The sequence below is a fragment of the Corythoichthys intestinalis genome, chromosome 14 (genome assembly GCF_030265065.1).
Source record: "Corythoichthys intestinalis isolate RoL2023-P3 chromosome 14, ASM3026506v1, whole genome shotgun sequence".
NCBI lineage: Eukaryota > Metazoa > Chordata > Actinopteri > Syngnathiformes > Syngnathidae > Corythoichthys > Corythoichthys intestinalis.
Genome location: NC_080408.1, coordinates 20,013,992 through 20,299,663, shown reverse-complemented (window position 1 = coordinate 20,299,663; position 285,672 = coordinate 20,013,992). Strand labels below are relative to the sequence as shown.

Genomic DNA, 285,672 nt, shown 5'->3' with positions numbered 1-285,672 from the left:
GCCACTGAGCCATTTGTTGCTTTTTTTTTAAAAACGTTGCTAAATTTTCGAAATTTTTGCGAAGCCGGATGTATGTGCAAATTTTGGTGAGTTTTTGAGCATGTTCAGGCCTTCAAATTGCCCATTTTCATTTGCCATGAAAAAATAATAATAACTAGCCCTGCAAGCAGGACTGAACGGGCCCTCGCGTATGGCGCAACTCGGACGTCAAATAAAGTCGGAGGGCAGGCAGGTCGGGGCGGTGGCAGTCGACAACAGAAAGATATCCAGGCAGATATATTGCATGTCTGAATGTTCAGAATTAGTGGGGAGAGAAAATGGCGACGGTCATTATGACTTTCCTATCGGACTCCTCTGCTTTAACAAAACAAAATTGTTTATTAGGCACCTGAACACGGTCATTATGACTTTCCTATTGGACCCCTCTGCTTTAACGAAACAAAATTGTTGATCAGGCACCTGAACACATGTCTTAAGGCTCCGCTGATTCAGGTTTGAGGTCAATTGATTTTTGTCCCTGAGAAGCAGGAGCCTTTCTATTTAATTAAAAGGGTGTTTCCTGTTCCCACTAGGGGGCGCCAGGCGTAATGGGTAATATTTCAATAAAGTCATGTGCAGGCTGAAATACTTCACATTCATGCCAAATATGAAAAAGATCGCACCTTCAATCAGGAAGTTATTACCGTATTTTTGGGACTACAAGTCGCACCTGAGTATAAGTCGCACAAGCCATAAAATGCCCAACAAAGAGAAAAAAAACATATATAGGTCGCACCGGAGTATAAGTCGCATTTTTGGGGGAAATTTACTTGATAAAATCCAACACATAGAACAGATATGTCATTTTGAAAGGCAATTTAATATAAAAATACAATAGAGAACAACATGCTGAATAAATGTACAGTGTACAGTGCATAAACAACGAAATGCGAATATACTGTCCTCACCAGGACGCTACCGCTCTATATTGCATGTCTGAATGTTCAGAATTAGTGGGGAGAGAAAATGGCGACGGTCATTATGACTTTCCTATGGGACCCCTCTGCTTTAACCAAACAAAATTGTTTATTAGGCACCTGAACACGGTCATTATGACTTTCCTTTTGGACCCCTCTGCTTTAACGAAACAAAATTGTTGATCAGGCACCTGAACACATGTCTTAAGGCTCCCCTGATTCAGGTTTGAGGTCAATTGATTTTTGTCCCTGAGAAGCAGGAGCCTTTCTCTTTAATTAAAAGTGTGTTTCCTTTTCCCACTAGGGGGCGCCAGGCGTAATGAGTAATATTTCAATAAAGTCATGTGCAGGCTGAAATACTTCACATTCATACCAAATATGAAAAAGATTGCACCTTCAATCAGGAAGTTATTACCGTATTTTTCGGACTACAAGTGGCACCTGAGTATAAGTCGCACAAGCCAGAAAATGCCCAACAAAGAGAAAAAAAAACTTTTATAAGTCTTACCGGAGTATAAGTCGCAATTTTGGGGGAAATTTACTTGATAAAATCTAACACATAGAACAGATATGTCATCTTGAAAGGCAGTTTAATATAAAAATACAATAGAGAACAACATGCTGAATAAATGTACAGTGTACAGTGCATAAACAACGAAATGCGAATATACTGTCCTCACCAGGACGCTACCGCTCGGTCCTGGCTATATACAGCGAACTCCAAAAAGACAATGCTGGACGTCCGCATAATTTGTTGAATCGATTTGGTCCTCGATAGCAAACAGGTTCACATCAACGTAAATAAATGATAATTAGGTACTTTTGCAGCAATAACGTAACAGATTAGCATGCGTTCGCTAGCATTAGCACACCATTCAAACAACCACACAACTGGCTGTAAGTGTCCGCTCGCGGGTGGAAAACACACAACAACAACAGAAAAGATGATACACGCAGGCGTTGCCTCTGTAGAGATATTTTAAAAGCATAAACAATGAACGTAGGTTCGCAGCCGTCTTTCCCTCTCGCTAACTCACTCACTCACTCACTCACTCACTCACTCACTCACTCACTCACTCACTCACTCACTCACTCACTCACTCACTCACTCACTCACTCACTCACTCACTCACTCACTCACTCACTCACTCACTCACTCACTCACTCACTCAGAGCTACGTAGCTGTCTGTCTTCTTCTGGTGTGCGAGTGCGCTCCCAGGTGGGCATGAAAGCGCCACAAACTAAATGCATCCATTTCAATATAAAAAAGTCAATTATACAATTGAACATACATTGCCAAAGGCAGAATGCGAACGTGGCCATAGCTATTAAGAGTTATTCAGATAACTATAGCATGCTAACAAGTTTACAAAACCATTAGTCCAAAACACCAAAATAACATGGGAAATTTTATCATAATGTGTTAATAATTTCACACATAAGTCGCTGCTGAGTATAAGTCGCACCCCAAAGCAAAATATGAAAAAAACCGCGACTTATAGTCATTTACTGAATTGTATTGTCAAAAATAAGACACATTTGCTCCCCTGGCCAGGAAAGGGCCGTGAATGAAATGTCACCATTTTGATAACCTAACATCTCATATGTGTCATGAATCGTCTGACCAATTTTGAGGAGCATTCAACTTACTGCCTCGGCGTAATGGTGTCAAACGTGCATGCTGGTTTTAGACAAAAATGCCATGTTGTGCAAGATTCAATCCCTAATACCCGATTTCCTGTTGGGTTTGGAATATGGGTGCAAGAGACTTTTTGGAGCAGTTTTGCACAACGTATCCACTCCCCAAATTTCATCACTCTACGTCGAAAAAAACTAATAGGACAGGCCTTTTTTAAAAATTGAAGGGGGCGCCACTGAGCCATTTTATTACATCTTTTGGCAATGTTGCTAAATTCATGAAATTTACATGAAGCCGCATGTATGTGCAAATTTAGGTGAGTTTTCGAGCATGTTCAGACCTCGAAATTGGCCATTTTGTGACAAAATGCCGAGGGTCTTTTCACTTTCCTGTTTGGGTACTGCTACATCAACGAAAACTCAATATTTTTCATCAGATACCTAAAGACATGTCTTAAGGCTCCCCTGATGCAGGGTTGAGGTCAATTGATGTTTTTCACCAGGAGGAGGAGCCTTTCTCGTAAAAAAGGGTGTTTCCTCTTCCCACAAGGGGGCGCCAGGCCTAATGGAAAATATTTCAATGCAGTCGTGTTCAGGTTAAGACACCTTACACGCATGCCAAATATGAAAAAGATTGGACCTTGTATCAGGAAGTTATTAATCATTTACTGAAATTGGCGCGTTGCCAAAAAAACACCCGACTTTGGTACCCCGCCCAGGTTAGGCCCGTGGACGAAAACTCACCATTTTCACAACTTAATATCTCATATGTCTCATGAAGACGTACACCAATTTTGAGGAAGATCCAACGTACTGGCTCGGCGCAATGGTCTGAAACGTGCATGCTGGTTTTCGCACAAAATGCTATGTTTTTCAACATTCAATCCAAAATATCAGATTTCCTGTTGGGTTTGGAATATGGGTGCTGCAGACTTTTTGAAGCGTCTCTGGACAACGTATCCACTCCCCAAATTTCATCGCTCTACGTTGAAAAACATCAAAGCAAAGGGCATTTTTAAAATTTCAAGGGGGCGCCACTGAGCCATTTTTTGATTTTTTTTAAAAACGTTGCTAAATTTTCGAAATTTTCGCGAAGCCGGATGTATGTGCAAATTTTGGTGAGTTTTTGAGCATGTTCAGGCCTTCAAATTGGCCATTTTCATTTGCCATGAAAAAATAATAATAATAATAATAATAATAATAATAATAATCCTTCGAAGAACAATAGGGCCTCGCACGCTGAGAGTGCTCGGGCCCTAATAATAATAATAATAACTAGCCCTGCAAGCAGGACTGACGGGCCCTCGCGTATGGCGCAACTCGGACGTCAAACAAAGTCGGAGGGCAGGCAGGTCGGGGCGGTGGCAGTCGACAACAGACAGATATCCAGGCAGATATATTGCATGTCTGAATGTTCAGAATTAGTGGGGAGAGAAAATGGCGACGGTCATGATGACTTTCTTATCGGACCCCTCTGCTTTAACAAAACAAAAGTGTTTATTAGGCACCTGAACACGGTCATTATGACTTTCCTATTGGACCCCTCTGCTTTAAGGAAACAAAAGTCTTACCGGAGTATAAGTCGCATTTGTGGGTGAAATTTACTTGATAAAATCCAACACATAGAACAGATATGTCATCTTGAAAGGCAATTTAATATAAAAATACAATAGAGAACAACATGCTGAATAAATGTACAGTGTACAGTGCATAAACAACGAAATGCGAATATACTGTCCTCACCAGGACGCTACCGCTCGGTCCTGGCTATAGACAGCGAACTCCAAAAAGACAATTCTGGATGTCCGCATAATTTGTTGAATCAATTTGGTCCTCGATAGCAAACAGGTTCACATCACCGTAAATAAATGATAATTACGTACTATTACAGCAATAATGTAACAGATTAGCATGCGTTCGCTAGCATTAGCACACCATTCAAACAACCACACAACTGGCTGTAAGTGTCCGCTCGCGGGTGGAAAACACACAACAACAGAAAAGATGATACACGCAGGCGTTGCCTCTGTAGAGATATTTTAAAGGCATAAACAATGAACGTAGGTTCGCAGCCGTCTTTCTCTCTCGCTAACTAGTCCACTCACTCACTCACTCACTCACTCACTCACTCACTCACTCACTCACTCACTCACTCACTCACTCACTCACTCACTCACTCACTCACTCACTCACTCACTCACTCACTCACTCACTCACTCAGAGCTACGTGGCTGTCTGTCTTCTTCTGGTGTGCGAGCGCTTATTCACGTAAACAAGTGCGAGTGCGCTCCCAGGTGGGCGTGAAAGCGCCACAAACTAAATGCATCCATTTCAATATAAAAAAGTCAATTATACAATTGAACATACATTGCCAAAGGCAGAACGCGAACGTGGCCATAGCTATTAACAGTTATTCAGATAACTATAGCATGCTAACAAGTTTACAAAACCATCAGTCCAAAACACCAAAATAACACGGGAAATTATATCATAATGTGTTAATAATTTCACTCACCAGGGGGCACCAGGCCTAATGGTTTTGTAAACCTGTTAGCATGCTATAGTAATCTGAATAACTGTTAATAGCTATGGCCACGTTCGCGTTCTGCCTTTGGCAATGTATGTTCAATTGTATAATTGACTTTTTTATATTGAAATGGATGCATTTAGTTTGTGGCACTTTCACGCCCAACTGGGAGCGCACTCGTTATTATTATTTTTTCATGGCAAATAAAAATGGCCATAGCTATTAAGAGTTATTCAGATAACTATAGCATGCTAACAAGTTTACAAAACCATTAGTCCAAAACACCTAAATAACATGGGAAATGTTATCATAATGTGTTAATAATTTCACACATAAGTCACTGCTGAGTATAAGTCGCACCCCAAACCAAAATATGAAGAAAAAAAAACACGACTTATAGTCGGAAAAATACAGTAGTCTTTTACTGAATTGTATTGTCAAAAATAAGACACATTTGCTCCCCTGCCCAGGAAAGGGCCGTGAATGAAATGTCACCATTTTGATAACCTAACATCTCATATGTGTCATGAACATTCATTCATTCATTCATTTTCCATGCCGCTTTTCCTCACGAGGGTCGCGGAGGTGCTGGAGCCTATCCCAGCTAACTCGGGGCAGTAGGCAGGGGACACCCTGAACTGGTTGCCAGCCAATTGCAGGGCACAAGGAGACATACAACCATTCACGCGCACACTCATACCTACGGACAATTTAGAGTGCTCAATCAGCCTACCATGCATGTTTTTGGGATGTCTGACCAATTTTGAGAAGCATTCAACTTACTGCTTCGGCGTAATGGTCTCAAACGTGCATGCAGGTTTTTGACAAAAATGCAAGATTCAATCCATAATACCCGATTTCCTGTTGGGTTTGGAATATGGGTGCAAGAGACTTTTTGGAGCAGTTTTGCACAACGTATCCACTCCCCAAATTTCATCACTCTACGTCGAAAAAAACTAATAGGACAGGCCTTTTTTAAAAATTGAAGGGGGCGCCACTGAGCCATTTTATTACATCTTTTGGTAATGTTGCTAAATTCATGAAATCTACATGAAGCCACATGTATGTGCACATTTTGGTGAGTTTTCGAGCATGTTCAGACCTCGAAATTGGCCATTTTGTGACAAAATGCCGAGGGTCTTTTCACTTTCCTGTTTGGATACTGCAACATCAACGAAAACTCAATATTTTTCATCAGATACCTAAAGACATGTCTTAAGGCTCCCCTGATGCAGGTTTGAGATCAATTGATGTTTTTCACCAGGAGGAGGAGCCTTTTTCGTAAAAAAGGGTGTTTCCTCTTCCCACAAGGGGGCGCCAGGCCTAATGGAAAATATTTCAATGCAGTCGTGTTCAGGTTAAGACACCTTACATGCATGCCAAATATGAAAAAGATTGGACCTTGTATCAGGAAGTTATTAATCATTTACTGAAATTTGCGCGTTGCCAAAAAAACACCCGACTTTGGTACCCCGCCCAGGTCAGGCCCGTAGACGAAAACTCACCATTTTCACAACTTAGTATCTCATATGTCTCATGAACACTTACACCAATTTTGAGGAAGATCCAACGTACTGGCTCGGCGCAACGGTCTGAAACGTGCATGCTGGTTTTCGCCCAAAATGCTATGTTTTTCAACATTCAATCCAGAATATCCCATTTCCTGTTGGGTTTGGAATATGGGTGCTTTAGACTTTTTGAAGCGGTTCTGGACAACGTATCCACTCCCCAAATTTCATCGCCCTACGTTGAAATACATCAAAGCAAAGGGCATTTTGAAAATTGCAAGGGGGCGCCACTGAGCCATTTTTTAATTTTTTTTGTAAACGTTGCCAAATTGTCGAAATTTTCGCGAAGCCGGATGTATGTGCAAATTTTGGTGAGTTTTTGAGCATGTTCAGGCCTTCAAATTGGCCATTTTCATTTGCCATGAAAAAAAAATAATAATAACTAGGCCTGCAAGCAGGACTGAACGGGCCCTCGCAATCTAGCGCAACTCGGACGTCACGCAACTCGGACTGTGTGCAGGTCAGGGTGGTGGCAGATCCTCCTCTCTAATCATCTCATTAGAACCTAACATGCTCGAAAGTCGCCTCTTACATTACCACACCCAAGAGATAAAAACCCCTATTGGAGAGATTACTACAAAAAAGGAGCCACTACTGAGCTGTGCAGCCAAGCCCTTATTCAAAACCAAAATTAATCTTCTAACTGGGCCAATTTGACCAAGTGTGCCAAATATTGTGGCTCTATAAGCTGCCTGACTCTCTGGAAAAAAATATTTCCTTTAAATGGCGAACAAAGGGTCGTCACGGCAACAGACAGACACGTGGACATGGGCCGTAAATAAGTATTTTAATAGGTCTTGAAACTACAATGACCAAACTGAAAAGAACTGGATATGTATTGGAAAAACGAGTGACTTTCTATTGCCACTAGTTGGCGCTGTAGGGTTGATGCAAATGACCCCTACAAGGCACTTCAGGGTATGACTCTCAACAAGCACGGGAAGTTTGTCGCAGATATGTTGTATATCTGCCGAGTTATGACTGTTCAAAGTTTTTAGCGAGACAAATTGTTGACGGTCATTTTCACTTTCCTGTTTGGACCCCTCCGCTTCAACGAAACCTCAATATTTTTCATCAGGCACCTGAACACAGGTCTTAAGGCTTCCCTTATACAGGTTTGAGGTAGATTGTTTTTTTCCCTTTAGAGGAGGTGTGTGTCCCGTAAAAAAAGGGCTTTTCCTGTTCCCACTAGGAGGCGCCAGGCACAAATGGTAAATTCTCAATCCAGTCCTGCTCAGGCAGGTATACCTCACACACATGCCAGATTTAAAATAGATTGAACGTTGTATGAGGGAGTTATCAGTCATTTTCTGAATTTGGTGTTTTGGCGAAAAAATGGCCGACTTTGGCACCCCGCCCAGCTCAGGCCCGTGAATGAAAACACACCATTTTGATAACTTAAGATTTCATATGCCTCATGAACAGTCTCGCCAATTTTGAGAATGATCAAACTAATTCCCTAGGTGCCAAGGTGTAAAATGTGCACACTGTAAATCGATAAAAATTTCACATTCAATCCAAAATACCCGATTTCCTGTTGGGTTTGGAATACGCATGCAAGAGACTTTTTGGAGCAGTTTTGTACAAGGTATCGACTCTCCGAATTTCATCCCTCTACGTTGAAAAAACCTAAATGGAGAGGCCTTTTTGAAAATTTCAAGGGGGCGCCACTGAGCCATTTTGTTACATGTTTTCGTAACGTTGCAAGATTATCGAACGTTATGCAAAGCCGCATGTATGTCCAAATTTTTGTGAGTTTTCGTGCATGTTCAAGCCTCCAAATGTGAACTCCTACTGTGAACCGATAAAAATTTCACATTCGATCCAAAATACCCGATTTCCTGTTGGATTTGGAATACGGGTGCAAGAGACTTTTTGGAGCAGTTTTGCACAAGGTATCGACTCCCCAAATTTCATCACTCTCTGTTAAAAAAACCTAATAGGAAACGCCTTTTTGAAAAATTCAAGGGGGCGCCACTGAGGCATTTTGCTACATTTTTTCGTAACATTGCAAGATTATCGAACGTTATCTAAAGCCGCATGTATGTGCAAATTTGTACAAGTTTTTGTGCATATTCAAGCCTCCAAATGTAAACTCCTACTGTGAACCCATGAAAATTTCACATTCGATCCAAAATACCCGATTTCCTGTTGGATTTGGAATATGGGTGCAAGAGACTTTTTGGAGCAGTTTTGCATAAGGTATCTACTCCCCAAATTTCCTTGCTCTATGTTGAAAAAACCCAATAGGAAAGGCCTTTTTTAAAACTTCTTTCTGTCGCCACTAGTTGGCACTGTAGAGTTGATGCAAATGACCCCTACAAGAACCTTCAGGGTATGACTCTCAACAAACACGGGAAGTTTGGCGCAGATATGTTGTATATCTGCCGAGTTATGACTGTTCAAAGTTTTTTGCGTGACAAATTGTTGACGTTCATTTTCACTTTCCTGTTTGGACCCCTCCGCCTCAACGAAACCTCAATATTTTTCATCAGGCACCTGAACACAGGTCTTAAGGCTCCCCTGATGCAGGTTTGAGGTCAACAGATTTTTTTCCCTTGGAGGAGGAACCTGTCTCGTAAAAAAAGGCATTTCCTGTTCTCACTAGGGGGCGCTAGACCTAATGGGTAATATTTCAATGCACTCGTGTTAAGGGTGGGATACCACACATACATGCCAAATATGAAAAAGATTGAACGTTGTGTCAAGGAACTATAAGTCATTTACTGAATTTGTCATTTTGCCGAAAAAATGGTCGACTTTGGCACCACGCCCAGGTCAGACCCGTGAATGAAAACGCACCATTTTCAAAACTTAAGATTTCATATGTCTCCTGAACAGTCTCACCAATTTTGAAGATGATCCAACTAACTCCCTCGGCGAAAAGGTCTCAAATGTGCACCCTGTAAATCGATAAAAATTTAATATTTGATCCAAAATAACCGATTTCCTGTTGGGTTTGGAATATGCGTGTAAATGCTTTTTTGGAGCGGTTTTGGACAAGGTATAGACCCCCCAAATTTCATTGCTCTACGCTGACAGACCCTAATGTTATAGGCCAATTTTAAAATTTCAAGGGGGCGCCACTGAGCCATTTTGTTATATTTTTTTGCAACGTTGCAAAATTATCGAAATTTACAATTTTCCGGACGTATGTGCAAATTTTGGTGACTTTTCGTGCATGTTCAGGCCTCCAAATTGGCCGTTTTCATTTGCCCTGAAAAAAAAAAATAAATAAATAAATAAAAAAAAAAATAATCCTTTGCAAAACAATAGGGCCTTCGCACGCTTAGTGCTCGGGCCCTAATTAAGGCTCCGCTGATTCAGGTTTGAGGTCAATTGATTTTTGTCCCTGAGAAGCAGGAGCCTTTCTATTTAATTAAAAGGGTGTTTCCTGTTCCCACTAGGGGGCGCCAGGCGTAATGGGTAATATTTCAATAAAGTCATGTGCAGGCTGAAATACTTCACATTCATGCCAAATATGAAAAAGATCGCACCTTCAATCAGGAAGTTATTACCGTATTTTTGGGACTACAAGTCGAGCCTGAGTATAAGTCGCACAAGCCATAAAATGCCCAACAAAGAGAAAAAAAACATATAGGTCGCACCGGAGTATAAGTCGCATTTTTGGGGGACATTTACTTGATAAAATCCAACACATAGAACAGATATGTCATCTTGAAAGGCAATTTAATATAAAAATACAATAGAGAACAACATGCTGAATAAATGTACAGTGTACAGTGCATAAACAACGAAATGCGAATATACTGTCCTCACCAGGACGCTACCGCTCGGTCCTGGCTATATACAGCGAACTCCAAAAAGACAATGCTGGATGTCCGCATAATTTGTTGAACCAATTTGGTCCTCGATAGCAAACAGGTTCACATCAACGTAAATAAATGATAATTAGGTACTATTGCAGCAATAACGTAACAGATTAGCATGCGTTCGCTAGCATTAGCACACCATTCAAACAACCACACAACTGGCTGTAAGTGTCCGCTCGCGGGTGGAAAACACACAACAACAGAAAAGATGATACACGCAGGCGTTGCCTCTGTAGAGATATTTTAAAAGCATAAACAATGAACGTAGGTTCGCAGCCGTCTTTCCCTCTCGCTAACTCGCCCACTCACTCACTCACTCACTCACTCACTCACTCACTCACTCACTCACTCACTCACTCACTCACTCACTCACTCACTCACTCACTCACTCACTCACTCACTCAGAGCTACGTAGCTGTCTGTCTTCTTCTGGTGTGCGAGCGCTCTTCTTCACGTAAAAAAGTGCGAGTGCGCTCCCAGGTGGGCGTGAAAGCGCCACAAACTAAATGCATCCATTTCAATATAAAAAAGTCAATTATACAATTGAACATACATTGCCAAAGGCAGAACGCGAACATGGCCATAGCTATTAAGAGTTAATCAGATAACTATAGCATGCTAACAAGTTTACAAAACCATTAGTCCAAAACATCAAAATAACATGGGAAATTTTATCATAATGTGTTAATAATTTCACACATAAGTCGCTGCTGAGTATAAGTCGCACCCCAAAGCAAAATATGAAAAAAAACCGCGACTTATAGTCATTTACTGAATTGGATTGTCAAAAATAAGACACATTTGCTCCCCTGGCCAGGAAAGGGCCGTGAATGAAATGTCACCATTTTGATAACCTAACATCTCATATGTGTCAGGAATAGTCTGACCAATTTTGAGGAGCATTCAACGTACTGCCTCGGCGTAATGGTGTCAAACGTGCATGCTGGTTTTAGACAAAAATGCCATGTTGTGCAAGATTCAATCCCTAATACCCGATTTCCTGTTGGGTTTGGAATATAGGTGCAAGAGACTTTTTGGAGCAGTTTTGCACAACGTATCCACTCCCCAAATTTCATCACTCTACGTCGAAAAAAACTAATAGGACAGGCCTTTTTTTAAAATTGAAGGGGGCGCCACTGAGCCATTTTATTACATCTTTTGGCAATGTTGCTAAATTCATGAAATTTACATGAAGCCGCATGTATGTGCAAATTTAGGTGAGTTTTCGAGCATGTTCAGACCTGGAAATTGGCCATTTTGTGACAAAATGCCGAGGGTCTTTTCACTTTCCTGTTTGGGTACTGCTACATCAACGAAAACTCAATATTTTTCATCAGATACCTAAAGACATGTCTTAAGGCTCCCCTGATGCAGGTTTGAGGTCAATTGATGTTTTTCACCAGGAGGAGGAGCCTTTCTCGTAAAAAAGGGTGTTTCCTCTTCCCACAAGGGGGCGCCAGGCCTAATGGAAAATATTTCAATGCAGTCGTGTTCAGGTTAAGACACCTTACACGCATGCCAAATATGAAAAAGATTGGACCTTGTATCAGGAAGTTATTAATCATTTACTGAAATTGGCGCGTTGCCAAAAAAACACCCGACTTTGGTACCCCGCCCAGGTTAGGCCCGTGGACGAAAACTCACCATTTTCACAACTTAATATCTCATATGTCTCATGAAGACGTACACCAATTTTGAGGAAGATCCAACGTACTGGCTCGGCGCAATGGTCTGAAACGTGCATGCTGGTTTTCGCCCAAAATGCTATGTTTTTCAACATTCAATCCAAAATATCCGATTTCCTGTTGGGTTTGGAATATGGGTGCTGCAGACTTTTTGAAGCGTCTCTGGACAACGTATCCACTCCCCAAATTTCATCGCTCTACGTTGAAAAACATCAAAGCAAAGGGCATTTTTAAAATTTCAAGGGGGCGCCACTGAGCCATTATTTGATTTTTTTTAAAAACGTTGCTAAATTTTGGAAATTTTCGCGAAGCCGGATGTATGTGCAAATTTTGGTGAGTTTTTGAGCATGTTCAGGCCTTCAAATTGGCCATTTTCATTTGCCATGAAAAAATAATAATAATAATAATAATAATCCTTCGAAGAACAATAGGGCCTCGCACGCTGAGAGTGCTCGGGCCCTAATAATCCTTCGAAGAACAATAGGGCCTCGCACGCTGAGAGTGCTCGGGCCCTAATAACTAGCCCTGCAAGCAGGACTGAACGGGCCCTCGCGTATGGCGCAACTCGGACGTCAAACAAAGTCGAAGGGCAGGCAGGTCGGGGCAGTGGCAGTCGACAACAGACAGATATCCAGGCAGATATATTGCATGTCTGAATGTTCAGAATTAGTGGGGAGAGAAAATGGCGACGGTCATTATGACTTTCCTATGGGACCCCTCTGCTTTAACAAAACAAAATTGTTTATTAGGCACCTGAACACGGTCATTATGACTTTCCTTTTGGACCCCTCTGCTTTAACGAAACAAAATTGTTGATCAGGCACCTGAACACATGTCTTAAGGCTCCCCTGATTCAGGTTTGAGGTCAATTGATTTTTGTCCCTGAGAAGCAGGAGCCTTTCTCTTTAACTAAAAGTGTGTTTCCTGTTCCCACTAGGGGGCGCCAGGCGTAATGAATAATATTTCAATAAAGTCATGTGCAGGCTGAAATACTTCACATTCATGCCAAATATGAAAAAGATTGCACCTTCAATCAGGAAGTTATTACCGTATTTTTCGGACTACAAGTCGCACCTGAGTATAAGTCGCACAAGCCAGAAAATGCCCAACAAAGAGAAAAAAAACATATATAAGTCTTACCGGAGTATAAGTCGCAATTTTGGGGGAAATTTACTTGATAAAATCCAACACATAGAACAGATATGTCATCTTGAAAGGCAGTTTAATATAAAAATACAATAGAGAACAACATGCTGAATAAATGTACAGTGTACAGTGCATAAAAAACGAAATGCGAATATACTGTCCTCACCAGGACGCTACCGCTCGGTCCTGGCTATATACAGCGAACTCCAAAAAGACAATGCTGGACGTCCGCATAATTTGTTGAATCAATTTGGTCCTCGATAGCAAACAGGTTCACATCAACGTAAATAAATGATAATTAGGTACTATTGCAGCAATAACGTGACAGATTAGCATGCGTTCGCTAGCATTAGCACACCATTCAAACAACCACACAACTGGCTGTAAGTGTCCGCTCGCGGGTGGAAAACACACAACAACAACAGAAAAGATGATACACGCAGGCGTTGCCTCTGTAGAGATATTTTAAAAGCATAAACAATGAACGTAGGTTCGCAGCCGTCTTTCCCTCTCGCTAACTCACTCACTCACTCACTCACTCACTCACTCACTCACTCACTCACTCACTCACTCACTCACTCACTCACTCACTCACTCAGAGCTACGTAGCTGTCTGTCTTCTTCTGGTGTGCGAGCGCTCTTCTTCACGTAAACAAGTGCGAGTGCGCTCCCAGGTGGGCGTGAAAGCGCCACAAACTAAATGCATCCATTTCAATATAAAAAAAGTCAATTATACATTTGAACATACATTGCCAAAGGCAGAACGCGAACGTGGCCATAGCTATTAAGAGTTATTCAGATAACTATAGCATGCTAACAAGTTCACAAAACCATTAGTCCAAAACACCAAAATAAAATGGGAAATTTTATCATAATGTGTTAATAATTTCACACATAAGTCGCTGCTGAGTATAAGTCGCACCCCAAAGCAAAATATGAAAAAAACCGCGACTTATAGTCATTGACTGAATTGTATTGTCAAAAATAAGACACATTTGCTCCCCTGGCCAGGAAAGGGCCGTGAATGAAATGTCACCATTTTGATAACCTAACATCTCATATGTGTCATGAATAGTCTGACCAATTTTGAGGAGCATTCAACTTACTGCCTCGGCGTAATGGTGTCAAACGTGCATGCTGGTTTTAGACAAAAATGCCATGTTGTGCAAGATTCAATCCCTAATACCCGATTTCCTGTTGGGTTTGGAATATGGGTGCAAGAGACTTTTTGGAGCAGTTTTGCACAACGTATCCACTCCCCAAATTTCATCACTCTACGTCGAAAAAAACTAATAGGACAGGCCTTTTTTAAAAATTGAAGGGGGCGCCACTGAGCCATTTTATTACATCTTTTGGCAATGTTGCTAAATTCATGAAATTTACATGAAGCCGCATGTATGTGCAAATTTAGGTGAGTTTTCGAGCATGTTCAGACCTCGAAATTGGCCATTTTGTGACAAAATGCCGAGGGTCTTTTCACTTTCCTGTTTGGGTACTGCTACATCAACGAAAACTCAATATTTTTCATCATATACCTAAAGACATGTCTTAAGGCTCCCCTGATGCAGGTTTGAGGTCAATTGATGTTTTTCACCAGGAGGAGGAGCCTTTCTCGTAAAAATGGGTGTTTCCTCTTCCCACAAGGGGGCGCCAGGCCTAATGGAAAATATTTCAATGCAGTCGTGTTCAGGTTAAGACACCTTACACGCATGCCAAATATGAAAAAGATTGGACCTTGTATCAGGAAGTTATTAATCATTTACTGAAATTGGCGCGTTGCCAAAAAAACACCCGACTTTGGTACCCCGCCCAGGTTAGGCCCGTGGACGAAAACTCACCATTTTCACAACTTAATATCTCATATGTCTCATGAAGACGTACACCAATTTTGAGGAAGATCCAACGTACTGGCTCGGCGCAATGGTCTGAAACGTGCATGCTGGTTTTCGCCCAAAATGCTATGTTTTTCAACATTCAATCCAAAATATCCGATTTCCTGTTGGTTTTGGAATATGGGTGCTGCAGACTTTTTGAAGCGTCTCTGGACAACGTATCCACTCCCCAAATTTCATCGCTCTACGTTGAAAAACATCAAAGCAAAGGGCATTTTTAAAATTTCAAGGGGGCGCCACTGAGCCATTTTTTGATTTTTTTAAAAAACGTTGCTAAATTTTCGAAATTTTCGCGAAGCCGGATGTATATGCAAATTTTGGTGAGTTTTTGAGCATGTTCAGGCCTTCAAATTGGCCATTTTCATTTGCCATGAAAAAATAATAATAATAATAATAATAATAATAATAATCCTTCGAAGAACAATAGGGCCTCGCACGCTGAGAGTGCTCGGGCCCTAACTAGGCCTGCAAGCAGGACTGAACGGGCCCTCGCAATCTAGCGCAACTCGGACGTCACGCAACTCGGACTGTGTGCAGGTCAGGGTGGTGGCAGATCCTCCTCTCTAATCATCTCATTAGAACCTAACAAGCTCGAAAGTCGCCTCTTTACATTCCCACACCCAAGAGATAAAAACCCCTATTGGAGAGAGTACTACAAAAAAGGAGCCACTACTGAGCTGTGCAGCCAAGCCCTTATTCAAAACCAAATTAATCTTCTAACTGGGCCAATTCGACCAAGTGTGCCAACTATTGTGGCTCTATAAGCTCCCTGAGTCTCTGAAAAAAATATATTTCCTTTAAATGGCGAACAAAGGGTCGTCACGGCAACAGACAGAGACACGTGGACATGGGCCGTAAAAAAGTATTTTAATAGGTCTTGAAACTACAATGACCAACATGAAAAGAACTGGACATGTTTTGGAAAAACGAGTGACTTTCTATCGCCACTAGTTGGCGCTGTAGGGTTGATGCAAATGACCCCTACAAGGCCCTTCAGGGTATGACTCTCAACAAGCACGGGAAGTTTGGCGCAGATATCTTGTATATCTTCCGAGTTATGACTGTTCAAAGTTTTTGGAGAGAAAAATTGTTGACAGTCATTTTCACTTTCCTGTTTGGACCCCTCCGCTTCAACGAAACTTCAATATTTTTCATCAGGCACCTGAAGACAGGTCTTAAGGTTTCCCTTATGCAGGTTTGAGGTAGATTGATTTTTTCCCTTTAGAGGAGGAGTGTGTCCCGTAAAAAAGGGCATTTCCTGTTCCCACTAGGAGGCGCCAGGCACAAATGGTAAATTTTCAATCCAGTCCTGCTCAGGCTGGTATACCTCACACACATGCCAGATTTAAAATAGATTGAACGTTGTATGAGGGAGTTATCAGTCATTTTCCGAATTCGGTGTTTTGGCGAAAAAATGGAAGAATTTGGCGCCCCGCCCAGGTCAGGCCCGTGAATGAAAACACACCATTTTTATAACTTAAGATTTCATATGCCTCATGAACAGTCTCACCAATTTTGAGAATGATCAAACTAATTCCCTAGGTGCCAAGGTGTAAAATGTGCACACTGTAAATCGATAAAAAGTTCACATTCAATCCAAAATACACGATTTCCTGTAGGATTTGGAATGTGTGTGCAAGAGACTTTTTGGAGCAGTTTTGCACAAAGTTTTGACTCTCCAAATTTCATCACTCTATGTTAGAAAAACCTAAATGGAGAGGCCTTTTTGAAAATTTCAAGGGGGCGCCACTGAGCCATTTTGTTAAATTGTTTCGTAACGTTGCAAGATTATCGAACGTTATCCAAAGCCGCATGTATGTGCAAATTTTGGTGAGTTTTTATGCATATTCAAGCCTCCAAATGTAAACTCTTACTGTGAACCCATGAAAATTTCACATTCGATCCAAAATACCCGATTTCCTGTTGGATTTGGAATATGGGTGCAAGAGACTTTTTGGAGCAGTTTTGCATAATGTATCTACTCCCCAAATTTCCTTGCTCTATGTTGAAAAAACCCAATAGGAAAGGCCTTTTTTAAAACTTCTTTCTGTCGCCACTAGTTGGCACTGTAGAGTTGATGCAAATGACCCCTACAAGAACCTTCAGGGTATGACTCTCAACAAACACGGAAAGTTTGGCGCAGATATGTTGCATATCTGCCGAGTTATGACTGTTCAAAATTTTTGGCGAGACAAATTGTTGACGGTCATTTTCACTTCCAGTTTGGACCTCTCCGCTTCAACGAAACCTCAATATTTTTCATCAGGGACCTGAACACATGTCTTGAGGCTCCCCTGAAACAGGTTTGAGGTCAATAGATTTTTTTCCCTTGGAGGAGGAGCCTGTCTCGTAAAGAAGGCCATTTCCTGTTCCCACTAGGGGGCGCCAGGCCTAATGGGTAATATTTCAATGCAGTCGTGTTCAGGCTGGGATATCTCATATACATGCTAGAAATGAAAAAGATTGAACGTTGTATCACGGAGTTTTTAATCATTTTCTGAATTTGGTATTTTGCCCAAAAATGGCCGACTTTGGGACCACGCCCAGGTCAGACCCTTGAGTGAAAACTCACCATTTTCAAAACTTAAGATCTCATATGTCTCCTGAATAGTCTGACCAATTTTGAAGACGATCCAACTATTTTCTTCAGCGACAAGGTCTCAAATGTAAATCGATAAAATTTCACATTTGATCCAAAATTTCCGGCTTCCTGTTGGGTTTGGAATATGGGTGCAAGAGACTTTTTGGAGCAGTTTTGCACAATGTATCGACTCGCCAAATTTCATCGTTCTACGTTGAAAAAACCTAATAGGAAAGGCCTTTTTGAAAATTTCAAGGGGGCGCCACTGAGCCATTTTGTTAAATTTTTTTGTAGATTATCAAAATTTACGTAAAGTTGCATGTATGTGCAAATTTTGGTGAGTTTTCGTGCATGTTCAGGCCTCCAAATGTAAACTCCAACTGTGAACCGATAAAAATTTCACATTTGATCCAAAATATCCGATTTCCTGTTGGATTTGGAATATGGGTGCAAGAGGCTTTTTTGAACAGTTAGGCATAAGGTATCTACTCCCCAAATTTCATTGCTCTACGTTGAAAACCTGAGAGGAGAGGCCTTTTTGAAAATTTTAAGGGTAAAGGGGGCGCCACTGAGCCATTTTTTGACATTTTTTCAAAACGACACAAGATTATCGAAATTTACGCAAAGCCGCACGTATGTGCAAATTTTGGTGACTTTTCGTGCATGTTCAGGCCTCCAAATTGGCCATTTTCATTTGCCCTGAAAAAAGAAGAAGAATAATAATAATAATAATAATAATAATAATAATAATAATAATCCTTTGCAAAACAATAGGGCCTTCGCACGCTGAGTGCTCGGGCCCTAATAATAATAATAATCCTTTGCAAAACAATAGGGCCTTCGCACGTCTAGTGCTCGGGCCCTAATAATAATAATAATCCTTTGCATTACAATAGGGCCTTCGCACGCCTAGTGCTCGGGCCCTAATAATAATAATCCTTCGAAGAACAATAGGGCCTCGCACGCTGAGAGTGCTCGGGCCCTAACTAGCCCTGCAAGCAGGACTGAACGGGCCCTCGCGTATGGCGCAACTCGGACGTCAAACAAAGTCGAAGGGCAGGCAGGTCGGGGCAGTGGCAGTCGACAACAGACAGATATCCAGGCAGATATATTGCATGTCTGAATGTTCAGAATTAGTGGGGAGAGAAAATGGCGACGGTCATTATGACTTTCCTATGGGACCCCTCTGCTTTAACAAAACAAAATTGTTTATTAGGCACCTGAACACGGTCATTATGACTTTCCTTTTGGACCCCTCTGCTTTAACGAAACAAAATTGTTGATCAGGCACCTGAACACATGTCTTAAGGCTCCCCTGATTCAGGTTTGAGGTCAATTGATTTTTGTCCCTGAGAAGCAGGAGCCTTTCTCTTTAACTAAAAGTGTGTTTCCTGTTCCCACTAGGGGGCGCCAGGCGTAATGAGTAATATTTCAATAAAGTCATGTGCAGGCTGAAATACTTCACATTCATGCCAAATATGAAAAAGATTGCACCTTCAATCAGGAAGTTATTACCGTATTTTTCGGACTACAAGTCGCACCTGAGTATAAGTCGCACAAGCCAGAAAATGCCCAACAAAGAGAAAAAAAACATATATAAGTCTTACCGGAGTATAAGTCGCAATTTTGGGGGAAATTTACTTGATAAAATCCAACACATAGAACAGATATGTCATCTTGAAAGGCAGTTTAATATAAAAATACAATAGAGAACAACATGCTGAATAAATGTACAGTGTACAGTGCATAAACAACGAAATGCGAATATACTGTCCTCACCAGGACGCTACCGCTCGGTCCTGGCTATATACAGCGAACTCCAAAAAGACAATGCTGGACGTCCGCATAATTTGTTGAATCAATTTGGTCCTCGATAGCAAACAGGTTCACATCAACGTAAATAAATGATAATTAGGTACTATTGCAGCAATAACGTGACAGATTAGCATGCGTTCGCTAGCATTAGCACACCATTCAAACAACCACACAACTGGCTGTAAGTGTCCGCTCGCGGGTGGAAAACACACAACAACAACAGAAAAGATGATACACGCAGGCGTTGCCTCTGTAGAGATATTTTAAAAGCATAAACAATGAACGTAGGTTCGCAGCCGTCTTTCCCTCTCGCTAACTCGCCCACTCACTCACTCACTCACTCACTCACTCACTCACTCACTCACTCACTCACTCACTCACTCACTCACTCACTCACTCACTCACTCACTCACTCAGAGCTACGTAGCTGTCTGTCTTCTTCTGGTGTGCGAGCGCTCTTCTTCACGTAAACAAGTGCGAGTGCGCTCCCAGGTGGGCGTGAAAGCGCCACAAACTAAATGCATCCATTTCAATATAAAAAAAGTCAATTATACATTTGAACATACATTGCCAAAGGCAGAACGCGAACGTGGCCATAGCTATTAAGAGTTATTCAGATAACTATAGCATGCTAACAAGTTCACAAAACCATTAGTCCAAAACACCAAAATAAAATGGGAAATTTTATCATAATGTGTTAATAATTTCACACATAAGTCGCTGCTGAGTATAAGTCGCACCCCAAAGCAAAATATGAAAAAAACCGCGACTTATAGTCATTGACTGAATTGTATTGTCAAAAATAAGACACATTTGCTCCCCTGGCCAGGAAAGGGCCGTGAATGAAATGTCACCATTTTGATAACCTAACATCTCATATGTGTCATGAATAGTCTGACCAATTTTGAGGAGCATGCAACTTACTGCCTCGGCGTAATGGTGTCAAACGTGCATGCTGGTTTTAGACAAAAATGCCATGTTGTGCAAGATTCAATCCCTAATACCCGATTTCCTGTTGGGTTTGGAATATGGGTGCAAGAGACTTTTTGGAGCAGTTTTGCACAACGTATCCACTCCCCAAATTTCATCACTCTACGTCGAAAAAAACTAATAGGACAGGCCTTTTTTAAAAATTGAAGGGGGCGCCACTGAGCCATTTTATTACATCTTTTGGCAATGTTGCTAAATTCATGAAATTTACATGAAGCCGCATGTATGTGCAAATTTAGGTGAGTTTTCGAGCATGTTCAGACCTCGAAATTGGCCATTTTGTGACAAAATGCCGAGGGTCTTTTCACTTTCCTGTTTGGGTACTGCTACATCAACGAAAACTCAATATTTTTCATCATATACCTAAAGACATGTCTTAAGGCTCCCCTGATGCAGGTTTGAGGTCAATTGATGTTTTTCACCAGGAGGAGGAGCCTTTCTCGTAAAAATGGGTGTTTCCTCTTCCCACAAGGGGGCGCCAGGCCTAATGGAAAATATTTCAATGCAGTCGTGTTCAGGTTAAGACACCTTACACGCATGCCAAATATGAAAAAGATTGGACCTTGTATCAGGAAGTTATTAATCATTTACTGAAATTGGCGCGTTGCCAAAAAAACACCCGACTTTGGTACCCCGCCCAGGTTAGGCCCGTGGACGAAAACTCACCATTTTCACAACTTAATATCTCATATGTCTCATGAAGACGTACACCAATTTTGAGGAAGATCCAACGTACTGGCTCGGCGCAATGGTCTGAAACGTGCATGCTGGTTTTCGCCCAAAATGCTATGTTTTTCAACATTCAATCCAAAATATCCGATTTCCTGTTGGGTTTGGAATATGGGTGCTGCAGACTTTTTGAAGCGTCTCTGGACAACGTATCCACTCCCCAAATTTCATCGCTCTACGTTGAAAAACATCAAAGCAAAGGGCATTTTTAAAATTTCAAGGGGGCGCCACTGAGCCATTTTTTGATTTTTTTAAAAAACGTTGCTAAATTTTCGAAATTTTCGCGAAGCCGGATGTATATGCAAATTTTGGTGAGTTTTTGAGCATGTTCAGGCCTTCAAATTGGCCATGACTTTCCTATGGGACCCCTCTGCTTTAACAAAACAAAATTGTTTATTAGGCACCTGAACACGGTCATTATGACTTTCCTTTTGGACCCCTCTGCTTTAACGAAACAAAATTGTTGATCAGGCACCTGAACACATGTCTTAAGGCTCCCCTGATTCAGGTTTGAGGTCAATTGATTTTTGTCCCTGAGAAGCAGGAGCCTTTCTCTTTAACTAAAAGTGTGTTTCCTGTTCCCACTAGGGGGCGCCAGGCGTAATGAGTAATATTTCAATAAAGTCATGTGCAGGCTGAAATACTTCACATTCATGCCAAATATGAAAAAGATTGCACCTTCAATCAGGAAGTTATTACCGTATTTTTCGGACTACAAGTCGCACCTGAGTATAAGTCGCACAAGCCAGAAAATGCCCAACAAAGAGAAAAAAAACATATATAAGTCTTACCGGAGTATAAGTCGCAATTTTGGGGGAAATTTACTTGATAAAATCCAACACATAGAACAGATATGTCATCTTGAAAGGCAGTTTAATATAAAAATACAATAGAGAACAACATGCTGAATAAATGTACAGTGTACAGTGCATAAACAACGAAATGCGAATATACTGTCCTCACCAGGACGCTACCGCTCGGTCCTGGCTATATACAGCAAACTCCAAAAAGACAATGCTGGACGTCCGCATAATTTGTTGAATCAATTTGGTCCTCGATAGCAAACAGGTTCACATCAACGTAAATAAATGATAATTAGGTACTATTGCAGCAATAACGTGACAGATTAGCATGCGTTCGCTAGCATTAGCACACCATCCAAACAACCACACAACTGGCTGTAAGTGTCCGCTCGCGGGTGGAAAACACACAACAACAACAGAAAAGATGATACACGCAGGCGTTGCCTCTGTAGAGATATTTTAAAAGCATAAACAATGAACGTAGGTTCGCAGCCGTCTTTCCCTCTCGCTAACTCGCCCACTCACTCACTCACTCACTCACTCACTCACTCACTCACTCACTCACTCACTCACTCACTCACTCACTCACTCACTCACTCACTCACTCACTCACTCACTCAGAGCTACGTAGCTGTCTGTCTTCTTCTGGTGTGCGAGCGCTCTTCTTCACGTAAACAAGTGCGAGTGCGCTCCCAGGTGGGCGTGAAAGCGCCACAAACTAAATGCATCCATTTCAATTTAAAAAAGTCAATTATACAATTGAACATACATTGCCAAAGGCAGAACGCGAACGTGGCCATAGCTATTAAGAGTTATTCAGATAACTATAGCATGCTAACAAGTTTACAAAACCATTAGTCCAAAACACCAAAATAACATGGGAAATTTTATCATAATGTGTTAATAATTTCACACATAAGTCGCTGCTGAGTATAAGTCGCACCCCAAAGCAAAATATGAAAAAAACCGCGACTTATAGTCATTTACTGAATTGTATTGTCAAAAATAAGACACATTTGCTCCCCTGGCCAGGAAAGGGCCGTGAATGAAATGTCACCATTTTGATAACCTAACATCTCATATGTGTCAATAATAGTCTGACCAATTTTGAGGAGCATTCAACTTACTGCCTCGGCGTAATGGTGTCAAACGTGCATGCTGGTTTTAGACAAAAATGCCATGTTGTGCAAGATTCAATCCCTAATACCCGATTTCCTGTTGGGTTTGGAATATGGGTGCAAGAGACTTTTTGGAGCAGTTTTGCACAACGTATCCACTCCCCAAATTTCATCACTCTACGTCGAAAAAAACTAATAGGACAGGCCTTTTTTAAAAATTGAAGGGGGCGCCACTGAGCCATTTTATTACATCTTTTGGCAATGTTGCTAAATTCATGAAAATTACATGAAGCCGCATGTATGTGCAAATTTAGGTGAGTTTTCGAGCATGTTCAGACCTGGAAATTGGCCATTTTGTGACAAAATGCCGAGGGTCTTTTCACTTTCCTGTTTGGGTACTGCTACATCAACGAAAACTCAATATTTTTCATCATATACCTAAAGACATGTCTTAAGGCTCCCCTGATGCAGGTTTGAGGTCAATTGATGTTTTTCACCAGGAGGAGGAGCCTTTCTCGTAAAAATGGGTGTTTCCTCTTCCCACAAGGGGGCGCCAGGCCTAATGGAAAATATTTCAATGCAGTCGTGTTCAGGTTAAGACACCTTACACGCATGCCAAATATGAAAAAGATTGGACCTTGTATCAGGAAGTTATTAATCATTTACTGAAATTGGCGCGTTACCAAAAAAACACCCGACTTTGGTACCCCGCCCAGGTTAGGCCCGTGGACGAAAACTCACCATTTTCACAACTTAATATCTCATATGTCTCATGAAGACGTACAGCAATTTTGAGGAAGATCCAACGTACTGGCTCGGCGCAATGGTCTGAAACGTGCATGCTGGTTTTCGCCCAAAATGCTATGTTTTTCAACATTCAATCCAAAATATCCGATTTCCTGTTGGGTTTGGAATATGGGTGCTGCAGACTTTTTGAAGCGTCTCTGGACAACGTATCCACTCCCCAAATTTCATCGCTCTACGTTGAAAAACATCAAAGCAAAGGGCATTTTTAAAATTTCAAGGGGGCGCCACTGAGCCATTTTTTGATTTTTTTAAAAAACGTTGCTAAATTTTCGAAATTTTCGCGAAGCCGGATGTATATGCAAAATTTGGTGAGTTTTTGAGCATGTTCAGGCCTTCAAATTGGCCATTTTCATTTGCCATGAAAAAATAATAATAATAACTAGGCCTGCAAGCAGGACTGAACGGGCCCTCGCGATCTAGCGCAACTCGGACGTCACGCAACTCGGACTGTGTGCAGGTCAGGGCGGTGGCAGATCCTCCTCTCTAATCAGCTCATTAGAACCTAACATGCTCGAAAGTCGCCTATTTACATTCCCACACCCAAGAGATAAAAACCCCTATTGGAGAGAGTACTACAAAAAAGGAGCCACTACTGAGCTGTGCAGCCAAGCCCTTATTCAAAACTAAAATTAATCTTCTAACTGGGCCAATTCGACCAAGTGTGCCAACTATTGTGGCTCTATAAGCTGCCTGAGTCTCTGAAAAAAAATATTTCCTTTAAATGGCGAACAAAGGGTCGTCACGGCAACAGACAGAGACACGTGGACATGGGCCGTAAAAAAGTATTTTAATAGGTCTTGAAACTACAATGACCAACCTGAAAAGAACTGGACATGTATTGGAAAAACGAGTGACTTTCTATTGCCACTAGTTGGCGCTGTAGGGTTGATGCAAATGACCCCTACAACGCCCTTCAGGGTATGACTCTCAACAAGCACGGGAAGTTTGGCGCAGATATGTTGTATATCTGCCGAGTTATGACTGTTCAAAGTTTTTGGAGAGAAAAATTGTTGACAGTCATTTTCACTTTCCTGTTTGGACCCCTCCGCTTCAACGAAACTTCAATATTTTTCATCAGGCACCTGAAGACAGGTCTTAAGGTTTCCCTTATACAGGTTTGAGGTAGATTGATTTTTTCCCTTTAGAGGAGGAGTGTGTCCCCTAAAAAAGGGCATTTCCTGTTCCCACCAGGAGGCGCCAGGCACAAATGGTAAATTTTCAATCCAGTCCTGCTCAGGCTAGTATACCTCACACACATGCCAGATTTAAAATAGATTGAACGTTGTATGAGGGAGTTATCAGTCATTTTCCGAATTCGGTGTTTTGGCGAAAAAATGGCCGACTTTGGCACCCCGCCCAGGTCAGGCCCGTGAATGAAAACACACCATTTTGATAAATTAAGATTTCATATGCCTCATGAACAGGCTCGCCAATTTTGAGAATGATCAAACTAATTCCCTAGGTGCCAAGGTGTAAAATGTGCACACTGTAAATCGATAAAAATTTCACATTCAATCAAAAATACCCGATTTCCTGTTGGGTTTGGAATAAGCATGCAAGAGACTTTTTGGAGCAGTTTTGTACAAGGTATTGACTCTCCGAATTTCATCCCTCTACGTTGAAAAAACCTAAATGGAGAGGCCTTTTTGAAAATTTCAAGGGGGCGCCAGTGAGCCATTTTGTTACATTTTTTTGTAACATTGCAAGATTATCGAACGTTATCCAAAGCCGCATGTATGTGCAAATTTTGGTGAGTTTTTATGCATATTCAAGCCTCCAAATGTAAACTCTTACTGTGAACCCATGAAAATTTCACATTCGATCCAAAATACCCGATTTCCTGTTGGATTTGGAATATGGGTGCAAGAGACTTTTTGGAGCAGTTTTGCATAAGGTATCTACTCCCCAAATTTCCTTGCTCTATGTTGAAAAAACCCAATAGGAAAGGCCTTTTTTAAAACTTCTTTCTGTCGCCACTAGTTGGCACTGTAGAGTTGATGCAAATGACCCCTACAAGAACCTTCAGGGTATGACTCTCAACAAACACGGAAAGTTCGGCGCAGATATGTTGCATATCTGCCGAGTTATGACTGTTCAAAGTTTTTGGCGAGACAAATTGTTGACGGTCATTTTCACTTCCAGTTTGGACCTCTCCGCTTCAACGAAACCTCAATATTTTTCATCAGGGACCTGAACACATGTCTTGAGGCTCCCCTGAAACAGGTTTGAGGTCAATAGATTTTTTTCCCTTGGAGGAGGAGCCTGTCTCGTAAAGAAGGCCATTTCCTGTTTCCACTAGGGGGCGCCAGGCCTAATGGGTAATATTTCAATGCAGTCGTGTTCAGGCTGGGATATCTCATATACATGCTAGAAATGAAAAAGATTGAACGTTGTATCACCGAGTTTTTAATCATATTCTGAATTTGGTATTTTGCCCAAAAATGGCCGACTTTGGGACCACGCCCAGGTCAGACCCTTGAGTGAAAACTCACCATTTTGAAAACTTAAGATCTCATATGTCTCCTGAATAGTCTGACCAATTTTGAAGACGATCCAACTATTTTCTTCAGCGACAAGGTCTCAAATGTAAATCGATAAAATTTCACATTTGATCCAAAATTTCCGGCTTCCTGTTGGGTTTGGAATATTGGTGCAAGAGACTTTTTGGAGCAGTTTTACACAATGTATCGACTCACCAAATTTCATCATTCTACGTTGAAAAAACCTAATAGGACAGGCCTTTTTGAAAATTTCAAGGGGGCGCCACTGAGCGATTTTGTTAAATTTTTTTGTAGATTATCAAAATTTACGCAAAGTTGCATGTATGTGCAAATTTTGGTGAGTTTTCGTGCATGTTCAGGCCTCCAAACGTAAACTCCAACTGTGAACCGAAAAAATTTCACATTTGATCCAAAATATCCGATTTCCTGTCAGATTTGGAATATGGGTGCAAGAGGCTTTTTTGAACAGTTAGGCATAAGGTATCTACTCCCCAAATTTCATCGCTCTACGTTGAAAACCTGAGAGGAAAGGCCTTTTTGAAAATTTTAAGGGTCAAGGGGGCGCCACTGAGCCATTTTTTGAAATTTTTTCAAAACGACGCTAGATTATCAAATTTTACGCGAATCTGCACGTATGTGCAAATTTTGGTGACTTTTCGTGCATGTTCAGGCCTCCAAATTGGCCATTTTCATTTGCCATGAAGAAAGAAGAATAATAATAATAATAATAATAATAATCCTTTGCATTACAATAGGGCCTTCGCACGCCTAGTGCTCGGGCCCTAATAATAATAATAATAATCCTTCGAAGAACAATAGGGCCTCGCACGCTGAGAGTGCTCGGGCCCTAATAATCCTTCGAAGAACAATAGGGCCTCGCACGCTGAGAGTGCTCGGGCCCTAATAACTAGGCCTGCAAGCAGGACTGAACGGGCCCTCGCAATCTAGCGCAACTCGGACGTCACGCAACTCGGACTGTGTGCAGGTCAGGGTGGTGGCAGATCCTCCTCTCTAATCATCTCATTAGAACCTAACATGCTCGAAAGTCGCCTATTTACATTCCCACACCCAAGAGATAAAAACCCCTATTGGAGAGAGTACTACAAAAAAGGAGCCACTACTGAGCTGTGCAGCCAAGCCCTTATTCAAAACCAAAATTAATCTTCTAACTTGGCCATTTCGACCAAGTGTGCCAACTATTGTGGCTCTATAAGCTCCCTGAGTCTCTGAAAAAAAATATTTCCTTTAAATGGCGAACAAAGGGTCGTCACGGCAACAGACAGAGACACGTGGACATGGGCCGTAAAAAAGTATTTTAATAGGTCTTGAAACTACAATGACCAACATGAAAAGAACTGGACATGTTTTGGAAAAACGAGTGACTTTCTATCGCCACTAGTTGGCGCTGTAGGGTTGATGCAAATGACCGCTACAAGGCCCTTCAGGGTATGACTCTCAACAAGCACGGGAAGTTTGGCGCAGATATCTTGTATATCTGCCGAGTTATGACTGTTCAAAGTTTTTGGAGAGAAAAATTGTTGACAGTCATTTTCACTTTCCTGTTTGGACCCCTCCGCTTCAACGAAACTTCAATATTTTTCATCAGGCACCTGAAGACAGGTCTTAAGGTTTCCCTTATGCAAGTTTGAGGTAGATTGATTTTTTCCCTTTAGAGGAGGAGTGTGTCCCGTAAAAAAGGGCATTTCCTGTTCCCACTAGGAGGCGCCAGGCACAAATGGTAAATTTTCAATCCAGTCCTGCTCAGGCTGGTATACCTCACACACATGCCAGATTTAAAATAGATTGAACGTTGTATGAGGGAGTTATCAGTCATTTTCCGAATTCGGTGTTTTGGCGAAAAAATGGAAGAATTTGGCGCCCCGCCCAGGTCAGGCCCGTGAATGAAAACACACCATTTTTATAACTTAAGATTTCATATGCCTCATGAACAGTCTCACCAATTTTGAGAATGATCAAACTAATTCCCTAGGTGCCAAGGTGTAAAATGTGCACACTGTAAATCGATAAAAAGTTCACATTCAATCCAAAATACCTGATTTCCTGTAGGATTTGGAATGTGTGTGCAAGAGACTTTTTGGAGCAGTTTTGCACAAAGTTTTGACTCTCCAAATTTCATCACTCTATGTTAGAAAAACCTAAATGGAGAGGCCTTTTTGAAAATTTCAAGGGGGCGCCACTGAGCCATTTTGTTAAATTGTTTCGTAACGTTGCAAGATTATCGAACGTTATCCAAAGCCGCATGTATGTGCAAATTTTGGTGAGTTTTTATGCATATTCAAGCCTCCAAATGTAAACTCTTACTGTGAACCCATGAAAATTTCACATTCGATCCAAAATACCCGATTTCCTGTTGGATTTGGAATATGGGTGCAAGAGACTTTTTGGAGCAGTTTTGCATAAGGTATCTACTCCCCAAATTTCCTTGCTCTATGTTGAAAAAACCCAATAGGAAAGGCCTTTTTTAAAACTTCTTTCTGTCGCCACTAGTTGGCACTGTAGAGTTGATGCAAATGACCCCTACAAGAACCTTCAGGGTATGACTCTCAACAAACACGGAAAGTTTGGCGCACATATGTTGCATATCTGCCGAGTTATGACTGTTCAAAATTTTTGGCGAGACAAATTGTTGACGGTCATTTTCACTTCCAGTTTGGACCTCTCCGCTTCAACGAAACCTCAATATTTTTCATCAGGGACCTGAACACATGTCTTGAGGCTCCCCTGAAACAGGTTTGAGGTCAATAGATTTTTTTCCCTTGGAGGAGGAGCCTGTCTCGTAAAGAAGGCCATTTCCTGTTCCCACTAGGGGGCGCCAAGCCTAATGGGTAATATTTCAATGCAGTCGTGTTCAGGCTGGGATATCTCATATACTTGCTAGAAATGAAAAAGATTGAACGTTGTATCACGGATTTTTTAATCATTTTCTGAATTTGGTGTTTTGCCCAAAAATGGCCGACTTTGGGACCACGCCCAGGTCAGACCCTTGGATAAAAACTCACCATTTTGAAAACTTAAGATCTCATATGTCTCCTGAATAGTCTGACCAATTTTGAAGACGATCCAACTATTTTCTTCAGCGACAAGGTCTCAAATGTAAATCGATAAAATTTCACATTTGATCCAAAATTTCCGGCTTCCTGTTGGGTTTGGAATATGGGTGCAAGAGACTTTTTGGAGCAGTTTTGCACAATGTATCGACTCACCAAATTTCATTGTTCTACGTTGAAAAAACCTAATAGGAAAGGCCTTTTTGAAAATTTCAAGGGGGCGCCACTGAGCCATTTTGTTAAATTTTTTTGTAGATTATCAAAATTTACGCAAAGTTGCATGTATGTGCAAATTTTGGTGAGTTTTCGTGCATGTTCAGGCCTCCAAATGTAAACTCCAACTGTGAACCGATAAAAATTTCACATTTGATCCAAAATATCCGATTTCCTGTTGGATTTGGAATATGGGTGCAAGAGGCTTTTTTGAACAGTTAGGCATAAGGTATCTACTCCCCAAATTTCATTGCTCTACGTTGAAAACCTGAGAGGAGAGGCCTTTTTGAAAATTTTAAGGGTCAAGGGGGCGCCACTGAGCCATTTTTTGACATTTTTTCAAAACGACACAAGATTATCGAATTTTACGCAAAGCCGCACGTATGTGCAAATTTTGGTGACTTTTCGTGCATGTTCAGGCCTCCAAATTGGCCATTTTCATTTGCCCTGAAAAAAGAATAATAATAATAATAATAATAATAATAATAATAATAATAACTAGGCCTGCAAGCAGGACTGAACGGGCCCTCGCAATCTAGCGCAACTCGGACGTCACGCAACTCGGACTGTGTGCAGGTCAGGCTGGTGGCAGATCCTCCTCTCTAATTATCTCATTAGAACCTAACATGCTCGAAAGTCGCCTATTTACATTCCCACACCCAAGAGATAAAAACCCCTATTGGAGAGAGTACTACAAAAAAGGAGCCACTACTGAGCTGTGCAGCCAAGCCCTTATTCAAAACTAAAATTAATCTTCTAACTCGGCCAATTCGACCAAGTGTGCCAAATACTGTGGCTCTATAAGCTGCCTGAGTCTCTGAAAAAAAATATTTCCTTTAAATGGCGAACAAAGGGTCGTCACGGCAACAGACAGAGACACGTGGACATGGGCCGTAAATAAGTATTTTAATAGGTCTTGAAACTACAATGACCAACCTGAAAAGAACTGAACATGTATTGGAAAAACGAGTGACTTTCTATTGCCACTAGTTGGCGCTGTAGGTTTGATGCAAATGACCCCTACAAGGCCCTTCAGGGTATGACTCTCAACAAGCACGGGAAGTTTGCCGCAGATATGTTGTATATCTGCCGAGTTATGACTGTTCAAAATTTTTGGAGAGAAAAATTATTGACAGTCATTTTCACTTTCCTGTTTGGACCCCTCCGCTTCAACGAAACTTCAATATTTTTCATCAGGCACCTGAAGACAGGTCTTAAGGCTTCCCTTATGCAGGTTTGAGGTCGATTAATTTTTTCCCTTGGAGGAGGAGTGTGTCACCGTAAAAAAGGGCATTTCCTGTTCCCACTAGGAGGCGCCAGGCACAAATGGTAAATTTTCAATCCAGTCGTGCTCAGGCTGGTATACCTCACACACATGGCAGATTTAAAATAGATTGAACGTTGTATGAGGGAGTTATCAGTCATTTTCCGAATTCGGTGTTTTGGCGAAAAAATGGCCGACTTTGGCACCCCGCCCAGGTCAGGCCCGTGAATGAAAACACACCATTTTGATAACTTAAGATTTCATATGCCTCATGAACAGTCTCGCCAATTTTGAGAATGATCAAACTAATTCCCTAGGTGCCAAGGTGTAAAATGTGCACACTGTAAATCGATAAAAAATTCACATTCAATCCAAAATACCCGATTTCCTGTTGGGTTTGGAATACGCATGCAAGAGACTTTTTGGAGCAGTTTTGTACAAGGTATTGACTCTCCGAATTTCATCCATCTACGTTGAAAAAACCTAAATGGAGAGGCCTTTTTGAAAATTTCAAGGGGGCGCCACTGAGCCATTTTGTTACATTTTTTCGTAACGTTGCAAGATTATTGAACGTTATGCAAAGCCGCATGTATGTCGAAATTTTTGTGAGTTTTCGTGCATGTTCAAGCCTCCAAATGTAAACTCCTACTGTTAACCGATAAAAATTTCACATTTGATCCAAAATACCCGATTTCCTGTTGGATTTGGAAAATGGGTGCAAGAGACTTTTTGGAGCAGTTTTGCACAAGGTATCAACTCCCCAAATTTCCTCACTCTATGTTGGAAAAACCCAATAGGAAAGGCCTTTTTTAAAACTTCTTTCTGTCGCCACTAGTTGGCACTGTAGAGTTGATGCAAATGACCCCTACACGAACCTTCAGGGTATGACTCTCAACAAACACGGGAAGTTTGGCGCAGATATGTTGTATATCTGCCGAGTTATGACTGTTCAAAGTTTTTGGCGAGACAAATTGTTGACGGTCATTTTCACTTCCAGTTTGTACCTCTCCGCTTCTACAAAACCTCAATATTTTTCATTAGGCACCTGAACACATGTCTTGAGGCTCCCCTGAAACAGGTTTGAGGTCAATAGATTTTTTTCCCTTGGAGGAGGAGCCTGTCTCGTAAATAAGGCCATTTCCTGTTCCCACTAGGGGGCGCCAAGCCTAATGGGTAAAATTTAAATGCAGTCGTGTTCAGGCTGGGATATCTCATATACTTGCTAGAAATGAAAAAGATTGAACGTTGTATCACGGAGTTTTTAATCATTTTCTGAATTTGGTGTTTTGCCCAAAAATGGCCAACTTTGGGACTACGCCCAGGCCAGACCCTTGGATGAAAACTCACCATTTTGAAAACTTAAGATCTCATATGTCTCCTGTATAGTCTGACCAATTTTGAAGACGATCCAACTATTTTCTTCAGCGACAAGGTCTCAAATGTAAATCGATAAAATTTCGCATTTGATCCAAAATTTCCGACTTCCTGTTGGATTTGGAATATAGGTGCAAGAGACTTTTTGGAGCAGTTTTACGCAATGTATCGACTCACCAAATTTCATCATTCTACGTTGAAAAAACCTAATAGGAAAGGCCTTTTTGAAAATTTCAAGGGGGCGCCACTGAGCGATTTTGTTAAATTTTTTTGTAGATTATCAAAATTTACGCAAAGTTGCGTGTATGTGCAAATTTTGGTGAGTTTTCGTGCATGTTCAGGCCTCCAAACGTAAACTCCAACTGTGAACCGAAAAAATTTCACATTTGATCCAAAATATCCGATTTCCTGTCGGATTTGGAATATGGGTGCAAGAGGCTTTTTTGAACAGTTAGGCATAAGGTATCTACTCCCCAAATTTCATCGCTCTACGTTGAAAACCTGAGAGGAGAGGCCTTTTTGAAAATTTTAAGGGTCAAGGGGGCGCCACTGAGCCATTTTTAAAAATTTTTTCAAAACGACGCAAGATTATCAAATTTTACGCGAATCTGCACGTATGTGCAAATTTTGGTGACTTTTCGTGCATGTTCAGGCCTCCAAATTGGCCATTTTCATTTGCCATGAAGAAAGAAGAATAATAATAATAATAATAATAATAATCCTTTGCATTACAATAGGGCCTTCGCACGCCTAGTGCTCGGGCCCTAATAATAATAATAATAATCCTTTGCAAAACAATAGGGCCTTCGCACGCTCAGTGCTCGGGCCCTAATAATAATAATAATAATAATAATAATCCTTTGCAAAACAATAGGGCCTTCGCACGCTGAGTGCTCGGGCCCTAATAACTAGGCCTGCAAGCAGGACTGAACGGGCCCTCGCAATCTAGCGCAACTCGGACGTCACGCAACTCGGACTGTGTGCAGGTCAGGCTGGTGGCAGATCCTCCTCTCTAATTATCTCATTAGAACCTAACATGCTCGAAAGTCGCCTATTTACATTCCCACACCCAAGAGATAAAAACCGCTATTGGAGAGAGTACTACAAAAAAGGAGCCACTACTGAGCTGTGCAGCCAAGCCCTTATTCAAAACCCAAAATTAATCTTCTAACTCGGCCAATTCGACCAAGTGTGCCAAATACTGTGGCTCTATAAGCTGCCTGAGTCTCTGAAAAAAAATATTTCCTTTAAATGGCGAACAAAGGGTCGTCACGGCAACAGACAGAGACACGTGGACATGGGCCGTAAATAAGTATTTTAATAGGTCTTGAAACTACAATGACCAACCTGAAAAGAACTGAACATGTATTGGAAAAACGAGTGACTTTCTATTGCCACTAGTTGGCGCTGTAGGTTTGATGCAAATGACCCCTACAAGGCCCTTCAGGGTATGACTCTCAACAAGCACGGGAAGTTTGCCGCAGATATGTTGTATATCTGCCGAGTTATGACTGTTCAAAATTTTTGGAGAGAAAAATTATTGACAGTCATTTTCACTTTCCTGTTTGGACCCCTCCGCTTCAACGAAACTTCAATATTTTTCATCAGGCACCTGAAGACAGGTCTTAAGGCTTCCCTTATGCAGGTTTGAGGTCGATTAATTTTTTCCCTTGGAGGAGGAGTGTGTCACCGTAAAAAAGGGCATTTCCTGTTCCCACTAGGAGGCGCCAGGCACAAATGGTAAATTTTCAATCCAGTCGTGCTCAGGCTGGTATACCTCACACACATGGCAGATTTAAAATAGATTGAACGTTGTATGAGGGAGTTATCAGTCATTTTCCGAATTCGGTGTTTTGGCGAAAAAATGGCCGACTTTGGCACCCCGCCCAGGTCAGGCCCGTGAATGAAAACACACCATTTTGATAACTTAAGATTTCATATGCCTCATGAACAGTCTCGCCAATTTTGAGAATGATCAAACTAATTCCCTAGGTGCCAAGGTGTAAAATGTGCACACTGTAAATCGATAAAAAATTCACATTCAATCCAAAATACCCGATTTCCTGTTGGGTTTGGAATACGCATGCAAGAGACTTTTTGGAGCAGTTTTGTACAAGGTATTGACTCTCCGAATTTCATCCATCTACGTTGAAAAAACCTAAATGGAGAGGCCTTTTTGAAAATTTCAAGGGGGCGCCACTGAGCCATTTTGTTATATTTTTTCGTAACGTTGCAAGATTATTGAACGTTATGCAAAGCCGCATGTATGTCGAAATTTTTGTGAGTTTTCGTGCATGTTCAAGCCTCCAAATGTAAACTCCTACTGTTAACCGATAAAAATTTCACATTTGATCCAAAATACCCGATTTCCTGTTGGATTTGGAAAATGGGTGCAAGAGACTTTTTGGAGCAGTTTTGCACAAGGTATCAACTCCCCAAATTTCCTCACTCTATGTTGGAAAAACCCAATAGGAAAGGCCTTTTTTAAAACTTCTTTCTGTCGCCACTAGTTGGCACTGTAGAGTTGATGCAAATGACCCCTACACGAACCTTCAGGGTATGACTCTCAACAAACACGGGAAGTTTGGCGCAGATATGTTGTATATCTGCCGAGTTATGACTGTTCAAAGTTTTTGGCGAGACAAATTGTTGACGGTCATTTTCACTTCCAGTTTGTACCTCTCCGCTTCTACAAAACCTCAATATTTTTCATTAGGCACCTGAACACATGTCTTGAGGCTCCCCTGAAACAGGTTTGAGGTCAATAGATTTTTTTCCCTTGGAGGAGGAGCCTGTCTCGTAAAGAAGGCCATTTCCTGTTCCCACTAGGGGGCGCCAAGCCTAATGGGTAAAATTTAAATGCAGTCGTGTTCAGGCTGGGATATCTCATATACTTGCTAGAAATGAAAAAGATTGAATGTTGTATCACGGAGTTTTTAATCATTTTCTGAATTTGGTGTTTTGCCCAAAAATGGCCAACTTTGGGACTACGCCCAGGCCAGACCCTTGGATGAAAACTCACCATTTTGAAAACTTAAGATCTCATATGTCTCCTGTATAGTCTGACCAATTTTGAAGACGATCCAACTATTTTCTTCAGCGACAAGGTCTCAAATGTAAATCGATAAAATTTCGCATTTGATCCAAAATTTCCGACTTCCTGTTGGATTTGGAATATAGGTGCAAGAGACTTTTTGGAGCAGTTTTACGCAATGTATCGACTCACCAAATTTCATCATTCTACGTTGAAAAAACCTAATAGGAAAGGCCTTTTTGAAAATTTCAAGGGGGCGCCACTGAGCGATTTTGTTAAATTTTTTTGTAGATTATCAAAATTTACGCAAAGTTGCATGTATGTGCAAATTTTGGTGAGTTTTCGTGCATGTTCAGGCCTCCAAACGTAAACTCCAACTGTGAACCGAAAAAATTTCACATTTGATCCAAAATATCCGATTTCCTGTCGGATTTGGAATATGGGTGCAAGAGGCTTTTTTGAACAGTTAGGCATAAGGTATCTACTCCCCAAATTTCATCGCTCTACGTTGAAAACCTGAGAGGAGAGGCCTTTTTGAAAATTTTAAGGGTCAAGGGGGCGCCACTGAGCCATTTTTAAAAAATTTTTCAAAACGACGCAAGATTATCAAATTTTACGCGAATCTGCACGTATGTGCAAATTTTGGTGACTTTTCGTGCATGTTCAGGCCTCCAAATTGGCCATTTTCATTTGCCATGAAGAAAGAAGAATAATAACTAGCCCTGCAAGCAGGACTGAACGGGCCCTCGCGTATGGCGCAACTCGGACGTCAAACGAAGTCGAAGGGCAGGCAGGTCGGGGCGGTGGCAGTCGACAACAGACAGATATCCAGGCAGATATATTGCATGTCTGAATGTTCAGAATTAGTGGGGAGAGAAAATGGCGACGGTCATTATGACTTTCCTATGGGACCCCTCTGCTTTAACAAAACAAAATTGTTTATTAAGCACTTGAACACGGTCATTATGACTTTCCTTTTGGACCCCTCTGCTTTAACGAAACAAAATTGTTGATCAGGCACCTGAACACATGTCTTAAGGCTCCGCTGATTCAGGTTTGAGGTCAATTGATTTTTGACCCTGAGAAGCAGGAGCCTTTCTATTTAATTAAAAGTGTGTTTCCTGTTCCCACTAGGGGGCGCCAGGCGTAATGAGTAATATTTCAATAAAGTCATGTGCAGGCTGAAATACTTCACATTCATGCCAAATATGAAAAAGATTGCACCTTCAATCAGGAAGTTATTACCGTATTTTTCGGACTACAAGTCGCACCTGAGTATAAGTCGCACAAGCCAGAAAATGCCCAAGAAAGAGAAAAAAAACATATATAAGTCTTACCGGAGTGTAAGTCGCAATTTTGGGGGAAATTTACTTGATAAAATCCAACACATAGAACAGATATGTCATCTTGAAAGGCAGTTTAATATAAAAATACAATAGAGAACAACATGCTGAATAAATCTACAGTGTACAGTGCATAAACAACGAAATGCGAATATACTGTCCTCACCAGGACGCTACCGCTCGGTCCTGGCTATATACAGCGAACTCCAAAAAGACAATGCTGGACGTCGGCATAATTTGTTGAATCAATTTGGTCCTCGATAGCAAACAGGTTCACATCAACGTAAATAAATGATAATTAGGTACTATTGCAGCAATAACATAACAGATTAGCATGCGTTCGCTAGCATTAGCACACCATTCAAACAACCACACAACTGGCTGTAAGTGTCCGCTCGCGGGTGGAAAACACACAACAACAACAGAATAGATGATACACGCAGGCGTTGCCTCTGTAGAGATATTTTAAAAGCATAAACAATGAACGTAGCTTCGCAGCCGTCTTTCCCTCTCGCTAACTCGCCCACTCACTCACTCACTCACTCACTCACTCACTCACTCACTCACTCACTCACTCACTCACTCACTCACTCACTCACTCACTCACTCACTCACTCACTCACTCACTCACTCACTCACTCAAAGCTACGTAGCTGTCTGTCTTCTTCTGGTGTGCGAGCGCTCTTCTTCACGTAAACAAGTGCGAGTGCGCTCCCAGGTGGGCGTGAAAGCGCCACAAACTAAATGCATCCATTTCAATGTAAAAAAGTCAATTATACAATTGAACATACATTGCCAAAGGCAGAACGCGAACGTGGCCATAGCTATTAAGAGTTATTCAGATAACTATAGCATGCTAACAAGTTTACAAAACCATTAGTCCAAAACACCAAAATAACATGGGAAATTTTATCATAATGTGTTAATAATTTCACACATAAGTCGCTGCTGAGTATAAGTCGCACCCCAAAGCAAAATATGAAAAAAACCGCGACTTATAGTCATTTACTGAATTGTATTGTCAAAAATAAGACACATTTGCTCCCCTGGCCAGGAAAGGGCCGTGAATGAAATGTCACCATTTTGATAACCTAACATCTCATATGTGTCAATAATAGTCTGACCAATTTTGAGGAGCATTCAACTTACTGCCTCGGCGTAATGGTGTCAAACGTGCATGCTGGTTTTAGACAAAAATGCCATGTTGTGCAAGATTCAATCCCTAATACCCGATTTCCTGTTGGGTTTGGAATATGGGTGCAAGAGACTTTTTGGAGCAGTTTTGCACAACGTATCCACTCCCCAAATTTCATCACTCTACGTCGAAAAAAACTAATAGGACAGGCCTTTTTTAAAAATTGAAGGGGGCGCCACTGAGCCATTTTATTACATCTTTTGGCAATGTTGCTAAATTCATGAAATTTACATGAAGCCGCATGTATGTGCAAATTTCGGTGAGTTTTCGAGCATGTTCAGACCTGGAAATTGGCCATTTTGTGACAAAATGCCGAGGGTCTTTTCACTTTCCTGTTTGGGTACTGCTACATCAACGAAAACTCAATATTTTTCATCAGATACCTAAAGACATGTCTTAAGGCTCCCCTGATGCAGGTTTGAGGTCAATTGATGTTTTTCACCAGGAGGAGGAGCCTTTCTCGTAAAAATGGGTGTTTCCTCTTCCCACAAGGGGGCGCCAGGCCTAATGGAAAATATTTCAATGCAGTCGTGTTCAGGTTAAGACACCTTACACGCATGCCAAATATGAAAAAGATTGGACCTTGTATCAGGAAGTTATTAATCATTTACTGAAATTGGCGCGTTGCCAAAAAAACACCCGACTTTGGTACCCCGCCCAGGTTAGGCCCGTGGACGAAAACTCACCATTTTCACAACTTAATATCTCATATGTCTCATGAAGACGTACACCAATTTTGAGGAAGATCCAACGTACTGGCTCGGCGCAATGGTCTGAAACGTGCATGCTGGTTTTCGCCCAAAATGCTATGTTTTTCAACATTCAATCCAAAATATCCGATTTCCTGTTGGGTTTGGAATATGGGTGCTGCAGACTTTTTGAAGCGTCTCTGGACAACGTATCCACTCCCCAAATTTCATCGCTCTACGTTGAAAAACATCAAAGCAAAGGGCATTTTTAAAATTTCAAGGGGGCGCCACTGAGCCATTTTTTGATTTTTTTAAAAAACGTTGCTAAATTTTCGAAATTTTCGCCAAGCCGGATGTATATGCAAAATTTGGTGAGTTTTTGAGCATGTTCAGGCCTTCAAATTGGCCATTTTCATTTGCCATGAAAAAATAATAATAATAACTAGCCCTGCAAGCAGGACTGACGGGCCCTCGCGTATGGCGCAACTCGGACGTCAAACAAAGTCGGAGGGCAGGCAGGTCGGGGCGGTGGCAGTCGACAACAGACAGATATCCAGGCAGATATATTGCATGTCTGAATGTTCAGAATTAGTGGGGAGAGAAAATGGCGACGGTCATTATGACTTTCTTATCGGACCCCTCTGCTTTAACAAAACAAAAGTGTTTATTAGGCACCTGAAAACGGTCATTATGACTTTCCTATTGGACCCCTCTGCTTTAAGGAAACAAAAGTCTTACCGGAGTATAAGTCGCATTTGTGGGTGAAATTTGCTTGATAAAATCCAACACATAGAACAGATATGTCATCTTGAAAGGCAATTTAATATAAAAATACAATAGAGAACAACATGCTGAATAAATGTACAGTGTACAGTGCATAAACAACGAAATGCGAATATACTGTCCTCACCAGGACGCTACCGCTCGGTCCTGGCTATAGACAGCGAACTCCAAAAAGACAATTCTGGATGTCCGCATAATTTGTTGAATCAATTTGGTCCTCGATAGCAAACAGGTTCACATCACCGTAAATAAATGATAATTACGTACTATTACAGCAATAATGTAACAGATTAGCATGCGTTCGCTAGCATTAGCACAGCATTCAAACAACCACACAACTGGCTGTAAGTGTCCGCTCGCGGGTGGAAAACACACAACAACAGAAAAGATGATACACGCAGGCGTTGCCTCTGTAGAGATATTTTAAAGGCATAAACAATGAACGTAGGTTCGCAGCCGTCTTTCTCTCTCGCTAACTAGTCCACTCACTCACTCAATCACTCACTCACTCACTCACTCACTCACTCACTCACTCACTCACTCACTCACTCACTCACTCACTCACTCACTCACTCACTCACTCACTCACTCAGAGCTACGTGGCTGTCTGTCTTCTTCTGGTGTGCGAGCGCTTATTCACATAAACAAGTGCGAGTGCGCTCCCAGGTGGGCGTGAAAGCGCCACAAACTAAATGCATCCATTTCAATATAAAAAAGTCAATTATACAATTGAACATACATTGCCAAAGGCAGAACGCGAACGTGGCCATAGCTATTAACAGTTATTCAGATAACTATAGCATGCTAACAAGTTTACAAAACCATCAGTCCAAAACACCAAAATAACACGGGAAATTATATCATAATGTGTTAATAATTTCACTCACCAGGGGGCACCAGGCCTAATGGTTTTGTAAACCTGTTAGCATGCTATAGTAATCTGAATAACTGTTAATAGCTATGGCCACGTTCGCGTTCTGCCTTTGGCAATGTATGTTCAATTGTATAATTGACTTTTTTATATTGAAATGGATGCATTTAGTTTGTGGCGCTTTCACGCCTAACTGGGAGCGCACTCGTTATTATTATTTTTTCATGGCAAATGAAAATGGCCATAGCTATTAAGAGTTATTCAGATAACTATAGCATGCTAACAAGTTTACAAAACCATTAGTCCAAAACACCTAAATAACATGGGAAATGTTATCATAATGTGTTAATAATTTCACACATAAGTCACTGCTGAGTATAAGTCGCACCCCAAACCAAAATATGAAGAAAAAAAAACACGACTTATAGTCGGAAAAATACAGTAGTCTTTTACTGAATTGTATTGTCAAAAATAAGACACATTTGCTCCCCTGCCCAGGAAAGGGCCGTGAATGAAATGTCACCATTTTGATAACCTAACATCTCATATGTGTCATGAACATTCATTCATTCATTCATTTTCCATGCCGCTTTTCCTCACGAGGGTCGCGGAGGTGCTGGAGCCTATCCCAGCTAACTCGGGGCAGTAGGCAGGGGACACCCTGAACTGGTTGCCAGCCAATTGCAGGGCACAAGGAGACATACAACCATTCACGTGCACACTCATACCTACGGACAATTTAGAGTGCTCAATCAGCCTACCATGCATGTTTTTGGGATGTCTGACCAATTTTGAGAAGCATTCAACTTACTGCTTCGGCGTAATGGTCTCAAACGTGCATGCAGGTTTTTGACAAAAATGCAAGATTCAATCCATAATACCCGATTTCCTGTTGGGTTTGGAATATGGGTGCAAGAGACTTTTTGGAGCAGTTTTGCACAACGTATCCACTCCCCAAATTTCATCACTCTACGTCGAAAAAAACTAATAGGACAGGCCTTTTTTAAAAATTGAAGGGGGCGCCACTGAGCCATTTTATTACATCTTTTGGCAATGTTGCTAAATTCATGAAATCTACATGAAGCCACATGTATGTGCACATTTTGGTGAGTTTTCGAGCATGTTCAGACCTTGAAATTTGCCATTTTGAGAGAAAATGCCGAGGGTCTTTTCACTTTCCTGTTTGGATACTGCAACATCAACGAAACCTCAATATTTTTCATCAGATACCTAAAGACATGTCTTAAGGCTCCCCTGATGCAGGTTTGAGATCAATTGATGTTTTTCACCAGGAGGAGGAGCCTTTTTCGTAAAAAAGGGTGTTTCCTCTTCCCACAAGGGGGCGCCAGGCCTAATGGAAAATATTTCAATGCAGTCGTGTTCAGGTTAAGACACCTTACATGCATGCCAAATATGAAAAAGATTGGACCTTGTATCAGGAAGTTATTAATCATTTACTGAAATTGGCGCGTTGCCAAAAAAACACCCGACTTTGGTACCCCGCCCAGGTCAGGCCCGTGGACGAAAACTCACCATTTTCACAACTTAGTATCTCATATGTCTCATGAACACTTACACCAATTTTGAGGAAGATCCAACGTACTGGCTCAGCGCAACGGTCTGAAACGTGCATGCTGGTTTTCGCCCAAAATGCTATGTTTTTCAACATTCAATCCAGAATATCCCATTTCCTGTTGGGTTTGGAATATGGGTGCTTTAGACTTTTTGAAGCGGTTCTGGACAACGTATCCACTCCCCAAATTTCATCGCCCTACGTTGAAATACATCAAAGCAAAGGGCATTTTGAAAATTGCAAGGGGGCGCCACTGAGCCATTTTTTTATTTTTTTTGTAAACGTTGCCAAATTATCGAAATTTTCGCGAAGCCGGATGTATGTGCAAATTTTGGTGAGTTTTTGAGCATGTTCAGGCCTTCAAATTGGCCATTTTCATTTGCCATGAAAAAAAAATAATAATAATAACTAGCCCTGCAAGCAGGACTGAACGGGCCCTCGCGTATGGCGCAACTCGGACGTCAAATAAAGTCGGAGGGCAGGCAGGTCGGGGCGGTGGCAGTCGACAACAGAAAGATATCCAGGCAGATATATTGCATGTCTGAATGTTGAGAATTAGTGGGGAGAGAAAATGGCGACGGTCATTATGACTTTCCTATCGGACTCCTCTGCTTTAACAAAACAAAATTGTTTATTAGGCACCTGAACACGGTCATTATGACTTTCCTATTGGACCCCTCTGCTTTAACGAAACAAAATTGTTGATCAGGCACCTGAACACATGTCTTAAGGCTCCGCTGATTCAGGTTTGAGGTCAATTGATTTTTGTCCCTGAGAAGCAGGAGCCTTTCTATTTAATTAAAAGGGTGTTTCCTGTTCCCACTAGGGGGCGCCAGGCGTAATGGGTAATATTTCAATAAAGTCATGTGCAGGCTGAAATACTTCACATTCATGCCAAATATGAAAAAGATCGCACCTTCAATCAGGAAGTTATTACCGTATTTTTGGGACTACAAGTCGCACCTGAGTATAAGTCGCACAAGCCATAAAATGCCCAACAAAGAGAAAAAAAACATATATAGGTCGCACCGGAGTATAAGTCGCATTTTTGGGGGAAATTTACTTGATAAAATCCAACACATAGAACAGATATGTCATTTTGAAAGGCAATTTAATATAAAAATACAATAGAGAACAACATGCTGAATAAATGTACAGTGTACAGTGCATAAACAACGAAATGCGAATATACTGTCCTCACCAGGACGCTACCGCTCGGTCCTGGCCATATACAGCAAACTCCAAAAAGACAATGCTGGACGTCCGCATAATTTGTTGAATCGATTTGGTCCTCGATAGCAAACAGGTTCACATCAACGTAAATAAATGATAATTAGGTACTATTACAGCAATAACGTAACAGATTAGCATGCGTTCGCTAGCATTAGTACACCATTCAAACAACCACACAACTGGCTGTAAGTGTCCGCTCGCGGGTGGAAAACACACAACAACAACAGAAAAGATGATACACGCAGGCGTTGCCTCTGTAGAGATATTTTAAAAGCATAAACAATGAACGTAGGTTCGCAGCCGTCTTTCCCTCTCACTAACTCGCCCACTCACTCACTCACTCACTCACTCACTCACTCACTCACTCACTCACTCACTCACTCACTCACTCACTCACTCACTCACTCACTCACTCACTCACTCACTCACTCACTCACTCAGAGCTACGTAGCTGTCTGTCTTCTTCTGGTGTGCGAGTGCTCTTCTTCACGTAAACAAGTGCGAGTGCGCTCCCAGGTTGGCGTAAAAGCGCCACAAACTAAATGCATCCATTTCAATATAAAAAAAGTCAATTATACAATTGAACATACATTGCCAAAGGCAGAACGCGAACGTGGCCATAGCTATTAAGAGTTATTCAGATAACTATAGCATGCTAACAAGTTTACAAAACCATTAGTCCAAAACACCAAAATAACATGGGAAATTTTATCATAATGTGTTAATAATTTCACACATAAGTCGCTGCTGAGTATAAGTCGCACCCCAAACCAAAATATGAAAAAAAACGCGACTTACAGTCTGAAAAATACAGTAGTCATTTACTGAATTGTATTGTCAAAAATAAGACACATTTGCTCCCCTGCCCAGGAAAGGGTCGTGAATGAAATGTCACCATTTTGATAACCTAACATCTCATATGTGTCATGAACAGTCTGACCAATTTTGAGGAGCGTTCAACTTACTGCCTCGGCGTATGGTCTCAAACGTGCAAGCAGGTTTTTGACAAAAAATGCCGTGTTCTGCAAGATTCAATCCATAATACCTGATTTCCTGTTGGGTTTGGAATATGGGTGCAAGAGACTTTTTGGAGCAGTTTTGCACAACGTATCCACTCCCCAAATTTCATCACTCTACGTCGAAAAAAACTAATAGGACAGGCCTTTTTTAAAAATTGAAGGGGGCGCCACTGAGCCATTTTATTACATCTTTTGGCAATGTTGCTAAATTCATGAAATTTACATGAAGCCGCATGTATGTGCAAATTTTGGTGAGTTTTTGACCTTGTTCAGACCTTGAAATTGGCCATTTTGAGACAAAATGCCGAGGGTCTTTTCCCTTTCCTGTTTGGGTACTGCTACATCAACGAAAACTCAATATTTTTCATCAGATACCTAAAGACATGTCTTAATGCTCCCCTGATGCAGGTTTGAGGTCAATTGATGTTTTTCACCAGGAGGAGGAGCCTTTCTCGTAAAAAAGGGTGTTTCTTCTTCCCACAAGGGGGCGCCAGGCCTAATGGAAAATATTTCAATGCAGTCGTGTTCAGGTTAAGACACCTTACATGCATGCCAAATATAAAAAAGATTGGACCTTGTATTAGGAAGTTATTAATCATTTACTCAAATTGGCGCGTTGCCAAAAAAACACCCGACTTTGGTACCCCGCCCAGGTCAGGCCCGTGGACGAAAACTCACCATTTTCACAACTTAGTATCTCATATGTCTCATGAACACTTACACCAATTTTGAGGAAGATCCAACGTACTGGCTCGGCGCAACGGTCTGAAACGTGCATGCTGGTTTTCGCCCAAAATGCTATGTTTTTCAACATTCAATCCAGAATATCCGATTTCCTGTTGGGTTTGGAATATGGGTTCTTTATATTTTTTGAAGCGGTTCTGGACAACGTATCCACTCGCCAAATTTCATCGCTCTCCGTTGAAATACATCAAAGCAAAGGGCATTTTGAAAATTGCAAGGGGGCGCCACTGAGCCATTTAAAAAAAAATTTTGTAAACGTTGCCAAATTGTCGAAATTTTCGCGAAGCCGGATGTATGTGCAAATTTTGGTGAGTTTTTGAGCATGTTCAGGCCTTCAAATTGTCCATTTTCATTTGCCATGAAAAAATAATAATAATAATAATAATAATAATAATCCTTCGAAGAACAATAGGGCCTCGCACGCTGAGAGTGCTCGGGCCCTAATAATAATCCTTCGAAGAACAATAGGGCCTCGCACGCTGAGAGTGCTCGGGCCCTAATAATAATAATCCTTCGAAGAACAATAGGGCCTCGCACGCTGAGAGTGCTCGGGCCCTAATTAAGGTTCCGCTGATTCAGGTTTGAGGTCAATTGATTTTTGACCCTGAGAAGCAGGAGCCTTTCTATTTAATTAAAAGTGTGTTTCCTGTTCCCACTAGGGGGCGCCAGGCGTAATGAGTAATATTTCAATAAAGTCATGTGCAGGCTGAAATACTTCACATTCATGCCAAATATGAAAAAGATTGCACCTTCAATCAGGAAGTTATTACCGTATTTTTCGGACTACAAGTCGCACCTGAGTATAAGTCGCACAAGCCAGAAAATGCCCAACAAAGAGAAAAAAAACATATATAAGTCTTACCGGAGTATAAGTCGCAATTTTGGGGGAAATTTACTTGATAAAATCCAACACATAGAACAGATATGTCATCTTGAAAGGCAGTTTAATATAAAAATACAATAGAGAACAACATGCTGAATAAATCTACAGTGTACAGTGCATAAACAACGAAATGCGAATATACTGTCCTCACCAGGACGCTACCGCTCGGTCCTGGCTATATACAGCGAACTCCAAAAAGACAATGCTGGACGTCCGCATAATTTGTTGAATCAATTTGGTCCTCGATAGCAAACAGGTTCACATCAACGTAAATAAATGATAATTAGGTACTATTGCAGCAATAACATAACAGATTAGCATGCGTTCGCTAGCATTAGCACACCATTCAAACAACCACACAACTGGCTGTAAGTGTCCGCTCGCGGGTGGAAAACACACAACAACAACAGAAAAGATGATACACGCAGGCGTTGCCTCTGTAGAGATATTTTAAAAGCATAAACAATGAACGTAGCTTCGCAGCCGTCTTTCCCTCTCGCTAACTCGCCCACTCACTCACTCACTCACTCACTCACTCACTCACTCACTCACTCACTCACTCACTCACTCACTCACTCACTCACTCACTCACTCACTCACTCACTCACTCACTCAGAGCTACGTAGCTGTCTGTCTTCTTCTGGTGTGCGAGCGCTCTTCTTCACGTAAACAAGTGCGAGTGTGCTCCCAGGTGGGCGTGAAAGCGCCACAAACTAAATGCATCCATTTCAATTTAAAAAAGTCAATTATACAATTGAACATACATTGCCAAAGGCAGAACGCGACCGTGGCCATAGCTATTAAGAGTTATTCAGATAACTATAGCATGCTAACAAGTTTACAAAACCATTAGTCCAAAACACCAAAATAACATGGGAAATTTTATCATAATGTGTTAATAATTTCACACATAAGTCGCTGCTGAGTATAAGTCGCACCCCAAAGCAAAATATGAAAAAAACCGCGACTTATAGTCATTTACTGAATTGTATTGTCAAAAATAAGACACATTTGCTCCCCTGGCCAGGAAAGGGCCGTGAATGAAATGTCACCATTTTGATAACCTAACATCTCATATGTGTCAATAATAGTCTGACCAATTTTGAGGAGCATTCAACTTACTGCCTCGGCGTAATGGTGTCAAACGTGCATGCTGGTTTTAGACAAAAATGCCATGTTGTGCAAGATTCAATCCCTAATACCCGATTTCCTGTTGGGTTTGGAATATGGGTGCAAGAGACTTTTTGGAGCAGTTTTGCACAACGTATCCACTCCCCAAATTTCATCACTCTACGTCGAAAAAAACTAATAGGACAGGCCTTTTTTAAAAATTGAAGGGGGCGCCACTGAGCCATTTTATTACATCTTTTGGCAATGTTGCTAAATTCATGAAATTTACATGAAGCCGCATGTATGTGCAAATTTAGGTGAGTTTTCGAGCATGTTCAGACCTGGAAATTGGCCATTTTGTGACAAAATGCCGAGGGTCTTTTCACTTTCCTGTTTGGGTACTGCTACATCAACGAAAACTCAATATTTTTCATCATATACCTAAAGACATGTCTTAAGGCTCCCCTGATGCAGGTTTGAGGTCAATTGATGTTTTTCACCAGGAGGAGGAGCCTTTTTCGTAAAAAAGGGTGTTTCCTCTTCCCACAAGGGGGCGCCAGGCCTAATGGAAAATATTTCAATGCAGTCGTGTTCAGGTTAAGACACCTTACATGCATGCCAAATATGAAAAAGATTGGACCTTGTATCAGGAAGTTATTAATCATTTACTGAAATTGGCGCGTTGCCAAAAAAACACCCGACTTTGGTACCCCGCCCAGGTCAGGCCCGTGGACGAAAACTCACCATTTTCACAACTTAGTATCTCATATGTCTCATGAACACTTACACCAATTTTGAGGAAGATCCAACGTACTGGCTCGGCGCAACGGTCTGAAACGTGCATGCTGGTTTTCGCCCAAAATGCTATGTTTTTCAACATTCAATCCAGAATATCCCATTTCCTGTTGGGTTTGGAATATGGGTGCTTTAGACTTTTTGAAGCGGTTCTGGACAACGTATCCACTCCCCAAATTTCATCGCCCTACGTTGAAATACATCAAAGCAAAGGGCATTTTGAAAATTGCAAGGGGGCGCCACTGAGCCATTTTTTATTTTTTTTTGTAAACGTTGCCAAATTGTCGAAATTTTCGCGAAGCCGGATGTATGTGCAAATTTTGGTGAGTTTTTGAGCATGTTCAGGCCTTCAAATTGGCCATTTTCATTTGCCATGAAAAAAAAATAATAATAATAATAACTAGCCCTGCAAGCAGGACTGACGGGCCCTCGCGTATGGCGCAACTCGGACGTCAAACAAAGTCGGAGGGCAGGCAGGTCGGGGCGGTGGCAGTCGACAACAGACAGATATCCAGGCAGATATATTGCATGTCTGAATGTTCAGAATTAGTGGGGAGAGAAAATGGCGACGGTCATGATGACTTTCTTATCGGACCCCTCTGCTTTAACAAAACAAAAGTGTTTATTAGGCACCTGAACACGGTCATTATGACTTTCCTATTGGACCCCTCTGCTTTAAGGAAAAAAAAGTCTTACCGGAGTATAAGTCGCATTTGTGGGTGAAATTTACTTGATAAAATCCAACACATAGAACAGATATGTGATCTTGAAAGGCAATTTAATATAAAGATACAATAGAGAACAACATGCTGAATAAATGTACAGTGTACAGTGCATAAACAACGAAATGCGAATATACTGTCCTCACCAGGACGCTACCGCTCGGTCCTGGCTATAGACAGCGAACTCCAAAAAGACAATTCTGGATGTCCGCATAATTTGTTGAATCAATTTGGTCCTCGATAGCAAACAGGTTCACATCACCGTAAATAAATGATAATTACGTACTATTACAGCAATAATGTAACAGATTAGCATGCGTTCGCTAGCATTAGCACACCATTCAAACAACCACACAACTGGCTGTAAGTGTCCGCTCGCGGGTGGAAAACACACAACAACAGAAAAGATGATACACGCAGGCGTTGCCTCTGTAGAGATATTTTAAAGGCATAAACAATGAACGTAGGTTCGCAGCCGTCTTTCTCTCTTGCTAACTCGCCCACTCACTCGCTCGCTCACTCACTCACTCACTCACTCACTCACTCACTCACTCACTCACTCACTCACTCACTCACTCACTCACTCACTCACTCACTCACTCACTCACTCACTCACTCACTCACTCACTCAGAGCTATGTGGCTGTCAGTCTTCTTCTGGTGTGCGAGCGCTTATTCACGTAAACAAGTGCGAGTGCGCTCCCAGGTGGGCGTGAAAGCGCCACAAACTAAATGCATCCATTTCAATATAAAAAAGTCAATTATACAATTGAACATACATTGCCAAAGGCAGAACGCGAACGTGGCCATAGCTATTAACAGTTATTCAGATAACTATAGCATGCTAACAAGTTTACAAAACCATCAGTCCAAAACACCAAAATAACACGGGAAATTATATCATAATGTGTTAATAATTTCACTCACCAGGGGGCACCAGGCCTAATGGTTTTGTAAACCTGTTAGCATGCTATAGTAATCTGAATAACTGTTAATAGCTATGGCCACGTTCGCGTTCTGCCTTTGGCAATGTATGTTCAATTGTATAATTGACTTTTTTATATTGAAATGGATGCATTTAGTTTGTGGCGCTTTCACGCCCAACTGGGAGCGCACTCGTTATTATTATTTTTTCATGGCAAATGAAAATGGCCATAGCTATTAAGAGTTATTCAGATAACTATAGCATGCTAACAAGTTTACAAAACCATTAGTCCAAAACACCTAAATAACATGGGAAATGTTATCATAATGTGTTAATAATTTCACACATAAGTCACTGCTGAGTATAAGTCGCACCCCAAACCAAAATATGAAGAAAAAAAAACACGACTTATAGTCGGAAAAATACAGTAGTCTTTTACTGAATTGTATTGTCAAAAATAAGACACATTTGCTCCCCTGCCCAGGAAAGGGCCGTGAATGAAATGTCACCATTTTGATAACCTAACATCTCATATGTGTCATGAACATTCATTCATTCATTCATTTTCCATGCCGCTTTTCCTCACGAGGGTCGCGGAGGTGCTGGAGCCTATCCCAGCTAACTCGGGGCAGTAGGCAGGGGACACCCTGAACTGGTTGCCAGCCAATTGCAGGGCACAAGGAGACATACAACCATTCACGCGCACACTCATACCTACGGACAATTTAGAGTGCTCAATCAGCCTACCATGCATGTTTTTGGGATGTCTGACCAATTTTGAGAAGCATTCAACTTACTGCTTCGGCGTAATGGTCTCAAACGTGCATGCAGGTTTTTGACAAAAATGCAAGATTCAATCCATAATACCCGATTTCCTGTTGGGTTTGGAATATGGGTGCAAGAGACTTTTTGGAGCAGTTTTGCACAACGTATCCACTCCCCAAATTTCATCACTCTACGTCGAAAAAAACTAATAGGACAGGCCTTTTTTAAAAATTGAAGGGGGCGCCACTGAGCCATTTTATTACATCTTTTGGCAATGTTGCTAAATTCATGAAATCTACATGAAGCCACATGTATGTGCACATTTTGGTGAGTTTTCGAGCATGTTCAGACCTTGAAATTTGCCATTTTGAGAGAAAATGCCGAGGGTCTTTTCACTTTCCTGTTTGGATACTGCAACATCAACGAAAACTCAATATTTTTCATCAGATACCTAAAGACATGTCTTAAGGCTCCCCTGATGCAGGTTTGAGGTCAATTGATGTTTTTCACCAGGAGGAGGAGCCTTTCTCGTAAAAATGGGTGTTTCCTCTTCCCACAAGGGGGCGCCAGGCCTAATGGAAAATATTTCAATGCAGTCGTGTTCAGGTTAAGACACCTTACACGCATGCCAAATATGAAAAAGATTGGACCTTGTATCAGGAAGTTATTAATCATTTACTGAAATTGGCGCGTTGCCAAAAAAACACCCGACTTTGGTACCCCGCCCAGGTCAGGCCCGTGGACGAAAACTCACCATTTTCACAACTTAATATCTCATATGTCTCATCAACACTTACACCAATTTTGAGGAAGATCCAACGTACTGGCTCGGCGCAATGGTCTGAAACGTGCATGCTGGTTTTCGCCCAAAATGCTATGTTTTTCAACATTCAATCCAAAATATCCGATTTCCTGTTGGGTTTGGAATATGGGTGCTGCAGACTTTTTGAAGCGTCTCTGGACAACGTATCCACTCCCCAAATTTCATCGTTCTACGTTGAAAAACATCAAAGCAAAGGGCATTTTTAAAATTTCAAGGGGGCGCCACTGAGCCAGTTTTTGATTTTTTTTAAAAACGTTGCTAAATTTTCGAAATTTTCGCGAAGCCGGATGCATGTGCAAATTTTTGTGAGTTTTTGAGCATGTTCAGGCCTTCAAATTGGCCATTTTCATTTGCCATGAAAAAATAATAATAATAATCCTTCGAAGAACAATAGGGCCTCGCACGCTGAGAGTGCTCGGGCCCTAATAATAATCCTTCGAAGAACAATAGGGCCTCGCACGCTGAGAGTGCTCGGGCCCTAATAATAACTAGCCCTGCAAGCAGGACTGAACGGGCCCTCGCGTATGGCGCAACTCGGACGTCAAACAAAGTCGAAGGGCAGGCAGGTCGGGGCGGTGGCAGTCGACAACAGACAGATATCCAGGCAGATATATTGCATGTCTGAATGTTCAGAATTAGTGGGGAGAGAAAATGGCGACGGTCATTATGACTTTCCTATGGGACCCCTCTGCTTTAACAAAACAAAATTGTTTATTAGGCACTTGAACACGGTCATTATGACTTTCCTTTTGGACCCCTCTGCTTTAACGAAACAAAATTGTTGATCAGGCACCTGAACACATGTCTTAAGGCTCCGCTGATTCAGGTTTGAGGTCAATTGATTTTTGACCCTGAGAAGCAGGAGCCTTTCTATTTAATTAAAAGTGTGTTTCCTGTTCCCACTAGGGGGCGCCAGGCGTAATGAGTAATATTTCAATAAAGTCATGTGCAGGCTGAAATACTTCACATTCATGCCAAATATGAAAAAGATTGCACCTTCAATCAGGAAGTTATTACCGTATTTTTCGGACTACAAGTCGCACCTGAGTATAAGTCGCACAAGCCAGAAAATGCCCAACAAAGAGAAAAAAAACATATATAAGTCTTACCGGAGTATAAGTCGCAATTTTGGGGGAAATTTACTTGATAAAATCCAACACATAGAACTGATATGTCATCTTGAAAGGCAGTTTAATATAAAAATACAATAGAGAACAACATGCTGAATAAATCTACAGTGTACAGTGCATAAACAACGAAATGCGAATATACTGTCCTCACCAGGACGCTACCGCTCGGTCCTGGCTATATACAGCGAACTCCAAAAAGACAATGCTGGACGTCCGCATAATTTGTTGAATCAATTTGGTCCTCGATAGCAAACAGGTTCACATCAACGTAAATAAATGATAATTAGGTACTATTGCAGCAATAACATAACAGATTAGCATGCGTTCGCTAGCATTAGCACACCATTCAAACAACCACACAACTGGCTGTAAGTGTCCGCTCGCGGGTGGAAAACACACAACAACAACAGAAAAGATGATACACGCAGGCGTTGCCTCTGTAGAGATATTTTAAAAGCATAAACAATGAACGTAGCTTCGCAGCCGTCTTTCCCTCTCGCTAACTCGCCCACTCACTCACTCACTCACTCACTCACTCACTCACTCACTCACTCACTCACTCACTCACTCACTCACTCACTCACTCACTCACTCACTCACTCACTCACTCACTCACTCACTCACAGCTACGTAGCTGTCTGTCTTCTTCTGGTGTGCGAGCGCTCTTCTTCACGTAAACAAGTGCGAGTGCGCTCCCAGGTGGGCGTGAAAGCGCCACAAACTAAATGCATCCATTTCAATTTAAAAAAGTCAATTATACAATTGAACATACATTGCCAAAGGCAGAACGCGAACGTGGCCATAGCTATTAAGAGTTATTCAGATAACTATAGCATGCTAACAAGTTTACAAAACCATTAGTCCAAAACAGCAAAATAACATGGGAAATTTTATCATAATGTGTTAATAATTTCACACATAAGTCGCTGCTGAGTATAAGTCGCACCCCAAAGCAAAATATGAAAAAAACCGCGACTTATAGTCATTTACTGAATTGTATTGTCAAAAATAAGACACATTTGCTCCCCTGGCCAGGAAAGGGCCGTGAATGAAATGTCACCATTTTGATAACCTAACATCTCATATGTGTCAATAATAGTCTGACCAATTTTGAGGAGCATTCAACTTACTGCCTCGGCGTAATGGTGTCAAACGTGCATGCTGGTTTTAGACAAAAATGCCATGTTGTGCAAGATTCAATCCCTAATACCCGATTTCCTGTTGGGTTTGGAATATGGGTGCAAGAGACTTTTTGGAGCAGTTTTGCACAACGTATCCACTCCCCAAATTTCATCACTCTACGTCGAAAAAAACTAATAGGACAGGCCTTTTTTAAAAATTGAAGGGGGCGCCACTGAGCCATTTTATTACATCTTTTGGCAATGTTGCTAAATTCATGAAATTTACATGAAGCCGCATGTATGTGCAAATTTAGGTGAGTTTTCGAGCATGTTCAGACCTGGATATTGGCCATTTTGTGACAAAATGCCGAGGGTCTTTTCACTTTCCTGTTTGGGTACTGCTACATCAACGAAAACTCAATATTTTTCATCATATACCTAAAGACATGTCTTAAGGCTCCCCTGATGCAGGTTTGAGGTCAATTGATGTTTTTCACCAGGAGGAGGAGCCTTTCTCGTAAAAATGGGTGTTTCCTCTTCCCACAAGGGGGCGCCAGGCCTAATGGAAAATATTTCAATGCAGTCGTGTTCAGGTTAAGACACCTTACACGCATGCCAAATATGAAAAAGATTGGACCTTGTATCAGGAAGTTATTAATCATTTACTGAAATTGGCGCGTTGCCAAAAAAACACCCGACTTTGGTACCCCGCCCAGGTTAGGCCCGTGGACGAAAACTCACCATTTTCACAACTTAATATCTCATATGTCTCATGAAGACGTACACCAATTTTGAGGAAGATCCAACGTACTGGCTCGGCGCAATGGTCTGAAACGTGCATGCTGGTTTTCGCCCAAAATGCTATGTTTTTCAACATTCAATCCAAAATATCCGATTTCCTGTTGGGTTTGGAATATGGGTGCTGCAGACTTTTTGAAGCGTCTCTGGACAACGTATCCACTCCCCAAATTTCATCGCTCTACGTTGAAAAACATCAAAGCAAAGGGCATTTTTAAAATTTCAAGGGGGCGCCACTGAGCCATTTTTTGATTTTTTTAAAAAACGTTGCTAAATTTTCGAAATTTTCGCGAAGCCGGATGTATATGCAAAATTTGGTGAGTTTTTGAGCATGTTCAGGCCTTCAAATTGGCCATTTTCATTTGCCATGAAAAAATAATAATAAATATGAAAAAGATCGCACCTTCAATCAGGAAGTTATTACCGTATTTTTTGGACTACAAGTCGCACCTGAGTATAAGTCGCACAAGCCATAAAATGCCCAACAAAGAGAAAAAAAACATATATAGGTCGCACCGGAGTATAAGTCGCATTTTTGGGGGAAATTTACTTGATAAAATCCAACACATAGAACAGATATGTCATTTTGAAAGGCAATTTAATATAAAAATACAATAGAGAACAACATGCTGAATAAATGTACAGTGTACAGTGCATAAACAACGAAATGCAAATGTACTGTCCTCACCAGGACGCTACCGCTCGGTCCTGGCTATATACAGCGAACTCCAAAAAGACAATGCTGGACGTCCGCATAATTTGTTGAATCGATTTGGTCCTCGATAGCAAACAGGTAGACATTAACGTAAATAAATGATAATTAGGTACTATTACAGCAATAACGTAACAGATTAGCATGCGTTCGCTAGCATTAGCACACCATTCAAACAACCACACAACTGGCTGTAAGTGTCCGCTCGCGGGTGGAAAACACACAACAACAACAGAAAAGATGATACACGCAGGCGTTGCCTCTGTAGAGATATTTTAAAAGCATAAACAATGAACGTAGGTTCGCAGCCGTCTTTCTCTCTCGCTAACTAGTCCACTCACTCACTCACTCACTCACTCACTCACTCACTCACTCACTCACTCACTCACTCACTCACTCACTCACTCACTCACTCACTCACTCACTCACTCACTCACTCACTCACTCACTCACTCAGAGCTACGTGGCTGTCTGTCTTCTTCTGGTGTGCGAGCGCTCTTCTTCACGTAAACAAGTGCGAGTGCGCTCCCAGGTGGGCGTAAAAGCGCCACAAACTAAATGCATCCATTTCAATATAAAAAAGTCAATTATACAATTGAACATACATTGCCAAAGGCAGAACGCGAACGTGGCCATAGCTATTAAGAGTTTTTCAGATAACTATAGCATGCTAGCAAGTTTACAAAACCATTAGTCCAAAACACCAAAATAACATGGGAAATGTTATCATAATGTTTTAATAATTTCACACATAAGTCGCTGCATAGTATAAGTCGCACCCCAAACCAAAATATGAAAAAAAACGCGACTTATAGTCTGAAAAATACAGTAGTCATTTACTGAATTGTATTGTCAAAAATAAGACACATTTGCTCCCCTGCCCAGGAAAGGGTCGTGAATGAAATGTCACCATTTTGATAACCTAACATCTCATATGTGTCATGAACAGTCTGACCAATTTTGAGGAGCGTTCAACTTACTGCCTCGGCGTATGGTCTCAAACGTGCACGCAGGTTTTTGACAAAAAATGCCGTGTTCTGCAAGATTCAATCCATAATACCTGATTTCCTGTTGGGTTTGGAATATGGGTGCAAGAGACTTTTTGGAGCAGTTTTGCACAACGTATCCACTCCCCAAATTTCATCATTCTATGTCGAAAAAAACTAATAGGACAGGCCTTTTTTAAAAATTGAAGGGGGCGCCACTGAGCCATTTTATGACATCTTTTGGGAATGTTGCTAAATTCATGAAATTTAAATGAAGCCGCATGTATGTGCAAATTTTGGTGAGTTTTCGACCATGTTCAGACCTTGAAATTGGCCATTTTTTAGACAAAATGCCGAGGGTCTATTCACTTTCCTGTTTGGGTACTGCTACATCAACGAAAACTCAATATTTTTCATCAGATACCTAAAGACATGTCTTAATGCTCCCCTGATGCAGGTTTGAGGTCAATTGATGTTTTTCACCAGGAGGAGGAGCCTTTCTCGTAAAAAAGGGTGTTTCCTCTTCCCACAAGGGGGCGCCAGGCCTAATGGAAAATATTTCAATGCAGTCGTGTTCAGGTTAAGACACCTTACATGCATGCCAAATATAAAAGAGATTGGACCTTGTATCAGGAAGTTATTAATCATTTACTGAAATTGGCGCGTTGCCAAAAAAACACCCGACTTTGGTACTCCGCCCAGGTCAGGCCCGTAGACGAAAACTCACCATTTTCACAACTTAGTATCTCATATGTCTCATGAACACTTACACCAATGTTGAGGAAGATCCAACGTACTGGCTCGGCGCAACGGTCTGAAACGTGCATGCTGGTTTTCGCCCAAAATGCTATGTTTTTCAACATTCAATCCAGAATATCCGATTTCCTGTTGGGTTTGGAATATGGGTTCTTTATATTTTTTGAAGCGGTTCTGGACAACGTATCCACTCGCCAAATTTCATCGCTCTCCGTTGAAATACATCAAAGCAAAGGGCATTTTGAAAATTGCAAGGGGGCGCCACTGAGCCATTTTTAAAAATTTTTTGTAAACGTTGCCAAATTGTCGAAATTTTCGCGAAGCCGGATGTATGTGCAAATTTTGGTGAGTTTTTGAGCATGTTCAGGCCTTCAAATTGTCCATTTTCATTTGCCATGAAAAAATAATAATAACTAGCCCTGCAAGCAGGACTGAACGGGCCCTCGCGTATGGCGCAAGTCGGACGTCAAAGAAAGTCGGAGGGCACGCAGGTCGGGGCGGTGGCAGTCGACAACAGAGAGATATCCAGGCACATATATTGCATGTCTGAATGTTCAGAATTAGTGGGGAGAGAAAATGGCGACGGTCATTATGACTTTCGTATCGGACCCCTCTGCTTTAACAAAACAAAATTATTTATTAGGCACCTGAACGCGGTCATTATGACTTTGCTATTGGACCCCTCTCCTCTGCTTTAACGAAACAAAATTGTTGATCAGGCACCTGAACACATGTCTTAAGGCTCCGCTGATTCAGGTTTGAGGTCAATTGATTTTTGGCCCTGAGAAGCAGGAGCCTTTCTATTTAATTAAAAGGGTGTTTCCTGTTCCCACTAGGGGGCGCCATGCGTAATGGGTAATATTTCAATAAAGTCATGTGCAAGCTGAAATACTTCACATTCATGCCAAATATGAAAAAGATTGCACCTTCAATCAGGAAGTTATTACCGTATTTCTGGGACTACAAGTCGCACCTGAGTACAAGTCGCACAAGCCATAAAATACCCAACAAAGAGAAAAAAAACATATAGGTCGCACCGGAGTATAAGTCGCATTTTTGGGGGAAATTTACAAACAATTAGCAAACAGGTTCACATCAACGTAAATAAATGATAATTAGGTACTATTACAGCAATAACGTAACAGATTAGCATGCGTTCGCTCGCATTAGCACACCATTCAAACAACCACACAACTGGCTGTAAGTGTCCGCTCACGGGTGGAAAACACACAACAACAACAGAAAAGATGATACACGCAGGCGTTGCCTCTGTAGAGATATTTTAAAAGCATAAACAATGAACGTAGGTTCGCAGCCGTCTTTCCCTCTCGCTAACTCGCCCACTCACTCACTCACTCACTCACTCACTCACTCACTCACTCACTCACTCACTCACTCACTCACTCACTCACTCACTCACTCACTCACTCACTTACTCACTCAGAGCTACGTAGCTGTCTGTCTTCTTCTGGTGTGCAAGCGCTCTTCTTCACGTGAACAAGTGCGAGTGTGCTCCCAGGTGGGCGTGAAAGCTCCACAAACTAAATGCATCCATTTCAATATAAAAAAGTCAATTATACAATTGAACATACATTGCCAAAGGCAGAACGCGAACGTGGCCATAGCTATTAAGAGTTATTCAGATAACTATAGCATGCTAACAAGTTTACAAAACCATTAGTCCAAAACACCAAAATAACATGGGAAATTTTATCATAATGTGTTAATAATTTCACACATAAGTCGCTGCTGAGTATAAGTCGCACCCCAAACCAAAATATGAAAACAACCGCGACTTATAGTCCGAAAAATACAGTAGTCATTTACTGAATTGTATTGTCAAAAATAAGACACATTTGCTCCCCTGCCCAGGAAAGGGTCGTGAATGAAATGCCACCATTTTGATAACCTAACATCTCATATGTGTCATGAACAATCTGACCAATTTTGAGGAGCATTCAACTTACTGCTTCGGCGTAATGGTCTCAAACGTGCACGCAGGTTTTTGACAAAAAATGCCATGTTCTGCAAGATTCAATCCATAATACCTGATTTCCTGTTGGGTTTGGAATATGGGTGCAAGAGACTTTTTGGAGCAGTTTTGCACAACGTATCTACTCCCCAAATTTCATCACTCTACGTCGAAAAAAACTAATAGGACAGGCCTTTTGTAAAAATTGAAGGGGGCGCCACTGAGCCATTTTATTACATCTTTTGGCAATGTTGCTAAATTCATGAAATTTACATGAAGCCGCATGTATGTGCACATTTTGGTGAGTTTTCGAGCATGTTCAGACCTTGAAATTGGCCATTTTGAGACAAAATGCCGAGGGTCTTTTCACTTTCCTGTTTGGGTACTGCTACATCAACGAAAACTCAATATTTTTTGTCAGATACCTAAAGACATGTCTTAATGCTCCCCTGATGCAGGTTTGAGGTCAATTGATGTTTTTCACCAGGAGGAGGAGCCTTTTTAGTAAAAAAGGGTGTTTCCTCTTCCCACAAGGGGGCGCCAGGCCTAATGGAAAATATTTCAATGCAGTCATGTTCAGGTTAAGACACTTTACACGCATGCCAAATATGAAAAAGATTGGACCTTGTATCAGGAAGTTATTAATCATTTACTGAAATTGGCGCGTGGCCAAAAAAACACTCGACTTTGTTACCCCGCCCAGGTCAGGCCCGTGGACGAAAACTCACCATTTTCACAACTTAGTATCTCATATGTCTCATCAACACTTTCACCAATTTTGAGGAAGATCCAACGTACTGGCTCGGCGCAATGGTCTGAAACGTGCATGCTGGTTTTCGCCCAAAATGCTATGTTTTTCAACATTCAATCCAAAATATCCCATTTCCTGTTGGGTTTGGAATATGGGTGCTGCAGACTTTTTGAAGCGTCTCTGGACAATGTATCCACTCCCCAAATTTCATCGCTCTACGTTGAAAAACATCAAAGCAAAGAGCATTTTTAAAATTGCAAGGGGGCGCCACTGAGCCATTTGTTGATTTTTTCTTTAAACGTTGCTAAATTTTCGAAATTTTCGCGAAGCCGGATGTATGTGCACATTTTGGTGAGTTTTTGAGCATGTTCAGGCCTTCAAATTGCCCATTTTCATTTGCCATGAAAAAATAATAATAATAATAATAATAATAACTAGGCCTGCAAGCAGGACTGAACGGGCCCTCGCAATCTAGCGCAACTCGGACGTCACGCAACTCGGACTGTGTGCAGGTCAGGGTGGTGGCAGATCCTCCTCTCTAATCATCTCATTAGAACCTAACATGCTCGAAAGTCGCCTATTTACATTCCCACACCCAAGAGATAAAAACCCCTATTGGAGAGAGTACTACAAAAAAGGAGCCACTACTGAGCTGTGCAGCCAAGCCCTTATTCAAAACCTAAATTAATCTTCTAACTGGGCCAATTCGACCAAGTGTGCCAACTATTGTGGCTCTATAAGCTCCCTGAGTCTCTGAAAAAAAATATTTCCTTTAAATGGCGAACAAAGGGTCGTCACGGCAACAGACAGAGACACGTGGACATGGGCCGTAAAAAAGTATTTTAATAGGTCTTGAAACTACAATGACCAACATGAAAAGAACTGGACATGTTTTGGAAAAACGAGTGACTTTATATCGCCACTAGTTGGCGCTGTAGGGTTGATGCAAATGACCCCTACAAGGCCCTTCAGGGTATGACTCTCAACAAGCACGGGAAGTTTGGCGCAGATATCTTGTATATCTGCCGAGTTATGACTGTTCAAAGTTTTTGGAGAGAAAAATTGTTGACAGTCATTTTCACTTTCCTGTTTGGACCCCTCCGCTTCAACGAAACTTCAATATTTTTCATCAGGCACCTGAAGACAGGTCTTAAGGTTTCCCTTATGCAGGTTTGAAGTAGATTGATTTTTTCCCTTTAGAGGAGGAGTGTGTCCCGTAAAAAAGGGCATTTCCTGTTCCCACTAGGAGGCGCCAGGCACAAATGGTAAATTTTCAATCCAGTCCTGCTCAGGCTGGTATACCTCACACACATGCCAGATTTAAAATAGATTGAACGTTGTATGAGGGAGTTATCAGTCATTTTCCGAATTCGGTGTTTTGGCGAAAAAATGGAAGAATTTGGCGCCCCGCCCAGGTCAGGCCCGTGAATGAAAACACACCATTTTTATAACTTAAGATTTCATATGCCTCATGAACAGTCTCACCAATTTTGAGAATGATCAAACTAATTCCCTAGGTGCCAAGGTGTAAAATGTGCACACTGTAAATCGATAAAAAGTTCACATTCAATCCAAAATACCCGATTTCCTGTAGGATTTGGAATGTGTGTGCAAGAGACTTTTTGGAGCAGTTTTGCACAAAGTTTTGACTCTCCAAATTTCATCACTCTATGTTAGAAAAACCTAAATGGAGAGGCCTTTTTGAAAATTTCAAGGGGGCGCCACTGAGCCATTTTGTTAAATTGTTTCGTAACGTTGCAAGATTATCGAACGTTATCCAAAGCCGCATGTATGTGCAAATTTTGGTGAGTTTTTATGCATATTCAAGCCTCCAAATGTAAACTCTTACTGTGAACCCATGAAAATTTCACATTCGACCCAAAATACCCGATTTCCTGTTGGATTTGGAATATGGGTGCAAGAGACTTTTTGGAGCAGTTTTGCATAAGGTATCTACTCCCCAAATTTCCTTGCTCTATGTTGAAAAAACCCAATAGGAAAGGCCTTTTTTAAAACTTCTTTCTGTCGCCACTAGTTGGCACTGTAGAGTTGATGCAAATGACCCCTACAAGAACCTTCAGGGTATGACTCTCAACAAACACGGAAAGTTTGGCGCAGATATGTTGCATATCTGCCGAGTTATGACTGTTCAAAATTTTTGGCGAGACAAATTGTTGACGGTCATTTTCACTTCCAGTTTGGACCTCTCCGCTTCAACGAAACCTCAATATTTTTCATCAGGGACCTGAACACATGTCTTGAGGCTCCCCTGAAACAGGTTTGAGGTCAATAGATTTTTTTCCCTTGGAGGAGGAGCCTGTCTCGTAAAGAAGGCCATTTCCTGTTCCCACTAGGGGGCGCCAGGCCTAATGGGTAATATTTCAATGCAGTCGTGTTCAGGCTGGGATATCTCATATACATGCTAGAAATGAAAAAGATTGAACGTTGTATCACGGAGTTTTTAATCATTTTCTGAATTTGGTATTTTGCCCAAAAATGGCCGACTTTGGGACCACGCCCAGGTCAGACCCTTGAGTGAAAACTCACCATTTTGAAAACTTAAGATCTCATATGTCTCCTGAATAGTCTGACCAATTTTGAAGACGATCCAACTATTTTCTTCAGCGACAAGGTCTCAAATGTAAATCGATAAAATTTCACATTTGATCCAAAATTTCTGGCTTCCAGTTGGGTTTGGAATATGGGTGCAAGAGACTTTTTGGAGCAGTTTTGCACAATGTATCGACTTGCCAAATTTCATCGTTCTACGTTGAAAAAACCTAATAGGAAAGGCCTTTTTGAAAATTTCAAGGGGGCGCCACTGAGCCATTTTGTTAAATTTTTTTGTAGATTATCAAAATTTACGCAAAGTTGCATGTATGTGCAAATTTTGGTGAGTTTTCGTGCATGTTCAGGCCTCCAAATGTAAACTCAAACTGTGAACCGATAAAAATTTCACATTTGATCCAAAATATCCGATTTCCTGTTGGATTTGGAATATGGGTGCAAGAGGCTTTTTTGAACAGTTAGGCATAAGGTATCTACTCCCCAAATTTCATTGCTCTACGTTGAAAACCTGAGAGGAGAGGCCTTTTTGAAAATTTTAAGGGTCAAGGGGGCGCCACTGAGCCATTTTTTGACATTTTTTCAAAACGACACAAGATTATCGAAATTTACGCAAAGCCGCACGTTTGTGCAAATTTTGGTGACTTTTCGTGCATGTTCAGGCCTCCAAATTGGCCATTTTCATTTGCCCTGAAAAAAGAATAATAATAACTAGGCCTGCAAGCAGGACTGAACGGGCCCTCGCAATCTAGCGCAACTCGGACGTCACGCAACTCGGACTGTGTGCAGGTCAGGGTGGTGGCAGATCCTCCTCTCTAATCATCTCATTAGAACCTAACATGCTCGAAAGTCGCCTATTTACATTCCCACACCCAAGAGATAAAAACCCCTATTGGAGAGAGTACTACAAAAAAGGAGCCACTACTGAGCTGTGCAGCCAAGCCCTTATTCAAAACCAAAATTAATCTTCTAACTGGGCCAATTCGACCAAGTGTGCCAACTATTGTGGCTCTATAAGCTCCCTGAGTCTCTGAAAAAAAATATTTCCTTTAAATGGCGAACAAAGGGTCGTCACGGCAACAGACAGAGACACGTGGACATGGGCCGTAAAAAAGTATTTTAATAGGTCTTGAAACTACAATGACCAACATGAAAACAACCGGACATGTTTTGGAAAAACGAGTGACTTTCTATCGCCACTAGTTGGCGCTGTAGGGTTGATGCAAATGACCCCTACAAGGCCCTTCAGGGTATGACTCTCAACAAGCACGGGAAGTTTGGCGCAGATATCTTGTATATCTGCCGAGTTATGACTGTTCAAAGTTTTTGGAGAGAAAAATTGTTGACAGTCATTTTCACTTTCCTGTTTGGACCCCTCCGCTTCAACGAAACTTCAATATTTTTCATCAGGCACCTGAAGACAGGTCTTAAGGTTTCCCTTATGCAGGTTTGAGGTAGATTGATTTTTTCCCTTTAGAAGAGGAGTGTGTCCCGTAAAAAAGGGCATTTCCTGTTCCCACTAGGAGGCGCCAGGCACAAATGGTACATTTTCAATCCAGTCCTGCTCAGGCTGGTATACCTCACACACATGCCAGATTTAAAATAGATTGAACGTTGTATGAGGGAGTTATCAGTCATTTTCCGAATTCGGTGTTTTGGCGAAAAAATGGAAGAATTTGGCGCCCCGCCCAGGTCAGGCCCGTGAATGAAAACACACCATTTTTATAACTTAAGATTTCATATGCCTCATGAACAGTCTCCCCAATTTTGAGAATGATCAAACTAATTCCCTAGGTGCCAAGGTGTAAAATGTGCACACTGTAAATCGATAAAAAGTTCACATTCAATCCAAAATACCCGATTTCCTGTAGGATTTGGAATGTGTGTGCAAGAGACTTTTTGGAGCAGTTTTGCACAAAGTTTTGACTCTCCAAATTTCATCACTCTATGTTAGAAAAACCTAAATGGAGAGGCCTTTTTGAAAATTTCAAGGGGGCGCCACTGAGCCATTTTGTTAAATTGTTTCGTAACGTTGCAAGATTATCGAACGTTATCCAAAGCCGCATGTATGTGCAAATTTTGGTGAGTTTTTATGCATATTCAAGCCTCCAAATGTAAACTCTTACTGTGAACCCATGAAAATTTCACATTCGATCCAAAATACCCGATTTCCTGTTGGATTTGGAATATGGGTGCAAGAGACTTTTTGGAGCAGTTTTGCATAAGGTATCTACTCCCCAAATTTCCTTGCTCTATGTTGAAAAAACCCAATAGGAAAGGCCTTTTTTAAAACTTCTTTCTGTCGCCACTAGTTGGCACTGTAGAGTTGATGCAAATGACCCCTACAAGAACCTTCAGGGTATGACTCTCAACAAACACGGAAAGTTTGGCGCAGATATGTTGCATATCTGCCGAGTTATGACTGTTCAAAATTTTTGGCGAGACAAATTGTTGACGGTCATTTTCACTTCCAGTTTGGACCTCTCCGCTTCAACGAACCTCAATATTTTTCATCAGGGACCTGAACACATGTCTTGAGGCTCCCCTGAAACAGGTTTGAGGTCAATAGATTTTTTTTCCCTTGGAGGAGGAGCCTGTCTCGTAAAGAAGGCCATTTCCTGTTCCCACTAGGGGGCGCCAGGCCTAATTGGTAATATTTCAATGCAGTCGTGTTCAGGCTGGGATATCTCATATACATGCTAGAAATGAAAAAGATTGAACGTTGTATCACTGAGTTTTTAATCATTTTCTGAATTTGGTATTTTGCCCAAAAATGGCCGACTTTGGGACCACGCCCAGGTCAGGCCCGTGAATGAAAACACACCATTTTGATAACTTAAGATTTCATATGCCTCATGAACAGTCTCGCCAATTTTGAGAATGATCAAACTAATTCCCTAGGTGCCAAGGTGTAAAATGTGCACACTGTAAATCGATAAAAAGTTCACATTCAATCCAAAATACCTGATTTCCTGTTGGGTTTGGAATACGCATGCAAGAGACTTTTTGGAGCAGTTTTGTACAAGGTATCGACTCTCCGAATTTCATCCCTCTACGTTGAAAAAACCTAAATGGAGAGGCCTTTTTGAAAATTTCAAGGGGGCGCCACTGAGCCATTTTGTTACATGTTTTTGTAACGTTGCAAGATTATTGAACGTTATCCAAAGCCACATGTATGTCCAAATTTTTGTGAGTTTTCGTGCATGTTCAAGCCTCCAAATGTAAACTCCTACTGTGAACCGATAAAAATTTCACATTCGATCCAAAATACCCGATTTCCTGTTGGATTTGGAATACGGGTGTAAGAGACTTTTTGGAGCAGTTTTGCACAAGGTATCGACTCCCCAAATTTCATCACTCTATGTTAAAAAAACCTAATAGGAAACACCTTTTTGAAAAATTCAAGGGGGCGCCACTGAGGCATTTTGTTACATTTTTTCGTAACATTGCAAGATTATTGAACGTTATCCAAAGCCGTATGTATGTGCAAATTTTTACGAGTTTTTGTGCATATTCAAGCCTCCAAATGTAAACTCCTACTGTGAACCCATGAAAATTTCACATTCGATCCAAAATACCCGATTTCCTGTTGGATTTGGAATATGGGTGCAAGAGACTTTTTGGAGCAGTTTTGCATAAGGTATCTACTCCCCAAATTTCCTTGCTCTATGTTGAAAAAACCCAATAGGAAAGGCCTTTTTTAAAACTTCTTTCTGTCGCCACTAGTTGGCACTGTAGAGTTGATGCAAATGACCCCTACAAGAACCTTCAGGGTATGACTCTCAACAAACACGGGAAGTTTGGCGCAGATATGTTGCATATCTGCCGAGTTATGACTGTTCAAAGCTTTTTGCGTGACAAATTGTTTACGTTCATTTTCACTTTCCTGTTTGGACCCCTCCGCCTCAACGAAACCTCAATATTTTTCATCAGGCACCTGAACACAGGTCTTAAGGCTCCCCTGATGCAGGTTTGAGGTCAACAGATTTTTTTCCCTTGGAGGAGGAACCTGTCTCGTAAAAAAAGGCATTTCCTGTTCTCACTAGGGGGCGCTAGACCTAATGGGTAATATTTCAATGCACTCGTGTTAAGGGTGGGATACCACACATACATGCCAAATATGAAAAAGATTGAACGTTGTGTCAAGGAACTATTAGGCATTTACTGAATTTGTCATTTTGCCGAAAAAATGGCCGACTTTGGCACCACGCCCAGGTCAGACCCGTGAATGAAAACGCACCATTTTCAAAACTTAAGATTTCATATGTCTCCTGAATAGTCTCACCAATTTTCAAGATGATCCAACCAACTCCCTCGGCGAAAAGGTCTCAAATGTGCACCCTGTAAATCGACAAAAATTTCATATTTGACCCAAAATAACCGATTTCCTGTTGGGTTTGGAATATGGGTGTAAATGCTTTTTTGGAGCGGTTTTGGACAAGGTATAGACCCCCCAAATTTCATTGCTCTACGCTGAAAGACCCTAATGTTATAGGCCAATTTTAAAATTTCAAGGGGGCGCCACTGAGCCATTTTGTTATATTTTTTTGCAACGTTGCAAAATTATCGAAATTTACAATTTTCCGGACGTATGTGCAAATTTTGGTGACTTTTCGTGCATGTTCAGGCCTCCAAATTGGCCGTTTTCATTTGCCCTGAAAAAAAAAAAAAAAAAAAAAAAAAAAAATAATCCTTTGCAAAACAATAGGGTCTTCGCACGCTTAGTGCTCGGGCCCTAATAATAATAACTAGGCCTGCAAGCAGGACTGAACGGGCCCTCGCAATCTAGCGCAACTCGGACGTCACGCAACTCGGACTGTGTGCAGGTCAGGGTGGTGGCAGATCCTCCTCTCTAATCATCTCATTAGAACCTAACAAGCTCGAAAGTCGCCTCTTTACATTCCCACACCCAAGAGATAAAAACACCTATTGGAGAGAGTACTACAAAAAAGGAGCCACTACTGAGCTGTGCAGCCAAGCCCTTATTCAAAACCAAATTAATCTTCTAACTGGGCCAATTCGACCAAGTGTGCCAACTATTGTGGCTCTATAAGCTCCCTGAGTCTCTGAAAAAAATATATTTCCTTTAAATGGCGAACAAAGGGTCGTCACGGCAACAGACAGAGACACGTGGACATGGGCCGTAAAAAAGTATTTTAATAGGTCTTGAAACTACAATGACCAACATGAAAAGAACTGGACATGTTTTGGAAAAACGAGTGACTTTCTATCGCCACTAGTTGGCGCTGTAGGGTTGATGCAAATGACCCCTACAAGGCCCTTCAGGGTATGACTCTCAACAAGCACGGGAAGTTTGGCGCAGATATCTTGTATATCTTCCGAGTTATGACTGTTCAAAGTTTTTGGAGAGAAAAATTGTTGACAGTCATTTTCACTTTCCTGTTTGGACCCCTCCGCTTCAACGAAACTTCAATATTTTTCATCAGGCACCTGAAGACAGGTCTTAAGGTTTCCCTTATGCAGGTTTGAGGTAGATTGATTTTTTCCCTTTAGAGGAGGAGTGTGTCCCGTAAAAAAGGGCATTTCCTGTTCCCACTAGGAGGCGCCAGGCACAAATGGTAAATTTTCAATCCAGTCCTGCTCAGGCTGTTATACCTCACACACATGCCAGATTTAAAATAGATTGAAGGTTGTATGAGGGAGTTATCAGTCATTTTCCGAATTCGGTGTTTTGGCGAAAAAATGGAAGAATTTGGCGCCCCGCCCAGGTCAGGCCCGTGAATGAAAACACACCATTTTTATAACTTAAGATTTCATATGCCTCATGAACAGTCTCGCCAATTTTGAGAATGCTCAAACTAATTCCCTAGGTGCCAAGGTGTAAAATGTGCACACTGTAAATCGATAAAAAGTTCACATTCAATCCAAAATACCCGATTTCCTGTAGGATTTGGAATGTGTGTGCAAGAGACTTTTTGGAGCAGTTTTGCACAAAGTTTTGACTCTCCAAATTTCATCACTCTATGTTAGAAAAACCTAAATGGAGAGGCCTTTTTGAAAATTTCAAGGGGGCGCCACTGAGCCATTTTGTTAAATTGTTTCGTAACGTTGCAAGATTATCGAACGTTATCCAAAGCCGCATGTATGTGCAAATTTTGGTGAGTTTTTATGCATATTCAAGCCTCCAAATGTAAACTCTTACTGTGAACCCATGAAAATTTCACATTCGATCCAAAATACCCGATTTCCTGTTGGATTTGGAATATGGGTGCAAGAGACTTTTTGGAGCAGTTTTGCATAATGTATCTACTCCCCAAATTTCCTTGCTCTATGTTGAAAAAACCCAATAGGAAAGGCCTTTTTTAAAACTTCTTTCTGTCGCCACTAGTTGGCACTGTAGAGTTGATGCAAATGACCCCTACAAGAACCTTCAGGGTATGACTCTCAACAAACACGGAAAGTTTGGCGCAGATATGTTGCATATCTGCCGAGTTATGACTGTTCAAAATTTTTGGCGAGACAAATTGTTGACGGTCATTTTCACTTCCAGTTTGGACCTCTCCGCTTCAACGAAACCTCAATATTTTTCATCAGGGACCTGAACACATGTCTTGAGGCTCCCCTGAAACAGGTTTGAGGTCAATAGATTTTTTTCCCTTGGAGGAGGAGCCTGTCTCGTAAAGAAGGCCATTTCCTGTTCCCACTAGGGGGCGCCAGGCCTAATGGGTAATATTTCAATGCAGTCGTGTTCAGGCTGGGATATCTCATATACATGCTAGAAATGAAAAAGATTGAACGTTGTATCACGGAGTTTTTAATCATTTTCTGAATTTGGTATTTTGCCCAAAAATGGCCGACTTTGGGACCACGCCCAGGTCAGACCCTTGAGTGAAAACTCACCATTTTCAAAACTTAAGATCTCATATGTCTCCTGAATAGTCTGACCAATTTTGAAGACGATCCAACTATTTTCTTCAGCGACAAGGTCTCAAATGTAAATCGATAAAATTTCACATTTGATCCAAAATTTCCGGCTTCCTGTTGGGTTTGGAATATGGGTGCAAGAGACTTTTTGGAGCAGTTTTGCACAATGTATCGACTCGCCAAATTTCATCGTTCTACGTTGAAAAAACCTAATAGGAAAGGCCTTTTTGAAAATTTCAAGGGGGCGCCACTGAGCCATTTTGTTAAATTTTTTTGTAGATTATCAAAATTTACGTAAAGTTGCATGTATGTGCAAATTTTGGTGAGTTTTCGTGCATGTTCAGGCCTCCAAATGTAAACTCCAACTGTGAACCGATAAAAATTTCACATTTGATCCAAAATATCCGATTTCCTGTTGGATTTGGAATATGGGTGCAAGAGGCTTTTTTGAACAGTTAGGCATAAGGTATCTACTCCCCAAATTTCATTGCTCTACGTTGAAAACCTGAGAGGAGAGGCCTTTTTGAAAATTTTAAGGGTAAAGGGGGCGCCACTGAGCCATTTTTTGACATTTTTTCAAAACGACACAAGATTATCGAAATTTACGCAAAGCCGCACGTATGTGCAAATTTTGGTGACTTTTCGTGCATGTTCAGGCCTCCAAATTGGCCATTTTCATTTGCCCTGAAAAAAGAAGAATAATAATAATAATAATAATAATAATAATAATAATAATAATAATAATAATAATAATAATAATAATAATAATCCTTTGCAAAACAATAGGGCCTTCGCACGCTGAGTGCTCGGGCCCTAATAATAATAATAATCCTTTGCAAAACAATAGGGCCTTCGCACGTCTAGTGCTCGGGCCCTAATAATAATAATAATCCTTTGCATTACAATAGGGCCTTCGCACGCCTAGTGCTCGGGCCCTAATAATAATAATCCTTCGAAGAACAATAGGGCCTCGCACGCTGAGAGTGCTCGGGCCCTAACTAGCCCTGCAAGCAGGACTGAACGGGCCCTCGCGTATGGCGCAACTCGGACGTCAAACAAAGTCGAAGGGCAGGCAGGTCGGGGCAGTGGCAGTCGACAACAGACAGATATCCAGGCAGATATATTGCATGTCTGAATGTTCAGAATTAGTGGGGAGAGAAAATGGCGACGGTCATTATGACTTTCCTATGGGACCCCTCTGCTTTAACAAAACAAAATTGTTTATTAGGCACCTGAACACGGTCATTATGACTTTCCTTTTGGACCCCTCTGCTTTAACGAAACAAAATTGTTGATCAGGCACCTGAACACATGTCTTAAGGCTCCCCTGATTCAGGTTTGAGGTCAATTGATTTTTGTCCCTGAGAAGCAGGAGCCTTTCTCTTTAACTAAAAGTGTGTTTCCTGTTCCCACTAGGGGGCGCCAGGCGTAATGAGTAATATTTCAATAAAGTCATGTGCAGGCTGAAATACTTCACATTCATGCCAAATATGAAAAAGATTGCACCTTCAATCAGGAAGTTATTACCGTATTTTTCGGACTACAAGTCGCACCTGAGTATAAGTCGCACAAGCCAGAAAATGCCCAACAAAGAGAAAAAAAACATATATAAGTCTTACCGGAGTATAAGTCGCAATTTTGGGGGAAATTTACTTGATAAAATCCAACACATAGAACAGATATGTCATCTTGAAAGGCAGTTTAATATAAAAATACAATAGAGAACAACATGCTGAATAAATGTACAGTGTACAGTGCATAAACAACGAAATGCGAATATACTGTCCTCACCAGGACGCTACCGCTCGGTCCTGGCTATATACAGCGAACTCCAAAAAGACAATGCTGGACGTCCGCATAATTTGTTGAATCAATTTGGTCCTCGATAGCAAACAGGTTCACATCAACGTAAATAAATGATAATTAGGTACTATTGCAGCAATAACGTGACAGATTAGCATGCGTTCGCTAGCATTAGCACACCATTCAAACAACCACACAACTGGCTGTAAGTGTCCGCTCGCGGGTGGAAAACACACAACAACAACAGAAAAGATGATACACGCAGGCGTTGCCTCTGTAGAGATATTTTAAAAGCATAAACAATGAACGTAGGTTCGCAGCCGTCTTTCCCTCTCGCTAACTCGCCCACTCACTCACTCACTCACTCACTCACTCACTCACTCACTCACTCACTCACTCACTCACTCACTCACTCACTCACTCACTCACTCACTCACTCACTCACTCACTCACTCACTCAGAGCTACGTAGCTGTCTGTCTTCTTCTGGTGTGCGAGCGCTCTTCTTCACGTAAACAAGTGCGAGTGCGCTCCCAGGTGGGCGTGAAAGCGCCACAAACTAAATGCATCCATTTCAATATAAAAAAAGTCAATTATACATTTGAACATACATTGCCAAAGGCAGAACGCGAACGTGGCCATAGCTATTAAGAGTTATTCAGATAACTATAGCATGCTAACAAGTTCACAAAACCATTAGTCCAAAACACCAAAATAAAATGGGAAATTTTATCATAATGTGTTAATAATTTCACACATAAGTCGCTGCTGAGTATAAGTCGCACCCCAAAGCAAAATATGAAAAAAACCGCGACTTATAGTCATTGACTGAATTGTATTGTCAAAAATAAGACACATTTGCTCCCCTGGCCAGGAAAGGGCCGTGAATGAAATGTCACCATTTTGATAACCTAACATCTCATATGTGTCATGAATAGTCTGACCAATTTTGAGGAGCATGCAACTTACTGCCTCGGCGTAATGGTGTCAAACGTGCATGCTGGTTTTAGACAAAAATGCCATGTTGTGCAAGATTCAATCCCTAATACCCGATTTCCTGTTGGGTTTGGAATATGGGTGCAAGAGACTTTTTGGAGCAGTTTTGCACAACGTATCCACTCCCCAAATTTCATCACTCTACGTCGAAAAAAACTAATAGGACAGGCCTTTTTTAAAAATTGAAGGGGGCGCCACTGAGCCATTTTATTACATCTTTTGGCAATGTTGCTAAATTCATGAAATTTACATGAAGCCGCATGTATGTGCAAATTTAGGTGAGTTTTCGAGCATGTTCAGACCTGGAAATTGGCCATTTTGTGACAAAATGCCGAGGGTCTTTTCACTTTCCTGTTTGGGTACTGCTACATCAACGAAAACTCAATATTTTTCATCATATACCTAAAGACATGTCTTAAGGCTCCCCTGATGCAGGTTTGAGGTCAATTGATGTTTTTCACCAGGAGGAGGAGCCTTTCTCGTAAAAATGGGTGTTTCCTCTTCCCACAAGGGGGCGCCAGGCCTAATGGAAAATATTTCAATGCAGTCGTGTTCAGGTTAAGACACCTTACACGCATGCCAAATATGAAAAAGATTGGACCTTGTATCAGGAAGTTATTAATCATTTACTGAAATTGGCGCGTTGCCAAAAAAACACCCGACTTTGGTACCCCGCCCAGGTTAGGCCCGTGGACGAAAACTCACCATTTTCACAACTTAATATCTCATATGTCTCATGAAGACGTACACCAATTTTGAGGAAGATCCAACGTACTGGCTCGGCGCAATGGTCTGAAACGTGCATGCTGGTTTTCGCCCAAAATGCTATGTTTTTCAACATTCAATCCAAAATATCCGATTTCCTGTTGGGTTTGGAATATGGGTGCTGCAGACTTTTTGAAGCGTCTCTGGACAACGTATCCACTCCCCAAATTTCATCGCTCTACGTTGAAAAACATCAAAGCAAAGGGCATTTTTAAAATTTCAAGGGGGCGCCACTGAGCCATTTTTTGATTTTTTTAAAAAACGTTGCTAAATTTTCGAAATTTTCGCGAAGCCGGATGTATATGCAAATTTTGGTGAGTTTTTGAGCATGTTCAGGCCTTCAAATTGGCCATGACTTTCCTATGGGACCCCTCTGCTTTAACAAAACAAAATTGTTTATTAGGCACCTGAACACGGTCATTATGACTTTCCTTTTGGACCCCTCTGCTTTAACGAAACAAAATTGTTGATCAGGCACCTGAACACATGTCTTAAGGCTCCCCTGATTCAGGTTTGAGGTCAATTGATTTTTGTCCCTGAGAAGCAGGAGCCTTTCTCTTTAACTAAAAGTGTGTTTCCTGTTCCCACTAGGGGGCGCCAGGCGTAATGAGTAATATTTCAATAAAGTCATGTGCAGGCTGAAATACTTCACATTCATGCCAAATATGAAAAAGATTGCACCTTCAATCAGGAAGTTATTACCGTATTTTTCGGACTACAAGTCGCACCTGAGTATAAGTCGCACAAGCCAGAAAATGCCCAACAAAGAGAAAAAAAACATATATAAGTCTTACCGGAGTATAAGTCGCAATTTTGGGGGAAATTTACTTGATAAAATCCAACACATAGAACAGATATGTCATCTTGAAAGGCAGTTTAATATAAAAATACAATAGAGAACAACATGCTGAATAAATGTACAGTGTACAGTGCATAAACAACGAAATGCGAATATACTGTCCTCACCAGGACGCTACCGCTCGGTCCTGGCTATATACAGCAAACTCCAAAAAGACAATGCTGGACGTCCGCATAATTTGTTGAATCAATTTGGTCCTCGATAGCAAACAGGTTCACATCAACGTAAATAAATGATAATTAGGTACTATTGCAGCAATAACGTGACAGATTAGCATGCGTTCGCTAGCATTAGCACACCATCCAAACAACCACACAACTGGCTGTAAGTGTCCGCTCGCGGGTGGAAAACACACAACAACAACAGAAAAGATGATACACGCAGGCGTTGCCTCTGTAGAGATATTTTAAAAGCATAAACAATGAACGTAGGTTCGCAGCCGTCTTTCCCTCTCGCTAACTCGCCCACTCACTCACTCACTCACTCACTCACTCACTCACTCACTCACTCACTCACTCACTCACTCACTCACTCACTCACTCAGAGCTACGTAGCTGTCTGTCTTCTTCTGGTGTGCGAGCGCTCTTCTTCACGTAAACAAGTGCGAGTGCGCTCCCAGGTGGGCGTGAAAGCGCCACAAACTAAATGCATCCATTTCAATATAAAAAAAGTCAATTATACATTTGAACATACATTGCCAAAGGCAGAACGCGAACGTGGCCATAGCTATTAAGAGTTATTCAGATAACTATAGCATGCTAACAAGTTCACAAAACCATTAGTCCAAAACACCAAAATAAAATGGGAAATTTTATCATAATGTGTTAATAATTTCACACATAAGTCGCTGCTGAGTATAAGTCGCACCCCAAAGCAAAATATGAAAAAAACCGCGACTTATAGTCATTGACTGAATTGTATTGTCAAAAATAAGACACATTTGCTCCCCTGGCCAGGAAAGGGCCGTGAATGAAATGTCACCATTTTGATAACCTAACATCTCATATGTGTCATGAATAGTCTGACCAATTTTGAGGAGCATTCAACTTACTGCCTCGGCGTAATGGTGTCAAACGTGCATGCTGGTTTTAGACAAAAATGCCATGTTGTGCAAGATTCAATCCCTAATACCCGATTTCCTGTTGGGTTTGGAATATGGGTGCAAGAGACTTTTTGGAGCAGTTTTGCACAACGTATCCACTCCCCAAATTTCATCACTCTACGTCGAAAAAAACTAATAGGACAGGCCTTTTTTAAAAATTGAAGGGGGCGCCACTGAGCCATTTTATTACATCTTTTGGCAATGTTGCTAAATTCATGAAATTTACATGAAGCCGCATGTATGTGCAAATTTAGGTGAGTTTTCGAGCATGTTCAGACCTCGAAATTGGCCATTTTGTGACAAAATGCCGAGGGTCTTTTCACTTTCCTGTTTGGGTACTGCTACATCAACGAAAACTCAATATTTTTCATCATATACCTAAAGACATGTCTTAAGGCTCCCCTGATGCAGGTTTGAGGTCAATTGATGTTTTTCACCAGGAGGAGGAGCCTTTCTCGTAAAAATGGGTGTTTCCTCTTCCCACAAGGGGGCGCCAGGCCTAATGGAAAATATTTCAATGCAGTCGTGTTCAGGTTAAGACACCTTACACGCATGCCAAATATGAAAAAGATTGGACCTTGTATCAGGAAGTTATTAATCATTTACTGAAATTGGCGCGTTGCCAAAAAAACACCCGACTTTGGTACCCCGCCCAGGTTAGGCCCGTGGACGAAAACTCACCATTTTCACAACTTAATATCTCATATGTCTCATGAAGACGTACACCAATTTTGAGGAAGATCCAACGTACTGGCTCGGCGCAATGGTCTGAAACGTGCATGCTGGTTTTCGCCCAAAATGCTATGTTTTTCAACATTCAATCCAAAATATCCGATTTCCTGTTGGGTTTGGAATATGGGTGCTGCAGACTTTTTGAAGCGTCTCTGGACAACGTATCCACTCCCCAAATTTCATCGCTCTACGTTGAAAAACATCAAAGCAAAGGGCATTTTTAAAATTTCAAGGGGGCGCCACTGAGCCATTTTTTGATTTTTTTAAAAAACGTTGCTAAATTTTCGAAATTTTCGCGAAGCCGGATGTATATGCAAAATTTGGTGAGTTTTTGAGCATGTTCAGGCCTCCAAATTGGCCATTTTCATTTGCCATGAAAAAATAATAATAATAATAATAATAATAATAATCCTTCGAAGAACAATAGGGCCTCGCACGCTGAGAGTGCTCGGGCCCTAATAACTAGCCCTGCAAGCAGGACTGAACGGGCCCTCGCGTATGGCGCAACTCGGACGTCAAACAAAGTCGAAGGGCAGGCAGGTCGGGGCGGTGGCAGTCGACAACAGACAGATATCCAGGCAGATATATTGCATGTCTGAATGTTCAGAATTAGTGGGGAGAGAAAATGGCGACGGTCATTATGACTTTCCTATGGGACCCCTCTGCTTTAACAAAACAAAATTGTTTATTAGGCACTTGAACACGGTCATTATGACTTTCCTTTTGGACCCCTCTGCTTTAACGAAACAAAATTGTTGATCAGGCACCTGAACACATGTCTTAAGGCTCCGCTGATTCAGGTTTGAGGTCAATTGATTTTTGACCCTGAGAAGCAGGAGCCTTTCTATTTAATTAAAAGTGTGTTTCCTGTTCCCACTAGGGGGCGCCAGGCGTAATGAGTAATATTTCAATAAAGTCATGTGCAGGCTGAAATACTTCACATTCATGCCAAATATGAAAAAGATTGCACCTTCAATCAGGAAGTTATTACCGTATTTTTCGGACTACAAGTCGCACCTGAGTATAAGTCGCACAAGCCAGAAAATGCCCAACAAAGAGAAAAAAAACATATATAAGTCTTACCGGAGTATAAGTCGCAATTTTGGGGGAAATTTACTTGATAAAATCCAACACATAGAACAGATATGTCATCTTGAAAGGCAGTTTAATATAAAAATACAATAGAGAACAACATGCTGAATAAATGTACAGTGTACAGTGCATAAACAACGAAATGCGAATATACTGTCCTCACCAGGACGCTACCGCTCGGTCCTGGCTATATACAGCGAACTCCAAAAAGACAATGCTGGACGTCCGCATAATTTGTTGAATCAATTTGGTCCTCGATAGCAAACAGGTTCACATCAACGTAAATAAATGATAATTAGGTACTATTGCAGCAATAACATAACAGATTAGCATGCGTTCGCTAGCATTAGCACACCATTCAAACAACCACACAAATGGCTGTAAGTGTCCGCTCGCGGGTGGAAAACACACAACAACAACAGAATAGATGATACACGCAGGCGTTGCCTCTGTAGAGATATTTTAAAAGCATAAACAATGAACGTAGCTTCGCAGCCGTCTTTCCCTCTCGCTAACTCGCCCACTCACTCACTCACTCACTCACTCACTCACTCACTCACTCACTCACTCACTCACTCACTCACTCACTCACTCACTCACTCACTCACTCACTCACTCACTCACTCACTCACTCAAAGCTACGTAGCTGTCTGTCTTCTTCTGGTGTGCGAGCGCTCTTCTTCACGTAAACAAGTGCGAGTGCGCTCCCAGGTGGGCGTGAAAGCGCCACAAACTAAATGCATCCATTTCAATTTAAAAAAGTCAATTATACAATTGAACATACATTGCCAAAGGCAGAACGCGAACGTGGCCATAGCTATTAAGAGTTATTCAGATAACTATAGCATGCTAACAAGTTTACAAAACCATTAGTCCAAAACACCAAAATAACATGGGAAATTTTATCATAATGTGTTAATAATTTCACACATAAGTCGCTGCTGAGTATAAGTCGCACCCCAAAGCAAAATATGAAAAAAACCGCGACTTATAGTCATTTACTGAATTGTATTGTCAAAAATAAGACACATTTGCTCCCCTGGCCAGGAAAGGGCCGTGAATGAAATGTCACCATTTTGATAACCTAACATCTCATATGTGTCAATAATAGTCTGACCAATTTTGAGGAGCATTCAACTTACTGCCTCGGCGTAATGGTGTCAAACGTGCATGCTGGTTTTAGACAAAAATGCCATGTTGTGCAAGATTCAATCCCTAATACCCGATTTCCTGTTGGGTTTGGAATATGGGTGCAAGAGACTTTTTGGAGCAGTTTTGCACAACGTATCCACTCCCCAAATTTCATCACTCTACGTCGAAAAAAACTAATAGGACAGGCCTTTTTTAAAAATTGAAGGGGGCGCCACTGAGCCATTTTATTACATCTTTTGGCAATGTTGCTAAATTCATGAAATTTACATGAAGCCGCATGTATGTGCAAATTTAGGTGAGTTTTCGAGCATGTTCAGACCTGGAAATTGGCCATTTTGTGACAAAATGCCGAGGGTCTTTTCACTTTCCTGTTTGGGTACTGCTACATCAACGAAAACTCAATATTTTTCATCATATACCTAAAGACATGTCTTAAGGCTCCCCTGATGCAGGTTTGAGGTCAATTGATGTTTTTCACCAGGAGGAGGAGCCTTTCTCGTAAAAATGGGTGTTTCCTCTTCCCACAAGGGGGCGCCAGGCCTAATGGAAAATATTTCAATGCAGTCGTGTTCAGGTTAAGACACCTTACACGCATGCCAAATATGAAAAAGATTGGACCTTGTATCAGGAAGTTATTAATCATTTACTGAAATTGGCGCGTTGCCAAAAAAACACCCGACTTTGGTACCCCGCCCAGGTTAGGCCCGTGGACGAAAACTCACCATTTTCACAACTTAATATCTCATATGTCTCATGAAGACGTACACCAATTTTGAGGAAGATCCAACGTACTGGCTCGGCGCAATGGTCTGAAACGTGCATGCTGGTTTTCGCCCAAAATGCTATGTTTTTCAACATTCAATCCAAAATATCCGATTTCCTGTTGGGTTTGGAATATGGGTGCTGCAGACTTTTTGAAGCGTCTCTGGACAACGTATCCACTCCCCAAATTTCATCGCTCTACGTTGAAAAACATCAAAGCAAAGGGCATTTTTAAAATTTCAAGGGGGCGCCACTGAGCCATTTTTTGATTTTTTTAAAAAACGTTGCTAAATTTTCGAAATTTTCGCGAAGCCGGATGTATATGCAAAATTTGGTGAGTTTTTGAGCATGTTCAGGCCTTCAAATTGGCCATTTTCATTTGCCATGAAAAAATAATAATAATAATAATAACTAGGCCTGCAAGCAGGACTGAACGGGCCCTCGCAATCTAGCGCAACTCGGACGTCACGCAACTCGGACTGTGTGCAGGTCAGGGTGTTGGCAGATGCTCCTCTCTAATCATCTCATTAGAACATAACATGCTCGAAAGTCGCCTATTTACATTCCCACACCCAAGAGATAAAAACCCCTATTGGAGAGAGTACTACAAAAAAGGAGCCACTACTGAGCTGTGCAGCCAAGCCCTTATTCAAAACCAAAATTAATCTTCTAACTGGGCCAATTCGACGAAGTGTGCCAAATATTGTGGCTATATAAGCTGCCTGAGTCTTTGAAAAAAAATATTTCCTTTAAATGGCGAATAAAGGGTCGTCACGGCAACAGACAGAGACACGTGGACATGGGCTGTAAATAAGTATTACAATAGGTCTTCAAATTACAATGACCAACCTGAAAAGAACTGGACATGTATTGGAAAAACGAGTGACTTTCTATTGCCACTAGTTGGCGCTGTAGGGTTGATGCAAATGATCTCTACAAGGCCCTTCAGGGTATGACTCTCAACAAGCACGGGAAGTTTGGCGCAGATATGTTGTATATCTGCCGAGTTATGACTGTTCAAAGTTTTTGGAGAGAAAAATTGTTGACAGTCATTTTCACTTTCCTGTTTGGACCCCTCCGCTTCAACGAAACTTCAATATTTTTCATCAGGCACCTGAAGACAGGTCTTAAGCCTTCCCTTATGCAGGTTTGAGGTCAACAGATTTTTTTTCCTTGGAGGAGGAACCTGTCTCGTAAAAAAAGGCATTTCCTGTTCTCACTAGGGGGCGCTAGGCCTAATGGGTAATATTTCAATGCACTCGTGTTAAGGGTGGGATGTCGCACATACATGCCAGATATGAAAAAGATGGAACGTTGTGTGAAGGAACTATTAGTCATTTACTGAATTTGTCATTTTGCCGAAAAAATGGCCGACTTTGGCACCCCGCCCAGGTCAGGCCCGTGAATGAAAACACACCATTTTGATAACTTAAGATTTCATATGCCTCATGAACAGTCTCGCCAATTTTGAGAATGATCAAACTAATTCCCTAGGTGCCAAGGTGTAAAATGTGCACACTGTAAATCGATAAAAATTTCACATTCAATCCAAAATACCCGATTTCCTGTTGGGTTTGGAATATGCATGCAAGAGACTTTTTGGAGCAGTTTTGTACAAGGTATCGACTCTCCGAATTTCATCCCTCTACGTTGAAAAAACCTAAATGGAGAGGCCTTTTTGAAAATTTCAAGGGGGCGCCACTGAGCCATTTTGTTACATGTTTTCGTAACGTTGCAAGATTATTGAACGTTATGCAAAGCCACATGTATGTCCAAATTTTTGTGAGTTTTCGTGCATGTTCAAGCCTCCAAATGTAAACTCCTACTGTGAACCGATAAAAATTTCACATTCGATCCAAAATACCCGATTTCCTGTTGGATTTGGAATACGGGTGCAAGAGACTTTTTGGAGCAGTTTTGCACAAGGTATCGACTCCCCAAATTTCATCACTCTCTGTTAAAAAAACCTAATAGGAAACGCCTTTTTGAAAAATTCAAGGGGGCGCCACTGAGCCATTTTGCTACATGTTTTCGTAACATTGCAAGATTATCGAACGTTATCTAAAGCCGCATGTATGTGCAAATTTGTACAAGTTTTTGTGCATATTCAAGCCTCCAAATGTAAACTCCTACTGTGAACCCATGAAAATTTCACATTCGATCCAAAATACCCGATTTCCTGTTGGATTTGGAATATGGGTGCAAGAGACTTTTTGGATCAGTTTTGCATAAGGTATCTACTCCCCAAATTTCCTTGCTCTATGTTGAAAAAACCCAATAGGAAAGGCCTTTTTTAAAACTTCTTTCTGTCGCCACTAGTTGGCACTGTAGAGTTGATGCAAATGACCCCTACAAGAACCTTCAGGGTATGACTCTCAACAAACACGGGAAGTTTGGCGCAGATATGTTGTATATCTGCCGAGTTATGACTGTTCAAAGTTTTTTGCGTGACAAATTGTTGACGTTCATTTTCACTTTCCTGTTTGGACCCCTCCGCCTCAACGAAACCTCAATATTTTTCATCAGGCACCTGAACACAGGTCTTAAGGCTCCCCTGATGCAGGTTTGAGGTCAACAGATTTTTTTCCCTTGGAGGAGGAACCTGTCTCGTAAAAAAAGGCATTTCCTGTTCTCACTAGGGGGCGCTAGACCTAATGGGTAATATTTCAATGCACTCGTGTTAAGGGTGGGATACCACACATACATGCCAAATATGAAAAAGATTGAACGTTGTGTCAAGGAACTATAAGTCATTTACTGAATTTGTCATTTTGCCGAAAAAATGGTCGACTTTGGCACCACGCCCAGGTCAGACCCGTGAATGAAAACGCACCATTTTCAAAACTTAAGATTTCATATGTCTCCTGAACAGTCTCACCAATTTTGAAGATGATCCAACTAACTCCCTCGGCGAAAAGGTCTCAAATGTGCACCCTGTAAATCGATAAAAATTTCATATTTGATCCAAAATAACCGATTTCCTGTTGGGTTTGGAATATGCGTGTAAATGCTTTTTTGGAGCGGTTTTGGACAAGGTATAGACCCCCCAAATTTCATTGCTCTACGCTGACAGACCCTAATGTTATAGGCCAATTTTAAAATTTCAAGGGGGCGCCACTGAGCCATTTTGTTATATTTTTTTGCAACGTTGCAAAATTATCGAAATTTACAATTTTCCGGACGTATGTGCAAATTTTGGTGACTTTTCGTGCATGTTCAGGCCTCCAAATTGGCCGTTTTCATTTGCCCTGAAAAAAAAAAAAAAAAATAAAAATAAAAAAAATAATAATCCTTTGCAAAACAATAGGGCCTTCGCACGCTTAGTGCTCGGGCCCTAATAATAATAATCCTTCGAAGAACAATAGGGCCTCGCACGCTGAGAGTGCTCGGGCCCTAATAATCCTTCGAAGAACAATAGGGCCTCGCACGCTGAGAGTGCTCGGGCCCTAATAACTAGGCCTGCAAGCAGGACTGAACGGGCCCTCGCAATCTAGCGCAACTCGGACGTCACGCAACTCGGACTGTGTGCAGGTCAGGGTGGTGGCAGATCCTCCTCTCTAATCATCTCATTAGAACCTAACATGCTCGAAAGTCGCCTAATTACATTCCCACACCCAAGAGATAAAAACCCCTATTGGAGAGAGTACTACAAAAAAGGAGCCACTACTGAGCTGTGCAGCCAAGCCCTTATTCAAAACCAAAATTAATCTTCTAACTTGGCCAATTCGACCAAGTGTGCCAAATATTGTGGCTCTATAAGCTGCCTGAGTCTCTGAAAAAAAATATTTCCTTTAAATGGCGAACAAAGGGTCGTCATGGCAACAGACAGAGACACGTGGACATGGGCCGTAAAAAAGTATTTTAATAGGTCTTGAAACTACAATGACCAACATGAAAAGAACTGGACATGTTTTGGAAAAACGAGTGACTTCCTATCGCCACTAGTTGGCGCTGTAGGGTTGATGCAAATGACCCCTACAAGTTCCTTCAGGGTATGACTCTCAACAAGCACGGGAAGTTTGGCGCAGATATGTTCTATATCTGCCGAGTTATGATTGTTCAAAGTTTTTGGAGAGAAAAATTGTTGACAGTCATTTTCACTTTCCTGTTTGGACCCCTCCGCTTCAACGAAACTTCAATATTTTTCATCAGGCACCTGAAGACAGGTCTTAAGGCTTCCCTTATGCAGGTTTGAGGTAGATTGGTTTTTTCCCTTTAGAGGAGGAGTGTGTCCCGTAAAAAAGGGCATTTCCTGTTTCCACTAGGAGGCGCCAGGCACAAATGGTAAATTTTCAATCCAGTCCTGCTCAGGCTGGTATACCTCACACACATGCCAGATTTAAAATAGATTTAACATTGTATGAGGGTGTTATCAGTCATTTTCCGAATTTGGTGTTTTGGCGAAAAAATGGAAGAATTTGGCGCCCCGCCCAGGTCAGGCCCGTGAATGAAAACACACCATTTTTATAACTTAAGATTTCATATGCCTCATGAACAGTCTCGCCAATTTTGAGAATGATCAAACTAATTCCCTAGGTGCCAAGGTGTAAAATGTGCACACTGTAAATCGATAAAAAGTTCACATTCAATCCAAAATACCCGATTTCCTGTAGGATTTGGAATGTGCGTGCAAGAGACTTTTTGGAGCAGTTTTGCACAAAGTTTTGACTCTCCAAATTTCATCACTCTATGTTAGAAAAACCTAAATGGAGAGGCCTTTTTGAAAATTTCAAGGGGGCGCCACTGAGCCATTTTCTTAAATTGTTTCGTAACGTTGCAAGATTATCGAACGTTATCCAAAGCCGCATGTATGTGCAAATTTTGGTGAGTTTTTATGCATATTCAAGCCTCCAAATGTAAACTCTTACTGTGAACCCATGAAAATTTCACATTCGATCCAAAATACCCGATTTCCTGTTGGATTTGGAATATGGGTGCAAGAGACTTTTTGGAGCAGTTTTGCATAAGGTATCTACTCCCCAAATTTCCTTGCTCTATGTTGAAAAAACCCAATAGGAAAGGCCTTTTTTAAAACTTCTTTCTGTCGCCACTAGTTGGCACTGTAGAGTTGATGCAAATGACCCCTACAAGAACCTTCAGGGTATGACTCTCAACAAACACGGAAAGTTTGGCGCAGATATGTTGCATATCTGCCGAGTTATGACTGTTCAAAATTTTTGGCGAGACAAATTGTTGACGGTCATTTTCACTTCCAGTTTGGACCTCTCCGCTTCAACGAAACCTCAATATTTTTCCTCAGGGACCTGAACACATGTCTTGAGGCTCCCCTGAAACAGGTTTGAGGTCAATAGATTTTTTTCCCTTGGAGGAGGAGCCTGTCTCGTAAAGAAGGCCATTTCCTGTTCCCACTAGGGGGCGCCAGGCCTAATGGGTAATATTTCAATGCAGTCGTGTTCAGGCTGGGATATCTCATATACATGCTAGAAATGAAAAAGATTGAACGTTGTATCACGGAGTTTTTAATCATTTTCTGAATTTGGTATTTTGCCCAAAAATGGCCGACTTTGGGACCACGCCCAGGTCAGACCCTTGAGTGAAAACTCACCATTTTGAAAACTTAAGATCTCATATGTCTCCTGAATAGTCTGACCAATTTTGAAGACTATCCAACTATTTTCTTCAGCGACAAGGTCTCAAATGTAAATCGATAAAATTTCACATTTGATCCAAAATTTCCGGCTTCCTGTTGGGTTTGGAATATGGGTGCAAGAGACTTTTTGGAGCAGTTTTGCACAATGTATCGACTTGCCAAATTTCATCGTTCTACGTTGAAAAAACCTAATAGGAAAGGCCTTTTTGAAAATTTCAAGGGGGCGCCACTGAGCCATTTTGTTAAATTTTTTTGTAGATTATCAAAATTTACGCAAAGTTGCATGTATGTGCAAATTTTGGTGAGTTTTCGTGCATGTTCAGGCCTCCAAATGTAAACTCAAACTGTGAACCGATAAAAATTTCACATTTGATCCAAAATATCCGATTTCCTGTTGGATTTGGAATATGGGTGCAAGAGGCTTTTTTGAACAGTTAGGCATAAGGTATCTACTCCCCAAATTTCATTGCTCTACGTTGAAAACCTGAGAGGAGAGGCCTTTTTGAAAATTTTAAGGGTCAAGGGGGCGCCACTGAGCCATTTTTTGACATTTTTTCAAAACGACACAAGATTATCGAAATTTACGCAAAGCCGCACGTTTGTGCAAATTTTGGTGACTTTTCGTGCATGTTCAGGCCTCCAAATTGGCCATTTTCATTTGCCCTGAAAAAAGAATAATAATAATAATAATAACTAGGCCTGCAAGCAGGACTGAACGGGCCCTCGCAATCTAGCGCAACTCGGACGTCACGCAACTCGGACTGTGTGCAGGTCAGGGTGGTGGCAGATCCTCCTCTCTAATCATCTCATTAGAACCTAACATGCTCGAAAGTCGCCTATTTACATTCCCACACCCAAGAGATAAAAACCCCTATTGGAGAGAGTACTACAAAAAAGGAGCTACTACTGAGCTGTGCAGCCAAGCCCTTATTAAAAACCAAAATTAATCTTCTAACTGGGCCAATTCGACCAAGCGTGCCAAATATTGTGGCTCTATAAACTGCCTGAGTCTCTGAAAAAAAATATTTCCTTTAAATGGCGAACAAAGGGTCGTCACGGCAACAGACAGAGACACGTGGACATGGGCCGTAAATACGTATTTTAATAGGTCTTGAAACTACAATGACCAACCTGAAGAGAACTGGACATGTATTGGAAAAACGAGTGACTTTCTATTGCCACTAGTTGGCGCTGTAGGGTTGATGCAAATGACACCTACAAGGCCCTTCAGGGTATGACTCTCAACAAGCACGGGAAGTTTGGCGCAGATATGTTGTATATCTGCCGTGTTATGACTGTTCAAAGTTTTTGGAGAGAAAAATTGTTGACGGTCATTTTCACTTTCCTGTTTGGACCCCTCCGCTTCAGCGAACCTTCAATATTTTTCATCAGGCACCTGAAGACAGGTCTTAAGGCTTCCCTTAAGCATGTTTGAGGTAGATTGATTTTTTCCCTTTAGAGGAGGAGTGTGTCCCGTAAAAAAGGGCATTTCCTGTTCCCACTAGGAGGCGCCAGGCACAAATGGTAAATTTTCAATCCAGTCCTGCTCAGGCTGGTATACCTCACACACATGCCAGATTTAAAATAGATTGAACGTTGTATGAGGGAGTTATCAGTAATTTTCCAAATTCGGTGTTTTGGCAAAAAAATGGCTGACTTTGGCACCCCGCCTAGGTCAGGCCCGTGAATGAAAACACACCATTTTGATAACTTAAGATTTCATATGCCTCATGAACAGTCTCACCAATTTTGAGAATGATCAAACTAATTCCCTAGGTGCCAAGGTGTAAAATGTGCACACTGTAAATCGATAAAAATTTCACATTCAATCCAAAATACCCGATTTCCTGTTGGGTTTGGAATACACATGCAAGAGACTTTTTGGAGCAGTTTTGTACAAGGTATCGACTCTCCGAATTTCATCCCTCTACGTTGAAAAAACCTAAATGGAGAGGCCTTTTTGAAAATTTCAAGGGGGCGCCACTGAGCCATTTTGTTAAATTGTTTCGTAACGTTGCAAGATTATCGAACGTTATCCAAAGCCGCATGTATGTGCAAATTTTGGTGAGTTTTTATGCATATTCAAGCCTCCAAATGTAAACTCTTACTGTGAACCCATGAAAATTTCACATTCGATCCAAAATACCCGATTTCCTGTTGGATTTGGAATATGGGTGCAAGAGACTTTTTGGAGCAGTTTTGCATAAGGTATCTACTCCCCAAATTTCCTTGCTCTATGTTGAAAAAACCCAATAGGAAAGGCCTTTTTTAAAACTTCTTTCTGTCGCCACTAGTTGGCACTGTAGAGTTGATGCAAATGACCCCTACAAGAACCTTCAGGGTATGACTCTCAACAAACACGGAAAGTTTGGCGCAGATATGTTGCATATCTGCCGAGTTATGACTGTTCAAAGTTTTTGGCGAGACAAATTGTTGACGGTCATTTTCACTTCCAGTTTGGACCTCTCCGCTTCAACGAAACCTCAATATTTTTCATCAGGGACCTGAACACATGTCTTGAGGCTCCCCTGAAACAGGTTTGAGGTCAATAGATTTTTTTCCCTTGGAGGAGGAGCCTGTCTCGTAAAGAAGGCCATTTCCTGTTCCCACTAGGGGGCGCCAGGCCTAATGGGTAATATTTCAATGCAGTCGTGTTCAGGCTGGGATATCTCATATACATGCTAGAAATGAAAAAGATTGAACGTTGTATCATGGAGTTTTTAATCATTTTCTGAATTTGGTATTTTGCCCAAAAATGGCCGACTTTGGGACGACGCCCAGGCCAGACCCTTGAATGAAAACACACCATTTTGAAAACTTAAGATCTCATAGGTCTCCTGAATAGTCTGACCAATTTTGAAGACGATCCAACTTTATCCTTCAGCGACAAGGTCTCAAATGTAAATCGATAAAATTTCGCATTTGACCCAAAATTTCCGGCTTCCTGTTGGGTTTGGAATATGGGTGCAAGAGACTTTTTGGAGCAGTTTTGTACAATGTATCAACTCACTAAATTTCATTGTTCTACGTTGAAAAAACCTAATAGGAGAGGCCTTTTTGAAAATTTCAAGGGGGCGCCACTGAGCCATTTTGTTAATTTTTTTTATAGATTATCAAAATTTACGCAAAGTTGAATGTATGTGCAAATTTTGGTGAGTTTTCATGCATATTCAAGCCTCCAAACGTAAACTCCAACTGTGAACCGAAAAAATTTCACATTCGATCCAAAATACCCGATTTCCTGTTGGATTTGGAATATGGGTGCAAGAGGCTTTTTTGAACAGTTAGGCATAAGGTATCTACTCCCCAAATTTCATTGCTCTACGTTGAAAACCTGAGAGGAGAGGCCTTTTTGAAAATTTTAAGGGTCAAGGGGGCGCCACTGAGCCATTTTTTGACATTTTTTCAAAACGACGCAAGATTATCGAAATTTACGCGAATCTGCACGTACGTGAAAATTTTGGTGACTTTTCGTGCATGTTCAGGCCTCCAAATTGGCCATTTTCATTTGCCCTGAAAAAAGAAGAATAATAATAACTAGGCCTGCAAGCAGGACTGAACGGGCCCTCGCAATCTAGCGCAACTCGGACGTCACGCAACTCGGACTGTGTGCAGGTCAGGGTGGTGGCAGATCCTCCTCTCTAATCATCTCATTAGAACCTAATATGCTCGAAAGTCGCCTATTTACATTCCCACACCCAAGAGATAAAAACCCCTATTGGAGAGAGTACTACAAAAAAGGAGCCACTACTGAGCTGTGCAGCCAAGCCCTTATTCAAAACCAAAATTAATCTTCTAACTTGGCCAATTCGACCAAGTGTGCCAAATATTGTGGCTCTATAAGCTGCCTGAGTCTCTGAAAAAAAATATTTCCTTTAAATGGCGAACAAAGGGTCGTCACGGCAACAGACAGAGACACGTGGACATGGGCCGTAAAAAAGTATTTTAATAGGTCTTGAAACTACAATGACCAACATGAAAAGAACTGGACATGTTTTGGAAAAACGAGTGACTTTCTATCGCCACTAGTTGGCGCTGTAGGGTTGATGCAAATGACCCCTACAAGTTCCTTCAGGGTATGACTCTCAACAAGCACGGGAAGTTTGGCGCAGATATGTTCTATATCTGCCGAGTTATGATTTTTCAAAGTTTTTGGAGAGAAAAATTGTTGACAGTCATTTTCACTTTCCTGTTTGGACCCCTCCGCTTCAACGAAACTTCAATATTTTTCATCATGCACCTGAAGACAGGTCTTAAGGCTTCCCTTATGCAGGTTTGAGGTAGATTGGTTTTTTCCCTTTAGAGGAGGAGTGTGTCCCGTAAAAAAGGGCATTTCCTGTTTCCACTAGGAGGCGCCAGGCACAAATGGTAAATTTTCAATCCAGTCCTGCTCAGGCTGGTATACCTCACACACATGCCAGATTTAAAATAGATTTAACATTGTATGAGGGTGTTATCAGTCATTTTCCGAATTCGGTGTTTTGGCGAAAAAATGGAAGAATTTGGCGCCCCGCCCAGGTCAGGCCCGTGAATGAAAACACACCATTTTTATAACTTATGATTTCATATGCCTCATGAACAGTCTCGCCATTTTTGAGAATGATCAAACTAATTCCCTAGGTGCCAAGGTGTAAAATGTGCACACTGTAAATCGATAAAAAGTTCACATTCAATCCAAAATACCCGATTTCCTGTAGGATTTGGAATGTGTGTGCAAGAGACTTTTTGGAGCAGTTTTGCACAAAGTTTTGACTCTCCAAATTTCATCACTCTATGTTGGAAAAACCTAAATGGAGAGGCCTTTTTGAAAATTTCAAGGGGGCGCCACTGAGCCATTTTGTTAAAATTTTTCGTAACGTTGCAAGATTATCGAACGTTATCCAAAGCCGCATGTATGTGCAAATTTTGGTGAGTTTTTATGCATATTCAAGCCTCCAAATGTAAACTCTTACTGTGAACCCATGAAAATTTCACATTCGATCCAAAATACCCGATTTCCTGTTGGATTTGGAATATGGGTGCAAGAGACTTTTTGGAGCAGTTTTGCATAAGGTATCTACTCCCCAAATTTCCTTGCTCTATGTTGAAAAAACCCAATAGGAAAGGCCTTTTTTAAAACTTCTTTCTGTCGCCACTAGTTGGCACTGTAGAGTTGATGCAAATGACCCCTACAAGAACCTTCAGGGTATGACTCTCAACAAACACGGAAAGTTTGGCGCAGATATGTTGCATATCTGCCGAGTTATGACTGTTCAAAATTTTTGGCGAGACAAATTGTTGACGGTCATTTTCACTTCCAGTTTGGACCTCTCCGCTTCAACGAAACCTCAATATTTTTCATCAGGGACCTGAACACATGTCTTGAGGCTCCCCTGAAACAGGTTTGAGGTCAATAGATTTTTTTCCCTTGGAGGAGGAGCCTGTCTCGTAAAGAAGGCCATTTCCTGTTCCCACTAGGGGGCGCCAGGCCTAATGGGTAATATTTCAATGCAGTCGTGTTCAGGCTGGGATATCTCATATACATGCTAGAAATGAAAAAGATTGAACGTTGTATCACGGAGTTTTTAATCATTTTCTGAATTTGGTATTTTGCCCAAAAATGGCCGACTTTGGGACCACGCCCAGGTCAGACCCTTGAGTGAAAACTCACCATTTTGAAAACTTAAGATCTCATAGGTCTCCTGAATAGTCTGACCAATTTTGAAGACGATCCAACTATTTTCTTCAGCGACAAGGTCTCAAATGTAAATCGATAAAATTTCACATTTGATCCAAAATTTCCGGCTTCCTGTTGGGTTTGGAATATGGGTGCAAGAGACTTTTTGGAGCAGTTTTGCACAATGTATCGACTCGCCAAATTTCATCGTTCTACGTTGAAAAAACCTAATAGGAAAGGCCTTTTTGAAAATTTCAAGGGGGCGCCACTGAGCCATTTTGTTAATTTTTTTTGTAGATTATCAAAATTTACGCAAAGTTGCATGTATGTGCAAATTTTGGTGAGTTTTCGTGCATGTTCAGGCCTCCAAATTTAAACTCCAACTGTGAACCGATAAAAATTTCACATTTGATCCAAAATATCCGATTTCCTGTTGGATTTGGAATATGGGTGCAAGAGGCTTTTTTGAACAGTTAGGCATAAGGTATCTACTCCCCAAATTTCATTGCTCTACGTTGAAAACCTGAGAGGAGAGGCCTTTTTGAAAATTTTAAGGGTCAAGGGGGCGCCACTGAGCCATTTTTTGACATTTTTTCAAAACGACACAAGATTATCGAAATTTACGCAAAGCCGCACGTTTGTGCAAATTTTGGTGACTTTTCGTGCATGTTCAGGCCTCCAAATTGGCCATTTTCATTTGCCCTGAAAAAAGAAGAAGAATAATAATAATAATAATAATAATAACTAGGCCTGCAAGCAGGACTGAACGGGCCCTCGCAATCTAGCGCAACTCGGACGTCACGCAACTCGGACTGTGTGCAGGTCAGGGTGGTGGCAGATCCTCCTCTCTAATCATCTCATTAGAACCTAAGATGCTCGAAAGTAGCAAAAACCCCTATTGGAGAGAGTACTACAAAAAAGGAGCCACTACTGAGCTGTGTAGCCAAGCCCTTATTCAAAACCCAAAACTAATCTTCTAAGTGGGCCAATTCGACCAAGTGTGCCAAATATTGTGGCTCTATAAGCTGCCTGAGTCTCTGAAAAAAAATATTTCCTTTAAATGGCGAACAAAGGGTCGTCACGGCAACAGACAGAGACACGTGGACATGGGCCGTAAATAAGTATTTTAATAGGTCTTGAAACTACAATGACCAACCTGAAAAGAACTGAACATGTATTGGAAAAACGAGTGACTTTCTATCGCCACTAGTTGGCGCTGTAGGTTTGATGCAAATGACCCCTACAAGGCCCTTCAGGGTATGACTCTCAACAAGCACGGGAAGTTTGGCGCAGATATGTTGTATATCTGCCGAGTTATGACTGTTCAAAGTTTTTGGAGAGAAAAATTGTTGACAGTCATTTTCACTTTCCTGTTTGGACCCCTCCGCTTCAACGAAACTTCAATATTTTTCATCAGGCACCTGAAGACAGGTCTTAAGGCTTCCCTTATGCAGCTTTGAGGTAGATTGATTTTTTCCCTTTAGAGGAGGAGTGTGTCCCGTAAAAAAAGGGCATTTCCTGTTCCCACTAGGAGGCGCCAAGCACAAATGGTAAATTTTCAATCCAGTCCTGCTCAGGCTGGTATACCTCACACACATGCCAGATTTAAAATAGATTGAACGTTGTATGAGGGAGTTATCAGTCATTTTCCGAATTCAGTGTTTTGGCGAAAAAATGGCCGACTTTGGCACCCCGCCCAGGTCAGGCCCGTGAATGAAAACACACCATTTTGATAACTTAAGATTTCATATGCCTCATGAACAGTCTCGCCAATTTTGAGAATGATCAAACTAATTCCCTAGGTGCCAAGGTGTAAAATGTGCACACTGTAAATCGATAAAAATTTCACATTCAATCCAAAATACCCGATTTCCTGTTGGGTTTGGAATATGCATGCAAGAGACTTTTTGGAGCAGTTTTGTACAAGGTATCGACTCTCTGAATTTCATCCCTCTACGTTGAAAAAACCTAAATGGAGAGGCCTTTTTGAAAATTTCAAGGGGGCGCCACTGAGCCATTTTGTTACATGTTTTCGTAACGTTGCAAGATTATTGAACGTTATGCAAAGCCACATGTATGTCCAAATTTTTGTGAGTTTTCGTGCATGTTCAAGCCTCCAAATGTAAACTCCTACTGTGAACCGATAAAAATTTCACATTCGATCCAAAATACCCGATTTCCTGTTGGATTTGGAATACGGGTGCAAGAGACTTTTTGGAGCAGTTTTGCACAAGGTATCGACTCCCCAAATTTCATCACTCTCTGTCAAAAAAACCTAATAGGAAACGCCTTTTTGAAAAATTCAAGGGGGCGCCACTGAGGCATTTTGCTACATTTTTTCGTAACATTGCAAGATTATCGAACGTTATCTAAAGCCGCATGTATGTGCAAATTTTTACGAGTTTTTGTGCATATTCAAGCCTCCAAATGTAAACTCCTACTGTGAACCCATGAAAATTTCACATTCGATCCAAAATACCCGATTTCCTGTTGGATTTGGAAAATGGGTGCAAGAGACTTTTTGGAGCAGTTTTGCATAAGGTATCTACTCCCCAAATTTCCTTGCTCTATGTTGAAAAAACCCAATAGGAAAGGCCTTTTTTAAAACTTCTTTCTGTCGCCACTAGTTGGCACTGTAGAGTTGATGCAAATGACCCCTACAAGAACCTTCAGGGTATGACTCTCAACAAACACGGGAAGTTTGGCGCAGATATGTTGTATATCTGCCGAGTTATGACTGTTCAAAGTTTTTTGCGTGACAAATTGTTGACGTTCATTTTCACTTTCCTGTTTGGACCCCTCCGCCTCAACAAAACCTCAATATTTTTCATCAGGCACCTGAACACAGGTCTTAAGGCTCCCCTGATGCAGGTTTGAGGTCAACAGATTTTTTTCCCTTGGAGGAGGAACCTGTCTCGTAAAAAAAGGCATTTCCTGTTCTCACTAGGGGGCGCTAGACCTAATGGGTAATATTTCAATGCACTCGTGTTAAGGGTGGGATACCACACATACATGCCAAATATGAAAAAGATTGAACGTTGTGTCAAGGAACTATAAGTCATTTACTGAATTTGTCATTTTGCCGAAAAAATGGTCGACTTTGGCACCACGCCCAGGTCAGACCCGTGAATGAAAACGCACCATTTTCAAAACTTAAGATTTCATATGTCTCCTGAACAGTCTCACCAATTTTGAAGATGATCCAACTAACTCCCTCGGCGAAAAGGTCTCAAATGTGCACCCTGTAAATCGATAAAAATTTCATATTTGATCCAAAATAACCGATTTCCTGTTGGGTTTGGAATATGCGTGTAAATGCTTTTTTGGAGCGGTTTTGGACAAGGTATAGACCCCCCAAATTTCATTGCTCTACGCTGACAGACCCTAATGTTATAGGCCAATTTTAAAATTTCAAGGGGGCGCCACTGAGCCATTTTGTTATATTTTTTTGCAACGTTGCAAAATTATCGAAATTTACAATTTTCCGGACGTATGTGCAAATTTTGGTGACTTTTCGTGCATGTTCAGGCCTCCAAATTGGCCGTTTTCATTTGCCCTGAAAAAAAAAAAAAAAAAAAAAAATAAAAAAAAAAATAATCCTTTGCAAAACAATAGGGCCTTCGCACGCTTAGTGCTCGGGCCCTAATAATAATAATAATAATAATAATAATCCTTTGCAAAACAATAGGGCCTTCGCACGCTTAGTGCTCGGGCCCTAATAATAATAATAATAATAATAATAATAATAATAATAATCCTTTGCAAAACAATAGGGCCTTCGCACGCTGAGTGCTCGGGCCCTAATAATAACTAGCCCTGCAAGCAGGACTGACGGGCCCTCGCGTATGGCGCAACTCGGACGTCAAACAAAGTCGGAGGGCAGGCAGGTCGGGGCGGTGGCAGTCGACAACAGACAGATATCCAGGCAGATATATTGCATGTCTGAATGTTCAGAATGAGTGGGGAGAGAAAATGGCGACGGTCATGATGACTTTCTTATCGGACCCCTCTGCTTTAACAAAACAAAAGTGTTTATTAGGCACCTGAACACGGTCATTATGACTTTCCTATTGGACCCCTCTGCTTTAAGGAAACAAAAGTCTTACCGGAGTATAAGTCGCATTTGTGGGTGAAATTTACTTGATAAAATCCAACACATAGAACAGATATGTCATCTTGAAAGGCAATTTAATATAAAGATACAATAGAGAACAACATGCTGAATAAATGTACAGTGTACAGTGCATAAACAACGAAATGCGAATATACTGTCCTCACCAGGACGCTACCGCTCGGTCCTGGCTATAGACAGCGAACTCCAAAAAGACAATTCTGGATGTCCGCATAATTTGTTGAATCAATTTGGTCCTCGATAGCAAACAGGTTCACATCACCGTAAATAAATGATAATTACGTACTATTACAGCAATAATGTAACAGATTAGCATGCGTTCGCTAGCATTAGCACACCATTCAAACAACCACACAACTGGCTGTAAGTGTCCGCTCGCGGGTGGAAAACACACAACAACAGAAAAGATGATACACGCAGGCGTTGCCTCTGTAGAGATATTTTAAAGGCATAAACAATGAACGTAGGTTCACAGCCGTCTTTCTCTCTTGCTAACTCGCCCACTCACTCGCTCGCTCACTCACTCACTCACTCACTCACTCACTCACTCACTCACTCACTCACTCACTCACTCACTCACTCACTCACTCACTCACTCACTCAGAGCTATGTGGCTGTCTGTCTTCTTCTGGTGTGCGAGCGCTTATTCACGTAAACAAGTGCGAGTGCGCTCCCAGGTGGGCGTGAAAGCGCCACAAACTAAATGCATCCATTTCAATATAAAAAAGTCAATTATACAATTGAACATACATTGCCAAAGGCAGAACGCGAACGTGGCCATAGCTATTAACAGTTATTCAGATAACTATAGCATGCTAACAAGTTTACAAAACCATCAGTCCAAAACACCAAAATAACACGGGAAATTATATCATAATGTGTTAATAATTTCACTCACCAGGGGGCACCAGGCCTAATGGTTTTGTAAACCTGTTAGCATGCTATAGTAATCTGAATAACTGTTAATAGCTATGGCCACGTTCGCGTTCTGCCTTTGGCAATGTATGTTCAATTGTATAATTGACTTTTTTATATTGAAATGGATGCATTTAGTTTGTGGCGCTTTCACGCCCAACTGGGAGCGCACTCGTTATTATTATTTTTTCATGGCAAATGAAAATGGCCATAGCTATTAAGAGTTATTCAGATAACTATAGCATGCTAACAAGTTTACAAAACCATTAGTCCAAAACACCTAAATAACATGGGAAATGTTATCATAATGTGTTAATAATTTCACACATAAGTCACTGCTGAGTATAAGTCGCACCCCAAACCAAAATATGAAGAAAAAAAAACACGACTTATAGTCGGAAAAATACAGTAGTCTTTTACTGAATTGTATTGTCAAAAATAAGACACATTTGCTCCCCTGCCCAGGAAAGGGCCGTGAATGAAATGTCACCATTTTGATAACCTAACATCTCATATGTGTCATGAACATTCATTCATTCATTCATTTTCCATGCCGCTTTTCCTCACGAGGGTCGCGGAGGTGCTGGAGCCTATCCCAGCTAACTCGGGGCAGTAGGCAGGGGACACCCTGAACTGGTTGCCAGCCAATTGCAGGGCACAAGGAGACATACAACCATTCACGCGCACACTCATACCTACGGACAATTTAGAGTGCTCAATCAGCCTACCATGCATGTTTTTGGGATGTCTGACCAATTTTGAGAAGCATTCAACTTACTGCTTCGGCGTAATGGTCTCAAACGTGCATGCAGGTTTTTGACAAAAATGCAAGATTCAATCCATAATACCCGATTTCCTGTTGGGTTTGGAATATGGGTGCAAGAGACTTTTTGGAGCAGTTTTGCACAACGTATCCACTCCCCAAATTTCATCACTCTACGTCGAAAAAAACTAATAGGACAGGCCTTTTTTAAAAATTGAAGGGGGCGCCACTGAGCCATTTTATTACATCTTTTGGTAATGTTGCTAAATTCATGAAATCTACATGAAGCCACATGTATGTGCACATTTTGGTGAGTTTTCGAGCATGTTCAGACCTCGAAATTGGCCATTTTGTGACAAAATGCCGAGGGTCTTTTCACTTTCCTGTTTGGATACTGCAACATCAACGAAAACTCAATATTTTTCATCAGATACCTAAAGACATGTCTTAAGGCTCCCCTGATGCAGGTTTGAGATCAATTGATGTTTTTCACCAGGAGGAGGAGCCTTTTTCGTAAAAAAGGGTGTTTCCTCTTCCCACAAGGGGGCGCCAGGCCTAATGGAAAATATTTCAATGCAGTCGTGTTCAGGTTAAGACACCTTACATGCATGCCAAATATGAAAAAGATTGGACCTTGTATCAGGAAGTTATTAATCATTTACTGAAATTGGCGCGTTGCCAAAAAAACACCCGACTTTGGTACCCCGCCCAGGTCAGGCCCGTGGACGAAAACTCACCATTTTCACAACTTAGTATCTCATATGTCTCATGAACACTTACACCAATTTTGAGGAAGATCCAACGTACTGGCTCGGCGCAACGGTCTGAAACGTGCATGCTGGTTTTCGCCCAAAATGCTATGTTTTTCAACATTCAATCCAGAATATCCCATTTCCTGTTGGGTTTGGAATATGGGTGCTTTAGACTTTTTGAAGCGGTTCTGGACAACGTATCCACTCCCCAAATTTCATCGCCCTACGTTGAAATACATCAAAGCAAAGGGCATTTTGAAAATTGCAAGGGGGCGCCACTGAGCCATTTTTTAATTTTTTTTGTAAACGTTGCCAAATTGTCGAAATTTTCGCGAAGCCGGATGTATGTGCAAATTTTGGTGAGTTTTTGAGCATGTTCAGGCCTTCAAATTGGCCATTTTCATTTGCCATGAAAAAAAAATAATAATAACTAGGCCTGCAAGCAGGACTGAACGGGCCCTCGCAATCTAGCGCAACTCGGACGTCACGCAACTCGGACTGTGTGCAGGTCAGGGTGGTGGCAGATCCTCCTCTCTAATCATCTCATTAGAACCTAACAAGCTCGAAAGTCGCCTCTTTACATTCCCACACCCAAGAGATAAAAACCCCTATTGGAGAGAGTACTACAAAAAAGGAGCCACTACTGAGCTGTGCAGCCAAGCCCTTATTCAAAACCAAATTAATCTTCTAACTGGGCCAATTCGACCAAGTGTGCCAACTATTGTGGCTCTATAAGCTCCCTGAGTCTCTGAAAAAAATATATTTCCTTTAAATGGCGAACAAAGGGTCGTCACGGCAACAGACAGAGACACGTGGACATGGGCCGTAAAAAAGTATTTTAATAGGTCTTGAAACTACAATGACCAACATGAAAAGAACTGGACATGTTTTGGAAAAACGAGTGACTTTCTATCGCCACTAGTTGGCGCTGTAGGGTTGATGCAAATGACCCCTACAAGGCCCTTCAGGGTATGACTCTCAACAAGCACGGGAAGTTTGGCGCAGATATCTTGTATATCTGCCGTGTTATGACTGTTCAAAGTTTTTGGAGAGAAAAATTGTTGACAGTCATTTTCACTTTCCTGTTTGGACCCCTCCGCTTCAACGAAACTTCAATATTTTTCATCAGGCACCTGAAGACAGGTCTTAAGGTTTCCCTTATGCAGGTTTGAGGTAGATTGATTTTTTCCCTTTAGAGGAGGAGTGTGTCCCGTAAAAAAGGGCATTTCCTGTTCCCACTAGGAGGCGCCAGGCACAAATGGTAAATTTTCAATCCAGTCCTGCTCAGGCTGTTATACCTCACACACATGCCAGATTTAAAATAGATTGAAGGTTGTATGAGGGAGTTATCAGTCATTTTCCGAATTCGGTGTTTTGGCGAAAAAATGGAAGAATTTGGCGCCCCGCCCAGGTCAGGCCCGTGAATGAAAACACACCATTTTTATAACTTAAGATTTCATATGCCTCATGAACAGTCTCACCAATTTTGAGAATGATCAAACTAATTCCCTAGGTGCCAAGGTGTAAAATGTGCACACTGTAAATCGATAAAAAGTTCACATTCAATCCAAAATACCCGATTTCCTGTAGGATTTGGAATGTGTGTGCAAGAGACTTTTTGGAGCAGTTTTGCACAAAGTTTTGACTCTCCAAATTTCATCACTCTATGTTAGAAAAACCTAAATGGAGAGGCCTTTTTGAAAATTTCAAGGGGGCGCCACTGAGCCATTTTGTTAAATTGTTTCGTAACGTTGCAAGATTATCGAACGTTATCCAAAGCCGCATGTATGTGCAAATTTTGGTGAGTTTTTATGCATATTCAAGCCTCCAAATGTAAACTCTTACTGTGAACCCATGAAAATTTCACATTCGATCCAAAATACCCGATTTCCTGTTGGATTTGGAATATGGGTGCAAGAGACTTTTTGGAGCAGTTTTGCATAATGTATCTACTCCCCAAATTTCCTTGCTCTATGTTGAAAAAACCCAATAGGAAAGGCCTTTTTTAAAACTTCTTTCTGTCGCCACTAGTTGGCACTGTAGAGTTGATGCAAATGACCCCTACAAGAACCTTCAGGGTATGACTCTCAACAAACACGGAAAGTTTGGCGCAGATATGTTGCATATCTGCCGAGTTATGACTGTTCAAAATTTTTGGCGAGACAAATTGTTGACGGTCATTTTCACTTCCAGTTTGGACCTCTCCGCTTCAACGAAACCTCAATATTTTTCATCAGGGACCTGAACACATGTCTTGAGGCTCCCCTGAAACAGGTTTGAGGTCAATAGATTTTTTTCCCTTGGAGGAGGAGCCTGTCTCGTAAAGAAGGCCATTTCCTGTTCCCACTAGGGGGCGCCAGGCCTAATGGGTAATATTTCAATGCAGTCGTGTTCAGGCTGGGATATCTCATATACATGCTAGAAATGAAAAAGATTGAACGTTGTATCACGGAGTTTTTAATCATTTTCTGAATTTGGTATTTTGCCCAAAAATGGCCGACTTTGGGACCACGCCCAGGTCAGACCCTTGAGTGAAAACTCACCATTTTCAAAACTTAAGATCTCATATGTCTCCTGAATAGTCTGACCAATTTTGAAGACGATCCAACTATTTTCTTCAGCGACAAGGTCTCAAATGTAAATCGATAAAATTTCACATTTGATCCAAAATTTCCGGCTTCCTGTTGGGTTTGGAATATGGGTGCAAGAGACTTTTTGGAGCAGTTTTGCACAATGTATCGACTCGCCAAATTTCATCGTTCTACGTTGAAAAAACCTAATAGGAAAGGCCTTTTTGAAAATTTCAAGGGGGCGCCACTGAGCCATTTTGTTAATTTTTTTTGTAGATTATCAAAATTTACGTAAAGTTGCATGTATGTGCAAATTTTGGTGAGTTTTCGTGCATGTTCAGGCCTCCAAATGTAAACTCCAACTGTGAACCGATAAAAATTTCACATTTGATCCAAAATATCCGATTTCCTGTTGGATTTGGAATATGGGTGCAAGAGGCTTTTTTGAACAGTTAGGCATAAGGTATCTACTCCCCAAATTTCATTGCTCTACGTTGAAAACCTGAGAGGAGAGGCCTTTTTGAAAATTTTAAGGGTAAAGGGGGCGCCACTGAGCCATTTTTTGACATTTTTTCAAAACGACACAAGATTATCGAAATTTACGCAAAGCCGCACGTATGTGCAAATTTTGGTGACTTTTCGTGCATGTTCAGGCCTCCAAATTGGCCATTTTCATTTGCCCTGAAAAAAGAATAATAATAATAATAATAATAATAATAATAATAATAATAATAATAATAATCCTTTGCAAAACAATAGGGCCTTCGCACGCTGAGTGCTCGGGCCCTAATAATAATAATAATAATAATAATAATAATAATAATCCTTTGCAAAACAATAGGGCCTTCGCACGCTTAGTGCTCGGGCCCTAATAATAATAATCCTTTGCATTACAATAGGGCCTTCGCACGCCTAGTGCTCGGGCCCTAATAATAATAATAATAATAATAATAATAATAATAATCCTTTGCAAAACAATAGGGCCTTCGCACGCTTAGTGCTCGGGCCCTAATAATAACAATAACAACAATACCACCTCCTAGCCAAGATTTCCTTTCTTATTACTCTTTCCTCCTTTCCAGTTTTTAGCGTAGTTACGACTTCGCAGTGGATGTCGTGCATCGCAGGCTACGCCAAGTATTCCAGGCGGGGGAGCCCCTCTCACTCGTTCTCGGCTACAAGGCAGCATCACCGCCTCGCCTAACTGAACGAGGCAACGAGAGGAGAGAAATGCGAAGGGATGTAAGATGGCAGAGCTACAAATGTTGTTAGAGGAGGAAATCCCCTCCGGTAAACGAGCCCTTGTCGAGAGCTACCAGAACCTTTCCCGGGTGGCGGAATACTGTGAAAACAACTATGTTCAGGTAAAAAAATATATGGTGTTCTATTCGATGATTTGATTATTATCTTCGTCATGTCGGCGGTGATTATGAGCAAGTAAGACCACAGGGACAGGAAATGAGCGTCTCGTAAGGGAAACCGCAACAAAAGTGCCACTTTCACTCACGATTCAGGCATCTTACGCGTCAGTAATTGGGATATTGTGCAGTTGTGGAAATGGTGGCTCTCCTCGATGTGTGAAAGCCGCTACTGGTTTTAGAGGGTGTGTCGTTGTTCTGGCCAAGTGTTTAATCACTGCATTTTACGACATATCGTGCTACTTGTCCATATATAAAATAACATTTACAATGTCTTTTTTCTCGGGAACGTCTAAATAACTGCCCCATTGCCGCATTAGAACCTTTTTTCCGCATCCCAGTATAGCATTTTCTTCTGTTTGAAAATGGTGAGCTAGCATCAGATTATTACAGTGCATGTACACTAGCACAGTGACAGCTGACTCACAAGCAATTTTAATTGTTGTAAATGTATGTGATCAGTTTTAGTCATGATCAACACATATTGTTCGATTATTTGTTGAACGCAATGAACTGGGATGTATTCCTAACGCAGGTGCAGGTTAGGCAGAGGTCTGCATTTTTTTGGTATATATTAAAGATTCATCGCAAAACGGCTTTGTGTTTGTATTTGTGTGCATTGTGATAGGCCTACTATGCATTGCACTGATAGGTGTTTCCAATATTGCCACCCTTTTTAGCAAGGGCGTAGGATTGCATAGGGACGGTAGGGACATAACACCCAACTTTTCAGGATGCTGAAATTGTCCCCACCAACTTTTAAGCAACCCTATTTGCATTAATTAATGGCTTCAGTTATATAGGTCATTTAGATTGTCTTCCCATATGTTGTAAGAATTGACTCGACCATTATTAAGTGAATTACAGTACTCTTATTATGTTCAGACGTACATTGACCCCTTTTCACTTGCTGAATGTGCCAGTCCATTTTTTCCCCTCAAACGCACGTTTGATTGGCTGATGACTTGACCCCCCCCCCCCCACACACACACACACGCGTTCACAGCCCAATAGAAATACAACATGCCGACTCCTCCGCCCCTTTAAAGACGAGGGATATTAGAAGGTTTTTTTCCCGCCAGCAGAAGCCACTGTAAGTAATGTAAAAAGATGTCAATGTTGTGGAGGTGGGGAACACACCACTAATTTTGATACTGAAAGTTCGCCCTGCAGCAAAGAAGCATAACATTAATCTGTGTGAATTTCTCGAACTCAAGGAGGAAGCTGCATTGAGGGAAATATCCTCCTGTATGTTTTCTACTGTTAACGTTAATCAAACGAAGAAATTTAGTGAACCAAGGATTACCCCTTTATAGATGGATAATAGAATTGATGATTAACAAGTATGTATTTCTTTTATGTATGTTAATATAATTTGTGTTCAAATATTGCAATTTAAATTTGCTAATAAAATCCAGACATTTATTCTGGAAGTTTTCAAAATGTTTCTTTAGTAGTTTTTGAAGACAAAGGTTTGAATCGAAAGGTGTATAACCTGAACCAATACACAGGAAAGTTAGTATAAGTCAATACAGATTTATGTTGCCTTGATCATTTAGCCTATCAATTAATTAGGTTCATATTGGTGAGAAATGTAGCCCTGACCCTCGTTCTCCCAGCCTGTTTGGTCTTATAAATGTCACGTCCCCAGCAAAAAAAGTGTATATGCAGGTTATGCTATTCTATCATCCTTACCAATGTTGAGAACAAACCTACGGCTTTGCTTTTTAGCAACCACAATACCAGAAGCGTCTGTCGATATGATAGAGAAGGGATGTATTCTGTTTTTGAAAAAGTTATACACAATAATATTGGTTCCACTCAAGGCAGAATCACAGTTTGCATTAGAAGTGTGACAATACAGTAATGGAAATATTACTATTAGGAATGGCAACCTCCTAGTACCTCATGATACGATACAATTTGCGATACAAAGCTCACGATAACGATGATCTGACGGTATGGTGATACAACGATTATCGATACATCGGTCAGGAAATCATTCTAGAATATTCTACAAACAACTAATAAACAGAAAAAGAAGCTTTGGCTGTAAATTGGAATGAGTATATCACTAGTAGAAGTCCAATCCATTTGAACTGGGAGGGTGGCAGCGAATGAACATTCGTTCATTCACTGCCACCCTCCCACTTCAAACGGATTGAACGTCTATGGCCGTCAGTGGCAGCCAATTCCAGGCAATGAGGTAATTTTGGGCTATTTAAAGTCATTTACCTGTTGATTTTCAGTTATATCCTGTTGATTTTAGGGTATTTTACGGGTGACTTCATGTTTATTATGAGTTACAGAACAGAAAGTGACCTGGGAATCACCCAAATGAATAGGCAGTGGCCCAAACTCAACAAGAAATGACGTGTAAATGCCCTGAAAATCGGACAGAATGACTGTGAATGCTCTGGTTTCGAATGAACGAACGTTCCCAGTCTAAATGGATTCGGCGTCGTGCACCGTCAATGCTGCCTTATAGTTAACTGAGACACTATTATGGTAAGTTGTTGGTCCCTTTTTTTTTTTTTTTTTTTTTTTATATATACATTGACACCTTTTTAAAATGATATCTCGATTCTTGGCAGGAGCATATCGATAACCTTTTGTGATACAAAGTATCACGGTATATCACCATTTCGATATTTTGTCACACCCCTAATTGCTATATCGAGATACATTGTATCCCAAAAGGTTATCGATATCCTCCTGCCAAGAATCAATATATCGTTTTAAAAAGGTGTCACTGTTTAGAAAAAAAGAAATTAAATGGTTGCTATAGCTCATTGACTGATTCATTTTCACTAGGAGAGGGTGAATGAACGTTCGTTGATTTGCACCTTTCTGTCAAAATGAATTTGACGTCTAGTGCTTTTAATGGCAATGAAACCAGACAATTCAAAGCAAGTCTTTGTGGTTTTGGGGGCATTTACAGGTTTTTTCCTGTTCATTTTAGGTTAATTACAGGTCCCTTCCTGTTAATTTGGTGTCACTTCCTATTTATTTGGGAACATCCCCAGGTCACTTCCTGTTCAACAACCAAAAATCAACAGAAACTGACCCAGAAATTCCCCAAAATCAACAGGAAATGACCTGAATGCCCCAAAATTAACTCATTGGTTACCATTGACGGCCATGAACACCCAATCTGTTTGATTACCATATTAGGCCAAAAAATACACAAAAATCATCAAATTCCGCCTGGAAAAATGAAATGAAGCGTCAGCGTTAGGGCTGCAGCTACCGATTATTTCAAGAGTCGATTAATCGATGAACTAGTTAGTTCCAATAATCGAGTAATCGGATAAGGAACATGAAAAATTCAAATACCTGAGCTGAGCCTCAAATGGTGTAAAAAAATAAATAAATAAGGATCTATGTACAACAAAAGAACAATGGCTAACTTACATAGCAAAAGTCCACTAGTTTAAATGCTATAAAACACTAGCGCTTTTTTTTTAACAATGCTCCTAACAAATGGTTCAGACACATATTCCAACAACAACAAGAAAACGGCTGAATATACCAATAAAATAAATTACGAATGCAATAAAAAAAAAAAACATTAACTCAAACAAAAACTTGTCTTATGTTGGTCTCAACATGGAGCAGCTCAATTTTGCCAAGTGAAATGAGGCAGACTAGTAGAGCGCAGTGTATTCACCCAAATCAATAAAACTAAATACAAACTTTCAAAATAAATCATTACACCGCCACTTTAACTAAACGAATACTCGAAGCAGCAAAATTTAATTTGAATCTTTTTTTCTAATCGAATACTCGAGTTAGTCGATGAATCGTTGCAGCACTACAGCGTCTATCCTTACATTTTTCATTCCGCCATGATAGTTCAGAATCCTGTGCGATCTGGCTAGCAGCATTCCTGTGAATAGCAGATTTACCTCTCAACTATGCTGTGTCACGACTCTGCCCCGGTTGACAAAATATGGCTGCATGTATGAGCTGTCATGGTGTTCTGGACAAAATGTCCGAACGGGTTAACTTTAGTCTCATTAGCAGGTGTGCACATAAGTGGTCCGCATGCGCGCATGCTTACTGGACGTAGACAAACGCGCTGGCCCTCAACGGCTTCCATACGCTTTTGCGTACCGATGGCTGAACACTGTATTTGCGGCGGACACAAGAAAATAACTTCTCAAAATGTCGAAGAGGCAGGCCACACTGAGTAATTACTTCCGTGTTCCCCCACCCCCGTCAAAAGACAGACAGATGACAGAGACGTCACCGGAGCTACCGAAAAAAAGGACTTTTGCTGAAAAGTGGCTACAGGAAGTACCATGGCTAGAAGCAAATGATGCTCGCACGGAAATGCGGTACAAAATGTACCGTGAGAATCCCAATGTCGCCGATAAGAGCAGCGCATTTTATGTAGGGTCAAAGAATTTCAGCCATCCAAACTTTGAAAAGCACGAAAAAAAACAGAGCGCATGTGGCAATTAAGCAAACTATCGATGTCAAACAGGACCCCACTCGCCCTATGGACAAGCGGCGGAATAGGGCGGAATAAAGGTAATGAACAGCGACATGCACTGACAAACGTGTTTTTGCTCGCATTTTACAAAGCTAAACATGCACGTTCAATGAGGTCTTTTGAGGAGGACATCCCACTTTTAAAAAGGCTTGGAGTTAATGTGGGAGCCGCATAATGCCCTTTATTTTGAATTGGTGCTTTTTATTTCTTTACATTTCACTTCAAAGTAATGGCAATTTTGTTGTGCCAGTTGATGTTAATCAAGCATTAATTCTTAATATAATTAATTAAAGTTAATTGGCTCTAAGTAAAGCTTGTCATAAGTTTATCGCATCAGGCGGGTCGGCTCTCAAGCTCAATGAGGACCAAGTCACATCTCCAGGTACTCCTCTGAGAACCTGGGCAAAAAAATTATGTGCACCCCTGCTCATTAGTGTAAAATACATATTTGGGTACATTTTTTCTTGATAATCTGCTGTCCACTGGAGGTACAATTTAAAGGCCATATTGTCCAACCTTGTATTACACATTTAAATCTAATGATTTAACATTTTCAATTTTAGATATGCCTCCTAAGCAACTTCTGTATTTTTCACTTCTCTCAATTTTCTTTTGAATCCCTGGCTAATTTGGGGTAGTTTTCCTTCTGTACTAAACAAAAACTCATGGTACTGTTGCTTAATTGGTTTAAAAATAGTGATCCATCAACACAACAACGTTGTCGTATGTTATGTACGTAAGATTTAGCAGTCCTGCTGACATTTCCCAGATTTTAAAAAATGTCCTCCAAAAAAGAAAAGATTAAATGCAGAACCTTGGTTTGTCTCCAAACTAGAAATATGTCTTTCAGTTCCTCTGGTTATTTAAAGACACACGGAAACAGATGGTTCATGCAACCGGGTGAAGATTTTTTATTCTGTGAAATGATTTGGCATTCCTACTCACTTGGCTCAACTCCAACCATGCACCTGTGCCATGTGGTCCATCTGGGAGATACAGAAAGTTGTTACCATAGAGATTCATCAACTCAATGCTTGTCAAAGACTTACAGGTTTTTTTCCTAATAAAAAGTATATACATATGGCCTAGTCAGACAATGGCTACAAGAACACTCTTAGCTCACAATTTTAGCAATGACAGCGAGCACCTAATTTTTTTTGTCATAGTCCGAGTCCTAACAGGGTGTCTCACAGGTGATAAAGAATTGTCAAAGTACTTTGTCCTTTTGTGAGCCCCTGCTGCAAACCCAACTTCCCTTTAGAGAAAGTAGAAATTGTGTTTCCTTTTTCTATCTCTGCCCTTTGTATTGAATGTCTTACTCATTTTCTCTCTTGCTTCCTTCTCTTTGATCAGGCCCAAGACAAGAGGAAGGCCCTGGAGGAGACTAAGTCTTACACCACCCAGTCTCTAGCCAGTGTGGCATACCAAATCAATGCCTTAGCCAACAATGTGCTCCAGCTACTTGACATCCAGGCCTCACAACTACGACGCATGGAGTCCTCCATTAACCATATTTCACAGGTACAAATGCCACATCCCAAGAAGATCATTTGATATTCGCGGTTGCACTGCATTCGTGTCCTATTTTTTTCCACATCATCCAACATAAAATCTAAAATGATACAAAAGTGACAGAATTTAGAACATGTTACCAGAGCTGAAATGTACAGTCGCTAGGGCAAAGTGTAATTTTTTAATTTTTAAAAAAATTTATTTTCTTCTTTTTCTGTTCCCAAAACAAGAACCATGCAGGGCGAGCTCAGACGTATGCTCAAACCATTATTGCCTTTGAATCAAGGCTAAAACACTATTGTTTCCCCCATCATATTTACAGGATAACTGCCCAAATAGTGCCCCAATTTTTTCAAGCGATATGACTTTTGCTTTTCATTAACCCCCCCCCCCACACACACACACATTTCTCGTTTCAAATATTATATTTCTTTAACTGTCTTGATTATTTAATGTGACTTTTATGTATCATTTTACATGTGAGTTTTATTAGTAGGCTGACCAGTGTTGGATTATCTGGCCTTCCACATGCTGTTTATTCACAGAATCATCTTCAGTGGATGCCCGTGACTGTTTTAAAGTCCATCATGAAAACCAACTTTAAAAAATGTATTTCAATGAGATGAAATCTACAAATTATCGTGTAAATTCACCAATTGTATTTTTTAAAATAAGAAATATGATCATTCGTAAGTAATTAAACTTTTTAAACATTTAAACTTAAGTTACATTTCAATTATGCTACTTCGGTACACGAACAATTCACTTTCCGAAAAGTTAGTCGAAACTTTTTTCGCTTCATATTACAAAGAAATTATTGAGCATACAAAAGATAATACGTACTTTAATAGATAATTCCCGCTCGCAGCAATGCAACAATATCACTACATTTGACTATAAATGTAAACAAGCAATATGTACACACCACAGTGTGTTCTACACTGCTATTTTTTTTTTTAAACAAAAGAAGAATATAATTAACAAGCACTTTTTAGCATTTTTAGGCACAAACAGAGAGATAGAATAGCAAAAGCGCCAATGATACAATGGCTGCCAAATTTAGCCCGTCTTTTACCTCTGTGTGTTTGCTATGAACTAACCTGGACTCGCGCCGCGTTTCCCCTTGGCTTCCGGTTTTCGTCCTCCTCCTCCTAGCAACAGTTCCGGATCCGGTCTTGGTGCACGACTGCAAGTTCCTTTTTTCACTGTAGGCTTTTGATGCCACGATTGTGACCACTTAAGTTTTGTGGATGCGGAAAGTTTCCTTCAATATTTGTTGAAAATTTCATCCGAGATATTAATTTTCCATCCAAGATTTTCCTCTAGGAAATAGACCAGAAACGGAACACTCGGAGGGGTGGGCTGAAGGCTCAGAACCGGATACCACATCATATTTGTTAACAAGAATTAGGAGTTTCTCCCTGTGGGAGTGTTAGAAATTATGTGTACAAAATGCCACAGAGCCAACAGTATCACTTATATCAATACTCAATAATTAATACTTTAGTTGTGTTCGTTGACCCAGAGCAGGAGTATACTAATAATTAAATGGCAATCCGAATAAAGAAGAGTCACAGACCCGAAGTTGCAATTTGATCCGATTATATGGATTTCACAGATAAAGCAATCATCAGCTACAGATATCTGTCTGATAGTTCTCTAATCTGAGCAATTACAGAATAGTAGAGGTATCAGTGAAATTCCTCTCAGCCAGAGGACCCTATATACTCCATTCGTGAAGACATTAGCATACTGAGAACATATGATGATCAAGTGATGTGGTGAGTTGATGTAAGGTTGATGAGGAGGCCTCTCGTGCTACTCCAGTCCAGACACCAATGTCAGCCGCTGGCTCATCCTGTGGGTATGTGGCGACCTGTGACTGTGTTCTTACCTTCCTCTAAACATTGTGTTGTCGCCCCCATACCGTATCACATTAGGTGAGTCGTGCTAGATGTCTACTTATGGGGAAGTATACGAGGAGAAGTGTGGAACCCCACTAATTTACTGTCTTACTAAGGAGGTAAAAGTTCACTTTCTCATGAAGTCATCGGATGGGCATGGTGGGCGATATGATTATACTGCTGACTGTTCAAATGCTTTAACACTGTGACCAAAGGCCATAGTAACCTTTGGCCCATTTAAGGTACTTTTAATTGAGGATTAAACTAAAACGTAATAAGAATAAATGCGAATAAATGCGGTTTTATATGGCGTAATTTTTTTTTTTAACTCTTACAGGAGGAACGCCTTATATCGGGAGGCTAGCTATGAACTAGAATAGTCATGTGATGTCTGTAGCATGAGCTTGAGCTAACGAGTCACACTTACACGCGCCAAAAGGGTGTGACAAAACAGTACAAATAAAGACAGGTAATTAGAAGCCATGACATAAAATTGAATGGTGTTTTAGTAGAGCTAGGAATGAATTAGGCGATTTACATGTAAAATCCAATTCATTACAAGAGAAAATCATGATACGAAACCCCACTCTGGAAGGAAATAATTTCGTATCTTGAGGTACGACTGTAGTTGCATGATGCTTAATACTAACCTGAGTTTTGTGGTACAGCCAGTGCTTGAACTTTGCCATTTCAATTCATGTTGGGTCCCAGCCACATTCCCTGTCTTTACTTTTTTTTTTTTTTTTTTTTTTACTTGAGATCTCTCAAAAATAACGGCAGGATACTAACAGTATCGTAGGTTTTATATAAAACACAAGCAACATTAACTGCTCAAATAGATTAATATATCAGAAACAGACTAAACGAAAGGCTTTTCAAGTCACTGTTAATCTCTATTTCTATACCCCATAGACGGTGGATATTCACAAGGAGAAAGTGGCTCGTCGGGAGATTGGCATCCTGACCACCAATAAAAACACCTCTCGCACCCATAAGATCATCGCCCCTGGTAACATGGAGCGTCCCGTGCGCTACATTCGAAAACCAATTGATTACACACTGCTGGATGATGTGGGACATGGAGTAAAGGTAAGATTGTTTTTGTTTCTGTTGCCCGTCTTCATAAAAGTACAGAAATTTCTTTTAATGCAGTTTTTATACAAACCCTTACTGCATTGTCATGCTAAGAAGCTCTTGTTAGAACATACCAGTGAATGTGCTAAAGACCAACTTTCACTTGGCTTGTGGGTGAGTGTGAACAGGAAAGAGTCATATTTGCCAAATGTTACCCATTGCTTGTATTATATAGAGTCCGGAGGAGATGTTTTGTCGAGGATTTCCTGCCACATGCTTGATTTGTATACTCTCTCCACATGATCCATCTGTTCCCTTCTCTTTCTCTGTGAAAATCAATTATGTGCGATGAATGCTGGTGTCATCCTCCTCGCTGCATGTTCAACCATTTTTTTCAGAATTATTCTCCTGCCAAAATGGTGTCCGTCCTGTGTTTTTCAAACATCTCCTACTTCCAGAGGTGGCTAGTAACACATTATATTTACTCTGTTGCATTTACTTGAGTATTGCTTTGAGAAAAATATACTTCTAAGAGTAGTTTTACCACACAATATGTTTACTTTTTTTTTGTTTTTTTTTTGCTACTATGCTGCTAATGCTAGTGGAGTTACATTTTTCGTCTTTATTCTACATATTAGATTTTACTTTATATTTGCCAGAGATGCCTACAGTGGCTCTACCAGTTTCACCAGAGGTGTTGCAACAATAATCACATGACTGAATTATACCAATAAGATGTAACAAGACAGTCACATGACCACACACAGGCTTGCTGTCGGAAATCCAATGATCACATCGCCCTGTTCAATGAGAGAGGTAGAGGTCAATCGACCGGCCAATAAATGGACTTTTTATCCAACATCGGCCATCGGCCAATTAATGAAAAAAAAAAAGTTGATAAGATTTTGGTCAGACATCTGTGTGGGAAACTGTGGCCGTCGCTGACTGACAGTAGGACCCTGGAAGGTCCTGCTACAGAAAGCTTCAGGTTTTCCTATTTTGTTAATATTGTCGTTTTTTTTTTTAAATCTTGCGGGACCGAATATGCAATGTTGCTTTAGCCTTTTAAGGTGTTTACAGAGTGATCCTTACACTCTAAATGTAACGCATTGCGTTAGCATTAGCTTTAGCATGGCGAGCATCTTCTTAAACTCTCACCCTCACTTGTTTACATCTCGTCGTGATGTCCTTGTCGGTTTAATTATTTTAAAATAATGTACTGTTCTTGCTGAGTGTGTATAATCATAAAAAGAAGTGCTGCGTTTGTTGGTTTGGTAGCACTTGACTGAATTAATCCTTGAAGTCTCAGGTTACCATTGTAAAATTGAAGCTGGTTAAGCAATTTTTAAAAATTTGCCTTTCATAATCTAATTGCTTTTAAAAAAAAAAAAAAAAAAAAAAAGATTATCGATCGCAAATATCGGCTATGGATATCGGCAATCGGCTGAGATTTCTTTTAGATATCGGCATCGGCATTTGAAAATCCCATATCGGTCGAACTCTAATCATGCAGCATCTTTAAAGAACCAAAAAAAATAAACTATGTCGCAGCGACTGGTGCAGTAGTGCATCAACATAACTGGAAAGCTCAGATTTCAACTTCTCTCCCAGTTTTTATTTGGTACCGATAGACCACAGAGCATGGGAGATATGATCGGTTTATTTTCAATTTTCATGGTAGGAAATATATTTTCTCCACTAGAGGACACACATGCTGTTTTGACGGGTGACGTTTCATTTCTTTAGATTTTTCTGGTTGGAATTTGTTAATTTTTGTGTATTTACTCGGCCTATGATGGTCATGTAATAAGTTATTGTACAGAATTTTAGTAACAGTTCATATAGATGACGTTGTACTGAGAAAAAAATAACATTGTTTTTTTAAAAAAAATCTGACATTTTAAGCAGTTACCCAAATCAATACTCATTACTTAAGTATTCTATTCACCGAATGCTTTTCTACTTTTACTTGAGTTTACTTTGACTTTCCTTAACTTGCCTCTTAAACCATTAACCGTTAAGCATGTCTTGTTTTCTCTTTTTCTGGTTGCACTCAGTGGCTTAAAGCCAAGGTAAGAGATAAATACATTCATCTTCTTCATCATTTATCATAAATTATAATGTATTCAAACTCTATGCACTTGCAACAGTTCTATTTGAATTGAATTGAGCCATTCGTGCATCCAATAGACACCCTCCCTCCTTTGCTCAGTAATTATGAAAATATGCAAACCGACTGTGTTAATAGGTGTTTTGGTGTTAGTAGGCACCAACAGATCACATTCCAATTTCAGTGAAGTGTTTTTAACTGTTAGTTTCTTTTTTAGCAAAATGGGAACAATGCTGCAGGACGTGGAGGAGGAACACTGTCTCGCACCAACCCGCCGACCCAGAAACCCCCAAGTCCTCCAATGGCTGGTCGCGGTACCTTAGGGTAAGAATTAAAAAAAAAAAAAAAAAGTGTGCCCATAGACTTCATAATGATATTGACGGGAGACGGGCCGCGGCCCGATTAATAGGGGGCCTGCATTGTTGGCGTGGCCCTCAAAGCTGACCGAGTGGAGTCACAGACAAAGAGCTTTTTTTGTTGAAAATTCTTGTGAATAAATGCTTAAATCCCTGAATTGTTTATAGACATGGACATAAAACGGTCTCGATTCTTTGTTAAAAGAGCAAAGAACCGGGCAGTTAGAATTTATTTTACGTGAATATGTCGAATGTGCTGCCAGTCTTTAACCTTATCACCACAAAGAGCTTTTTACGTTGAAAATTCTTGTGAACAAATCCTTAAATTCCTGAATTCATTATAGAGTGAACGTAAAAAAGTCTCGATTCTTGGTTAAAAGCAAAAAAACCGGGCAGTTAGCCTTTATTTTACGTAAATATTGCGAATTATGACGCCAATGCCGTAGCGGTTAATTTCTTCCATTGATTTTTTTCACAACGTTTCAAAATGCATGCATGTTACGAAAAATATAATAATTACCTTGAAACATCGAACAAATAACTCCTGAAACAATACTTCCTGTTTGTATGCGGTACAGCTTTCGTACTTTTTCAAACTAAAACCGGCGTTGGATCGCTGCATGTGTCGCTGCGACCAACTGCGAATAACTGAAGCGGATTACGGGATGGCCTCCTACTTGAAGGCGTGGCGCAGTGAAGGTCGAATCTGACCCGTCAATATCATTACGAAGTCTATGGTGTGCCAATAAAAGAGACAGTGCTTACTGGGTTTTTTTCGTGCTTGGTCATGAATGTTGATGAGATTACCATTTGTGTGTGTGTATTGCTGCCAAAGGTAATTAAATTGTCTCTTAAAAGGTTTGAAAAAGTTGAGGTCTTGAAGTTCCTTTAACCCAGTACTTCTCAAATAGTGGGGCGCGCCCCCCCAGGGCGGCGCAGAGCGATGCCAGGGGTGGCGCGTGTGACCTCGGGGAACATGTTTTTTTTTTTGTTTTTTTTTGCCGTACTAGAATAAAGTGTACTTGCACATCCACTCAGTGGGTGTCAGTGGCGCTCTCATTTTCAAAGTGCGTGCAGTATTTTGGAAGTAAGCAAGAGCACTCAGCACACGGAAGAGACTGACGAAGAGCTGGAGAGCTGTGCGCCGTTTTCGAAAGCCATTTTCCGGCCGGACTCACACAGCGACCCACTGTCTTCTCCGGTTCTCACGTGTCCGCCCGAGAAGTGCCATTTTCGGCTTGGGATCGTCACGACGACCGCCCTCACCTACGGTTCTCCCTCGGCCGCCGAGAGTGCGCTTTTTTCGGCCCGTTTGCCTTTTGGTTTTGACATTTAATACAGTGGTAGACGAGGAAAGACCACTGTTTACTGTGTCTAAAAATGATTATAGCGGACAGCCGGAAGCCAAATCAATTAAGACGCCACTTAAAGATATTAGACCCCAATCTCATTGATAAACCACTTGGTTGTTTTTCAGCTAAAACGTGCCGAATATTGCCAACAATCGTCCCGCTTTGTCAGTGTTATATCAGTAAACCAGTGAGCACTGTTAGCATGCTCAGTGCAAAAATAACCCCACATCATTGCAAACTGGAGGTGATACTGGGAGCAGCGAAAATAAAAACTGTCCTTCTGTCCAAAGACACTTTTTTTTTTTCTTTCTTCTATTCAGTTTTGTTTTTTCGGTCAAATTTTTTGGCATATTGTCCTCATGAGTTAATGTTTCTAATCAATTTTAATTTTTTATTATTTAATGATTTTATTTTTCAGTATCAAATGGTCAAAAATGTACCTTGAGTGTATTTTTACAGTTTGGATGTGACTTTTTTTTTTTTTTTTTATTATTTCAGGCAAATTGATGCGCGTTAAGTCTTTTCTGTTACAAACAAAACAATGTTAATAAAGTATAACTTTATAAGTTCATCTCTGTTATTTTCTCTAATAGAAAAAAAGGATACAATGTGAGGCAGAGGCGTACTTATAATAGTAATATTATAGACAAATGATACTATTTACAGTGGCGGCAGAGTTATGGGGGGGCGCGAAACATTTATGTCTTCCTTGGGGGGGGTGTATCAGAAAATAACTGAGAAGCACTGCTTTAACCCAAGAGGCAACATTATGGTCAAAGTTTTAAAAACATTTACAGTGGTACCGCAAAATACAAATCTAATTTGTTCCGGAGTGGCTTTCGTATCATGAATGTTTTGTATAATAAATAGTGTTTTACATGTAAATCAGCTAATTTGTTCCAACCTCTACTAAAACACCTCGTTAAATTTTAGAGGAAGGGTTAAGCAAAAAAAAAAAAAAAAAAAAAAAAAAAAAGTGGAAACCTGCGTTTTGAGTGAAGCAATGTCCGATGTGCGAAAAAGGTACAGTATCTGCTATGGAGCATGATGGGAAAGATTCTGACCAATAGGGCAGCAGAATCTTATAGTTAAAAATTTCCACGAGTGGGCTTTATCTTTCGTAACCTGAATAATTATTTTCTATGAAGCAAAAAAAAAAAAAAAAATGTTCACAGATCTTTTCGTGAAATTAATTTTTCGTGTACTGAAGCTTTCGTATCTCGAGGTACCACTGTAACTCAATCACTGGCATTGATGGAGATAGATGTCCAATCCATTTGAACCGGAAACATAATCATTCAGTATCAGCCCTTACAGGGTCATTCTATATATACTCAACCAAATCTGAAAAATGTTTGCTGGTGACCGACTCCCGTTTGGTTCAAATTTACCTTCGCGATACTGTACCCCAACATGAATAATGAACAGATGCAAAATTTTAGACTTAATTATACTCGAAATCTTTTTTGGGTGGAACCTCCCTACCCAACCAACCCCCCAAAAATATGTTGGCATTGTGAATCAGAATGTTAAACTCATGTAGTTTATGAAAGAAAATATAATGAAAATGAGACAATGTTAAAGGCTGAAATTATCCAGAGTTCATATGCAATGAACCCTAACTTAGAATGAATTGATTGAATGTCTAACGTCGTTAATGGCAGCATATTAGCTAAAAAAATGCTTTTGACACTTATGGAAGACACAGCAAACTTGAGTCGTGTTCATATTTATTTACTACAGAAGATGCCCATTTTACATCTTAAACTGTTTTTCCTTACCTAGGCGCAACACGCCTTACAAGACACTAGAGCCAGTGAAGCCTCCAGTGGTTCCCAACGACTACATGACAAGCCCAGCCCGACTGAGCAGCCAGCAAAGCCCTGCACGTACAGCCTCACTCAATCAGAGGCCCCGCACACACAGGTAGACCTGACTCCATCATCCATAAAATGCTTTAGCCTAAGATAATGCTAGGGTGCAAGAACAATTTAGGGAATTTAAAAATTTTTTTGACATTTTTTTACCCTATCACTCAATCAATCAACTTTATTTGTATAGCACATTTAAAAAATCTGCCAAGGAGTCCAAAGTGCTTTACATACCATAAAACAGCAAAATAAGTTAACTTTAAAACATAAAACAAGCACATAAAAATAAAATAAATAAAAGACGAGGTCATAAACAGAACCCTAATTTATAAACCCTAATTTGGACAAACTCTAAAACATGGATTGATTACAACTTTATTCCTTTGACAGGATGTTTAAGCTATTAATGATTCGACATCGATTCGGTTATGCCTATAATTCTAATGAAATGTTACACCTTCTTGCGGAGGCATATAAACAGATCGATCCGATCGATGTTTCCGTCTCCTATTCTTTGAATAGTTCTATTCCTTTTTATGCAGTGGCAGCAGTGGTGGCAGTGGAGGCAGGGAGAATAGTGGAAGCACTGGTGTGGGTGTCCCTTTGGCGGTTCCAACACCTTCTCCTCCGAGTATGGGCCAAGGTGAGTACTCTTAGACAAAAAATAGAATTACCACTTCGCGTAAGAGTGAACTAAAAAACATTGAAATACCAAAAAACGTCAACTGTGAGTCGACTGCTGATTCAACCTGGCAGACACAAATGTTCTGTTAGGGTTTGCTGGGGACATCTGGCATGTTCCCCAGAAGGAGAAGGAGTTTCAACTCCCACTTCTGACATAACTTTGTCCCAGTCCGGGAAGGTGATACTCATGAAATCTATGCATTACGGTCCCTAAAATCTTATAAGACATAGTTTAGGTAAGCTTCACGTGAATAACCCAGTAGAAGGTGAGGGACTCTAAGACTGAGTGGACTATGTTCACACACACATTGATGAGTCTATTAAACACATCGTTTTCAAATATGCTAAATATGCTCTTCAGACAATCATAGACCAGAATCTTCAGTCTGTAAAGCTTCCTCCTATTCTTGCTTCTACAGTATCAACATCTTCTGCCTCGGTGCCGCAAGGTCCCGGGCTTGGTCCAATCCCCATGTCTCAGTTTGGCACCATCTCCCGGCAGATCTCGCGTCACAACTCCTCCACCACTTCCTCAGCCTCCATGGTGTCTGCCACTGGGACGTATCGCCGAGCTCCCTCTGTTTCCTCTCAACAACCCCATGTTAACGGGGGTCCCTCATTTCCCCAAAACTCAGGTAACTCTGTCTTTTATGCATTTATAATCATTCATTTTATTTATGTGTTATGCCAAAAATTTGGTGTGGAGAGCTTGCAGTCCACGAATGTGCGAAAGAACTTAACTGGGGGGAAGCGTTGCAAAGCAGTTTTCCTTTATTAATTAATTAATTTATTTTATTTAATTTAATGTCCACTTTTCAAATTTCAAAATGTATCTCGTCTAACATTTTTTTATCCGATTCAATTTCAGAAATGTCAAAAATTCAGGAAATGAAGGCACACAAAATGTGTACACAATTTCACCAAAAACGTACAGATCCACCAAAATTTGACAAAAACATTCATTTCGAATGGGAAAAAAATGACCCTAATTTAACAGGAAGTGACCTAAAAAAAGCCCCAAACACGAGGCGAAGTGACTACTGAGCAGGAGGTGACGGAGAAATGCCGTAAAATCAGTGGGGGGAGAAAAACCTTGAAAACCATGAAAAAAAAGAAAGAAAAAGAAAATACACTTAAAATGCGAAAAGTACTACACTTAAAAGGAAAAAAGAGCAAAAACGCCAAACTGCGAAAACTGCAAAATGAAACAAAAAATTTGGGAAAAGCACAAAACCAATGCAAAAATTGCAACTCCCACCCCAAAAACAACCTAAACACGCTTTACAGTAGTCTTCGAAGACTTTATTGTATATCAATAAAGGACCATTCACCAGTCTAAAACAAAGATGTGCCAAATTGTTCCTATTTCACCACAAAGCTATTGCACTCTCCTCACACAATAAATCACCGAGAGCAAACAATACTTTCTCACTTGGTTTAGTGACTTCCTCACCATTCTTCATTTATTAATGCTCTGTTTCTTCCACAATGTTGCTTCGCTCCTTACTTGTCATTTTATGTGTCCAACACATCAACTTCTCTTCGCTGCTGGCGGTGGGTTGCTGATCTAGTGTCTGTGGCTCCTCCGCCTCCTCCGATGGTCCAGCTGACACCACAGATCCCCTTAACTGGCTTTGTAGCCAGAATGCAGGAGAGCAGTAAGTACTCAACCAATATATTTTGCTGCTGCTTTGCGTTATTCAAGTATGTATTAAAATACAGGTTACTGTATCTATGCTTTTCAACTCGATAAATGCCACAAACGTCCCTGGGAGGTTTGCGCCAGTCAAACCGCCTCAAAGTGCCACATTTTGGGCCTTTTGAAAGACTGGAAAATAAATTTTTGTATGAGACAGGCAGGGACAGAAGCGCGACCCAGCGCGCTTCTGTGCGCATGTTATTTTATAGAGCGAGAGTGGAAGAGAGATAGTTCGTTCGTCTTTCAGATGTTCAGCTGTGGTTTCAAGTCATGTCAATTCAAAAATGTCCCGAGTGTGTTGCTAAAACCCACGTGCGTCTCTAAGAGGTGAGTACACGAACCCTCTTGTACTGTCTAGCCTTTATTGTTGTTGTTTTTGAGGTGTTAATAGTTAGCGGCACTGAGCGCTAAGCTAATTAGCTAATTCGCTAACGTGTATTTCATTTGCAAAATGTGTAAAACCATGATTAAGTACAGCGGTACCACTACAAACATGGAAAATAGTACAGAAATCTGTGAAAACAATGTATACAGTGCCTTGCAAAAGTATTCGGCCCCCTTGAACCTTGCAACCTTTCGCCACATTTCAGGCTTCAAACAAAAAGATATAAAATTGTAATTTTTTGTCAAGAATCAACAACAAGTGGGACACAATCGTGAAGTGGAACAAAATTTATTGGATAATTTAAACTTTTTTAACAAATAAAAAACTGAAAAGTGGGGCGTGCAATATTATTCGGCCCCCTTGCGTTAATACTTTGTAGCGCCACCTTTTGCTCCAATTACAGCTGCAAGTCGCTTGGGGTATGTTTCTATCAGTTTTGCACATCGAGAGACTGACATTCTTGCCCATTCTTCCTTGCAAAACAGCTCGAGCTCAGTGAGGTTGGATGGAGAGTGTTTGTGAACAGCAGTCTTCAGCTCTTTCCACAGATTCACGATTGGATTCAGGTCTGGACTTTGACTTGGCCATTCTAACACCTGGATACGTTTATTTTTTTAACCATTCCATTGTAGATTTGGCTTTATGTTTTGGATCATTGTCCTGTTGGAAGATAAATCTCTGTCCCAGTCTCAGGTCTTGTGCAGATACCAACAGGTTTTCTTCCAGAATGTTCCTGTATTTGGCTGCATCCATCTTCCCGTCAATTTTAACCATCTTCCCTGTCCCTGCTGAAGAAAAGCAGGCCCAAACCATGATGCTGCCACCACCATGTTTGACAGTGGGGATGGTGTGTTCAGGGTGATGAGCTGTGTTGCTTTTACGCCAAACATATCGTTTTGCATTGTGGCCAAAAAGTTCAATTTTGGTTTCATCTGACCAGAGCACCTTCTTCCACATGTTTGGTGTGTCTCCCAGGTGGCTAGTGGCAAACTTTAAACGAGACTTTTTATGGATATCTTTGAGAAATGGCTTTCTTCTTACCACTCTTCCATAAAGGCCAGTTTTGTGCATTGTACGACTGATTGTTGTCCTATGGATAGACTCTCCCACCTCAGCTGTAGATCTCTGCAGTTCATCCAGAGTGATCATGGGCCTCTTGGCTGCATCTCTGATCAGTTTTCTCCTTGTTTGAGGAGAAAGTTTGGAAGGACGGCCGGGTCTTGGTAGATTTGCAGTGGTCTGATGCTCCTTCCATTTCAATATGATGGCTTGCACAGTGCTCCTTGAGATGTTTAAAGCTTGGGAAATCTTTTTGTATCCAAATCCGGCTTTAAACTTCTCCACAACAGTATTTCGGACCTGCCTGGTGTGTTCCTTGGTTTTCATAATGCTCTCTGCACTTTAAACAGAACCCTGAGACTATCACAGAGCAGATGGATTTATACGGAGACTTCATTACACACATGTGGATTCTATTTATCATCATCGGTCATTTAGGACAACATTGGATCATTCAGAGATCCTCACTGAACTTCTGGAGTGAGTTTGCTGCACTGAAAGTAAAGGGGCCGAATAATATTGCACGCCCCACTTTTCAGTTTTTTATATGTTGAAAAAGTTTAAATTATCCAATAAATGTTGTTCCACTTCACGATTGTGTCCCACTTGTTGTTGATACTTGACAAAAAAATTAAATTTCATATCTTTATGTTTGAAGCCTGAAATGTGGCGAAAGGTTGCAAGGTTCAAGGGGGCCGAATACTTTTGCAAGGCACTGTACTGGTTAAAAGAAGGCTTATTTCTAAAGACACTTTGTTTCCAAAAATGTGGAATTCATTCCACCTGTGTAAATTTTATTGTATTGTTGAGTGTTGTATGGGCATGTTTCCATCGTTCCTGTTGAATCATTAGGATATTTTAAACAAATAACAGACAAAAATTTGTTTGTCTACTTTATTAATTAGTAATGTACGATGCATCGATAATCGTTATAATCGTGATAACCTCGATCATCGTCAATACCGTGATCATCGTTCAAGAATCGAATCGTAGCACCCTGAATCGTAATCGAATTGAATCGTGGGGTGCCTAAGATGGCACACCCCTAAATTGTATTTTCATCCAAACATGCCAAAAAAACGACCATAATGTTTCGCCGTTAAAACCCAATATTTTTTTGCCTATCAACCAGGATTTCACCCAGACTCTACAGGCCATCGTGTCTGAAAATATTGTCTCTCTGGCGGTCCGAAGATTATTTTCATCAAACTACAGCGTGTGCGAAGGGCCATAATTTATCACGTGCTAAAAAAAATTACCTGTGTCAGTGGGAATTGGAGTTAACGCTGTTATTAACGCTGGGGGGAAAAAGACTGGAAGAGTTTTAATGTGACACATAGGTGATTGCCATACCCCCGTCATTCTTGTTTTGAAAGATTAGGGGGGACTGAGGGAATTAAAAGTGGGAATAGTGATGCAATAACACGATTGAATACAAATATTACCTAATATAAGTAACATTTCTATTTCTGTATTTTCTATACAACTACCATGGGGGAGACCATCTAGGGAGGAACACCAAAGGAAGGAAGGAAAGAGGGAAGATAGGTCAGATAGGAGTGTGGTAAAGTCATAGGTAACATAACATACAGTTAATGAAACTGCTGGATGGGAGCCATCAGACAAGCCTTGCACCGCCCCTACCATCAGGAGGGAGCAGGCACGCCCACCCACTCGCAGCCATAGACGACGCAACACCTTCCGCCCCCCAGGACCCAGGGCGATCCCACAGCCCATCTAAGTCGCGCCCAACCAGTCTTTGGGAAAAGGATGAGGGAGCGCTCAACCCCGCCCCTCCCAGCCAGTTCAAACTCTGACAGCAACGCCCATAGAAAGTGGGACCCATCTACAACCCTATTATTATAGTAACAAGTTTCCTGACTGGCAGCAATTAACCCGACACCGTGAATGGATTGTGAGGGTAGGGCAGTTCAGTGTATGCTTTAGAAGCTTTTTTCCTTTAAAAACAAAAAGGAATGGGATAAATTGGGTCTCTGGAAAAATTGGGACACGGCGTAACTCTACTCGAACACAGAGAGAACAAGAAAACTTGATGCATAATGTTCAGAGCTGAGATTCAAACCAGTGTTACATAGGTGCAGGCAGACTTGCTAACCATTAGTTTACCATGCTGCCCACAATCAAAAGGCAAATTCATGAATAGATCTCCAAGTCTTACTGAATGTAATATTAGTAAATTCTCAGAAAAATATTTATATTCTTAAAGGGATCCTCGATCTTAAAGACAAGTCATTCTTAAAAGATAAATGTTAGTATGAGTTATAATAATTTGATATTAAAACCCCTCTTAAGGTTTTCGTTTTAATAACATTTGTAAAATTATTTTAAGTGACAGGTCGCCATTCTTGTTGACGTCGCAGTGCGGTGACGTCACCGGGCCCGCTGCCGAACTTCTAGCCTGTCAAACGTTAGCTACCCCAACATGTCGTCGGTTCTGCCCTTCCAATTTGAACCAGAGGGGAAAAGTAAAGAGCAGGACAGCACTGTCGGTCGTTCACAAGACGAGCAGCAAAGGCAAAATGCAGAGCAGGAAATACCTGATAAGACAAGAGTTGGGCAAAACTGGTTATGTACTTGCGGCAAATGCGTCTTGATGACAATGGAGCGAGAGAGCGTATGCTGTTGAGAACTCCGGTTTTTGTTAGCAGATCTTCAAGGTTAGCTATTGCGTCATCAAACTTATTCCAATATAATTATATAAATTGTTAGCATCCAGAGCTGTCGTGTGCTTTGCATACAGTACAGGCCAAAAGTTTGAACACACCTTGTCATTCGTGCATTTTTATTTTCATGACTATTGACATTATAAACGCTCACTGAAGGTTTCATTCGTGCATTTTTATTTTCATGACTATTGACATTATAAACGCTCACTGAAGGTAATAAAACTATAATTGCACACGTGTGACAGTCAGGATCGGAGTCGTGCCGTGGCTGACTGTCCTTATTAAAATTCGTCATCTGGATCGAGTGTCCACCATGTCTTGCACATCCAACTCACGTTTAGCTACGTACAGGTGGTCCATATTAAGTGCTCGGCGCACATCAGCAGCTGGCCACTGCATCGGACGTGTCCGGATCAGTTTGAGTGGCAGCATCACTCATATTAGGGGAATACTGATCAGACACACTTACTGCCTGATGAACTGACAGTAGAGGTGAATCATTAGCTTTCTCTTTGACTAGCGGTACGCCAGAAGGTTCACCAACCGCTGTAGCGACAGGAGCGGCTTGCCTGCTTAAGAGAGCGGCCAGGAGTTTCTTGTCTTTGGCGTTTTATTGCGCGCATTTCACTCGCTACCCGAGCGAGTTTAGGCTTATTGTGAGGGAAAATAGTTACAACATCATTTGATTTTAGTCTCCGCGTATATCCAGCCGCTCCGGTGAACTCTTTCATAAGTTGCCGTCGACTAAAAGCCTCGAATGCGGGAGGAGAAAAATGGCGAGAACAAAGGCTTGGGTCTATAAGAAGTTTTGTCAGTATACAGGCATTTTCCAAAACCTTTCTCCTCATTGTCAATAGGAAATCTGTGGAGACTCACATCACTACACTTGTTTCCATTTGACTGGAAATTGCATTAAAAGCAGCACATCGTGGCATTTTACTTAGAGAGTTTATGCAGCAATACACAATTGTTGTACACAATTGGAAACATCCCAATTACGTCATCACTCCGAGCTCGCAAAACATGGCGCCAACTATCGGTCAAAATATGTGCTAAATATTATGAAAATATTGCATTGAGTTAACATTTTATGTGTTTCTAGCAACATATTTTAGTACAAGAGAACAATTGTGGTTTATTAGAGCCTATATGTCTTTAAGATCGAGGATCCCTTTAAAAACTGTCCACCTGGTCTTGTTGACTTTCAGTAACAGATAGCCCAGCTCCACCTCCACCACCTCCACCTGAAGACTTGGGTGTGTTTGAGGAGCCCTCACCCCCGCCTCCTCCTCCGCCTGTCGACTATGAAGACGAGGAGGCTGCAGTTGTCCATTACAGTGACCCTTATGCTGATGGAGATCCCCACTGGGCTCCAAAGGCCTATTTAGAGAAAGGTATGTAGATTCTAAGATGTTATCTATTCTTACTTAAAAATAATTTGGAAACCGATTTAAAAAAGATATATAAATTAATAGTTTTACATTTACTTTATATTTAAATCTTCTGTGTACTAGAAATTTGTTGTATGTGCTTCTTTTAATTTAGTTAATTGAACTTTGGTTAAGGAAGTACCGTATTTTTAGGACTATAAAGCGCACCGGATTATAACGCGGACTATCAATGTACGGGTGTATTTTCTTACATAAAGTGCACCTGATTATTAGCCGCATAAGTGCATCAATGTACATATAGCATTAGTTATTTATCTTTTTAAGTTGTATCTTATTATTCCTTTATTTGTTTCATTGATGCGTATGACGAATGTGATTCTTGAACATTTTCCTGGAGAAGCATAATGGTCCAACAAAATTGGTTTGAGGTCATTAAGCACAACTAGAATTCATACATAGGCACACTGAATTAAAAGGTGCAAAGTCAAATTTGGGGAAAAATAAAAGATTTTAAGTGTTTCAAGTGTCTAAAAAATGTGGTACTGTAGCTTTTAAATTTCAAGTAGGCCAAAAAACAACACAAAGTTATTGTGACTTGAATAAAGATTATTAGCATACGGTAACATATACAGTTTAATTTTGATGAGAAAAACTGGCCCACAATTAACTTGAATAATGTCACATGAGATATACTATATATTTGAAAGATGAAAAACTCATCAGACAAAAATTTAGCGTCCTTCAACATCAAAGTCAATCTGCTGGAGAGTGGTTGAGGAGTCTCCCGCTAAACTTTCCTGTGCATGTGCAATCAGTGGTTAATGCTACCTTAATGTGTTGTGGTAATTATGGTAATGCTGCCTTCATGTGGTGTCGTAATTATGGTAAATACCACTTATTGAGTTGAAAATTGCATGTGAACGCCCCTTCAAGTTGTACTTTCTACTGGAAAACTGGGATTTTATTATGATACCTTAGTTTCCGGGAGGAAACGACCTTTACAAAATGGTGGCGCACAAACAAGAAGTTGTGGATAGTAAGAAACAATACTATTTTAAGAATATTTATCATCAATTTGCACGTTTTTTTGACGTCAGCATAATAGCATAATGTACACATTCACAAAGTCTTTATTTTTAAACAAGTGTTTGCTGAAATGTTCAGTTACAAACAAAAACTTACCCTTTGCATTTTGATGCATTCTCTTCTTCAGGTTGAATATTAAAGTGCCTATGACAGCAAAAAGCATGTCTATATCATATTTCACGTGGTATTTTATGCTATACCCTGTCGACCGAGAAGGCCACACGGTCGACGACTTGTCAAAACCATGGTCGTCGGCCGATAAATAAATGCGCTTTTTTGGGCTTGGCCACGTCGTCCGATGTTGGCCGGGTTGGCTGGCCAATCCAGCCCACTCGGTCCTATTCGCGTGCCCGCCGGGAACACGCTTTCCTCGGCCTGGCCACGATCAGCACCCCTCTCTGACGTACATAATATAAAACACGTAGCTTACTCACCTTACAGTGGTCCCACAGTTGTCGGACTTGTTTTGCCCATTATCAGCGGTGAATTGGAACTTTTTGGAACCCAAAAAGGCTCACACTCCTCTCCCTGGTGCAGCAAAAAAACGCCTGCAGCACACTGGACTGGCGTGATGCGAAAAATAAACGAAATAATCCCCAAAATCAACTGACTCTGCTGTCGTTCTCCACACTCTAGTATTGACTGTATACTGAAGATGTTTATCCCGCTGACGTCACATTCGCATTCTTCGTAAATCCAGGAAGTCACTCATTTTCATGGCGCGGGATTAAAAAAAATTGAATAAATATATCAACCGCTTCCACACACATCCAAGCTGTCCATTTCATTCAGGAGCATAAAATACCCCGTGAAACATGAAATAAACATGGTTTTTGCTGTTATAGGCACTTTAAGGTTCATCTTTCCTAGCGTACGTAATGGCCCACGGTAAAAAGTTTCAAATCCAGTTCACACAAAGGATTTTTGTTTTTAAACATATGATTCAAGATAATTTTGTTCCTTACTCATATTGAGTTGAATGAACATATTGTTCAGAATCTATAGTTGGTCACGTTCAATGGTGTGTCTGTGGTAAATGTTCATTGATGCCAACGCAGACGTAAGTGCTCCAAAAGGGTCGTGTCGAGCAGCCCTGTGCGTTAGCGCTTGTCAACCAGTCTGACAGAGCTGTACTTTGGGCTTACTGACTCAAAACGAAATTGATCACATGCACTTTCGGAAGAAAATATATTTGTCCACCTCCATCCACTACTGACGAAATCCGCTCCTCAATGTTGATTTAAGAAATTTAATAGTGACATCAAAGTGACACATCAGTGGCACAGCTTAGCACTTACTATATTTTACACTAACTTTACACTGTGTAGCAGGGCTATCACTTCACACAAGAAACACACAATCTAAGATGACTAACAAAGATGCTGACACAAGACAAATATTTTTAACACACTTTAATAGGGCTGCAGCTATCGATTATTTTAGTAGTCGATTAATCGATGACCTAGTTAGTTTGAATAATCGAGTAATCAGATCAGGACCATAAAAAATTAAAATACCTGAGCTGAGCCTCAAACAGTATAAAAAGATCAATAAATCAGGATCTAAGTTCAACAAAAGAATGATTGGCTAACTTGCATAACACAAGTCCGCTAGCTTAAATGCTACAAAATGCTAACATTTTTATTTTTTATTTTTTTACAATGCTCTTAACAAATTTTTCAGGCAATAGACCTATAAACTACTGTAATTTCCCGAATATAAGGCGCACCCGTGTATAATGCGCACCCCAAATTTACTTGTAAAATTTGGGGGAAATTATTGTACCCGTTTATAACGCGCACCCTAATTTTAGCACCAATAAATAGAAGAATACAAGAAAACAGAGCTCGTGTACAGATACAGAGATGTCATTTTACTGACTGGTGAAACACAGCACAAGCATAGCACATTGGTAGTTCAAAACATTACCGTAAACTGACAATATTTACGGTAATAATATGATTTGACAACTTCTCCAACTTACCAGAATCTAGGAGAAAACAAAACGGATGCGACTTTTCTTTTAAAGGCTGCTGTATAACTTGCTCGTTTCCTCATGATGATTACATTTGTTATGCTCCGAATTGTGGAGCTGCAATAAACGTCGACTCAAATGAGTTCAAGAAACTAAATTCTGTGCTTTATGAAGAGTGAAAAAAGCAGAATTTAACACAGACGAAATCATTCGGCCGATTAGTGTGAAGTATTACCGAAACAAAATGGTGACGTCACGTACCGTAATGGTCGGCAACGGGTCGCCGCATACGTTTCTTCAACACAACGTGGCCGTGTCAATGAAAAAAAATCGGTTTATATATATATGTAATACATATATATTTCTGTCTCCATCCATGTACCCATTTATAATGCGCACCATGAGTTTACAAGTTGATTTTGGGGAAAAAAAGTGCGCGTTATATTCGGTAAATTACGGTAAATTACGAATGCATTAAAAAACATTCGCTCAGACAAAAACTTTGCTTACGTTTGTCTTAACAGGGAGCAGCTGGATTCAGCTATGTGAAATGAGGCAGACCTTTGGGCAGTGTATCTACCCTAATCAATAAAGCAAAATATAAACGCTTTCAAAATAAACCATTACAATGCCACTATAAACGAATACTCGAAGCAATAAAATTTAATTTGGTTTTTTTTTTTTCTAATCGAATACTCGAGTTAATCGATTAATCGTTGCAGCACTACACTTTAAGCAACTTTTGAACCAGTGTTTTGACCCATTAACTTCCTTCTTCTAATTAAATTTCTGCTGTTTCGTAGTTGTTGCCATCTATGACTACAGCAAGGACAAGGAGGATGAGTTATCCTTCATGGAAGGTGCCATCATTTATATCATCAAGAAAAATGACGACGGCTGGTTTGAAGGCGTCTGCAACGGTGTCACAGGTCTCTTTCCAGGAAATTATGTCGAGTCCATCATGCACTATGCTGATTAGGGTAAAAAAAACACCCAAACCAGGCTTGGGGGTAAAACAATGAAGGTGTACATATGTATGCGGTTCTTTTCAGCAGTCATCTCTCATTTTCATTCAAGTGCCATGTCAAAATCTTTCGGAATATACCATTTCGACTTGGAAGAAGCACAATGGCTGTTGAAGCTTTGAAAGAGTGAGTTCTGTTAGTTTGCGCTGTTGACACGAATGGAGGAGTTTTAAACACATTTCCTAATGCTGTTAGATGGTGAAAGTTTTTTATTCCGACATTGACTCTTTTCCTCACGAGAAATGAGAGAACTAAATATTTATAAATGTTTGTGTTAATATGTTAATGCAGCACAACAAGTATCATATTTGCAGTGTTCAAACCCAGTTCTTCCACAAGGTGCTGCACCACTGACAATTGAAATCATTGTGTTGCTGTGCCCCGTGGCATTGCAGAACCGCAGACTGGTCATGTTCCAAAGCTGTTCCCTCTCCTGAAAAAAAACATCCGTTCTACCTTACCAAAACTGGGGGGAGTTAATAAGTGCTTGAGCACACGACTGAATGTCACAATAGTTTTGCCTCAACCAAGAGATGTTACTGGGGAAAAAAGCAACATCGCCTTTCAGGGATTCATTGTGATATCACCTCAAACACTGAAAATGTTTTTATTAGAAGATCTGCAACCATCCGTTATTTACGACTTATCTTTTTCAGGGAAACTTATCCTTGCTGTCTTTTAGCTGAGAGGTTGGTTGGACACTGGATAGCGTCAATCATAGGGCATTCACAATCACGTGTTACAATTAAAACTAGCACACATTATTTCATAATGTGGAAGTAAATCAAGACTACCTGGATAATAGCCCACACATGCACAGGAGAAATTCCATACAGACCGATCTAACTACAGAACCTTAAACTGTGAGACAGCTATACTAGCCACCTGTGTAACCGTCCCATTATACGGTATATATAAAAATATTACATTATTTCGCTGGTCACCAGATCTTCTAAAAAGTACCATACATTTTCTGTTTTAGATGATATTTGTGGGATCCCTTTAAAAGTGTTCAACTGGGTGTGTGTGGAGTAATATTTAAAAAAAAAAATCCTAACTCTGCACTCTAACTTTTACATGAAGTGATAAAGTGTTACGTGAGAAGCTAACTGTAAAGTGCATTTGTCTGTGTCTTTTCACCCCTTGTGAATATCCATCAGTTTCAGTGGAGGTGGTGCCAAAAGTAGATTATACATTTTGTTCATTTTGACTTGAATGTGCGTTTTCTTCATCATCTCTAGTGGTGTCGAACGTATAACTTGGAAACTGTCAGTTTGTTTGTTACTTTATCTGTCACCTTATCACTGCCACTGCATATTACTAATGCGCTGTCCAGCCAATGTAGTTGTCGCTTGTCTCGAAGTATGTGAAGGAGTCAAGTATGTGCGTGAGATCACCATACAGTACATGAATAGCTGTGCTCGTAAGGTCCTAGTATGGTGCTTTTCATCGGTGCTTAACTACAGTAATCATCAACCCGAACAACCTCGAATCTATGAAGAAATGTAACAAGGCAGCCTTGTTTTTCCTCTTGTGAGTGAACGCTCACTCATTTTGATTGTATTAGCCTCATTGTTGTGATTGTCGTTGATTTAATAGTGACTGGCTAATACGTTACACTGTAACGACAAAAGTATTGTGACACCCTTTCTCAAAGAAATTTCACCTTTGGATGTGTACGATTTCAATATGAAGAGCCTAAGATGTGCACCGTATATACTCGCGTATAGGTCGCAAATTTTTAACCAAAATTTTCGGCCCTGAATGGTGGTGCGACATATACACCCGACATGCTGACCACTGCCGAATTTAGACTGTCATAAAACTGAAAAAGCATACAATTCAGCATTAAATACGAACGCTAAAATAAAAAAATAAAAATAATCTACGAATGTCTAATAAAAAAAAAAAAATACAACCTCTCGTACAACAACAAAAATATGCACTGTAACTTTAGACAAGCAGTACTTATTAACAAAACTAGCCCAAGGAAGAAATAAAGACCAACATCACAGCCGAAGCGGCAAATGTGTACCATAGACAACAGGCCATGTAGAGGCGTTCTCGTTAGCATTAGCCTTTAGCGTGGCGAGCGTCATCTTAAACTCTCAGGCAACCATAACACCTCTGCTTTCATGGTTGCTGTGGACTCAAATGATGTGCGTCGATCCTCTCTCACAAATCCACAAGCAATCGTAGCTGGGCTGGGATGCAGGGGGGCTGCAGCACTAGCAGCTAGCTGGCTAGTGTCAGCTTCTGCCGCTTCGCTTACATTAGCGGCTTACTGGCTGACTTTAGCTTCTGTCTCTTCAGGCTTGTGAGCAGCTGGCTGGTTTAAAAAGGGTAGTAATATCTTCATTTATTTTGCTTGCAATGAAAAAACACAAAAGAGAATGGGAAAAAAATATAACATAATTATCGTTTTAGACAAAACTCCAAAAATGGGCTGGATAAAAGTATAAGCACCCTTTGAAAAATCTTGTGATGCTTCTTTAATTTGTGTAATTACCAGCACCTGTTACGTACCTGTGGCACATAACAGGTGGTGGCAATAACTAAATCGCACTTGCAGCCAGTTAAAGTGGATTAAAGTTGACTCAACCTCTGTCCAGTGTCCTTGTGTGTACCACATTGAGGATGGAGAAAAGAAAAACAAAGAACTGTCTAAGGACTTGAGAAGCAAAATTGTGAGGAAGCATGGGCAATCTCAAGGCAACAAGTCCATCTCCAAAGACCTGAATGTTCCTGTGTCTACCGTGCACAGTGTCATCAATAAGTGTAAAGCCCATTGCACTGTGGCTAACCTCCCTAGATGTGGACGGAAAAGAAAAATTGACAAGAGATTTTAACGAAAGATTGTGCGGATGGTGGATAAAGAAACTCGATTAACATCCAAACAAGTTCAAGCTGTCCTGCAGTCTGAGGGTACAACATTGTCAACCTGTACTATCCGTCAGCGTCTGAATGAAAACTCTATGGTAGGATACCCAGGAAGACCACCCTCTGACCCAGAGACATAAAAAAGCCAGGCTGAAGTTTGCCAAAACGTACCTGAGAAAGCCAAAAACGTTTTGAAGAAGGTTCTCTGGTAAGATGACACAAAAGTAGAGCTTTTTGGGAAAAGGCTTCAACATAGAGTTTACAGGAAAAAAACGAGGTCTTCAAAGAAAAGAACGGTCCCCGCAGTCAAATATGGCAGAGGTTCCCTGATGTTTTGGGGTTGCTTTGCTGCCTCTGGCACTGGACTGCTTGACCGTTTGCATGGCATTATGAAGTCTGAAGACTACCAACAAATTTTGCAGCATAATGTAGGGCCCAGTGTGAGAAAGCTGGGTCTCCCTCAGAGATAATTGGTCTTCCAGTAGGACAATGACCCAAAACACACTTCAAAAACACACTTTGAGAGAAAGCACTGGAGACTTCTAATGTGGCCAGCAACGAGTCCAGAGCTGAATCCCGTAGAACACCTGTGGAGAGATCTGAAAATGGCAGTTTGGAGAAGGCACCCTTCAAATCTCAGAGACCTAGAGCAGTTGGCCGAAAGAGAATGGTCTGAAATTCCGGCAGAGCATTGTAAAAAAACTCATTGATGTATACCGGATGCGGTTGTTCGCAGTTATTCTGTCTAAAGATTGTGCTCCCAAGTATGTATTAGGCTGAGGGTGCCAATACTTTTGTCCAGCCCATTTTTGGAGTTTTGTGTAAAATGATAATGATTAAAACATTTTTTCATTCTCTTTTGTGTTTTTTTCATTGCAGCAAAATCAATGAAGTTATTACTTCCAAAGCATTTGTAATTGCAATCATTTTTTAGGAGAAATTGAGCATTATCTGATATAATTGCAGGGGTGTCAGTACTTTTGGCCAGCATTGGCTTTGTTTGTGATGTAATAATTATCGGTTACTATGTCTATAAATTTTTACTAAATAAAAATACACCCAATAAACAATAAAATGTACCAAGTTTAATTTGTTTCAGTCATATTGATATCGAAAATTAGGCCAAAAATTAGCCCAAAAATCTCCCATATTGTGGTTCAACCTATACGAGGGTCAACCTAAAATACCTACTTTTTTAACCTTAAACTAGGAGTCCGACCTATCTGCTGGAGCCACCTATATGCGAGTATATATGGTAGTCTAACTCTGAAGTGATCCCGTGATTCATTGAGAGCTGCACAAAAATCCCTCAATGCAGCACAAGCTGTTGTAATTGAAATCAAACAGAAAGCCTTATGTAACTTGCTGTCTGTTGCCATTACACAATCATTTACAGTTAACATAAATGAGTACAGCAGAGTTTCTGCTCAGAATCAGTATTGCCTGTGATAATATGACACTTTTCAACAGACCACAAATGTCCATGTTGGTTCCGGTACACAGTGAAAGCTGGGCAAAGCTAAAATGTCTATTTCAGAAAATGAAGTTCACTAGAGCTCAACGGCTGGTGAGTAATTGTTATTGGAATTCTGAAGTACATTCTTGTGTTCATGTTGTCATGTTACTTTTCCAAGGGTTTGTACTCATTCATGTTGAGCACTATATATTTAAGGGGCTTAATTGTGAAATTTTATTTAGAGAATGAACAAAAATGAAATGCCTTTTGTTATGTTCTTAGTGGAATATATCCCCCCAAACCATTCAGTATTTATTCATCCACATGCATGAACATTTGTAAACATTTAGAGTGAATACATTCCAATAATGATTGTAGGTTTCCATCTTCGGTGACTTATGCGGTGAAAACTTTTTTTTAAATTTATGTAATACTAGCATTGCAATCCACTTGTTTGACATCGACTGTACAAACGTTTGCACACTCTTTGTATGTGAAGGTTATAATTTGTACTTTTTCATATAGAGAAATCATGGGACACCCACTAATGTGCAGAACATTTCAATGTTTTTCACAAACTATCATTTCAGGGTATCACTGGTCTGAATGCCTACTTTATTTTTTGTGTCTTTCGTATGCTGGGGAAAAACGGTGGGTAAATTAAGTGTTCATAAGAAGAGATGTGATTGTCCTTTCTCAATTTGTACATAAGGTATGTTCATTGAAATTCGTGTACAGTCTTTTTTGTAATAAACAACTAATTTAAAGAAAAAATGTTTTTTTGTGCACATAATTCACAATTTTTACAACAGCATTTTGTTTCGGTTTTGAATAACACAACGTATGCATTGTGTGTAGATACAAATATATAAAAACAGTTCAGTTTCAATAAAGACGCAATCTAATTCACAGGCATGACAACTGGAGCAGAATGAAACACTTTGAGGTCAAAAACTTGGGCTGCAACTGTTAACGGGGACATTTTTGTAATTCATAAATTCCCTTTATTTCCCTCATTGGCTGACTTAAATACTGTATGTCTCCATCACACACTGTACATAGGCAAAATGTGATTTTGGAGTTAAAATTGCGAAATAAAAGAGGGACATCGCATGTATTTCACTATTGTATCATATTTGTTTTTTTTTTAGCATATATTGTATTTAATATGTACAGTATATTTTGAGATGTGGAGGTATCAGTACAGAAAATGTTCAAGTGTCCCATAATCAGTGTTGTCACAGATTGCTTGAAAAAGTAATTTAAATACTGATTATGCCTCAAAAAAGTAATCTAGTTACTTTACTAATTACTTCATTATCAAAGTAACTAAGTTACTTTAAAAGTAATCTATCACTTTTTACCCATTTTTCTCCCTTTGCCGCCTCATCATAAGAGTGACAACAGAAAAATGTCCTCACATGTAATTGACATTCCGATGATTCAATTTAAAGGGGAATATCAGAATTTTGCGCTAGCTTAGCCACTCCGGAGCCCTCAAACTAACAAATATCTGACAAACTGCTTGGAATTTGTTGAAATCAACTCATAAGTATAACACCATTTACCATTTACCACCGACCAATTAAACCCTGCTAACTCTAAGATTAAGCCTAATGTCAAAACTTCTAAATTTCGGGTTATGGTTAACAGCATATCAGTGCCAATGTAAAACAATGCAAACTGACTGCACAAAATTGCAAAGGTGGTGGCGGGCGCGGATGTGCGTGCACAACCCGGAAGTACTCCTCTCAACACACACGCGGTCAATTTGGCCACAAAACGTGGCGGCAACTAAGCACTTTACACTCAATCGGACTTACAACACATCCCACAGACGCTAAACGAACACATCACCTCACGGCATAAATGTGCAACACGCATATGATGTAAACAAAGCTTGCCAACTTGGAGCGATGACTGCCTGTCGTTGCTATGGCAAAGCTACGAAACGGCCGCGCATGTAGGGGGTCAAACCTTTTGCTGATACCCTCCAGAATGAAGGAAAAATACTCACCTTCATTCATGGATATCCACAGATCAACATTCCCTCGCAACGTCTCAACACTCGGCGCGAATGTCCACCCGCCTCAGTCCCACAACACGTGACGCGAGATCAAAACAGGAAATAGCTTAGAGGTTGTCATGGAAACACATACCAGGAACCTTTTATTTTAGCATTTTCTATTCAAAATGGTCTTCGTACATGACTACAATATTCTTCATTCTGCATACGTTATGAGGCAATGAAAAAATAGTAACACAGAGACACTAAGGAAACTAACTTTAATCAGATTACTGGTGTAGAAAAATGAATGCGTTAGATTACTCGTTACTGAAAAGAGTAATCAGATTACAGTAGCGCATTACTAACTAACGCGTTACTGACAACACTGCCCATAATTATGTAGTACAAACAATGCAATATACAGTGGTATGAAAAAGTATCTGAACCTTTTGGAATTTCACATTTCTGCATAAAGTCACCATCAAATGTGATCTGATCTTTGTCAAGATCACACAGATGAAAATACAATGTCTGCTTTAACTAAAACCACCGAAGCATTAATAGGTTTTCATATTTTAATGAGGATAGTATTCAAACAATGACAGAAAGGAGAAAATAAGTAAATGAACCATCACATTTAATATTTTGTGCCCCCCCCCCCCTTTTGGCAGCAATAGGTTCAATCAGATGCTTCCTGATGAACTTTTGAATTCATTCTTCCATTAATGATTGCAAGTTGTCCAGGCCCTGAGGTAGCAAAACAGCCCCAAATCACGATGCTCCTTCCACCATGCTTCACGGTGGGGATGACGTGTTGATGTTGGTGAGCTGTTCCTTTTTTATTCCACACATGGCATTGTGTGTTACTCCCAAACAATTCAACTTTGGTTTCATCAGTCCACAAAATATTTTGCAAAAACTTCTATGGAGTGTCCAAGTGCCCTTTCGCGAACATTAAACGGGCAAAAATGTTTTTTTAGACAGCAGTGACTTCCTCTGTGGAGTCCTCCCATGAACACCATTCTTGGCCATAGTTTTATATGTAGTTGATGTGTGCACAGAGATATTGGACTGCGCCAGTGATTTTTTTGTATGTCTTTAGCAGACACTCTAGGGTTCTTTTTTACCTCTCTGAGTATTCTGCGCTGAACTCTTGGCATCATCTTTTGTGGACGGCCACTCCTTGGGAGAGAAGCAACAGTGCCAAACCTTCTCCATTTGTAGACAACTTCTCTGACTGTCAATTGATAAACACCCAGACTTTTAAAGATGGTTTTGTATCCTACCATACCAAACCATCATCTTCTGCTTGCTTCAAGGTCGGGTCGCAGGGGCAGCAGCTTTAGCAGGGAAGCCCAGGCTTCCCTCTCCCCAGCCACTTCAACCAGCTCCTCTGGCGGGATCCCAAGGCGTTCCCAGACCAGCCAAGTGACGTAGTCTTTCCACTGTGTCCTGGGTCGTCCCTGGGGCCTCCCGCCAGTGGGACATGCCCAGAACACCTCTCCGGGGAGGCGTCCTGGAGACATCCGAACCAAATGCCCGAGCCACCTCAGCCGGCTCCTCTCAACGCGGAGGAGTAGCGGCTCGACGCCGAGTCCTTCCCGGATGACCGAGCTTCTCACCCTATCTCTAAGGGACAGCCCGGACACCCTGCAGAGATAACTCATTTCGGCCGCTTGTATCCGGGATCTTGTTCATTCGGTCACAACCCACAGCTCGGGACCATAGGTGAGGGTAGGAATGTAGACCGACTGGTAAATCGAGAGCTTCGCCTTTCGGCTCAGTTCCTTCTTTACTACTACGGACCGATGCAGAGTCCGCTTTACTGCAGATGCTGCACCGATCCGCCTGTTGATCTCCCACTCCCTCCTACCCTCGCTCATGAACAAGACCTCAAGATACTTGAGCTCCTCCACTTGGAGCAGGATCTCATCCCCATCCAGAGAGGGCACTCCACCCTTTTCCGACTGATGATCATGGTCTCGGATATAGAGGTGCTGATCTCCATCCCAACCGCTACACACTGGGCTGCGAACCGCTCCAGTGAGAGATGGAGGTCATGGCTTGATGAAGTACCACATCATCTGCAAAAAGCAGAGATGCAATGCTGAGATCACCAAACTGGACCCCTTCAACGATTCAGCTGCGCCTAGAAATTCTGTCCATAAAAATGATAAACAATCGGTGACAAAGGGAAGCCTTGGCGGAGTCCAACTCTCACTGGGAACGAATTTGACTTACTGCCCGCAATGCGGACCAAACTCTGACACCACTCGTACAGGGACCGAACAGCCCTTACCAAAGGGCTCAGTACCCCGTACTCCAGCACCCCCCACAGGACTCCCCGAGGCACACGGTCGAAAGCCTTCTCCAGATCCACAAAACACATGTAGACTGGTTGGGCGAACTCCCATGCACCCTCGAAAACCCTGCCGAGGGTGTAGAGATGGTCCACTGTTCCACGGACGAAAACCAAAGTGCTCCTCCTGAATCCGAGATTCGACTTCTCGACGGACCCTCCTCTCCAGCACCCCTGAATAGACTTTACTGGGGAGGCTGAAGAGTGTGATCCTTCTATAATTGGAACACACCCTCCGGACCCCGTTCTTAAAAAGGGGGACCACCACCCCTGTCTGCCATTCCAGAGTCACTGTCCCCGATGTCCACGTGAAGTTGTAGAGGCGTGTCAGCCATGACAGCCTCACAACATCCAGAGCATTTAGGAACTCCGGACGGATCTCATCGACCCCCGGGGCCTTGCCACCGAAGAGCTTTCCAACCACCTCAGTGACTTCAACCCCAGAGATCGGAGAGCCCACCTCGGAGTCCCCAAACTGTGGAATTGGGGAGGGTTTCGAAGTATTCTCCCACCGACTCACAACGTCCCGAGTCGAGGTCCCGAGATTTTGTATCCTTTCCCAGCTTTATACAAATCAACAATCCTTGATCACAGGTCTTCAGACAGCTCTCTTCAACGTAAAAGCTCTTTGTTGTGATAAGGCAGCGCCACAGTGGCTTAAAGACTAGCAGCACATTCGACATATTTACGTAAAATAAATGCTAACTGCCTGTTTTTTTTTTTGTTTTTTTGTTCGCCTCTAACCAAGAATCGAGACTGTTTTACATCCATATCCATAAAGAATTCAGGGATTTAAGCATTTATTCACAAGAATATCAACATAAAAACCTCTTTATGGTGATAATGCGGCGCCACAGTGGCTTAAAGACTGGCAGCACATTCGACATATTTACGTAAGATAAATGCTAACTGCCAGTTTTTTTTTGTTTGTTTTTTTGTTTGGTTTTAAACAAGAATCGAGACTGTTTTACTTCCATATCCATAAAGAATTCAGGGATTTAAGCATTTATTCACAAGAATATCAACATGAAAAGCTCTCTGTGGTGATAAGGCGGCGCCACAGTGGCTTTAAGACTGGCAGCACATTCGACATATTTACGTAAAATAAATGCTAACTGCCCGTTTATTTTTTTATTTTTATTTTTTTTTGCTTTTAACCAAGAATCGAGACTCTTTTACGCCCATATCCTTAAAGAATTCAGGGATTTAAGCATTTATTTACAAACATTTTCAATGTAAAAAGCTCTTAGTCTGTGTTTCCACTCGGTCAGCTTTGACGGAGATAGGCCTCTATTAATCAGCCCCGTGTCCCGTCAATATATTATAAAGTGTATGCACTGATAAACAAAAGTTGTTTTTTTGTAGTTTTTTCCCCAGACATTAAAACGTTTTTTTTTTCCATAATTTGCCACCTGCTTGTATACTTGGCGTATAGGCTACAGTCAGGGCCGTTCCTGACCAATTTGGTGCCTAGGCAACACGTTTGTTGCCCCCCCCATTTTCACCACATATATTTAAACACTCACACTGAAAAAGCACATTATCTCTATGTAATTTATTATATAAAAAAGACAAAAACAAATGTATTAAATAAATTAGATTAAATATTAGTATTAAATAAATTAGAATTGTTATTACAATATATTTAACACCCACCCACACAAACCTATATAAAGACACACAGAACACTTTAAAATGAAACTTTTTTTTTTTCACCTTGACCTATTACCTTACTCACCTTGGCTTCACTGATGCAAAAGCATCTATTGCACTTTCATATGACAGTTGTTTTGGAAGGTGCATTTCTTTCCTGGACTTGGTGGGCTTGGACTTGGTGCTGGTGTGGATAAGTTTGCTGTATAAGATGGCCCAGGATGTACAGAGATAGAAGGAAAATATTTCAGAAGAGCATCTAAAAAGAGAAGAAAGTGGAATGTTACATTATATTAGTCAAATAGTTGTTGATTGTGAAACCAGCATGACATAACCATAATAGCGCCTAAATTCTTGCAGCCTACTCTACCTGTCTATTGGATCCAGCCACTATCTTTGATGGGCGTAGTTAAAAGAAAATAAATTCTTGAAGCATGTCAACTACACAGGACTATCCAATAATAATGAATTAAATAATATATGGTAGGGGAAAAAATTAATACATTGAATATGTTTTTACATTAACGTGATCGCCATTTTAATGAATTAATGACGCATTTAATAAATGTTTGCATTTAAATCCGTGGTACTTTTAGTCCCCGATACCACAGAACTTTGAAATTATTAATTCCATATTTAATGGTGTATTTATTTAATTAACCTTGGCAATTTTAGGCGAGGCAAATTTATTTGAAAAGCACAATTTAACACAAGGTAAAAGTGGTTCACATCACATGAAAATAAACTAGACAATTTTAGTCTCCCATACACTTTGTTCGAATTTCTCTAAAATTGGAGGGGGAGTAAATTTAACTGAAACTAATCGACAGCTGGCTGAATACTGAAAATTTTTCGAAAACAACAGCCTGACTAATGATACAGTATAATTTTGCTTTAGCACTAAGTCATATAAGCTCTATGTAAATAACCGCTAGCTTGCAGTTGCGCTAAATCTATGTGCTTATGCTGTTGAAAAAAATCACAACAAACCTCTGTTTTTCTTCACGTCTTTGCTGTCTTCTTTCTTTTTCTTCTCGGTCCCGGAGGGCTTTTGTCTTTTCATGAAGTTGACTTGTCACCGTAATGTCGCTCAATTGCTGAGGCTAAAAATAGCACCTTCAGGTAGCTCGCTGGTCTGCTGGGTGGTGAGTGAGACTAGGGTCTACAGTGAAATTATCGCATCACAGGAAAAAGTGAAACATGCAGAAGGCACACTTGAAAAATGATTTCATTATTATTTAAAGACTTATTATGAACGGTTTTGTTGTTCTTTTGTTGTATTGTTTTGTATAATTTTTTCACGCCTTTTTGGACACTGGTGCGCCCTTAGGCGGTTGCCTAAATCACCTTATGGGTGGCACGGGTCTGGCTACAGTGTGCTTGAAATTGGCTGCCCCAAGCATCAACTCAACAAAGCATATGTTGCTAATAAAATCCATGCTCTCATTAACTCAAACAACATGTCACAAGATGTCCCCTTCTGTCAAGCGTCACAGAATATTGTGTTTTATTACTCAACGAACTTACAAAAAGAAAGACTAGATTCTTATCTTTCATCATAAAAGACAAAGTTTGCTTCTACATTTTCGGGGGTTTACTTATGACCAGTTGAACGTCGTAAAAAACATTGTTTATACTTCTTTGGTAGTGAATGAGTTAAATAGATTACTGCTGCTTTTTCACTCTGTGGCCTTACACCAGAACCGATACAGAACTGGAGGTAAACACACAGATCCTAAAGCCAAGAGCGTAGAGTTGAGCAGGGTTTTATTGAGACTTAGTTTCCTAAAAGGAGTAACAAAGTGTTTCCTGCACGCAGTGGTGGCAACATGTTTTTCCTTTAGAGCTGTTGGGAGCTTCTCGCTGTTTTCTCATAACTCTGCACTGGCTGCTATGAAACCTGTTGGAACAAAAAAAAAAGTTAACTCTTGAGTAGACACGACAGCTTAATTAAATAATTTGCATACTCGTATTATCAGGATTTAGGGTTAGGGTTTAGGGTTAGTTTTAGGGTTAGGGTTAACCTATATTTGTCATATCAAATATAGGTTAATACCATTTCATAACCTTAGTGCTGAATAGCTATGGTGACAGGATGTAAAGATTTTTTAAATACACAAATAAGCTGTGAAAATAAGTGGCGCTAAAGAAAAATGGTTCGTACACAGTTTTGCACGATTTTTCTGCCATTTGTAATACAGGGGACAGTTGACAAGGTTAATTTGATGTTTATTTCTAAAGAGATTTCACCACAAAAGTCTTAAACAGAAAATAAGATTTAAAAAAAAAAACGTGCACATCTCTGTACACATCTTTTAACAAAACGTAAAACCTGACTAAGAGTGTATCTGGTAGCCTGGGAATTTGAAGTAGAAAAGCCTCGAAGCATATAATATGTTTTGTGGTGTGACTTGGCAGAGTGGCATATCCGGGAAAGCTACGGGTTAATTTAAGAATGGAAGCAAAAGCTGTTGCCAATTAGGAGCAGTGAACACCACATGTGGGCTACGCATGCAGCTTTCTCCAGAAGGCGCAAAGGGGGCAGAGACCACTGAATGCATTGGAGCTCAAAATCAGTCGCTAGTTACGTTGATGGACAGTTATACCGATGATAAAACAAACCTGGAGGACTAACGCAGTGGAAGACAATATCCTTTAGGATTGATATAATTTCAGCATCTCAAAATGGCACATACCACTACCATGTTTTTACTCATTCTCACATTTTTACTGAGCAGATCAGAAAGTGCTCCCGAAATGTGCCGGGGACCTCGGTGTCTCTCTGACCAGTATTGGAGCGCAACACAAGGGCGAGCAGACACTCGTGTGACAGCGTCCAGACGGCAGCCTCACCTTTCAACACAAGCTAAGCAAGGACATGCCTACCTCAGTAACCATCATCAGGATGCTCATTACGTTCATCACCCAACCAAAACCAACATCCATGCTCAACACAGAGACTTTGTGCAACAAACTGGGACTGAAGGTGTTAGGAGGACCAACCCGAGAACCATTACTGCGGAGGTGTTTCATCCTGGCTGTGCAGGGGGAATCTGCCCAACTACTGTCAATCATCCACTGACACCTGATAACAGGGATGTGTCACGGGAATGCAAAGGGAGCATGTGCAACCTGGATTTCCATAAACCAAAACCTTGTGTTGGCTGCAATGTGCAAAAGGGAGACAATCCAAGACCGAATCCTTCACCGGTTCACGTAAGAGACAAAGCAGCACAATTTATGGAGCAACGGTCAGAAAGATGGATAGAGTTAACATGTGACATGAAATCAGGTTTGTATTAAAAATGATGAAGACATACAAATCATCTAATTTTCTTCCTTTGCAAAGACAAAACTGGTAATGTTTCTTAAATGTTTGACTGACAGTGTTAGACAGGTATTAAACTAGTTAGATTAAAATATCTGTAATTGAAAAAACATATTGGTAAAGGCAGAATGTTGATAAAAACACTAAAAGGTTTGCGAATAGAGTGTTTATTTAATACTTTCTGCAGTGAAGTGTTTCAAAATCGAGGTTGATCGATCGATTATCGGCCGACCAATATTTTCGGGCTGAAAATTTGACTTTTTTTTTGTCATATCGGCCAACCGTTGATTTACAATTAAGAAGCTGATATATTAGTATACAGTACTGACCAAAAGTATTGGCGCCCCTGCAATTCTGTCAGATAATGCTCAACTTCTCCCAGAAAATGATTGCCATTACAAAAGCTTTGGTAGTAATATCTTCATTTATTTTGCTTGCAATGAAAAAACACAAAAGAGAATGGAAATAAAAAATCAAATTATAATGATTTTACTCAAAACTCCAAAAATGGGCCGGACAAAAGTATTGGCACCCTCAGCCTAATACTTGGTAGCACAACCTTTAGACATAATAACTACGAACTACCGCTTCCGGTATCCATCAATGAGTTTCTTACAATGTTCTTCTGGAATTTTAGACCATTCTTTTTGGCCAACTGCTCCAGGTCTCTGAGGTTTGAAGGGTGCTTTCTCCAAGCTGCCATTTTCAGATCTCTCCACAGGTATTCTATTGGATACAGGTCTGGACTCATTGCTGGCCACTTTATAAGTCTCTAGTGCTTTCTCTCAAACCATTTTCTAATGCTTTTTGAAGTGTGTTTTGGGTCATTGTCCTGCTGGAAGACCCATGACCTCTGAGGAATACCCACCTTTCTCACACTGGGAGAAAAAATTTGCAAAATTTGTTGTTAGTCTTCAGATTCATAATGCCATGCACACAGTCAAGCAGTCCAGTGCCAGAGGCAACAAAGCAACCCCAAACCAACAGGGAATCTAAGCTGTGTTTGACTGTGGGGACAGTGTTCTTTTTATTTGAAGGCCTCCTTTTTTTCCTGTAAACTACATGTCTTTTCCCAAAAAGCTCTACTTTTGTCTTCCAAAACGTTTTTGGCTTTCTCAGGTAAGTTTTGGCTAACTCCAGCCTGGCTTTTTTATGTCTTTGGGTAGGAAGTAGTGTTTTCCTGGGTATCCTACCATAGAGTCCCTTTTCATTCAGACGCCGACGGATAGTACGGGTTGACACTGTTGTACCCTCTGACTACGGGACAGATTGAATTTTTTGGGATGTTAGCCGAGGTTCTTTATCCACCATTCGCACAATCTTTCGTTGAAATCTCTCATCAATTTTTCTTTTCCGTCCACATCTCGGGAGGTTAGCCACAGTGCTATTGGCCTTACACTTATTGATGACACTGCGCAGGTTAGACACAGGAACATTCAGGTCTTTGGAGATGGACTTGGTGCCTTGAGATTGCCCATGCTTCCTCACAATTTTGCTTCTCAAGCCCACAGACAGTTCTTTGGTCTTCTTTCTTTTCTCAATGCTCAATGTGGTAAACACAAGGACACAGGACAGAGGTTGAGTTAACTATAATCCATTTTAACTGGCTGCAAATGTGATTTAGTTATTGCCACCACCTGTTATGTGCCACCGGTAAGTAACAGGTGCTGTTAATTACACAAATTAGAGAAGCATCACAAGATTTTTCAAAGGGTGCTAATACTTTTATCCAGCCCATTTTTGGAGTTTTGTCTAAAACGATAATTATGTTATATTTTTTTCCCATTCTCTTTAGGGTTTTCTGGGATCATTTTCTGGGAAAAATTGAGCATTATCTGACAGAATTGCAGGGGTGCCAATACTTTTGGCCAGCAGTGTATGTCCATATTGCCTCTTTGGCCCTCAGGTGGTTTTGGCTAACCAAAGCAAATGACCGTCAAAGGTGCTAGTCACATGATCTGTTCGAAAAATTATTTTGAACCATTATATAAATATAAATATATATATATACATATATATATATATATATATGTATTTTTTTTTTTTTTATTTGATGCATTTTTGTTTGTTTTATTGTTTTACAACTTTTATAGACAATACTTTACTGGAAAACTTTTAATATTAAAATCATATATAAGAAAGTCAATTACATGCAATGACACTTTTTTGCCACTGTGAGGGGGGGAAAGCCCCCCTGCCCCCACCTTAAACTCCGTATATGGACAAAAATGTACTGCATTGTCAACTGATTTGACAAACTTGAGTTTGAGTCAATATTTTATTCATATTGTGAAAATAGAAAAGGCACTTTCCTACACTTTGAAAAGCCCTACAAAAACAATATTCAAGGTAAGATTGATTGGTCATATTGTTTCACGCCCTTTATGTTTTGTATTTATGTGAACGTGTTTGGAATAAGAAAATCTATTTTAATAATCATTGACATCGGTATTATCCCTGTCTTGCTGCAGGGCCCAATTTGGTGCCTTCTGATGATGCGGTCATCCTGCAGCTGCGGCTGTCCAAGGATGAAGAGAGGTTTGTTAAGGCCTTGCAGGGTCAGCAGGAAGAGGTCAAAGTGATGCATCAGCTTCTCATTGAGCAACAGAGGGAACTGGTCCAACAGCAAAGAGAAATACTGGCGCAACAGAGGAAGATGCATGACTACATGGAGCAAGTGAGATGTAAAGTGTAACATTTTTGGATGCACATGTTATCCTTTCTGCGTACTTATGTCTTCTAGGTCAAGACACAGTACAACATGCTATTGGACAGCATCAACGAAATGTCCATGCAAAACCTGCTTGAAGAGCTGGAAAATCACAGGGAAGTATTGAGTGAGCCCACTGGGGCCCGTCATGTTCAGCAGGCTTTGTCTTTGCATCAGGTGGACATGGATGCCAGTGTGATGCAGGTAAATCTGAACATCTTTTGGATCAAGAAAGCACAAAGCCATTAGCATAACAAACTACAAAATACAAAACTTATAAACCTCTGTAGTAAAGTCTGGAATATTAATAAAAAATGTTCTGACCAATGTGTTTGATGCCATCAAGGTGGTCAATCCCCATGTGACTTGCGGAAGCTGTGGCCCTGAGGAATACTGTGACTTCAGTGGCGGTTATCCCCACTGCACGAAATGTACCATATGTCCTGCTGGCTTCTTCCTGGTCGCGCAATGTTCAATCCATGCAGACAGAATCTGTCAGGTTAGATTGAAGCAGTTGTACTTTTGGTGATCAGAAAACTGCAAACATTCACAACAACAGCACACAACTAAGTTTGCAATTGTTGTTGCAGGATAGAGATGAATGCCTTGAGCTTGCTGACCTTTGTGAAGATCACCAAAAATGTGTCAACACACCAGGTGATGCTTTAAAATGTGTGGCACACAAAAGCGACACTTGCATAATTTACTAAGAATCAGTACAGGACCCCCGAAGAGAAAAGCCTAAAGGAAAAAAAGGAGAAAACAAGAGCTACAGTGCCTTGCAAAAGTATTCGGCCCCCTTGAACCTTGCAACCTTTCACCACATTTCAGGCTTCAAACATAAAGATATAAAATTTTAATTTTTTGTCAAGAATCAACAACAAGTGGGACACAATCGTGAAGTGGAACAAAATTTATTGGATAATTTAAACTTTTTTAACAAATAAAAAACTGAAAAGTGGGGCGTGCAATATTATTCGGCCCCCTTGCGTTAATACTTTGTAGCGCCACCTTTTGCTCCAATTACAGCTGCAAGTCGCTTGGGGTATGTTTCTATCAGTTTTGCACATCGAGAGACTGACATTCTTGCCCATTTTTCCTTGCAAAACAGCTCGAGCTCAATGAGGTTGGATGGAGAGTGTTTGTGAACAGCGTCTTCAGCTCTTTCCACAGATTCTCGATTAGATTCAGGTCTGGACTTTGACTTGGCCATTCTAACACCTGGATACGTTTATTTTTGAACCATTCCATTGTAGATTTGGCTTTATGTTTTGGATCATTGTCCTGTTGGAAGATAAATCTCCGTCCCAGTCTCAGGTCTTGTGCAGATACCAACAGGTTTTCTTCCAGAATGTTCCTGTATTTGGCTGCATCCATCTTCCCGTCAATTTTAACCATCTTCCCTGTCCCTGCTGAAGAAAAGCAGGCCCAAACCATGATGCTGCCACCACCATGTTTGACAGTGGGGATGGTGTGTTCAGGGTGATGAGCTGTGTTGCTTTTACGCCAAGCATATCGTTTTGCATTGTGGCCAAAAAGTTTTGGTTTCATCTGACCAGAGCACCTTCTTCCACATGTTTGGTGTGTCTCCCAGGTGGCTTGTGGCAAACTTTAAACGAGACTTTTTATGAATATCTTTGAGAAATGGCTTTCTTCTTGCCACTCTTCCATAAAGGCCAGATTTGTGCAGTGTACGACTGATTGTTGTCCTATGGACAGACTCTCCCACCTCAGCTGCAGATCTCTGCAGTTCATCAAGAGTGATCATGGGCCTCTTGGCTGCATCTCTGATCAGTTTTCTCCTTGTTTGAGAAGAAAGTTTGGAAGGATGGCCGGGTCTTAGTAGATTTGCAGTGGTCTGATGCTCCTTCCATTTCAATATGATGGCTTGCACAGTGCTCCTTGAGATGTTTAAAGCTTGGGAAATCTTTTTGTATCCAAATCCGGCTTAAACTTCTCCACAACAGTATCTCGGACCTGCCTGGTGTGTTCCTTGGTTTTCATAATGCTCTCTGCACTTTAAACAGAACCCTGAGACTATCACAGAGCAGGTGCATTTATACGGAGACTTGATTACACACACGTGGATTCTATTTATCATCATCGGTCATTTAGGACAACATTGGATCATTCAGAGATCCTCACTGAACTTCTGGAGTGAGTTTGCTGCACTGAAAGTAAAGGGGCCGAATAATATTGCACGCCCCACTTTTCAGTTTTGTATTTGTTAAAAAAGTTTAAATTATCCAATAAATGTTGTTCCACTTCACGATTGTGTCCCACTTGTTGTTGATTCTTGACAAAAAAATTAAATTTCATATCTTTATGTTTGAAGCCTGAAATGTGGGGAAAGGTTGCAAGTTTCAAGGGGGCCGAATACTTTTGCAAGGCACTGTATATACTATAAATACAACTATAATATCAAATATGATTGACTTAGAAGTATGAATTCAGTAATATCTTATATTTTTTCAATCATTGTGTGTGACGGAATAGAAAAAGTCATAAATAGAGAGAGAGGACATTTACATTCTGAAAGTACACTGTGTAATTAGCCTAAATTTGTCACCTCTCTCCATAAGTCTCACATTGTGTCCAGCATTACATTAGTTATGTAAAGGGAGTTTTTGAAATTTCTTGTTTTCCTGCCAGACCAATCAGGTTATACAGTGGGGCAAATAAGTATTTAGTCAACCACCAATTGTGCAAGTTCTCCTACTTGAAAATATTAGAGAGGCCTGTAATTGTCAACAAGGGTAAACCTCAACCATGAGAGACAGAATGTGGGGAAAAAATGAAAATCACATTGTTTGATTTTTAAAGAATTTATTTGCAAATCATGGTCGAAAATAAGTATTTGGTCAATACCAAAAGTTAATCTCAATACTTTGTTATGTACCCTTTGTTGGCAATAACGGAGGCCAAACGTTTTCTGTAACTCTTCACTCTTCCCTTGGTGTAAAGAAATCAACTGTGGGAGCAATTATTAGAAAATGGAAGACATAAAAGACCACTGTTAATCTCCCTTGATCTGGGGCTCCATGCAAGATCTCACCCCGTGGCGTCAAAATGATATCAAGAACGGCGAGCAAAAATCCCAGAACCACTTGGGGGGAGCTGGAGAATGACCTACAGAGAGCTGGGACCACAGTGAAAAGGCTACTATCAGTAACACAATGCACCACCAGGGACTCAAATCCTGCACTGCCAGACGTGTCCCCCTGCTGAAGCCAGTACACGTCCAGGCCCGTCTGCGGTTCGCTAGAGAGCATTTGGATGATCCAGAAGAGGACTGGGTGAATGTGTTATGGTCAGATGAAACCAAAATAGAACTTTTTGGTAGAAACGCAGGTTCTCGTGTTTGGAGGAGAAAGAATACTGAATTGCATCGGAAGAACACCATACCCACTGTGAAGCATGGGGGTGGAAACATCATGCTTTGGGGCTGTTTTTCTGCAAAGGGACCAGGACGACTGATCTGTGTAAAGGAAAGAATGAATGGGGCCATGTATCGAGAGATTTTGAGTGAAAATCTCCTTCCATCAGCAAGGGCATTGAAGATGAGACGTGGCTGGGTCTTTCAGCATGACAATGATCCCAAACAGACAACCTGGGCAACAAAGGAGTGGCTTCGTAAGAAGGTCCTGGAGTGGCCTAGCCAGTCTCCAGATCTCAACCCCATAGAAAATCTGTGGAGGGAGTTGAAAGTCCGTGTTGCCCAATGACAGCTTCAAAACATCACTGCTCTAGAGGAGATCTGCGTGGAGGAATGGGCCAAAATACCAGCAACAGTGTGTGAAAAGCATGTGAAGAGTTACAGAAAATGTTTGGCCTCCGTTATTGCCAAGAAAGGCTACATAAGAAAGTATTGAGATGAACTTTTGGTATTGACCAAATACTTAGTTTCCACCATGATTTGCAAATAAATTCTTGAAAAACCAAACAATGTGATTTTCAGTTTTTTTTTCTCCCCACATTCTGCCTCTCATGGTTGAGGTTTACCCATTTTGATAATTACAGGCCTCTCTAATATTTTCAAGTGGGAGAACTTGCACAATTAGTGGTTGACTAAATACTTAATTGCCCCATTGTAGTATCTACATCTCCCTCTTACAAATATGCATTTTTTCCCCCCAGTTCCTTGTAAATGTATGCAGGATTTGCACATGCCGTATCCTTAAATGATTTGAATAGTATTCCTTTTCTTTTATATTATGTCCAGGTGGATTTAGATGTCTGGGAATGACAGAGGGAGATGCCAAAACTGGCATGTGTGGCCAAGACTATTTCTTTAACTTGGACATAGATGAGTGTCAGGCCTGCGCGGAGTGTGAAGGACAACCAGCGTCGTCACTATGTACATTTACAAGAGACACGGTGTGCTCAGGATCTCCTGTGGGTGACAGTGTCCTCGCTCTCTCCTGGACGGGGAACGTGAGTCTGTCTGGCATCAAAGGTCACATGGTGAACCTTGCATCACCAGGTGTACAGCTTCACATCCACGCTGGAAGCGACATAAGCTTTGCGTCAGTTGAGAACGGATGCCTGCTGATGAAGAAGCACGGCTTGCTATGGCTGGACGAGAGCCTCTCCGTGAACCACGGTTGCCAAAGTTTTGTCCAGGTGTGTTTGCATATGAACGCTACCGATGGCTCTGAAAGTCGTGACCTTAGTGGAGTCAGACTTGAACAGCAGGATGTGAAGTCGCTCCAGGCTGTCAGCATAAGTGGAGTAGCAGAAGTTTCCCCTGGGTACATTATCTCAACCTCCCTTTGGAGTTCAAACCACTACTGCAACAAGAGCAATGAAGGTCTGCGGCTTCACCACCCTTCAGCTTCTTCTCTAAGCCTCATGTGGCTAAACCATGACACAGGTGCCGTTGCCATAACAGCACAAGCCACAGTGTCCGTTCACTACCACACAAACCATCGGCCTGTCTTTCGTATCACCTCCTCTTCAGACCCTTACGTAGTTGTGTTGACTCATGATGGCCGTGGGATACGGTTTTCAGAAAGTGGCGCTGTGCGCTTCGTATTCCAGCAGGCGTTGTACTCCATGGGCCATGCGTGTGTGAGTGAGGGCTTCCAAGTGTTGGCATACCTAAATCGTAACGGTACTGTGGTGGAGCTGTGCCGTACCTTCAAACCAGGGGTCCACTATCGTGACACATCCATATCTCTCTCCGGAGCTGCAGAAGTTGGTCCTGGAGATACACTGGCCTTCGAGATTCTGTCTCCTGCCCAGTGCAATGTCCGTTTTTTTAGTGATGACACAGGGATTAGTGGCCTCAGCCTGATTTGGGTTCCTACAGCAATCTCCTCTTCTATCTATGCCACTGTGGCTCAAACCGACCTTCCCTCAGGAGCTGTCAGAAACAAGCCACTGTTCTTCCACCAGACAAGTCCCCAGGTGTCCCAAATGGGGCTTTTAGAGAAGGGATCTGCAAAACCCAGCCAAAAATTTGTTTTCAGGGAAAGTGGCACTGCCTGTGTAGCTGTGGACCTTAAACTAATTCATTCCTGCAGCTTGGTCAAGGTGACTCTACACAGACTAAATGACCCAGATAAGTCTGGTGCAGGTGGCACGCGAACCGTGCCCATTGCCCAGCAGGTAACCGGAAAGATGCTTGATGGTAGTCAATGGGCCAGCGTAAGCCTGCGGTCATCCTTCCAGGTACAAAATGGCACAATGATGTTCTTGACACTGGACTGTGTCCGAGGACGAGTAAACCAGGTCAGCAACAACGCTGGAAGCGGAGTGTCAGTCCTCTGGGTTGCAGCATAACGTCTAAATTTGTATCATCTCTCCACATGCATTCAATTTCAGAACAGATGTATTTCACTAAAAAGATTTTTATTCAGACAGACTGAAAAAGTTTGAACTCCAATCTTGGAATGTGTCAGACGGGACAACCGTTTGTGAAGTCACTGATGTTGGCTCAGAATCTCTACAGTATAAAATGTGTTAAAGGCCTTAAAGGTCAAAGATCTCAAGTTATAACATACTATGAGCACCCATCGCACTATAACAGAAAATGTAGTTACCCAAAATGTTTGCACAATTTTGCCAAAATGTTTTGGATTGGGAGGGACACTGAATATAATGTATAGGTGATTCATTTCCATTCCTTTGTACTTAAGTGATGCACATGATTAAACACGTTTTGCTGATACCACCTTCAATGAAGAAAAGCTTGATATTCGTATGGCATTTAAGTACTCGTAGCTTGGTACATTTCAGCTATACATTTTAGTCGGTTTCAGCTGTACAGTCACTCTCTCGCTGGGGGGTGTTGTCGTGGCGTAGGTTGGTAGCTCACGCCAAGGGATGCGCCCATCTCCCATAGCTGATGTGGACGCTTGTTTTTGTGTCAGTGCCAACGGTGGGATATCAAGAGGTGAGGAGGCGTGAGTTACTTGAAGGTACTTGAAGGTCATATGGTTTCCAGTCAATATCAGCAGACCATAAACACTGCTCAATCTCTACTGAGGCATTTATGCAACAGAAAATGTACATCCTTCTGGAATAGCCATCTCAGTCCCCAAACTTGAATATTATTGAAAACTTGTGGAGTGAATTAAAGCACACTTGTGTGTGTGTAAATGCAAAAAACACACCCTTCCCCAGTAGGGTTTGGCATCAAGCATTGATGGAATCCAGGACTAACTCTCCGGTTCTCCCGGAACTGTTCGAATTCTTTTTTTAATTTGGACTCCAAGTTTCGATGCCTTGAACACCGACCGGAAAAAATAGCTGCCGAACACCACGAAGAAGCAGGCACATGAAGACTAGCTCCGTTATGAGCAAATCATATGAAGTGGCTAATTTAGATAGCCCAAAAACGTGTGTCTCCGCTTCACATAAATGACAACATAGTAACAGAATAAACCCACCGAAATGATATCAGACCCTTTGTTAAAACCTGCAAACTTACAGATTTTGTCAAGGGTTCCCAACGATGTGTAGTGCAGATGAGGTGTTTGGCATTTGTACACCTCAAGGATTCTTTTCCAACTAATGTTCTTTTTGCCTGCTGCTTCCAGTAAGTCACCACTAGGGGAAGCCAAGCGCACTTTGCAAAACCAAAGAAAAACTGTACAGTCACGAGTTACAGTTGTGACATCTTGTAGACGGATGAACAATATATCAGTTTAGAAAGAAATCAATTAATCAAACTTAAAAAGTAGTTAACTTAAGATCAAGGGACAGAACACTCCCAGCCTGACATCCGCCCTTAACTCACTTGTACAAATACCACCTAAAACAAACGATGCAATACAATTAATGCCTGCTGCATAAGACACTCTAAAACATAGGCAAAAGAATATATGTAAATGTTTCCTTTGAGCTTTTGAAATATAAACATCTTTGTCAAAGTGCACTCATGTGGAAAGAAATTTCATCATATTCCAATTCAAAGACTTAAAAATAGCCCTGTGAGAAATGCATTGCAAAGTTAATTGAAAATTCATATAATTTAAAAAATAATCGAGAATGTAAGAAATTATTATAAACTATGCAATTTTTTGACACTGCCCATTAAAAGAATCGGTATCAAGAGTCGTTTGGAACCGGAATCGGAACTGTTCACATTCAAACAATGCCGAACCCTGTTCCCCAGTGTCTTCAATACGTACCGTATTGGGCCGAATATAAGACGGTGTTTTTTTACATTGAAATAAGACTGAAAAAGAGGGGGTCGTCTTATATTCGCGGTCTAGACATTATACCCATTCACGACACTAGATGGCGCCAGATATTATTGAGGCAATGTTCTGTCATGACAGATCTCCGCTACTCTTCCCATTCACGACGCTAGATGGAGCCAGATATCATTGAAGTGATGTTCTGTCATGACAGATCTCAGCTACTCTCAAGTTTAACCAGTTTGCATTATTTTATTGCAATGTTTTTCCTTATTTAGATTTGTTTCAAGACTACAGTTACAGTTAGACTTCACTTTGATGGTTAATGCAGTTATTGCAATTTTGTTGTTTTATCACAATAGATTGGTTTATTTACATTTCAAAAACCAGAAGCCATTCATTTACGAATGTGATTGCACTTTAGTTTACATATTTAAATGTTCAGATATTAAGATTTGGATGAGGCACAATAACATGCTTTTTCTCTCAAATATATTGTTATAATCATTTGTTTCGGATGTACTGTAATTATTTTCTGTAGTAAAATTAATTTGGTGTTCAAAAAGTCTTTTTTCAAACTTGAGTCTTGAAAACGAGGGGGTTATAATCAGGGCCGTCTTATATTCGGGCCAATACGGTACTAACGTACTATACATCGTATGCTCAAATGGTTTTCATATGCCTGGAAACTTATGCCAAAGCACAGTCGGAGTGAGGGGGTTGTTTGTTGGCCATTGGAGGTCAAGAAGTATCTTGAGCTCTGCTTTACTGTTGAATCAGAACCACCTGAAATGTTCTGCCAAGAATAGTGGCTGACAACAGGCAAAACAGATGGATTTTTATTTGAGTTACCATCAATCAATATCATAACTAAACTTAATACATCTTAGCTGTGATAAATGATAGTTACAGCTTAACATGTCGTATTATAATATCCTGTCTCCTAAGGACATTTGAATGTTAAAAGAACTATTGTGGAACACACGAATCTGTTTAACATGCAGAAAACAACCATCAAACAAGGCAGTTGATGTTCACATAAAAAATGGTGACTAACATGAAACACATGTTCACAACATGAACCTTTTGGGGGGCAGGGGAGTGACAGCAGGAAAAGTTAAATGAAAGACTGCATAGCCACTTTTGTGCTACATCATAATACTGCATCATTCTTTTTTGGATTGGGTTGTTGAAATGTACAAGATTAAAACAGTCAGAAATGGCAGTGAGTGTAATAGGGGGTGTGTGTATAAATAGAATATATATATATATATATATATATATATATATATATATATATATATATATCACATACAGTAAGCCTTCGTTTTTTGAGTTTAATGGGGACCAGAAACCCCCGTGAAAAGTGAAAAACCGCAGAGTAGGATTTATTGACTCCCTTACATTCACTGGCTGATGTGTTGGGGTAATTTAGCACACCTCTTGGATGTTGTTGAGGTCCACTCACTTGCGAGGCGAAGCATGTACAGTGAGGAGCATAAGTATTTGCACCCCTTGTGATTTTGCAAGTTCACTCACTTAGAAAATAGGTAGAGGTCTGAAATTTCAATTATAGATGCATCTCCACTGATAGAGACATAATAAAAAAAAAATTAAAAATCCGGACCTCACATTGTATGATTTTTCAATAATTTATTTGTAATTTAGTGGGGTTCATAAGTATTGTAGTAGTAGTAGTAGTGTACCCAGGGCCGGCCCAGCCTACCCACTGACGTCACAAAATCACGTGCTCGCTGTATGGTTCCGCCCACTTGTCCGTCATTTTGTGTCTGTATTATCAATGGTCTCAATTGATCGAGCAATTTATAATGCATTTCATGGAAGACCCGGTGCTTTCGGATGCCGTAAACTCACTTGATGCGTTGCATAAAAGGCGTTATGTGGAAAAGCTTCAGTTTATCCATTCGCCAGATCCATATTTGATGCCTAAATCGATGTTTTTCGACCCGCTGTCTCCGCCGTATTTGCCTGACATCTGCTAGCTACCCTGAACTGTACAACTATCTTGTCCACACAAAATCAGCCTATTCTCACGAAAGTTTGAAAAACTTTAAGAGCTAAATACTTCGTTGCTGGTTGGGTGAAACAGGTCCTCGTCCACGAAAATTCGGCAGGAATCTATCTTGTGCTTGGAAAGGTGAGTTACGAAATTTTCAATTCAAAATCTTTTGTTATTGCTAACATCCACTGTCGAGTCTAATGTATTTCATGTCGTTTGTCAATGGAGTTAGGGCTTTTAATGTTTATATGGTTTAGCGACAGCACTCTCACTACATACATACGTGTATGTTGTCGGCGATTAGCCTAGCAATGATCTTAATTGTGGTTGTCAGCCCAAAACCCTCTAAATATATATTAAATGCATCTTACCAGATATAAAATGACTACTACATAATCTGTGGTAATCGTTTGGAGCCCAGTTTTCTCGTCGAATTGCAGCAGCCCATCTCGCTCGCTTCTCTCCGGGTCTCTCGGAATCCGGTAGAACTTCAAGTCTCTCCGTCTATCTTCTCTGTTATTGCAACCGACCGCCACACACGCCTTCACCATTTTGATTATTAATGTTAACGAGCAGAAAAACACGTCGTAAATAGGAGGAATGTACGTAGCCGTAACAGGGAAACATGATGTGTTGACGGACAATTGGGCGGCACCAGTCAGGAGGAAGGAGTTGTGACGTCACGTGGGTAGGGTCTATACGCAGACTTTGCAGCTGCTTAGGGCCCCTGACCACTAGGGGGCCCCCAATCTGGCAATTGTTTAATTTATATTCTATTTTGTTTACTACAGTTTGCTTTATTTGACTTTTGTGAGTTTTGATACTTGATTACAAGCTTAAAAAAATAAAAGTTCTTCCTTAACTTCTTTCTTTCCTCTTTTAGAAAAAGGTTTGGCGCTATCTACTGTAAGTACTGACAATCATTTGGGGTGAGAAGTTTGAAGTATGCAGTGCAACAAAATTGGATTAATATACAAAATACGGACGTATGGGTTGGATTGCATGTATGGGTTTCACAGTACACTGTGACGAAATGGTGGGCCAAAAATATGGGCCCCTTTGCATTATTTTGCTTAGGGCCCCCAAATGGCCTGGGCCGGCCCTGAGTGTACGCCTGAGAATTAGCAATAATTATGACACTTAAAGAGTGGTCAGTCTACCTTTAAAAAAGTCCACCTTTACTCCACGAGTAACCACCCACCATCCGTTTGAGGTCATTATTGTCACCTGTGCACTTCACAGTAGTTCATAATCTAACTGCGACCACAAAGCTGGAAAAGGCAAAGGGACAACTGGAAAGCAGCTTAGTTAGATTAAATCAACAGTTGCAGCAATTGTTAGAAAATGGAAAAGGCTAAAGATGACTGATAATCTAACTCGGACTGGGGCTCCATGTAAAATCTCTCCTCGTTGGGCATCACTCATGATGAGAAAAGTGAGGGCTCAGCCTAGAACTACATGGCAGGAGCTGGTCAATGACCTGAAGAGAGCTGGATGCACAGTTTCAAAGGCTCCTGTCATTGGAACACTAGGGAGCAATGATTTAAAACCATGCATTGCTTAGAAGGATCCCCTGTTGAAGCCAGTACATGTGAAGGCCCGTCTGAAGTTTGCCAGGGACCATCTGAATGAGGCAGAGGGGTCACGGGAGAAAGTCATGTGGTCAGATGAGACCAAAGTAAAACTTTTTGGTGCAAACTTTACTCATCGTGTGTGGAGGAAAAAGAAGGATGAGTACAATCCCAAGAACACCATCCCTACTGTGAAGTATAGTGGTTGGAAACCTCATGCTTTTGGGCTGCTTTACGGCAAAGGGGACAAGACGACTGTACTGTATGAAGCAGAGGATGAATGGTGAAATGTATCATCAGATTTTGAGCCACAACGTCCTTACCTCAGTCAGAGACTTGCGAACGAGTCGTGGCTGGATCTTCTAACTTGACAATGATCCGAAGCACACAGCCAAGCTGAACAAGGAATGGCTGCGTAAAAAGCATATCAAGGTTCTGGAGTGGCCTAGCCAGTCTTCAGACCTCAATCCAATAGAAAATCTTTGGATGGAGCGTAAACTTTGTGTTTCTCAACGACTGCCCCGAAACCTGACAGATCTAGAGAAGAGTTTGTGTGTAGGAATGGGCCAAAATCGGCTTCTGCACTAAATATTAGTACTGATTTTCTCAGGGGTATAAATATGAACCCCAGTAAGTTGCAAATAAATAATTGAAAAATCATACATTGTGAGTTCCGGATTTTTATTTATTTATTTTTTTATCTGTGATTGAAATTTCAGACCTCTACCTATTTTCTAAGTGGGCAAAATCCCAAGGGGTGCAGATACTTCTGCTCCCCACTAGGGATATAATACTTAATTTGAGGGTTAAAAAATATATATATTTAAAATCCCCCAGAGATGTTGGTGGTAGGAGTAAAGAAAACAACTTTAAGGGTTTAGTCAGTTTTTATTTTCTTGTTCCTATATACCACGTTACATGTCAATATCATACATCAACACCTTTCATTGTCTAGTTAGTTAATTTGGTTGAGGACGATATAACAGTCTATAGTTGCAGCCACTATCATTTCAGATTTAAATAACATAGAGTTGCCTTCATTATCAGCGACAACATTCGTCTAGCTCAATTTTACCAGCAGTGTCTAACCATCTTAAAAGCAAACTTCATCCTTTTAGTACATTTAGTGCATTTGTAAATATAAGACATTTTAATTGCCTGAAATATCCAAACATAAATGAGAAAACTGTAATTTGTTACTATGATAAAATAGGCTTTTAAAAAATCCCACAGGGCCTGACGATGCCCTAAACAAACAAAATGTACCTAAACAGTCTGATTGAAGTTACTGTTATGAATATTAATCACACAGATATCTAATGTGATCATTCGGCACTTTTGTGTTGAGGTTTGCAGCAGTAAATCCTTTGCATGTCTAGGAAAGACATTTTTGAGGCAAATTGCTTTACATTTGCAACGCAGCAAAAATAAACGGGCATTTACACAAATAGTGAGACAATCTGAATGCAATGAAGACATACTAGATGAGATTTACAGTGGGGTAAATAATTATTTAGTCAACCACAAATAGTTCTCCCACTTGAAAATATTAGAGAGCTTGCCAACAAAGGGTACATAACAAAGTATTGAGATGAACATTTGGTATTGACCAAATACTTATTTTCCACCATGATTTCCAAATAAATTATTTAAAAATCAAACAATGTGATTTTCTGTTTTTTTCCCCCACATTCTGTCTCTCATGGTTGAGGTTTACCCATGTTGACAATTACAGGCCTCTCTAATATTTTCAAGAGGGGGAACTTGCATAATTGGTGGTTGACTAAATACTTATTTGCCTCACTGTAAATATCGTATACTGTATACAATTTTACATAGACGTATGAGGATGCATATAGAATTACAACAATACTGTATGAAACTTTATAAATATTGAAGACACGATAAATGGCAGTTAACAACATGTGGCAACATTTTTTGGTTTTTGGCCCAAAACCGCAAAGACACAACAGTAGGCTACATATTTAAGTAGACAGCAAGCTAATAAGGAGTATTGTTCTGTATGTGAAAGCAAGGAGGATGGGCATTACACACAGTGCAGGAGGAAAAATGGGGAAGCCGGCCTGACTTTGTTAAGTTAGGCCAGAGAAAGGAAGAATTATGTTTTAGTGTATGATTTCCAGGAGAAGACGTTTAAAATCTCCACCACACTCTGAATCGAGGGCTTCTTTCAAGGGGACATCATACTTTTCCAGGTACATATCCTTCACCGTCTCCAGGTCAATCTGGTGGATAAATAATTTACATTTTCAACAAAATTAATTCTACTGTTGTTGAGTATAGGCTCCTTGTGAAATCAAGGGGCTGTGCACACATAGAACACTCACACGTCATAATTTCACCAACTATGTAAAGTCAGAGTTGCCCCTTCTCCTTTTTTTTTTTTGTTAAATCTCAGAAGCACCCGAATAAATAATGATCAAATATTAATTTGTTTTATATAGAGCCAGAGGGTTGCCTATCGCTGGTTTAAGCCTGAGTTATGCTTCTGCATTGCGGTGAGGCGTAGCGACTACGGCGTAAATTAGCATTCGATAGTACTGCGGCATGGGAACGCGTTGCTCTGTAATTCACCGCCAAGCCACTAGAGGAGTGTGGTGTTGTGTTTGTACGGTTTTGGGGGACTCTTGTCGACTTCCTCTAGTTTTCTTCCGGTTACACAACAATGCCAACGGAGATGGAACGATCTTAAGCTCATCAACATCGAACAACAAATGTTGATCATACAAATGTTGAGGCGCAAGCGACGCAGAACACGGTTGCGGAGGTGGTCGTGAGTAGAGGCGTGCGAAATTTCCGATTCTTACATTATTCGCAATTCGACCGTGGGAGATTTGAGAACGATTCACAAACATCCAAATTCCGATTATTGAATTATACCAGGTAAAGTGGAAATAAAACACAGTCAACGCGGTCTTCAGGACGCAATGAGGAACGGACCGAGAGTAAATATCATGTTCAACTCATGCCGCTCGCTAGATAAAAAAAAAACAATAATACCCGACTGCGGCCCTCAGCCGCTACAAACAGCGCCCAGTTGCTCGTTGCTACAAACATACGGCAACATACGACTATGGTAGATATCACATATATCTAGAATTAGATTTGAAATGACAGACGACGGCCGTGTTAGATCATATAGCAAGAACTAGATGCGAAATGACAGACTTTCCCGAGCTAGTAAACAGGTGCCATCTTAAAGCAGTAGACTTCTCCAGAAGGCTCCTAATTACTTTTTATCTAAAAAAAAAAAAAAAATCGGCAAAATCTTGACTTGGATCTATCTTTAAATGATGAAACAGTTTTAAAACTTTCACGTCGAAAGTAGACAGAAGGGAAATTATGGAATAACGGGAGCAATTTTAACAACTTTAACGGTTGAGTCACAACATTAAATTACATGAATTTAATTGAATGTAGTTTAAAGCTGCCGATACAGAATGGGGACTTGAGTATTTTATTTACTGTTTTTAACGGTGAACTTGATAGTGAAATAGTAGTTTGTTTAGCCTGAGCGGATTTTTGTACAATTTTGGAACTAGGGTACAAAAAATTAAAAGCGAAGGTGGGGGGGGGGGGTATGGGGGGTTTGTGGTGCATCAATAATCGATTTATAATCAAATCGGAGGCTCTGAATCGCAATTGTAATCGAATCGTTAGGTGCCCAAAGATTCCCACCTCTAGTCGTTAGCCCAAGAATGTTTGTAAATGGCGGTGATTTTGCGCTGAACCGGAAACAACAGTCTGACCAAACCAATCACAGTCCATTTGCGTCACGTCACCACGCGTTGACGCGAAGCGCATTAAGAATTTTGTGAAGCTGCACGTCAGGCTACCGCTGAGTGTCGTAAATCGGTTCTGCTTTGACGGCATAGTTCTGCTGCAGAAGCATAACTCAGCCTTTAGACGGATATGGCATTTTTGGGGGCTGAAAACGCAGATTTGAAAACTCTTTCCAGACAACAGTCCACCCTGTCGTCGCCGTCTAAATGGTTGAAAACGCAAAGATGAATTTTGGTGATAACTCTCTCCAGTGTTTCCAGATTAGAAAGATACTCCAAAATAAGATTTCCCAAATCATAGCACAAATTGTATCAATACGCACAGTGCATTTCTTTGAATATTGGCTCAATTTGACAACACTGTCTGTCTCCCGTACTTAGGAACAGGAGCAGAAGAGTAACATGAAAGAATACATCTTTGTTTTTGCTGCCACATACACACTGGGTATGCATACTCCAAGTTTAGTGCACTTTTGCTTCTCCGTATACAGGCAGATTTCTCCTCATAAATATAACAACAACACGGCACTTTTGCATTTTCGCTTCAGACCATTTCTGTCTAAACATGGCCAAAGTAAGTCATGTAAATACCGTAATTTTCACACTTTAAGGCGCACCTGACTATAAGCCGCCACGCACCAAATTTGACACGACAACAACATTTCATAATAGACAAACCGCACTGGACTATAAACTGCAGCTGTCCTCACTGTATTACGGCATATTTACACTACAAGGTATTAACCGGTAACACTTTATTTGACAGCAGCATCATACGAATGTCAGAAGACCAAATGAGCCACCATGAAGCTTTGAACCAATTGGCTGCAAAGCTTCATTGCTTGAAGACGCTTCATTTGGCCATCACTGCTCCCTTGGGAGAGACAGTCAACCACTGCTGCCACCTGCTGTCAACACTGTTGTTGTCCAACATGCTTCCTAGCATGCATTGCAGCAGTACAGATGTAAATAACAAGCATAATTCATGTTCTGTGCTAATTATTTCTTCAGTTATTGTTCCAGTTGTTTCATTGATTGCGAGTTATGGCATTTGGTAACACTTTATTTGACAGTGGCACCATAAGACTATCATAATTATGACATGACATTGACATGAGAATTAACGAATGCTTATGACAGATGTCTTTTTCTGTTATACGGCAAGTTATCTCACTTTTGAATGGATGTAAAATATCCAAGCTGGACATAAATGGAGTTAGTGGCATAATTTGCCGGATCACTTAATGATATACAGTACTGTGCAAAAGTTTTAGGCAGGACACCTGCCTAAAACTTTTGCACAGCACTGTATATATATATTTTTAATTATTAAATTTATTAGGATCATGGAAGCTTCCACTTGGGGAAAACAGTATATCCTGTATATACATAATATAATAAAAATATACAGTACTGTATGTCATATGCATTCAGTAATACCCATGATAGTGTCATGTCACAATTATGACGGTCTTATGATGCCGCTGTCAAAATGTTACCTATTAACCCAAATAAATCACAAATAAGCCTCACTGGACTATAAACCGCAGGATTCAAAATGAAGGAAAAAAGTAGCGGCTTATATTCCGAAAATTACGGTAATGTAATGCGGTAACCCTGCATGAAAAACATGCTGCTATGTCAATGCTGCGGGTTGTGGCACAACCACAGTTAGTCAGTGATCACATAATACACACCTCAGAGCGACCCACAATCATGCGGATGAGTGTGTCCTCATCGGTGCCGAGCCCCTTCATAGCAGCGTTAAGGCGCCGTGCAAAGTACAGCTGAGGATTCTTGGCACAACGGACTATGCAAAATACACACACACACATAAAACATACATTTCTTGGTTAAAATACACCCATCATTATCCGCATTCTAATTTACTAAATTGAAAAAATATATGATGTTTTAATTGATGTGATGCAGTTTGGCCCTGTATTCCCAAAGATTCAGAGAGAACTGTGCAGCAGATGTGCCTCCCAAAGTGTTGGAATTGTTGTGCATACAGATATCATTTATGCTTTCCTTATTCTAGTTAGTCAACAGATAATAACTTTATGTCTAGTAAGTCTTTCCTTTGTCCTGGGCCATGTGCCCCCCATTTAATCTATGTAGTCTATTGTATGTTCTATGTTGCTGTCCTGACCCCTCCCATCCTATTGTTTGCCCCTGAATAAAGAAGGTTGCTATCACAGCAGCTGGGGAGTAGCTACCAACCTCCATAAAAGCTAAATTGACTTCCTGTGTGTTTTTTTTTTAGCCAAGCTAGGTGTACATAAGCCTAGTTTTAAATCTAACACAAAGATACTAATGTAAATGCTTAATTATTGTGTTAGGGCTGTGTCCGTGAATATATCTCCTGCCTCTGCCATTTTGTCCTATGCTTAGGCAACTCCCAAGTCGCTCAGAAGTCTTCTTCCCTGCTCTTAACAGATCTCACTGTAAGAACATTAATGGCTAGGATTTTTTTCGGAATGGCTTCTATTTTTATCGGGAACTACTTTTAACTTTTAAAGGAAAATTCTCTTGATTCTCGGAATTTGGCCACCAACTCTTTGCACTTAGTATTTTTAGGAATACAGGCAACAGGTCTTCAATATTATTCATGACCACTCAGAGGAGTTCCAAAAAATCGATTATTACATGCGTCGCAATTCGACACGTGACGATTTGATTACGATCCATAAAGGTTCAAAAACGATGATTTTCCCTCATAACTTTATGGCAGCCGATCTTAGCAGAATGAAATTCAAGACACGTCTGCCGCCCAGGCACTGTTAACCGGCGCACACATGTTATGATGGATGCTGCCTGTTACTGAGAGAGAGATTTACTCTTTTTTAAAAGACTGGAAAATAAATAAAAACAAAGGCGTGACCGCAAGTTATTTTTTAGAGCAAGAGGGGAAGAGAGATAGTTCGTTGCTCCTTGTCTTGTAGATGTCCAGCAGTAGTTTTAAGGCATTTCAATTGAAAAATGTACTGAGTGTGTTGCTAAGACCCGTGTGCATCTATAATAGGTGAGTACACAAACCCTCTTGTACTGTTTAGCTTTTATTGTTGTTGTTTTTGAGATGTTAATAGTTAGCGCCGAGCGCTAAGCTAATTAGCTAATTTGCTAACGTGTATTTCATAGTCCGAACGTGTAAAACCATTATTAAGTACAGCGGTAACACTACAAACATGAGAAATAGTACAGAAATCTGTGAAAACAAAGTATATTGGTTAAAAGAATTCTTATTTCTAAAGACACTTTGTTTCCAAAAAATGTGGAATTAATTCCAACTGTGTAAATTTTATTGTATTAGGCTCGAGCGTATGACGTGGCACTCGCGAGGTTTCCGCCGCTATCGCAATTTTGGAAGCGCGAAACATAAATAGTGAGGCATTTCAAAACAGGTCGCCCTTTAAAAATGGTTGGAAATTATTGTGCGGTAAAGAATTGCAACAACCGATCGAATAGAAAGGAGAATGTACAGCTCGACGGAACACCATTGAGTTTCTTCCGGATCCCTACATGGAGAAAAGGCGAGGGAAAGGTCATATCTGAACTTACCAAACGTCGAAGAATGGCATGGGTGGCCTCGATCAGAAGGAAGGGCATAACGTTTGATTCTCCAGTTACACACAGAGTTTGCTCTATGCACTTCCACTCCGGTAAGTTAATTTCGTTTGTTTACGCAAATTTCGGTAACTTTATGCCCTAAGTCGGCCTGTTGTTAGCTATAGCTACAGCTAAACAACTAGCATACATACATGTGCATTGTCTTCATAAGACATAATTCCTGTCGTTGCTAAATGAAAAAGCTGTAATATTTTGACGTGAGAGAGTGGCAAAGAATTTGTACACAGGCTACATTTTCTGCAACAAAAAATTTGTACATCCATGGTAACAGACTAATGTAAATACACATTGTCTACCTATGCTAGAAAGATGGTGTTGCCATTTGCTATGGTCATAATGTGCAGATCCTGCACCCATCCGCAGTAAAACTGTTCGTAGCTTTGTAGCGATTTGTAGTTTCGGAATTGCTGATGAGTGTAGTAACTTACACCAAACACTAAATACAGCATGATGTACATTTCGCGTAGTGGTGGAAGCTTGTCGACATCTTTATTCCATTTGTGTTCGGCTTGCTTGTAGGGTCAACATTGTTCACATCCTTAAAATTGCTCACATATCTGTCCTTCACCGTGGTAACAAGTTTGTCTCTGTATCGAACTGGCAAGTTTTCCTTATTTTTTTCCATCTTTGGCACTCGTAGTTGAATTGTATTTGCCGTTAAGTTTAAATGTCCCGTGATGCAGACGTGCTTCCGAAATGGCTGCGTTGTCGCAAATCTCGCATGATCCCGTGCTGCTGTGACGTAAACGCTCGAGCCTAATTGTTGAGAGAAATAAGTACTCCCTTTAAAATGGTTAATGTTTTTGCGCTTTCTTGAAAAAATAAATAAAAAAATAAAAAAGCAGCTTAAGGGCAGCTTTTTGTTGTATTGGCATGTTTCCATCGTTCCTGTTGAATCATTAGAATATTTTAGATAAGTAACGGACATAAATTTGTTTGGCTACTGTATTAACTAGTCATGTTCGATGCATCGATAATCGCGATAATCATGTTAATCGCGATAACCGCGATCATCGTCAATACCGTGATCACCTTTCAATAATCGTATCGAAGCACCCAGAACGGTAATCAAATCGAATCGTGGGGTGCCTAAGAAGCCACACCCCTATTAACTGCATTGCTCCGTATATTTATACATACCTAGAGTCACATAACAGTCCTTTAAAGTTCCTGCGGCCTCAGAGTCAATAGTGTCCAAGATGTCTTTTCCTGATAGCTTGAGTCAAACGACAACAAAATACTTTTTTGAATCAGTTTGGACATGGCAAATCATGGTCCAGAATGAGTGTGAGCACTACTTACTGTCTCATAGGCTTTAAAAGTGGCCTGGAGCTGCATGTAGTTCCGGTGTGTGAGGATGTAGCTGAAGGTCGACTCATCTGTGCCAAACATGCCTTCACCTGCCTGTTGTAAGAGACAAATGAGACAAAGAAAACTTTCATTTGGATCTGCAGTAGTGCTGCAATGATTAATCGAATAATTCGATTAGAAAAAAGCTTCCAACCAAATTTAGCTGCTTCGAGGATTCGTTTAATTAGAGTGGCGCTGTAATGGCTTGTTTTGAAAGTGTTTGCATTTAGTCTTATTGATTTGGGTGGATACACTGCCCTCTAGTTGCAACAGTGTATTTGATACAACTCATCTGCTGGATCTGCTGCTGTTAAGTGTTAAGACCAACATAAAGTTTTGTTTTGTTTTGTTTGAGTCAATATGATTGTTATGTAATCGTAATTTAGTTTATAGGTATATTTAGCGTTTCTTTTTTTTTTGTGTGGAAATATGTGTTTGAATGGTTTGTTGTATTGTAAAAAAAAATAAAAATAAAAGTCAGCATTTTATAGTATTTAAGCTAGCGGACTCTTGCTATGCAAGTTAGCCAGTTGTTCATTTGTTGTACTCCGATCCTCATTTATTAATTTTTTTTTTATACCATTTGAGGCTAAGCTCAGGTATTTTCAATTCATTTTTACAGTTTTAATTTATTGCTCTTGCGAAATGTATGTGCAATTCTGCATACTTTGAAAAAACATTTCGGAATTTCATTTTGCATTCGCATTTAATGCTGTTGTGAAAGTGCAATTCAAGCAAGCCTTTGTTTATTTGTTTTTTCCTAATCCAATTTCTCGATTACTCGAAACTAAGTAATTGATAGATTAATTGATTACTTAAATAATCGATAACTACAGCCGTAATCTGCAGCTCATCGGAATAGTTTGGTTCACAATGGTTGCAGTGTTAAGACCACATAACTATAAATGATTCGATTGGTCCAAAGAAGAGAGTGTTGTTAGCAAGCCTACTCTGTTTCAATTGATAAAATTATTTCCAAGAATATGTGATGCCTCAGACACTAAGTTGCGTCAGCTGACCACACATGTCTAAAGTACCAACTGTCAATCAACAATTCTACTAGTTACAATGTCAAAAAGAGATGCTTCTTTTTGTAGTTTGTTACCTATGTCTACACAACTCATCTACCAGTGAAGCTTTGTCAATGCGTACACAGAAACATTCTCCGCCACATTTTGGCCTTGCTCCCACCTCCACGCCAGCAGGGCCATTAAGATTTAATAAGAACCCAAACAATGGGTGCTAAATTGCATATTCACTCTAACTATAATATTATAGCTCTGATGGTCTTCTACATGGAACAGTTGGTAGAGCCTCACGAGTACCAAATGAAGTTATGGAATTGGAAGTGTCAGTGGAAGAAGCAAACAAACGTCTCCCTGTCAGCCATCGTTAGCCGTCCTGGGCTCACATACACAAATACTCTATACCAGGCACGTCCAAAGTCCGGCTCGGGGGCCAAATGCGGCCCGTGGTCAGATTTCATCCGGCCCCCAGCCTCTGGCATAAAATTAATAACATCTGGCCCGCACACAGACTTAATAATTTGGTCAGCAGTACTGCTACAAGCATATGAAGTAGCTTACACACTAAATGATGCTCCTCATTTACCCACTAAAAGGGAGCAGCACTCTAAGCAACATTACCACATGTGACCCTTTACTCCCAATTTTCTAAAATGGCGACAATCAACAAAAAAAAAAAAGTTGACTGCAACGGCTGGAGCTTCAAGGATAGGTGGAAACTGGACTATTTCGTCACTAAAATACGTAACGACTGTGTCTGCCTCATTTGCAAAGAGACAGTCGCTGTTTTTAAAGAGTTCAATATGAGGTGATATTACCAAACAAGACACGCTGACATGTACGACAAGATTACAGGGTAGATACGTAGCGAGAAATTGAAGCAACTTGCAGCTAGTTTAATTTCACAGCAGCAGTATTTCGCAAGAGCCCGAGAGTCAAAAGAGAACGCCACAAAGGCTAGTTGTATAATTGTTGAAATTATTAATTAAAAAAAAAAAAAAAAGTAGTGCTGCAACGATTAATCGATTAACTCGAGTATTCGATTAGAAAAAAAATAATCGAACTAAATTTTGTTGCTTCGAGTATTCGTTTAATTGAAGTGACATTGTAATGGTTGATTTTAAAAGTGTTTGCATTTAATTTTACTGATGAGGGTGGATACAATGCCCTCTAGTCTGCCTCTTTTCACATGGCTGAATCCAACTGCTCCGTGTTAAGACCAACATAAGCCAAGTTTTTGTTTGTGCGAATGTTTTTTTAATGCATTCTTAATTTAGTTTGTAGGTATATTTAGCCGTTTTTTGTGGGAATATGCGTCTGAACCACTTGTTAAGAGCATTGTAAAAAAAAAAACTTTAGCATTTTATAGCATTTAAGCTAGCAGACATTTTCTATCCAAGTTAGCCAATTGTTCTTTTGTTGTACACAGATCCTCATTTTAAAAAATTTATATCGTTTGAGGCTCAGTTCTGGTGTTTTAATTTTTCATGTTTCTTATCCGATTACTCGATTATTCGAACAAACTAGTCCATCGATTACTCGACTACTAAAATATTGGATAGCTGCAGCCCTATAATAAAGCAAATGTGACACACAGGACGGCTTGCTAAAATTTGCATAAATATAGTATTGTTCTACGTAAAGGACGTCAGCCAAGGTCGGCCCCCCACATTTTTACCACACCAGATCTGGCCCCCTTTGCAAAAAGTTTGGACACCCCTGCTCTATACCATACACTGGTGCTGTAATGATTAATCGATTAACTCGAGTAATTCGATTAGAAAAAAAAGCTTCGAATCAAATTTTGCTGCTTCGAGTATTCGTTTGATTAGAGTGGTGTTGTGATGGCTAGTTTTGAAAGTGTTTGCATTAGTTTTATTGATTTGGGTGGATACACTGCCCTCTAGTGGCAACATTAAATATGACATAATTCATTTAACATGGCTGAATACAGCTGCTCCCTGTTGACCAACAAAAAGTAAGTTTTAGTTTGGGCTAATGTTTTTTTATGCATTAGTAAATTAGTTCATAAGTATATTTAGCCGTTTTTTGTGGGAATGTATGTTTGAACGATTTGTTAGGAGCACTGTAAGAAAAAAAAAAAAGTTAGCATTTTATAGCATTTAACCTAGCGGACTTTTCCTATGCAAGTCAGCAAATTGTTCTTTTGTTTTACTTAGATATTCATTTATATTTTTTATACCATTTGGGGCTAAGCTCAGATATTTTAATGTATCTTTAAATGAAAGTGCAATCCTGTTAAAAGATAGACTTGGGAATTTTATTTTTTATTCGCATTTAATGCTCTTTTGAAAGTGCAATCTTAGCAAGTTTTTATTTTATATCCCTACAATTTATTTTGCAACGCATACAATCCAATAACTCGATTATTCAGACTTTCTAGTTCAGATTAATCGACTACTAAAGTAGTCGATAGCTGCAGCACTATGACACACTAGTGTATTATGAATACATATGTACATTGGATAGAAATATATGTACAGTATATAAATAGAATAAAATGTAGTTATATTTTATTATATATTCATAGTTCAGACTTGAAAAATTACCTCAAATAATGACGCAGCATCCTGTTCAGCTAAACCCTCATCCACCTCGAAACCCTCATCTCTGCTCGCCTGTAGACATGTTAAATAACGAAGATGAAAAGATTCTGTGAGAAGTTGAAAAGTCATTGCACAACATTACACAACAATCCCCACATAGGCCTCTTTGGTGGGCTCAAAATCCTCTGCAACACAGTTTTGAATAGGAGTCATGCTGTTTGTCATTGCTCACCAGGGGACCTAAAAGGGTGGGGGAGTGAGAGGGATGCAGAAGGTATGCAGGCATAACAATGATGTAGTGTGTCGCCATTTTAGTAGGCGAATAAAAGCATGCAGAGCCACTGTATGAAAGTTATCTCAAGGGCAGATGCCATTTTTGTAATTCTTCTGTCGCATCCATCTTGATGACACGGTTTGATAATAACTTTAAGTAGTTTTTCAAGTTAAATGGAATAAAACAAGTTTACCTGCAGGAGTGAGATGAGAAGATTCCTCACATCTCCACTGGTGTCATCCTCTATGTCAGCCTCCAGTTCACATTCATGCACTGCAAAGTTAGAACTACTAATGTTTTACATATTATTATTCTTACATATTTATTAATACTACTCCAGACTAATCACCGCCAGTCAAGGTAACCCCAAAACTCTCTTCAGTCTCCTCAGCAATATCACCCAAACCCCAGACTCACTCCCCTCTCACTGCTACACAGCCTCCTTTTGCAACTCCATCATGAGATTCTTCACCGATAAAGTCAAGAACATCCACCATGACCTCCAATCAACCCCTCATCCCAGCATCTCACCCAACTGGCACCCGCCTTCACGCCCATTTTCCTCCTTCTCCCTCCCCTATCCTTCCGAGATCTCAGAATTTATCCGGATGTCCAAATCATCCACCTGCAAACTGGACCCCATTCCGCCATCATCCACTCATCTCTCACCTCTGGAATAGTCCCCACCTCTCTTAAAACTTCTGCCATCACTCCATTTCTCAATAAACCTGGTGCCGATTGCTGAAATTTCCACAATTTCCGTCCCGTATCCAACCTACCTTTTATCTCTAAAATCCTTGAAAGAACTGTTGCCTCTCAGCTCCATTCATATCTATCCCACAATAACCTCTATGAACAGTTCCAGTCTGGCTTTCATCCACTCAGCAGCACTGAAAACGCACTTGTTAAAATAACTAATGACCTCCTCATGGCAGATGACTCTGGATTTCTCGCCATCCTCATCCTCCTGGACCTATCGTCAGCTTTTGACACCATCAGTCACGCCACGCTTCCCCACCGTCTATCCACTATTGAACTGGTTCTCTTCCTATCTTTCTGGATGCTCTCAATACATAAAACTGAAGTCCCTTAAATCCACTCCATCACCCGTTACCTCCAGAGTCCCTCAGGCCTCTGTCTTCGGGCCCCTGCTGTTCATCATCTACCTACTCCCCATTGGCAATATTTTCTGTAAATTCAACATCAACTTTCACTGTTACACCGATGACACCCTGCTCTACCTTACTTCCGAACCCTACTCCTCTCTCCCGCCCACCTTCTTGACTGACCGTATCACTGAAATAAAAAACTGTCTCACCCAAAATTTCCTCAAAATCAACAGCAGTAAAACCGAGGTGCTCCTCATCGGCTCCAAATCCACCTTATCCAATGATCATAGCCATTCCCTCACCATCGACAACTCCAGTTTCACCCTCCCCTCAAGTTAAGAGCCTAGGTGTCATCCAGGGCAGTACACTCTCTTTTCATTCAAACATCAATATTACCCGGATTGCCCACTTCCACCTACGCACCGTTAACCGCCTCCGCCCCTCCCTCACCCCCCATTTTGCTGCCATCCTGGTTCTTAGTCTTGTCACTTCCCGCCTGGATTACTGAAACTCCCTCCTCTTTGGCGTCCTTCAAAAGACCCTCCATAAACTGCAACTGGTCCAGAATTCAGCTGCTCACATTATAACCCATACCCCATTCATCCACCACATCACTCCAGTTCTCTGCCAGCTCCAGTGGCTCCTGGTCCACTTCCGCATCCAGTTCAAAGTTCTCCTCCTCACATTCAAGGCCATCCACAACCTTGCCCTTCCCTACCTGTCCGACATCCTCCATACTACAACTCCCTCCCGTGCCCCTAGGTCCTCCACCTCCAAACACTTGTCTGTCCCTCCCGCTCGCCTCATCATCATGCTCTGCTCCCCGGCTTTGGAATTCACTATCACCCGACCTCAGGAACACAGACACACTCCCCCTTTTGCAATCCAAATTTAAAACTGTTCAGACTCGCATATCCATAATAATCCCTGATTTCTTTGTGCTTTACTTTTCTACTAATTATTTTCATACATTAGTACCGTATTGGCCCGAATATAAGACGGCCCTGATTATAAGACGACCCCCCTCTTCTTCAAGACTCAAGTTTGAAAAAAGACTTTTTGAACACCAAATTGATTTTTATACAGAAAATAATTACAGTACATCTGAAACAAATGATTATAACAATATATTTGAAAGAAAAAGCATGTTATTTTGTCTCATTCAAATCTTAATATCTGACCATTTAAATATGTAAACAAAAGTGCAATCACATTCGTAAAGAATGGCTTCTGGTTTTTGAAATGTGAACAAACCAATCTATTGTGATAAAACAACAAAATTGCAACAACTGCATTAAGCATCAAAGTTAAGTCTAACTGTAACTGTAGTCTTGAAACAAATCTGAATAAGGAAAAACATTGCAATAAAATAATGCAAACTGGTTAAACATGACAGTAGCTGAGATATGTCATGACAGAACATCACTTCAATGATATCTGGCTCCATCTAGCGTCGTGAATGGGTATAACGTCTAGACCGTGAATATAAGACGACCCCCACTTTTTCAGTCTTATTTCAATGCAAAAAAAACCACCGTCTTATATTCGGGCCAATACGGTATTTTTATTGTTTTGAACGTTCTATACATAATTATTTTTACTGTTTTAATTTCTTTAATTTGTCTAATTGTTTTTTAAATGATTGGACAGCGACCTTGAGTGCCAGAAGGGCGCCTTCAAATAAAATGTATTGTCTTTATTGTTATAAATTGTGAAGACATCAAGAAGTATGACATCAGATTTACACGTTGTCAACACTAACAGACAAAATGAAAAAAATATTGTTGCAATTACACCCCAAGTAGGATTAATAGTTAGCTATATTGCTGCAAAATTGAGCCAACAAGAGAACCTACCCTGTACATAGGCCTCTTTGTAGCTGATGATGTCCTGAAAGAGGTGAAAAGAGATTTAATCAGAACAGTAAGGTTGGCCAGAGCAGGGTTGTCAAATTTGCAGCCCTAATGGGTGTCCAGTCCTGCCTCACAGGCACATTGTAGCGTATTTATACCATACATACCGAATCACATGCAACAAATTGTACTCAAGTAAGAATAGCGTTGCTTCAAAATAATATTACTCAAGTAATATACTGTATATAATAAATTAATTAATACATATATTTTTTAAATAAATTAAAACTCAAGTAGAAGTAAAAAAAAAAAAAAAGGTATTTGGTGAAAAGAATACTCAACTAATTAGTAAAATTGTGAGTAACTGCTTACAAGTTTGATTTTCTTTTTTAAAACAATAGTATTTTTTTTCTCAGCACAAAGTTACCGTGTATCACAAAAGTGAGTACACCCATCGCATTTCTGAAGATATCTTTTCATGTGACAACACTGACAAAATGACACTTTGACACAATGAAAAGTAGTCTGTACCGTGATCATCGTTTAAGAATCGAATCATAGCCCCTTGATTCGTAATTTAATCGAATCGTGGGGTGCCTAAGATGGCACACCCCTAGTGAATACAGTAGTTCCTTCTTGATTAATATGATGAAATTAAAAGGATCATATTTCTGGTTTTCCGTGGTCAATCGGTGCCAAATAAAGATTGGGAGAGAGCTTAAAATCCCCGCTTTCGAGTCATGTTGAGGGCAGCGCTCTATGTCAAGTACTTCATTTTTTACAGTGCTTTAAAGACACCACGTGATTGAATAGGCTGGCGTGATCATAGAACGGCAAGCTTGCGTCTGATTGGTATATTGTAGTCATGTGATTATTGTTGCGACATCTTATTGGTGAAATTGGTAGTGCTACTCTTGGCATCGCTTGGGAAAAAAAAGAAATATATCTGATATATAGAACAAAGAGGAAAAATTTGACGATTCCTGTGTAGCCCAAAGTAGCACTTTTTCTTCACAAATCTACTCAAGTAAAAATAAAAAGTATGGCTTAGTAAAACTACTCTTTCAAGTAAATTTTTCTCAAAAAGTTACTCAAGTTAATGTAACGGAGTACATGTAACATGTTACCCACCTCTGGTTAAATGTTCGCATTATTTCATGTATTTTTCCTCTTTTTTCTACCATCAAGTTTTTCACAATTTTAAGTTATCTCCAGCAACGTGCTCATCCCGGACAGAGACCAGTTTAGTCTTGCGCCTGTCTTCATCCTGCGCTACTTCTACTTGATTACGGGAATAACAGAAACACATACGCTGACGTGACGTCACAAATGTGCGCAGTAAATGCTACTTGTTCTGATATTTTTGAAAAAAAATTTTTCATGGGTGCAGATTTGATTACTAATCGACATAAACTACCCCTCATATTCGGAATGGAATCTTGATCTGTATGGGCTAGATCGTGTTACAATACTCCAAACGGATTGTGTACATGATGCATTTTTTTTTATTCCGATCAGGCTATTAATCCGAATAAAAGTATCCAAGTAAACATAGCCATTGTTGCAAAGCAGCTGTGATTATTTTTTAAACAGACCTCATTAGTAGCTGTGCACAGGATTTCCACAAGAACGGCTTCATTGGTCCCCGCCCCCTTCATGGCCTTTCGCAGCTCCTTGGCAAAGTAGACATTTGGCGGGTCCAACATGGCAATTATGGCGTTCTCAAAGCTACCAGTCAACTCTTTTTTCAGGACCTCTTCCAACTCCTAAATGAAAACAAACTGTAACATGATTCGATTGTTGACACCTAGGGCTCCAGGAAACCAGGTACTTACATCATCATACTTTTCAAAGTAAGCATTTTTTATTTCCAGACGCTGGGCTGATGAGCGATTGGCAAGTATTTGAATAATGGCTTCTTCATCTGTGCCTGGAAGAAATAGGATATTTATGATGGATAAGTCACTTCACTGGTAAACAGTGAATTGTTTAGAGTCTTTCTTTTAGTGTAGTATTGATTAATTTTATTCAAGTAAAAATTTCTCTAAACACACTATATATACTGTGTACATTTATGGTCAAAGGTTTACATGCACTTGTTAAAAACAAAGTGGAAGTTCAGAATTTTTGACATCAGGCATAATCTTCAGAGTCAGCGGGGGTTAAGTTAGTCTGTGGAGTTGCTTTCAACAAATTTCATGCGGTTTCTTAGTTATTTATTCATTTCAGGGCTCCAGAGTGGCTAAGTTAGCGTCAGTCAACTGTCCCTTCCTAGCATACCAATAAAAAACCATATTAACAGATTTAACATAGTCAAATACATTTAAAATGTACATGTATATAGATGTAATATTGTATTCTCGCCTCAATGTAGCAATGCTAATGTTTTACAATGAAACCCATTGGTGTTATTTGTCCATATTCTGGCTTTTTTTTTTAAGTTTTTTTTTTTCTGTGTTTCATCAAAGAAAAAGTATTGGAAAAATTACACCAGGGAGCCATTATTTCCCCAGGATAGTAAAAACATGCAAAGATCAAAATGGCTCCATGCTGCAATTTCTAACTTATTGCAAACAGGTTAGGGAGATTCGCACTAAATTCTTGTAATAATGCCATGTTCTGGCTCATTGACTCCCATTATAAATCATAATTTTTGACATGCTGTAAACCTGATGTGTTATAATGCATTTCCCGTGATTACTGATGCAATCGCTTCTTTGGCGAGTCAAAAACATGGAAATAGAGGAATTTGTGTGTTGAGAGTCTTAACACTCAAAAGTCACTAGGGGGCGCTAAAGGCCAAAATATGAATTTGCTTGCAAAGATGTCCATAAGGGGCATTAAAAAAATAAATAAAATAAAAACTTTTATGTGTAGATATGTCTGATGCCAGTGAACATTTTTGAGTGGTTAAAAGTTAAAAAAATATTCATAAATGACTTAGTTATCACACTTCAGAGGAAAAGCCATATTTTGGACAAAATCACAAGAATTTAGTTTGATTCAGAGAACTGGTATTGTGTAAAAACTGGGCATGCATAAAAAATACTGTTGTTATGACCAATGGACTTATTTGGGCCTCTAACTACAGTATGTCATATGAAATATTCCAATTAGACTTTGATTTATATATATATATATATATATATTAGAGCTGAAACGAATACTCGAGCAACTCGAGTAACTCGAGTTTAAAAACTGATCCGAGTAATTTTATTCACCTCGAGTATTCGTTTATTTTGACAGCTCTAAGCATCACGTTTTGCTCGGACTACTTTTAATGCGGGACAACGCGCTGATGTCACGTGCGTAGAGGAAGAAGCAAAAAAAAAAAAACTTACTGCAGCAGACAGCCGCTACAAACGACTCCGACGTTGCAAAATACTAGCCTGCACATGCTACGTTAGTTGCAGTTAGCTCTGGTGAGTCTCATAGAGATCACATGTATGTTGAACTAGATGCACAATGACAGACTAGGCCGCGTCTGGGCAGCGTTAGCAAACAGCCGCCATCTTAAAGCAGTAGAGCGCTAAGCGCTAACAAAGAGCGCTAAGCGCTAATATATAAGATTAACGTTACTGTCACTACTAGCTCAAGTAACGTTAGCCCTGCAGAGGGCTAGGTTTCTATTAATTAAGACCACTTTCGATGCGTGGCTAACGTGTCTTACATACAGGCTTTAACATAACATAGCGTTGTGGAGTGATGAGGGTGTCAAATAAAAACTCAATAATGCTAACTATCAATTTTAGCTCAGTAGTCATTGCTGGATAAAACACCAATTAGCACTAGTCCCTAATGTGCTCCAATACAGCCTGTATCATACATTTATTTTTAACAAAAATTCAAAATCCTATCAGGACTTACAGTTTAGACTAACTTAAAACTTTACTAGAACTTAAAAATGGCTTGACACAAATAAAAATTCAATTGAAAAACGTGGGGAAAAATGGTAACTTTTAAGCGAAGTGTGTTATCAAGCGTAAAGGCATTTTTAGGTGTGTGTATGTATATATATATATATATATATATATATATATATATATATATATATATAGTGAATTAGTCTTTTTTTTTTAATCCTAGTTACATCTGAGATGCAATTGTTGGCCGTTTTCAACAATACACATCAAAAATAAAGACATTGATTGACTGAAAATGATAAAATGTCTTGTTTTCTCATGTATATAATTTCTCTTCACCTAAAAATATATTTGTTTTATCCGATTACTCGATTAATCGATAGAATTCTCAGTCGATTACTCGATTACTAAAATATTCGATAGCTGCAGCCCTAATATATATATATAGTCTAATTTGAATATTTATATAATACTGCTATTAATATCTATAGGGGGCATTAAAAAAAAGTAATTCTAAAAATAAAAACTATATATGTGTAGATAGGTCTGATGCCAATGAACATTTTTGAGTTGTTGAAAGTGAAAAAATATTCATAAATGACGTAGTTATGACACTTCAAAGGAAAATCCATACTTTGGACGAAATCACAAGAATTTAGTTAAATTAAAATAATGCCCACTTGTTGGTGTTTGCTTATTTTGCATGTCTGAACTTTAATTCTATGTGTGTGTGTTGATGACCAATAAACGTCTGTGAAAGGAACTGAAGTCTCATTTGCAATCACATGTGCCGAGTGCATGCAGCACATGCAAACGTACGCATGCACATGGCGATAACTTGCCGTGAGCTGGGTTGTAAGCCTATCCCAGCTAACAACAGGCAGGAGAAAGGGTACACCCTAAACTGGTTGCCAGTCAGGCGCAGGGCAAATAGAGCCCAACAACCATTCTCACACACTCCCACCTACGGACAATTTGGAGTGTTCAGTCAACCTACCTATTTTTGGAATTTGGGAGGAAGCCGGAGTACTCGTGCATCCCTAGTGAAGTCATTGCATTGTCATAGCTGTCATTATTGTCATGGGTTATATTACAAAGTATTAAGTTACATCTTTGCTATTGACAAAAAACTTATTTTCCACGGTATTGTAATAAAAAAAAAAAAAACTTAAAAATTCTACAATGTGATTTCACGGATTCTTTTTCACCTTCAGTATCTCACAGTTGAGGTGTATCTTAATGAATTCTGTCATTGTTTTAAGTGTCCGTGTAAGTGTGTGTACACATCCAAAACCGGTATTTCAATCATTTGTCTAATGGTTGAATGTGCCGTCTTCCCTAACCAAACCAGAATTTCCAGTTGACAGTTGCAGGGAAGTTGGAACTCAAGTGCAGCATGAGCAAACATTTCTGTGTTAACCTGGAAATTGAGGTGATTTTTTTTTTTTTTGGGGGGGGGGGTATATTTGTAACACGTTTACATATAATTGAAATGTTACATACCGTGGGGCAAATAAGTATTTAGTCAACCGCTAATTGTGCAAGTTCTCTCACTTGAAAATATTAGAGAGGCCTGTAATTGTCAACTTGGGTAAACTTCAACCATGACAGACAGAATGTGGGGAAAAAAACAGAAAATCACATTGTTTGATTTTTAAAGTATTTTTTTCCAAATTAGAGTGGAAAATAAGTATTTGGTCACGTACAAACAAGCAAGATTTCTGGCTGTCAAAGATGTCTAACTTCTTCTAACAAGGTATAACGAGGCTCCACTCGTTACCTGTATTAATGGTACCTGTTTTAACTCATTATCGGTATAAATGACACCTGTCCACAACCTCAGTCAGTCACACTTCAAACTCCACTATGGCCAAGACCAAAGAGCGGTCGAAGGACACCAGAGACAAAATTGTAGACCTGCACCAGGCCGGGAAGACTGAATCTGACATAGGTATAACGCTTGGTTTTTTTAGAAATCAACTGTGGGAGCAATTACTAGAAAATGGAATACATACAAGACCACTGATAATCTCCCTCGATCTGGGGCTTCATGAAAGATGTCACCCTGTGGCGTCAAAATGATAACAAGAACGGTGAGCAAAAATCCCAGAACCACACGGGGGGACATAGTGAATTACCTACAGAGAGCTGGGACCACAGTAACAAAGGCTACTATCAGTAACACAATGCGCCGCCAGGGACTCAAATCCTGCACTGCCAGACGTGTCCCCCTGCTGAAGAAAGTACACGTCCAGGCCCGTCTGCGGTTCGCTAGAGAGCATTTGGATGATCCAGAAGAGGACTGGGAGAATGTGTTATGGTCAGATGAAACCAAAATAGACCCTACCCACCGACGTCACAAAATCACGTGCTCGCTGTATGGTTCCACCCACTTGTCCGTCATTTTGTGTCTGTATTATCAATGGTGTCAATTGATCGAGCAATTTATAATGCATTTCATGGAAGACCCGGTGCTTTCGGATGCCGTAAACTCACTTGATGCGTTGCATAAAAGGCGTTATGTGGAAAAGCTTCAGTTTATCCATTCGCCAGATCCATATTTGATGCCTAAATCGATGTTTTTCGACCCGCTGTCTCCGCCATACTTGCCTGACATCTGCTAGCTACCCTGAACTGTACAACTATCTTGTCCACACAAAATCAGCCTATTCTCACGAAAGTTTGAAAAACTTTAAGAGCTAAATACTTCGTTGCTGGTTGGGTGAAACAGGTCCTCATCCACGAAAATTCGGCAGGAATCTATGTTGTGCTTGGAAAGGTGAGTTACGAAATTTTCAATTCAAAATCTTTTGTTATTGCTAACATCCACTGTCAAGTCTAATGTATTTCATGTCGTTTGTCAATGGAGTTAGGGCTTTTAATGTTTATATGGTTTAGCGATAGCACTCTCACTACATACATACGTGTATGTTGTCGGCGATTAGCCTAGCAATGATCTTAATTGTGGTTGTCAGCCCAAAACCCTCTAAATATATATTAAATGCATCTTACCAGATATAAAATGACTACTACATAATCTGTGGTAATCGTTTGGAGCCCAGTTTTCTCGTCGAATTGCAGCAGCCCATCTCGCTCTCTTCTCTCCGGGTCTCTCGGAATCCGGTAGAACTTCAAGTCTCTCCGTCTTCTCCGTCTATCTGCTCTGTTATTGCAACCGACCGCCACACACGCCTTCACCATTTTGATTATTAATGTTAACGAGCAGAAAAACACGTCGTAAATAGGAGGAATGTACGTAGCCGTAACAGGGAAACATGATGTGTTGACGGACAATTGGGCGGCACCAGTCAGGAGGAAGGAGTTGTGACGTCACGTGGGTAGGGTCTATAGAACTTTTTGGTAGAAACACAGGTTCTCGTGTTTGGAGGAGAAAGAATACTGAATTGCAGCCGAAGAACACCATACCCACTGTGAAGCATGGGGGTGGAAACATCATGCTTTGGGGCTGTTTTTCTGCCAAGGGACCAGGACGACTGATCTGTGTAAAGGAAAGAATGGATGGGGCCATGTATCGAGAGATTTTGAGTGAAAATCTCCTTCCATCAGCAAGAGCATTGAAGATGAGAGGTGGCTGGGTCTTTCAGCATGACGATGATCCCAAACACACATCCAGCAACAAAGGAGTTGCTTCGTAAAAAGTATTTCAAGGTCCTGGAGTGGCCTAGCAAGTCTCCAGATCTCAACCCCATAGAAAATCTGTGGAGGGAGTTGAAAGTCCGTGTTGCCCCAAAAAAATCACTGCTGTAGATGAAATCTGCATGGAGGAATGGGCCATAATACCAGCAACAGTGTGTGAAAAGCTTGTGAATAGTTACAGAAAATGTTTGGCCTCCATTATTGCCAACAAAGGGTACATAACAAAGTATTGAGATGAACTTTTGGTATTGACCAAATACTTATTTTCCACCATAATTTGCAAATAATTTCTTTAAAAACCAAACAATGTGATTTTCTGGGTTTTTTTTCACATTCTGTCTCTCATGGTTGAGGTTTACCCATGTTGACTATTACAGGCCTCTCTAATATTTTCAAGTGGGAGAACTTGCACAATTCGTGGTTGACTAAATACTTATTTGCCCCACTGTATGTGCGAAAAATACTTGAACGTAACAAGACATACTCACCTAAACCTTTACAAGCTTGTCGAATGGCCTTTATGTCAGCCGTAACATCAAAGTCCTCAAATGGGACGATTGTGGGCTAGAAATGAGAAATGTATAAGGACAGTGATATTGTACTACTTGCACTGTACTGAAAACAGGAATAAAATAAAACATGGTTCATTAAAGAAGGCAATTAAAAAAATGTACTCATTTTCATAACAAATTTTGCAAAGAAATTTGACATTAATAGTGACTTATTACGCAATATTTCTAATATTGTAGTGTAGGCCTGCGCAATATATCGTTTGCTCTTCGCCATTGCAATGTGCGCATACGCAATAATCATCTCGCAGGACGTGCAACTGTATTTTGTTTTGTTTTGTTTTTTTTAACCCTCGTGAGGAAAAGCGGCATGGAAAATGAATGAATGAATGAATGTAAACTTTTGTTTTTCTTCATAAAAGCAGCAGTTGTGCAGAGACTTCCTGGATTCATTTTATATACATTAATCTTCATCAATAATAGATGAACCCCTTTAGTCTGGATTAAACATTATTATATGAAAACTAGGGATGACCCGATCACATATTTCTGAGTCCGAGTCCAAATCACCTGATTTTGAGAATCTGCCGATACAGAGTCCTGATCCGATACCGAAAGAAAACGTTTTTTTTTTTTTTTGCTTTGACGCTCACGCTGCCGAGAACAGCCTCTCAGTTACGCAATGAATGAGTTGCCACAGCACACTTCAGACTATGTATCACGCTTAACGATGATTAACACATTTGTGCCTTTGATCGTAGAGCTATCTATGCGTCTCCGGCCAGATCAAAGTTACAAACATGTCAATCATCTTTAACTTTAAGTACCAAATGCCAGCTGCATTGGTAACCAAGAAGAACAGTTCAGTCGCACTGCTTTTCAGGAGGAAGCGTGAGCGGCTGTACGAGCATGAAGCGGAAAAGTATAAATATATTTTTTCAAATTAAAAACCCGATCCATTTCACACGATTCTGATCCTCTGAAAAATGGCGCGATCGGCCCAATTTCTGATCATGTGATCAGATCGGGACATCTCTGATGAATACAATTTTGTCATAGTGTGTCAACCAAAGTCTTCCCAAACGGAGCTATTCAAGTCAAGGTGAAAATTCTTCTAGTTTTAATTAAAGATGCACCGATACTGCTACCAGTATCGTCAGGGGGTGCTGATCCGGCCCAAAATGGTGGTATCTGCATCGGCGAGTACCAACAAAGAGGGCACCGACACCATTTACTGGTCTAGTATTATAACACTTGACTGTAGCCTCTTTTTCTACTGATGCTCACTACACTCTCTGTTGTGTGATGACGTGATCACTTTGCATGCCATGCAGCTATTGCTATTGGAGTGCTATTGGACCAATGAGAGCGGGCCAGTAGCCGCTCTTAACCAATGCCGGGGCAGCTTTTTCATTTGTAGGAAAAACAAAACTACAAGAGACAAAATGTCGGCGGTCTGGAAATATTTCAGTTTATAGTCTCGGTCGCGTATAATGGCTGCATGCAAGATTTGCGGCCTGAAAGTTTGGAGAGGCGGAGTTAAATTGGCAAGTTTCAATACCTCGAACCTGATGAAACCTTTGAGGACGAAACGTGAACGAACACAAAGAGTTTGAGGCTGCAACAGCAGGACTGAGGAAGGGGGCTGGACCGGAGCAACAATCTCTGATCAGTTGAGCCCGTCTACTTTACTTTTATTGTCTTTTACTGAAAGAAATGCCGAAGTAATTTGAGACCTGTTTCAAAATTAGGGTTGCCACCATTCAGAAATAGAAATAAGGGATGCTCCCCTCGCGCCCAAAGCCGTACAGGCGATGAAAAAAAAGGGGACATCCCCAAAACTCCCAAAATGCATAGAAATGTAATCTATTTATATACAGTGGGGCAAATAAGTATTTAGTTAACCACTAATTGTGCAAGTTCTCCCACTTGAAAATTTTAGAGAGGCCTGTAATTGTCAACATGGGTAAACCTCAACCATGAGAGACATAATGTGGAAAAAAAAACAGAAAATCACATTGTTTGATTTTTAAAGAATTTATTTGCAAATCATGGTGGAAAATAAGTATTTGGTCAATACCAAAAGTTCATCTCAATACTTTGTTATGTACCCTTTGTTGGCAATAATGGAGGCCAAACGTTTTCTGTACCTCTTCACAAGCTTTTCACACACTGTTGCTGATATTTTGGCCCATTCCTCCATGCAGATCTCCTCTAGTGCGGTGATGTTTTGGGGCTGTTGTTGGGCAACACGGACTTTCAACTCCCTCCACAGATTTTCTATGGGGTTGAGATCTGGAGACTGGCTAGGCCACTCCAGGACCTTGAAATGCTTCTTGCGAAGCCACTCCTTTGTTGCCCTGGCTGTCTGTTTGGGATCATTGTCCTGCTGAAAGACCCAGCAACGTCTCATCTTCAATGCCCTTGCCGATGGAAGGAGATTTTCACTCAAAATCTTTCGATACATGGCCCCATTCATTCTTTCCTTTACACAGATCAGTCTTCCTGGTACCTTTGCAGAAAAACAGCCCCAAAGCATAATGTTTCCACCCCCATGCTTCACAGTGGGTATGGTGTTCTTCGGATGCAATTTAGTATTCTTTCTCCTCCAAACATGAGAACCTGTGTTTCTACCAAAAAGTTCTATTTTGGTTTCATCTGACCATAACACATTCTCCCAGTCCTCTTCTGGATCATCCAAATGCTCTCTAGCGAACCGCAGACGGGCTTGGACGTGTACTGGCTTCAGCAGGGGGACACGTCTGGCAGTGCAGGATTTGAGTCCCTCGTGGCGCATTGTGTTACTGATAGTAGCCTTTGTTACTGTGGTCCCAGCTCTCTGTAGGTCATTCACTAGGTCCCCCCGTGTGCTTCTGGGATTTTTGCTCACCGTTCTTGTTATCATTTTGACTCCAAGGGGTGAGATCTTGCATGGAGCCCCAGATCAAGGGACATTATCAGTGCTCTTGTATGTCCTCCATTTTCTAGTAATTGCTCCCACAGTTGATTTCTTTACACCAAGTGTTTAACCTATTGCAGATTCAGTCTTCCCAGCCTGGTGCAGGTCTACAATTTTGTCTCTGGTGTCCTTCGGCAGCTCTTTGGTCTTGGCCATAGTGGAGTTTGGAGTGTGACTGACTGAGATTGTGGACATGTGTCTTTTATACCGATAATGAGTTAAAACAGGTGCCATTAATACAGGTAACGAGTGGAGCCTCGTTAGACCTCATTAGAAGAAGTTGGACCTCTTTGACAGCCATAAATCTTGCTTGTTTGTATGTGACCAAATACTTATTTTCCACTCTAATTTGGAATTTTTTTTTTTTTTTTTTTTTAAATCAAACAATGTGATTTTCTGTTCTTTTCCCCACATTCTGTCTCTCATGGTTGAGGTTTCCCCATGTTGACAATTACAGGCCTCTCTAATGTTTTCAAGTAGGAGAACTTGCACAATTGGTGGTTGACTAAATACTTATTTGCCCCACTGTATATTCTGTATTGGTTCAATACGGAACGCAGCTTCTACTTCCCAATTCGGAATGATTCCTTATTTCAAAGAAGGTGGCAAGCCTATTCAAAAGTGCTGTCGAAGTAAGCAAAGTAAGCCAAGCTAAGTGGCTAAGTTTGTGTTGCTGCTGGTGCACAGAGAGGGAGCCTAATAGAGAGACAGGATGCTGTGGTCGATTATTATTACTTATAATTTAATGAACGTTGCACTGTTTGGCCTTTGTGAGCCAAAACTCAGGGTTTAAAAAAGTTTATTAATTATTAATTCATTGTATTTTTACTTTCTTACTGTTGGGCTAGTATTATACATGTTTTAATTTCACAAATTTAGCACTATTTTGGCCTTTGAGCCAAAGGTTCATTTAACTATTGTCACCCATTCAGCCTATACTGCACAGCCAGGTATCGGTATCGGCGTCAAAAAATGGTATCGGTGCAACACTAGTTTTAATATCGCAATATATCGCATACAACCCCAAAAAAATGCAATGTCAGTTTTTTTCTAATATTTTTCAGCCCTATTGTAGTGCGCTGTGGTCTATAACTGTACACCATCATTACTGATAGCTTTATTTATTTTGACCAACTTCGAAAAACCATTGTTTTACAGTGACAAGTGATGAGGTTTATCAACTTCGTTTTAAAATGTACATCTAAAGGCAGATTTTTACCTAGCGATGTGACTGAAATTGCAAAGGTGAGTTTACAGATATGTAATATTGTGTCCACAACATAACTGCATTGTATATTTTAAATCATTTCTTATTAACTATTCAAATCCAAAATGAAACCAGAGGAGGTCTGGCCATTGGGTGTGACATTCAGGCTGCTTGCTGACTGGTGCAGCCTGTGAGTTGCTGAATCATTGTCAGGGGCATCCACCCATCTCTTCCCACCCGCTCATACAATGCAGCATTATTGATTATTCCTTCTCTCATGTTCCAAATGACTGCTACTTAAATACTCATGGTGGGCTTCTGTGCAGGATTTTTTTTCGAGAAATAAATAAATTTTTAAATAAATACGAAAATAAAAGAATAAATATTGAAATAGCAGCTGTTGTTCATTGAATTATGTGTTTTTTGGGGTATCTTTTTAAATTTGACACTCATAGGCCTGCATACAAGAGCAAACGAGGTGGTCATTTGAATATTGACATTTCAGTAACTGTCATTTTCTGTTGAATAAAGCACGCAAAAACAAAAACAAACAAACAAACAGTACAAGTACAGTATAAATATTTGTAAAGTCTACAGGTACATCAGGTCGGGTGAATAGGTGCGTTTGAATGGGAAATAAAGCCTCAATAGCGCCCTCCTGGTAATCAGACTGTAAGATAGTAGACTATAATGTTTTCCCCACAGAAACTGCATGTTATACTACATTTAACTTAGAAATGTGCATATAAAAGTGTCAAAAACGTGAAAAGTGAAAGTAAAGTTGTAATCAGAGAAACTTTTCTTACCTGCACGTTGCCCATGACTGTCCAGATTGGTGTGTCGTTACAAAAACACAACTGAGAAAGGTTGTGAGTCTGTTGTGTGTTCGGACGGTGCGTGTGTGGTGTCCTGTGCGTTGTGTGGGGATGTGGAGAAGATGATGATCGGGAGAGTGCCAGCAGGTCCAGCAGAGACTCAGCCCCTGTCCCGTACTGCGGGACTGACGTCACCTCTGCTTATTAAAAAAACAGTGCACTAAATATAACTTACACCAAATGGTTTAAAAATGCAATTTAGCAAAATGTGTCAGGTATACTAAAAACTGTTTACTGTTTTTTTTTGTTTGTTTTGTTATTGTATTTATTGCACAAGTTTAATAAGCTATACAAGTATAACACCATTTACCATACAGTAGATGTCATAATTCCATTGCTCCACTAGAAGGTAGTGTTGTACAAAATTCCGAGAAAAAAATATTCCTTGGAACTATTGAGCCTACAGTTGCACACGTTTTAGGACAATTAAAGAATATAAACAAGGATTATAAGGATAAGCAATATATAACATTGATAAAAATATGAACAGGAGTGAAAGTGGCTCGAATTTCATGCCGGAACTCCCCGACACAAAGGTCGCCAAGTAGCCAGAAAGTTTTTTCCTTTTTTTATTTTATTTTATTTTTATTTTATTTATTTATTTGGGGTGGGGGGGGGGGTGTCAAACCTCTTAAACTACTGAAATGCAAAAAAAACTTTTAGCACAGTTATTTCTATAACTCATACAAAAACTGATTTTGATTCAAAATTGTATTTTTTCAATTATTTGCAAAATAAAAGTTAACAAAAACAGCAATCACCCCAACCTCCATCTCCTAATTTTTATTTTCACTCATTTCCTCACATACTAAATGCCAAATCTCAATTTTAACTACTTAAGAACATATGATGTATATTAAAATTGAAGTTAATGCAAAGATTTACTTAAATAATTTTTTTTAAATAATAAAGATATAAGTAACATACATTCAGGAAAAATAAGTACAAATGAATATTATGCAGAGTGAAATGGAATATATTTTGAAGCTCAAGCAAATATTGACTTTTTTAAATAATAAGGAAATTAATAAGTAGCCCAACATAAATGAACAAATATACAGTGGTACCTCTACATACGATCGCTTCGACACACGAACTTTTCGACATCCGACGTAAAATTTGACTCGCCATTTGTTTCTACATCTGACGACATGCTCGAAATACGACGACAATGGCAGCACCGCAGACGAATGCACTGCGGATTTTCTTGTGTGACAAATCAACACTGGTTTCAGAAAAGGTTGGTACAGGTGGTGAAACAAGGAAAAAGTTGACGCTTACCTTCTAAATGAAGATGCAAATGACAGAAAAATATGAGCGTAGGGTGGGCATCCGTGAAATGGCTCAACAATACATCTCCACGGTCCTCCTCCGACCATCGTTCGCCAGTCTTTATAAGTTAAGCTGACAATTCTTATTGTGGTAACATCTCCAGAGAAATCGCCAACTTCGCCACGTTTTTATCATTTATTTCACAACTTATTCAAAACAAAAACACCTTCTGTCTGCTGCAATTGACGGTGTTCTCAAGAAAACATTCAAAGTGAAAGTGAAACTCAAGCTCACCGGTCTGTCTCTGGCACGTCAGCCCCGCGGTGCGTTCAGGGTCAGCAAAAAACGTCCGCCACATTAGAACCCGATTCGTTACATTAATACAGGAATTATTAGTATTATTATTATTCCGATTTTGATTTATAATTTATTTGTTTTGCTATGTGTAATTGCCATTTGTAATAGTACCAGCAGTATTTTTTAAGGATTTAGTGAAGGTTTTTGGGCTGTGGAACGAATTAATGGAATTATAATGTATTCCTATGGGAAAATCCTGCTCGACATACGACCATTTCGACTTACAAACAAGGTCCTGGAACGGATTAACTTCGTATGTAGAGGTACCACTGTAAGTCCAAAGTGCACATTGACAGCTAAAGTCTTCTGAAACTCCCCATCAAAGCAAATAAAACTAAATATGATAAATAAGCCTCATCAACTCTTTCGTTGCGCTTAAAGATTTGATCTATTTTATGTTGCATTTCCTTTTTTGTCGCATCTATTCAACCTTTTTTTTTTTTTTTTTTTTTTTTTGCTGTTCCAGAAAACATGCACATTTGAACCAATCAGAGCTAACTATCTCTGCTGATCCGATGTCAGTATGTCATCCAATTGAACGGATAAATGAGTCCAGGCGTTTTGCTTTGCTGCGTGCATTCGCACATTGATGTGACTCATCATTGTCAGACTCGGATAACTGCAGCAGCTGGGGAAACCTCCATGCCGTCCGTGGAATAAAATCATAAATATTGGTGGAAACGGATTATGCTACACAAGCAATTTATTCCACTTGTTGTTAACACTTGTGTATGTAAATCTGATATTGATAGATCTTCTTGTAGATGAAATGCATGTGTGGCAGCTTAGCATTTTTTTTTACATAGCGTTTTGACAGTTGCCGTCATATTTTCGGAATCAAAGCACTGTGTACTGGAAGAGCATTCCGGCCCTGAATCTTATACTGGAACAGCATTCCAGCCCTGAATCTTATCCCAGAACTGCGTTCTGGCCCTGAATCTTATACCGGAACTGCGTTCCTGACCGTTCTGGCCCACTTTCACCCCTGAATATGAATGCATTCATTAATAAGTAAGACAGACAGGTGACCATTGAATTTTAATATAAAGATTTCATTCTGAATTGAGAACAGTGTTTCTCGTCATATATACATGCAACACAATATGATTTGTCACATAAAAATGTTCCCATATAGGTGCTTCAAGAGTCCATAGCATTGGGAGTGAAACAGAGCACAAGCATAAAATAAAAGCCAGAACATGTATTCTACCCTAAAACACTTTCGCTATAAAAGTAACAACATTATTTTAGCCGTTTATCCCATTACTGTATAACAGTGGTCCCCAACCACAGGGCCGCGGACCGATACCGGTCCGTGGCTCATTTGCTACCGGGCCGCAGAGAAATAATTTATTAACAACCGCAATCTGGCCTGAGGCTCTTGACACATCAATACCCCTGTCTACTTTATAGACCAGGGGTCGGGAACCTTTTTGGCTGAGAGAGCCATGAACACCACATATTTTTAAATGTAATTCCGTGAGAGCCATACAATATGTTTAAAACCAAAAATACAAGTAATGTGTGCATTTTGTGTAATTTCAACATTTTTAAAGTTCAATAAGTCTCTGAATTCTTTTTAATAACATAGTTATGCTGTTGCTAATCAATGATGAGTATTTCTTACCATTAATGCGACTTCTGGTGCTGCATAGTTTTGCTGATGGCTTTGTAGTCTGGTTGATGCTTGGTGGGGTTAAGTTTCATGCAGGCGTTGAGAAAATTATGCACGGAGCACCATCAGTGGACACCGAAACAAGTTTATCCATCGGTAGATTTTTTCTTTACCGAACTCAGTGAAGGACTTGAATAAATCCTCCCCTCTTGTTGTCCCGTTCATAGTCAAAACCTTGCAATCACGCTGAACTGCAATAAATAGCTTATGTCTTTTGACTCATCCAAAGCAAGAGAAAAAATGGTGCCGCATTTATGTTCGTACTGTATGTCCTAATGAAAAGTACGATACTCCTCGCCTTTTTTCCTTGTTGCCATCTTCTCAAAAGGGTTTCTAAAATTAGATGACAATGCGGAAAACAAAACTGAAAATGAGGAAAGTTTACTTCCCGATCTCGCGCACATCGGCCGCTATTTTCGACAGCAAAATACAGCAACCCTACTTGAACAGTGTCTCTGCCTCATCTGCGTTGCCTATGCGATAGATAGACGGACGGACAGACAGACAGGCAGATAGATAGACACAATGACATGTATGTTTGTCACTTTCCCACTAAAATTACTGCGAACCGGCTTTCTAGTCGTCCCAGGATCACGCAGCCAATGGCATGGGACTTGGAGCGATCTAACGTAGCACATCTAGGCTGCTATTTGATAATATCTAGTCCGAAATGCGGGAGTGTTTTCGGAGCATTAAAAAAGTTAACATATGCCGCAAAAGTCACGTCTGCTCATTACGGCACAACAACAGCATATGTCCGGTGACCGTCACCATTTCGCGCAGTGCGCAAAGGAGTGTAACGAAAGTTTTTTTTTTTTTTTTTCTAAATAAATAAAATTTGTCTGCGAGCCAGATGCAGCCGTCAAAGAGCCTGAGATCTGGCTCATGAGCCATAGGTTCCCGACCCCTGCTATAGACTAATCCGAGTAAAGATTTGCATAGGTTGCCATCTAGTGGTTGGCCGCAATTACCGTATTGGCCCGAATATAAGACGGCCCTGATTATAAGATGGCCCCCTCTTTTTCAAGACTCAAATTTGAAAAAAGACTTTTTGAACACCAAATTAATTTCTATACAGAAAATAATTACACTACATCTGAAACAAATGATTATAACAATATATTTGAGAGAAAAAGCATGTTATTTTGCCTCATTCAAATCTTAATATCTGAACATTTAAATATGTAAACTAAAGTGCAATCACAATCGTAAATGAATAGCTTCTGGTTTTTGAAATGTAAATAAACCAATCTATTGTGATCAAACAACAAAATTGCAATAACTGCATTAACCATCAAAGTGAGGTCTAACTGTAACTGTAGTCTTGAAACAAATCTGAATAAGGAAAAACATTGCAATAAAATAATGCAAACTGGTTAAACTTGAGAGTAGCTGAGATCTGTCATGACAGAACATTATTCCTCAAGTTCAGCATTCGCTTCAATGATATCTGGCGCCATCTAGCGTCATGAATGCGTATAATGTCTAGACCCCGAATATAAGAGGACTCCCACTTTTTCAGTCTTATTTCAATGCAAAAAACACCGCCTTATATTCGGGCCAATACGGTACTAGGGTGTTTGCACACCTATAGCAGCCCAGTGCCAGTCAATGTAAACAGTAACTTTAGCTGCTGTTGACTGTGTGCTGCGGGCGGCGATGTCTTTGGGCAGCTTTTTTACAGGGAAAAGGCCACCTGCTGAGCCAGAAGAGGAGCCTACAACCAAGTCCATTCTGCATAATATGTAGCAAAAAGCTAGCAAACGAGGCAACCAAAGCGAATACACTGAGAGCATCATACCTCCTGGCGAACCATATTGCTAAAGCTAAGAAACCTTTCACGATTGGAGAAGAACTCATGCTTGCGACCACGGATATTTGTAGACAAATTTTAGGAGAGGCCGCTGTTAAAAAAAGGTTGATTCAGTGTATGTTGAGTGACATTTTGCCTGCACTTAATATTCATTTTTAGCGTCGACGTGTCATTTTATATTCACCGTCATTTTCTGCCACAGATTGCCGGTCCGTGAAAAAAAGGTCCACATTACACCGGTCCGCGGCGTAAAAAAGGTTGGGGACCACTGCATTATAATACAGTATACCAAACAAAAAGTACTTGTCATAAAAATAGATTTAAAAAAATATGATAACACATGACAAATTTGAGTGATTTTCTTGTATTGTGAACTGTGGCATGCCTGATAAAATGAAGAAAATGCCATGGGAGGGCTCTAAAAAAATGCTCAAAAATTGCTCAAAAATAAGGAATTTGAGAACAAAAATAGAATCTGGTCAAAAACGTAAGTCATTCAGTGAGAAAAAGGTTTATTTGGTTGCAGGGCCGGCCCAGCCTATACGCAGACTATGCAGCTGCTTAGGGCCCCTGACCACTATGGGGCCCCCAATCTGGCAATGGTTTAATTTATATTCTGTTTACTACAGTTTGCTTTATTTGACTTTTGTGAGTTTTGATACTTGATTACAAGCTTAATAAAATAAAAGTTCTTCCTTAACTTCTTTCTTTCCTCTTTTAGAAAAAGGTTTGGCGCTATCTACTGTAAGTACTGACAATCATTTAGGGTGAGAAGTTTGAAGTATGCAGTGCAACAAATTCTGATTAATATACAAAATATGGCCGTATGTATGGGTTTCACAGTACACTGTGACGAAATGGTGGGCCAAAAATATGGGCCCCTTTGCATTATTTTGCTTAGGGCCCCCAAATGGCCTGGGCCGGCCCTGTTTGGTTGTAAAATAAAAGTGAATACGTGGGCCATTCATTAACATTATTGGTGCATCTATGCCCTTGTCTAAAAGCTAAATGAGCAGAACAAATTAGCAATAAAAATGAAAGTTAACATATGCAAACAATAAAAAAGTGCTTACAAATATGTCAAAAGTGATCAGATATTTATATAATTTTGTATTGAAACCATTAGAGAAAGCCGTGGAAACTTGGTGTCAAGTGATTGGCATGTCTACCTCAGCCTCCTGGGGTTTGACTCTTCGCATAGGTCTACCATTGTGGGACTTGCATTCCTCCCTTGCATGTGTTTTCTATGTGTACTTGCTACATTCCATAATACATCAAAGTAAAGTTCTTTGAAGACTCCTAGTTGCCCGTAGTTGGGGATATTTGTGAACCCTGTTATTGGCTTTGTATGATGTATGGCCGAACTGTTCATTTCAGATTCAGAAGATGAGGACTTTGATGGATTTGTGGATGACTGATCAAAAAGTAACATTAGTAAATTGTTAACTTCAGTACTTCAATACAAGTACAACCAAACTCAGTTTTGCTCCCGCTGCCTTTTTAAAAACATAGGCTAGTATGCATTCTAGCATGTGTGCATGCTAGCATATATGCATACTAGCGCATGATTTAGCATGCATACATGCTACCCTATGTTGTGCCCAATAATACTGGGCATTTTATGTAGGGTTGGGCATCGTTTGAATTTGAAGGGTTCCGGTTCCATGTTTCGATTCCGGTTCCAAACAATTCTCGATTCCGATTCTTTAAATGGGCAGGGTAGAAAAATGGCATAGTTTTTATTAGGGGTGTAACGGTACACAAAAATCTTGGTTCGGTACGTACCTCGGTTTTGAGGTCATGGCTCGGTTCATTTTCGGTACAGTAAGAAAACAAAATGCAAAATATAAATGTGCTAGTTGTTTATTTCACACTTTTGTGCTTTCACCAATAGAAACATTAGCCTATACAAAGCTAGAATTCTGCTCAAAAAGTAGCGGGTATTTAAAAATAATAATCCAACAACAATTTGCCTTTCAGACCCAGCGTATTGGTCAGCTTTCTTTCTGAAAGAAAGAAGAAAAAAGAAGTCCTGTGCTAATAAAGACAAAAAGCAATCCTAATGACAAAGATTTTAACATGTATTTACAAATGAAATGCCTTAATGAATCTTTTTGTTTTTTCTTATGAACGGTTATCAAAAGCTTTATTGGTGGATTTTCTCAAGTTAAAGCGCCACACAGAAATTAATAAATTTAATTGTGTGAGCAGAATCTGTGTATAATTCTTATTATTTAATTACAGGTGTTTTAGCTCATTTCAATTTATTTTATTTAAATGGGCTATTATTTATTTTATTATGTGTTTATATTTTACAAATGTGATGTAGTATTAATTTATATTGTATATTTTATGTTGTATAACCTTAGTTCCTATGTGAATATTAGTTCCTATTTGTTTTGTTGTGGTAGGAGGGTTTAGTACTGAATACGTTGGTTATTATAATAGCAGAGAAGACAGCAGTAAATCAACAAAGACAAGTCAACTGTGCCCCGATCTACCACTCAAGAGATCTGATGGACTCAAAAAGTGGGTTACGATTGCATATTAGTTTGAAAATTGACCGGATCCACCGTATTTTTACACGAGTGACTTCCGGTCTGCCCGATCCTAGCTACCGGTATTAGTATTGATGCAGGAGGGTCCCGTCTCGCGTCAAATAATAAACTCTGCCGTTCTTTTTGCGTGCGTCGTGTTGAGCCGCTTCTGGGACTCGTCTAACACGCGGCCGCACTGCGACTGGTGTGCATTGGCTGATTGACTTTAACGCAGTACTTCTCAAATAGTGGGGCGCCCCCCAGAGCGATGCCAGGGGTGGCGCATGTGACCTCGGGGAACATGCTTTTTTTTTTCTTTTTTTTGCCATACTAGAATAAAGTGTACTTGCGCATCCACTCAGTGGGTGGCAGTGGCGCTCTCATTTTCAAAGTGCGCGCAGTATTTTTGAAGTAAGCAAGAGCACACAGACGAGAGATGTGAAGAGCTGTGCGCCGTTTTCGAAAGCCGTTTTCCGGCAGGACTCACGCAGCGACCCACTGTCTTCTCCGGTTCTCACGTGTCCCTCCGAGACGTGACATTTTCGGCTTGGGATCGTCACGACGACCGTTGTCACCTACTACCCTACCCTCGGCCGCCGACAATGCGCTTTTTTTCGGGCCGTTTGCCTTTTGACTTTGACATTTAATACAGTGGTAGGTGAGGAAAGACCACTGTTTACTGTGCCTAAAAATGATTATAGCGGACAGCCGGAAGCCAAAACGCCACTTAAAGACATTAGACCCCAATCTCATTGATAAGCCGCTTGGTTGTGTTTCAGCAAAAAACGTACCGAATATTGCCAATAATCGTCCCGCTTTGTCAGTGTTATATAAGTAAACCAGTGAGCACTGTTAGCATGCTCAGTGGAAAATAACCCCACACTATTGCAAACCGGAGGTGACACTGTGAGCAGCGAAAATAAAAACTGTCCTTTTGTCCAAAGACACTCCCCCCCCTTCTATTCAGTTTTGTTTTTTCGGTCAAATTTTTTGGCATATTGTCCTCATGAGTTAATGTTTCTAATCAATTTGAATTTTTTATTATTTACTGATTTTATTTTTCAGTATCAAATGTTAAAAATGTACCTTGAGTGTATTTTTACAGTTTGGATGTGACTTTTTTTTTCTTTTTCAATTCAGGCAAATTGATGTGCGTTAAGTCTTTTCTGTTACAAACAAAACAATGTTGATAAAGTTATACTTTATAAATTGATCTCTGTCATTTTCTGTAATAGAAAAAAATGACAATGTGAGGCAGAGGCGTACTTATAATAGTAATATTATAGACAAATGATACTATTTACAGTGGCGGCAGAGTTTGGGGGGGCGCGAAACATTTACGTCTTCCTTGGGGGGGCGTAACAGAAAATAATTGAGAAGCACTGCTTTAACGCCTGCGTTTCACTGCGTTCTCGCGGCGGCCAAGTTGTTGCGCCGTCGACGTTTCTGGGTTATACTATCCTACCGTGTTGGTCCTCATTATACTAGAGAAGACGGAGTAAATATAATCTACACAAAGAAACTGTAACCTGATCAGAAACTCGTTCGGTACGTCTCCGTTCCGAACCGAGCACCCCGTACCGAAACGGTTCAATACAAATACATGTACCGTTACACCCTTAGTTTATATTAATTCCTTAACTTCTCGATTATTTTTAATATTGTATGAACTTTCAATTAACGTTGCTATGAATTTCTCACTGGGCTATTTTTAATTTGTATATAAATAGCAGTCTTTGAACTTGAATATGATGAAATTTCTTTCCACAGGACTGCACTTTCACAATGATGTTATTTTTCAAAAACTCGCGGAGAAAACATTTACACATATTCTTTTGCCTATGTTTTAGAGTGTCGTATGCTGCAGGCATTTCTTGTATTGCATCGTTAGTTTTAGGTGGTATTTCTTCAAGTGAGTTAAGGCGGGGAATGTTCTGTCCCTTGTGACTACTTTTTAAGTTTGATTTCTTTTTAAACTGATATATTGTTCATTTGTCCACAAGATGTCACTATTGTAACTCAGGACTCTACAGTTTTTCTTTGGTTTTGCTATGCGTGCTTGGCTTCCCCTAGTGGTGACTTACTGGAAGCAGCAGGCAAAAACAACATTAGTTGGAAAAGAATCCTTGACGTGTACAGATGCTACACACCTCCTCTGCACTACACATCGTTGGGAACCCTTGATCAAACAAAATCTGTAAATTTGCACGTTTTAACAGAGGTTCTGATATCATTTCGGTGTGTTTATTCTGTTACTATGTTGTCATTTATGTGAAGCGAAGACACACGTTATTGTGCAAAGCTAAATTAGCCACTTCATATGATTTGCTCATAACGGAGCTAGTCTTCACGTGGCTTCTTTGTGAGGTTCATCAGATATTTTTTCCGGTCTGCGTTCAGGGCATCGAAACTTGGAATTGAAATTAAAAAATCTGAACGGTTCCGGGAGTACCGGAGTGTTAGTCCCGGATCCCATCGATGCTCGATACCCAACCCTAATTTTATGTGTGTGTGAAAATACGGTACATTAAGTATTGCACATACACCCCCCATCGCACCATTACCAACTACATTATATTTGAAAAAAAAAAAAAAAGCGGGGGAGAGAGATAAAATGACTTTGCTCAAACATGTCACGATCAAAAGTTCGGAAATTTGACCTAAGAATTCCGGTGGATCGATGTCAATGTCGTTTGGTTCTTCTTCGTAATCAAACATTTCAAACTTTGTCCATGTGCTTTTAAGTCTGAATACAAATACAAAGGAATGACAGCCTTCATCATGCCCTTTCTCCATGATCTTGGTCCTCAAAGTCCCAGGGACAAATGTCAGCCGTTTTCGGACTGCTACTGATTGCAGGTTTGTGATACCGCTCTTTCTTTTTGTCAGTAGAGGTTTTACTCTGACCATATTTGCTGTTTGAGGCTTCGGTCTCTGCCCTCCTCACTTCTGCCCCATCTGGATCTTTGTTGGAGCTCCTCCTCCGCTCGGATTGTAGCCCGCCACACTCGGAGGACTGGCTGACACGCCTTCTCTCTGACTGCGGTTTGCTGGAGGAGCTCCGTCTTTCCCTAGTTTTATCCCTCACTTTTTCCTTCTCCGTCTTATGGTTAGATGAGCAGGACCCTTTCGTTTTCTTTTTGTTTGCAGAAGGACTGCTGCAGGTCTTCTCCTGCTTGGGTGAGGGTGGGCAGTTGTAATCCCATGGGCAGATCTCTACCATCAATGAGGGAGGCTGCAATAGGCTTCCTGTGGACTTTGAGTGGTCCGAATGGAGTGCCTTGGGTTTACCATCAGTAGGTGTGACACTCTTTTTACGACGGATTCGGTCTGGGGAGATGGACTCTGAAACACCGCCAAGCATGGGCTGCTCATCAAAATCCCAGGGGCTCATATCTGGTTTGAGAGGCAGAGGTGACCTGGGTCCTCGAGATTTCCGTGTTTCTCTGCTCTCCTCCCTGTCACCACCTCTATCCTTGGAGCGTCGTCTGTTTGATGGAGACTGCCCCATTTTCTGCCTCTGCTGGGAACGACTACATTTGCTGATGCCAGAACTGCTACTTCCTCTTCGGCCTGTGTTGTTTTCCACTGGCGCAATGGACACATGCTTCTGTGTCTTGGCTTCAGATGGGGTCTGAGGCTCTTCCATATCCCAGGGACAAACTTCAGACACGTCATACAAGTTCCTGCCAGTTTCAGAGCAAATGGATGGCTGACTACCACTCACCTAGAATAAAGCAAGAAAACATATTAGCTCGACACACCCCAAGTATTTACGCCACATCACCCCATCAAAAGGTACCTGTTGCTTCATGATACCCATCTTCATAGGTGTTTTGGAATACTCCACGGATTGACTGACGATCATTTTGGGATAATGTTCCGGAGTCTCGTCCACTTCTGAAAGCACCCTCCCTTCTGGGCCCTTCAGACCTTTTTTGCTGGCATCTTCCATACTCTGCGTCTTGTTGCCAAGCCCCGGCATTTTCTCCTTGGCACTGGTGATTACACTGAGAGACTTCTGCATGATGGATGTCCGTAGGTGCACAGGTTTCTTTTCGTGTGTTAAGTTGTGAACGCTCGCCGACTTCCAGAAGAGTGGAACAGATTCAGTGGACCCAGCTGGTTCCAGCTTTGATGGCGGCGCACCTGGTTCCAGTTGCTTCTTGCAGTGTTTGCGGCCAATGAGGGAACCAAGGAGAGAACACTCCCCTGCATTACCCATTGGAGTTATGTTGTCCCCTGCTGCAGAGCCAACTTGACTTCCAGTTTCCTCATCTTGGTCACAAACATGATCATAACTTTGCGACTTCTGCAAGCTTATGACTTTGTTCTTAAGTGAATCTTCTCGATGTTTTCCTAAAGGAAGATTAAAAGCTTGAATAAATTGACATTTATTCAGTATTTAAAACACAAACAAAAACAAATAATGATTTCTCTTCAATGGGATACAGTGACACCATGAGATATGAAAACAAAAGCTTTTCTAAGCTTTTTTTTTTCGCTTAGTATTACAAAAACCTATGCAGCACACGAAAGATAATACATGAGGTAATAGATAATACCCGCTCGCAGAAAAGTTAAAAGGTCACGGCATAAATGCGCCATAAGATCCTGCTGCCATATTGGTTAGAATCCTTCCAATTATACCCAGTACCATGATTCTGCTGCCCTATTGAGCTCATTTTACACACATATCACGGTAAATTCCCGTGTAAGGTGACGCGGGATTTACTCACGTCATTGCTTTCATGCATGGAGAGATATCCCGGGAATGACATGGGTTGGACACTTTCACAGACTTGTCCCGTGTTGCCCACTTGGCGCTCTCTGTGCATGGACAGATACTGGCGCAATTTTATAACCCATTATGTCAAATACTGCGATCATTTTAATATGTAGGTGGCTTGCATTTTGTGGCTGACATGCTCCTTGACGACTCGGCCAACGAGACCGGCAGAATGTCGCACATCCTCCGCCAGGAGAGCACTATACTCTGTTTATTGCCCTCTTCATGTGCCCGGTGTTCTGTCAAATTTTCAACCCCATCAGAAATTGCAACTTTGTTTTAAAAATGGCCGCGAATACAGCGATTGCAAAGTAAACACTCCAAACTTTCTTTAAAGGAAGGACTATTTACTTACATTTCATCATGGATGGGCAGGTAGAAAAGATCTCCTAAGACACATTCTGTTTGTCATGTTAGCTGCAGAACAACTGCATGCCGCTCTTTGTTTACGTCGTCGCCGTGTAGTAAAGCATTATTTTTCATTATATTCGTGTTGACCATGTGGCAGCTAGGCGTTCCTCTGACGTCAGCCAATTTGTGCGGCGGGACTCTCCAGCTGCTTCCCCGGAGAGCTCTCATGTCCGTAGTAGCAGGGTAACAATCTGTAACTTGCTCTCCGCCCGGTGGGTTGCCGATCGGCGAAGACAATCGACAACCCCGTGGCAGTATGACATGATCCGGGCTAGTTTTGTGTGATTTTTCTCTTCGAAAGCGAAAATAAGACTTTGAGACGTCACTCGGTTTGGGTTAGCATGTCACCTACCTGTCTTGATTTGTTTACATTCTCCGGGGCCGGGAAAAGCGGACTAACTATGGCAGTATAATATAGCGTTCGGGAGGTGCGACAGTAAATGTGAAGTCGACAGTTTTGATCATTATGGAGCAATTTTGCCATGTCGTACTGGATAAATGCATTTTTATTATTGCATATTCCATTTAGCACCAGATTGTTATTTGTCATGACCATACCATTTATTTAGCAATTGGGAAAAATATTTCCATAAAAAGAATATCCTTTAAAAATATTGGAGTAGAGAGACTGAAAAAATGACATTTTGCGGCTCTCTTCGTCGCATCTTCCTCGTTATGAATAATTCCCCCTCAATGGGCTGCATACTAAATCAGATGAAACCATTCTCCCGCTGACGTCATCCACCTGTTTGGGATGCTAGAGCCCTATAATGGTAGGCCTGGCTGGATGGCGGATTAAAACACAAATTTCTCGTCATCTGCGCTTTGCCAAATTGTTGCATATAGTTGAATCGTCTCAAAATATGATTCTAATTCACATAATAATGCTATTTAAATACTTTTTTTATCCTGTCGTATGCACTTTAACCTTATTATAAAAAAAAATAAAAAAAATTAATGTGGTGTTTTAGAAGAGCTTGGAACGAATTAGGCGATTTACATGTAAAACGTGATTCATTATGCAAAAAAAAAAAATTATGATACAAAAGCCACTCTGGAAGAAATTAAGTTCGTATCTGGAGTTACCACTGTGTATTAATCTATAACTTGATGTATTAGCAGAAAATTATTTCTATGGTCTCATTTGTTGGTTGCCTTTATTCATTCAAGACTCAGCTATCTTGACATGTATTGGATTTGCAGCCTCTCCAGCGTGCAGTCTTGTAACTGAATTTCACATGCACCATTTACTGGATGCCCACAAGGTCACTGTCTGTCTCCATTCCACTCCTTTACAGATCTGGAATCAAGTTAGCAGGCAGCTCAATTTGCCTGACCACTTTTTTACAGCTTACAGAGTTTGGTCATGCAAATATTATCTTTTAGGACAGGCCTGGCCAACCTTGTGCGGCTTTTATGTTAATTTCAAAATTTTGGGTTCGTGTGTGAACATTGTCAAGACTTTGTATGTGACTCACAGAACAAGCTCATTTTACATAATGAACGCTGCATACCGGTTTAGATCCCCTATAAAGTACTGCGCTGGTTTTTAAAGATAACCTCGGACTTAAAGACGTGTAGGCTCTAATAAGCCACAATTGTTCTCTTTTACTAAAATATGTGATTAGAAACACATAAAATATTGCCATTGATTTAAAGATCTATAATATTTAATACATGTTTTGACCTACGGAGGGCGCCATGTTTTATGCGCCAATGGACGCTCAGGGTGATGACGTAGTTTGTCACTGTCACTAGACGAACACTAACGGTGCTCTGCAATTCCTTCCTAGGTGGCGAGACTTCCAACACGTGCACATCGGTTAAAAACTGCGAGCACTTACTATTTGTGTTTTTATTGAGTCTTTTATAAACTTTTCATTGCTCCAAAATACTTTTTGCATGCGTTTCCCTCTCATTCTTTTATGCATTGTGTTTTCTTGTGGTAGCTTTAAAGAAAATTGTTGATCTGTTGACAACATTAGTCACATAGCGTATTTAAACCAACCTTATTTGATATTACTATGTTTAAGTATTTTCTTAAGGCATCTTTAGTATGTTCTGTCTGTACGCATCTAAACAAAACAAGCTGAAAGCGCACAAAAGTATTTTAGGTGTCAAATTCGCCTCTTGTAGGACATTTCGCCGGTGTGGCACATTTTGGCAGAACACCGGTTTTGTCCTACTATCATCTCGTTTTATCCTGTCTTTCGTGTTCATTTTGCTTTTGCTTCTCGTTTTGTGAAATATCGACAGTGCTGTCATGTTCATTAATGTTCCTCTCGGGTTAAAATTGAAAGAGCTGAACAGATGACATGATTATGTCGCTAGAGTCATGCTCTGAAAGCCCGACAGCGTGACCCAGTGACGTCACTGCCCTGCGACATCAACAACAATGGCGACGTACTAGTTAAACTAATTTTACAAATTGTATAAAAACGAAAACATCAAGAGGGGTTTTAATATCAAATTATTTTAACTCACAATAACGTTTATCTTTTAAGAACTACAAGTCTTTCTATCCATTGTTCCCTTTAAGATGTCTCTCTCACCCTTAGTTTGCCACATGCTAACGCTGATTGCTAAAAAAACAACGGATTGAACATGCAACCCAGAAACATCCGGAAGGGATCAGATGGAATACAACCACATTGTAATATGTGTTCCATTAAAAAAATGTTCAGCATATCAAAAGTAATATGGAACACTACATTTTTTAAGTGCATGAAAAAAGGTTTTTCTGACTCCAAAGTATTAGTGTATTACTCTTTCCAATACTCACTTTAAAGAACTAATTTATGAGTACTAAAACTTTGGTGGTCAGCCAGCATGTTATATGTACTGTAGTTGTCTGCAGTATATCATATTGTTTACATAAACAGTAAATCATACAAAATGTTAAAAAGGATTTCAGTAATGTCCAAGCGCTAAGATCTCACCGTGCTCCATTTGATTCCTCCTCAAAGTACTGCGGTTGCTGCCATGTTCACTGCCATCTTCTCGGCTACACTGGCGGTGTATGTGCATGGTCTCGGGGATTTCTGTGATTCTTTTCATCAGGGTGCGACCTAGGCCCTTTTTGGAATTTCGTTTCCTTTGGAGGTGAGGGTTGTTGGCTAGCATCTTCTTGCGTTTGTAGACTTCCAGCTGGGAGTAGAGCTTTTTCAACTCATCCTAAAGAAGAACGTGAAATATGGATCAATTATAAATTCATACATACAGTATACAGTGGGGCAAATAAGTATTTAGTCAACCACCAATTGTGCAAGTTCTCCTACTTGAAAAGATTAGAGAGGCCTGTAATTGTCAACATGGGTAAACCTGAACCATGAGAGACAGAATGTGGGAAAAAAAACAGAAACTCTCATTGTTTGATTTTTAAAGAATTTATGTCCAAATTAGAGTGGGAAAAAAGTATTTGGTCACCTACAAACATGCAAGATTTCTGGCTGTCAAAGAGGTTTAACTTCTTCTAACGAGGTCTAACGAGGCTCCACTCGTTACCTGTATTAATGGCACCTGTTTTAACTCATCGGTATAAAAGACACCTGTCCACAATCTCAGTCAGTCACACTCCAAATTCCACAATGGCCAATACCATAGAGCTGTCGAAGGACACCAGAGACAAAATTGTAGACCTGCACCAGGCTGGGAAGACTGAATCTGCGATAGGTAAAAGGCTTGGTGAAAAGAATTCAACTGCGGTAGCAATTATTAGAAAATAGAAGACATAAAAGACCACTGACAATCTCCCTCGATCTGGGGCTCCATGAAAGATGTCACCCCGTGGCGTCAAAATGATAACAAGAACGGTGAGCAAAAATCCCAGAACCACACTGGGGGACCTAGTGAACGACCTACAGAGAGCTGGGACTACAGTAAGAAAGGCTACCATCAGTAACACAATGCACCTCCAGGGACTCAAATCCTGCACTGCCAGACGTGTCCCCCCGCTGAAGAAATTACATGTCCAGGCCCATCTGCGGTTCGCTAGAGAGCATTTGGATGATCCAGAAGAGGACTGGGTGAATGTGTTATGGTCAAATGAAACCAAAATAGAACTTTTTGGTAGAAACACAGGTTCTCGTGTTTGGAGGAGAAAGAATACTGAATTGCATCCGAAGAACACCATACCCACTGTGAAGCATGGGGGTGGAAACATCATGCTTTGGGGCTGTTTTTCTGCAAAGGTACCAGGAAGACTCATTTGTGTAAAGGAAAGAATGAATGGGGTCATGTATCGAGAGATTTTGAGTGAATGTCTTTCAGCATGACAATGATCCCAAACACACAGCCAGGGCAACAAAGGAGTGGCTTCGTAAGAAGCATTTCAAGGTCCTGGAGTGGCCTAGCCAGTCTCCAGATCTCAACCCCATAGAAAATCTGTGGAGGGAGTTGAAAGTCTGTGTTGCCCAACGACAGCCCCAAAACATCACTGCTCTAGAGGAGATCTGCATGGAGGAATGGGCCAAAATACCAGCAACAGTGTGTGAAAAGCTTGTGAAGAGTTACAGAAAATGTTTGGCCTCCGTTATTGCCAACAAAGGGTACATGACAAAGTATTGGGATGAACTTTTGGTATTGACCAAATACTTATTTTCCACCATGATTTGCAAATAAATTCTTTAAAAATCAAACAATGTGATTTTCTGTTTTTTTTTTTTCACATTCTGTCTCTCATGGTTGAGGTTTACCCATCGTGACAATTACAGGCCTTTCTCATATTTTCAAGTGGGAGAACTTGCACAATTAGTGGTTGACCAAATAGTTATTTGCCCCACTGTATATCTAAAATTATACTGTTTGGAACAACAAGTGTTCAATAACTGACAAGCAAGTCCATTCAACCTTTCACCTGCAATTAAACTGGAAAAGCCCCAAACAGTCTAGCTACTAGAAACCCTCAACAGAATAATTATGTGGTGCGTTGGCAGTGAATGCGTCCGGTTTTGTGTTCGCTAGTGGAGCTGGTTGCTGTATATATGAGGAGCGCGGATGAGCAGATGAAGTATTACGGAGTCCGGTGCCAAAATAAAGCAGTTAAAAATATATCCACTCTTCGCTAACATTTGAGGAGGCAGCTGTTTGCATGGCACCACAATTTGTGCCTCTGATTAGAAAAATAGAAAATGAAGCGGAAAAGGCAAAGATAGTCGGAGTCGACAAAGTGTAAACGATAGTTTAGGGATGTCTCGATCGGATCACGTGATCGGAAATCGGGCTGATCGCGCCATTTTTCAGAAGATCGGTGAAAAGGATCGGGTTTTTAATTATAAAATGTAATTTACCGAATATAAGGCGCACCCGTGTATAATGCGCACCTCAAATTTACTTGTAAAACCCAGGGAAAATTATTGTACCCGTGTATAACGCACACCCTAATTTTAGCACCAATAAATAGAATACAAGAAAACAGAACTCGTGTACAGATACAGAAATGTCATTTTACTGACTGGTGAAACACAGCACCAGCATAGCACATTGGTAGTTCAAAACATTACCGTAAACTGACCATATGTACGGTAATAATATGATTTGACAACTTCTTCAACTTACCAGAATCCAGGAGAAAACAAAACAGATGTGACTTTTCTTTTAAAGGCTGCTGTATAACTTGCTCGTTTCATCATGATAAATAAATGTTTCTTCCATGGATTGATACGGTAAAATAAAGTGAGGATTTACATCGGAAATCGGAAAGAGTGCATCGCTGTACACTAGACTGTAACAATCGGAACTATTGTTATTTGGGTTTGAGTTTCCCGAGGGACAGATATAGTTGACGGACACAGGAAGTCTGTGTTGTGTTACGTTTGTGATGGTCCGAGTTGCGGAGCTGCAATAAACGTTGACTTAAATGAGTTCAAGAAACTAAATTCTGTGCTTTATGAAGAGTGAAAAAAAGCTGAATTTAAAGGGGATGTTGCGGCAAAGGGGGTGTGAGACATCAATAGAACCATTATGCGCCAAGATAACAAATATTGATAAAGTTAACAAAAAAATCAATCACATTAATGAGCAATTATCGAAAATAGATCGAAAATGACGAACATTACCGGAAGTGTTCCGGAAACAGCCGAATGGGGCGGCGACGTCACGACAAGTGATTGAAAGTCGAGGCGGAGCTAGGTGCCATTGTTTTTTAACGACGAGAGAGTAGCGTTGGGGTTTGTTTGACCAAAACATCACAACAATGGTTCAAAACTGCTGTGCTATGTGGTGTACAAATAGTTATTTATCGGAATATAGTATGCATGAGTTCCTGAACGCGAAAAAAAAAGCTGGACTACACAGAAAATGGGTAAAGTTCGTCCCTGCAAAGAGGGCTAATTTTCTAGACACAGCCTCCGGCACGCTTTTCTGTGGTGCGCATTTTCCAACTGAAAGCTTCTCGAACTATGGACAAGAGAAATCGGGTTTTGCTAAAAGATTGCTGCTCAAAGGAGATGCGGTGCCGACATACAGGCACAGCCACCTAAATGTCCCGAGATATCAAGAGAGAGACGATGACTGCTAAAGGAGGCTAAAGCTAAGCACAGGAGGGAGCAGGCAAGCTCGAAATGGCCAGAGTGAGTACTCTTTTATAATAATAATAAAAAAAAAATGTCACGCATTGGATACAGGACTCGACACATGTATAAATTATCGTTCGTAAAATATATAGAACAAATCCTCTGATCCCGTTCATATTTGTGTCTGTTGACAGAGCGAAAAGCTATGATAGCGCAATAAATGATAATTATTCTATGCATTCCTTTATTTTGCAGTCACGGTGTATCAGCTTCACAAAAAGAAATGCAAAACAAATCATTGGTGTTTCCCACACGATCTGCTGCCGATGTTTCATCAGTGTCATTGCTCCCCTCAATGACCGTTTAATTACGCTGCATTGGCGTTCGTTTGGGCTCAAATTGGGAACCTAAAACACCGATTAAAGCTTTGTAACTCTCCTCGTCACCATTAGATGAACATTCGTTACGTCCTTCTACGTCGTATTCATTGCTGAAACTAGAAACAAAATTGTCTGCCATCATCGCCGCCATTCAGTATTAAAGCACTGAGCCTTTTTCTTGTTGAAGAAACAGCCCTCACTGTCAATTCTGAATTCTCTTTTATTGACAACGAGCGGTGTTTCTTCATGAGGGAACCTGGAATATGTGCAGGACGAACACAATGCATCAGCATAAACAGCTCAAAACACCCCTAATTCTCCCCACACTAGAAGGAATTCTATTGATGCAGACAGGCCCTGCCCCCCTAGTGGCCGGTGGCACTCTCTTCACTTGTCGTGACGTCACGCACACAATCTGCCAGATCTCGGGCGCCGGTCGTTTTAGCTTGACAATCGAGCCAAATTTCTCTCATTTTCTTGTGTGTAATTACACGAAGTGGCATGATATGAATACAAAAGGCATGCGTTTATGGATAAATGATGGAATATCAAAATTTTCCCAGGGCGCTACATCCCCTTTAACACAGACGAAATCGACCAATCAGACCGAAACAAAATGGTGACGTCACGTACTGTAATGGTCGGCAACGGATCGCCGCATACGTTTCTTCAACACAACATGGCCGTGTCAATAAAAAAATAAAAAAAATCGGTCTTTATATTATATATATATATATGTCTCCATCCCTGTACCCGTGTATAATGCGCACCATGATTTTACAAGTGGATTTTGGGGGGAAAAAGTGCGCGTTATATTCGGAAAATTACGGTATTTATTTTTTTCTGCTTCATGCTCATACAGCGCCACAGCCTCTCACCCTCCCTCCTGCTAAGCAGTGCAACCAAACTGTCCAGCTTTCGTTAGGTACTTAACAATGACTGACAGGTTTGTAGCTTTGCTCTTGCCAGAGAAGCTTGGTAGCTCTACGATCAAAGGCACAAATCGGTCAATCATCCTTAAACTTGCAAAAGTGTGCTGTGGCAACTCATTGTGTAAGCGAGAGGCTCTTCTCAGCAGTGTGAATGGATTTGGGTGGACTCACTCAATTAAGCATTTAATAAAGACAAGCATTTTTTTTCATGTTTAGTCACATTATGAAGACAGCACAGTAGGACAGTAACATGTTTGGAGCTTTTGTTAAAAAAACACACCAAAAAAACAAGAAAACCTTTTTCTCCGGTATCGGATGGGGACTCAGTATTGGCAGATTCTCAAAATCAGGTGACTCGGCCTCGGGTGCGAAAATATGTGATCGGGAAATCCCTAAACAATACATTCCTACGCACCGCTTATCATATTTTTGAAAGGGGGAGTTAAAGTGTTTTCAGAAAGGAGTACAGGCTCTTTGCGAACAAGTCTGAAGACAGTAACAGAATAGCATTGAATGAATACGTAGAATTATACATTATAATGTGAAAATATATTCCTTCATAAAGGAAGTCATCAATTTCATGACAACATAATACGATACCGGTTCTTAGGTCAATGATACTATATTTTCTGATATTATAAAGTTTAATAAAGTTCAATTTTAATTTGATTTAGGGGCTTTTGATCGAGTTTATACGATACACATACACGTACACATTCAACACAATCAGTTCCATAGCATCTAAATTATTGAAAAATACAAGCACTAAACAAACAATGTACATCAGAAAGCTTGTGTTTCCTCACCCGTATATCCTCAGGGTCCAAGCTGTGCTCACTCCAGGCTGAGGTGATGCTGTTGTTGAGGTAAGAAACAGATCTTCCAATATCCAGCTCTTCCTCATATGCCTCAGTGGCAATATCATCCCGAGCCTGAGTCACTTTGGATAGGAACTAAGACAAATACAGTTACCATGAATCTATAACCACACAGCAACCTCCCTACGAACACAAAATGTACTTAGTGTTCTCTTAATTAGACATTTTTTTATTAGACAAAAAAAGTAATAATAATTATAGTGGTCCTATATTATTGTGTGGGCGATAATATCGCCTGATAAAAGCATGTTAAGATAAGATAATAGATAATATTGACGTCGGTTTTTCATTATCGGTTTATGGCCAATATGCATGTTTGATTGATTAATTTTTATTTTGAGCAATGACAACAAAAAAACAACAAAAAACAAATTCAAAGTGAATGTAGAAGCCTTCTGTCTTTGTACAAGGGTTGGTCCCATTGTACCATAGCAGTTATGCTTACTGACCATTAGATGTCTCGAGACTAAGATGCTTGGGATTTGTTATGTGAGCAGACCATTTGCATTCATGGTGAAAAAATTAAATGAAGAATAAACGATTGTATAAACTGATCAATGAAGTGCAGTTATTAAATTGAATTAAAATAATACCGATTTTCACCGAATGTTTATTTGGACAACCTTGAAGTTGTTATATTTATCATTATTAAAGTATCCACTGGGGCATCACATACAATTAGTCATAACATGTTAAATCCACGACCGCATATGTCGGTATCGGTTTGATATTGGATTTTTGGAGTTGGACAATATCAGGATATTCAGTTAAAACGTCATTATCGAACAACTCTAATAATGATAATAAATTGTCCGAGAAAAGTAGTACAAGGTGTCATGGCACTGAACAATCATCCATCCATCCATCCATTATCTTCCGCTTGTTCCAGGGTCGGGTCGCAGGGGCAGCAGCTTTAACAGGGAAGCCCAGACTTCCCTCTCCCCAGCCACTTCAACCAGCTCCTCCGGCGGATCCCAAGGCGTTCCCAGGCCAGCCGAGAGACATAGTCTCTCCAGCGTGTCCTGGGTCGTCCCCGGGGCCTCCCGCCGGTGGGACATGCCCGGAACACCTCTCCAGGGAGGCGTCCGGGAGGCATCCGAACCAGATGCCCGAGCCACCTCAGCTGGCTCCTCTCTACGCGGAGGAGTAGCGGCTCGACGCCGAGTCCCTCCCGGATGACCGAGCTTCTCACCCTATCTCTAAGGGAGAGCCCGGACACCCTGCGGAGGAAACTCATTTCGGCCGCTTGTATCCGGGATCTTGTTCTTTCGGTCACGACCCAAAGCTCGTGACCATAGGTGAGGGTAGGAACGTAGATCGACTGGTAAATCGAGAGCTTTGCCTTTCGGCTCAGCTCCTTCTTCACCACTACGGACCGGTGCAGCGTCCGCATTACTGCAGACGCCGCACCGATTCGCCTGTCGATCTCCCGCTCCCTCCTACCGTCACTCGTGAACAAGACCCCAAGATACTTGAACTCCTCCACTTGGGGCAGGATCTCATCCCCGACCCGGAGAGGGCACTCCACCCTTTTCCGACTGAGGACCATGGTCTCGGATTTGGAGGTGCTGATCTTCATCCCAACCGCTTCACACTCAGCTGCGAACCGCTCCAGTGAGAGTTGGAGGTCACGGCTTGATGAAGCCAACAGCACTAAATCATCTGCAAAAAGCAGAGATTCAATGCTGAGGTCACCAAACCGGACCCCCTCAACGCTTCGGCTGCGCCTAGAAATTCTGTCCATAAAAGTTATGAACAAAATCGGTGACAAAGGGCAGCCTTGGCGGAGTCCAACCCTCACTGGGAACGAATTCGACTTACTGCCGGCAATGCGGACCAGACTCTGACAGCGGTCGTACAGGGACCGAACAGCCCTTACCAAGGGGCTCGGTACCCCGTACTCCCGGAGCACCCTCCACAGGATTCCCCTAGGCACACGGTCGAACGCCTTCTCCAAATCCACAAAACACTTGTAGACTGGTTGGGCGAACTCCCATGCACCCTCGAGGACCCTGCTGAGGGTGTAGAGCTGGTCCACTGTTCCACGGCCGGGACGAAAACCACACTGCTCCTCCTGAATCCGAGATTCGACTTCCCGACGGACCCTCCTCTCCAGCACCCCTGAATAGACTTTACCGGGGAGGCTGAGGAGTGTGATTCCTCTATAATTGGAACACACCCTCCGGTCCCCCTTTTTAAAAAGGGGGACCACCACCCCGGTCTGCCAATCCAGAGGCACTGTCCCCGATGTCCACGCGATGTTGTAGAGGCGTGTCAGCCATGACAGCCCTACAACATCCAGAGCCTTTAGGAACTCCGGGCGGATCTCATCCACCCCCGGGGCCTTGCCACCGAGGAGCTTACCAACCGCCTCAGTGACTTCAACCCCAGAGATCGAAGAGCCCACCTCAGAGTCCCCAGACTCTGCTTGTGGTGAACAATCATTTTCTGCTTAAAATATGCTACTAAAATGGATATTCTGAAATTAAAATGCTTTTTTGTCAAAATTTTAATACGCTCAGAAAAATGTAATGATGCTCTTTTTAGCAGTGTTAAGAGAAGACCTTGGTGACTGGATTGAGCTCCCTTGAAATAAAGTAAATGGTTATTTGTTCACAATATTATTTTTGAAAACTTGGACTCTCGACGAGCTTACAAAAGTAGATGAAGAACAACGGACACAGCAGAAATTTTCTCAAGCACCTTCGAAAACAAACAGTACGAAAACCACTAAACACATGGAGATAGCTGATAATAAAATAATGTGGTGAATGCTTTCACATATTTGGTTCATATGGCAGGAACCGATTCATCAAAGTTGATGTTACTTTAAAAATGATACAAACAGATTTAATCACAAAGAGTTTGTATGTAGAGGAAAGCCTAACAAGTTAGTTTTATAGTGCCTATGACAGCAAAAAGCATGTTTATTTCATATTCCTTTCATTTTATTTAATGCTACTGAACGAAATGGACCTCTTGGATGTGTGTGGAAGCGATCAATATATTTATTCAATTTTTCCCCCGCCATGAAAAAGGGAGTGACTTCCTGGATTGACGAAGATGATGAATGTGATGTCAGCGGGTTATCATCTTCAGTATGAAACCAATACAACAGTATGCAGAACTGCTGCGGATTCAGCCTATTTTGCGGGTTATTTTGTTTATTGTTCGGATCACGCCAGCCATATGCGCTGCAGGCTTTTGATGCAGCACCAGGGAGAGGTGTGTGAGCCTTTTTGGGTTTCTAAAATTTCCCGTTCACCGCGAATAATGCCCAAAACAAGTTCGACAACTGTGGGACCATTGTTAGGTTAGTAAGCTACGTGTTTTATAAGGGTGTAACGGTACATGTATTTGTATTGAACCGTTTCGGTACGTGGTGCTCGGTTCGGAACGGTGGCGGACCGAACAAGTTTCTGATCAGGTTACAGTTTGTAACGTAATGTAACCCTTACTTTTCGAAGCTGTGAGTCCATCGGGTTACAGTTTCTTTTTGTAGATTATATTTACTCTGTCTTCTCTACTAAAATGAGGACCAACACGGTAGGACAGTATAACCCAGAAACGTCAACGGCGCGACAACGTGGCCGCCGCGGGAACGCAGTAAAACGCGGGCGTTAAAGTCAATCAGCCAATGCACACCAGTCGCAGTGTGGCCGCGTGTTAGAAGTCCCAGAAGCGGCTCAACACGACGCACACGAAAAGAACGGCAGAGTTTATTATTTGACGCAAGACGCGACCCTCCTGCGTCAATACTACTACCGGTAGCTAGGATCGGGCAGACCGGAAGTCACTCGTGTAAAAATACGGTGGATCCGGTCGATTTGCAAACTAATATGCAATCGTAACCCACTCTTTGAGTCGATCAGATCTCCTGAGTAGTAGATCGGGGCACAGTTGACTTGTCTTTGTTGATTTACTGTTATAATAATGACCAACAAGGCCCTGTTCAATACAAAACCCTCCTACCACAACAAAACAAGTTGGAACTAATATTCACATAGGAACTAAAGTTACACAACATAAAATATACAATATAAATGAATCACATTTGTAAAATATAAACACATGATAAAATAAATAATAGCCCATTTAAATAAAATCAATTGAAATGAGCTAAAACACCTGTAATTAAATAATAAGAATTATACACAGATCCTGCTCACACAATTAAATTCATTAATTTCTGTGTGGCGCTTTAACTTGAGAAAATCCACCAATAAAGCTTTTGAAAACCGTTCATAAGAAAAAAAAAGATTCATTGAGGCATTTCATTTGTAAAATACATGTTAAAATCTTCGTCATTGGGATTGCTTTTCTCTTTAGCACAGGACTTCTTTTTTCTTCTTTCTTTCAGAAAGAAAGCTGACCAATACGCGGGGTCTGAAAGGTAAATTGTTGTTGGATTATCTTTAAATACCCATTACTTTTTGAGAAGAATTCTAGCTTTGTATAGGCTAATGTTTCTACTGTTGAAAGCACAAAGGTGTGTAATAAACAACTTGCACATTTATATTTTGCATTTTGTTTTCTTACTGTACCGAAAATGAACCGAACCGTGACCTCAAAACCGAGGTACGTACCGAACCGAGATTTTTGTGTACTGTTACACTCCTAGTGTTTTATTTTATGGCACATGCTGGGATCATGGCACACGTTTTAACAAGGAGATGGCTTGCATTTTGTGGGTGAAAATACTGTCCACCGAGAAGGCCACATGGCCACGGTCGAGAATGCGCTTGGCTACGAGCAGTGCCCCGCTCCGACGTCGGCCGGTTTGTCCGGCGGTCATTCTCCAGCTGCTTCCCCAGCAAACAAGCTCTCCTGCCCGCAGCAGGGGAACGACGAACTGTAACTTGCTCGCCGCCGGGGCATGGGGGTTGCTGATCGGTGGAGACAATTGACAATCCCGTCGCCGTGTGATATGATCCGGGGTTGTTTTGTGTGATTTTTCACTTTGAAAGGCAAGAAAAGACTTGGAAACGCTGGTTGGTTCAAGTAAGGATGTCGGCTAGCTGTCACGCCTCCTGGTCTGTTTACGCTCTCCGAAGCCGGGGCAGGGAAATGTCAAAAGCCGGACAAACTCTGGTGGCATGAAATATCATTCAGGAGGTGCAAGAAGTCGACAGTTTTGACCATTATGGAGTAATTTTGCCATGTCATATTGAATAAATGCATTTTTAATATTTCATTTTTCATTTGGCACAAAACTGTTATTTGTCATGACCATACCATTTATTTAGCAATTGGGGAAAAATACTTATATAAAAAGAATATCCTGTAAAAATATTGGAGTAGAGAGATTGAAACAATGATGATATTTTGCTGCTTTGTCTTATTTTCTTCATTCTTAATCTTTCCCCTCAATGGGTTGAATTCATCATCAGATGATATCGTGACCCCGCCGACGTCATCATCCAGCTGTATAATGACAGGCGGGTTTAAACGGCAGATTAAAGACTAATTTCTCATCATCTGCGCTTTGCCAAATTGTATATAGTCGAATCGTCTCAAAATATGATTCTAATTCACAAAAAATGCTGTTTGAGATTTTTTTCATGCTGTCACAGGCACTAGTTTTAAGTGGGCAGTAAAAGTAACAAGAAATGGAGGCCTAATATTTGGCCCAGACTGAGAAACAGACACCAAATGTGCTCAGCACCCTCCCGTGGTGCTTCATTATCGTGGCATACTCGATTGACTCAAATGTCTGAGGAGCCTAATTAAGACTGAATGTAAGAAGTGAGAATGTTGATGGTGCATTGCTTTCATCACGCAGAGGGACGAGTAAATGTTTTCCATCAGACATAAGAGGTTGCATATAAAGACGCCCATGGGAAAGCTTAGCGAAATTACAGTAATGACTAACACCGTTTGAATAGTTTTACGGTGCAGGCTAAAAATGTGCTACTGTTTTTGAAAGCATGTTTCATATTGCTCTGGCTAAAGCTGATAAATTAACTGTTGTGATTAAAGACCTCAATACAGCAACTGACATTACAGACAGCTTTCTGTATTGATTATTAGTCACAACACTTAGGCAGGGAACGGTTCATTTTCAGAACCTGTGAGTATTAATATGCAGTAAAGGATTACCCAAAACTGTTCCTAAGAGATTCTTACCCCGGAGTTGCACCATGCATGCATCCAAACGACATCATTTAGGTGGACTAAATATAATAATAAACAATTACATTAATCAATATGCCATTCACTCCCAGTGGTTCAGTTAAGGTGGTTCTCTTTCTTGTTTTATTTTTTATATTTCATACATAAATATGTGTGTAGCAGTGTTGTTTTTGTCAACAATGATGAATATATTTCGTCAATGAACAATTTTTTTCATGACAATGACACCACCATGACGCACTGAAAACGTGTCTTGGAGACTAAAACATAGCAAGATGGAGGCCAGTTGTCATCTGATGACATTAGAACGTGATGAAAATTTGCCATAGTTTCCGCCACAAATTCTCTAGGTCTGATATTTTTCCTATTGTATGTGTAGTTAGAAACGCATTTAGCAATGTTTGCTCGTGTCACTCATGTGATGTGCTGTGCCTCCCCTCCTGCAACACACACACGCTCTGGTGAGTAAAGGCCGAGTTATGCTTCCGCGTCAGACCTGCGCCGTCAAGGAAGACCCGATTTACGACCCAGCGCCGTAGCCTGACGCGGTTCTATTGAATTTTCAAACCCTAGCGTCACGTCGACGCAGATGACGTGATGGAAATGGACTGTGATTGGTCCGCTCAGACTGTTGTTTGTGGTTCTGCTCGAAATCACCACCATTGTACATGCAAAAATGGGCCGACGGGAGTATCATCGAAGAGCAAGTCTCGGCAAGACATCATTTGGATTGCCAAATGAAAAGGTCAGCAATTGAATAAAAAGATGGAAGGACCACCGAAACGTGTGTGTTCGGAATCGAGTGGCCACACGAAGCGGTGACACAGTCTGCCAAAAATTGCCAGCTTTTTATCACTTTGTGTCGTATTTTTGGTTGGTGCACTTCATCGTTTATTGTGTACATACACTCACCGGCCACTTTATTAGGTACACCATGCTAGTAACAGGTTGGACCCCCTTTTGCCTTCAGAACTGCCTCAATTCTTCGTGGCATAGATTCAACAAGGTGCTGGAAGCATTCCTCAGAGAGTCTGGTCCATATTGACATGATGGCATCACACAGTTGGTGCAGATTTGTCGGCTGCACATCCATGATGCGAATCTCCCGTTCCACCACATCCCAAAGATGCTCTATTGGATTGAGATCTGGTGACTGTGGAGGCCATTTGAGTACAGTGAACTCGTTGTCATGTTCAAGAAAGTAGTCTGAGATGATTCCAGCTTTATGACATGGCGCATTATCCTGCTGAAAGTAGCCATCAGAAGTTGGGTACATTGTGGTCATAAAGGGCTGGACATGGTCAGCAACAATACTCAGCTAGGCTGTGGCGTTCCAACGATGCTCAATTGGTACCAAGGGGCCCAAAGAGTGCCAAGAAAATATTCCCCACACCATTACACCACCACCACCAGCCTGAAACGTTGATACAAGGCAGGATGGATCCATGCTTTCATGTTGTTGACGCCAAATTCTGACCCTACCATCCGAATGTCGCAGCAGAAATCGAGACTCATCGGACCAGGCAACGTTTTTCCAATCTTCTATTGTCCAATTTCGATGAGCTTGTGCAAATAGTAGCCTCAGTTTCCTGTTCTTAACTGAAAGGAGTGGAACCCGGCGTGGTCTTCTGCTGCTGTAGCCCATCTGCCTCAAAGTTCGACGTACTGTGCATTCAGAGATGCTCTTCTGCCTACCTTGGTTGTAACGGGTGGTTATTTGAGTCACTGTTGCCTTTCTATCAGCTCAAACCAGTCTGGCCATTCTCCTCTGACCTCTGGCATCAACAAGGCATTTCCACCCACAGAACTGCCGCTCACTGGATATTTTTTCTTTTTCGGACCAGTGTCTGTAAACCCTAGAGATGGTTGTGCATGAAAATCCCAGTAGATCAGCACTTTCTGAAATACTCAGACCAGCCCTTCTGGCACCAACAACCATGCTACGTTCAAAGTCACTCAAATCACCTTTCTTCCCCATACCGATGCTTGGTTTGAACTGCAGGAGATTGTCTTAAACCATGTCTACATGCCTAAATGCACTAAGTTGCCGCCATGTGATTGGCTGATTAGAAATTAAGTGTTAACGAGCAGTTGGACAGGTGTACCTAATAAAGTGGCCAGTGAGTGTATGTTTGCTGTTAGTCTGTGACTTATTTACGTGTCACACTTCAAGTATATGAAGAATAAAGCAAAGGTTTGGTGTCAAAAGAGTTGTTTTGATGTTTCATTTTCAACAACAGACAGTTCACACACGATACATCATCACTGATTGAGAGTGCCTCGGTGCTTTTATGATAACGTTAACATCAAGGCTTCCAACACAGTTTGGGAAGTTCCATAGACGTCAGAAATCTGCTATGGCTTCCAACTGGCTGGTTGTAGAACACGGCAAACAAATCGGGCTAGAGGGCTTTTCAGACCTCGGACAAAACACTGGATGCAGTGCTCGACGCCAGTTTGAAGCTAGCCGCCACAGCTAGTTGGTTTTCACCCGAGGCTAAAACTCTCTATGCAGCATCAAAAGTTGGACAGACCGCCTCGAAACAGTCTTCTGCGTCGCCTGCGCCTCAACATTTGTATGATCAACGTTTACTCAATGTTGATGTTCTGAAGATCCACATTCAAGCGTTCCATCTTGCATTGTTTATTTTTTCTCCGTTAAACTAGACAAGAGGAAGTCAACATGCATGCTCCAAAACCGTACAAACATAACGCTGCACCCCTCTAGTGGCTTGGCGGTGAATTACAGAGCAACGCGTCACCTGGTTGGAGAACCACCGAATGTCGAATGACGCCGTAGTCGCTGCGCCGTCACCGCAACGCGTGAGCGTAACTCAGGCTTACGCCTGTGCCCATTCCAGGTTCATTTTGTGAAACATATGTGTCAGGTGCTGCTTGGTGAGATATGTCATGTTGCTTTAGCCTTTAAAGGTCTGTGCTGAGTGATCATCACACACTAAACTAACTTGTAGCGTTAGCTTAGTGTTCACATTAGCATTTAGCGCGGTGACTCGGTGTCTTAAACTCTTAGGAAAACATTTTTCGACATTTTTCAAACATTACAGTTTGTGGCGTCCAGGTGAGTTTAATTAATGGCAAATCATGTGCTGTTTTCTTGCTGAGTGTGTATTATTATTATGAAAATGGTGATGTCCTCGTAGACTACAGTTACAGTATGTGCTCGTCTGTCATGTTCATTCGAAATTGAAACCTTTTATTTATTCATGGACTAAAACTTTTGACTTTTATAGGCGAAAAAATTTTGAGAATTGTCGACTAAAACTAGATAAAATTTGTCAGAGTTTTCATTGACTAAAGCTACACGAAGACGGAACACATTTTGAAATGACTAAAATATGACTAAGACTAATAACTATTTTCGTCCAAAAGACTAAGACTAGAACGAAAATTAAATTGACTGCCAAAAACAACATTTGTGTGTAGTCATAAATAACTAGTTCTGGATATCCAAAGCACTTTTTCAACAAATATCGTGGCTGACTTGTGAATAATCTTTTGAATCTTGAGTTATACTTGGTCCCATTAACATGTTAAGAAGAGTTCAACATATTGACTTCTTTTTATTTTGAAAATCAAGAATATATCTTATACTGTAGCTAGATAGAACTTCCGGGGACTGGGTAAAACACAATTTGATTCATAATGGTTGCTAAATGGATCTGCCAGCAAATGGCAGCCGGATCGGAGCCACTACGCACTGACGTAGGCTGTGTAACTCTGGTCTTAGACCAGAAATCTGCTAAACCAGAGAAGGACAAAGCTCTTTAGATGCAGATATTGGAGTGATACCTTTGGAACAAGAAGCACTCCCACAGTCACCGTGACAGTTAGATGAGTGTGGGTGAAGATCAGTATCAGCATCCAATCTGGGTGAAGGCTAGATGCCACAGAGAACCTGCAAGAACACAAAGCTTCTGTTCAGCTGCCACAATATGAAAGTTAAAATGTAAAAGCAAGATGAGCAGAGTTTATGCTGTCTGAATTTTTGCATGCTACACATAAATTACAGCCCCCATAATTCTTTTCCCTCCGTATACATCAACTGTAAACAAAGTAGGACTGTAAGGGTTTAACACTGATATGCTGTTGATTTTCACCCGTACCGTACCGTACCGTACCGTACCGTACCGTACCATACACAATTCCAATAACAAGACAGGTAGTCCCCGGGTAACGAACGAGTTCCGTTCCTACGCTGGCGACGTAATTCGAATTTCCGTGTAAATCGTAATTAACCCTTTGAAAATTCAAATTAACTATCCAAAAAGTCCAAAAGTACAGTTTTTTTGTTTAATGGTGGAGAATTCACTGCCCTCTGGTGGCAGCGTTGAGTCTGGCTGGACTGTCGTTCAATAAAGCTTCCATACAGGAGCACTCAGACGTCTCACATGGATAAAGGATAGCTGCGCTGTGGTTTGGCCTACATAAGGCTGTAAATTGCTTCAGCTAATACAGTGGTATCTCGACATACGATTGCTTCGACACATGATCTTTTCGACATCCGACGTAAAATTTGACTCGCGATTTGTTTCTACATGCGAGGAAATGCTCAAAATACGACGATTTATGACAGCGTCACAGTTTCATTGTTTTCCCGCAAGACGGACGCACTGCAGATTTTCTTGAGAGAGAAATCAACATGGGTTCCAAAAATGTTAAAGCAGGTGGAGAGTAAACAAAAAAGGGAAGGCTTACCATTGAAAGGAAGATGGAATGATGGACAAATATGAGTGTGGGGGGCGCGTCTGTGAGCTGCTTGACAATACTCCTCCGACCTCCGTTCACCAGTCTTTATAAGTTAAGGTAACAATTATTAGTATGGTTCCATCGGCAAAGAGATCGCCAGCTTTGTCAGGTTTTTAATAATTTTATTTCATAACTTGTGCAACACAATACATCAACTGCCAGCAACAACAGGACGTCTGCCGTCAGCCCCGCGGTGCGTTTAGGTACAATACTTCCACAACATTAGAACCCGATTTGTTCCATTATTACAGGTATTATTATTATGATTATTACTATTATTATTCAGATTTTTATTCATAATGTATTTGTTTTGCTCTTGTGATTGCTATTTGCAACAGTAACAGCAATATTTATTAAGGGTTTAGTGTAGGTTTCGGGCTGTGGAATGAATTAATGGAATTATAATGTATTCTTATTGGAAAATTATGCTCAACATACGACCATTTCGACTTACAAACAAGGTCCTGGAACGAATTAACTACGTACGCACTGTATATGTTGATGCATTTGTAATTAAGTTTAGATTTATAGTTTGTGAAGTTAAGTGTGAGAGATTTCCTATGAGAATTGTAAATACAGTGCGGCAAATAAGTATTTAGTCAACCACCAACTGTGCAAGTTCTCCTACTTGAAAAGATTAGAGAGGCCTGTAATTGTCAACATGGGTAAACCTCAACCATGAGAGACAGAATGTGAAAAAAAAGTCACACACAGAAAATCACATTATTTGATTTTTAAAGAATTCATTTCCAAATTAGAGTGAACAATAAGTATTTGGTCACCACAAACAAGCAAGATTTCTGGCTGTCAAAGAGGTCTAACTTCTTCTAACGAGGTCTAATGAGGCTCCACTCGTTACCTGTATTAATGGCACCTGTTTTAACTCATTATGGGTATAAAAGACACCTGTCCACAATCTCAGTCTGTCACACTCCAAACTCCACTATGACCAAGACCAAAGAGCTGTCGAAGGACACCAGAGACAAAATTGTAGACCTGCACCGGGCTGGGAAGACTGAATCGGCAATAGGTAAAACGCTTGGTGTAAAGAAATCAACTGTGGGAGCAATTATTAGAAAATGGAAGACATATAAGACCAATGATCATCTCCCTCGATCTGGGGCTCCATGCAATATCTCACCCCGTGGCATCAAAATGATAACAAGAACGGTGAGCAAAAATCCCAGAAGCACACAGGGGGACCTAGTGAATGACCTACAGAGAGCTGGGACAACAGTAACAAAGGCTACTATCAGTAACACAATGCGCCGCCAGGGACTCAAATCCTGCACTGCCAGACGTGTCCCCCTGCTGAAGCCAGTACACGTCCAGGTCCGTCTGCAGTTCGCTAGAGAGCATTTGGATGATCCAGAAGAGGACTGGGAGAATGTGTTATGGTTAGATGAAACCAAAATAGAGCTTTTTGGTAGAAACACAGGTTCTCGTGTTTGGAGGAGAAAGAATACTGAATTGCATCCAAAGAACACCATACCCACTGTGAAGCATGGGGGTGGAAACATCATGCTTTGGGGCTGTTTTTCTGCAAACGGACCAGGACGACTGATCTGTGTAAAGGAAAAAATGAATGGGCCCATGTATCGAGAGATTTTGAGTGAAAATCTCCTTCCATCAGCAAGGGCATTGAAGATGAGACGTGGCTGGGTCTTTCAGCATGACAATGATCCCAGACACACAGCCAGGGCAACACAGGAGTGGCTTCGTAAGAAGCATTTCAAGGTCCTGGAGTGGCCTAGCCAGTCTCCAGATCTCAACCCCATAGAAAATCTGTGGAGGGAGTTGAAAGTCCGTATTGCCCAACGACAGCCCCAAAACATCACTGATATAGAGGAGATCTGCATGGAGGAATGGGCCAAAATACCAGCAACAGTGTGTGAAAAGCTTGCGAAGAGTTACAGAAAACGTTTGGCCTCTGTTATTGCCAACAAAGGATACATAAAAAAAGTATTGAGATGAACTTTTGGTATTGACCAAATACTTATTTTCCACCATGATTTGGAAATAAATTCTTTATAAATCAAACAATGTAATTTTCTGGGTTGTTTCCACATTCTGTCTCTCATGGTTGAGGTTTACCCATGTTGACAATTACAGGCCTCTCTAATATTTTCAAGTGGGAGAACTTGCACAATTATTGGTTGACTAAATACTTATTTGCCCCCCTGTACGTTAGCATTCGTGGCATTTAAGCTATCGGACTTTTGTGAAGCAAATCAGGCTAATTTAATCTACTAAATTTACATATTGATCGGATTAGATGGAGTTTGAACACCGATCGTTTTGTGTCGAGTGTTTTATTAATAAAATGCATGTCGTTTTGAACAGACGTTTCCATATGTGTGTTACAGCTTTACAAATCGTCAAAAGTGAAGGAAGTAAAAAGCTTCAAAAAGCACAATTGTTTTGTTTGCTGTCAAACTAAACAACTTCACGTTTGGTAAGAACTGAACAAGTCATGTTGATAAAGTAAAGTAAAAAATAGATACTGTTAGGTACAATTAGTTACTGTTTATGCGACAAAAACAAACAAACAAACAAACAAAAAAAGACTACAAACAAAATGGCGGACTAGACTCCAGCGTCGTAAAGTCGAAATCGCGTAAGTTGAGTACGTCGTAACCCGGGGACTACCTGTACCACTAAAATATCAACTCTTAGAAGTACATTTTACTCAAATACTTACTCAAGTAAATGTAACGGAGTAAATATAAGGCATTATTACCCACCTCTGCTAACTATAATTGATGATGGTGATGTCATCTCCAAAATGGCCCCAAAGTCTGCCTTTCTGCTTAGCTAGTACTTAAAAATCATTATAGATATAAAAATTGTGTTACTGACACTGAAAACTGTTGCTTTTTCATTTCATATCTGAAACCAGACTGACGCCTCAGGACATGATGTATGCTGTATTGAAGAGAGGATGAAGTCCGGGGATGATGAAATCCAGATTAGAAAAAAAAAAAAAAAAATTTTAAACTATGTCAGCGCTAGCTACTCTCTCACAGGCTCTGAAGTCAACCAGCTTCTTGGAGCTGTTTCCAAATTTGGTATTTGACTTTGCAGAATGATTCTTTAGATTTAATGTATTCATCTTTTCCAATGGCATTGGATCTCTTTACATAGGATTTAAATATCATTTTCTTGCACCCACCTGATGGTGTGGAAGACAGTTGATAAGAAGAGCTCATTGTAGATGGCCACAGCCATGTAACGTGGCTCGTGGAAGGCTGAGTGAATTGTTCGGACAGCGTAGTACAGGTAGACACCCCAAAGCAGGAAAAGCAACTCCGCTAAGAAGCAAAAGAAATGGAATTCAACTGTATTGTCCATATTAATTTGATTGTTTTAAAAGATGTTCCTTTATGTCTATTGATTCATAACTCAATTTCTACATCATTTGTCCTCATTACGTTTCAATATGGGCAAGAGTCCATCTCCATTGACTTTAAATTGGTCGCTAAACAATTACAGCTACAGCACATACTGTATACAGTCAATAAACAAGTACTCACACCAATTATGGGCTTTTTAAAGGCTGCAATATACCTAACACCCATGTTTTTGAAATGCGGAAAGAAGCTTGAGTACCCAGTGTATATTCTCAAGTGCATGCAAACTTTCAAGCAACACAAATTAAAAAATTCGGGCTGTCAAACGATTAAATTTTTTAATCCAGTTAATCACAGCTTAAAAATTAATTAATAGTAATTAATCACAATTCAAACCTTCTTTAAAATATGCCTTATTTTTCTGTAAATTATTGTTGGAATGGAAAGATAAGACACAAGACGGACATAAACATTCAACATACTGTACATAACTACTGTATTTGTTTATTATAACAATAAATCCACAAGATGGCATTAACATTATTAACATTCTTTCTGTTAAATTGATCCACGGATAAAGACTTGTAATTCTTAAAAGATAAATTTGAGTACAAGATATAGTAATTTTATATTTAAACCCCTCTTAATATTTTCATTTTAATAAAATATGTAAAATTTTCAATCAAAAAAATTAATTAATAGCTCACCATTGTTGACGTCGCCGAGCGGGACGTCACATGGGCTCCCTGCCGTTCTTCCACAGTGTCTTTAACTATGTAAGGTAGTGATTGATATACACCACAAGGTGTCAATGGCGAGTTTTAAATTAGAGATCTAGCCAAGGTAAAGTCTGAGTAAGTTTTACGTGTATTTTGCGTAGCTATTTTGATTGGGAATCACAGTTCTCTTTGCATTGAGCGCTTTTCTTTTAGTGAACATTATTTTTTTGAGAAATAGGAATATTATTTTTGTTGTGCTTTCACTAAATGATACTGTAGCGACTTAACTGTTCCGCCCAAATGCATGTTCAATTAAGCTGTTAAAAAAAATATTGTCTCCTGCTCCGCACAATTGCATGATGGGAAGTTGGGCAACCATGACTGTCAGTGGTGGCTACAAAGGGTAAACAGTATGTTCTGCATTGTGTTCAATTAAGCTGTTAAGAAAAATATTGTCTCCTGCTCCGCACAATTGCATGATGGGAAGTTGGGCAACAATGACTGTTAGTCGTGGCTGCAGATGGTATACAGTATGTTCTGCGTTGTGTTCAAGTAAGCGTGTTAAGAAAAATATCGTCTCCTGCTCCGCCCAAATGCATGATGGGAAGTTGGGCAACCATGACTGTTAGTAGTGGTTGCAAATGGAATACAGTATGTTCTGCGTTGTGTTCAATTAAGTGTGTCAAGAAAAAGATCGACTCCTTTCATTCTTCCCCACGTCGTTTGCCACAATAATTACTTTTGTTGTGAAAGAGTTCCCAAAGCTTAAGCCAATAAAAGGCGCGGCCCAAAGAACGCCTGTGTCCACTCGCATTTCCCTGCCTTTTCGCTCTCAATGTGCTAAAAGGGCGTCACTGTAAACTGTTTGAGGCAACGCATGAACGGATCATTCCATGAATGCGTTAATTGCGTAAAATATTTTAACGTGATTAATTTTAAAAATTACCACCCATTAACGCCTTAAATTTGACAGCCCTAAAAAAATATATTTAATGACTCCTAGTCTAAAGTTACTGCATTATTTCTAATAATATGCAATAGAGAAAACAAGGATGAAGTATTGTATACTGTACATTACACTTATAAAATTGAAAAAAGGGCTGACGTCATAAGGTCTCAATTTTTTTTCCTTTTTCGTATCCAAATGTCACTATTAACTGTGGCATCAGATCACTTGGAGTCCATACATTCTTTCAGAGTTAAGAATCTATTAATAGGCATGGAAATATCTGGTCTATGAATGATTAAATTACATGCTCAGGATTCCTTGGGAGGTCTTCTTGGAGAATGGTAAGCATAACACATCAAACAAATGCTTGTTTACACCAAATATTCATAAGACAATTGTTGTTGCTTTACAAGTAGGAAAAAAAGATATGTGTGTAGACAGAGGAGTGTTCCCTCATTGCCAATTTTATAAAAAAGGCAACGTCATTGCTGTAATTTTCAGTTTAACATTAGTCAAGAGTTTTTAAAAACAGTTTTGCAGGGTGCTTTCTGTTCACAGCATAGCCACAACACATTAGTGTGTCCTCGTGGGTTGTCATGGCAACTAGCAGACTCCCTCGTTTCCTATCCTGCATACAATACATGCATACAAATATGGCAAGATTGTTGTATTTAACATCAGTCATTCCATTGAAATCTTCTGGTGTTTGTGAGTCTGACAGCTTCATCATTTTTATCAGCAGGGCTTTCACTATTCTCTTCTCTCCATTTTCTATACTGCTCATCTTCATTGGAGTCCCTGATTAGCTTGACCCTATACCAGCAAACATTGGGAAAATGGTAGGGTACTTCCTAAACTGGTCAGCATTCCACCACAAGACATATACGGTACAGACAAATAACGTATAAGCATTCGAATTCCCATGCCCACCACCCAAAGTACCCAGAGAAAACCCCTTTACTCCTTTTGTCAACACCGAGCCAAAATCTGGATCCGTGACAGGAACTACTGTGAGGCAGACATGTTAGTAGCCAACACATCTACAGTACTTTTGACTGAAAAAATGATTACAATGTGCTGAGGCGCTTACAAAATTTAACATCTGAATTTAGGTTACCTTCAGCAAGCAGAACAAATGTGATTTTTTTTTTTTTTTTTTTTTTTGTTGACACATTTCACAAATTCAGCAACTACATAAAGTCACTGTGCCACTCAGAAAGTGTACCCACAAGTAGTTGTGCCATATAACGGTGCCAATCAGAAGGTGTACCCACATATATCTGCCATTCACAGTGTGAATGAGGCAAAGACTTGTGGGTAGACCTTCCGAATTGTACCGTGACTTAACAGAGTTGGTGAATTCATTACATGCGTGAGTGTTCTGTTGTAACTACAAAAATATGTAATCATATTAAAGAGTATGTAGCGGCAAAGGGGGTGTGAGACATCAATAGAACCATTATGTGCCAAGATAACAAACATTGATAAAGTTAACAAAATAATCAATCACATTAATGAGCAATTACCGAAAATAGATCGAAAATGACGAACATATCCAAAAGTGTTCCGGAAACAGCCGAATGGGGCGGAGACGTCACGACAAGTGATTGACAGTCGAGGCGGAGCCAGGTGCCATTGTTTTTTAACGACGAGAGAGTAGCGTTGGGGTTTGTTTGACCAAAACATCACAAAAATGGTTCAAAACTGCTGTGCTATGTGGTGTACAAATAGTTATTTATCGGAATATAGTATCCATGAGTTCCTGAACGTGAAAAAAAAAGCTGGACTACACAGACAACGGGTAAAGTGCGTCCGTGCAAAGAGGGCTAATTTTCTAGACACAGCCTCCAGCACGCTTTTCTGTGGTGCGCATTTTCCACCTGAAAGCTTCTCGAACTATGGACAAGAGAAATCGGGTTTTGCTAAAAGATTGCTGCTCAAAGCAGATGCGGTGCCGACCATACAGGTGCAGCTACCTAAATGTCCCGAGATATCAAGAAAGAGGACGATGACTGGTAAAGGAGGCTAAAGCTAAGCAAAGGAGGGGAGCAGCCAAGCTCGAAATGGCCAGAGTGGGTACTCTTTTATAATAAAAAAATGTCACGCATTGGATACAGGACTGGACACATGTATAAATTATCGTTCGTAAAATATATAGAACAAATCCTCTGATCCCATTCATGTTTGTGTCTGTTGGCAGAGCGAAAAGCTATGATAGCGCAATAAATGATAATTATTCTATGCATTCCTTTATTTTGCAGTCACTGTGTATCAGCTTCACAAAAAGAAATGCAAATCAAATCATTGGTGTTTCCCACACGATGTGCTGCCGATGTTTCATCAGTGTCATTGCTCCCCTCAATGACCGTTTCATTACGCTGCATTGGCGTTCGTTTGGGCTCAAATTGGTAACCTAAAACACCGATTAAAGCTTCGTAACTCTCCTCGTCACCATTACATGAACATTCGTTACGTCCTTCTACGTCGGATTCGTCGCTGAAACTGAAACGAAATTGTCTGCCATCATCGCCGCCATTCAGTATTAAAGCACTGAGCCTTTTTCTTGTTGAAGAAACACCCCTCACTGTCAATTCTGAATTCTCTTTTATTGACAACGAGGGGTGTTTCTTTATGAGGGAACCTGGAATATGTGCAGGACGAACACAATGCATCAGCATAAACAGCTCAAAACACCCCTAATTCTCCCCTCAATAGAAGGAATTATATTGATGCAGACAGGCGCTGCGCCCCTAGTGGCCGGTGGCACTCTCTTCACTTGTTGTGACGTCACGCACACAATCTGCCAGATCTCGAGCGCCGGTCGTTTTAGCTTGACAATCGAGCCAAATTTCTCTCATTTTCTTGTGTGTAATTACACGAAGTGGCATGATATGAATACAAAAGGCATGTGTTTATGGATAACTGATGGAATATTAAATTTTTCCCAGGGCACTACATACCCTTTAATATAAATTGTGGTTTCTTAATTTAATAAAATATACCCTTAGGTTCATTTTGTCATTAATTGTAAAATTAAAAGAGAAAAAGTAAGTGGAACTTTTGACACCGGAAATGCTGCCGTCTGGCCTCGTCTTAGATGTGGACTTCCGCCCATATTTCAGACTGAATTTGGACAGCACATGAGCAACAGCGTGTCCTCGTTCCTCATGCACTTTTGTCTGTTCCACAGGTCAGTATCCACCAGTGTTGACTAATTTTGAGTCAAATGTAATTTTATTGTATTGATTGTATGTTAAGAGCAAGAATGATGGTCATTGAAGAAGTTTAATTGACAAAAGAAAGTGAAAAGAAACCGCGTTCTCAAGTGATAGCAACGGCTATATTGCCCTCTGCTGTAGAATTGTAGATTGCGATGTAGATTGCGTCATACAATACTTGTAGTCACTACTCTCCCACCTTTGTTCAATAAATGTATATAGTGGACATGTTGTTAAGTAAAGGTATTTAGCGAACTTGTTGTATATTATCTGTGTTGTTTAAGAACGTGTAAAATGATTATTTGTTGATGTGAAAAGAAAAGAGTGACAATGAAACCGTTATATTCGTCCGCGCGCGTCCCCTTGTGGCGAAAGTATGTCGTACAGCTAAAAAGAACAACAGATGTCAGTTGTATCCATCACAGTAAAGCAAGACTGTTATTGATTTGAAGAAAACGTTTTCTTATACCTGTAAATATTATTTTGAACAGATTTTCGTTTTATTGAGTAAGAAGACATTTAATTTAAGCGGATGTGAATGTGATGTTGAAGTCATGATGTTGAAATTAAAAAGACTGAATTTGGACAGCACATGAGCAACATCGTGTACTCGTTCCTCATGCACTTTTTTCTGTTCCACAGACTATTGTATTTGTTGTCTGGTACCATTTTTGGGACCCGTAACAGTTCTGTGAGTAAACGTGCACAAAATGTGAGCTCGACATTATGTATATTTATACACTCACCGGCCACTTTATTAGGTACACCTGTGCAACTGCTCGTTAACACTTAATTTCTTATCAGCCAATCACATGGCGGCAACTCAGTGCATTTAGGCATGTAGACATGGTTTAAGACAATCTCCTGCAGTTCAAACTGAGCAGCAGTATGGGGAAGAAAGGTGATTTGAGTGACTTTGAACGTGGCATGGTTGTTGGTGCCAGAAGGGTTGGTCTGAGTATTTCAGAAACTGCTGATCTACTGGGATTTTCACGCACAACCATCTCTAGGGTTTACAGAGAATGCTTCGAAAAAGAAAAAATATCCAGTGAGCGGCAGTTCTGTGGGCGGAAACGCCTTGTCGATGCCAGAGGTCAGAGGAGGATGGCCAGACTGGTTCGAGCTGATAGAAAGGCAAAAGTGACTCAAATAACCACCCGTTACAACCAAGGTAGGCAGAAGAGCATCTCTGAACGCACAGTACGTCGAACTTTGAGGCAGATGGGCTACAGCAGCAGAAGACCACGCCGGGTGCCACTCCTTTCATCTAAGAACAGGAAACTGAGGCTACAATTTGCACAAGCTCATCGAAATTGGACATTAGAAGATTGGAAAAACGTTGCCTGGTCTGATGAGTCTCGATTTCTGCTGCGACATTCGGATGGTAGGGTCAGAATTTGGCGTCAACAACATGAAAGCATGGATCCATCCTGCCTTGTATCAATGGTTCAGGCTGGTGGTGGTGTAATGGTGTGGGGAATATTTTCTTGGTACTCTTTGGGCCCCTTGGTACCAATTGAGCATCGTTGGAACGCCACAGCCTACCTGAGTATTGTTGCTGACCATGTCCATCCCTTTATGACCACAATGTACCCAACTTCTGATGGCTACTTTCAGCAGGATAATGCGCCATGTCATAAAGCTGGAATCATCTCAGACTGGTTTTTTGAACATGACAATGAGTTCACTGTACTCAAATGGCCTCCACAGTCACCAGATCTCAATCCAATAGAGCATCTTTGGGATGTGGTGGAACGGGAGATTCGCATCATGGATGTGCAGCCGACAAATCCGCACCAATTGTGTGATGCCATCATGTCAATATGGACCAAACTCTCTGAGAAATGCTTCCAGCACTGGAAACTGGGCCGAAATGGCTCTTAGAGTGCTAAAGGTTTCCAACCCCTGGTCTAAAACATTTCAATAATGGGGGCTCATATTATGTTAAACTGATGTTGAATCTGCATTAGAGGCGGGCGGTTTACCAAAAACTTACTGTTACCGAGATGGTTCACGATGACCGACGTAATTTGGACCATGTCAGTAAAGTCGTTTTTTTAAAGGGTATGACAACATCAGGGGAAATGCTAATATTCCATCATTTATCCATAAACGCATGCTTTTTGGATTCATATCATGCCACTTCGTGTAAGTACACACATCGCAACACCAAGAAAATGATAGAAATTTGGATCGATTGTCAAGCTAAAACGACCCGCCCCGAGATCTCGGAAATCTAGCATATTGTGTGCATGACGTCACTACAAGGAAACAACCGGCTCAGTGCTTAGTACTGAATGGCGGCGATGATGGCGGACAATTTTGTTTCTAGTTGCAGCGACAAATCCGAAGTAACGAACATTCTTCTAATGGTGACGAAGAGAGTTATGAACCTTTCTTTGGTGTTTTGGGTTATCAATTAGTGCCCAAACGAAAGCCAATGTAGTCCAATGAAAGGATCATTGAGGGGAGCAATCACACTGATGAAACACCGGCAACAAGAGATCGTGTGGGAAACACCGAACGGTTTGTTTTGCATTTCTTTTTGTGAAGCTGATACACTGTGACCGCAAAATAATGTAATGTATAGAATAATTATCATTTATTGTGCTATCATAGGTTTTCGCTCTGCCAACAGACACAAATATGAATGGGATTAGAGGATTTGTTGTGTATATTTTACGAGCGACGATAATTTATACATGTGTCCATACCTATATCCAATGCGTGATATGTTTTTTATTATAAAAGAGTACTCACTCTGGCCATTTCCCTCCTTTGCTTTGCCTGGGGTGGTGGGGTGGTCTCATCAGAGCCAGTAATCGTCCTCTTTCTTGATATCTCAAGACATTTAGGTGGCTGCGCGTGTAGGTGGGCACCGCATCTGCTTTCAGCAGCAATTTCTTAGCAAAACCTGATTTCATTTGTCCATAGTTCGTATAGCTTGCAGGTGTAAAATATGCACTACACAAAACCGTGCCGGAGGCTGGGTCTGCAAAATTAGCCCTCTTAGCACTGACGAACTTTACTCATTGTCCGCGTAGTCCAGCTCTTTTTCTCGCGTTCGGGAACTCGTGGCTACTACATTGCGACAAATGGCTATTTGTACACCACATAGCATGACAGGTTTGAACCATTTTAGCAATTTTTTGATAAAACACGAACGCAACTCTCTCGTCGATAAACAACGATGGCACCTGCCTCGACCTTTTGTTTCCTTGTCATGACGTCTCCGCCCCATGTGGCTGTTTCCGGAATACTTTCGGAAATGTTCGTAATTTTCGATCTATTTTCGATAATTGCTCATGAATGTGATTTATTTTTTTGTTAACTTTATTAATATTTGTTATATTGCCACATAACGGTACTATTGATATCTCACAGCCCCTTATTGTTTGAATACCCTTTAAGGAAACGAGGAAATAGTCTTTTCAGCGCACTTTGACACGTGTTGTTCAGCTATGCTCATTCCCCTTTAGGAAAGCAGCCAGTGTGCATATGTGTGAAGTCATGTGGCTATCAGTAAATCAAACAAACAGAAGCCCAGTATGCTAAAGCTAGCGGCTAACGCTACAAGTAAATGTGATGGAATCGGACAATAGTGAAACGGCTACTGGTAGCCAGGCCAAAGGCATTTCGAGTAGAGCATTAGTCGACGGTCATAGTGTGGTGTTGGTGCCAAGAAAGAATTTGATGTCGGCTGTCTGGAAAAACTGGATTTAAGAAGGACGACGAACCATGGAGCCCTACATCAGTTTGACGGTCCGTTTCATAGACTACGTGTGGGTTGCTGGATACAGCCTATTTCACAGCCTATGCTTCTCCTGTCAGCCCTTGTCTTTTTTTTTTTTTTTTTCTTTTTTCTTTAGGTTAATCATATCAAATCTTGTAACTGTCCATGATACCAATGATGATGACAATAAATAAATAAAAACATTTCTTGGACGACCACACGGGTGAAATGATCGCTCAGGCCCTGAAAAAAATCCTCTCTGCGTGGGTCGTAAAGTCGCCATCAGCACCTGTGACAGCGGCTCTAACCTTCTCAAAGCAGCTGAACTTAATGAGTGGATTGGGCACGGACTGCGTCTAGCAATCAGTATGTCGCGTTATTTTGTATCTCTGTGTGTGAGTGATTTCTCTGATAGCTTTTATGATGGTACAGCATTCAGCATAAAGTATAATCCAACAGTGTGGCCAGTAATATGACTGTTTAGTAGCCACCGTTATTTTTCTGTGTGTGCTTGCTTTATTCTGTGTCATTACTGTCATCATAACCTTAAATGTTTCATTGGCATAAGAGTTAGAGCAGTATAGATTAATGTGTGTGTGTGGGGGGGGGGGGGGGGGCCAAGGGTGTAGGCTTGCATAGGGACAGTAGGGACATAATACTAGCAACTTTTTAGGATCCTCAAATTGTCCCTACCAACTTTTAAGCAACCTTATATGCATCATATAATGAGTTAAGTTATATAGGTACATGAATGATTTAGATTGTCTTCCCATATGTTGTAAGGATAGAATTGACCCTATCATTATTAAGTGAACTATTTCAAACCTACATTTACCCCATTTCACTTGCTGATTGTGCCGGTCCATCCCCCATCCCTCAAACGCACATTTCATTGGCTGATGACTTGACCCACCCCAGACACACACACGCAGACTCACACAACCCCAACAGAAATACAAAAAACATGCCGCCTCCTCCACCCCCTTCGAGGAGGAGGGATATTAGAAGTTTCTTTTGGCCAGCAGCAGCCACTGTAAGTGTTTTAAAAAGACGTCAATGTTGTGCAGGTGGGGAACACACCACTAATTTTGCTACTGAAAGTCCAACCTGCATCAGAGTTAGCATAACATTAAACTGTGCAAACTTGCTAACCTGCAAAACTCAAGTAGGAAGCTGCTTAGACAGAAGTGTCCTTCTGTTTGTGTTTTCTAAAGTTAACGTTAATTAAAATGTAGTGAACTCTGCTGGAAACTATAGAACTAGAAAAAACGTGAGCAAGAAGCTGCTTAGAGAGAGAGAGGGGTGCTGCAAAACCTAATGTTAATCACACAACACAACAAACTAGTACATACAACATAATCATAATTAACTATGTACATGTTCAAGTCATACAAGCTGTAATAAATGTTCATACTTGAATGCTTACAGTATTGTTTACAAGATATTTTTGTATACTTAATGTTTACACTGCATGTACAATTTTTAAATATCTTAAACTGAAAGCTGGGAAATAAATCAAAAAGAAACGGTTAATTTGTAATACATGCGTTGAATCAGATTTTCAAATTATATAACAGCCCACTTGGGCGAATTTATCGTATTTATTGTTATCGAGGTAAATGTGCTCAATTTACCGTGTAAAGTATTTAAGGCCATAATCTAAGCCCTAATATGCATCACAGTTTTTTCCTAAACACATTGTACAGAATAGAATTTAACTCACCAACAGCTATCATGTAGTCCCAGCGGTCAAGCAGACACATACTAAACTGCAGGCCCTCCGATGAGAGTCCCACTGTAATTAAGGCCTGACTCAGGTCCGGGTTCTGACAAACTGCAGATGTCCAGGCCACCAGGAACCACAACACCACTAACAAGATTATTGCCAGCATCCTTAGGACCCGCCAGCTGGTCATGTAAGGTGTCCTTTGTGCCGTACGTGACAAAAACACCTTTAACACTCTGAATGGCATAAGAGCAGAGAACAACAGTGGTCACAGCTGTGAGACATTATTGTAAACGTCAAAAATGGTATTAAAAGCTCATATTTTGTATTGTCATACATTAAGCCAAAAAAAAGAGGATTACTTAATAAAAGAGGAATCCATTAATTCCCTCATTTGCCATGCCATGAAAAGTCATGGGATGAGGAATCCAATTACAGAAAAATTCATTTGCTCTTTTACGCATAAGAATCTAGCTAATTGAAAGTTTCACTTGGGGCTCTACTAAAGGAGTTATTTTTTCTTTCTTGTTTTTTTTTTTTTTTTTTTTTTTTTTTTTTTTTTACTTCTGCGGAGCCATATGGATGTATTGATAGGATCATCAACTGAAGCAGATATGCAGACAAAGTCATCAGGAGCAGCTTGCAGGAGGTCCCCCAAGGCACAATTCACAACCAGCCATTTAGCTCCGAAGACGTACAAATGGGTACATCTACCAGGAGAACTGTCTTAAACTAACTGATTCATTCAAAAGGAGTGTTTTGTTTTACATGCATTACTAATACGTCCTGTAGCCTTCATCACATGCGTCATGTCTTTCTAAAAGAAATGAATCGGGGGACGATAGATAATATGAACCTTCTTCAACGACTGTCCTGACCTCTTGCTCAGTGTCTTTGAAACACTAACATAGCGAGATTCTAATGGGCTGTTTACATGGTGACGGCGAAAACGGAAGGCGAAGACGCAAACTTTTGATACAACATTCCAAACAGCAAACATGGCGGAACGGCGGTTTTAATTGACTGTTTTTGTAATATTTCTAATTCAAATATATTTTATTTTAGCATTTTCGTGCCTTTTGAACAGTGTTGTTAATCTTACTTTAAAAAAGTAATTAATTACAGTTACAAATTACTTCTCCCATAAAGTAATTGCGTTAGTAACTCAGCTACCTGAATATAAGAGTAATTAGTTACTTGGCAAAGTACCGTAATTTTCGGACTATAAGCCACTACTTTTTTCCTTCATTTTGAATCCTGCGGCTTATAGTCCAGTGCGGCTTATTTGTTGATTTATTTGGGTTAATAGGCAACACATCCCCCCTAGCATGCATTGCAGTACTACAGATATAAATAACAATTAAAATCCATGTTCTGTGCTACTTATTTATTCGGTTACTGTTCCAGTTGTTTCATTAATTGCTTGTTTTGGTATTTGGTAACACAATATTTGACAGCAGCATCTTAAGACATAAGACAACATTTATGGCCAGGTCAGATCTTTTACAACCATTGAAAAGGGAGATAATTTGCACTTCATTAATGCTAATGACAGTGCCATGTCATAATCATCATTGTCTAATGACAATCCTAAGCGCCACTGTCAAATAGTGTTACCAAATACCATAACTAGCAATTAATGAAATAACTGGAACAGTAAGTTAATAAATAATAAGCACAGAACATGAATTTTGATTGTTAGTGACATCTGTAGCGCTGCAATGCATGCTAGGAGGCATGTTGGACAACAATAGTGTTGACAGCAGGTGACAGGAGAGGTTGACTGTCTCCCCCAAGGCAGCAGTGATGGCAAAATGAAGCTTCTTGAAGCAATGAAGCTTTGAAGCCAATTGGTTCAAAGCTTCATGGTGGTTCATTTGGTCTTATTACAGTCGTATGATGCTGCTGTCAAATAAAGTGTTAGCGGTTAACATCTTTTGGTGTAAATATCCCATAAAACAGTGAGGACAGCTGCGGTTTATAGTCCCGTATGGCTTATCCATGAACCAATGCCATTTTCGTGTCGCATTTGGTGGGTGGCGGCTTATAGTCAGGTGTGCCTTATAGTGCAAAAATTACGGTAACTGGTGATATTTGTCAAGTTTTTTTTTTCTAAAACAAAAACAAAAAAAAGCAGGTCACACAATGTAAAGTTTGAAGGGTTTTGGGACAATTGGCCCTAGCCCAATTCTTTACCCTAAACTTAGCTAGACACAGGAGTATTGCGGATATTGCGATAACTAGATAGTAAAATTTGCTATGTGTGGGAGTCATTTAATGTTGAGAATCAACCGTTAAAGTTGTTAAAATTGCTCTCGTTATTGCATTAGTTCCCTTCTGTCTTCTTTCGACATGTGAAAGTTTTAAAACTGTTTCATCATTTAAGGATCGATCTGAGTCAAGATTTTGCTAATTTAGGAGTATTTTAGATAAAAAGTTACCTAAGTTCGCTAGGAAGGTTCTCTACAACAGAGCCTTCCTGAGAGGTCTATTGCTTTAAGATGGCGGCTGTTTACTCACGCATCTAGTTCTTTATACATGTTGCTAATGCTGCCGTGTCTGCCATTTGCATCTAGTTCTATAATATGTGATATCTACCGTAGCATCATGTGGGCGTAGTTTTAAGGCTATCGGCTACAGTCAGGTATTATTGGAGCCACCTAGCATCGCTTTTACAACAGCGTCACAACTTCCTTGCCTCCTCACCACTCCTGCTCTGCTCTCTCGTCTCCGTGAGTCCATCTCTTTCAGATTTTTCTCGCGTCATTCAACCAACATAGTAATGCATAGTAACACACGCCTTTCCCGCCTCAGTAACGGAAACGGTGTTGCCAAGATGACAAAAGTAATTATTTAGATTACTCACTACTGGAAAAAAATAACGCCGTTAGTAACGCCGTTATATTCTAACGCCGTTATGAACAACACTGCTTTTGAAGCAAAAGCAAAAAAAAAAAAAAAAGCATGGATGCCGTTGCTTCGAGTTTTTTCTTTTTTATCTTCATTGACAAGCAATTTTATCATTTAAACTTGTAAAGAACAGCAAAAGTACAAGAAATACGAGAGAAAATTTAATTAAACACAAAAACTGTGAATAAAACAGCTAAATTAGACGTGTGTGTGTGGGGGGGGGGATAAATAAAACGTCATTGCTTCAAGTGGGCAGGTATGTTGACTTAAGCCTGAGTTATACTCCCGCGTTGCGGTGACGGCGCAGCGACTACGGCGTCATTCGACATTCGATAGTTCTGCGGTGAGGGAACGTGTTGCTCTGTAATTCACCGCCAAGCCACTAGAGGGTTGTGGCGTTATGTTTGTACAGTTTTGGGGCATGCTTGTTGACTTCCGCTAGTCTAGTTTAACGGAGAAAAAATAAACAATGCAAGCTGGAACTCTTGAATTTAAATCTTCTGCTCATCAACATTGAATAAATGTTGAACATACAAATGTTGAGGGGCAGGCGACGCAGAAGACGGTTTCGAGGCGGTCTGGCCGACTTTTGATGCCGCACAGAGAGTTCTAGACTCAGGTGGAGAGAGCTAGCTGCGGCGGCTAGCTTCAAACTGGCGTCGAGCACTGCGTCCAAGGTCTGCAAAGCCCTCCAGCCCGATTTGTTTGCCGTGTCCTACAATCAGTCGGTGGAAGCCATAGCAGATTTCTGGCGTGTATGGAACTTCCAAACTGCGTTGGGAGCCTTGATTTTAACGTTATCATAAAAACCACCGAGGCACTCTCAATCAGTGATGATGTATCGTGTGTGAACTGTCTGTTGTTGAAAATGACACATCAAAACAACTCTTTTGACACCAAACCTTTGCTTTATTCTTCATATACTTGAAGTGTGACTCTCAATCAGTGATGATGTATCATGTGTGAACTGTCTCTTATTGAAAATTAAAGCTCAAAAATACTCTTGACACCAAATCTGTTAGGTTTTGTGTTGATTCCCTCCTAGTGTGTCCTTGTAATTGCCATTGATTTCACCTGGTGTACCGCTCCTTGTGTATCCTCCAATCTGCGTCCACCTGTGTAACCCATCTGTTCCTCATTGTCTCGTTACCCTTTGTCTGCGTGTGTATATAAGCTCCTAGTCTATGTTAACGTCGATGTTGAAGTCCTGTCCAAGCCCTCGTGTATTAGTTCCTCCAATAAAGTAAGTTTTGGTTTGAACCTTGCATTTTTGATCCCCAGTACTTTTGGTTGTACTTTGTGCTTTTGTTAGTTATTATTAAAACGTTTTTTTTTTTTAGTTCACCGCCGCCTGCCTTGCTGCCTTTTGTTTCCCTGCATTTGGGCCCACACGACCTGCCTGCCCGGTTTCCCTGACAAAATCTGTGCTTTATTCTTCATGTACTTGAAGTGTGACACGCAAATAAGTCACAGACTCACAGCAAACATATGTACACAATAAATGATGAAGTGCACCAACCAAAAATACGACATAAAGTGATAAAAAGTTGGCAGTTTTTGGCCGAATGGGTCACCGCTTCGTGTGGCCACTCGATTCCGAACACACACGTCTCGGTGGTTCTTCCATTTTTTTTTTTCAATCGCCGACCTTGCCATTTGGCAGTCATAATAATGTCTTGACGAGACTTGCTCTTCGATGATACTCCCGTCGGCTTGGTCCATTTTTGCGTGTAGAAAAATAATGTTTGATTCTATTCTACAATGGTGGTGATTTCGCGCTGAACCAGAAACAAGTCTAAGCGGACCAATCACAGTCCGTTTTCGCCACGTCATACGCGTCTACGTGACGCGAAGGTTAGAAAATTCGAGAGGAGCGCGTCAGGCTACGGCGCAGGGTCGTAACTCGGGTCTTCCTTGACGGCGCAGGTCTGACGCGGAAGTATAACTCGGCCTTTAAAGTGCATTATTGGCTGTCGCCTTTTAAAACTGCACTGCCCTCTAGGACCTGGCATGAATACTACATAGGTTTCATGCGAAACTGCAACATCGTTCAAATGGAGAGGGAACCAAGACGGAACCATGTGAATATGAAAACATGATATTTGTCGTATTTTTGGAGCTGTCACCATTTAAACGGTCCCTAAAGGCTGATTTATCCTCCCGGTGGACCTACGCCGTTAAAACAGACACGATTTACGACCGTACGCTGTAGCCTGACGTGCACCTCCCAAAAATCCTGAATACGCTTCACGTCAACGCGCGTTATGTGAACGTCGAAGGACTGTGATTGGTCCGCTCAGAACGTTGTTGACTGTTCAGCACAAGTACAACGCCATTTTCAAACATTCGCAAACGTCTTCTGTGTCGCTTCAACATTTGTATTAACAACATTTGTAGTTCAGTACAGAGGAAAACTAAAGACTTGTGGGGACACATTCGGAGTGGCACCAGGACTTTACATAGTTGGTGAATTCATGGCTGCGCGAGTGTTATATGAAATACAGTGCCTTGCAAAAGTATTCGGCCCCCTTGAACCTTGCAACCTTTCGCCACATTTCAGGCTTCAAACATAAAGATATAAAATTTAAATTTTTTGTCAAGAATCAACAACAAGTGGGACACAATCGTGAAGTGGAACAAAATTTATTGGATAATTTAAACTTTTTTAACAAATAAAAAACTGAAAAGTGGGGCGTGCAATATTATTCGGCCCCCTTGCGTTAATACTTTGTAGCGCCACCTTTTGCTCCAATTACAGCTGCAAGTCGCTTGGGGTATGTTTCTATCAGTTTTGCACATCGAGAGACTGACATTCTTGCCCATTCTTCCATGCAAAACAGCTCGAGCTCAGTGAAGTTGGATGGAGAGTGTTTGTGAACAGCAGTCTTCAGCTCTTTCCACAGATTCTCAATTGGATTCAGGTCTGGACTTTGACTTGGCCATTCTAACACCTGGATATGTTTATTTTTGAACCATTCCATTGTAGATTTGGCTTTATGTTTTGGATCATTGTCCTGTTGGAAGATAAATCTCTGTCCCAGTCTCAGGTCTTGTGCAGATACCAACAGGTTTTCTTCCAGAATGTTCCTGTATTTGGCTGCATCCATCTTCCCGTCAATTTTAACCATCTTCCCTGTCCCTGCTGAAGAAAAGCAGGCCTAAACCATGATGCTGCCACCACCATGTTTGACAGTGGGGATGGTGTGTTCAGGGTGATGAGCTGTGTTGCTTTTACGCCAAACATATCGTTTTGCATTGTGGCCAAAAAGTTCAATTTTGGTTTCATCTGACCAGAGCCCCTTCTTCCACATGTTTGATGTGTCTCCCAGGTGGCTTGTGGCAAACTTTAAACGAGACTTTTTATGGATATCTTTGAGAAATGGCTTTCTTCTTGCCACTCTTCCATAAAGGCCAGATTTGTGCAGTGTACGGCTGATTGTTGTCCTATGGACAGACTCTCCCACCTCAGCTGTAGATCTCTGCAGTTCATCCAGAGTGATCATGGGCCTCTTGGCTGCATCTGTGATCAGTTTTCTCCTTGTTTGAGAAGAAAGTTTGGAAGGACGGCCGGGTCTTGGTAGATTTGCAGTGGTCTGATGCTCCTTCCATTTCAATATGATGGCTTGCACAGTGCTCCTTGAGATGTTTAAAGCTTGGGAAATCTTTTTGTATCCAAATCCGGCTTTAAACTTCTCCACAACAGTATCTCGGACCTGCCTGGTGTGTTCCTTGGTTTTCATAATGCTCTCTGCACTTTAAACAGAACCCTGAGGCTATCACAGAGCAGGTGCATTTATACGGAGACTTGATTACACACAGGTGGATTCTATTTATCATCATCGGTCATTTAGGACAACATTGGATCATTCAGAGATCCTCACTGAACTTCTAGAGTGAGTTTGCTGCACTGAAAGTAAAGGGGCCGAATAATATTGCACGCCCCACTTTTCAGTTTTTTATTTGTTATAAAAAGTTTAAATTATCCAATAAATGTTGTACCACTTCACGATTGTTTCCCACTTGTTGTTGATTCTTGACAAAAAAATTAAATTTCACATCTTTATGTTTGAAGCCTTAAATGTGGCGAAAGGTTGCAAGATTCAAGGGGGCCGAATACTTTTGCAAGGCACTGTAGGTGTGTAAAAAGCCAGCACGACCCATTCTACTTCTAAATGGCAGGTAAATCCCTTTGGTTAACCTTGTAAGTGCCACAATACCTTGGCTAACATATTCAATTTCGATATTAAAAAGTGTGTGCGGCTCCCACTGTTTTCTTTTCCTTTCCATGGATACTGTGTCGTAATGGGTCTCTTAAAGTTGAAGATGTTTTTACCTGTACTTACGTTAGTGAGAATAGGATGAGTAGTTTACCTGTATAGTTTGAGGATGATAGTACCATACATGATAGTAAAACCCAGCAGGCGAACCCATCTTAGGAGGATACAGCGGAACACACTAGGGTGGAAGTACAGTATCATTACCTGCAGGGAGACACACAGCACACAACTGTCAAGAGAAATAACTAGGGCATATTCTGATAATAGTGCTCACAGGCATCAAGTAGCCCCAAGGAGCACAAAATAATTCACCAGTGATACAAAATAGTAAATTAAGAATTTCGGTATTTATTGATTACGGTAATTTTAACTCAGTCCAGTGAAGAATTTCATATTTTGTTTTAAACTGAATCAATAATTTTCAATTAGAATAAAGGTTATTTTACATACGTTTTAGAGCTGTAATTTTGTTAAGGTGATTTTGTTTTTTTGCTCAACTTTATCACCTTGTGAAAAATTGATATTGGTATCATAAAGTATCATTGTTACTTTATCCATAGGTTTTTAGGGACCCTGTTTTAGCACATTTAAAGTATTGGCAATGAAGCTGACTGAATACTTGAACTGATAGTTGGACAAAAACAAGGCATCCATCCAAAAAAAAACCTATTAAATTTGTGGTTTCTGAATCCTGCATCCCCTTTGTAGGTGCCTGCTGCTAACCTGTGGTCTGCATATACTGTACATCTGCATGCCCCCCACATCTGTGACTGACCACCAACAATAAATCATCTTCACTCTTCCACTCTACTTCTTATTCCTACCCAGTATTAATGTTTACAGCCACACACCATTGTCCATCGTTCATTCTATAATCAGGCGTGAAAATGGGTCAGTGGTTAAAAAGGTGTGGAGGAAATATGTTCCGGTACACTCTATAAGTAGGGCTTTCCCAAACGACTACCGTATTTTTCGGACTATAAGTTGCAGTTTTTTTTCATAGTTTGTCTGGGGGTGCAACTTATACTCTGGAGCGACTTATGTGTGAAATTATTAACACATTATTATATAATTTCACATGTTTTTTTAGTGGTATGGAGTGACACTGATGGTTTGGTAAACTTGTTAGCATGTTCATTATGCTATAGTTATCGGAATAACTCTTAATAGCTATGTTACATTAACATACTGGCCAAGTTCGCATTTCGTTTTTTATGCATCATGTAACTTTATCTTACTGTACATTTATTCAGCATGTTGTTCTTTATTCATTGAAATTGCGTTTCAAGATGACATATGTTTCATGTGTTGGATTTTATCAAATAAATTTCCCCCCAAAATGCAACTTATACCTTGGTGCGACTTATATATGTTTTTTTTCTCTTTGTTGGGCATTTTATGGCTGGTGCGACTTATACTCAGGTGCGACTTATAGTCCGAAAAATACGGTAATTTTCTCCCGATTAGTCAGCCGACTATTTTTACAAATAGTCGACTAATCTAATCCCCCCCCCCCCTTTTCTACTAATTTAGCAATGAAATTTTTGCTGACACTTATTAATTCACAAAAACATTTTAGAACAATTAAATTCTTTATTAAAGTACAAATGAACACGTAAATAACAATAAATCACAAATAAACAACGTGGGTAAATGCTGAAAGCATTAACTAGTGCAAAAGAATCGCATGTAAACACATTCAGAACACTGACTTCGCCTTCCCAACATGCTTCAAAACAATTCTTAAAAAAATAAATATATAGCATGAATATTATAGTATACTACTATATATTATAGTAGTATAATAATTATTCATTGTCAATCTGATTTTTCATAAAGGGTGTCATTTTTAAACTATTCTTAGTGTAGAATCTGAATTCTGAAATATCTGGGATTAACCCCAGAAATCGTTATTTATATGACCATGTTGTGCTTTTATTTTGAAATGTTCACTGGTAGTACGTTCGCTAAACCGCTAACAGTAAGCTTTACACGCCGCAAAAAAACGCTCTTTTTGTCATTGCATGTGGTGTCAATACTCAATTTTTTCATTTTTTTTCCGTTTGCAAATGCTGTTAACCAGCGATTTTTCATGCTTGAAGTGTCACCTTTTAACCGCAAGTTTGCATTTTGGAGAAGACTGCCAGTGTTATACAGCAGGCTAAAGTAGGTTGTCTTTTTTCCCCATTAGCCTCAATGTAGCAATGCTAATGTTATACAGTAGGTCACCCATTTTGACTTCAAAACGGCGAATTTCGTTGAAAGGTGAGAGATTTTCATGGCTGTATAATACAAACATGCGGGACGCCAAGCAGACAAATGGTGCCACGCCCTTTCCTAAATTCACTCAGGGTCTGTCACATTGGACTGCACAATAAAAAGGAACATTTTTATACCACCCAGACGGAGCGGTGGCACATTTTGGTTTGCATCCAATCGTCTATGCCTCCTCCATAAATTAATCAGCAGATGTACTGTATTTTTAAAACAGGCTGCGCGAGAACTTGATGGACTGTTTAAAAATGCATTGAGCACCAGAACAGAGCTGCTGCGCCATGCATGGCTGAAGACGCATGTGATTGGAGCATAAAAGAAACAAGCTGTATTTTTTGTGTAACTGTATAAACCAGAGGATAGATACTTAGGTGAGATGAGAGTCGAAATGCTAAAGGATAACCTGGGGAAAGGTAGAAATACATTTAAAACGGTATAAGGGCAATAGGGAGAGCAGAATAAAAGAAAGGGGGATACCCTAGTAGTTGTACACCTAAGAGAGTGGAAGCATATTTAGGGGAAGTTATTTTTGGTATCCTTTGTGACACTGGGGAACAGACTTTGTCAGGGTAAACTTCTGGAAAAACAAAAATGACGGTTAATTACACTCTTTTGCAAGATACACTGCAAAAACTCTAAATCCTAGCAAGAATATTTGTTTAATTTCTAGTAAACAACATCTAATCACTCTTAAAATGAAACACAATCCCTCAGTAAGTCATATTTGAGCAAGAAATATTTTCTTATTTTAAGACTTAAATATATGGCGGAAAACAAAGACAAGGCTGAAAAAACAATTTCTGCGCTTGCATCCCTCTTTAAAATAAACTGCTGTTTATTAAGCTAAAAGAACTGTTGTGTTTGATGGAACAATATGTCTATATGTAAAGCTGGGAATCTCTGGGCACCTAACGATTCGATTACGATTCAGAGGCTCCGATTTGATTATAAAACGATTATTGATGCACCCCCCTCCTTTTTTTTTTTTTTTTTTTAATGTTTTGTACATTAGTTCCAAAATTGTTCAAAAATACTCTCAGGCTAAACCACACTACTATTTCAGTATCAAGTTGACATATAGCAGTAAACAAATATACAAAAATAACATTAAATAAAAAACTCCAGTCCCCATTCTGTATCAGCAGCTTTAAACTACATTCAATTAATTTAATGTTGTGAATCAACCGTTAAATTTGTTAAAATTGTTCCCGTTATTCCATAATTTCCCTTTTGTCTACTTTCGACATGTGAAAGTTTTAAAACTATTTTAAAGATAGATTCAAGTCAATATTTTACCGATTTAGGAGTATTTTAGATAAAAAGTTAATTAGGTTTGCTTGGAAGGTTCGCTACAACAGCCTTGCAGGGAAGTGTACTGCTTTAAGATGGCGGCCGTTTATAACGCCCGTATCTAGCTTTTTGTAGATGTGCTGCTAACACTACCAAATCTAATTGCATCTAGTCCTATATAAATGATATCCACCGTAACCGTACTTGTAGCAGCTTTTTGGCAGCAGTCAGGTATGTTGTTGTGTTTTTTTATCTCGTTGCATGAGTTGAGCTAGAGCTGTAAGTTGAGCATTGGCATTACCCGAGGGGCCGGGTAATGGGAAGCATGATGTTTAGCTACTCTCGCTCCGTTCCGTCCCGAAGACCGCGCGGCGCGCTGAGTGTTGTGTACTTCCGCTTTACTTCGCATATTTCAATAATCGGAATTTGGATGTTTGTGAATCGTTCTCGAATCTTCCATGGCCGAATCGCGAATAATCTAAGAATCGGAAATTTTGCACACCTCTATCTATATGCTGCCGTAGCATATTCATGGCGCATTAAGTCCCCGAACTATTTTTAATTTATTAGTTTTACACTGGAGACCCTCGTTTACAGACACCGCGCAACCGCTTTTGTTTCAACCCGATCAACCCGACCATAAAAAGAAGGTAAGCAATTATATTTATTACTTGAATTGTCTATAATTTTTAACTTATAATCACTAATTGATGTATAATATTAAGTTAAAAAAAAAAAAAAAAAAAAAAAAAACTATAAAATTACCCACTCATATATTTTAAACTTCTAAACAAATTACGTCACAATGAAAAACATCGAGTCTGTAAATAGGTCAAGGATATTTACCGCATAACTATCGCTTAACTGTATTTTTTTTTTTTTTTTGTCACTGTCGCATTTCCCCCTATATTTTAGATGATAAAAAATCGAACTAAACAAAGAAAAAAAAAAACGTTTAAAAAGGTAAATATTTTAAAAATAAAATCTCGACCACTCCTTGATATCTGCAATTTCTGCATTGCGACCCTTATTATATTACAATGTTCAACCATAAAATCCCCAAAAAGTTAGGCTGTGGCCTTTCACAGCTGTGTCTTGACACTCGGTTTTACATGCTACACAGAGTTTTTGGATCGAAAGAAGGTAAGTACGCAATAATATCTTGTTAAACTCATGGTGTCTTTAATTATGATCTCTCATGCTCACACCTTGAGTTAGGGTTAAGGGGTTAAAATTTTGTTTTTTTTTAAATGCCCTCCTGTTCAAAAATTTTCTACCCCCAGAAAATTGATATTTTAAGCTTTCCAATGATGTATGACACATGTATATAGGACAATTTTGAAATTTGGCCAAATTGGGGGTGTCAGAGTGGAACTTCAAGTCACCTGAGTGTTTTTCGCCATTTATATAGTACATTGTACTTGTACTGCAAGTACTTTGTACTTGTACTAGAAGTACTGTACGTGTCCTTGTAGTATTAGAAGTAATATTAACAGCTAGTTATATGACTATTAAGAGTCTAATATCTGCAAAGCTAGAAAGTAGTATTACAGGCTTGTTATGAGGCTAATAAGCCTGTAATTCTAAATATACGTATCATAATCTTATTATGAGACTTTGTGGGTCTCATAATGAGCTTGAAATACTAGTTTTAAGCATTACTGGCTTGTTATAGGGCTTAAAATAAGCAGACCACAGACTTCCTAAAACTAGTTAAATATAATTAGTTTTGAGATCTCTTTCATCTTGAATTGATGTCTGATTTTTAGAAACCATACCAAGAAAAAAAACTGCTTGTTCCATTGGCAGTTTTTTTTTACTTGTTATAAGCAAATCTTAACCTATTTTAAACTTTTTTTTTTCTCATTTTAGAAGTAGCATTTTTCCCAGTGTAACACTCCATGTCTTCATGTCTGAGTTATTTTGGATTTAATTAATCTGCACTTACATCTAGACAACAAAAAGCCTGGCAAAGGCATCCACTATTTGAGACATATTCAAAATGTGCATGCTCAAGGGAAGAAAAGCCACTCGCTCCACAGGAAATTAATTTGCATTTAAACACACACATATTTCTGATTAGCATTCATTTTCTGCAGCAATAACTTCAGATATTTGTGTATGGGAATTGCTGCAGTGTTATTGCGACAGTATTTACTCTTCAGAGGGGTCACCGAGCTTACATGGGTTTTCTTCAGGTACTCTGTTTTTCGCCCACATCCCCAAAACATGCATGGGTAGGCTGATTTGACCCTCCAAAAATCTCTATAGTGGTGATTGTGAGTGTGAAAGGATGTTGGTCTATAAGTGCCCTGTGATTGGCCGGCAACCAGTACACTTGTCATAGTCAGCAGCTCCAACATCCTCCATAAGCGGTACAGAAAATGAACAAAAATCATTAACATAAGAGTAATCTCTTCACCTATCACCTTCCCTTCACTATTTATTGGTAATTTGTTATTATTAATGTTAAAAAGTGATCTGTTATCTTGAAAGTTTACAGCATAATTATCAAATTAACCATTTAACTGCCAAAATCGCAAAATGGCAGATGCCTCCCATCTTTTGGTGCAAAGTAGTAATTACACAAGGCACCATAATTGCAGAATTGGCTTGTTAAAAGTTAGCAATGTTTCTTATCGCAATTTTGCGACTTTGGTGCTACTATAACAGAAACATTTTTACACTCAGATATTGAGTTGGTTTGAATGCCCTGAAATGGATTAAAAGAAAGAATGAACAATGAATAAGTCCAAGTAATGCTGTGTTCACAGCATATGAAAACCCGAGGAAAAAACACTAAAGAAACTCAGCAAATGCAATTGAAATCTTTTATAGGAAATAACATCTAAATTTGCTAATGGCTTAATGAAAAGTGTTTTATACAAAGCAGGAGAGGCGGGGAATAGGTTGTCAAGGTAATCAAGTTAAATGCGGTTTCTTTCTATTATGACAGTTAATGTACAGTGGTGTGAAAAAGTATCTGAACCTTTTGGAATTTCTCACATTTCTGCATAAAATCACCATCAAATGTGATCTGATCTTTGTCAAAATCACACAGATGAAAAAACTGTCTGCTTTAACTAAAACCACCCAAACATTTATAGGTTTTTATATTTTAGGATATTTGAAGATAGTATGCAAACAACGACAGAAGGGGGAAAAATAAGTAATTGAACTATCACATTTAATATTTTGTGGCCCCCCCATTGGCAGCAATAACTTCAACCAGACGCTTCCTGTAGCTGCAGATCAGTCAGCCACACTGATCAGGACCAATCATGGACCATTCTTCTCTACCAAACTGCTGTAGTTCAGTCAGATTCCTGGGAAATCTAGCATAAATCGCTGTCTTTAGGTCATGCAATGGGGTTCAAGTCTGACCTTTGACCTGGCCACTCCAGAATGTGTATTTTGTTCGTCTAAAACCATTCTGAAGTTGATTTACTTCTGTGTTTTGGATCATTGTCTGGTTGCTGCATCCATCCTCTTTTTAGCTTCAATTGTTTGACAGACGGCCTCAGATTTTCCTGCAAAACATCCTGATAAACTTTTGAATTCATTCTTCCATTAATGATTGCAAGTTGTCCAGGCCCTGAGGCAGCAAAACAGCCCAAATCATGATGCTCTCTCCACCATGCTTGGTGGGAGAGATGAGGTGTTCATGTTGGTGAGCTGTTCCATTTATCCTCCACACATGACGTTGTGTGTTACTCCCAAACAATTCAACTTTGGTTTCATCAGTCATAAAATATTTTGCCCAAATTTCTGTGGAGTGTCCAAGTGCCTTTTTGTGAACATTAAACGAGCGAGCAACAATGTTTTTTTGAGACAGCAGTGGTTTCCGCTGTGTAGTCACCCATGAACACCATTCTTGGCCATAGTTTTACATAAAGTTGATGTGTGCACAGTAGAGCTGGGAATCTTTGGGCACGTAACGATTCGATTACGATTCAGAGGCTCCGATTCGATTATAATGAGTGATTATTGATGCACCCTCCTCCTTTTTTTTTTTTTTTTTTTTTTTTTTTAAAGTTTTGTACATTAGTTCCAAAATTGTTCAAAAATACTCTCAGGCTAAACCAAACTACTATTTCAGTATCAAGTTAACATATAGCAGTAAACAAATATACAAAAATAACATTAAATAAAAAAACTCCAGTCCCCATTCTGTATCAGCAGCTTTAAACTACATTCAATTAATTTAATGTTGTGAATCAACCGTTAAAGTTGTTAAAATTGCTCCCGTTATTCCATAATTTCCCTTTTGTCTACTTTTGACATGTGAAAGTTTTAAAACTATTTTAAAGATAGATTCAAGTCAATATTTTACCGATTTAGGAGTATTTTAGATAAAAAGTTAATTAGGTTTGCTTGGAAGGTTCGCTACAACAGCATTGCAGGGAAGTTTACTGCTTTAAGATGGCGGCCGTTTACTAACGCCCGCATCTAGCTTTTTGCAGATGTGCTGCTACCGCTACCGAGTCTATAATGCATCTAGTCCTATATAAATGATATCTACCGTAACATTATGTAGCTGTACTTGTAGCAGCTTTTCGGCAGCAGTCAGGTATGTTGTTGTGTTTTTTTATCTCGTGGCATGAGTTGAGCTAGAGCCGTGAGTTGAGCGTTGGCATTACCCGAGGGGCCGGTTAATGAGAAGCATGATGTTTAGCTACTCCCGCTCCGTTCTGTCCCGAGGACCGCGCGGCGCACTGAGTGTGTTGTACTTCCTGCTTTACTTAGCATATTTCAATAATCGGAATTTGGATGTTTGTGAATCGTTCTCGAATCTTCCACGGCCGAATCGCGAATAATCTAAGAATCGGAAATTTTGCACACCTCTAGTGCACAGAGATATTGGACTGTGCCAGTGATTTCTGTAAGTCTTTAACAGACACTCTAGGGTTCCTTTTTACCTCTCTGGGTATTCTGCACAGAAAACTTGGCGTCATCTTTGGTGGATGGCCACTCCTTGGGAAATTCTCTGACTGTCGATTGATGAACATCCAGACTTTAAGAGAAGGTTTTGTTTCATTTCCAAGCTTTATACAAATCAACAATCCTTGATCGCAGGTCTTCAGACAGCTCTTTTGACCGAGCCATGATGCACATCAGACACTGCTTCTCATCAAGACAATTCTTACCAGGAGTGTGTTTTATTGTGGGCAGGGCAGCTTTACACCACTCATCGGTGATTGGGCACACACCTGACTTAACATGTTGGGTAAATATTGGTTTCAATTGCTCTTTAAGTCTCCATAGGTAGAGGGTTCACTTACTTATTTTTCACCCGTCTGTCATTGTTTGCATGCTATACTCATTAAAATATGAAAACCTATAAATGTTCGGGTGGTTTTAGTTCAAGCAGTCACTGTTTTTACATCAGTGTGATTTTGACAAAGATCAGATCACATTTGATGGTTATTTTATGCAGAAATGTGAGAAATTCCAAAAGGTTCAGATACTTTTTCATACCACTGTAGATTAAATAAAGTACTACGTCTCTTCCTTAATTATGTCTTACTACGTTTTGCCTTGTTTATCAAGACCAATTTTTTCCAGATTTATTATTTAATTATCTATCCATTGAAATACAGTATGTGGAAAATGTCTTAGCCTACAATTGTTTAAACTGTGAGAACTTATACACACATACAAGCAAAAACAAACATTATAACAAATAGGTGAAAAGAAATAGCAATATCCTACTGATGAATGAGTGATGGAAATTTACTTTAACCAGTACTCACAGGGAAGTACAGCAGTAAAGCTCCAAACAACATTGCTTCCAGCAGAATGAATCCAGATGTGCGGATACTCTGTAGGTGAGACAGAGTGGTCTTTTCAGGTTCAATAGTAATAGCAAGTTATAATTTATAGTATATTGATATTATTTAGCATCAGGATCATCCATCTACTCGAAGGTGGGGAGATAGAGAGTAGTTAGGATTATTGCTAGGTAAATTCGGTGGCTTTGCACTGTAGATGAGTGTGTTACTAGATGGTTAAAGAGGTAGATGGACGTCAGTTGGGAGTTTGGAAGGCTCGGCAGCGGGTTGAAAAGCCGTGCTGTATCTATAAACTGTAGATACGAGGTTTTGGGGTAATTACTGCATGTTGAAAATATTTTGTAGTTGTGTGGGGGTGCATTGTACGGTAGGTATTAGTACAAAAACTATGTGGGTTGGCAGACATATGCATGTATAGGTATTCTAGGTAAATGTTGTAGGTAGGTTTGCATAGATAAGCACACATAGGCCGGTATTTGTAGGTACGTATGTAGGGTATGTGAAATTTGGTTGGAAGATGTAGTTTGGTAGATATATAGTAGGTATGCAAGTATAGGTTTCTTTGTGGTTAGGCATGTTTATAATGTTAAGTAATACAAAAAAAGTATGGTAGGTTGGCATGTTAAGGTAGACGTGTTGGTAGATCATTGTGGCTAAGCAGATGCAGTTAAAAGGGTCTGACACTGGGCTTGAGACTATAAACCCTACTCACCAACGTCACAGAATGACGTGTCGCTGTATCCGGCCGCCATATTGTCCGTCATTGTTTATCCGTATTCTCAATGGTTTCAATTTGTCGTGCAATTTATAGTGCAATCCATGGAAGCCCCGGTGCTTTCAGACGCTGTTAACTCATTGGATGCGTTGCATAAAAGGCGTTATGTGGAAAAGCATCAGTCTATCCATTCGCCAGATCCATATTTGATGCCTAAATCAATATTTTTCGACCCGCTGTCTTCGCCCTCTCTGCCTGACATCTGCTACCCTGATATCTACAACTATCTTGTCCACACAAAATCAGCCTATTCTCACGAAAGTTAAGTAGAAGTTAACTAAAAGAAGAGTAGCACTCTAAGCAACATTACCTCGTGTGACCCTTTACTTCCAATTTTCTAAAATGGCGACTATCAATAAAAAAAAAAACAAGTTGACTGCGATGGCCGATGCTTCAAGGATAGGTGGATATTGGACTATTTCTTCAATAAAACAGGCAACAACTGTGTCTGCCTCATTTGCAAAGAGACAGTCGCTGTTTTCAAAGAGTTCGATGTGTCGCGATAATGATATTAGCGAACAAGACACGCTGACATGTACGACAACATTACAGGGAAGATACGCAGCGAGAAATTTTAGCAACTTTAAGCTAGTTTAATTTCACAGCAGCAGTATTTCGCAAGAGCCGGAGTGTCGAAAGAGAACGCCACAAAGACGAGACTGTTGAAATTATGAATTAAAAAAAATAATAAAGCAAATGTGACACACAGAAGAGCTTGCTAAAATTTGTTTAAATATATTGTTCGATGTAAATTTTTACCACACCAAATCTGGCCCCCTTTGCAAAAGGGTGGGACACACCTGTTTAACTGATGATCCGTAGACGTGGCCAGCTTCTTTCCCTTGGTACCAGCTAAATATTATTCAAAATGTAATGATGGTGGAAGAAATAAGCATCTTGAATTTGAAACTGTATGTTGTCGGCGATTAGCCTCGCAATGATCTTAATTGTGGTTGTCAGCCCAAAACCCTCTAAATATACTGGACTGTCTCAGAAAATTAGAATACACAATATTCTAATTTTTTGAGACAGTCCTGTGTATATATACAGGACTGTCTCAGGAAATTAGAATACACAATATTCTAATTTCCTGACTGTCTCAGGAAATTAGAATATTGTGTATTCTAATTTCTAATTTCACTCTGTCTGTCTGACAGTCCTGTGTATATATACAGGACTGTCTCAGGAAATTAGAATACACAATATTCTAATTTCCAGGACTGTCTCAGGAAATTAGAATACACAATATTCTAATTTCCTGACTGTCTCAGGAAATTAGAATATTGTGTATTCTAATTTCCTGAGACAGTCCTGTATATATACACAGGACTGTCTCAAAAAATTAGAATATTGTGTATTCTAATTTTCTGAGACAGTCCAGTATATTAAATGCATCTTACCAGATATAAAATGACTACTACATAATCCGTGGTGATCGTTTGGAGCCCAGTTTTCTCGTCGAATTGCAGCAGTCCATCTCGCTCTCCTCTCCGGGTCTCTCGAAATACGGTAGAACTTCAAGTCTCTCTGTCTATCTTCTCTGTTATTGCAACCAACCGCTACACACGCCTTCAAAATTTTGATTATTAATGTTAACGAGCAGAAAAACACGCCATAATAGGAGGAATTTACGTAGCGGTAATGCGTCAACACGACGAGTTGACGGACAATATGGCGCGGAGGCGTGGTTGTGACATCATGTGAGTAGGGTCTCTAGCACAAGGGGTGTCCAAACCGGTCCTCAAAGGCTGCTGTGGGTGCATGTTTTGCTGCTCAAACATGCAGCATCTGACAGTAATCAATTGATTACATTTGTATGATACCAAAGTGGTGAAGAGGTTTCCTATTGATTGTTTTAAATGAAAAGCTGCACCTATTGCGGCCATTTGTGGAAAACCTCGAACCCCTTCTGCATACTGTAGGTGCTTACCTTACTTCTCCTGCAGTGGTAAACTGCCACCATGCTGGCCAAGTCTAGTACCATGCACAGACCTTGGAAGGAGGCCACAGCAAGCCGCAGCCCACTGTCCTCCTGTGCGACGCAGGGAGTGTTGTCTCTGCAGTTGGGACAGCCAGCCCGACAAGGAAGGCATTTATTTGCAGCATCAGAAATGCTGTTTCTGTGAGAGCCCTGTTCTTGACCTGGGAACAAAAGACAAAACACCGGATTTTTGAGGCGGGGCTAAAACGGCAGCTTGGTGGTGTAAATTTTGCATTGGCATGAGTGGGCCTTCCCACATTACACACTACATGCGCAATTGTTAGGTTTGGGTAAGATGTATTTTTACGAATGAATTTTGTTATTGTACAACCACAGTGCTCTTGGTCAATACAAAAAGCTAATAACCCTCAAACGTCAACATTTAAGTAGTTAAAGTGATTTTTGGTCTTTCTATAGATATCCAAAATAAACGCCGCCAATTGCTGATGTCTAAAGCCGATTTTGCTGATATTTGAGGCCGATATTTATTCTTTTAAGCAGGTTGATAATGAACAATAATTGAAACACTATAAACAATAAATGTCTACACTCTACAGTATATTAAAGGTTAAATTTTTTCTGCTACTTCCTTTTGTAACACTGGCCACGAGGTGGTGAAAAATCACAATTAACAAAGATCATAACCTAAACAGTGAACATGACAATTATTGTTATTACATTGGCTATTAATCAGTTGTTATCAGCCGAATACGAAAAAAGTACATTTATCGGCTGGTCAATATAGCGGTCGACCTCTGTAAGGAAGATCATCGCCGAAACAGCCATCATAACAGTTATCCTATTACATATATTGGGCGATCTTGGAAAAAAGTCCAGCAGCTACTGTTACTGTTTACATTGACTGATGCAATCATGGCGGCCAACCACTAGGGCAACGTACACAAATCTCTATTAGGATTAGTCAACAGCATAATGCAAGGCAATGCTGATGCGCTGCCAACTAGTGGACGAGAGTAGAAGTGCAGCCACTGAATTGTTTATTTCGACCAAAAACACACATGTAAGGATTGATACAAACGGATTTTGAATCGATACGAGAATTGCGTGATGTAACATTGTGATATATCTCTGAATTTCCCCTATGAGGGATCAATGAATCTTAATTGATCTTATAACATCCCTATTATATTGGATATATATTGGCCAAAGGCTGATCTTGAAACAAAGTCCATATGTCGACCTAATATATTGGCTGACCAATATATTGGTCAAGCTTTTACGTGGTATAATTTTTCCCAGCACAGTTCCATCTACTGTATACGAACTGTTATTATTACACTATAACCTATTACAATACCATGTTAGGCCAGAAATACACCGAAATCATCCAATTCCTAAAAGGATTATATTGCAATATGTGACTCAGGGAGCTGCAATACTTTATGTATTGTAACACCAAAGAATGATTTGTGACCTACTTTTAAAGCCGTTGAGTGCCACACGACTTGGATGGTAAAATCCTTTCTTGCACTGACACTTGTATTTGTCCAACACAAATCCATGGCCAGCGATGGGTATGCACTTTGAGAAGAGAAAACAGATTCAAATGATCACTCTGGCAGGAAACGAATATCATCCTTTTTCACCGTTAATTAACACAGCAATGCAATTGCAAAATGTTAATGAAACCCATGAAGATGACAAAAATTATGTGAAAATGGTGATGGGTAGAAGACCAAAGAGGTAATTTATAAAAGTAGTTTCATGTTTGTGCGATCAAGATCTGGAATGAGCGTTTTGAAATTTCATCTCACTCAAAAAGATAAAATGGGTTTAAATTGTGGGTAAATCTCATGGAAGGACAACATTGTAATAATACATGGTGGGAAAAATAGCAATTTGCTTAACCTGCTTAACATGCTCTGCTGATAATAAGTGTGCCTCTGGACATCCCAGGGGTGACAAAGTTATGAATTAATTCATGATTTGGAGTATGCAACAGTGAGGTAACAACACCGTCTGTAATAAGTGTTATTTACAGTCTCCATTAAAATTTGATAAACTGCATAGCATAACCTGTGTTCATGAAATTGCGTTAATGACTCTTCAATGTTAACCAAATGCTCTTTTGCAGGAGGCAGCAGCCTGAAGGTCCATCTATAAACACTGCTGATGTCAGGGGAAATCACAGAGCTTTGCCAAATAACAGAGACACTAATTCAGATCTAAATTAAGAGTTGTTTGCAGAATTCTGCATAATTTCAGCTCGGTTTATAGTTCAACGAGCTTACGTACCATCTGGAACTGAAAAACTGGTTTGAATACATGTGTGGATGCAAGATGCAATCATGCGCTAAAATTAAAGCTGCAATAAATTTGACATGGAAATTCGTAAATACTGCAGTGCCTCTCTGCAGAGAGGATGATGAGGGCAATTAAATTTGAACATGAAAACTCAGCCACGAAACAGCTCGGCATATCACTTCATTGTGTGTCCAGATCTGTTCTGCACTGTTTATTGTGTTAATGGCCAATTTGAAAAGGTTAAATGGATGCAGGGGTTCTGTTACTTAACACATCAACAGCAATGCATTTTTTATTCTACTTCTTGTAACTCTTGCTATCTCAGTACTTTCTACTGACATTAAGACCAAATGTGCAAGTCTTTCACTACACATAACGAAACAATGACTTTCTTCTTCACGCCAAAAGCCTCTTGCATACTGTACATGTATTGTATGTGAACTGTGTACTATATACTATAAATCCCACATCATACAGTATTTAACATTAATACTAGGGCTGTCAAACGATTAAAATTTTTAATCGAGTTAATCACAGCTTAAAAATTAATTAATCGCAATTCAAACCATCCATAAAATATGCCATATTTTTCTGTAAGTTATTGTTTGAATGGAAAGATAAGACACACGACGGATATATACATTCAACATACTGCCAGTACTGTGTTTGTTCATCATAACAATAAATCAACAAGATGGCATTAACATTATTAACATTCTGTTAAAGCGATCCATGGATAGAAAGGCTTGTAGTTCTTAAAAGATAAATGTTAGTACAAGTTATAGAACTTTTATATTAAAACGCCTCTTATTGTTTTCGTTTTAATAAAATTTGTAAAACTTTCAAACGAAAAATAAACTAGTTGCTCGCCATTGTTGATGTCAATAATTACACAATGCTCATGGATGGTGCTGAAACCCATTAAATCAGTTGCACCCAACCGCCAGCAAAGGGCGACAAAACACCAAAAAACACAAGTAACAAATGGACATGACACTGTGCTGTCATTTTAATCTGTTTGAGCGGGGCATGTGTGTTAAATGCGTCAAATATTTTAACGTGACTAATTTAAAAAATTAATTACCACCCGTTAACGCGATAATTTTGATAGCCCTAATTAATACTAGTATATATTAAATACGGTAACGGTATATCTCTATATTTATACTTAGCTAATATCATTTATTAGTGAATATATATACAATACACTGTTTTCCTGATATAAATAAAAATCAACTGTATTTTGATAAACTGGTCCCTTTTGGCACACAACAAATGGAAATATCAGTCATTACGACTTGCAATAATTGCGCTTGTTGAAATTCGCCTCCCCAGTCAAGCCGCACGGAAACAGCGACAGCCAAACAAAGTGCTGCTCTGCTGATGCTGCCTCGCGCGCGCCAACCGGGAAGGCGGAATTTCGCGCGTTCATCTCTGATGTTAACCCTTTGTACTGACTCCATGTCCCAAAAGTTTGAAAAAGACTCGCCGAAAGCAGATTGATAGAAAATGTTTCCGAGCAGCAAATCTGTCTTATCTTAGTGTCCAGTGTTTTTTAAGTCCGTGGGCCGGCCGAAGGTGTGTCCGGGCGTTGCTTTGGAATCATCCCTCTCTGGCCGGTTTCGGGCTGTTTAGGTTCGTGCGTGGATGGGATGTGGTTGCCACAGCGACCGACGCTGGTCTTGATGTTAGAAGCGCCTGCTATCAACTTTGTTATCCGGGCTGGCGCTACTTGTTTGAGGACAAAGCGCGCTGGTCTTTGTCCTTGTTCATTTGTTGGGAGAACTGATTGCCAGAGTTGGTGCGACTATCTTGCTCGTGACGCACACGCTGGGCTTCTGTGATAAGATGGCGCTGTGTATCTATTCTGTTTCTTTAAACGATGGTGTGCTATTTATTTTACATTAGGTGTGTTAGAGTAGTGCAGTCCTACAGTGAATATGAGAAATGATACTATTCCCTGATTGATTATATTACGTATGTTTGAGTAATGCAAACAGTCAGACGGTGCCTACAAGAAACGGTTCCATTTTTCCTTTTCCCCCTCATTAGCGCCGATAAGGTGATTCACTTTACTGTGTTCAAGGCCATTGAGTGAAGTCTGCCTAAACTATAGTTAAATGAATGTGTTTTACTAATGCACACAATTATATGGTGTATGCGAGAACGGTACCTTTTCCCTTCAATACCCCATGTGTGAATTTTCACTCCTTCACCTTTCTCTGTCTCATGCGTTATTAATGGCATTTTTCCATCTCCGAAGTAATGAAAAGATACAGCCCAATTTATCCACTAGTGATGGAGAGACCGTATTTCATTGAGGGGAATAGTATCCTTTCCCATATTAACTGTATGACTGTTTGTAATAATTTAACACACCCAATATAAAATTAATAGCATTTCTATCATAGTTTGAGAAAAACAAACAGAATATATTTGATATTATGAATAGTTGGACTTGGAATGATTGAAATTTGCAGTACCAAGACAACGGGCAGATCAGGGCATAACAGATACAGGACGCCTTCTGACCACGGAAGCCCAACGCGCGCGTCATGCAGCTGAATGTGTGAGATTGACGCTGACAAGCAGATGATAGGCAAGACATCTACAAGCCCACTTCTGCACCACCAAATTCCGCAATCAGCCCTTCTGGACAGTCCAGAACAAATGGCGGGACATCCTGTTTTGCCACAAGGAACGCCTGACAACATGAAGACTCCATGGCTGAGAATTTGAACACTCAGCGCTGAGGCTGACAAAATCTCCAACTCTATTTGCCTTAGCCACAGTGACACACGGACTCATCGGCCCAACTTGCAATGGAAAATTACCCTAAACAACACCCAAACACACCCTTCTTACGGACCACAGCCCGCCTCATCAGAGCCTTCAAAAGACTGGCCTCTTTAGCTAGCACTGTCTTTTCTCAGGAATCTTGTTGATTGCGACTCTGGATCCAGTTCTCCTCGCCTGTTTGATGTTTTGTTTATTGTTTATCATCATCATCATCAGTATCATTGACAGTTACAAGATAGCAGTGTGATCAGATTAACCCGAAGAAAATCGAAGAAAAGACAAGGGCTGGAAATCTTGCCATCTGGAAATCTTGTAGTATTTTTTCATATGACATGAATGTATTATCTTTAAACAAATGCTGTAACTGGTTTATTATTATAGTCTGCCACAATTTTATTCGATTCAATCCAAAGTCCTTGGATCGATTTAATACAGTATTATGTATGAACTTAACACAAGTTTTGTTCTATTTCGCCTAAAGCAATAAAACACAAATGATTTGATGTTTTGAAAATTGTGCTGCAATACCATTTCAGACATTTGAATTAAAACCATTTCTTTTTTAAACAAAACCACACATCTGAATGATGACGATTTTCGATGTTTTGCATTTTTAATTGATTTTTATTCGCGATTGTGCTTAACATACCGATCCAGGTCGATTAATTACTACACCCCTAGTACAGGTACACATTGACATAAAAGGAATTGGTGTAAAAGCTGTTAAAATGTTTGAGGCAATACCGTAATGGGCTTAATGCCTTATCGCCACTGTCAGTCTGATCTGCTTATTCATATTTTCATTGATTTTAAAGGATATAATACATCAGGAATGCTATATAGTCTACCTCGTTTGAGGAGTGTGGCTTAGAAAGCCATACTTTTTACATTTTTAAAGCGAGATTAGAATTTATTGATTGTGGTACTAACTGTCATGAAGTAATGGTGTTGCCATACAGATCAAATTCAAATGTTCATTTTGATGCTGAAATTGAATGTTTTATAGTGCAAGTGATAAAGCGATCGCATTGTTTTGAAGCTGGCCTCCATCGATGATCTCTGGTACTCCACAGATTTCAAACACTTCTGGCAATTTATTTTACCACCAAAGAGGTGGGTTTTTGATTGATGGAGCATTCATTTGCAATCCACATCTATTTTGGGGGCAAATGTCATCTTCATGCAACATAAAAGGACCCGTCAGGCATTTTGTGTAACATGCTCATGTTACCTGAACAGTTCAATTGTAAACATATCAGTTTTTTTAAAAAGCTCTCCATGCTTGAACAGTTTGGCAGTCAGTTTTGACTTCAATTGAAAGATTCCCTCGTGACTTGTTGTCATGTGCATACAATGCGCTTAAGCCAGGTTGTCCAGCCTTTCTGAGGGAACTACAAAAGGACAAGTTTGTTTGTCAGTTGGATTCTTGAATCACTCAGGAAATGCAAAGTAGTTGTCACCATGGAAACCTCATGCAGTTGAAAGCCACAGTGATTCAGATCCATGCTTCTCTGATGTCTGTGGCAGCTCCTATCGCTTGAGTGATTCCTCATTTCTCATCAGAGCTCAACACCGTCGACAAAAAGCGTCGTATTTATTCATCTTCACTCAAAAGGGATCATAGAATTATAAAAACCTAATGTGTCTCGGTAACATGGCTGATTTAGGGGACCGATTATGCATCATTATATGAGTTGAAAAGATGAAATTTGTCACTATTCAAAATCTTACAAGATTGTGGTCTTGGATATGTTGTATTCCATTCAATACGTTTAAAAGCAATTACATGTTTCTGCTGATTATGGTAAGAACAATAGTATATGACTAAATTACCATATATTGTGACACCGATTTCCTAAATAGTGTGATTCTACACTTTCTTTTGTTTGTTCATGGACCACATATATACTGTATATATTAAATAAGCCAATACACAGAGTTACAAAGAAAGCTTCCAGCAGGGTCGCAGCTCTGTTCATTTAAGTGCCTATGACAGCAAAAAGCATGTTTATTTCATATTTCATGTAGTATTTTATGTTCCTGAATAAAATGGACCGCCTGGATGTGTGTGGAAGCGATCGATTTATTTATTCAATTATTTTTATCCCGCGCCATGAAAATGAGTGACTTCCTGGATTGAAGAAGAATGTGACGTCAGCGGACTAACAATCTTCACAATACAGCCATTAGTATCGTATGCAGAAGGACTGCGGATTCAGCTGATTTTGCGGATTAATTAGTTTATTTTTTTGCATCACGCCAGCCAAATGTGCTGCAGGCTTTTGTTGCTGCGCCAGGCTTTTTTGGGTTTCACTGCCGACATTGGCTAAAACAAGTCCGATGTGTAGAAAGAATGGGGAAAAAATCCCGACTGCACTCGAAGTTAAGTTGTGCCGATTGTCTTATGTTCACATTTCTAATTTTGCTCTTATTTTTTTTTTTCTTTGAGACACTCAGTGCTGTATTTTGCTTTCTGTATTGCAATGACATAGTCTGTGAAGACATCATAAAAACAGTAAAAGTGTAAACTGAATCTTTTCCAGTTTCTTGGAATCAGTCTTCCACACACAAAGGTGTAACTTGCAAGTTTCATCAAAACTTACGTAACCCATCTTCAGCATCAGAGCCTTCCACATAACTGTTGTATTGAGAGCATGACTAAGTAATTTTACTGTCTGGTGTGGACACAATGAAACAACGACTTGTCATTCTGACAGCACTGACATATTCATTGACACAGAAATTTAATTCTGAGCGACAAACAAGAATTTTGCACACAAAAAAAATGGCTTTTGCAGGTAATCCATGTTGTTTTGCTACTTGTGCGACGTGTTTTAAGAAATGCAAAAACTGTTTTGAGAATTTCAATTCTGATCTGAAAAACGTACTTAAAAAATTGAGAAAAACTGTAAGCTATCATTGGTTAGGTTCAATTTCCCTAGCTTTTCTGTGACTAGTTTGTTCTTATTGAGTAACCCTTCTTGACACATTTATCTTACCGTATTTTTCTGACTAGAAGTCGCACCTGAGTATAAGTCGCACCAGCCATAAAATGCCCAACGAAGAGGGAAAAAAAATATTTAGTCGCACCAGAGTATAGGTCGAATTTCTGGGGGAAATTTACTTGATAAAATCCAACACATAGAACAGATATGTCATCTTGAAAGGCAATTTAATATAAAAATACAATAGAGAACAGCATGCTGAATAAGTGTACAATATGATGTTACATGATGCATGAAAAATGAAATGCGAATATACTGTCCTCACCAGGACGCTACGGCTCGGTGCTGGCTATAAAGCGAGCTAAACTCCCAAATGACGATGCTTGACGTCCGTATAATTTGCTGAATAAATTTCGTCCGCGATACCAAACAGGTTCGCATCAACGTAAATATATGATAATTAGGTACTATTACAGCAATGACACAAACGGTTAGCATGCGTTCGCTAGCATTAGCACATCATTCAAACAACCACAAACTGGCTCTAAGTGTCCGATCGCGGGTCGAAAACACACAACAATAACAGAAAAGATGATACACACAGGTGTTGCCTCTTTAGAGATATTTTACAAGCATAAACAATGAACGTAGGTTCGCAGCCGTGTCTCTCGCTCTCTCTCTCGCCCACCCGCTCAGAGACGCTGCGTAGCTGTCCGTCTTCTTCTGGCGTATGAGCGCTCTTCTTCGCGTAAACAAGTGTGAGTGCGCCCCCACTTGGGCGTGAAAGCGCTACAAAGTAAAAGCATGCATTTCAATATAAAAAAGTCAATAATACAATTGAACACACATTGCCAAAGGCAGAACGCGAATGTGGCCATAGCTATTAAGAGTTATTCAGATAATTATAGCATAAAGAACATGCTAACAAGTTTACCAAACCATCAGTGTCGTGTCACACCAAGACAACATGTAAAATGATATCATAATGTGTTAATAATTTCACACATAGAGTGAGGCAAATAAGTATATAGTCAACCACCAATTGTGCAAGTTCTACTTGAAAAGATTAGAGAGGCCTGTAAATGTCAACATGGGTAAACCTTAACCATGAGAGACAGAAAAAACAGGAAATCACATTGTTTGATTTTTAAAGAATTTATTTCCAAATTAGAGTGGGAAATAAGTATTTGGTCACCTACAAGCAAGATTTCTGGCTGTCAAAGAGGTTTAAATTCTTCTAACGAGGTCTAACGAGGCTTCACTCGTTACCTGTATTAATGGCACCTGTTTTAACTCATTATTGGTATAAAAGACACCTATCCTCAACCTCAGTCAGTCACACTCCAAACTCCACTTTGGCCAGGACCAAACAGCTGTCGAAGGACACCAGAGACAAAATTGTAGACCTGCACCAGGCTGGGAAGACTGAATCTGCAATGGGTTAAACACCTGGTGTAAAGAAATCAACTGTGGGAGCAATTATTAGAAAATGGAAGACATACAAGACCACTGATAATCCATCTCGATCTGGGGCTCCATGCAAGATCTAACCCCGTGGCATCAAAATGATAACAAGAACGGTGAGCAAAAATCCCAGAACCACATGGGGGGACCTAGTGAATGACCTACAGAGAGCTGGGACCACAGTAACAAAGGCTACTATCAGTAACACAATGCGCCGGCAGGGACTCAAATCCTGCACTGCCAGATGTGTCCCCCTGCTGAAGAAAGTACACGTCCAGGCCCGTCTGCGGTTCGTTAGAGAGCATTTGGATGATCCAGAAGAGGACTGGGAGAATGTGTTATGGTCAGATGAAACCAAAATAGAACTTTTTGGTAGAAACACAGGTTCTCTTGTTTGGAGGAGAAAGAATACTGAATTGCATCCGAAGAACACCATACCTACTGTGAAGCATGGGGGTGGAAACATCATGTGGCTGGGTCTTTCAGCATGACAATGATCCCAAACACACAGCCATGCCAACAAAGGAGTGGCTTTGTAAGAAGCATTTCAAGGTCCTGGAGTGGTCTCCAGATCTCAACCCCATAGAAAATCTGTGGAGGGAGTTGAAAGTTCGTGTTGCCCAATGACAGCCCCAAAACATCACTGCTCTAAAGGAGATCTGCACTGTGGAATGGGCCAAAATACCAGCAACAGTGTGTGAAAAGCTTGTGAAGAGTTACAGAGAACGTTTGGCCTCAGTTATTGCCAACAAAGGGTACATAACAGAGTATTGAGATGAACTTTTGATATTGACCAAATACTTATTTTCCACCATGGTTTGCAAATAAATTCTTTAAAAATCGAACAATGTGATTTTGGGGATTTTTTCCACATTCTGTCTCTCATGGTTGAGGTTTACCCTTGTTGACAATTACAGGCCTCTCTAATATTTTCAAGTGGGAGAACTTGCACAATTGGTGGTTGACTAAATACTTATTTGCCTCACTGTAAGTCGCTCCTGAGTATACATCGCACCCCCAGCCAAACTATGAAAAACAGAGTATTTATCTTTTCACCATGATGGAGGCCTGCCATCATTTTGGTGTCTTTTCTAGTTCACATGTGCAAGAAGGTTAGAGGTTTTGTGTCTGATATAGTTGCTTCTGTCCTCCTTTACATATACAGTACCTAGTACCTTGCACCTTTTTGTAGCTTTCGCCTAACTCCCCTATTTTCAAACAGGATTCCGCTGAGGGATTTAAGTTTCTTGCAGCAGTGTCAGAAAGTGCCACATATGTAAAGGTTGATTAATTTTTTAGAAGCAACTAACTCACATCACTAAAAATACTTGCTGAGCTCTCGGCAGAATTAATGGCGTTGCTCTTTGCAACAGACTTGCAAGTCTTTGTCGGAATTGTGTTTCCTGTAAAAGGAACTTCCTTAAACTAGGTGTACTGAGAATGAATAGGGGATATCATCCAGTTCTGGAAAGCAAGGTTTGGATGATAAGAAAATTCAGGGGAAGGAACTTTGACCATGTAAATGATGTTTTAAAGCATAAAAATAATTTTACAAAATGATGTCATGTTAAGTGTTAAAGGCAATGACATGGAGAAATCAACCATGATGGGCCTTCTTTTTCTGAGGACTTCATCGGCTTTAAGAAAATGGAGGGTTATTCAAAAAGACTACATGAAGAGGAGAGTGTGATAACCAGAGACAAAAACAAGCTAGGAAATTGGTGCTTAAGAAGTCATGGAAAGTGAAGCAGAGAGTGGGAAAATGAAGCAGCGTGGGGTTTGAAGTGCGTAACCCTCTTTGGCTGTCATAGCCGTTTGCACTCATTAGTAGAGCTCTGCTTGTGAAGCTCTTTATCTCCAACAACACATTTCCGAGGCTGGGCTGAGACAACAAACACATCCATCCATATGCAAAAACGCTCAGCACGTTGTAAAGCTTACGACACCACCACTATATTTTTTTAAAAATTCAGATTTATATTCACGTATGCATTCTATAGAAATCAACAGAACTTATCATGTGGACGCTTTTGCATAATTACACGAGTGATCATGGCAGAGTCCACCCTTATGATTACTCATCCATAAATGTATAAGTGTGCGTTTACATCACAGTGACCCATCTCACTTCCTCCGCAGTAGTCAGGCAAATGTACCACTACAATGTAGTAGTATATTCGCCTGACCTTGGCACAGGCAGTTTGACTCTGAGGGGGGGGGGGGGTCTGTTACAGTTTGACTGTGTGTGTGAATTGTTGCCCATCTCTGTATCTCCCCTGTCACTGGCGACCAGTTCAGGGTGTCTTTCGTCTGAAGTCTGCTGGGAAAGGCTTTGTTACTCCTTATTGCTAACTAGGATAAGTGCGTTTAAAAATGGATTGATAGCTGATTGTCTTGGCTATGAAATGGTTTTAACTAAGCAAATTTTACCCTTTCTCTGCATTCTCTGTATGCTTGCTGAGAAAACTGTTCCTCCCAACCCTCATTTCCCCTAATGACTTTAAACACTAGGGTATAGGTTTGCATAGGGACGGTAGGGACATAACACTACCAACTTTTCAGGATGCTGAAATTGTCCCCACCAACTTTGAAGCAACCCTATTTGCATTATATAATGGCTTCAGTTATATAGGTCATTTAGATTGTCTTCCCATATGTTATAAGAATTGACTCGACCATTATTAAGTGAATTACAGTACTTTTATTAAGTTCAGACGTACATTGACCCCTTTTCACTTGCTGAATGTGCCAATCCATTCTTTCCCCTCAAACACAAGTTTGATTGGCTGATGACTTGACCCCCCCCCCCCCCCACACACACACACACGTATTCACAGCCCAATAGAAATACAACATGCCGCCTCCTCCGCCCACTTTAAAGAAGAGGGATATTAGAAGTTTTTTGTTTTTGTTTTTTGCCAGCAGAAGCCACTGTAAGTAATGTAAAAAGATGTCAATGTTGTGGAGGTGGGTAACACACCACTAATTTTGATACTGAAAGTTCGCCGTGCATCAGAGTTATCTGTGTGAATTTCTCGAACTCAAGGAGGAAGCTGCATTGAAATATCCTCTTGTATGTTTTCTACTGTTAACGTTAATCAAACGAAGAAATTTAGTTAACCAAGGATTACCCCTTTATAGATGGATTATAGAATTGATGATTAACAAGTTTGTATTTCTTATGTACTGTATGTTAATATGATTTGTGTTCAAATATTGCAATTTAAATTTGCTAATAAAATCCAGACATTTATTCTGGAAGTTTTCAAAATGTTTCTTTAGTAGTTTTCGAAGACAAAGGTTTGATTCGAAAGGTGTATCACCTGAACCAATACAAAGGAAAGGTAGTATAAGTCAATACGGATTTATTTTCCCTTGATCATTTAGCCTATCAATTAATTAGGTTTGTATTGGTGAGAAATGTAGCCCTGACCCTCGTTCACCCAGTCTGTTTGGTCTCATAAATGTCACCTCCCCAGCAAAAAAAAGTGTGTATGCAGGGTATGCTGTTCTATCGTCCTTGCCAATGTTAAGAACAAACCTATGGCCTCATTTAAACATCATACAATTTAGGTGTTTGAAAGCTGTTGAGGTATGGACATGGATGGAGGATTTTTTATTTTTTTTTTATTTTTTTACAAAATCATGTGAAAATCAAGAGGAAGCCACACATTAAGTTAAAAGACGAGATGAGGACCCACAAGATTATACAAGAAATAGTGCTGCAAGCAAGAGCTGAAATAGAATGTGTATATGGGCGATAGTATGAGAATGGATTATTTTTAGCAGGTAGCCTTGGGTGGGTGTTTCATAGAGTGCCTTTGCATTTACACTAGGCCTATAACTGTTAAAGAAAAGCAACCATGGCTTTTCAAAAAGAATGGCTTAAGTATCACATGCTTAAATTAATACAATCTTTCACATTCTGCTTTGTATTCTGAAGAAGCCTCTTTTTTTTACGTATTCAGTTCATGTCCAACGTAAGATCCAGTAAAAGATATTCCAAGTGAGACGCTTCCTAATCTTAGTTTAGTGGAAGGCAGTTTCCATGTGACAATTTATCCGTGTAAATCTGGGACCTCCCCTGCCAACTTAATGTCATTTGCCCGTGGATGTCTGCTATTTGCTTGCTTTGAACTCCCCTGAACCATTCGCACCAAAAAGGTAGGCTTCCACAAGGGTTTGCATAGGGACGGTAGCGACGTAACAAGATCAACTTTTCAGTAGAAGAGTTCCAAAAATCGATTATTACATACAGAGCAATTCGACAAGTGACGGTTCGATTACGATTCATAAAGGTTCAAAAACGATGATTTTCCCTAATAACTTTACGACAGGGGCTCGTAGCGGAACAAAATTCTGGACACGTCTGCCGCCCGGACAACGTTAACGGACGGACGCACAACGTTACGATGGATGCTGCCGGTTACTGAGAGAGAGATTTACTCCTTTTTAAAAGACTGGAAAATAAATTTGTGTATGAGACACGCAGGCACAGAAGTACTTGCGCACTGGGTCGCGCTTTTGTGCACAAGTTAGTTTTTAGAGCGAGAGGGGAAGAGAGGAATGGTTCATAGCTCCTAGTCTTTCAGATGTCCAGCAGTAGTTTTAAGGCATTTCAATTGAAAAATGTCCTGAGTGTGTTGCTAAGACCCGTGTGCGTCTATAAGAAGTGAGTACATGAACCCTCTTGTACTGTTTAGCCTTTATTGTTGTTGTTTTTGAGCTGTTAATAGTTAGCGCCGAGCGCTAAGCTAATTAGCTAATTCGCTTATTTGTATTTCATATGCAGAGCGTGTAAAACCATAATGAAGTCCAGCGCTACAAACATGCAAAATAGTACAGAAATCTGTGAAAAAAAGTATATTGGTTAAAAGAAGTCTTATTTCTAAAGACACTTTGTTTCCAGAAAATGTTGAGTTCATTCCACCTGTGTAAATGTTATTGTATAGTTGAGAGAAATAAGTACTCCCTTGAAAATGGCTAATGTTTTTGCACTTTCTTGTAAGAAAAAAATAAATAAATAAAAATGCAGCTTAAGGGCAGCTTTTTGTTGTATGGGCATGTTTCCATCGTTCCTGTTAAATTATTAGGATATTTTAAATAAACAATGGACGTACATTTGTTTGGCTACTTTATGAATTAGTAATGTACGATGCATCGATAATCGTGATAACCGTGACCATCGTCAATACCGTGATCACTGATCAATATTCGAATCGTAGCACCCTAAATCGTAATCGAATCGAATCGTGGGGGGTCTAAGATGGCACACCCCTACTTTTCAGCATGCTCAAATTGTCCCCACCAACTTTTAAGCAACCTCATTTGCATGATATAAGTATTTTTAAAAAATTTTAAAATCTTTTTTGTAGTTTTTGAAAAGAAAGATTTGAATCGAACGTTGTATCACCTGAACCAATGCATATGAAAGTTAGTGTAATTCTATACAGCTTTATTTTGCATTGATTATTTTGCTTATCAATTTCAATCAGATCAATTAGATCATATTCATGACAAATGTAGCCCTGACCCCCGTTCATCCAATCTGTTTGGTCTTATTAATGTACTGTCCCCAGCAAAAAGTGTACATGCAGGTTATGCTGTTATATCATCCCTACCAATGTTGAGACCAAACCTACGCCTACGTCTGTGTATTAACAACTGGCATAACTGCAGCTAAAACAACGCGCAATTGCAGACCTGTCCTGAGCATGACATTGAGTCACAAGTTTTTATATCAGAGTATATGGGTGCGTTAGTAATGAAAATATCAGTCAGTTTTGGTTTGCGCTGAGAGACGGAACTCCAGATCCAGCGTGCAATTGGCATAAATCTTAATTAACCCTGGATGAAAAGAAACATTTTTTTGATTGCATTACTAAATTAAATCATCCATCCTCTGACAAAACATCTTTGGCTTTATAAAATATTAAATTCACCAACTGTGTGGCAAATTCTTGATTCCCACCTCCCACGCTCCTGCTCAAAAAAGATTAACAACACTAATGACTAAGCTGCCACTGAATCACCGCAAAATGTGGTGTGTCATAGAAGAATCTTCAGAGTAGAATGAGACGTGGTAAAACACGGAATGTTGGCATGCATTCTTCCAAAGCTACTCACGCCTTCAAGACCGCCTTCAACACAAAAATTACAAAACATCCATCCAGCAGCCACAGGAGCACATGCACGAATATACTTTTTTTTTTTTTTTAATGGGGTTTTGCATCCATTATAAAATGAATGAATATGAATAAAATATAATACTTGAAGTCTTGTTGTTGAGCACTGGAGATTGACCTATATACAGTATGTGTAAGTACATATACAGTATATATATATATGTATGTGTGTGTGTGTGTGTGCGTGTGTGTGTACACACCCTCATGATATGAGCATCTCACCATGCAAGTTTTTCATGATACGAGCATCGTCACAAGAGAAGATGTGTCTCATTATACCAGCAAATTTTCCCCATATAAGCGATGAATTAAACCCAGAAAAGCCTCTCTATGCGAGTCCAGGTGGCAGGCAAGCTTTGACTTGATTTTGGTTTCTTGGCATCCCACTCGCGGGCATACGAGCATCTCGCATCAACAGAATGCCCCATCTGCCCCCGAGCACGAGCTGCCCATCCCTGTTGTCCCTGGTGATGGAATTTTGTATCGAAAAGCATCCAAATCATTTGTGCTTACAAGTGAACATTCACCATGTCCCCCGGTTTACTTTTAATGTTGTTTTGTTTATGTTATGCTATCGTTTTCTTTAAAGTTACAGTATGCATCGCTGCCCGTTCTCTCTCTCCTTCTGTGCAGCTTGCTCGTACTTTTGTTACATCGCTGGACTTCAGCCCTCATGTTGGCGTTCAAGTGCTTGTATATAAATAACATTGTTTTTACACTTTTCATTTCTTTTCGGATTATTTAGCCTTGAAAATGATGCCTTGAATTATGATTTAAGGGAGTGATTTCTTATTTAGAAAAACATAATTGACACATGCACATTTACATCACGAGCTTGGTCGTGGAATGGATTGTGCTCATATCATGAGGGTACACTGTATAGCTAATGCTATAAATTTTTGTCCACTCACACACTTTGTCCACACTGAGTTTTCACTGAGCTAAATTAACTTAAACTACCGAAACATTACATAACATTAATGGATCATCAATATATTGTGAATAAACAGACAGACTACACACAATTTGCAGCATTTATACTTCTGCCCGTTGCTTCTAAATGAATGTAGCGGAAACACTGGTTTGGTTAGCCTGAACTTTTGATTGGAGAACATGACTTGTGCTGGTGAGGTGCCTCAAGTGTTTTGCTTTGGCGATTTCAAAATCATGTTGTCTTACATCGCCATTTCGATTCCAAAATGATACATTTTTCATAATGACTATTGGGACAATTTGAAGGTTATCCTTCATTTAATTAATTTTTTTATTTAACTCATTTGGTCCCAAAAACGTATAAATATGTTCTATATTTAATTGCTTCAGTGTCCCAAAAACTTATTTATACATCTTTTGCGTTTTTTTTTTTTTTTTTTTTTTTTGACAAGAGGCATCTATAGGTTCCGATCTATCTACAATATAATGCACAAAGCTCAAAACCCATTTTAAAGCAATAAAAATGGCCACTGGAGGTCAGTAGCACATTTGGTAAGAACTCATCTCGGGCCAAGAAAGGAAGTGAAGAAAAATAGTCAGGAAACGGTATTTGGGAGGGATCTTGTGAAGACACGTGTGAGTTTGAGAAAAATGTGGAGAACGATCAGGGAAAAAAAGCAAACGACACGGGAGGAGTGTTTTGAAAACAAAACGAAACGTTCAACAAAGAAGGATTAAAAAAAATCTATCTTGATGAGACAGACGGTGACATTCACAACAGCGTCAAGTTCCACACACGTTCTGCGGGCTCACGTTTCGTTACTCCTTAACCCGAGGTTGAAACCAACGATGAAGATGATGAAAAAAGTGAGACCGATCTTGATCCGGACTCATCAGATTAGCCGAGGGAACAGCCGAGAGCCTTCCCCATTGTTATGTGCGCAAATAGTTCAACAGTTCAATAATTTAGTTATGTGTAAATAAATTGTTACTTTGTGATCAAAAGCTGTATTTGTCTTGTTGTTTATCTTATTTTGTAAAAGGAAAACATTATTATGTTTATGTTTATGTTTGGGATGTAACTAAAGCAAAAAATAGCTGTATATAGGTCGAAAGTTATGTTCACAAAAAGCTCAATTTCTCAGTTTTTTCATCAGAAATTGGAAAATTGCTCAAACTAAGCTATTTTCTAATTATGATTTCTAAACAATGAAAGAAGATATGAACTAATTTTTTTTTCTGCGGAAAGAAAAGAGTCTAATCTTTCTTTTGGTAGGTTCCATGTTTATATAGCTATAGAACAGAATTTTCTGTGGGCCTTACAAAATCAGTCAAAATCCAGTAAAACGGCCAGGAGCGAAGGGCCTTGCTCTGGTGAAAACGGCTGGGAGTGAATTAGTTAATGACAAAATATTTAAAAATTCAGGTATGGTGACAAAAGAGCAGCATCTGCTTTTCTTCAATGCAATCAGACTTAATAGGAACACACCCTAATTGGAGAATGATATCTCTGAGGAAAAATGAGAATTGTTTGCTGTTTGCCCTTTGCAATAGAAAAAGGTGCAAAATATGTTTCATGAGATATACACAAATAACAAATTAGGCTGGGCTCATATATAAAATAAATATTAAAGGCAAAGTTTTTAGACGCACGCCTGCGGTGCAATGAAAGATTTAGACATAAACTGCAGTCATGAAATTACAGAAGCATAAAAGCAAAACAGAAATTACTATTTAATCAAAAACAATGACTATTAAAGTCAGTCAATGTGTTGTTGCTCATTTTTTGTGTGTACCAAAAGATTCACCAAAGTATTATGCAACACACCTCCCTTGAATTCATTTCTCACTGTACACCCATTGTACCACAATAAGTACAGAATGTTAACGAAACAAATATGAGCGATTATGTAGACGGACACACAGTTTTGGAGGCAGTCTTGGTGCACACTGCAGTGAAAGCAACAGTAACAGGCTGTTTCCTGATTGTTTCAGAAAAGTAGCCAATTATGGAACGAATGGTCTTTGCTCACTGCAGTCATTTTGAGTTGCATTCTAGTATTTCTGGCTGTGTCAAAGGAAGGTTTAACTGTAATATGAAAATTATATATGACACAAGATCTCATTGCACTCCGAAGGAAAAGGTAAATGCTGTATACTGCGCTTACTTCCATACTGGTGAGATTACAGCGATGTGTCTCAGCAAACCAGCCACTGTCGGCACACTGGTCGATATCCACATCTTGCAAGTTCACATCCAATCGGACAACACCCCTGCCAAAGAAAGACCAGACAGGGTTAGTGACAGAGAGAAGATGGTCAAATAATAGCTACAGTGTGTAATAGCTATATGTAAATGATAGTCAAAGCAGAGACTAAGAAAACATAGTGTGAATAATTAAAATGTTAGGGAAGGGGAAAAAATTAAAAATTAAAAAGTAAAGAAAGTTATCCACAAGAGAAAAAAAAAACGAGTTAGAAAAAAATCATTAAAAAGTAAAGAAAGTTATCCACAAGAGAGAAAAAAAACGAGTCACGAGTGCATATAAAGGGGGAAGAAAGAGAACTATAACCCACGCAGGCAAGTGGAGAACATGCAAACTCTACACAGGTAGGTCAGAACCCTTGATGTCAGAATGATGTGCTAACCACTCAGTCACCATGGTGGCCCATCATATGAATCTCAAGAATAAAAGTGCACAAGTATGTATTCTGTGCAGGCAAATGTGTTGCTTTTAAATCGAAAAAAGAATAGATATACAGTGGTACCTCTACATACGAAGTTAATTCGTTCCAGGACCTTGTTTGTAAGTCGAAATGGTCGTATGTTGAGCAGGATTTTCCCATAGGAATACGTTATAATTCCATTAATTCGTTCCAAAGCCCAAAAACCAACACTAAATCCTTAATAAATACTGCTGGTACTATTACAAATGGCAATTAAACGTAGCAAAACAAATAAGTTATAAATACAAATCTGAATAAAATAATAAGAATAATTAATAATTATTCCTGTAAATAATGTAACGAATCCGATTCTAATGTGGCGGACACTTTTTGCTGTACCTGAACGCACCGCGGGGCTGACGTCACAGTGAGATAGGTCAGTAGAGATAATACTTTCGTTTTCTTGAGAGCAGAGGACAAATGGGCGTTTTGTGTTGGATAAGTTCTTAAATCAATGATAAAAACGTGACGAAGCTGGCGATTTCCTTGGCGATGTTACCACAATAATAATTGTCACCTTAACTTATAAAGACTGGCGAACGGTGGGCGGAAGAGGACCGTGGAGCTGTATTAGGCTCGAGCGTATGACGTGGCACTCGCGAGGTTTCCGCCGCTATCGCCATTGTGGAAGCGAGAAACATAAACAGTGAGGCATTTCAACACAGGTCGCTCTCTAAAAATGGTTGGAAATTATTGTGTGGTAAAGAATTGCAACAACCGATCGAATAGGAAGGAGAATGTACAGCTCGACGGAACACCATTGAGTTTCTTCCGGATCCCTACATGGAGAAAAGGCGAGGGAAAGGTCATATCTGAACTTACCAAACGTGGAAGAATGGCATGGGTGGCCTCGATCAGAAGGAAGGGCATAACGTTTGATTCTCCAGTTACACACAGAGTTTGCTCTATGCACTTCCACTCCGGTAAATTAATTTCGTTTGCTTACGCAAATTTCAGTAACTTTATGCCCCAAGTCGGCCTGTTGTTAGCTATAGCGACAGCTAAACAACTAGCATGCATACATGTGCATTGTCTTCATAAGACATCATTCCTGTCGTTGCTAAATGAAAAAGCTGTAATATTTTGACGTGAGAGAGTGGCAAAGAATTTGTACTCAGGCTACATTTTCTGCAACAAAAAATGTATACATCCGTGGTCACAGACTAATGTAAACACACATTGCCTACCTTTGCTAGAAAGATGGTGTTGCCGTTTGCTATGGTCATAATGTGCAGATCCTGCACCCATCCGCAGCAAAACTGTTCGTAGCTTTGTAGCGATTTGTGGTTTCGGAATTGCTGATGAGTGTAGTAACATACACCAAACACTAAATACAGCATGATGTCGATTTCGCGTAGTGGTGGAAGCTTGTCGACATCTTTATTCCATTTGTGTTCGGCTTGCTCGTGAGGGTCAACATTGTTCACATCCTTAAAATTGCTCACATATCTGTCCTTCGCCGTGGTAACAAGTTTGTCTCTGTATCGAACTGGCAAGTTTTCCCTACATTTTTCCATCTTTGGCACTCGTAGTTGAATTGTATTTGCCGTTAAGTTTAAATGTCCCGTGATGCAGACGTGCTTCCGAAATGGCTGCGTTGTCGCAAATCTCGCACGATCCCGTGCTGCTGTGACGTAAACGCTCGAGCCTAATTATTGAACCAGTTCACGGATGCGCACCCATGCTCATATTTTTCTATAATTTGCATCTTCATTTTTAAAGGTAAGCATCACTTTTTTCCTTGTTTCACCAACTGTACTAACTTTTTTGAAACCTGTGTTGATTTCTCACACAAGAAAATCCGCCGTGCGTTCGTTTGCGGCGCTGTTATGTCGTCGTATTTCGAGCATGTCGTCGGATGTAGAAACAAATGGTGAGTCAAATTTTACGTTGGATGTCGAAAAGATCGTGTGTCGAAGCGATCATATGTCGAGGTACCACTGCACAGTGTATCACAAAAGTGAGTACACACCTCGCATTTCTGCAGATATTTATATCTTTTCATGGGACAACACTGACGAAATGACACTTTGACATAATAAAAAGTAGTCTGTGTGCAGCTTATATAATAGAGTTAATTTATTTTCCCCTAAAAATAACTCAAAATATAGCCATTATTCTCTAAACCCCTGGCAACAAAAGTGAGTACACCCCTTAGTAAATATGTACATCCGTAAATGTCCAAATTGAGTACTGCTTGTCATTTTCCTTCCAAAATATCATGTGACTCATTACAGGAGCGCTGTCAGCATTGCTGCAGAGATTGAAGAGGTGGGGGGGTCAGCCTATTAGTGATCAGACCATAGGCTGCACTCTACATCAAATTGGTGTGCATGGCTGTCACCCCAGGAGGAAGCCTCTTCTAAAGACGGTACACAAGAAGGCCCGCAAACAGTTTGCTGAAGACATTTCAACAATACACATGGATTACTGGAACCATGTCCTATGGTCTGATGAGACGGGCGGGCTTTCTTGTGTACCGTCTTCAGAAGAGGCTTCCTCCTGGGGTGACAGCCATGCAAACCAATTTGATGTAGAGTGCAGCCTATGGTCTGAACACTAACAGGCTGACCCCCCACCTCTTCAATCTCTGCAGGAATGCTGACAGCACTCCTGTAACGAGGCACATGACATTTTGGAGGGAAATTGACAAGCAGTACTCAATTTGGACATTTAGGGTTGTACATATTTACTAATTGTACTCACTTTTGTTGCCAGGGGTTTAGATAGTAATGGCTATATTTTGAGTTATTTTGAGGGGAAAATAAATCATAATATAAGCTGCACACAGACTACTTTTCATTGTGTCAAAGTGTCATTTTGTCAGTGCTGTCCCATGAAAAGATATAGTTAAATATCTGCAGAAATGCGAGATGTGTACTTGCCTGCAGAGCTATCCCCAAAATGAAAAGTTGATACTGATTATTACGTTTTCAACAAGGGATGGAATAATAGATCTGTATTTACTGAAATCAAAGGTCAATCTGTGTGTCCAGTTTGTGGCACACGTTGATGTGTTCATTTATTAGAAATTTAAAAAGCTAATACCAAATGTGAGGAAAAATATATGAATTTGACTAATGGAAAGTATGCACACGTAAAATAGGGTTTACAAATACTGTACTTTATATATTCAATTGGAAGAATATATTTGTTTTAACGGCTACAACGTTTTACTAATTTGGATGTCAATACGCTAAAATCTGCAAAACACGCTTTATTTCAAATCAGCTTTGGTGGTGTTAAGAGTTAAAAAGTGTTCATGTCTTAGTATTAATGGGCCTGACTATAATTCCCCTGTGTGATAGTCTGAAATGGCCCCTTCTCCTTTTTCTCTTTTCAGTTACTGTGGATGAGCCTGACACCCGCTGTCTCCATCTGCCTGCAGGGAAGTGGAACAAACAACCATGGCAAGAGGATTTCACCACCACTTCACAACGAAACGTGCAGAAAGAGAGAGGAATCTAGCCCGTGTGTGCGTGAGACAGTCAAAGCCTGATTGAGACAGAAAGCAATGAGATGTGACAGCTCTACATCTCTAACTGTCAGATCTTGATGTATTGTGAATTTTTAAATTAAAAATGGCCTGTGCAGGCAGTAAAAATGAGGAATTGGGGGAATTTCTGAAGAGTATGAAGAGTGAAGCTTTTCTGTCCAGATGTTCTATTTTTTTATTTATTTATTAGAAACAATTGCATAGCATTGAGAGGAGGAGGCAGCAGCTAAACATGAACAAGCAACACTTTAGTACATTTCCTCCACACATCATTTGCAATTTAGGGTTTGAGTAAGTTTTAAAGCAATATTTTAATTGTCTTACTCAGTGGTTCTTAAGCTGGGTTCGATCGAACCCCAGGGGTTCGGTAAGTAAGTCCAAGGGGTTTGGCGAAGGTAAAGAAACGCAGTACACTGAATAAAACTAGGCAAAGTGGCTTTTTAAACCAGGTTTTGGACTGGTTTGCTCCCAATTTACAGGCTTAACCTAGTTCTTTTAACTGCTAGTCCTCGACCTGATGGGAGAAGGAACTGGTTTGCTCAGTGGAAGATTGACTCGCACTTGGTATGAGGGAATACAACAGACCAATGGGCAGTTTTGCACGCAATGGATGCTCGGGGTGATGACATAGATTGTCACTGTCACTAGACGAACACTACCGGTGTTCTGCAATTCCTTCCAATGCGGCGTGACACATGCGCACATCGGTTTAAAGCAGCGAGTACTTACGAATTGTGCTTTTATTGAGTCTTTTATTACCTTTTCATTGCCTCAAAATACTTTTTGCATGTGTTTCCCTCTCATACCTTTTAGCATCGTGTTTTCTTGTGGTAGCTTTAAAGCAGATTGTTTGATCTGTTGACCCCATTAGTCACGTAGCATATTTAAACACCCTTATTTGATATTATGTATGATATATTACGTTTAATTATTTTCTTAAGGCATCTTTAGTATTTTCTGTCTGTATGTATCTAAACAAAACAAGCTGAAAGTGCACAGTAGTACTTTGGGTGTGAAATTCACCTCTGTAAGATGTTTCGCCGGTGCATTTTAGCAGAACACCGGTTTTGTCCTACCCTCGTCTTGTCTCATCCCCTCTTTCCTGTTCATTTTGTTTTTGCTCCTCATTTTGTGAAATATCGAAAGTACTGTCATGCTCATTAATGTTCCTCTTAGGTTCAAATTGAAAGGGCTGTACAGATTACATGTTTATGTCGCTAGAGTATTACTCTGGAAACCCAGCAGCGTAACCTAGTGACGTCTCCGCCCTGTGACGTCAACAACAATAGCGACCTTACTAGTAAAACTAATTTTACAAGTTGTATAAAAACGAAACCATCAAGAGGGGTTTTAATTTCAAACTTTTTTAACGCATAGTAACATTTATCTTTTAAGAACTGCAAGTCTTTCTATCCTTTGTTCACTTTAAATTTGTAGTGTCTTGTAACCAATCTAGACAGTGTTTTACTGCAAATGAACACTGTAATTGAAATACAGTACAGTAAAATTCATAGAAAATTAGTTTGCTCCTGGATCACTTCAGTCCAGTATATTTGTAGTATTTGTATTGTATGTATGTATTTGTAGTATTATTGTACTTCATACAGTGGAAGATTTTGCAGTGCTGTCAAGCTACAAATTCAAAGGCGTCTCTCTCTGAGTTAAATACGGTCAAGGGTGTAGGTTTGGTCTCAACATTGGTAGGGACGATATAACAGCATAACCTGTATGTACACTTTTTGCCGGGGAGGGGACATTAATGAGACCAAAAAGATTGGGTGAAAGGGGTCAGGGCTACATTTTTCAAGCATATGAACCTGATACATTGATCAGCTAAATGATCAATGCATAATAAATCTGTATTGACTTATGCTAACTTTCATATGTATTGGTTCAGGTGATACACCATTCGATTCAAACCTTTGTTTTAATTTAAAATGCAATATTCGAACATAGCTTAAATTATATTAACATACACAGTAAATACAAACTTGCTAATAAATAAATAAATAAATAAAAAATAAAGATTTGTCTTAGGTCTACTCAACATTGTCTGTCTTAGGACCACTCAACATTGGCCGTTTCAATAAAGAAATTAAATGTAACTGAAAAAACTTCTTAGTCAGGGAATAACAAATAAAAATGGAGCCTTCCTTCAGGTAAAACACAACTGCTTTTGTCCACAAGCACAGCCAAACTCAACAAAAAATTAAAGCTCCTTTGGGCTGCTTTAAGACCACATAAATAAAATGAAAATGAAAATTGCGGAGTAGGTGGTAAACCTCGGTTCACTACATTTCTCACAGTTTAATTAACATCAAGAGTAGAAAACACATACAGTAGAACACTTCTCTCTAAGCAGCTTCCTACTGACGTTTTGCAGGTTAGACAATTCACACAGTTTGTTCTGCTAACTGATAAAGGTCGGACTTTCAGTAACAAAACTAGTGGTGTGTTCCCCACTTCCACAACATTGACGTCTTTTTACATTTCTTATAGGGGCTGCTGGCCGAAAAAAAAAACAACCTTCTAATATCCCTTCTCTTCGAAGGGGGCGGAGAAGGAGACTTGTTGTCGACATGTTGTATTTCTGTCGGGGCTGTGATTGCTGTTGTGTGTGTGTTTTGTGTGTGTGTGTGGGGGGGTAATGAAAATAATCCACGTAATAATGGTAAGGTCAATTCTACTGTATCCAGACCTGGCGGCATGGGCGGGCATTAGGGGGCCGGGTCCGCCCTGAGAGATAACTGGTCCCGCCCTAGCTCGATTAGACTGTACTGTGTAATTTTTTTTTTTTTAATCTGCCAAAAAACACACACACACACACACACGGAGAGGACGAACCCTCTATTCATCCTATCTTGATCTGTCGTCATTCAATTCAACCATTATGAGCAGCGAATGAAGACAATTTCTAGCCAATCACAGATAAGGGGGGCGGGCCGAGTATCCGGCTATTGGGTGCTCACGCTTATCAGTGGATATGTTATGTTTACGCTAAAGCACTTTTGTCGAATAAATGGACACAGAAGTGCACCATTTTTTTATTTCGTTTGTCTTATAGATTTTACGATGAACTACCACTTGTGACTTCAGTGACAGAAAATATTTCAGTGCACTGATGTAGTAATGTACGGGTAATAGCGCCACTGTTCAGGCTAAATTTACGTTGAAGAAGTGTGCCCCCCCCTAAAAAATGTAATGACCCCCCCCGTAATTTCTTTCTGCAGCCGGGTCTGACTGTATCCTTACAACGTATAGGAAGACATGCTAAATTCCCTATATAATTGAAGTCATTATATAATGCAACTAAGGTTACTTAAAAGTTGGTGGGGACATTTTGAGCATCCTGAAAAGTTGGTTGTGTTATGGCCCTACCGTCCCTATGAAAACTTACGCCTTTGAATACTGTACCATTTTTCTGCCATATTGAAACATTTTCAAATTGGTCGGCTCTAGTTATCTCTCTATTGAACCGTCCTACAAAAATTCCTTCTTACCTGAACTCAAGTTCCGAATCTCTCTTGAGTCCATAGAATCCCGCTGACAAGGTGAGAAGCCAATATGGCACGAAAGTCCCATGATGGCATTCCAAGTAAGGTGCAGACCACTTGATCTTATTTTTCTCTAATAGGTAAACTCCAGTCTTAGAGTCCAACCCCCTTCTGGACGTATATGTTCTTTTTCCGTCTTTAAACTCACTGAACCACTCGGACTCAGTGCTTTTGCTCTTCAGAAGCCGGTCCTGAAGCACCACCTCCTTCGCGATCCTGGTCGCCTGCACTAAGACGTGCGGGCCGGCGTCTCTGTGGAAGTTTAACATGACTCTGTGGATTTTGGGGTCCCCCTCGAGCATGCTCCGAGCCAGCGCTTGATACCAGTGGATATCCCGCTGTAAAGTGTCCTCTCGGGACTTGTTGGTCTGCATGATCATGTTTAAAAAGTTGGTGGCGTGCGTTATGGTCTCCAAGATAGTGTGCAGCGAGTAGTGGGAGGCGACGTGCAGGCCGCCTCGCAGGCTGCTCAGTTCGTACCTCCTTGAGCAGTTGACTTGCCTAAGCGCCGAGGAGTTGCCGCTGTGGAGGAAAGCGGTTACCACCCTCGGGAGATCCTCCTCGATTTTGTGCGCCACCACCGTGCGTTCGGTAGCCGGCGGCGAGTAACCATGGGTTGGGTGGTGGTGGGGCGGCTCCCTGTTGATGCCTTGGGTGCTGAAAACTGACGGGTTCTCGTCTCGGTCGTTTTCTGACCACTCCACATAGCCGTAGTTAGAGCCCAAAACAAGCCCCGTTTGCAAAAGCACGAAAAGGAGAGTCATCCCCCTCAGTCTTCTTCGGGGACACCCAAAAGAAAGCGCTTGGCAAAGTGTTGCGAGCATTACTAACAGCTTCGCTGATTTATGGAGGATGTGCCCTGCACAGTGTAGACACAGCCGACAATAAGTGCCCACTTTTCATTGCACACAAGATCTCCTTAATCCTCGCATACGCAACAAGCTTCGTGACTCAATGAAAATAAATCAATCCATTCGCTGGAAGCGACCGATGTCAGAGGAGACGAATGAAAAGGGGGGAAATTGTTCTTGAAGTTCCCCTCTGCGAAAATAATTTTTAAAAAATCCAATTGGCCACCCGAGGTGTCGCCCAGACGTACGAATGTGTGTGGTTGTTTCTCATCGCCAGACAGCTGAAGGGGGGCGGGGCGTGGGAACGGACTGGAGCTGTCCGGTTCTGAAAGTAGCGACCGTCGGAAGAAAAATGAGCGTGCAAAACACTAAAAACACGAATAATTTGTTCAAATTGACACATTAACACCTGATGTTTGCGCCTACCTGGATGTTTATGGCAGATGTTGCATGGTGTGCAGAGCGTTTCCATCCTATAGACCCCACTCACATGACGTCGCAACCACGCCTCCGCGCCATATTGTCCGTCAGCTCGTCGTGTTTACGCATTACCGCTACGTAAATTCCTCCTATTATGGCGTGTTTTTCTGCTCGTTAACATTAATAATCAAAATGGTGAAGGCGTGTGTGGCGGTTGGTTGCAGTAACAGAGTAGATAGACTGAGAGACTTAAGTTCTACCGTATTCCGAGATACCCGGAGAGGAGAGCGAGATGGACTGCTGCAATTCGACGAGAAAACTGGGCACCAAACGATCACCACAGATTATGTTGTAGTCATTTCATATCTGGTAAGATGCATTTAATATATATTTAGAGGGTTTTGGGCTGACAACCACAATTAAGATCATTGCGAGGCTAATCGCCGACAACATACAGTTTCAAATTCAAGATGCTTATTTCTTCCACCATCATTATCTTTTGAATAATATTTAGCTGGTAACAAGTGAAAGAAGCTGGCCTCGTCTATGGATCATCAGTTAAACAGGGGTGTCCAAACTTTTTGCAAAGGGGGCCAGATTTGGTGTGGTAAAAATGTGGGGCGCTACCTTGGCTGATTTACGTAGAACAATATATTTAAACAAATTTTAGCAAGCCCTTCTGTGTGTCACATTTGCTTTATTATTATTTTTTTTAATTCATAATTTCAACAATCTCGCCTGTGGCGTTGTCTTTCGACACTCGGGCTCTTGCGAAATACTGCTGCTGTGAAATTAAACTAGATTCAAGTTGCTTTCATTTCTCGCTGCGATCTTCCCTGTAATGTTGTCGTACTTGTCAGCGTGTCTTGTTTGGTAATATCGCGTCACATCGAACTCTTTGAAAACAGCGACTGTCTCTTTGCAAATGAGGCAGACACAGTTGTTGCGTATTGTATTGAAGAAATAGTCCAATATCCACCTATCCTTGAAGCGTCAGCCATCGCAGTCAACTTTTTTTTTTAATTGATTGTCGCCATTTTAGAAAATTGAAAGTAAAGGGTCACACGGGGTAATGTTGCTTAGAGTGCTGCTCTTCAAGTTTTTCAAAGTTTCGTGAGAATAGGCTGAGTTTCTGTGGACAAGATAGTTGTAGATATCAGGGTAGCAGATGTCAGGCACAGACGGCGAAGACAGCGGGTCGAAAAATATCGATTTAGGCATCAAATATGGATCTGGCGAATGGATAGACTGAAGCTTTTCCACATAACGCCTGTTATGCAACGCATCCGATGAGTTTACAGCGTCTGAAAGCACCGGGGCTTCCATGAATTGCACTATAAATTGCACGACAAATTGAAACCATTGAGAATACGGATAAACAATGACGGACAATATGGTGGCCGGATACAGCGACACGTCATTGTGTCACGTTGGTGAGTGGGGTCTATACCCTTTGGCGCACACTACCCAGATAGCAGACCGACGTTGAAAAGATGTTGGTTTAACATTCCGCTGTCGATCTTATATCATTGAATCAACGTCAGTTTTGCACCCTCAATTAATGTTGTTTCAATGTTGAAATCCTTACAAAACCTAAACGTCATTTTCATTAGGGGTGTGACAAAATATCGTAATGGTGATATATCGTGATACTTTGTATCCCAAAAGGTTATCGATATGCTCCTGTCAAGAATCGAGATATCGTTTTAAAATGGTGTCAATTTGAAAAAAAAAAAAAAAAAGGCTGCCAGTGACGGTGCTCGACGCCCAATCTAGACTGGGAACGTTCGTTCATTCAAAACCAGAGCATTCACAGTCATTCGGTCTGATTTTCAGGGCATTTACAGGTCACTTGCTTTTCATTTTAGGGCATTTACAAGTCATTTCCTGTTGAGTTTGAGTCACTGCCTATTCATTTGGGTGATTCCCAAGTCACTTCCTGTTCTGTAACGCAAAAAAAAAACAGCAAGTGACCCATAAAATACCCCAAAATCAACAGGAAGTAACTGAAAATCAACAGGTAAATGACCTTAAATGGCCCAAAATTACTCTTTGCCTGGCATTGGCTGAAACTGGCAGCCATAGACGTTCAATCCGTTGGAAGTGGGAGGGATGGCAACGAATGAACGAATGTTCATTCGCTGCCACTCTCCCAGTTCAGATGGATTGGACGTCTACTTGTGATAAACTAATTCCAATTCACAGCAGAAGTTTGTTTTTCTGTTTATTAGTTTTTGTAGAATATCCTAGAAGGATTTTCTGACCAATGTATCAAAAATCGTTGTATCGCTATATCGTCACATCATCGTTATCGTGAGCTTTGTATCGCAAATCGTATCGTATTGTGAGGTACAAAGAGGTTCCCACTCCTAATTTCGATTATTAATAATATTGGAACAACGCTGAATCAATGTTATGTGTTTGACCAAAATGCCTGCTTATCCATAATTCCATGACTTTTCAATCATATTTCCCGGTCAATCATAAATCAACTATTTGTCAATATTAGTTCATAAACTATAAAACAATGTTAACCCAACCATCGCCTGACATACCATAGAACAACATTGTTTCAACGTCACTTGGCATCGAAAATTTCGATGTCAACCATACTAATGATTTTGATGGAAAATCAATGTTTATTCAATGTTGGTCTGCTATCTGGGTGGGCATGTGCCAGTATGAGATTCTGACGGTATGACAACCTTAAAGTGCCTATGACAGGATAAAAAAAGTTTTAAATAGCATTATTATGTGAATTAGAATAATATTTTGAGACGATTCGACGATGTACAACAATTTGGCAAAGCGAAGATGACGAGAAATTAGTCTTTTAATCTGTCGTTTAGCCACGCCTGTCATTATACTGCTCTAACGTCCCCAGTTGGAGGATGACGTCGGCAGGGTCACGATTTCAGCTGATTTAGAATTCAGCCCATTGAGAGGGAAGATTCAGAACGAGGAAAATACAACACAGAGCAGCAAAATGTCTTCATTGTTTCAATCTCTTTACTCCAATATTTTTACAGGATGTTCTTTTTTATCTAAGTATTTTTCCCCAATTGCTAAATAAATGTATGGTCATGACAAATAACAGTCTTGTGCTAATTATAATATGAAGTATTAAAACTGCATTTATTCAGAACGACATGGCAAAATTATTCCATAATGGTCAAAACTGTCGACTTCTCACACCTCCCGAATGATTTTTTTATGCCACCGGAGTCCAACTTTTGTCATTTCCCTGCCCCAGCTTCGGAGAGCGTAAACAAACCAGGAGGCGTGACAGCTAGCCGACATGCTAACTTGAACTGAGCGGCTTTTCAAAGCAAAAAATCACACAACACTACCCCGGTTCATATGACACAGCGGCGGGGTTGTCGATTGTCATCGCCGACTGGCAACCAGACTTGTTTTGGCCAATTTCGGGGTGGGGATTTTTGAAACCCAAAAAGGCTCGGTCGACTCTCTCTGGTGCAGCAACAAAACCCTGCAGCACAGGCGTGATGCGAAAAATAAACAAATTCTCGTGCCCGGCGCACACACAATGTTGGATTATATACAGAACCTTGAGGGGAAAAGTACAAAGGAGAAAAGAGAGACTAAGAGTTTTGACCTTGTGGTCTATTCAAGACGTCTCTCTTTTCTCTTTCCTACATTTTACTTGACTTTTCATAGAAAAACTAACAGTGTGCGCTGGGCACAAGAATCTCTGCAGTGATGAGACATCAATTCCAAGTACGCTGTGTTTTTTTCCCGTTATTCGTTTGTGTAGTATATACTGTAAATCGCTATCCATTTTATAAATATAAACAACTGTTAAATTATTTGTAATCACAGCTCTATGAGAAGTTATTTGCCATGAAATTTTTAAATGTGCACATACATATAAGCCCACCGAGACAACCAAGGGCATAATAGGCTCCAAACTGACACCCCCCCCCCCCCCCCCCCAAAAAAAAAAGACATACACACAAACACACGGAGCCCTGATCTCGACATGATGTAGTCAATCTGGAATTAAGAGAGAGACACAGCTAAAATACCAAAATGCAGAGAAAAAATGTAGCAACTTATTCCTGAGTGCTTAGAAAATGGAAGTTGGCAAGAAATTGTAAAAAGTGACCCTAGGAGAACAACTGCAGAGATTATCACACCAGATAAGGATAACGATAAATTCTGAAAAAAAGGTTCTGTTAAATCAAGTCCACCTTTCTCTCTCTGCTTCTCAGTTGAGTACAGACTCCGTGTTTTTGTCCTTGTTTTTACTGCCACATAATCGCGTGCGATCACGCGAAAGCTCAAGTTCCCGGACCGCAGCTGTGCGCAACCGGTATGTTTTGTCCTATATTTGACGTACTGCGGAGTACACAGTTAACACGGTGCTGTGCCGGACACGCACCTCAACCGCGTCCGGTATAGACCCCAATCACGTGACGTCACAACTCCGCCCCCCTGATTGGTGCCGCCATATTGTCCGTCAGCTCATTGTGTTTACATATTACCGCTACGTACATTCCTCCTATTACTGCGTGTTTTTCAGCTTGTCAAAGGAATCACCGCCTAGATAACGAACCCAAAAACCTTCCTGACAATCGTTAACATTGATTAATCAAAATAGTGAAGGCATGTGTGGTGGTTGGTTGCAGTAACAGAGAAGATAAACAGTCATTTTAGTAGTTGCTGTGTGCCCATTGTTAAAAGGGCAAATCTCGAAAGCAGCACGGTTTGTTTATCTCGGTCCATGATTTGTTTGTGTCGACAGCCGTTAGACCAATGGCGCCTCCAGAAATTTTTCATAGGGGTGGCCAGATGGGGCCACTTAAAATCTTGGGGTGGCCAAAACTAAAAGCCATAATTTCAGGTTTTCATTATATTATTGCAGTAAAAAGGTCAGAGGAAAACTATAAGAAAGACTTAAGGACACGGCTACTGATACACTTTGGTGTATTGTGTAATATTTGATGTTACTAATGATTTAAAGTGCTTAGTCCATAACTGTCCAGTCAACATTTAGAGTTCCACAACAATTCTGTTTTATTGTGTTATGTATATATTAGGCATAAGGTGTACATTTAACTTCGGTTGTCAAACGATTGAAATTTTTTAATCGAATTAATCGCAGCTTAAAAATTAAATAATCGTAATTAATCGCAATTCTAACCATCTCTAAAATATGCCATATTTTTCTGTAAATGATTGTTGGAATGGAAAGATAAGACAAGACAGATATATACATTCAACATACTGTACATAAGTACTGTATTTGTTTATTATTACAATAAATCCACAAGATGGCATTAACATTATTAACATTCTTTCTGTGAAAGGGATCAACGGATAGAAAGACTTGTAATTCTTAAAGGATAAATGTGAGTTTGTATATTGTGACTAAATATTGCCATCTAGTGTATTTGTTGAGCTTTCAGTAAATGATACTGTCGTGACTTAACTCTTCTTCCCAAATGCATGATGGGAAGCTGTGCAACCATGACTGTGTGTGGTGGCTGCAAATGCTATATCTTCTCTGCGTTGGGTACACTGTAGGGTGTTAAGAAAAAGATCAACTCCTGTCATTCTTCCCCACATCGCTTCCCACAATATTTATAGTTGCTGTGAGAGATGACAAAGCTTTTGCCAATTAAAAGCACGGCCCCAATGAATGCTTGTCTACTCCACTCACTTGACACTGCCTCTTATCTCTGTATATAAGTAAAATGGCGCCATTGTAGGCTGTTTGCGGCAATGCGTGAATGAGTCATAACGTGAATGCGTTAATTGCGATAAATATTTTCACGTGATTAATTAAAAAAATAATAATTACGATTGCGATAAATGTGACAACCGTACATTTAACAAAACAAAATAAATGCATTCATTTGGGATGAAATTCATAACTGATGCTACAACAATCTCACGATATACTGGCAAGCGGGGTGGCCAGTGGGGTGGCCAACCAATTTATAGGGGTGGCCGTGGCCACCCCTGGCCACCCCCTGGTGGCGCCACTGCGTTAGACAGCGGCGAAAACATCAATATGATGCCAACACGAACCGCAGACATCATCAGACGGAGACTACAAAGCTCGTCGCCACGGTCGCGGAGCAAGAAGGTGAGCGCAACAACAGGTGTTGTGCCGAAAAATAGCCGCCCTGCGTGAAATGTCCCCCCGTGGAAACGACTTTCTTGTACCGTGAATATGTATTATTTTACTCTGCTTCAACTAATAAATGTCATACCTGTGTGACTGTCATTGGGATATGGTCGTGAAAACCTGTAGACAAATACATTTCTGTTCAAACATGGTTATGTGTCCCAGTCCACGATTTGTTTCTAAAATACAGTACTAATATTTTGTGTAAAAATGATCTTGCAGTCGTAAATCCATGACTGTAATGCGTCCATGAAATAAAGCGTTATAAATAAGCGCTCCCGTCAGGGGGGACATTTCATGCGGGGCAGCTATTTTTCGGCACACACCGGCCCGTTGTCGATCAAGTTTCATTTTACAATCGGTTTATATTCGGGCCGGTGCCGATTTTGGGTACCCGACTCCTCATCGTGATATAAACTGGAGTATGATTGGAAATTTTGTGGTCTCAGGACGAGCTCTGACGCACGGGACGGGACCGGAGAAAACATCGGTTTGGGCATCAAATATGAATCTGGCAACTGCATCGACCGAAGCTTTTCCAAATAACGGCTTTTATGCAACTCATCCAATGAGTTTACAGCGTCTAAAAGCACCGGGGCTTCCATAATTTGCAAGTGGATCCACCTTTAGAAACTACGATCAATGACAATACGGACACACAATGACGGACAATATGGCGGCACAATACAGCGATCACGTGATTGTGTGACGTTGGTGATTGGGGTCTATACTTTGGCCTTTAGACTGAAAATGGGCGTTGCAGTACCCAGGGTCACTCAGAGGCCGTTGTCATGGCAGTATTAAGTAAGGACTGCAGAGCTCTCCTTAGATAAGGTCTACGACAACCAATAATAAAGACAGAAGCCTCTGTAGCTCTATAACATTGGCAGATGAATTGATTCCCATTTATGACGATGTAAGAGTGGGTGAGATAAAGATGATGAATACAGTACACACAAAAGCAGCTAGGTATGTATCAAGATATCGCATAAGAGGGAAAATGATGACACTGCGTGAGATGCGTGCTCCAATTTCGTCCCCTTTTACAAGCTGCACTAGCTGCACTTTCCTAACCTAATGAATATTTCATAGTCATTTGCTTCTTCATCTACGTGCTTTACAACTCAGGTTCGTGCGACCACAACCGGGGAAGATTGAGACTTCTCAAGCACCTATTTACCCACACACTGCTCACTTAAAGGTTTCATCTGGTTTTGCTAATGCAAGCAAGCTGTATTTAAATACACACATTAGAAATATAGTAATAGTCGTAAGGCATTGAAGGATGGACAAAATATTTAAATATGACTTTTATTCAATATATATGTATTGATGGTACTCTTACATGAATTAACTTTCACTTTGATTTCTAAAAAATGTCTTATAAATTGGCAACAACTAATGGATTAAAATCAATTAATAAATTGTGAGTTGCCAACGAATTTGATAATCGATTTTTGTTGGCAGCTATGAGCAGTCCCGTTTGGGTCCTTGTTTGTGTGTAATATGAGCGCCAGTGATGAGCGCATGTGAGAGAGTTCACTGCTACACTCAGGTTTAGTTGCTGAATCAATAATATTTACGCGAGAGTTAGATTGTCTTGAGTTATGTGTGTTGTTACAGCCAGTGTGCCTCCATCAGAGGTAAGTAAATAAAGCCAGTTGTATGGTTTGTATTCTTTGTTGAGAACAAAGCGCTAAGGTAGTTAGCGATCATGCTAATCAGTGGCCTGAGTGTCCGTTTGTATTTTGTTTTGGAGAAGCATATTAGCACGTGAGTTATTGTTAGATAGTAAAATATTCTCATTTCTTCTTATAAAGAAACCACACACATAAACCCATTCATTTAACAGCTTAGATGTTTAGCTGCTTAGCTTAGCTCCTTTCAACAAAATTCCAATTCAAACTGTAAATTGTCAAACAACAGAGTATGACTTGGAATTGGATTCGGATTGTATGAACAACTGTTTGATAAAGAAAACTGATTCATAACAGTCTGCCTCTTTCTTATTTCATTTAGTTGTTTAGTTTGTTTAAAGAAAATAAATGAGTCATTGACACAATTTATATCAGTGCAATGCCCACAAGAAAAAAAAAGTCTATCAGCAGCAATTTTTATTTAAATGAACTGGACTTTTGTGACCTGATAAATTCTTTTTATGTTTTACACTCAGAACTTTTATTACAACTTTCAAAAGTTTCATGTATTTGAAACAGTACAGTTGTAGACTACACTGAAGTCAGGAAGCTGTAATAAAATAATTTTTTTGAAGGAAATAGTCATCCATTCAATCTTCATTCAGCTTCAAGTTAAATTGTGAAGGTAATTGAAAAAAGTGATATTTATCTGATTAATCAGTTAATCGTTTAATTAATCATCCAATTAAACCCTAACCCTAAACTAGTGCTGCAACGATTAATCGATAAACTCGAGTAATCGATTAAAAAAAGATTCAAATTAAATTTTGCTGCTTCGAGTATTCGTTTCATTAAAGTGGCATTGTAATGGTTTATTTTGAAAGTGTTTGCATTTAGTTTTATTGATTTGGTGGATACACTGCCCTCTTGTCTGCCTCATTTGACATGGGTGAATCCAGCTGCTCCCTGTTAAGACCAACATTAGCTTTTGTTTGAGCTAGTTTTTTTGAATGCATTCGTAATTTAGTTTATAGGTATATTTAGCTGTTTTTTGTGGGAATATGTGTCTGACCCATTTGTTAAGAGCATTGTAAAAAAGAAACGTTAGCTTTTAAAAGCATTTAAGATAGCGGACTTTCGCTATGCAAGTTAGCCAATTGATCTTTTGTTGTACAAACCCAACCAAACCCTTCCTAACCCTAAATCCTAACCATTATAAAGAATAAACGTTAGTTGCAGCCCTTGATCCAGTTGTCTTTTCCTTGGCAATCTTCAAATAGTGGTAGCATGCACAAACGCAAAAACAAAATAAAAGGGCAATAAAAAGGTGCTTTCACGTGCAAAACTGGATATCTGGTCTCATTCATGTTGTGTGTCTGATATTGTTTTCTGATGTTGGCAGTCAAGCAGTAAAGATGTGTTTGTACTAGTGATCTTCTTTGCCACATCTTGTAAGAAATCACTTGAGTGCTTTGTATTTCCAGTCCAAAGATCTCATACAAGAGTTATGTGATCTTTGACCCTCTTGGAACCTGCCAAACATAGGCAGAGTTTGACTTTTGGGCAGGGGCGGTAAAAATATGGAAGGCATCCCCACTGTGTTTGTGTGTGTGTGTGCGTGTGTGAGCGCGCATGTTTTTCTGTCTTACCTAGTGCAGAAGTAAACGCCGCATCCTTTTTGACTGAATATTCCAGCCAAGAGCATTTACTGTATAATAATAATACGTTCAAAATGAGCGTTTTTTTTGGTTACCCATCATTTTTAAGGGGAATTCTAAATCAGGTTTCTTAGGGCTGCTATGTTTTTGGCCATGATCGTCGTCCATTGAATATGGTACGCCCGGTGGTGGCTCTGTTGTACAATTAACGTCTTTAGTGGTGCAAACTGAAAATCCGCTCACCATTTTGGCGGTGCACTCCAGCGTTTTATGGTCCACGTCTTCAATCCTTGGTTTTCGCTCAGTAGTTGTTGTCGCTTTTGAAAGCTTAGGTTTGAAAAAATTACGTAAATCCAGCTTGCCTTTCTGTCCTCAGGTGTTTTTT

The 285,672-nt window shown here is 40.4% G+C and overlaps 4 protein-coding genes across 6 annotated transcripts; 2 read left to right on the top strand and 2 right to left on the bottom strand.

Annotated features, from left to right (window-relative positions):
• The first annotated feature begins 99,475 nt into the window (after positions 1-99,475).
• LOC130929852 (abl interactor 1-like) lies at positions 99,476-131,858 on the top strand. 2 transcript variants are annotated; one of them, XM_057857441.1, is made up of 11 exons: positions 99,477-99,716; positions 105,622-105,789; positions 108,597-108,773; positions 110,816-110,830; positions 111,086-111,192; positions 114,362-114,502; positions 114,990-115,090; positions 115,551-115,766; positions 116,703-116,789; positions 122,170-122,355; positions 126,217-131,857. In XM_057857441.1, exons 1-11 carry the CDS (start codon positions 99,600-99,602, stop codon positions 126,390-126,392), a joined length of 1,491 nt encoding a protein of 496 aa, XP_057713424.1. In that variant the 5' UTR covers positions 99,477-99,599; the 3' UTR covers positions 126,393-131,857. The 2 variants fall into 2 exon arrangements, with proteins under 2 accessions (XP_057713425.1, XP_057713424.1); XM_057857442.1 differs by lacking the exon at positions 110,816-110,830 and having other exon boundaries at positions 99,476-99,716; positions 126,217-131,858.
• Positions 131,859-139,345: 7,487 nt separating this feature from the next.
• On the top strand, positions 139,346-149,116 carry LOC130930155 (uncharacterized). Its single transcript, XM_057857912.1, has 6 exons — positions 139,346-140,086; positions 142,594-142,799; positions 142,866-143,036; positions 143,179-143,331; positions 143,423-143,489; positions 147,055-149,116. Exons 1-6 carry the CDS (start codon positions 139,480-139,482, stop codon positions 148,614-148,616), a joined length of 2,766 nt encoding a protein of 921 aa, XP_057713895.1. The 5' UTR covers positions 139,346-139,479; the 3' UTR covers positions 148,617-149,116.
• Positions 149,117-154,937: 5,821 nt separating this feature from the next.
• Positions 154,938-182,858, bottom strand: anxa13l (annexin A13, like). Its single transcript, XM_057856805.1, has 11 exons — positions 182,682-182,858; positions 177,689-177,764; positions 171,516-171,610; positions 171,276-171,446; positions 169,684-169,717; positions 166,912-166,991; positions 166,448-166,516; positions 162,805-162,906; positions 162,643-162,718; positions 159,570-159,682; positions 154,938-156,315 (listed from the first exon to the last, which is right to left on the bottom strand). The coding sequence occupies exons 1-11, from the start codon at positions 182,694-182,696 to the stop codon at positions 156,196-156,198; spliced, it is 951 nt and encodes a 316-aa protein (XP_057712788.1). The 5' UTR covers positions 182,697-182,858; the 3' UTR covers positions 154,938-156,195.
• An 8,514-nt stretch (positions 182,859-191,372) lies between these two features.
• gpr158b (G protein-coupled receptor 158b) lies at positions 191,373-275,882 on the bottom strand. Of its 2 annotated transcripts, XM_057856804.1 has the most exons (14): positions 275,845-275,882; positions 274,514-275,743; positions 266,959-267,064; positions 249,639-249,741; positions 248,149-248,360; positions 245,405-245,473; positions 236,182-236,291; positions 228,898-229,136; positions 218,378-218,516; positions 214,249-214,354; positions 204,235-204,381; positions 198,544-198,778; positions 194,207-194,763; positions 191,373-194,131 (listed from the first exon to the last, which is right to left on the bottom strand). In XM_057856804.1, exons 2-14 carry the CDS (start codon positions 275,389-275,391, stop codon positions 193,184-193,186), a joined length of 3,849 nt encoding a protein of 1,282 aa, XP_057712787.1. In that variant the 5' UTR covers positions 275,392-275,743; positions 275,845-275,882; the 3' UTR covers positions 191,373-193,183. The 2 variants fall into 2 exon arrangements, with proteins under 2 accessions (XP_057712787.1, XP_057712786.1); XM_057856803.1 differs by lacking the exon at positions 275,845-275,882 and having other exon boundaries at positions 274,514-275,844.
• Positions 275,883-285,672: the final 9,790 nt, after the last annotated feature.

What these genes read in the sequence shown, in the direction of transcription:
- anxa13l (XM_057856805.1), bottom strand. An exon ending in ACAAGCTTGTAAAGGTTTAG is followed by an intron (nt 171,611 to 177,688) that starts GTGAGTATGTCT and finishes TATTTCTTCCAG; the next exon opens with GCACAGATGAAGAAGCCATT. An exon ending in TTCTCATCTCACTCCTGCAG is followed by an intron (nt 166,517 to 166,911) that starts GTAAACTTGTTT and finishes ACATGTCTACAG; the next exon opens with GCGAGCAGAGATGAGGGTTT.
- LOC130929852 (XM_057857441.1), top strand. Translation starts at nt 99,600, where the DNA reads ATGGCAGAGCTACAAATGTTGTTAGAGGAGGAAATCCCCTCCGGTAAA. An exon ending in CAGAGGCCCCGCACACACAG is followed by an intron (nt 114,503 to 114,989) that starts GTAGACCTGACT and finishes CTTTTTATGCAG; the next exon opens with TGGCAGCAGTGGTGGCAGTG. An exon ending in AAAGGCCTATTTAGAGAAAG is followed by an intron (nt 122,356 to 126,216) that starts GTATGTAGATTC and finishes GCTGTTTCGTAG; the next exon opens with TTGTTGCCATCTATGACTAC.
- gpr158b (XM_057856804.1), bottom strand. Translation starts at nt 275,391, where the DNA reads ATGCTCGCAACACTTTGCCAAGCGCTTTCTTTTGGGTGTCCCCGAAGA. An exon ending in GATTCGGAACTTGAGTTCAG is followed by an intron (nt 267,065 to 274,513) that starts GTAAGAAGGAAT and finishes TTTCTTTGGCAG; the next exon opens with GGGTGTTGTCCGATTGGATG. An exon ending in GAGTGCTTCTTGTTCCAAAG is followed by an intron (nt 204,382 to 214,248) that starts GTATCACTCCAA and finishes TATTTGTCTTAG; the next exon opens with TTCCTATCCAAAGTGACTCA.
- LOC130930155 (XM_057857912.1), top strand. Translation starts at nt 139,480, where the DNA reads ATGGCACATACCACTACCATGTTTTTACTCATTCTCACATTTTTACTG. An exon ending in AACATGTGACATGAAATCAG is followed by an intron (nt 140,087 to 142,593) that starts GTTTGTATTAAA and finishes GTCTTGCTGCAG; the next exon opens with GGCCCAATTTGGTGCCTTCT. An exon ending in ATGCAGACAGAATCTGTCAG is followed by an intron (nt 143,332 to 143,422) that starts GTTAGATTGAAG and finishes TTGTTGTTGCAG; the next exon opens with GATAGAGATGAATGCCTTGA.